The sequence below is a fragment of the Carassius gibelio genome, chromosome A20, assembly GCF_023724105.1.
Source record: "Carassius gibelio isolate Cgi1373 ecotype wild population from Czech Republic chromosome A20, carGib1.2-hapl.c, whole genome shotgun sequence".
Taxonomy (NCBI): domain Eukaryota; kingdom Metazoa; phylum Chordata; class Actinopteri; order Cypriniformes; family Cyprinidae; genus Carassius; species Carassius gibelio.
This window is the reverse complement of record NC_068390.1, coordinates 14822462-15029858: the sequence shown is the minus strand read 5'-3', so window position 1 is coordinate 15029858 and position 207397 is coordinate 14822462. Positions and strand designations below refer to the sequence as shown.

The following is a 207397-nucleotide window of genomic DNA, read 5'->3' as shown; positions in this document are numbered from 1 at the left end:
CACTTCTTACTGTCTATACTTGATGATATTGCAAGATAAGCAGCTTTATATTCTTTGAATTTGTGACACCCTGTCTAGATGACTAAGATGGAAATTTAAGTTGTTGTTCACCGGTATTATTTCTGGAGCTGTTAACTGTTATATTGAGTCACTGAGTTCTCAAGAACTGTGTTGAGCCTGATTAGTCAATCAATCAGCCACAGACAGATAGATAGATAGATAGATAGATAGATAGATAGATAGATAGATAGATAGATAGATAGATAGATAGATAGATAGATAGATAGATAGATAGATAGATAGATAGATGGATAGATGGATAGATAGATAGATAAAATAATAACAACATTTTAATTTTGGGTGAACTCTTTCCTTACCATGGTGAAACAAGTGGCACTCCACAAGTTTAAGAGAGGTGTTTGTGACGGACTTCAGATGTCTATTTCAGGACACTTATCACGTTCACTTCATAAACACAGACAGCACAGAGCTATTCCTGTTTCTCAACAATCAATGCACTAATTAAAGTTGAGCTTCAATGACAGGAACAAGATGGTCTATCATTTAAAGCACTGTCACAGCACAAACATGCACACGACTGGTTCAGAGGATTACAGTACTTTACAATCTTAGTCAGACACATCAGTGAAATGTTATTCTAGAAAAATTTTCTTCCTGTGGTGTCTCAGACTGGCAGAATAATAAGCTCCAAACTTCACCGCAAGTGTGTGTGTATATATATATATATATATATATATATATATATATATATATATATATATATATATATATATATATATATATATAAACAGGAACTCCTCTAAATTCCAACATAACAGAATATAATGTTCCCTCAATTTGTAATTTTCTTTTCATCTTGTGCAAAAACTTTTTTCAATATTTACTCCCAGTCAGTGCCAGGCAAAGAATGGAACTGAAGAACACCAGACCAGTTTCAGCATTGTCAAAAAACACAGATGTATCAAGTAAATTTCCACCAATAATTTTGCCCGATAAATCTATCATTAATTATAAATATGTGATGTGGGTAGAAATGAAAAAAGATAACTTGTATACAGAATATATATGGAAATTTTATATCTAGCTTTGAAATTAGCCTTAGCAACACAAATGACCTGGCTATTATCCTTGACCATTAGGCTACATTCCTTAATGTTGGTAAATTATTATTTGTATAGTAAATTATTTGTCATTCATGATTTGATATGTGCTGGGAATAATGGAAATGTTAATGACAGAAAAATCCAAGGTGCTCCTCGAAAAATGGCCAAATTGTCCTGTGATGCATTTAGGCTATATCCAATGTTTGGGGTTATTATTAGATCAGCTTAATAAACTAGCTAGTGAAAAGTTTTTTGAGAAGTTATAAAGACGGTTTATAAAAGACCACCAGGCCAGATAACATTGCAAATTTGAAGACGCACATAATCTGTATCATTTAGCCTACATTAATAAGAACTGTTATTAAAAATCGAAGTGCTTCTAAAAAATAATGATATTTTTCTTCATATATTTTGTATATATTTATTTTGCTGATTGATTTTAAACTAAACCAAACATGTAAACTAGTTGACAGCCTTCGTAAAATTCACCCAATTGCTATCTAACAGAAAAGTCGTTTCGCGTTTTTAAAATGTATTTTGACCCATTCGTTTTTCCGTAGTCATTTCAGTGGCGGTCAGAATCATGTGTCATCGATTGCTTTGCTGTGAACATGATTGTATTTACATTGCTTATAAGAATATATTAATGTTTTGAATCAGTTTGTGTATACGTATGCAATTTAGAAGACGAGCCTAATTGCGGAGTTTATTGTTAGTCGTCGTTTATCTGGTAAGTGACTGAAGTCTTCAAAACGAGCTAATGTGGTGCAGCATGGAAGCAACAGCAGTATAATTAACTCTTTTGTCTTAAACGACTGTAGTGTATGAAAAGTTTCAGTTTAATATAGATTAATCTGCGTTCATCACTCATGTCAAGCAGCAGATGACAGTAGTCTGTGATCTTAAACGGATCAATGCTGTGTAAGACTATGATACATGTTACCACAGCTGATGGTGTCTGTACTAATAGACTTCTTTTCTTCTGCAGGGTTCAGCAATGCCTGCTTTTCGCCAGGTCGGGGAGAAACAGCTCCCCAACCCCATTCTGTACATGGCCTGGTCTCCTAACAGAGATCTGATCGCCCTGGCTAACACTGCAGGAGAGGTTTGGTCTTTTATAGATGTACACCAGTCTGTCTTCAGTTAGACAATAGATCCTAACCTGCAGGATTGTAATGGAGGTTCATTAGACTATTCTATCTTTACAGCTTCTCCTGCATCGCCTTGCCAACTTTCAGCGGGTCTGGAGTTTACTGCCCAATGAGAACACAGGAAAAGAGATCACATCACTGGCCTGGAGACCTGATGGGAAAGGTCAACACAAATAATATTTTACTGCCTTATTTGTATCATTTTAACTGGACATATCAGAGTTATTATAGTTAACTAAACTGTAAAAAATGGTACTGGTACTTGGAACAAAATGAATATTAACTTGCATGTGTGTGTGTGTGTGTGTGTGTGTGTGTGTGTGTGTGTATATATCTATATAACAGATAGATAGATACAGATAGATATGACATTATAGTAAAATTAAAACTGAAATAAAAGTTTAAAAAATAATAATAATAAAAATGACAACAAAATTTTTTACTAAAAGTGGCTAAGAAATTTAAATGAAATGGAAAATGTAAACAAAATAAAATAAGAATATTAATAAAAACTATATTAATATCATTTGATACTAAAATAACATTGAGATCACTTCACTCTTACAGAAGTGTACTTTACTTTTATTCATTCACCCATAAATACAGCATTCATGTAATTTATTCCTCTTATGGTCACTTTATGTTTCATTTCTAATTCATAACATGCCCAGGTCCAAATTAACCAGATGTGTCCAAAATATACACTTTTTTTAGACTGCCATCTAGTATTATAGATTAGTTTTATTTATTTATTTTTTTTCTAAAATGTACGTACAACTTTATATTGGCTTGTGCTTGTTATTATTGTATCTTTTGTAACTATTTTAATATCAGTACTCTTGTATATAATTCTAACCTTTTATGATCGTGTTGTAGAACTAATTTCATCATCAAAAAAGTCCTGCTGCTGATTCATTGCAGATTTCAAAACTAAATCCCTAGATTTTAAGTATCGTTTAATATCTTATTGTTTACATTACATAACTAAAAATTGAAATGAAATTTCAGCCATATTCGGTTCTTAAGTGATGACGTAAGAAGTGCTGTTTCCGGGTCCAAGCCTCAAATCGCTTCACTTGAGAATACGACCTCATCAGCCGTTTATAAGCACTGCTTATGCATATTAATCATTCAAGCTAAACGGTTTCAAGGTTACAGTATACAGTACAGTCTCCGTGCTCACAGCGTCCCAAACACAATTAATTTTATATATTTTTTTATATTTATATTTTCATTGTCTGGCTATCTGGGACTTCGGTATGGAGTTAAAGGTTAAGATTATAACTTTTTCGCTAGTATTCTATCACATTGTGAGTTTATATTAGCACCTTTTGTTGTTTTCTTGTGGTAACTGATAGAGCGTTTGGACACGGAAGCACTGCTATGTGACGTCAGACTTAACAAGCGAATACTGGGGTATCTACCAAGTTAATATTGTCATGTTATATGATTGCTGTCTGCAGTCCTGGCATTCAGTGTGGGAGACACAAAGCAAGTGGTGCTGTGTGATGCAGAGAAGGCAGAAATCCTCCACCTGTTCCCTGTTGAATACCCAGCGTCCTGCATGCACTGGATGGAGGTGCAAGATGACAGCAGGTGGGAGTTTTTACATAGAGAGCTTCTATTGTCTTTCTCTATTGATTTCTTGGTTTCATTAATTTTGTTTATTTTTTCTTCTCTAGCACGTTGTCTTCATTCAGCGAGTCTGAAGATGAGTCCAGTCGTTTTCTTCCAAAGTTACCCACTTTACCTAAGAGGTGAGATCCTGAGCTTTTGATTGTATTCCAGATGGCTGAATGAGAAGTACTGGTCACTCTTTAGTTTTTATATTTTGTAATTGTTTTGATTACTTTTCCATTTTCCTTTGTGCTGTGTCTGTGTTCAGCTACAGCACCACATCAAAGATATTTAGGTAAGAGGACATTTTATGTGCTAAATATGCTGATTATTTGTCTTTTTCTTTATCATACTCTTTATGATTGGTCATCTTCATGTGGCATGTGTCAGTTTGACTGTGTGTCCACTCTGCTTAATTCTGTAGTGTTTTTTTTTTTTTGTCTTTTGCAGTGAAGAGAAATCAGATGAAGTCACAAATCTTTTGGGGGAAGTGAGGTCAGTGTTGTATGCGCTGATCTGCTTGGTTAAGCTTGAGAGTTTTCTGATGTTGTGTTGTGTCTGATGATGTGTGATGTTTATCTGCAGGCTCAATATCCTGGTGGTGGGAGGACCTTCTGGATTCGTGGAGCTGTATGCGTATGGACTGTATAAGATTGCTACGCTGAGTGGAGTAAGATATAACATTTTCTTTTAGAAAAAATTACATAAAGTTTAAAAATGGAAAGTAAAAGCAGAAAGTAAGTGATTTATTATTAACTTCATGTGCCTCTCAGATCTCAGGGACGTGCCGTAGTCTTGGGCTCTCTAGTGACCTCAAGTCCCTCTCTGTTATTACAGAGATTAAATCTGCAGAAGACAGCCCTGAGATACATTACATACAGGTAAAGTCTGAAAACACTAATAAACACTATTTTTATACAAATATTGACATTGTCAGCACTAACAAAAAAGGGGAAAAATGCTTCATAAAACATGCCATTTTCTTAGAAATGTACTCTTTGTATTCATGTTGGTTTCATTTGGTTCAGACAAACAGTTACACAATTTTTAAGAACAGTTTAAATGTAATGGCTCCTGTGGTGCAACTATGAAATCAAAATTATAAAATATTTTTAGTTCTTTTGCCATTATCTATATTTATATAACTATCTATATATTATAGATCAGTGGTTGAGTCACACATGTCTTTATACTGCCAGGTTACATTTATGTGGCGTCTGAATTGAATGGAATGTATGAGGTTAATATCAGTGGTTGACAGTGACTGTGTTGCAGCTGGACACTGGACTGCTGTCTTCTTGTTTGCCTGAGCTGACCAAGATGGCACGCAAGTTTACACACATTTCCACGCTGCTACAGGTGAGAGTCTTCAAGGGCATCTCATAGAAGCTATAACCATTTTTTTTTTTTATGCACAGAGTATCTTTTATTCTCTTTCTTTGTTGTTTTAGTATCTGCGTCTCTCTCTCACCTGTATGTGTGAAGCATGGGAGGAAATTCTTATGCAGATGGACCTTCGCCTCACTAAGTTTGTCCAGGTTAGAGTTCATCACATGCGAGGCAAACTCAAACAAGCCTGTAAAAGACATCAAACAGGATGGCATTCATTAAACACCTACAAATGCAGTAATGGACTGTGATTTATTAGGATTTATTAGAGTTTATTAGAGTTCTAAGAGACAGCTGATGGTTTCTCTTAATGAATGATAATGTTTTTTTACAGGAAAAGAATACGAGCACTCAGGTTCAAGATGAGTTTCTGGAGCTACTGTTATGGGGCCATGCCAGGTGCACAATTGATAAATGATCGTTTTTAAAGACCACATATCATATTACAGTGGCAATTGTAGCGTTAAGCTGTGGTGGTAAGAGTGGTGTTTGTGGCACATTTTAAGTTTCTGTTTGCAAAATTATTTATTTCAAAAGAGTAATGTTTGTAAAATCACGTTAATTCATAATATTTTACTATAATGAACCCATAATATTTATTTCATGTGTATATATATATATATATATATATATATATATATATATATACACATTATTTAAAGATTATTTAATATAAAATGTTTTAGATTAAATATAATTCATATTTTAATTCAAGTTTAAATCTACTTATGCTTGTGTTTACTTTAAATGGCCGGCAGGGGGCACCATGTGTTCTTAAATGTATAGTTACGGTCAGAATTACAAAACATACATAGAATATAATAGAAATAGAAAGTATACAGGTATAAAATCTGGATAAACAGGAAAACAGCTTTGTAGGTGTCTGTTGGTTTTATGGATCATATCCTGGCTTGGAAACTTGTTTAGCTTACCTGATAATATGTTTTAAGTATTTTTGGAATATTTTTTAGTATAACCAACCCAGACAATGACATGATACATATTTTTGTTAAACAGTCTATGTGTGTATATATATATTGTTATATATGTTCTGATTTCGGAGTCAAAAACTTCTCTTTCAGCCCTGAACTTCAGGCCCTTCTTATGAATCAACTCACAGTCAAGGTAAATCTACTTGGATTAGGTTGAGTGCATTAGTGAGCTCATTGTCAGTGATCATGCAATTATTACCAACTCCGTTCATTATTTTGTTGTTTATCCGCTCAGGGCTTGAAGATGTTGGGTCAGTCCATCGATTCTTCCTATTCCAGCATCCAGAAACTTGTTATCAGTCACTTGCAGAGGTGTGTATCATTCACTAGTCTTAAGCAGCAGATTGTTGCAGATGTGCATGTGCACTGAGTGTTTGCTGTGCACACAGTGGCTCTGAGGCGCTGCTGTATCATCTGAGCGAGGTCAAAGGCATGGCGCTCTGGAAGCAGAAGTTTCAGCCTCTCGGCTTGGATCCTGCAGCCATCGAGGGTACAAGACTGGCTATTTATAGACCAGAGTTATATTCAAGTATTACTTATATACTGTTATAGGATCCATTTTTTTAATGGGCTTAAAAAAAAAAAATTATTTTAATTTTAGTTTGTCGTTTTTTTATATGTATTTTTTTCATTTTATATTTTGATATAGCTGTAATTTTTTTTTTTTTTTTTGTCTATATTAGAGTTTTAACTGAAACTTAAATTAGTTGCCAATTCTAACACTTCTAATTTTCATAAACCATTTTTATTTTTTATATTAGTTTGAGTTGAGCTGAGCTCAGATTCTTTGGAGGCATTTAGTTCTGAATTGCAGAATCCCAGTAGTTTTAACAAGTCGAATGAAATGTTTATGCATTCTCTTTTGTTTATGGTTTAGATGCCATCGTAGCTGTGGGCTCCTTCACCCTGAAGGCCAGTGAACTTTTACAGTGAGTTTAATCTTATTCTACCCACATTATCTTGGATGTCTGTTCTATATATATATATATTATATATGTCATTAATTAAACTCACAACTGTTTGTCTTTATTCTAGAGTTATTGATAAGAGTATGAAGAACTTCAAAGCCTTTTTCAGATGGCTTTATGTTGGTAAGCTGCAGTTTTTTTGAGAGCTTTAGCTTAAAAAAAAAAGTTAGCAATTTACGATAGTCAAAGGCTGGTACTGCCTTCCTGCAACTAATATTAATTTATACTGAAATGTTTTTTTATTGATACTTGTTGGTATTGAATAAAGTTTATTTACAATCCACATTCTTATTTTAGCCTTAATGGATTTTTTTTTTTTTTTATAACTGAGCTTGTTGCAATGCGTTATCGAATGTAGTGGCTGTAATCCGCTCGTATCAGCTGGCATATCAGGAGTGTGCATAAAGTGCTGCCTCATTAGGTTTTGAGACTGATTAATATAGTTTTTGTATTGTATTTTAACAGTTTTTGCTTTTCACAGCAATGCTTCGTATGTCAGAAGACCACGTTCCTCCTGAGCTTAACAAGGTGTGATATCACAATCACAATTCAATAGACTAAAAGAGCGTGGGTGAAAAAGTGGTGGTGGTGGGAAGTATAATCAAGCAAATAATCTAAGCATAATATATAAAAATATATTAATCGCATAGATAATATTAAAATAACATTTCTACAGTTTCATAGAAAAATATTTGTGTGTTTCAGATGACTCAGAAGGATCTGGCCTTTGTGGCCGACTTCCTGTCCGAACATTTCAGTGCTGTGAGTGAAAGAAAATCACATTATTTTAACATTAAACAACCATTTGGTGAAACGTATTCTTTCCTCCATTTCAGAATGAAGAGCTGTTTGATCGGAAAGGGAAGTATTTCAACGTTGAGCGTGTCGGACAGGTGAGGACCTTCATACATGTTCTAGTGGGAATTCTTTTCCTCGTTTCATTACAAACTTGTTCTGTCGTTGTTTTTTGCAGTACTTGAAGGATGAAGATGAAGACTTGATATCTCCACCCAACATGGACGGCAACCAGTGGGTGACATTTGTAAAGCAGAGCACTCACCTGAAAGGTAAAATGTCACGTCCATTATTAAAGGACAAGACAGCTGATGTTATCTAATTGTTTTGCGAAATATGACTTCTGTGTTTGATTTGGTTGCAGACAGTCCGCTGCTCTTCCCCACGTACCCACAGAAGTCTCTGCACTTTGTCAAGAGAATGATGGAGGGGTCCATTGATCTGTGCTTACAGAAACCAGCCGTGAGTCTCTAAAAAAACACACACACACAAATTTCAATCCTATCTCTAAATGGAATCACATTGACTGGGTTAGAAACAACTTAAATACTCCAGGATAACCGTTTTACATGTTCTGCTTTGAAACCTTAGAATTAATGGCTTAACAGCTAAAGCTGTTTCCAGCTCTTTATTATGGGTTGAGTTGAGTAGAGTTCAGTTTAGTCAGTAATTATGAATTTCTGCTAGCCAGAACTGTTAAAAACCCAGAGACTTAACCCCAAATGAAAATATTACCTCCATTCAAAAATGTACAATGTTTTCTCATTCATCCTGTCCTCGTTTGATGTCCATCCCATTCTATTTTTCATCAGATGCTCTAACTTGCTTTCTCACATACTAACTCCATCCATTATCGATCTCCAGCACATATATACAGTATCAGAAGCATTAACTACATTATCTTGATGGTTTCACCCTTCCTGCTGACCATTCGTTCCCTGAGCACTAATGCATCCGACTCCTAATCATACGTCGTCTGTGTGTGTTTTTCAGGAGGTGATCGGGCATTCAGTAAAACAAGCTGTGTGTTTGCGATTGTACACTGTTCCTGAGAGGTGATCCATATTCTAGATTCATTCTGTGATTAACATACACAACCTAAACATTTAATAGTAGACCTTGCTTTTGGACTTGGGGGGTTTTATTACTACTAATGATTTGTCAGGAAATAACTGATGATTCGATTTGAGTTAAAGAACCAGGGCTTACTGTTGACAATATGATGATTTCTGTGTTTTGTTTTGGATAGCTCTGAAAATGCACCGAGATTGTTTGAGCTGCCTTCGCTGTAAGTGGACCAGTCATATCCTTAGAATTAGACTACGAATGCTGTTTTGTAATGGAGAATTCTGTGGCTATAGTGCTCGTCAGTGATGTCCATAAGGCGATAACAGGATGTTGTTGATGATAAGAGTGTGTTTTAATGCAGGTGGAATGATAAGAAGGCTGGAATGCATTATGTAGTGTTCTGCATGCCAGAGATCTCGCCCTCCAAAATCTATATTCTGAGAAAAGCAACAGACCCCAACAGGTACACACACCTCTTTTTTCTGTTCTCTTGTATTTGATTACAAAGAAAAATATAATTAATAATTTTTTTTTTCTATCATCTCTTTACTGAATTAACATTGAGCAAAAATTCTTCTTAAACGGTTTCAGGTCTGTCCCTAATGGTCTGGTGGCCCTAAACCTCAGCGCTCCTCTCAATTCTAGTATAGATGATGAAACACCTGCGCCGACCTCTGCGTGAGTTCATCAGTGGGAGTAAAAATATCCCATACTATGAAAATATTGCCATTATTTTTTGTGTGAATGACTGAAGCGATCTGTTTATTAGCGACAGCTCCTACAGTTGCCTTGATGCCCGTTTTTATGACGACGAGACATTAACAGTGGTATTGCGAAGTCGGGAAGATGACGAGAATAAGATGCGCGTCCTTGCTCAGCTTCATCTAAACTCTGTTTTGAGCTGGGATGAAGAGTTCACCTGGGACCTTACACTTAGGTACAGCATACTTGTTGATTTACACCAGTAACCCATCATTTTTTATTGGATTATTTCTTAAAGCATTGTAGGATTATACATATATTGCAGTAGCTTGTAGTACAGTAAAGCTTAGTTTGACAGTGTGGCTCTCCTGGATTAGCACTCTTTTGTTGTGGTGTGTGTTAGGCTGGAGCAGCAGACTGAAGGGATCCCAGTCCAGGGTTTGTCCTGGGGAAACCAGAGCAGAGAGATGGACAACCTCAAAGCTCAGTTTGTAGCAGTTAATGGGATCCGCAAGGTGGCCTGCGTGGTAAGACTCTAAAACTTGAGGAACATTTTAGCCATATTGCTGCCTTTTTATGAGCTTAATTTTTTAAAATATTTAGTTATTTAAAAATAATTAAATGAATTTAGTTTTGAGCAATCATAATCAAGAATTCAGCTAATTGAATAGCATGTGAATGGTAAATAAATCTATTATCTCTCTCATCAGCTCAGTGCCAATCTGAGACATGTACGTGTGTACGAGATGGATGCAGAGGAGGAAGAGGAGGACGAAGAGCGTGCTGATGAGTCACAGGAAATGAGCTCAGACCAGGACAGACTTGAGGACACAATGACAAATCAGAGTGATGCTGGGGAAGGTGGAGATGGAGCAGGAGGGGCTGAAGATGCTCAGGCGGCAGGTCAAGGGTCAGGAGACATTTTGGATGAGACTGCAGAATCAGACACGCTTTGAACTCTGACCTGAGATCCAACATGTTCTCCACAACTGAACTATGGACTCCTCTGTTATTTCTGGTCTTGTTCTTTTTATATTAACAATGTTTTGTGATAAAGAGTATCTGTTGAACATTTCATATTCTCATTTTAAAATAAATGGATTAAGTGTACAATAATCTTGGGTCGTATCAATTGAAACTTTAACTAAATATATCAGTGTCTCCAGCTGCACTGCACTAATACTGCACTGTAGAGATGCGCTATTCCCAGTCAACCATGATTCATTTATATTCAGTGACTGAAAGTTTCCAAAAACAGCTTTACAGAGATAAAGTGAGTAGTATTCAGCTAGTCATGTGACCTAAACATGGCCGTCTCCATGAATAATAAAACTACTTTCACTGAGTGGAACAGTCCCATTCTTTTCCACCATAGGGATTGTTATTTGATGGTAAATGCTTTTGTTGAAGCCATCAGCCCATATTTTTTTACTTGTTTTTCAAATAATTGTGTTCAGCAGCAAATTTCCTGGTAAACCCATGATTCCAGCAAATATCAGGGAATCGTGACAAGCAAAACAACAGAACATTTTAGTGAAGTACTGTGAATTTTGTAGACTCAGTTTACCTACACTGTCTAAATACTTCTGGTTTTTGGATAAACATTTGATTGTCATCTGTAAAGCTTCAGGGGATTGTAGTTCTTAACCTCATTTAAACCAGTTAGTACACAGTCTATTCATTGTCTTTTCGTCTGATTTTGTTATGATTTTGCTTCAAGTCAAAGTTTGTAATGTGATTCACATCATAGCTGTTAGGTTTGCTTCATGGCTTATAACTCTTACAAAGAATAAGAATAATAATAAAAAATCCCTATAAGAAATCTACTTCCAGAACCAAAGTTGCTGAAAAAGTGGGTGTGCACTGTTGCTCTCTATTATACTTATTAATATTACTAGAGTGAGTTAATTTATTTTTTAACTATTAAACTGAGGGTCCTGGATTAGCTGGGAGTTGATGGCCCTTGTATCTGGAAACGTTGAAAGCCCTGCTCTTGTATAATAATAACCTCTCTTAGTCTTTCTAGCTTTAGGGAGTTCAGCCACTGGGACTCTTAATAAAATTAAATCCTAAACTTAGGTTATGTTGGTTTTCTTCCTAAAAACATGCTGGTTTTGCCGTTAAACACAAAGAAAATCAGTGTCTCTTTGAAAAAATGAGACAAAAATAAAAAGACGCTAAAGTATTTCAGCATACATCTTAGGAACAGCCAATGCAAATATTAGATGCAAAAATGTTTTTTTGTGGGAAAAAGTAGGTCTTAAGCATATTCCTTATCTCTTGATACTGTATAGATATTTTCTATTCAGTAATTTTAATGCAAAAACTTTGTAATGCAAGCAGTCTTAAGTTTTCTCAATGTTCTGAAAAAGGCTCTTGGGCAGTGGTTCTCTTCTCACTCTTTTCGACTCCAAGGCTCCCCGTTGCCCACAGAAATATTCAAATGCTCCCTTGCCCTATTTTTGTTTTTAAAACATAATTTAGTCCATGAACACTACTAGTTTCAGTAAATAAAAATAAATTCATAAAATAAATTAATTATATTTAAGGTACTTTTGGAACTAGACATTTGTGCCAGACTTTTGATTTACATGACTTTTCCATAGAAAGGTCTTGAAATCCCACATTTAAAATTAGGCTTTGTCAGATATCCAGTTTTTCAAGACTCTGTGAATTTTGGTTCCTCAAATGAAACGGTTGTTGAGGGGTGAATTAAAATAAGAAATTTACTATAGATTTTTGTTGTTTTGTCTCAAATCATTTTAAGTCATATTGAGCCCCCCTAGGAAGTTTGTTGAAGGCCCCTGGTTAAGAATCACTCTGAAATTATATAATGAAGTTCACCAGCAGCTAGCTGTACACTTGTTTGGCATTTAAATATAGTTACATTAACAACATATGTGACCCTGGACCACAAAACCAGTCATAAGTGTCAATTTTTCAAACTTGTAAAAAATAAGCTTTCCATGGATGTATGGCTTGTTAGATTAGTACAATATTTGGCTGAGATACAACTATTTGAAAAGCTGGAATCTGAGGGTGCAAAAAAATCAAAATACTGAGAAAATCGCCTTTAAATTTGTCCAAATTAAGTTAGCAATGCATATTACTAATCAAAAAATTATTTTTTACAAAATATCTTTATGGAAGCTTAATATCCTAATGATTTTTGACATAAAAGTAAAATCTAATTAATATTTGTTGTGCAAATACAGTTTACACTGAAATGTGTAGCAGTACTATTAAAATTTAGCATGAAGCATAAATTGAGGAATTTTTTGTTTGCTTCGCAAGATGTATTAAATGGGGAATGTTTTAATCAATAATAACCTGCAAACAATACTTTATAAATGTCCAAAATAAATTGTAAAGAGTAAAATAATCAGTTTTTCTTAAGTTAGAACAAATAGTTGGTTACAATAGTAACCAGGAAAAGTACAAAATTCCCGCACTAACACGGAAGTACATGAATAAAGTACAAATACTTTAGTGTGTATCGAGAGGGTTAAAGTGCGCGTTCCTGGTTCCAGGGAAGAGTCTCTCCTAAAACGTGCTCGTTCCCGCTGAGTCACGTGATGACGTCTCACTTCGTTCGAGCTTCTCAAAGATTTCCCAGTGAGCGACTCGGCGGACAGTAAAGATGGCGACGGAGCTCACGGTGTGTACGAGTTCCCGGAGAAGATGACGACAACAAGATTAGTAACTTTCGAGCCGCGGCGTTGACAGTGCTCACTTTAAAGTCCTTGCGACAGAGGCTCGCGAACTTGCTGACTTTGACGGTAGTTAAACAAACCTAACGGACACAACCGGCGCGCGGACATATCGTTGCTTTTGCCATGGAGGATATAAACTCAAACATAAACGCGGACTTGGAGGTACATAAGCTTCAAGTTTTAGTGAAGAAACTCGAGCAGCAGAACGAGCAGCTCCGGAGCCGTCCCAGTCAGTTCTCTCCCTTCTCTTCCGGTAAATTGTCGGGGAACACTAGACCCGTGAGCGCCGATTATGATTCTCCGGGAGCGACGGCGGGGCTCGTCGGGTTCACCGGGGTGGGGTCCGGCGGATCGAGGGGTCTCGGCGGGGTTTTGGAAATCCCCCGGCTGAGACCGTCGTATCCCGGCAGTAGTTATGGAGGGGGTTATGACAGTGACAGCACTTCTTGTGTCGCTTCGAACACGAGTCTCGCGTCTTATTACGATTCGACAGATTTTGTCGAAGACGGAGAAACTTCGGTGCTGGACGAGGTGGAGATTCTCGATTTGGAGGACATAGATGGCCTGAACGAAGAAGAAGACAGCTGGTGAGTAACCTGTCAGGGGGCGAAGGTGTTAACTTCAATCAAAAGAATGACCCCCCCCCCCCTCTCTCTCTCTCGCTCTCTCTCACACACACACACACACACACACACACACCCTTCATGTGTTTGACAGGTGCGCGCAGCTGTGCGCGTGCAGACGCTAACATTACAGAGACTGACGCGTATTTGGACGAATGCGCTTCATTGAATTGTTGATGCACACAAGTCTCGTTGGCTAAAGATGGGGTTAGTATTCAGTGCATTGATAGCAACATGGCTGTCATCGGTTTAAGATTATTAGTGCCTTACGTCTGAGCATTAGGAGCAACAGTTTACTGACTGCATGTATTCCGTTCATTATGCTGACTGCATGTATTCAGGCCTGTCTTACAGTTGCTTTTGATAAGTGGGTCCTTCTCATCTGCCCTTCATATTAATTCAGTACCTTTATAAATCTGCTGAATGTCAGCCATGGTGTCATGCTTCAGTGATGTGATTAGAATCACACACACATGATGTATTTGCATACAAATGTCTTATAGATAAATCCTCATATGATCGATCAGATTAGTTACAACAGATGTACATACTTTTCTGCATGATCTGCATTGTATTTAGCTCATTTGTTTCAAATAAGGTGAACTTTAATAGTGCAGTCAGGGGTTTTAGGAAATAAACGAGATGAATAGAATGCTGAGAAGTATCATTCCAAAGATGTGCAGAGATATGAGAAGTAATAATCTATGCATTTCATGGTATTGACAGTTACTGCTACTACTAATGACAATAAAAATGTGATGAAATCATATTGGACTTAGCTCAAGCAAGCACAAGAAACCAAACATTATGAAAACAGCAGACCTGAGTGATGGTGTGGATCAGCATGTGTGCAGTCTGCTGGTCCAAACAGAGTGAGTAATAATAGAAGAATAAAATGTTCAAACAAGCAGTTCCTCCTGGAGTGATGAAACGACATGCGATGACAAACTGTCCAGTCAGGCTAATAGGTGTTTGTTTAAAGTCCAAAACCACTGTTGGGAAGAATAAGTGCCAGCTAAATGTACACCAATGACAGAATGAGCATGTTGTCACCTGTTGGTGTGCCTCAGTTCTGATATGTACAACTGGAGTATAAAAATAATAAGCACTTAGGTTTTAATCTCACTTTTGATCAATTGAATTAATCCTTAGTGAATAAAAGTATTTATCTTTCAAAAAAGTGCTTGTATAGATGAATGTTGTCCTGTTGCCTTCTGGTTGTCTCAAGTCACAGACAGCTTCATTCATCTTAACAGTTTTTGATCTTGTGTGGATTGATGTCCGTGTGTAATCCATTGTTTGTGTTTGCTTTAATCAGTGTCTTTGAGATTCTGTGATTTATGTCAATTTACACGGACTCAGAATGCTGTAATCTGGACCCTCAATCTTGTTTGGCTGACTATCTTTCAGTGGCAGCAAAATGCTGGGAAATCCCTGCAACAGCTGGAGTCCAGCAGATCAGTGAGCTTAAAGGGATAGTTCACCCAAAATGAAAATTTGATGTTTATCTGCTTACCTCCAGGGCATCCAAGATGTAGGTGACTTTGTTTCTTCAGTAGAACACAAACAGAGATTTTTTAAATCAAACCGTTGCAGTTTATCATTCTTATAATGTAAGTGGATGGGAATCACAGCTAAAACATACAATAAATAAACAAATGTGGCCCGTGACGATTCATTGATGTGTAAAGACACAAAATGATCGATCTGTGCAAGAAACTGAAGAGTATTTATATCATTTTTCTTTACCTCTGATTCACGCAATGTTTGAACGGTCAGAACTGTCCTGAGCACATCCTTATGTGCGCATTCTCACTTCTCAGCAGCAGGCACATGGGGTGTTTTCTTCTTGCTTTATGGCCTTATAAGTATGGAATTATGTCCCGGACATTATTAAAAAATAATTGCAAATTGTCAATTTGCCACATTGCAAAAATATTCATAATATTACTATTTTAACTTTTTTTTCCCTCGGTGAGCATAAGAAACATTAAAAAAAATCTTCCCAACTAAAAAATGTTGAACTGTAGTATATGTTAGCATTAAATGATGACATTACTTTAATTGATTGCCTGATGCAGTTGGATATTGCAGTCAAATAGGACTACTATGAACCAACAATACAGCGACATTATGACCTAGTAATTTAACTGCTGTCAATGTGAATGGGCCTAACACTGCTAATACATTCTTTATATTGTGTCTGTAAAAAAACGTTTTGTCCCACATGTTACAGTCAGGGGATCCTGGGCAACAGCTGCTACTGTACGAGGCCAGCACAAAACAAGACTCATGCAGTGCTGTTATGTTGATTCTGTTCCCTCCTGTTTCACTTCCATCTCTCTCGATTTCTCTTTTCATTTCATTTCATAACTGTTGGCAATTCAGAACACTTCAGACCAGCACTAAATTGCTAAATCTAAATCTTTTAAAAAAAATTTTTGTTTGTGTGTGAACTATTTCTCATGAAACCTGGGTCAAACTTGATTTAATTTACTAAAGCTAACTGACAATATCCCCCTCTATATTAATAAATGTTCTGGACTACAGCTGTCATACTGTGAGATGATCTGTTATCTTATGGCCTGTATTTAGCTTGTAGTAAATAAGCTTCTGATCAGCTGACCTGAACAGTTCTGCACCAGGCTTTCATGTGGTCCTGTTAATTCAGCTCTCAGTGACTAAGCAAAGCTTCCTGCACAATATTACAGAGCACAGTTTACACCTTACCTTAACGATTACTGAAACTTTTCATGGGTTGTATAGGTTGGCTGTAGGACATTTTTATTATATAAAGGGAAAACATGCTTTTGCTGAAAAACCTCTGTTAATTGAGGCATTTCAACGTTTCTTGATTAAATGCTTGTGTGCCAGATATGTGATGAGAGCATGTTTATTTCTTGTGACTGACCTCTGGCTTGTGTTTCTGCAGGTTGTATGAGGCGAAATTGAACAGTCCTCTACAGAAAGCCTTGAGTCCCATTGTGTGGTGCAGACAGGTTCTGGATAACCCCAGTCCTGATATGGAGTCTGCCAAACGCTCTCTCTTACACAGACTCGATCTCACCATGTCAGGTAACACACACACTTCATTTTCGTTTCATTTGATATCTTCCACTGTTGTATTAGAAGTCTTTATTCTTAACTAGAACTTCTGATTTCAGATTTTTCATTAAATGCTTGTGCATTGTTTAAAATTTAATTACAAATAAAATTTGTAATATCTTGAAATGATATAGAGTCTGGGCTATTTGGCCATCTTAGTCTGTGTCTGTCTGTGTTAATTTTATTCAAACCTATCACTTCCTCTTTTTCAATCTCAGTTCTTCCTCTCGTCTCTCTTTTTTGCCCTCTACCCATTCACTGAGCTCCTTTTCTGGCTCTGATTCTCTTCCATCTCCACTTCCTTGCTGAGATCACTCTGTCACCATGTGTGTATGTGTTTTCATCATGTGGCCTGGCAGTTCATTGTTTTTGAAGAGTATTTGTACATTTGGTTGTGTCTGTGTACCATATATCTCTCCTCTAATTATAGGTAGCAAAGAGTTATGACTGATTTGACTTCAGTCTTTTTTGTGGTCAGTAAGCCTATTGCTGTTTTTAGTCAGGTATGCCCATGTGGCGTCTTAAATTAACAGCTCTCTATAGAAGGGGACTGACTGTCCATGCTCATACTAGACATGTGACTGATACTTTTACAGCAGCCACTGACATACATATCACACATTTATGCATTCTTATATTTTCCTTTTATTATATTGCTTCATTGAGGAGAGAGACAAAGACCAAATGATCATAAAAGTCATTTTGAGTGATATTCTCAAAGATCATTACTGGCTCATCTCATAGAGTTTGCTCGACCGTCACCCTGAGTGACATGGCAATCGTTCCAGAGAACTGTCAGTTCAAAGAGTTTTCCATTAAAAGATCCAGTCTGCAGTGGCTGCATTGGATTAACGTTTGGAGCAGTGCCAGATGTAAATGTATGAAAGATGGGTGTATGATGTCATTGTTTTGAGTGAACTCATCATAGTGTCATCATAGAGCAGACCGCACAATGCCACCCTCTGAATGCTTTATGATGTCATATTTCCCAAATAAGATGAAGGTGGGGGGTATGTCTGTATATAATGCTCTATAGCAATACTCTACAGTTCAAATTTTTTTGTTAATAAAATGGCACACTAAATTATATTATTATTATTATTATTATTTTATTATTTTTTTTACTGTTCGTTATTTATCAAAACACTCCCAATAAAAGAAAGCTCATTCACCAACCCACTGTGTAAAGCTCATTGTCAGCAGGCATACAGCCCATGCTGAGTGTGTAGGGTGTGTATTGCGGTTTCCATGTTACCTGAGGCATCTCTAATTCCTTAGAGCCATTGCCAAGAGAGTGAAGAGAGAGCCAGTGCAGATGTGTGGGACGCATGTCAAATCTCTATCCTGTTGGACACACCTGTCAGCTTTGTCTCTCTCTTATAGCTTGTTCTTTTCTTGTATGCCTCTCTTGTGCCCTCTTCAGAACCAGTTACCCCGTGAAGCGCATCTGTGTCTTTGAGAAAGTAAAATAGAGATGGACATGTTTGCACACACAAATAAATTCCACTAAGAAGGCTGAAGAGTGTGACTCAGCACTCTGATAAGCTATATGAAAGCTTTGTGAAAAGGCAGTAGACAGCTATGTTTTGAAACAGAGCCTGGGCGCTTCTGCTGTAAACTTGTCTGCTGTTTGGGGAGTCTGTTTGTCTAGCCATGGTAACTCGGTCCAGGGATTTACACTTCCATCAAAAATGCAAACAGTTCCATAAGGTTGTAGTCATAACTATGGTTACATAACTCACTGGACATGAGGACAAAAGGAAAGGCTGAGATTTAATAACAAGACTCATTCATGTCTTTGACAAAACACGATGGTTTCAATTATTTATTTATTTTTATTCTTGTTAGAAGAATCACTATTGCCAATACAAAATCTGTTTAATAATTTAGACAATGGAAAATATGCATGTTTAAAAAAATCTTCACAAAAGTTTTTTTTCTTTTTTTTTCGGCAAGTTTTGTTCAATATTAGGAAAAAAAAAAGAAAAAAAGAAAAAAGAAGTGCCAGAATTTGTTGCTAGTTTAGTAGGTGTTAGTAGGGCTAGCTATTTTGTGACCAAATTGGTAGGTTGTAATCAATTTTTTACTTAAACTAATTAATAAATAATTGTTTGATAATTTTAAATATTTTTAACATAATTAAAGGTTGAGCTTAACCAATACAGTTTGAACAAAAGCAGTCATCACTACCGGATGTGTAACCCTGAGAAAATGAAATGAGATTATTAACCTGATTGTAATCTGGGATGTCAATTATTTTATTGTATGATTTTAATTGTTAGAAACTAGCTGATATTAGTTTATCTAATATATATCAACCAAAAATATTTTTCTCTATTTTCTTTTATCTAATTGTGTGCTATTTTGTGTTTAAAAATCAATAAATGTACACCAGAGTGTATTAAGTGCTATCCATACTCTTGAACAGTGTCATTATACTGTGTTTCAACAAGTTCAGTGCAGTCTTTACAGCATCCTTTTGACTGGTTAGAGCGGAGATTCACTTTCCCCTGAGTGAACAAGTCATTTTTTTCTCTCTGGCCACATCATCAACTTGCATTGCAATCCATTTGACTTTTTCTATGCTGTTTCTCTAAAGATCTGACAGGCCTTACTTATGTACACTTTCATCATCCTTGCACTCATTCTGCCTTTTCTCTTCGTTCTTACTGCATCTTAGTTTCTGTGTTTGTCCTTAATCAGCTCATGTTGCTCTGATGAACTTTCATTACTACAGGACTCTCTCACATATATTCTCTTTCTCTCCTCTGCCCTGCCCCTCAAAACAACTTTCATACGTGCTGATAAACCACCTCATTTCCATGTGGACTGTCCATTGAGATGAACAAAATGTGCTTGACTGACAGTCATTAGACATTTAAGCCCATGTATCTTATCCTGTAATGGGCCCTGCTGTCCACTAAGTCCAGGCCAAGATAAAAAGCAGAGTTAGTGAAGCATCTTTTCAGTGTTTATCTTGTCTTTTTGCAGTATATGGATGTATTCTCCAGATATATGACTGATTAGCTGTCCTCATTTCTCCTCCTCCTCTTTCTTGGAGAGAAAGAAATGCAGTATTAGTAGACTCTGTGTGGCGGTGTTCTGGTGGAAAGAGTTCGGATGAGCCAAACCATCTGATGGACTGGAATGTAATGGCCATTGGCTCGCTTTGGCCATATATATGGAGTTAAGGACATTCTGAAAGATGGAAAAGACTTTTGGAATTTCCATTCTGGCTTAGATGAAGCTTTCCTACAGATAAGATTAAAGTCTATGGTAGCATCAGTTTCAGATTTCACAAAAACTCTTTACATGACAGTCTCTTCCATCCACTAGTGCCAGTTGCACAGAGCTTGAAAAAAAAAAAAGGCCTTGATGAAAATGGCATGATCTGACTAGAACAGCTATTTTTACTAACAAACTGTTACATACAAAGTACATACAAACGGTTATCTTTATTTTTCACCCTACCCTATCTTTCTGAACCAGAGTACACCAACAGAACTAACCACGCGTGACCTTTCCATTGTGATCACGTAATTTGTAAAGTCGTAGACATGCATTGCAGAGCTATAGTGCAAGACAAGAATTTGTGGTTAAAAGTATGTAATATTTTTTTTTATTTTTATTTTTTTAATGACGGATCATTTCACTAGACAAGACCCTTATTCTTCGGCTGGGATCATGTAGAGCTGCATTGAAACTGGAATTTGGACCTTCAACTGCTTGAACCCCATTAAAATCTACTATATGGAGAAAAATTCTGGAACGTTTTCCTCAAAAACCTTAAATTTTTTTTGACTAAAGAAAGAAATGAACATCTTGGATGACATGGGGTTGAGTAAATTATAAGGAAATTTTATTCTGCAAGTTGTCTTCTCCTTTAAAGCCTGTAGTCAAAAGTCTGACTTGTGAGACTAGGTTGTTTCAGGCTAGGTTTTAAGGACACATCTATTTTTGTCTGTTAAAAAGACACTGAAAAACACTCTCATGACACACTTTGAGTCAGTTTTAGGTAATGGATTTTAGACACACTTGTGTGCCTGTGTTGTAATATATTAGCAATTCTCCACCTCATGTAGTTTGTGTTGTATCTGAAATGTTTTGTTGACTCTTGATGGTAAATGTCCTTGATTGTAATGTCCTTACAGTCTGGTATTTTTGGCTTACAGCGGTGTGTGTCAGTACTCATTTCTTTTAGTCTCTGCTGAATGAGGGAAGCCCTCGCTCTTGGCTTCATTTTTAACACCAACGTCCACAAACACAAAACAGTCAATGGTCAGAGGTCATCCACACCAGCCCAAATCCAAGACCAGTCATTCTCCACATTCAGCATTTTTAGCATGCATGCTGATTCCTGTGTCTGTGTGGATGTTTTATGTCCCAGCACAAGCGTTGTGTATGTATGCGTAGTGTGGCTGATGGTCTGGTGTTAATGCAGTTCACTGCTTGATCTGTTAGGAAGTGAGTGGGGAGAGCATTGCTGTTTTCTCTGAATAAAGCACATGCTGTGTGAGGGCAGGAGTAGAGGGAGAAAGTCATTAGACAGGAGACACAGAGAGAGGATGGATCCATGCAAAGAGAGCAGGAAAGAATAGGTCTGGGGAAATGTTTTAATGGCCTCGTGAGTGTACAGCTGCACACACACACATGCACGCTAAAGGAAAGTATTTCCAGTATATTCAAGATGATTTTGTTGCAAATATAAAACTAAGCAACATCATGAATATAGCTATATAGCAAGTTTCCTAAAGACTAGTTTCTCAAAAGATATTTTATTAGGATCTCTGATTTTTAAAGATTCCGAGAATTCGGCAGTTAAACTTTTTTTCATAACAGATTGAATGATTTTGCACTCAAAATGTTTATAGAAGTATCAGTGTTGCATTTCTTTATATATTAAAACAAATAAGCTACAATATTTTTACTATAAAAGTATATATTAAAATCATATTTATTTATTGTTTAAACTTGAAATAAACAAAGTTTAGTGATTTTTATCCTAAATATGTATTTATTATTATGATGAAGAAAAATATTGCACTTTATCAAGGTCACTGATTAAATAAAGGATAATTTATTACAATAAAAAAAGTTATGTATTCATTTATATCATTATTTGTTTTTAGGTCACACAGAAAATATCTAAAGGTCTAAAAGTATTCAAATTATTTAGTTTAATGTTATTTAATTGAATGTATTTAATATGATCTTTTATTTAAGAATTTTCCAGCCCAAACACACAGAGGATCGAGTGATGCGTGATCATGTGAGCGTATATCCACAGGGAGAGCAGCTGACGTGGCTTATATTTTATGCTCTGTTCTTCAGAGACACAGTACAGTCTCTTTCTTGGCTAATGGTGTTCAGATTCTCTAGCCATTGGTGTTGCCAAAAGCTTTAACAGCGAGACATTCTCCCTGCTGCAGCTAAGCTAGGAGTCTGACCTTATGACTCAATTATAGACAACTACATGTTCATGGTGCTGCATTGCTCTACAATGCCTACATTGAGTCTGTGTGTGTAAGACAGAGAATTGACTGGATGTTAATGGCATTGTCATTCACTAAATTACTGAGTAAGGCTCTTGTGGGTGTCCATATGCGTCTTTGTATTCTTAGATTGTGAATAGTCTGCATTGTATGCGATTAACTGTGGTCCAGCGGGACCTAGAATGTGGCTCTTTATTAGACTTGGCCATGCTGTATGCTTCATTTGACTCTCTGAGATGCCTAATGCACTGTAAACCATATTGTGTATGTCTCCAGAAACATGCATGCAGTAAAATGGCATCTGTGTATGTGTGCTTGAGGGTGGGTGGGATATAACCTTCTGTTGTTTTTGTGTTTTGAAGTATGTCATATAAGAGGCCTATTTATTTTTCCTAATGATAACAGCGGGTGCTGTCTGAAATTTGTTCCTCCTAAATAAATGGTGTTTGTTTAATCTAACAACTTAAGAAAGGGACCATAAAATGCTTTCACTTCACATTCAACAAGATTTGTTTTCTTTTGCAGCAAACAAGCGGAGGAGTCTATATAACAGTTCCTACAGTCCGCAAATGAGCTACGGAAGCCCGTACAGCACAAACATGGCAAACAGTCCCTACAGCAGTGGCTTCAACTCCCCGTCCTCCACTCCATCTAGAGCGCCTGTCGTCAAGCAGCTCGTTCTGCCTAGCAGTGCAGGTAAAGGCCTCTTTACTCCAAATGTGGAGTAAGAAGTAGTTGAGGAATATGTTACATAAAACAAACAATCATTGTTACTTACAGGTGACGGAAAAGTGTGAGACTGCTGAAGTTGTTTATTCATTTGCAGTTGGGGAATGCTATTTTTATAGGTAGCAATCACTAATCGTGAAAGTAACCATGTTACATCATTACGTGGTATGGAATGTAGCATATTTGTTACTTTATGTGTTAAAAACTGCCATTTTCTCACCAATGTTTGGCTAAAAGCTGTTAAAATATAGCGAATGATAGAATATTTCACTACTTTACCACTGAATATGCTTTTCAGTACACAGTAAATAGTTGGCTGGTATTTAATTCCTAACATAGCTAATATGACTTTAGCAGAAAACACACATCTCTCTAGTGTTTTTTTATGTAACTTCCTATGAGTTACTATATAGAAACAATGTCCTTTTTTATTTTGGCACATATTAATGTAATTTATTTGTTTTGTTGTTGTGTGTGTAGGTCACCAGCGTGGATCGGCTGACAGAAACGCACAGGCAGTGAGCCCACAGTCATCAGTAGACAGTGAGTTGAGCACATCAGAGATGGACGAAGACTCCGTCGGTTCATCGACCACATATAAACTCAATGACGTCACAGACGTGCAGATACTCGCCCGCATGCAAGAGGAGAGTGAGTGCTCTTTTCTTTAACAAGTGTTGGATATTGTCTTTTAGTCTGGACCATCTCTTTAAGAAAAGGTACATTTGTTATACATGTTATATATTTGGTTCTAATGCTGCTGAAACAGCTCATAAACGGTCTTAAATGTGAATGAAAAATGCCTAAATGGCATTAAGATTGAAATGTAAATTCAAATGTATATCTGTTTACATCTTTTAGGTTTAAGGCAAGAATATGCTGCAACAGCATCACGTCGTAGCTCAGGTTCATCATGTCAGTCGTTGCGACGAGGAACTCTGAGTGACCAGGAGCTGGATGCACAGAGCCTGGAAGATGATGAGGAGGCTGTCCACCATTCCTACCACACACCTGTCAACCGTTTCAGCCCCTCCCCTCGGCCCTCACCTCGCGTCTCCCCCAGGAGCTCGCCTCGAGCCCGCTCACCCACCCGCTCTTTAGAGTACAGCCGCGGATCTCCCCAACCAATCATCAGCCGCCTTCAGCAGCCCCGCCACTCTCTGCAAGGCCACGACACGCAGACCAACGCCATTAAGAATGAAGGTAGATCTTCTTCCAGTCACACTTCACTTGGGCTGTTTCTCTAACAATGTAAGTTTAAATGTTGGTGTCTTCATCCTCTCTGTTTTTGTGTGCAGAAAAGCTGAGACGGAGTCTACCTAACCTCACACGATCCAGCTCTGGACCGACTGTAGAGCCAGTTAAAAACAGCAGGAGTTGTGAGTCAAACTTGCAAGTGCCTAATGGAGGATCACCCAGACACCAGAGTCAGTCTGCCAGTGAGTGTCCAGACACTTCATCAGTGAGCATGCACCCATACATCAAATCACACGTGTAGAGCTTTTAACAGCCAGCAAACACACATACGGTAGAGCACACAATCTCACCACACAAAAAGACTTCATTGCACTTCATGATTTATCATGAAGGTTATTCCGTTCATAAATCTTGATGTATGGTAACATTTGACTTTTTCCGACTATGCGCTTCTTGGTTTTGGATTCTGTGCTTCTGATGCACATTCACGCTGTGCTCTTAACTGCGCTGCCGGTGTCTTGGCTTGCTGGATGAGGCTGTTAGATCTTCTCACATTTTCTCTTAGATCACATTTTAGTGGCATCTTGGCATTTCCTATAAAAGCCTGACTGACTTTCAAACAAAGTTTCAATTTATTATTTTTAATGTTTTAGGTAAATCTTCAGATGATGGATCTTGAAAGAGTGTTTAATGTGGCACAAGAATATTAAATATTGTCATTTTATTTGTAGGATAAAATAGTTCAGATTATAGTAATCATATGCCATGACACGCCTTTGATCAATCACATTTAAAAGCATGTGTCATTTTTCCCATGGCTGATTTTGTCACTGTACCTTTATGAAATGGCTTTCAGCAGGGATGTACATACAGGAGTTTTGATCTGGCACAGTATATAACATAGTAAATGTTTTCTAGCGTAATAATCCAGTGCTTAATTTTTTTATTCGTCTATTGTCTATAGTAGAGACCTGCGCGGGAGGGATTTTTCCGTCCCGGTCCACCCGCTCCTGCAAAAATATGTTATTTTCTCCCGCTCCCGCCTGCAAACAATCAAGTTTCATCCCGCACCCGCCCGCAAAATCCCACGAGCAAACGTATAACGTTAGTATTTTTTTTTTTTTTAAATAAATTGCATATGCCTGCTACCGTTATTTTTTTCACTTGCTCCCCTGTTGAATATAAATTTTAAAAAGAAACGGAAAATAAACAAATGTTTCGTTTTATTTGCGTTTAATTAAATGGATGAACATGAAGAAGGAACTTAGAACATAGCAATAAAATAAATTAAGAAATGTAAATAAAAAAATATACCTATAATAATTTGGCTAAATAGCCTATAAATTATATAATAATAAACCTGGATTTATTTCATGTTCAGAGGAAATATGGGGCCTGAGCATTCACCCATCAAATATTGTCCCGTGTCGCACTCGGTGGCTCTGGGAGTGCAGGTCTCTAGTCTGTAGTGTAGTGATGTATGGAAAACACAGAAGTCACTTTCAAAACAGGCAACGTTCTATTGGTCACAGCAGTGAATTTGCATGAACTTAAACCCTATGCAAAATCTGTGTGTGGAAATCTTTCACCCTTAAATGAAATTCGCATACGTGTGAAATCTTATTGCGATCAGTTTTAACTTATAATTTCAATATCATTGTAATTCAATTGTTCTCTTTTTTGGGGGGGGGGGGGGGGGGTTGTGTAAGCTAATTAATATTCATGAACTGACCCAATTACCATTTCATGACACGACAACCAGCAAAAAAGTGAAAAAGTCCAGATCACCACTTTTAAGAACAAAGATACCCATGAAAAAAAAAATTTTATGACCGCATACTGAATCATTATAGCCATTCGAGGTCAGTGAATAAGGCCCAGACGTCTCTGTCAGTGAACAGTTAATATCAATAAAGGATTGGAGTCACTGTAATCCCTGTATACAAATATTTAATAAGTTAATAATATTCTGTATTTTAGTGACCGTAGATAAACAGTCATCTCTTAAACAGCACAAAGACATTACCAAGCTTAAGTGACTTTAAATACTTGAATGTAGCGAGTATTTCAGGCTTCTCCCCCTCATTTGGTAATATGGACAGTCTGGTGTTATTTCTGTCCTTCCTGCCCTGCATGCTCTGCTTCTTCCTTTCTCTCTCCGCCTTTGTTTCTTCCTCACACCCTTTGTTTTTGCCTGATTTGCTGGTTGTCTGGATGTAGTTGGATTCACTCTTGGCGTAGTGCTGCCTCCTGCCTGTTCCTCACCCGGGGTTTCATGTTTCTCTTGGCTTTGGCTGTGGTGCCCTCTGGTGGCTGGTTAGAAGTGGTCTCCTATCTCACCCATGCATGGAATAGATCTGCCTTGAATTAAACCTGACCCTAGCTGGCTGTCTTTGCCTTGGCGTCACCTAAATGTTTTGGTTAACGTTTTAGTCAGCTCTGGTTGGAGGTTAAGTGCCTGCAGTTGGAGGTGGACTGCTGAGCTCAAATGAGCCTGAATCAAAACATAATGTCTGCTTGTCTCTTATCTCAGTGTCACACCAAAGGCTCTCCGCACCTACTCGCTCCTCCCCAAAACCAAAAGAGAGACTCCAGAGCCCTACGTCTCTACGAGGTAATGCACTGAGCAGGTCACCCAGACTCAGTCAGAATAGTAGACTGTCCTGGAAGTATTTTATGGCATTTTGACATTTATAACCCCATTGTTAGAGTACTGTTTGGTTGGTGTTGAAGCTGTTTACTGACCTCAGATAAGAAATCACACCCAGGTCTTCTTGAAAAGAGGGGGGTCTGGGTTATGGTTGAAAAATTAACTTAAGGGTGGTTTACCCAGTTATTTTTTATAAAAATAAAAAAATTAACATATTATCGCATGCCAACCTGGTAGGTTTGGGAAAGGTTATGAATGGGATTTTTAATTCTGAAAAATTTTTCTGCTCTCCTTTGGTGTGAAAGCAGTCAAGCCTAAAATGCGTAATTTAACCACTATTGTTGAGAATGGATAATTTTCCCACGAATAAGAAAATAATAATATTAATGATAAACATTTATATTTAGATTGTTTCTATTGTCTGCAGTCTAATGGTCATTTAGTTATTGTCAAAGTAATTAAAAACGGGTTTATTGGTTATTGATCACTAATATTTGTTGTCTGTCAGTCTTCAATTGTAAATGTCATGTCTCAGCATCGAGTCCAAAAAAAGGCGCAGGATTGATTTGTGTTGTATATTGATCTGGAGTGGCTTTTGAGAATAGTTTGTTCACCTGTGATTGTGAATGCTGTGGTTTCTTTGCAGTGTTATAGCGTGAGAGATGCTGTAGGGTTGCTGTGGGTCTGCCCCCTTCTGGTACAAATGTGCCATGTCTTGTACTTTTTTATTACATGGAACTGCTTAAACTGTCACCTAACCAAATGTTCCAGTAGTCTGTGAAGCCATCTGTCTAATTCCAATTATTTATTTAATGCACTTTGGTTGCATTAAATAAAGTTTGTCAGTCATACTTGCACTTTAAAAAGAAATGCAGACCTGAGAAATTTGACAGCTTTTGTAGCGGATACAAACCCAACCCTCTCTTTTCCATCTTTTACCCAGTCCCTCTCACGTGTTGCTTTGGAGATGAAACAGATTGCAGTGAGTATATACGCTGATGAATGCAGCTTTTCAGTGCTGTGATATTTTATGTTGTGCAAGCTTGTGTGAATAGTATATTGTGTTTGTACTGTGGTTGTGCTGTTACCCGTTTTGCAACAAGGAGACATTTGTACAACTAGTATTTTATTTTAAATGCTTGTAAACACTAGTTGATCAATGCTATTTAAATCCATCCATCCATTCTTATTGTGCTTTATTTTCTATCAGCTTTGTGTTGAATGTCATTAATGCTAGTGTTGTGCTCTGTGAATGTGGAAAATGATCCTATGTGTGTTACATAGGAGCGTGTTTATTTAACTGGTGATGTTTAATGTGTAGCTTAACGAGATAAAGTTGTCTAATTGCATTCTTTTGTTTTTTAAGATTGCATCCATCTTAATTCATTGTTATTTGTCATTATAATTCCATTTCCATTAACTCATGACTGTGGTCCCATGAATGGCTTGTATCAGGTAGTAAATAGATCCTTTAGATCCATCTGTTGCTTTCATTCCCTAATTCTATCTTTCCCACTTATTTTCCCTCTTTTTTTCTTTTTCAGTGCCCTCCTCCAGTAAGTTGCGGACTCCCGCTGCCCCATCTCCCTTGGCTCTCCGTCAGCCCATTAAGGTTTTGTCTAACCATGGTTCAGGCACAGCCACGCCCACACGCTCTATGGCCCCGCCCCGCAGTGGCCTGCCCCGCCCTGCCGCCACTGCTGGAGGAGGTTTACCAGTGCCTCGCAGCAAACTGGTCCAGCCTGTGCGCAGGTACTCTCAGGTTTTCACAACTCAATATAAACATATCTTAACCTGGTGAAGTCCATACTGAGTGTATTATTTGCTCCACAGATCTCTTCCAGCTCCGAGGACATACAGCGGAATCAGAGACGAGAGCTGGAGAGAGGGCTGCTACTGAGCGCACCCAGAACCAGCAGCACAAATGGGCTTTCAGTTCAAACTGGCACTTTATAGAGACACGTCTTTAGCCCCCGCAAATAAAAAGACATTCTTCCAAACAAATGATTCTGTCCTCTTTCAGGTGACATTGCAGAACTCTCATCCCAGCAGGATAGATGTGAAAGGCAGGCTGGATGCCACAGAATGCCAAAGAACAACAACAACAAAAAAGAACAACAACAACAAAAAACAGACTAGGATTCACCCTCACCTACCAAACAGCACCTGTACTACAAATGGCTCCAAATCCACAAAACTGCTTGCACATGCCCACAAATCCACTATAGAAGAATACTGAATAACTTGTTTTCTCTGTAACAACATTAGTGAGGATTCCTTGTGAGCACATACAAATTGAGCTTAACTTTTGCCTCCAGTAGAAAAGGTTTATATGGCGACACACAGTCAGCATGGCAATTGCATTCTGTCAGAATGTCTTTCATATCTATGTGACCTCTAATTTATTTGAAATCATTATTTAAAATATTTCTTTCAAAGAGTATTCATACAGTATTCGGTCTTTATAAATATATATGTGTATGTTTACTAATCTTTATTTTTGGGCTTTTTATTTCTGAATGTCATTGTTAAACCTCAACTGCAAAGCTATGTTTCCAAAGGATTTAAAGTGTCTGAATAATGGACGCATTTCAGAGTCTTTGAACAAACATATTTAGATTGAGCCCTCAGATACACAGCGGGATTGATGCTTTTGCTCATTTCAAGGAAACGGATCACGAGAGACCCGGATCAGTGACAAGTTAGTCAAAATGCCTGAGACTAACTTCACACGTGAACTGTTGTATCATCAAATGTCAATGTCCCAGCGATAATGTCCCGGTGGCAAGGGTCATAAAAGGATGTGGTGTGTGGGTGAAGTGTAGTGCTTATGTACTAATTTTGGAAAATTCCTGGTCATGTTATTTGTCGTTATTCTCAGAGTGAAATAACTGATAAAAGGCTGAGAATTAAAATGGCGCTTACTGGTAACTGAATGGAAGTGCCACCTGAATATATGGAGATGATATCTTATTGCACACTAGAAAACGATTAAGACTGTGGAAGTTTGTTAAAATCATGAGTGCCTATAATTTATGAAATTATGTGATAGCTACAAAGTTTTTTTTTTTTTTTTTGGGGGGGGTTTGTGCCAATTGCTTTCTTTTGCCAATATTATTTACTTCAGGGTTCTTTGCATTTCTTGCTCAAGTTTTGATTTTTGTAATTGCTTTGATAACATTTATATTTGCTTTTGTAATAAAGGTGTGTTATAAATGCCTATTGCTATTTATGACAAAATACTATGCGCTTCTAAGAGGCTTATTTATTAAACGGTGAAATGCCTCTGTGTGCTGACATTTAGAGTTAGTGGGATGCTTGAGCCTAGAATGGTCATGAATCCATGACAAATATTTTGCGGATTGTTTTTTGGTAAAGACTTTTATATCTCCACAAACATGATGCTCGGTTTCCCCTGCGTTCATTTCAAATAAAAGTTGAAAAAAGCTTTTTGGTCTGTCACTTATTTGTCTATAATTTATTGACATGCCAAAACTAAAGTAAACTTTAAACATTTTATAGCATTTGTCTATTGATCATAGACACACTGTGGAAAATGTTGAGATCACAACTGATTTTAGGCTGCAGTTGTCTCTTTATAATCTAATGTATTAAGAGATCTTGGGTCAAAATTCCAAACTGGATGTATTTAGATTGGCTGGAGCCACTGGAATACTGTCAGTGGGGGACTATCCAATATATTTTTCTGCAGGAAGCTGTGAGTCAGGTTATCAGAGCAGCAAAAGGCTTTTACAGTATTGTTCAAAATAATAGCAGTACAATGTGACTAACCAGAATAATCAAGGTTTTTCGTATATTTTTTTATTGTTACGTGGCAAACAAGTTACCAGTAGGTTCAGTAGATTCTCAGAAAACAAATGAGACCCAGCATTCATGATATGCACGCTCTTAAGGCTGTGCAATTGGGCAATTAGTTGAAAGGGGTGTGTTCAAAAAAATAGCAGTGTGGCATTCAATCACTGAGGTCATCAATTTTGTGAAGAAACAGGTGTGAATCAGGTGGCCCCTATTTAAGGATGAAGCCAACACTTGTTGAACATGCATTTGAAAGCTGAGGAAAATGGGTCGTTCAAGACATTGTTCAGAAGAACAGCGTACTTTGATTAAAAAGTTGATTAGAGAGGGGAAAACCTATAAAGAGGTGCAAAAAATGATAGGCTGTTCAGCTAAAATGATCTCCAATGCCTTAAAATGGAGAGCAAAACCAGAGAGACGTGGAAGAAAACGGAAGACAACCATCAAAATGGATAGAAGAATAACCAGAATGGCAAAGGCTCAGCCAATGATCACCTCCAGGATGATCAAAGACAGTCTGGAGTTACCTGTAAGTACTGTGACAGTTAGAAGACGTCTGTGTGAAGCTAATCTATTTTCAAGAATCCCCCGCAAAGTCCCTCTGTTAAAAAAAAGGCATGTGCAGAAGAGGTTACAATTTGCCAAAGAACACATCAACTGGCCTAAAGAGAAATGGAGGAACATTTTGTGGACTGATGAGAGTAAAATTGTTCTTTTTGGGTCCAAGGGCCACAGGCAGTTTGTGAGACGACCCCCAAACTCTGAATTCAAGCCACAGTACACAGTGAAGACAGTGAAGCATGGAGGTGCAAGCATCATGATATGGGCATGTTTCTCCTACTATGGTGTTGGGCCTATTTATCGCATTCCAGGGATCATGGATCAGTTTGCATATGTTAAAATACTTGAAGAGGTCATGTTGCCCTATGCTGAAGAGGACATGCCCTTGAAATGGTTGTTTCAACAAGACAATGACCCAAAACACACTAGTAAACGGGCAAAGTCTTGGTTCCAAACCAACAAAATTAATGTTATGGAGTGGCCAGCCCAATCTCCAGACCTTAATCCAATTGAGAACTTGTGGGGTGATATCAAAAATGCTGTTTCTGAAGCAAAACCAAGAAATGTGAATGAATTGTGGAATGTTGTTAAAGAATCATGGAGTGGAATAACAGCTGAGAGGTGCCACAAGTTGGTTGACTCCATGCCACACAGATGTCAAGCAGTTTTAAAAAACTGTGGTCATACAACTAAATATTAGTTTAGTGATTCACAGGATTGCTAAATCCCAGAAAAAAAAAATGTTTGTACAAAATAGTTTTGAGTTTGTACAGTCAAAGGTAGACACTGCTATTTTTTTGAACACACCCCTTTCAACTAATTGCCCAATTGCACAGCCTTAAGAGCGTGCATATCATGAATGCTGGGTCTCATTTGTTTTCTGAGAATCTACTGAACCTACTGGTAACTTGTTTGCCACGTAGCAATAAAAAATATACTAAAAACCTTGATTATTCTGGTTAGTCACATTGTACTGCTATTATTTTGAACAATACTGTACATCCAGGCACTGGATTTTCTTCTGGTCTACAAGAAGTCTCTCTAGAGCAGGGTGAGCAATTAAACACCCAATTACCGTATTTTCCGCACTATAAGGTGCACCGGATTATAAGGCGCACCTTCAATGAATGACCCATTTTAGAAATGTTTTCATATATAGGGCGCACCGGATTATAAAGCGAATTAGGGCTGGGACAAAGCGTTGAGGTCATCGATGGCGTAGACGCAAAATATGCGCATTGATTCATCGACCTGTTTTTATTTCTCTAAAAAACGTTTACAAAACGTTAAACTTATGTGCGCTGAATTTACGCGATGGCCGGATCAACGTTCTGTCCAACGTTATATAACCAATCATGGGGTTTTTCTGCATTGATCTTTTTTTTTTGGCGGCTGTCAAAGCCTTATTTGATCGGTGAGTGATGTAGAATAGAATGACTGCTGCGCCTGACAGGGCGCGTACGAGAGAGAGCCCTGGCTGCGCACGCACACTCACAGTATTCAAACAACACGATTCTTGCTCTCTCTCTCTCCCTTGTGCATATTAATCAAAATCATTAAACACTATAGAAAAAGGGCGAAACACCAAAGTTTCACACGCTTGCACACTCACAGTCTTCAAACTACACGAGTGCTGTCTTGCGCTCTCTCTCTCTCCCTCGTGCATATTAACCAAAATCATTAGACACGATAGAAAAAGGGCTGAACGTCAAAGTTTCAGGTGGAGCATTCAGAGATTTTTTTTTCTCCATGACAGGCTGCTAGCTCCCACTGTTAATTTTAATTTTTTGGAAAAGCACTCTCTGTATTAGCTTAAAGCCCTCAAGTTTACATTGGTTCTTTCAATTGCTCTAAACAAGTATTTTGGGTGACCTTTTTTATTGAATGCTAGACATCAAGTTGTTGTTATTTTCATCTGAAAGAAGAACTTTTTTTCAGTAAGCTAGGCCCTATGTGTTCAGTAAGCTTGTTTCAGTAAGCTATGTGTTTTCAAGGCTTCAAGGTTTTATTGAATGCTATCTCTATACAAGTGCAAAGTAATGCATTCTTAGTCTTTTATTTTGTAATTTTAAGAGCAATAAACATATATTGCAATGTTAAGGAATTCAAGTTCGTTTTCATTCAGATATGTAAATCAACATGTATAAATTGCTAGTAGTCAATTAATGGGGAGATAATCGAAATCTAATTGGTCTGGAAAAATGAATCGTTAGATTAATCGATGCATCGAAAAAATAATCGCTAAATTAATCGTTAAAAAAATTATCGTTTATCCCAGCCCTAAAGCGAATAGAATAGAAGATACTGCATTCAAACGTTTGACCATGTTTGCGTTATGCATCCAGTAGATGAAGCTGTGCTAAAGGGAATGTCAACATTCTGACAGAGCACCTTGATCCATATATAAGACACTCCGGATTATAAGGATGACTGTCATTTTTTTTAGAAAATTAAGTGCGCCTTATAGTGCAGAAAATACGGTAGAAGCTCTATGAGTTTGTTCTGAAAGAGGTGCAGAACCTGTAGGTGACTCAGACTTTGGAGTTGGGCCATTGGGAATCTCATAAGGTGGTTTCAGGGCAAGTCCAACCAAGTGATAATGCTGTTGTTGGGCAACCAGTCTGGGTTGATGCTGGAGATGCTGGTTGTCTTTCAACACCAGATTGAGAAGTGGAGCATGATGGAAAACATGCAGGTATCTCTTGCAGTTGTCTGAGCACAATTTGGATGACAAGTGTTAGAAAAAAACACACACACAAAAACAGCACAAACATATATGTGACCTGTGTCATATTGGTGTTTTGGCTTTTCAAATATTTTGACAGAATTTTGTTATTTACCAACGAAAGCAAAGTTATGTTTTTCCCCCAATATACTATTTTAACGATATGCTTCTGTCTAAATTTAGAACTAACACGCGAAGGACACTGAATGACTTCTGAGGTAAATGTGAAGTCACTTGACATGTTCACAAGCGGTTTTTGTCTTATTCCGCGGTTTACAGAGCCAGTAAGATGAAAATTCTAAGCTTCCTATCACTGTTTATAAGTCCTGTAACGTTACATTAGGTTTAAATCCATCCAAGGTTAAAAAACATTGTCATTTTGTCAAAATATCATTTTAAAATTACCTCAATTCTCAGAGATCCCCAAACGGTCAAGTAGGGCGTTCGCGCGAAGCTGTTCAAAACAAAAGATTCAGTTTCCTTAAACCCCACCTTTCGGTAGCATACTGTGTTCTGATTGGTCAACTAACATAGTCAGGTTTGATTGGTTGTTCCCTACAAACCTCCACGGTAAACTATGCGTTAGCATCTGTTTGGGGTGAATTATGTCTTATTCCTCTCACCTCAAAGCAAACAGTAAAATAAAAAACTTGAACAGTCTCGCTGCTTTTTCTTCTTTGTGGGTGTATTCAAGCCGCACGCTTCAGTTTGAATCTGAATAGCGCGTTCAGCGCAGGGGCGTGGTCACATTAGATATAATCAGGCTATGGATATAATGAAGGGAGACGTGAAAAACGGACATCACGTTGTTTTCGTATGGATTACTTTATCACAGAATATTTTCGGCAGCACTTGTTTAGTTTTAAAGTAGACATGTCAAGCTTTCTATAGATATCTCTCTCATGTCTCTTCGTTGAGTATTCACGGAGTTACACTTCATTTTAATGACATGTTTGTACATGACGATCAGCGCAGACAGCACACATACTGATAAGACGCTCGGGAGAAAACAGACACATAACTTCATAATCATACTTCGCGTTGTGATTCGGAGATGCTCCTTGGTCTAAACAAAGTTGGTAATGAACCATCTTTTATGGCCAAACGCTTTGAAAATCCCGCTGTAAGTTACTCACCGAGATTAGAAAAGCAGTCATCAGTGAAATGTTGTGAACACAACAAAAGGGATTTGTTGTACTGCTCTGGTATTGTGGTAAAAATGAATTTTAGCCATTGGTTCTTCTGATTTTCTTTCTTTGGCAGGGAAAATAAAACAAACTTGCCTTTACAATTAAAAACACACTGTCTCCTCGACATGACGCTATCACACCAACCAGACTAGGGCGTCTGTGTGGGGGATGGTGCAGGTCAGAGCTTCGTTTCTCTCAACACGGTAGGCGGAGATTATTATGCAGTGTTCCTAGTGACGTACATAGAGATGGGCAAAATATTTGAAATCTATAACGACTCGTTTCAGCGATTCAGAGTCGACTCCTTACTTTAGAAGCCAATAACTTTATAAATCGTGTACTTTTTGGTTTCATTACTTTGCACATTGTTTACACTGATGGACAGCTACATCATACACTGTAATTCAGGTCATTTTTGATTTCCCATCTGTGTGGCTCTTTAAACATTATATGAGAAACAATAAAAACGAAATGAAAAAATGGCTTATCGACAAACGTTAAGTAAAAAGGAAGGGATTTTCGATTTTCGCTCAATTTGAACCTAGCGACATTTCACGCCACTAAATATGGTACAAAATACATTCCCTGTTTGAATAACGTTACTGCAAAAAAATACATTGTGAAAGCTAAGAATTTGTTTTAGAAAAATAGTAGCCTATAAGATAAACACAAACAGTCAAATTTCGTGGTATTATTTTACAATAGCGTTTCCGCACAAATGGATGCATTCAGAGTCAGACATGTAACTTAGACAGAGAATCTTAACATTTTGACCCGGTGCTTCTATACACACATACACACATTCACCTGTGAGGTCAAAAGTGTATGTCTCCCTTCAGAAGATCTGCTGGTAAACTCCTCAGTTGGTTGCCGGGTAGCAGGTGTAACTCATCCAGGACTGGGATGGCTGTCAGGTGCTGAACTGGATGGTTAAAGAGATAGTGTGTCCTGGGAGACCGTCTCCAGGGAAAAAAGAGAGGCCACAGATGCCAGCGTCAGGGCACACGAGCTCAGTTGTTTTGGCGCTGAAGTGGCACAAGAGGGCGTCACGGCAACAGAAGACCACCGTCATCGCGAGCGCGCAGGAGCCAGTCATTCACGACTTCAAAAGATCTAAAGCTTACATTATTTTCTCATATAAACTGTTGATTTATTCCTAGCATAGAGTTCACTTGTGTTTAGTACATATAAGTGACTTCCGTATATAACAGCTGCCCCAAGGATTTGTTTATTGCCCTTTTAATGGCTAGCTATGACACATCAGGGATCAATTTATATTCCTTCTTTAAAAGTACAGTTTTAACGTTTTTGATCCTGTTTGAAATGGAGATTTCAGAACATAATTTAAAGAAATGTTAAATAACATGTCTATAAGGCAAAAGTGTTTATGAGTAGTTGACACATTATTAGGAAATATTAAACATTATTAGACAGTGCTGATAGCCTACTTGGAGAGATTTTCATTAAAAATATTTTTTATTAAAAATCTGTAATCTATTTGAAAAACGGATATAATAATAATGTTAAGCATCATTCAAGCTAATAATAATTAGTAAAAAAAAAATATTTTGGTGAAGTTACTTTAAGATGTTATTGAGAAAATTACTGATTATGTGGAGAAGCTGGGTTGGTATAAAGGCTGTATTTTGAATGTTATTTACTTTACTGCATATCCATTTATTTATTTTTTCCATTGATTTTTAACAGGTAAACAGAAGTTACAAAACATATTCATCCATATATGCAAAATAACAGTATAGATATACCTCTTACATCGATTACATATTTTTCATAATTAATAAAAAAAATCTTTGTCAGTGGAAAACAATGTAGCCTAATATTTAGTACAACTGACATTAATTTTTAGGTATGAGATATATTCCAAAATGAGTAATAATTTTAATTGAATGTATGGTTTCCTTGTATGTTTAAAAGTTTTTTTTTTCACCAAAAAAATTGAATATTGTTGGTTATTGGAATAAAAAAGCTAATTGATACGTCATATGTTGTTAGTTAAATATATCAGAACACGGTTTCGCTCATGTGGACAATAAAACTTAAAAGATTTTTCTCTCTTGGTGACGCGCGCTCCGCGCCAAACCCCTCCCATTGGCACCGCGCGCTCCACGCGGGACAGCCTTGTGTCCCCTCAGCCCTTGCTGAGAGTCATACAATGATTCTGGGCCGCTAGGGGACCGCGCGCCTTCCTCCTCAGTTCAGGGAGGGGACACCAGCGGTCAGTGGAGACCGGAGGATCCTTTGGAGAGCTCCAGTACCCTGGAGACACGATGGAGAGCTCCAACAGCGAGCCGAGCGCCTACGCGTCCACCGCAGCGCTCATGCAACTTCTGAACTTCACAGAGGATCCAGTCAGCTTCTCCGAGAGTCCTTCCATGGCAGGGTTGCGAGCCACAGAAGAGCCTCTTTCACTTGTGCTCAGCAGCTTCAGGACTGACGCGGCTCCAGCGGGGCTCCTGGCGGGTCCGTTCTCGCCCTCCGAAGAGCCCACTCACCTGATTGTGGCTTTCTGGGATTCACCCTTGAGTCACGGGATTAACGTGTTTGTAGGCTTTGTCCTGTGCTTCACCATGCTGGGGCTGGGCTGCACGGTGGAGCTCAGTCAGCTGGGCGAGCACATCCGAAAGCCCATAGGAGTCCTGCTGGCGGTGGTGTGCCAGTTTGTCCTCATGCCCCTCATCGCCTTCCTCCTGGCTCTGACCTTCTCCCTCAACGATGTGGCCGCTGTGGCCGTGCTGCTGTGCGGCTGCTGCCCTGGAGGAAACCTCTCCAACATCCTGTCACTGCTGGTCAACGGAGAGATGAACCTCAGGTAGCTGTCAGATGATGTCTACATCCGACTGTTCGTTTAGAAATATTATTTGATGAATAAAATATTGTTATGATGCGTCCATTTCAAATCAAATATTGCGAGAAATTTTCATTTATGAATATTATAAAAAATATTTCATGCTTTAAAATTCTTCATACAGTGTGGACTACCAGTAAAACTGATACAAATTTTGGACCAGAAATTATTCAGACACTTTGACCTGTTTGAAAATATATGAAATATATGAAAATATAATAAAAAATACTAATTGTATGAACTCAATAAATATATTGATTAAATATTTAAAAAATATAATACAAATATATCATACAATAAAAACATTGTGTTTTCTTTTTTTCAGTATGCTCTTTATGTCATTCCAACTTAATATCAATATTCATGAAGATATGCAATAATGTATTATACAGAAACAAAGAAAGGTCAGAATAACATGTTGCTTTTTTGGCCGTCTTTGTTAATAAATTTCTTTTGATGGACTTTGTTTTCCAGCATCATCATGACCATCTCATCCACTATTCTGGCTCTCGTTCTCATGCCTCTGTGTCTGTGGATGTACAGTCGCGCGTGGATCAACACACCCGTGGTGAACCTTCTGCCCTTCGGTGCGATCATTCTCACACTCTGCAGCACTCTCATTCCCATCGGGTTCGGGGTCTGGCTCAGATACCGCTATACTCGAGTGGCCGAAATCATCATCAAGGTGACTTAATGCAAAAACCTCATTTGTCTACAAGTTGTTCAAAGCTGTGCATGTTTACTATTAGGAAAAGGAACCTGAAATATCTGAATAAGTTGATTTGATTTGGAGGAGTCAATAAGTGGAGATTCATCATAAAGAATTTTTTTTTTCTGCTGTCATTTCTGAAATATCACTGGTTGTGATGGGTTGCTTATGTCGCCTTCATGTCCAACATCTCTGGCCATTAAAAGGAGACTGAAGCGCCCAGGGCGAGGTGGCGTCACATGCGCGCATGGGTTCCTCCTTTCAGTTGAGCTTATCTAAGAACAGCCTGGTAAGGGCACAGCGGCGACTGTGAGATAGAGAGATGCAGGAGGGGAGGGGAGGGCAGGGCTGATGGAGATTGTGATAAAGGAATGGGGGTGCAGCACATTAAGTGGAGTGGATAAAAGTGGGCTGATTTGTCACTCATGGCTTGCACTTTTCTCCTCTAGTAGTATATCATCCTTCCAGGATTCATTCCCCGGGTCCTACAAGAATGATAACCCTTCATAGCTAATTGCTGCTAATTTTAAAAGCAAAGTAAATCATAACATTGTGAGAAGACTTCCATTAGATCAAGAATATAAAAAACATAGTGAGAATATTTCCATTAGACACAGAATATAAAATATCAGTGTTTTTAAAATGTCAATTAAACCCATCAAATAAAATGTCTATTAACTGTGAGAATATTTTCCTAAGACCCAGAATACAAAGTACAAATGTTGTAAAAATATGTGGATTAGGAACAGAAAATAACATAAAAAATTGGTGGAATTTGAACATCAGACCCATAAAATAAGACAGAACAAGCAAATTACTAGGAGAAAAGGTTCATTACAGCCATAAAATAAAATACAAATATTCCTTAGGTATTTTTAAAACATTTTATTTCCCTCTTGTTTTAACTGATTGTCATTCTCTATTTTTGTTTTAATTTGGATTGTTCTGTTTGCCCGTGTTTGAGAAAGTACTCTTTTAATGGTACTATACTAAATAAAATTTATTATTATTTTATTAAAATATAAATTTGTCCATTCGACTCATAAAATAAAAATAGAATATTGTGAGAATAAGTCCATTAGACCAATAAATAAACAATAATTCAAGAATATGTAAGAATATATAAGAAAATAAAAATGTTGCATATTCATTTTTGCTGAATCGCTAAAATATAAAAGTGATGTAACTAAACAGAAGAACAGCCTATATCAAATCTGCTGTCTAGAAGACTTACCAGTGTTTCTGCTCCAGGTGTCTCTGTGGTCTCTTCTGGTCACTCTGCTGATGCTCTTCATCATGACTGGAACTATGCTGGGTCCGGAGCTGCTGGCCACCATCCCTGCCTCTGTCTACCTGGTGGCCGTACTCATGCCCATGGCTGGCTATGCGGCAGGATACGGCCTTGCAACACTCTTTGATCTCCCCCCCAACAGTCGGAGGACTGTGTCTTTAGAGACGGGCTGTCAGAACGTACAGCTGTGCACGGCCATCCTGAAGCTGGCGTTCCCTCCACAGCTGATGGGAGGCATGTATATGTTTCCTCTGCTGTACGCGCTCTTCCAGGCAGCAGAGGCTGGCATCTTCATTCTGGCTTATCACATGTACAGGAAAGAGGTATTACATAAACAGGACCTCACGGAGGATGCTGACGATGATTCAAACATATCCTACAAGAGAATGAAGGAAGAAGACTTGCCGTTTGATTCTACGTATGGTGCGGTAACAGAGAGCGACCCCAATGTCATCGTGCTGGAGTCACGGGATGGTGCTGGAAGCCCCACAGCTGTATAAGGGAACAAAAACAACTGACTTCGGACTTACTACAGACACTGGACCTGCACATTTACATCAGGATTTATTCATGCCATCACTCACTGCTGAATTTCTTAATCACCCACAGCATTAAAACTAATATGTGCCAAAAGTGACTGTGAAAATGAAAACTAATATCATGACATCATACTAAAGTTGACAACATTAGCTTCATTTAAACCCACTAGCCAAATATAACCAGTCAATAGAATATTTCTAAAATTAGCATAAAAAATATAATTTAAAACATTAGTATAAAATATATATATATATATATATATATATATATATATATATATATATATATATATATATATATATATATATATATATATACACTGTAAGATAAATAAGATTAGAAAGAGAGATGGTTTGTCTGCATATAAAATATGAATTATATATTTTTGTTATTACTGAGATTATTTCATTCATTCATTCAAAAAAAATTAATAGTCAAAGCCACTTTCAGTTTGACAGAAGTGTGCAAATTATACAGCATTAATATAGATTGATGCTGCTGTTTGTAAATGAGTCAGTGCCATTACCTCCGTAAATGAATTACATTGGTTTATTTGATTGTGTGGACCAAGAGGATGAGAAGATTGATTCACATCCCATGTGGTATGTGTGTTGGCTTTATATTTGCACATCACACTGTATGCTTCTGATTCCAAACCTGGGAGAAAATATGTTTTCTGAGTTTATTACTTCAAGAAGAGTGGAATTTTACAGGATTACCACAGCTTGATACACTCAAAAAATGACTCTTTGGCTGAACATGATTCAATCATGGACAGCGATTCCTTGTGTTTGTACCATGTTATCTGGACATGAATAAATCAAGTTATTAGGACATAGGACCAATGTCCATGCAAGTTTATCCAAAGTTTTTTAATAACATTACCAAGTAAGATATAACTTTCTTTACAGAAGATGTTAGTAGTTTAATGCAAGTACTGCGAGTACATCATGCACTAGCACTCTCATTACAGTAATTTCTTTAAATTACTTTAGATTTTTTTTTTAAAGCAGGTCCTCAACCCAGCCACAATTCACCATGATGGACAAAACACACTGAGAGAAAAGTCCCACATAATAGAGCACTGGACATGAAAAAGTCTCTCTATTATCACATTTTACTAAAAAAAAAAGCATGAATTAAATTTTATTTCAAACATTTCTCTCCCCATATCCAGCCCTGTGCAAAGCAGGATGGAAAGCTTAACACTTATTTTGAGGTACTTGATCGAAACATGTTCTTTCAAAGTTTGTGCCAGGAGTTATGCCAAATAGCAATCATTTCAAGTCAGTTTAACAAGATGCAGTCATGTTTGAATGAAAAACCTGATATATGGTGTTAAATCAAAATTAATTATTTAAACAAAGTGAATAGCATCATCAAAGACAAAAAATGCTACAGCATGTCAGTGTCATATAACAAATGTGATTTTGAAAAACTTAAAAGCCTATGGCAAAAAATAAAAAAAAATAAAAACCGATTTATGTAAAATAACGTTCATTCTGGACAAGAAGTGATCATGTGATAGTTTCCATCTGATAACATCTGAACATGCATTCCATCACTGTAACTGAAATGAAAATATTGTACATGTTTATCAGAATATGTGAAAATGTCTGCAAGATAAATAAATGTTTATGACAATATGCATGTAATATTATAATTTATTTATACAATATCACTGTCAGACTGGTACAAAAGTTATTTTATAGTTATGTAAATTAATTATTTAGCAGTAGGCCTAGTATTTTTTAATACTAACAAATATTTCAAGAAAAATAATTACTTAATATAAAAACATCCAAGTAGAAACCATAGCGTATGTTCCCAAACAGCTGACATCACAAAAAGCTTTACATTTCTATGATTTTTCCAAGCCTGGAAATCACCTTTTGAATATACCCTAACAATTACTCTTTTTTTGTTTTGGAATCCTGATAATTGGAGTTAATTATGCACCTGATCTCTATTTGTGTCCGTTGCGTCTACTTAAACTCTTACAATGCATTCCACAAACCGGCTAAGCGAAAAATGGCTACATATTGTAACGAGACAGTCGACAACTATCTTTACTCTTCTTACAACCCTTATTCCTACAAATACCCCAAGTTCAAGAGCTGGAGGCAGAAAGCTTACTTCGCCAACTACGGTGAAGGTGAGCCCTGCTACGATAATTACCACAGAGCGCAGCTGAAGTCCATCTTATCTCAGATCAACCCCAACCTCACCCCGCGTCTGAGGAAAGCTAACACCAAAGACGTGGGGATCCAGGTAAATCCGAAGACCGACGCGTCCATCCAGTGCTCCCTGGGCCCACGGACGCTTCTGGCCCAGAAGCGTGATGCCCTTCGCCGGCGGCGACAAGAGGTCCAGGTCCCAGGGAGCCCCATCAGCGGCGGTGTCCGGTTCCCGCGCACTCACGCCGTTTACTCTCCGGTCGAGTCCAGGAGACTAGTGTCCCTCTTCAGAGAGGAGGAGAAGGACACGGAGCCTGAGGCCCCTGAGACGGTGGACAACACTGAGAAGGCGGAGAGTGCGGAGAAAGACGAGTACAGAGAGGGCGAGGAGAGCGCGACAGAGCCGCTTAGTCCCGAGGAAAATGAAAATAAACAGACGGAAACCGGTGAGCAGAAGAGAGACGAGACGTTGAAAACCGGACAAGACGAAGCCAGATTCAAGGCTCGCGTGAGGTTCCAGGTGGGAGAAATGGGTTCCTTAAATGTTCATGGTCCGTTTTGAACTAGTTATTAGTGTATTAACTCGTTTTAATGCAGTTTTTAGAGCAGAAGTATGGCTTCTATCACTGCAAAGACTGCAACCTACGCTGGGAAAGTGCTTATGTGTGGTGTGTCCAAGGCACAAACAAGGTAGCTTAATAGATGTGCAATGAAGATTAAACTATGTTGAATTTTAAAATGTACACCCCATCTTTAGTTTTGGCACATCTAACAATTGATTCAATCTACCGATTCAAACTTTGTCTTTTAAAGGTGTATTTCAAGCAGTTTTGCAGAACATGTCAGAAGTCATTCAACCCCTACCGTGTTGAGGACATAACCTGTCAGGTAAACCTAGAAGTTCACAAACCGAGGTCCTGAGGAGAGGACCTCCGCAAACTTCAAAGATTACTTTAAAAACCATTTAAACTGGTGCAGCTTTAATCTGCCACTACACTGGTCTCAATGTAAAAAAAACTAGGGAGTGTCAATGGTGTACAGTACAAGCAGCTGTCTTTTATTCATTTTAAATCATTTGCAGATGCATTTAACTATAGAATGTCATTTTCAGACTTGTAAGAAATCTCGCTGCACGTGTTCGGTTACATCACGTCATGTGGACCCCAAAAGACCTCACAGACAGGACCTGTGCGGCCGCTGCAAAGGCAAGCGTCTCTCCTGTGACAGCACATTCAGCTTCAAATACATCATCTAGCACCTGTCCGTTGCCCAGCTGGATTGTCCACCTCAGTCTCCGCATCCTTGTCGCTCAAAGACTGCAGTGGGGATCCATCAGTCACTACAGTCTCATTTCTTTTTGTTTTGCTTTAATTTTGTACTTAAAGTAACTGTAGATGCCAATTCTGGAAATAAAAATGGTGGTTACTAGCACAACTTGAGTTTCTGAACTAATCTGCAGCAGTGTGACGTGAATGGCTGACTTGATTTGTACACGGCTAGAAGCTTCTTTGGATTTGATTTAACCCGGGGTGTCCAAGCTCTGTCCTGGAGTCTAGCTCCAACTTGCCTCAACACACCTGCATGGAAGTTTCTAGTAAGACCTTGATCTGGTTTAGGTGTTTGGCCGGGGTTGAGGCACATGATTGGACACCCGTTTTAACCTCAAAACTGCTGAGGGAATGCAAGTCCCAAGTGTTTGTTTAGATTAAAGACTAGATTAAGAGCAAAACCATTCTGTAAATGATAATCTGATGGTGTCTTGTTCTATACAGTACATGTCCTTGACCTGAAACTTTTACTGTTATTGCACTGTATACTGTACTTTATCAGACTAGCACTTTATTTTTATTGTTTTTAATGTTTGCTCTTTCTTGAACTAGTAAATATTGTTCTCTACAATTTAAAAAAAAAAATTCAGACCATGATAGAGTCGGGTTGTTTGGCTTATGTACAGTGGTTACATTAATAGGATGCCTCAAATGGATAAATGGTTGTATAGTTGAAGCATCACCGTAACTTCTAATTAACGCACAACCAGTCATTTGTGTTTATGCACTAAATGGAGTTGTCTAGACGAAATGATTTGTTTTACATGTACACCTGCACCACAGTTTTAATGATAAGAGGAATTATGGTGTTGGAATTACTTTCAGAATTTTTCTACTTTTATTTCAATGATGGCCAGAACAAACGTAAAGATCTCTAGCGTTTAAATTGTTTAATGGCATAATTGTAGCACCCCCTTTTTTTTTAAACCATAACTTATCTATTGGTGGGGATGGTAACAGTTATTTTACTTGATGTGAAGCAGTCTTAATAGAAAAGAACTGTGATCGAGAACTGCTGATAGGGTTAATAACCGGATCTCTATAACAAAACAGAGGACTGTTAAAAACATCAGGAATGAATGGACAAAAAAAAATGTGTTGCTTATAATCAGGTTTTTATTTAACAGTACAGATAAAAGCAGATAAATCAGAGACAAATCTGAGATGGGGGGGGGGGGATAATGCACCTCTAGATAAAATCTATATTATTCCATGTAAATAATATATCCATTAAATAATTAAGAACAGCATTCAAAATGTACCAACAGAAGAGACCTCCCAGAGGAATGAATACAGTGAATGTTTTATTTCTCAATGTGCCAAGACTGATTAAAAATGCCCCCCCACCCCATGTTTGCGGTCAATGCTTTCAGGACAGAGGTTTGTCTCTTGAGTTCAGCAAGCGAAGCGCATTGCCTTACATCATAGAGCCCACGAACCCTCAGTGCAGCCCTGAGTCTAGGGTTAAGACAGAGCCAACATGGACAAACACTAGCCCCAGTTTCCCCTCAGCAGGGGCTCCAGCGGGGTCTCAGAGAGGGACTTTGAGCCAACATGGAGATCACAGTGGGTATCAAGGAATGCATATGGCAAAACTCTGAAGCTGAGCTCGTTCGTTGGGAAATATTGAAGATTAAGGTGCCATATTATCATAAAGGGGAGGGCAGCCTGACTTACTTGCATCCCAAAAGCTATTCAACTCGCTATTTTTTTTTGCATTAGTCATTACCCTCTACTGAGCTCTCTCTGATTGAACAGTGCATTACACAAATGTACAAGGAAAAATACTGCTTTTACACTATACATTTTCTAAAATATATACAGAGTAAAATAAGTTATTGATATTTCCATGAGTTGCAGCCAGTTTGCACTTCACTTGTGCATCACGGTTTGTTAACGTGCATGTATGAGAGAGAACGGGTGTGCAAATATCAGTCCAATTCAAACGCACTCGCAAGCACACACTCACACTCGTCCTCACACACACAAGAGTCTATGGTTTCCTACAGGCAGCTACTTATTTGGTTATAGATTAAGGGATTTGTAAGAGCAGCCCAGTGAAAGCTGAAAGTTCTCCCCGATGCAGGTCAATAAAGTTAAACAGATAAATCTCTTTAAACTGAGGGTGCAGCCCCCCAGCTTAAAGTTACATGTTAAACAACCTAACATTTACAACCTAAGACTGTTAAAAAATACATTTCTCAAAAAAATATTTGTTGCAGGCTTCACTTTCAAGCATGCTTTTTGCGAGCAGCGATGTGACAGTCTCGCTGATCCATCGTGATACTCTGATTCTCACAATTACACTCCAAATCCCATCTCTGCCCCAGTGCATAGTGGGGCAGAAAAATGCGGATCACTCTAAAAAAAAAAGACACCGCCTAGAGGTCATAGGTCATTCCGCCAAAAAGCTTCAAATTTAGCATCATTAATTGCCCAGTGTCCCTCCTAATGCTTCTTGACCAGTCCTGTTCTTTCGTACGGCTTCTGACACCTGGAGAAATTAAACTACTAGAGAACGGGGGACAGGAAAACATGGTACGTGCGTAATAGCTTTGATTAACTAATAGCCACACATTCTTTAGCCCTTTGAGGTGAAGTCTATGTGAAAATCTTCAAACTCGCCGCCCCGGAGGAAGAGGGTCGAGTTCGTGAAGCTCTGACAGTCCAGTGCTGAGGACTGTGTTTTGCGTGTATATTTGCGTCTGGATGTGGGCCGTGGGGGTCGGGGACAGGATGTGCGTCTGGTGGGTGTGTAGGTGCATCTGAGTCTGGCACAGAGCTTCGCGGATCTGAAGGTTGAGCTCCATGAGGCGTGCGCTGGCCTGAGAAAGATCCCTGCTGGGGCCCACCACAGCCAAACAGCCCGTCTGTCCCAGAGTCTGGTTCCTGAAGTAAATGTGCAGCAGCGTCTGTACTGCATCGTCCCTCTCACTGCCAAATATGTCATTAGGCCACAGGCACCTGAGGGAAGGAAGTAGTAAGAGATACAGAAGGTGGGTTTATAGAGCTAAACAGATACAGGAAGAGATCTACAGGAGTTCAACAAGACAATTCCATTATGGATCCAAACTAGACATGATGTGAAATAATTTGTCTGTCAATTCTGAAATCGGCCAATCAGAATATATTTAATGTTTAACATACAAATGAGATCTTGGACCAGTGTGGTTAGGATGAAAAACTATTAAAAAGGAGTTTAAAATTGTTTATGAGAGCATATAAAATATTTTATTTGTTATTAAAGGGATTGTTCACCCAAAAATGAAAATTGTCATTAATGACCCTCATGTCGTTCCAAACCCGTAAGATCTCCGTTCATCTTCGGAACACAGTTTAAAATATTTTAGATTTAGTCCGAGAGCTCTCAGTCCCATCACTGAAGCTGTGTGTACGGTATACTGTCCATGTCCAGAAAGCTAAGAAAAACATAATCAAAGTAGTCCATGCGACATCAGAGGGTCAGTTAGAATTACTTGAAGCATCGAAAATACATTTTGGTCCTAAAAAAAAATAACAACTACGACTTTATTCAGCATTGTCTTCTCTTCCGGATCTGTTGTGAATGCGTTCACTGCAGTGTAGTGATATCCGGTTTGTGAACGAATCAATGTAACCGGATCTTCTTGAACCAGTTCACCAACGAGTCAATCTTTCGTTCGTTATCTGGCTCTGCTCGGTGTTCATCTTCAGTTCTCTCTTCACAGCAGTTCAGTGAATGTACTGTTTGAGTAAATGAATTACTCCGGGATACTGGTTTGTTTTAACTCAGAGGGAGTGTCAGCCACATTAAAAAAGCTTAAGTCATTTGTGGATTAGTGCGTATTGGAGACGCGAACAGTTTAAAACGATTCAGTTCGATTTGGTGAACTGGTTCAAGAAGATCCGGTTACATCGAATGATTCGTTCACGAACCAGATATCACTACACTGCAGTGAACGCGCTCACAACAGACACGGAAGAGAAGACAATGCTGAATAAAGTCGTAGTTTTTGGACAAAAATATATTTTCGATGCTTCAACAAATTCTATCTGACCCTCTGATGTCACATGGACTACTTTGATGTTTTTCTTACCTTTCTGGACATGGACAGTATACCATACACACAGTTTCAATGGAGGGACTGAGAGCTCTCGGACTAAATCTAAAATATCGTAAACTGTGTTCCAAAGATGAACGGAGGTCTTACGGGTTTGGAACGACATGAGGGTGAGTCATTAATGACATAATTTTCCTTTTTGGGTGAACTAACCCTTTAAAGTTGTCAAATATCAATTCGATCTTCTGGTTAAACAACTGACTTTGACAGACTGGTGATGTATGTTGGACTTCACTATCCATTTAGTCACTTAAACTCCACCCTGCTTCGTTAGATTCACCTGAAAGCTCACATTCAGATTTGCCTCCATCCAATCAAGAACGGATGGATTGAACCAAGTCCACACCCACTTTTTTGGGGTTTTGAAAAATCGTTACACTCATATGTGCAATACAATAACATCGCAGTGAAGCTGAAATGAAGACACCATGAAATCAAAACTGATAACCATTTTTTTAATGAAATATTGCTGCGTTTATTATAAATAATTTATCTGTGCAATATTATTGACATCTTTTATTAACAGTACTAAGATCACAGCAAATGATCCAAGTCCTAACCTACACTTTTTTTTTTTTGGTCCAATAAGCCGTTTTATTGGGATATGGTTTCACTGTAACTTCAAAGCCTAGGTATCTTACCTGAAGGCTTTAACTTGTGCAATGGCTGTGCTGAAGTCCCGTGCTCGAAGGCTCTCGATGAGTGAGTGGATAGCGGTCTCTGTGCTTGACTGGTCCACTTCAAACTCGCCCAGTCCCTCCTGTCCATCACCTACTGACTCTGCCTCCTTCAGACAGCTCTCTAATATGGCCAGCTCCCCTGACATGTTAGTCACCTGAGAAACACACAAGCACCATGACATTACAAATCAACATTCAGTCAATATACTCACAACTCTAAACCACTCATTGTGCCAGTACACAATCAATCAGCTGCCAAAATCATTGACGGAGAATAAACATAACTGAAAATTGAAACCGATATTCCTAAGGCAATGCGTATTAACTTCAAACTGGACTCTCCCAAGCTAAATATATGGGATTTCTACATAACAGAGATCGCTGAGCTCTGTGTGTGTATGTGTGCAGTCTATAGAGTGTAAGTGAGTTAGTATCGATGAGCACTGGGCTGAATGGCTTTGCTCTGGTCTGTGTTAAGCATATCAGTCTCTCTCAGTGAATATAATGAAGTTACACTGCACTAAGATCATTATGTGCAGTCAGACATTTGTGTGTGTCCATACTGGCACACATTAGCACAAACTACCACAAATCCAGAGAGAAAACGAACTGTCTTCTGTATGTGCGTGCTATCATGCAGCTTTTGTCTGTGGCACTCGAAAAGCCCCAACAGTAGAAATAAGATTTGTATTTCTTGTTAAAATGACATAAATCTATACATATGCTTAATTTATAGGCTTTTTCACACAAATTCTTGCAAAACTAAACCAAATCTTTCATCTTCTATCAATACATTCTTATCTTGACACAGCATGTTAAAGTTTTCAGTGTCAGTAAACAATGACACTGAAACAACAGTGAGACAGTATCTTTCCATTTACCATATTTGATGTATTCTATGTATGCATGTTGAGATTTCATTCAAAATATCTTAATTTGTGTTTTTAAGATGAACATAAGTTATACGGGTTTGGAACAACTTGAAGGTTGGTAAATGATGACCATTTTCATTTATGGGTGAATTATCCCTTTAAAATGCTTCCTGTGTGAACAACAACAAAGGACAAAACACAAGCAGAAACACACCTCCGCCTCTCTCTTAATGGTGTCCACTCTGCTGATGAGTTTGCAGTAGGCCTGAAAGAGCAGCAGGAGCTGGAAATGGAGCTTATACAGCCGTCGACACAACTCCAGCTCCTATAGAAACAGACAGACATGACACCATCACCTTAACATTTTTAAGAAGCAGCAAAACAGCATGATCGGATGAACGGACAGCAAGATGAATGAACAAACGGAGGGAAAGATGGATGGATGAACATCCGGGTTTGAGACGGAGAGGAGTGTTAGCAAGGTTATACCCTGGTGAATCATTTTGTAAAACATGGAGCATGTATGATTCCCTTATCAGAGCGAAACCCTGAAAGAGTGATGTTTCTGGAAAACGTCCGATCCAGATGGATGAAGGGGTGAGCATGCAAAAATGAAAGGTACAAAATAATCTTGCGTCCTCTGCTCAGATGTCCGATCACACACTGTATGCATAATGTGTCAAACTTTTAAAAGAATAAAAAAAAAACACTAGTAACCCATTAGAAAATTAGCATTTAGCAAGCAAGATCAACACTAAGTATGCAAAACCTATTTAAGTCATTAAATAATCGTGTAGTGATGATTTATGAAGAATCATGAATTAGACACGTCTGTAGCGGTGTTAAGTGATCAGAAGTAGGCGTAGTTCTGAATTCTGATTGGTTGAGATTGACTGTGCAGATGTATCAGTGAAGTACAGATGAATATTTAGTATGCATGGCTAAACAGAAAGGATTGGGACAGGCTCTAAGATATGATAAACCACTTACTGCTAGCATTTCCATTTGCTAAGCAAAAAGGACGGCAGGCCACAAAAAGAGGAAACACAGGAAATGAGAGAAAGACCAAAAATTAGTGTGCTGATAACATCTCAAGGCCAAACATAGGAGAGACAGAAAGAGAAATATTGCAGTTTGTTGATAATCAACAATAACAGGAAAAAAAATGCAGTCACATGCAAAGTATTCTGGGAGGAGAAACGACTTAAGTTTTCCCCAGTTTCATGTACACTCAAACATCTGTGACATTGCTAAATATAAGCAAATAGATATAAAATTAAATTTAAGAGAGAGCGAGAGAGGTTGAGACAGATGCAAGTTTCAGTAAGACAGAGAAATATAAACTGTGGCATCACAAAATTGCAAAAAAGCACTTAACATCACAGAAAAAAAAATAAAGATGCCGTTCGCTGCAACAGCAGTGACTAAGATGAAGACACAGAGAGCATAAAAGTAAACCCTCTACCATAAGAAACGAACTTTTTTAAATTTTTGGACAACTTTTTCTCGGTTGTGTGAATGAAAGGGATGTGCAAAACTTGAAATGAATAACAGACATTTGATTTCTGCAGAAATCTGTGGTGACCTGGGTGGGCCTGGTTATGGGTCGCAGAAAGATCAGTTGCCCTCGAATCAACTCTGCTTTCATTCTTACAGACGTTCTTCCATTCTATTTTATTTCTCCGAGATGAATAGAATTGTTCAGCGCACTCAATTGTACTCAAACTGAAGCATGCAGTGAGGTGAGTGTGTGGAAGCAATGTTTGTTTTTTTTTATACCTGGGCTTGAGAGTTAGGTCGCTGGTCTTTATCACCGAAGGTCTTTCTGCAGTTATCCAACCACTGCAAGGAGAAACAGAAATAAGACACCTTACAAACCAAAAGGCAGAGAAGTGAAGGTGGACATTTCTGATGTTGTGAACATGGGTAAAGACAGATTCCTGTGAGTGCGAAACAAATAGAGTGAGAGACGAATAGTGCATATGGGAGTGTGTGTGAGGTAAATTTAATAAGAGTCTGCTACTTAAATTAAAGAGGGTCTGTTTAAGCACAGAGGGGTCGGCACATATTGCTCTAGAGGCAGTGCCTGTGTCTCATCCAATTACTGTCCTCTAGACATCCACAATCCCATCTGCCCCCTCTACTCCCCTTCCTGAGCCTGTCCGCCCAGCTAAATGATTTAGGGCCTCCATGAGGCTATTCTTAGTGACCGTGCATCGAGAGAAATTGGCTGCTGTAGAATCTAGATGGGTGCTAACGGAAGCTAACACTGGCTAAATCAACTCACGTCCTTATATGATTTACCAGCCAACAATAACTGCAAAGAGACCTTTTATGATCCTGCACTGTCAGCTTATTCTCCTCTGCTGTCTCTCCTCCATTGCATAAGCAGGGTTCCCACTCTTTCATGAACACCAGATTCAAGGACTTTTTAAAGTACCATTTTATTAAATCAAGCACCTTTGAAATTCACACACCCAGCACATAACATCATGAAAGTCCTTACCGTACTTACCATTTCACTTACACTTAATATTTACATAAAGAAATGTCAGAGTAATAATGATGTTTTGAATGTGTAGGTTTCATAAATTTAAACCGTTTTAGACAGTCGTGTTTAAAGGACTTGAAATCCATTAAATTCAGTACTGCTAATATTCAAATGCAGTTTCTGAAATATTGATAAAAAAATGCATTACACTGGTTTTTGCTGTACTTCTTGTACAAAATGTAAGAGTTTTTAAATTAAGAATGTTTAGATTTTTTAATTAATAAAAAGCTGCTAAATGTTGTAATAACATTTATTAAAATAATTTTGTAAATCTCTTTTTATTGTAAATCCCATTGATTTTGCACTTTCCCGGCATTGAGACTGATAGCCTAATTAGCACTGCTTCTCCATAGGTTAATGTGCTAAACTTTGGGATTGGGTTCCCGCAGGACACAAATCTCGCGGTTAGGGTAAAACCCCCGCTACCGTGAGATTTGCCTATTTAAATACCCCGCATATTGATAGCGGCTCACTTATGTGCGAAAATTATATGCCATATACGGGAGCAGGACACACACTGCAGGAACCCGGGAGTACAACCATAGACAGTAAAAGAAATAGACACAGTGACCCCGTTGGATTCAACAGAGACAAGTGAAGTCAATTAGAAGCACGCACTTCATGGGGGTCGAGCGTACTGCGCAGACTCAAACTCAGCTTGATGACGTAAATGTCACGTGAGCAACCTGTCTGACAATTGTAAGTCTTCTAATCGCTGTGCCAAGAGAAATCTGAATCACCCACCAAATCTTACAGACGTTGTTGAATAATTTTGTCCCGTTGCTTTTATGGACTCTCTATGGGCTTCTCCCTTGACTTCATGCCTCCACGTCCCCCAATAGCCTCATAGACAGTTAAAGATTGCCTGAGAGCTTCTCCTCCTGTCCATATGGTAATTTCTCTACTGTGCGACAGAGAGTCGCAGGTTATGACGCAATCGTTAGCCTATTTTTACAAAAACTGCTTCTACGGGGCTAAGATACATAACGTAAGATACAAGGTAATGGGGCCTTTTATAAATTTTCGTGTTTCTTTAGAAATAATGAATGGACAAATGGAGTCTTTAAACGCATTAGATGTAAAGTTATTCAGGAGTCAATGGAATGCTAACAGCAGGTGGGGCTCCGCTAGCCAATGGCAGCGCCCAGGGATGCTTCAATAAAATATGAAACCCTGCCCCCCTGGGTACAGCGGGGCTAAAGGCACACCTTAAGAAAAAACTGTGTTATTCACTGCGCCTAAAATATGTTATATTTCAAAATAATAAATACAAAAATATGCATGTTTTGTGGCATGTCGCCGAAAATAACTTAAATTACACTTTCAGTTTTGATTGTACAGGTAAGAGCAATACATCAATAGAATCTGTAAAGGGTCTAATTTTATTTGTATACACACATAATAAGAAAACTTTGGGCATTTATTAAATAAAGAAAACAAACGGTGCACTGTCTGCAGCCTTTGTCTGCGTGATCTTCATTGAGAAATGCGTCATAAAAATGAACTGAAACTTAAATACTCCAAAAAGAGATATGAGAGATATTTCTATAGAAATCTTGACATGTGTACTTTTAAACTAAGCAAGTCTTATCGACAACAATTATTAAGTAATAAAGTAATCCATATGAAACCAACGGGATGTCCAGTCTTTTACGTCTCCCTTCACTAACTCTATGCGACCACGCCCAAAACTGATGCGCGGGTCAGGATTTTTCCCAACTCGCGGGTCCCGCTTTTATGAAATTATTTGGACCGCCCCAGCCCACCCCGCAAATAAAGTAAAATTTCCTTACCCGCCCTAACCCGACCCGCAGGTTATGAGGCGACCTATTATGATTCAGCTATCAAACTGCCCAGCTATTTCTCTTCAGCACCGCATTTCACACACACACACACGCACGACTTCAAATGAAATCTACTATTGATTTTCACCGTTGACTGACTTTGCAGAACATTTAGACTGATAACTTCCGTGCGCAGATGCGGCAAATTTGTCACAGGATGCGTGATATGACAGTTGCGTCCAACTATATATGAACTAGCTGTTTTAAATACAGTATTTTTATATTTAATGTTAGTTTATCGGTATGTTTAAAAGTTTTTTTTTTGTTTTTGTTTTTTGCATTATTGGTGATTCCGGCTCTCTTGGGCACCTGCGGGGTTTAAAACACCAAATAGTTATGCTATGACAAGAACAAAGAGTCTCTCTCTTGCTCCATCCATGAACGATAATATCGTGTATCGTCGATCCGATCTGACTTGAAAAATGACCATATCGCCCAACACTACAATATGTTTTTTTTTTTGTTGTTGTTTTGTTTTTAATGACCTGCCCCAACGCGCCCCACAAATAAAGTTACAATTTCTTTACCCGCCCCAACCCGCAAAATATATGCATTGATTTTAGCTATTCTCATTTGCTACTTAAATCTACAACATTTAATATATATATATATATATATATATATATATATATATATATATATATATATATATTAGATCAAGCAAGCACAGAATCAGCTTTGCGCTGCTGCGTGCGATCGCGTCAGATATCAAACAGATAACCCCCTCGTGTTTTGTTCTGTTTTGACAGAAGCACATATTGGACAATTTTTAAAATATCAGCATAAACAAAACTGATTTCAAATTTAATTCAAGCACTTTCAAGAATCGTGGGAACCCTGCATAAGACTAAACTTTAACTAAAAAACTGCACAGGAATTGGGCAAAGCTGAAAATCAGTTTACTGCTTCTGCCTAAATTGAACCAAAGGCATTCTTTCATTATTGCATCAGATTTAAAAGAAATATTTACAGCAAGTAACTTCAATTTCGCAATTGCATTTGTTCCTTACTCAAAGACATCATATGGCTACAAAACAAACAAACACACAACACCACAATATTACTGAAGTTAGCATCTCACCTGTTCGGCTGCTTCTCTCTTGCTGTTGTAAGTGTCCAGATGCTCTTGTAACTCCAACACACTGAACTTCAGAGTCTCCAAGAGCCCACAGGAGACCAGCTAAAACACACACCGTTTACTAAATTATTGTACACTATCACACATATAGATAAAAGATTGGGCACTGATATAATCTTTGTAAACAGCTAAGTAATGACACAACTATCAATAAGCGGTGTCATTTTCAGATGTGAGTGTACACTCACAGTTTCAGCATCCAGTAGGACTGTAGGACACTGAGAGCAGGAGGTCATGACCTCTAGAGAGCTTAGGAACTGATTTCCCATTCGTTGCAGTCCCTCACCAAGGAATCGTACTGAGGCATGGGTAATCGAGTCAAATTTCCTCTGAATGTGCTAAAGAGACAGGAGAGAATCAACTCAGGACTGCAGAAAAACACCAAGCTATGAATCAGTCAAATAACAAGCTATGGTAAATATCTCTAAAATACTAAGATAAATACTAAATATCACATCTCAGACTCATCACAAATTTGATTATGAAATAAAAAATTGTGTTTAGGATGCATAAAATACAAGCAATTAAATTAGTTGTATGGCTAGAAAGTGGAGTCTGACAACTCCTTCCAAAAATGCTTAAAATGGTGATTTGAGATGTTGGAAAAGAAATGTGTTGATGATGATTTAAGAAAAATATGCTAAACATTTTTATAAACTTAAGTAGACTTCTATTCAAAAATGATCTGTTTGGTAAGATTTTCTTTATTGTACAGTTAAAATAAAAAAGTGATATTTTGATATAATATAAGTATAAGTGATATAAAAAGTGATATATTTTTTATATTATCAATGATGAAAACAGTTGTGCTGCTTAATATATTTGTGGAAACCATTATACAATTATTTCCAAATTCTTTGATAATTAGAGAGCTCAAAGGAAAAGCATTTATCAGAAATCTTTTGTAACATTATAACTGTTTTTTGATCAATTTAATTAATACCTGCTGAATAAAAGTAATAAAAAAAAAATCTTACTACCACCAAATATTTTTACTGTAGCTCATCTGCAGAAAACTGTATATTAATATTCATGTACACAGTCACAAACAATCTCATTTTTACCTGGAAGAGTTGTGAGAACACATGGAAGGTGTAAACAGCACAAGACCCATCTGAGTCTGACAACATCTGGTTGACATGACAGCGCCAGGCTTCCTCCTTGTCGTCATAGGCCACGGGCTGGAATGCTGCCAAAATAGCCGAAAGAAAGGGCGACGGAGGCGGAGAGGCCTGGAGTTCAGGAAAGCCGTCTGCATCACCCTCATCTTGACTGTGAACAGAGATGGAAAGAGCTAGACCCAGACACATATAGAGATGCAAGTACACAAAGCGTTACATCATTCAGAAAGAAAAACGTAAACAGAGACATGCTGTTCTTTCTATCAAGATCTCCCTCTTTTCTCTCTCTCTCACTGCAGATGTCCTGTGCTGCAGAGATCCAAATCTTCGGCAGATGCACAGAAACACAACATTAAGCACAAACAGACAAACACACACTTACAGGCCTGTAGGGCCGAAGAGCTTGATGAAGCAGACCGAATAGAAGAATCTGAGACCAGTGCTGCTGAAAGATGTGGAAGACATTGCCTTCATCTTCACTTAAAGCTCTTATCGTTCCCTTCACTGTTTCTCTGTTTTCACCGTTCCTTCTCCGAGCTTTTCTCCTCACGTGTTAGCCTGAATTCTCCCGCTGTGTTTGTGACGTTGTCTGTTTTTCCCTCTCTCTCACTCCATCCCTCCCCCACTCACTGCTGCGCCGCACAAGAGCGGTTCTCACACTCTATGGGCTCTCTTTCTGCTTACTGGATCTCAGGCTTAGAAAGTTGCCAGGAAGAGAACAGAAAGGCCCTCACTGCGCAAAAATCTAATTAGAGCCCTTCGTTGAATCACTGCTTATAATTTTTATTAATCGATCATGATAGAGCCGGACACATCAGGGCTAAGAGGATGATATATAGCACTGCAGAGTAAGTGTGTATAAGAATGAATTAAGTGAGTTTGTGGGGGCACTTTCTGATGTGCTCTCGTATAGATGGATGACCTTCAAGAGCAATGATGTTGCCAAGTATGAGATCACCATTCAAAGCATTAATAAAACTCCTCCTTATTCACGGCAGAAGATAAGCAATGTTGAATGGTATTAAATTGTACAATGAAGAGCAAAAAAAGTCTAAAGATACAAAGTGAACGGTTATATGTACAGCTGTAAATGGGGTCCAGAACGTTTTGTGATCTGGTCACTCAAATCACTTTTGAGGAAGTCAGAAATGCATATGACCACAACGTATTTGCAGTGTGAATGCTAATCTTTAATGAGCAGTCTAAGAAAATAACGTGTACATATTACAATTTAGAAAAGCCCTATATTATTTACATACAGGGCTTGAAAGCAGAAAAAGAAAATTGTTAAAAAAAAAAAAAAAAACATTATAAGATTGCGTTTTGAAAGTAAAAAAAAAAAAATAAATATTTTATTAGCCCTATTACTTCCGAAATAATGAATGCTAAAATGCCTTTAGTCTAAAGCTAAATGTTTAAAAACATTATAAAAACAGTTATATCTTTCAGCATGAATCCAAATGTTTCCATGTTCCCGACGTATCTGGAAGCCTAAATATTATTTAATATAAAGAATATAGAGTAATAGCAAATGTATAATAAGTAACACTGTATATGCGTCCGAAAGTTGGACTTCAAATTTCATTCTAAGAATTATTTTGAGGTTAATATAGCAAATGAAAACTGTTCAGCTTCCGGGAAATTTGAGAAGCTCCGCTAGGCTATTTTAGTTCCCCTCACTCCACAACAAATCATTTCAATTAACAGTATTTAGAAAAGAACAAGAATTAAAAATATAAGAAGCCATAGCAATATTAACGAAAAAACTAAAACTAATTAATTTAGGCTTAAACGAAACTGAAACGAACATTGGGTCTCTCATTCGACACAAAATCCAAGTTTCCGTATTCGCGATGTATTTGAATGACAAATTATTATACAAAATAGCCTATGTTTATTATAGCCTCATGTTTGTAAACATTTTGTGTCTGCATTATGTCTATTTCTGAATGAAATATTTTTTTCTCTATAAAAAACGTATAGGCTATACAAGTTCTCTCTCTCTCTCTCTCTCTCTATATATATATCCTATATACACGGGTAGCGTATTTTTACCATGCAGCAAACCTTTTGAAATATTTTGATAATTTATTGAAAATAAATGACTTTTTAAACCGAAAAAAAAAAAAAAAAAAAAAAAAAAAAAAAAAGAGATTATTAATCAGTCAAAACTGGCTGATAGAGTTTTCTGCATTCAAAAACCAGTGACTGCGAACAAATCAGCAGAGCTTGTGCGAGCTTTGGTCATAACTTGTATAATAATAATAATAAAAAGTTAATTTTGCACAAAATACATTTTATATAAAATTTATATGAAAATGTAGCTATGTGCAGTAATATTGAAAACTGAGAATGTGAAGCAAAATGATATTGAGTTGATAATGATAATCGTAATTGAACTGAATTATGAAACCAGTGAAGATTCAGACCCTATATTTTTAAGATGACAGTACTGACAAAGAGATTTCAAATATAAAAAAGCATATAACTGCAATTTTGTTTAAGATTTAAAGTTGTAAAAGATTTATTTGCACAGCAGAAGAATTAATTGGGCAAAAATGCAGATCAAGAATAGTTTTGGAATTGGATCGTGACTCCCAGAATCGGATCGGATCATGAAGTGCCTGAAGATTTCCACCCCTAATAGATGTACAGGTTGTATGTCAACATTGTGATGCATCGAAGCAACATTAATCGTAATTGTATCGAATCGTGGGCCTCTGAATCGTAATTGAATTGAATCGTGAGATACCCATAGATTCCCACCCCTAATGATTACTACAGAAATCACAGACTAACCTGGACATGCCAAAAAAATCTGCCTCTTCTTCCTCACATCTATCATCTAGCTCTTTCAGAGCTAGCGTCACGTCCTCCTCACATACTGAATCGGGGCCCGAGTCCAGAGCCAGGGGCAGAACGGTCTCCTCTTCACACATGGAGTCCGAGGTGGAGTCTATGACAGGGGGTGGCAGCAACGGCTCGTCATCAGAGAGGGATCCAGGCGGGCTGTCAACAGCTGGTGGCGGAGGGGGCGCTGGGTCCAGGTCGTAGGTGGGGTCCTGGGAGTCAGGTAAGTCACAGAGCTCAGGGGGGTCTGAGGGTAAAGGAGGGGCACTGCAAAACCCCGTATCCTCACTGACACTGCTGCTTAATTCATCCGTTGCAGTTCCACTCGCATCCTGCAGTTGTAAAAATAACAATAACGAGCAGTCAGGACTGGGGCAAAGAGGGCAACATGTATTTTGGGGGACAATAAATACCTTTATACTCTAATAATACACAACAAATCTTTGAATCTTTGTGTGTGCAGTAAGCACAACACTCCAGAGCTGTAGCTGTAGAAACTGTATTTATTTTTACGGAAATAAAAAGGACTATTTATTTTGGTCCACATTCAGGCTAAGTGTTGAACATTAAACTTAGAGTGAACATCACCAAGGGGCCTTTAAGCACCGCCACTCACAATGGCCTTGCTTTACGCGTTCAGTGCTTCTATTCTGAGAGGAAAAATCAATAATGGTACGGGGCTAATCTTTCACCATTGACTTGTAATGCAAATGAGACCAGCTGAGGAATAAACCTGTGACATCAGTGGATCTAAATTAAATGGGCCACTGCATTTTGCATTCATGAATCACATAAAAGCACTGAGCTAAATAACAGCTGACTATAAAATCAATCAAATTCATGGGAAGACAGCTTTACCCTGAGCCTCATTACGTATCTGTTAATCAAGACTCCAAGGATACTTGCATAAGTCAATATTCATGTAATTTAATATGTAGTTTATGACTAGTTTTATGATCGACTTCATGAATCCACAAAAAAAAAAAAAAAAAAAACCTTGAAAACATGAAATTGTCATTATTTAAGGCGAGATATGCAAGATATCCATCCATTTATTCTTGCTTGCATTTAATTTAAAAATGGTTAAGAACACATTGCAATTAAATTTATTTTACATAAAATGTACTATATACACTGTATACTATATTAATAATAATTTTAAAAACTAACCCTAGTAAACTAATAAAGATGGGAAAGAGAGATCCTGTGTTCCAACACTTATTAGACATCAATGATGCCGACTAAATAAAAATGTCAAATATTAGCAATATTATCAGTCGACCACTACTTACAACTGAGTGGTTTAAGGTTCAAATTTTTGGAGATCACATACACCATGCAATGGTTGACAATATCACACGACCTCAGTGTCACAAAGTCTTCTAACCTCAAGATCTTTGAGATGTACAGTATAATGGATGTTATTACGTTAAATACTAGCACACAACATAAATGATGGTAAAAACATCTCTGGGAACAAACAGTTCCATCTCAGACTCATGTATTATTCAAACATACATAGGAGAAAAAAATAAACCATCTCATTAAACAAACTTGAGTTTCTTTTTTTCTTCTCCTCTGTTCTATTTATGAGTTTAATGCATTAAGAGGAGAAGGGAGGGTGGCGTGGAGCCATAGAGGTGGTATTAGAGAAAGCTTTTAGGCATTCTTGGCAGTGGTGGCCAAGCAGATGAGTAAGACTATGGATGGCTTTATCTGGACTCATTACGCTAAGAGCTGGAGAATGACAGGCGAGATGCCCTTGAGTTGATATTGAAGTATGACTAGACTGGACTCGGCTGGTCTTGGCTGGACTGAGCAGGTCCTGATCAAAAGTTGTTCATTCATTAACATCAACAGGAGGGGTATTCTGCTATGAATTGTGACCAAGGGACACACACAGATTCATTTTGACTGAAAACCATATGAACAGTGATTGTTGTGTGTATGAAGGTTGACCTGCGGGAACATCCTAAAAAGAAAATGTTTCTAGAATAGAACTGCATCATTTAAAATCAACCAAATGAACTGGAAAACAAAATTTTCAGATATCCACAGTTAGTTAAGTTATAGTGTTAGTAACATGACTGGCTTAAGCTTGTTAGCAGTCTTTAATGTTCTCTCAGTCGGGCTGTGCCTTTTGTTTACTTCGTTACTACAGCATTGCATGCTCTTCGATTTAAAGGGATAGTTCACCAAAAAATGAGTCGCTACTTATTCACCCTTATGCCATTTCGAAATGCATGACACTGAAACACAAAATATACTTTGAAGAGTCTTCACACTGCATTTTCCATACAATGAAAGCATAACATGACTAGGAGGAGATTAAAAAAAAAGCTCCATAAAAGTGGAAGCAACCACTTGTTTGCTATATTAAAAGTCTTTTAAAGTCATACACCGGCTTTTCACAAGGAACAGTAATGTAGTGTTAACTCACTGAAAGCTTTCCCATCCAATGTAGCTTTCACATATTAAAACAATGTCAAAAACAGAAATCCATTGGTTAAGATAGAATTTCAGTCTGTTTATAATATAAAGCTATCATATTGATTCAGTAGACATGAAATATAATGCATGAATAATATGGACTAATAATATGATAATTATTCTTCTTTTTGTAGTTTTTTTTTTTATCTTGACAGCACGTGGTGACGCTTTCATTCTATGGAGAAAAAATCAGCATGAACATCCTTCAAAATTTCCTCATTTGTGTTCCACTGAAAAACAACATGAGGGCGAGTAAACAATGACATTGTCTGGGTGAATGATTCCTTTAACAGGGATGTGAAAGGATGAACTCAACACACATTACTTTCTGCTCATTTTCTACATTCCCTGTTTGTCCTCATCCTTTGCTTCTGGAAGTTGTTGCAGATGCTATCTAAACTGATCATTTGATATCTCCAGATATAATCTCAGTCAGTGTAAAACAGTCAGGGGATGATGTAATGCAAATGGACAAAATAAAGAAAATGCACATAAAACTCATGTTTGGGGATTCAGCCTTTCAAACCTCACAGAATGGCTTTCACTAATACTCACAATGAGGTTGCAGGTCCATGGATAGAAGTGAGTGGTCTTCGTCAGAGCCTAAAGTGTGTTAACGTCTGTGTTTTTCAACGTTTCTGGGACCAAATTTGAGGTAGTTCTAGCACAGCAGGCCTGAGGTGTATATATGTCTTTGATAATCTCTCCCCGAATCAAACATCAAGCAGGCAAGCAAGCCCCTCCCCCACATAGCAGTCAATCATCATCTAATGTCAATGATGACAAGCATCCCATAAAGCAAGGAAAAGAGAGCACGTGCCAGTATTTCGGCACAGGAAACAGATAGTGCCCAGTGTTCAAAATGCAACACTTTCCAGAAACACTTTAGCAGCAAAGTCTGCATTAAAAGCTTGAAATTGACACTTTTGGATGATACAGGGAATTTGATAGGTAAGAAAACAGCACTAGTTCACTCCATAAGAGAGCAAAAAGCAAATGGCTAAAAAGCACCCGTGCACCACAATTTATTGAGACTCCTGATCGATCCCACCTCAGGCAGCTGGCTGCTACTGCTGTCAGAGTGGGTGGTCTCATGGGTGGGGCTGTCTGGGAGGGGCAGCGGTGGGGTAGGTGTGGCCTCTTCGGTCAGGACACTACTGGAGGATTCTTGCGACTGCTGTAGGGAGTCCATATGATTGGATATGGCATCATCAGTCGCTGAATCACTATTAAGCTGCATGAAAAGGAAAAATGAATCAATAGTAAAAAATGAGCATGTAGAATGAAGCATGTAGAAGTCTCTGCCTAAACTAAGTGTTATGCTGCATGCACCTATAGCTGTTCAATGGACAATAGTTCCAGAGTTCTGTACTATATAATATTTCATTCATCTTATATCATGACAACATGCGACATGCCAGAGAAATGACGTAAGCCTGGCAAGACCAACTACATTTCATCTTTCAGTCTTATTCAAACAGTATAGGAGGAAAGAGACAAAAACAGGAAAAGGAAGATGACATTCACTCAGCAGCGTTTAAATGATCAGTTTGTTTTCTTATGCTTTGCGTTAACGGCTCATGCCCCATTGCAAGCGAAAGGGTGAAAAATAACGTTTTAGAGGTTAGAGAGAAAAACGACAAAGAAAAATTAAGTTCATAGCGCATAGTAAACATTGACTCAGAAATACTATTTGAAGCCGTTTAAGTAAAAAGAAAGGCTCATAAGGAATATTCCTTAGCATTGTCTGATTTTTAAGGTAATAAACATTTTAAAATATGTGAAATTATAGTCTGGAATAAACTACACATTTTGCAGTCTGGATGAACCAATTCTTGTCGAGGCAGTCTGCTGATTTTGGGCAGTCAGAGTTGACGGATTTCACAGAAAATCCCTGTATGATTTTTGCTTACGTTTCTACGTGAGTTTGTTGCATTTCGGAAAAACGTAAAAGCCTGTTAGTGTGTAATCTCCAGCCCTAATCATTCAACCATTTACAATGTCGGCAACTTTATAATGCCTAGTGTTTAAAAATGTGTTCAGATTTGTAAAAGTTGTGTAGAGTATTCCAGCAATGTCAAAGTTAGTATAAGAATGCAAAACAGCTACAATGTATTAAAATTAGCCTGTCTAATAAAAAAAGATGGAAAAAATGGGTCCCCATCACCATACTTACCCAAAACAAATAAAAAAAGGGAAACAAAATTGAATTAAGGATCAAAGAAGGGTTTTGAAGTAATAAAAATGAATAGTTGGCTTAGTTGGGCGGCTGGGAGAAGTACAGAGGGCACTTGTCTAAAAATACTGGAAGTGTAGGTTATGCAGAAAGCAAGCATCTAACCCCACCTACTTAGGCTGTGGCAGCGTCTAAGCCTAATTTGGCGCACAGACACACCATGCCAGTGTCCCCTGTGTGGAGGGGGCCCAGAGGAGAGGGGACTTACGAGGTTGGAGCGGGTGAGAATCTGGCTAGCACTCAGTACCTCCTCCTCAGATGACTCATCGGTGTCCTCCGGCTGGATGAGACTGGGTGTGCTGCCGGAATACTGGCAGTCCTGCAGAGACGGGGTGTCACCTTTGTCAATGCTTTCCAGAGAGCGGCGCCTCACACCCCAGTTGAAGTTGTCCATGCTCTCCCCCTGCAGGGAGAACAGGAGAAAGCCAATAAGAGCAAAGCAGATTAACTGCAAGCAATGTGAACTATAAAGAAAATAAAGGATAAGAAATTAAATGAAATCACTATTCAAAACACGATACAATACGCATGACCTCAGAGCACAGTGGGGTCGGTGAACATGGGGAACAACACAACAATGACCATTTAAAAGATGCTTTATATTCCATCTTGATTGAAAATTGTTCATTTACACCATCCATGTACTTGTGACCCTCTTTAGCCACAAGTATCAAAACAATCCCACTTGATTGGCTAGCAGGAATCACATTTCATTTTGTGAAACTTCTGAATGGGCAAATTTTTTACTAAATGACAATGCCAATCAATTATAGATTAAAACACAAATATTTCCCTGAACACTGCTTAAAACTTACCTGAAGCTCCTGGACGCAAAAGAGGAAAAAAAGATAAGAGTGTTAGGGAGAGTTAAGAGACAGAGATAATGTGGAGGCACACATAGGACACAGGTGATGTCAGAGAAATACAAACACACAAAGACTCTCTTTGTTGAGGATGAAACATGAAACAGTTCTGAGAATATGGATGCACCGATCCGATACTCCGTATCGGTACTGGTTCCGATACTGCCATTTCCTGCCGGGTCGGGTATCAGTTACACAAGACCGATCCAAATCCGATATGGTACGTTTACGATTCTGTTTATTTGTCGTTGTTAACTGACAAGCTGCACAAATGCATGTTCATCATCGGCGTTGATTTGCGCAGCTTGTCAGTTAACAAGACTCCGTGTATTAACAGCTGCTCTATGGGAAATCACACACCTGATGGAGTTTACTGCTGCTTAGAGAACCAGCTTTACTGACAAGATGCACGTTTTTTGTCATTGAATATGATTTTTTTTTTTTTTCTGTACAATTAATTTATCTATATTTAGTAGACTGTGTTTAACACACAAAACTGTGATGATCAGGTCAACAAGCATTGAGGTATAAAAATTCTACACTGATTAAAAAAAAAATAATAAAAAAAAAAGCTGCTGGTATCGGATCGGTTCTGAAACAAATGGCATCGGTGCATCCCTATCTGAGATGCTTACAAGAAAAGACTTGAGGATTGTTTGTTAATTATCAAAAGATGAGGCAACATGCCCAGAGCATCAGTGCTCACCTCCCCATCCTCCAACTCAACATCCAAGAAGTCAAAGTCCTTGAAGACACCAAACTGCTGTTCACTTCCTGCATCTTCCGCTTGCACTTCCTCCTCCCGTGTCACTTCCTCTACAGTGGGGATCAGACTGGTCTGTTGGTCACCTGCATCCAAATCCTCATTTGAAGAGAACACCACCTACAGAAAAGAGGTGTAATTAGCCATCACTAAAACTGTGTAACCTGATAATGCAATGAGTACAGAAGGAGAACGTACAGAGGGGTTTTTAGGCAGCCCGGACTCTGGGCCACACAGAGATAGGACATTCATCAGTTTCTCACGGGTTCTTCTCTGGAAGCAGATAGCAATATCACCATTAAAATAAGAGTTATAATAAAAAAGCAATCAAAGCTGTGGTTGGTTCATTAAGAATTGAAAGATTTTCATATTAGGTGACAATACCTGTGAGAGCTGTGGCCTCTTCCAGCTGACTGGCACCAGCCCATTTGAATTGGAGCCAGAGGAAGTAGACGAGGTGCTTCTCGTCACGGCAATTACCTGTGGTTTTCCATTACGCCCTGCTGCACTTCGCTGGTCTCCATACTTATGACCTATAATAGGTGTCTGTAGGTCAAATGTTAAAAAACAGTGTCAAAAAAGCTACTAAGAGGAGTTTAAAAAGGTTTGAAACTACAACAGGTTTACATTAGCCATTACCCTTAAACCAGCCTAAACATTTTGGGCTGGTAAGAGACTTTTAAAATTTTAAAAAGCTGTTTTCTAATTTTCATACATTTTAACGTGTATTCCTGTGATGCAAAGCAAAATTTTCAGCATCATTACTCCAGTCTTCAGTGTCACATGATCCTTCAGAAATCATTTGAATATATGGATTTGCTGCTCAAGAAACAATGCTTATTTGTATAAATGTTTTCATGTTTTTATGGAAATGAAATTTTTTAATGAACAGAAAGTTCAAAAGAACAGCCTTTGTTTGAAAATAAATCTTTTGTAACATTATAAAAGTCACTGTGAAAATATGAAAAAAAAAATTGGTGAATAAAAAATTAAATAAATAAAAATAGCTGAAGACCTCTGAGATGTCAAAGTGGAAGTCCAATGTTTTTCCTGGCAGTTCCTTAGATGAGTTGTTGAATATGCGTGTGAAAGCGATCTCCGGGGAGCTGGTCGACTCCATGCTGTAGGAGCGCTGCACCTCATCAGGAACCACCAGACTTGCAGAGCGGGACACCACCAATTTCAGAATGTTTTGGGCCTCCTTCCAGTAAGGGCTCTGTAGCAACGCACACACAACAAACACCAAAAGACTTGAGCCATTTTTCACCATGCCTCCCCTTTTTTTCTTGATTAACCTCGAGTGACTCACGAGATGGAAAGCTTCAATAAAAACCACAGAAGAGGAGAGTGATGATGCAGGTTATAGTTAATCACAAAGCTTCACAAAGCAAACAGCTCCCAGGCCTTTCATACAGACAAACATATACTACAGCAAAGTCCATTGTCCCTTACTTCAAACACACCCACAGGAAATGGAGAACAGATAAAGGAATTCACATGGAATCCTCTGTATTCATATTCTCTTAAAATGTGACAGGCATACTGAAATAAATCATTGGAGGGTCTGATGTTCCAAGTAGTGTTGACAGCAGAAAGGGTAAGCTGTTCACAGACCTGTACATATTTGCCAATGATCTTCATGATTTCCAAGTTGAACTGCTTGACAGGAGCAGCAGACAGGTCAATGTGACTCAGTAGACTGTAGATGATCTGTAGTAAACACTGCTGCATGCTGTTCAAGCCCTTCTCTAACAACTACAACAGAGTAGGTCAAAGGGGAAGAGATTACATATACAGTATATATACACACTTCAACACCATGTTATATGACGGTTCACAGTTCTGATTTAAAAAATGTGGCTTGAGACCCCATCATTGTGTTGCAGATGAGAAGTGTGTAAATAGATAAACATATAACAAATAATAATAAATAATAAATAAAAATAATACTTATTCAGCAAGGACACATACAATTTATTAAAAGGGAGTTTGATATGTATTTTTAAACAAAATTTCTAATAAATGGTGTTCTTTTGATCTTTCTAATTATCAAAGAATCTTGAAAAAATATTAAGCAGCTTTCAACATTCATAATAAAGACTGGAGTTATGGCTGCTTAAAATTCCACTTTGCCATAACAGGAATAAAATACATTTTAAAATATATTAAAATAGAAAACCATTATTTTAATCTGTAATAATATTTCATATAATATAACTTTTTACTGTATTTTGATCAAATAAATGCAGCCTTGATGAGGTTAAGAGACATCTTAAATAATTAAATACAACCAAATTTTGAAATGTAGTGTAATAAATAAAGAATTGATAATATCTAAAAACATTAAACATTTAAAAATTAAAAAAATTCACACCAAGGTCAATTTAACTAAATTCCTTAGAAGAATTTGTAAACTAAAGAGGGTGGCAGATTTATCGCGTTCTGAAAAACTCGAAAATACTTTTAATCTAATTAACCTCTCATCAGTACCCCAATAGTTTATTTCCAACTGTATGACTCTGTCCGTCAATCAAAATTATCTCACCTCAGCTAGGTATGTGACCAGGTTAAAGGTGATTTCAGAGAAGGAGTCGTGTAAGTAGCGACACACCACGTTGATCCAGTTGGTGCTGTCTCGCGAGTAGCTGTGCGTTGAGTACAGACTCATCATGTGTGCAAGGTTGGCCAGTGTGGCTGACTTTTCTTCAGCGCAAACTTTGGCGATCCGATCAGCAGTCTCCTTACAGAACCCTGTGGGGTTGTCAAAGTGCTGGACCAGGTGCGGCAGCAGGCACAGGACATTCAGAGGAAAACCTGACAAGAAATCATTTAAGAAAATAAATATCTGGAAACACCCTGAATTCTCATCGAAATCTCCGATACTGAAACAGATACTGATACTGAACATGGGCACACCTGCTTGCTGTGAGGGGTCTATGAGTGTGAGTCGGGACACAGTGATGAGTTTACTGAGGAGGTGAATGGTGAGCTCCTGCGTTGCAGCTGAAGTGAAACCCTTCAGGAAGAGCGTCAGGAGGCCGGGGAAGTTGTACCACTTCAGTTTGGCCTGCACTCTCTCCAGCTTCTCCCTGCTGTCTGCCTTCTCCAGGGGCATCTGGGCCAGCAGTCGGTTCAGCAGCTTGAGTGCAAGCAAGTACTCAAACTCATAATCGGACTCCAGTAGTGACGTTGCAATCCAGAAGACCGTCGCCATCAGGTTGGTGGGGTCAGTTGGTGGCACCACCTCACCAGATCCTCCTCCTCCTCCCACTACACTTCCTCCATCACCACGGACCCCATCCTCTCGTAATGATGATAAGCTCCGTGTGCGGGCTAGATTTCCGTGGCTGCCACCCAACCGGTCGGCTACATCAAGGGTGTTGCTGCGGTGGCGGTCTCCCAAGCGTCCACCCATCAGACTTGCACGGAGGGAGTTGCTTCGAGTGTGGCTGTAATGGACATGCAAGAAACTTCCACTGCCAAGGTTCAGCTGACCAGTACTTTTCCTGTTACTGGCAAACTTGGTGCCCTGCAGAGGATCATGGGAAGCGCTATAAGGAAAATGGAGACAGCGTCTCAAGGTTATATGGGTAAAATAATGTGCTGTATTTGAGGGGAAATAAAGTTTTTATGTTTTGCTGTAGCAGAGCAAATCCTACTGTGAGAGTGCAGTGAGCAGGTCGTAGTTCTTCATCGTTTCAGCCAGAGTGTCTATACCAGCCTCTAATGTCAACAGCAACTCGATAACAAAACCCTGCAAGAGACAGATGAAATGTTTGATAAGGACTGTTTAGAGATCAACGCTTAGCAAGGCCTGAGAACAGTGCGGGAGAGTTTTGGTCCAGGTGAAAGCAATTTCACATGTCTGACTGGGCCACACATGAACACTGATTTAAATCTAAAATAAAGGTCAAATCTTAATGACTAAAGTAGATGATGTTTTGTTGAAACAGTAAGAACGAATCTTGGAAGGACCCAGGGATTTTATATTTACATTATCATTTTTTTTGATATGACACAAAATTATGATATGACACAAAATTATGTCAGAAAATATAATTTTTTTAAAACAAACTTTTCATAAGAAAAATACATTATATTTAAATTTATATTAAAATTAATTTGTTAAAATTTGTATTTATTCAATAGAGTGAATGCTTACTATATATATTTAAAAAAAATATTATATATATATATATATATATATATATATATATATATATATATATATATATATATATATATATATATATATAAACAAAGACAATGTTTATTATATATAATGTAATATAATATAGTTTTTTCCCGAGACATTGCCTAATATCAATACTAAGGGTCAAGTATGTTAGCAGGGCAAGTAAAAAATACTGATTAAATAAGTACTGATGAGTAAAAAAGTACTGATGAGGTCCTCATTGCCGAGCCTTCTTATTTCTTATCAGTACTTCTGGAAGAGTGGGACATTTCTACATACCTGAGCCTCTTCCCCTGGATCTCCCACAGTCTCTACCAGACGAGAAAGCACGTCTGACAGTGTGGAGGCTGTGAGTGGCTGCTTCAGCGCTCTGAAGATCTGGAAAGAGCGGCCAGCGTAATGGCGTGATGAGCAAGACAGAGCTGTCTGCAGAGCAACTTCACTCAGCTCCTGCTCCAACTGGTAACCTAATCAAACATGCAGCACAAGAACCCATTACAACCACAGCCGAAACATTTCAATTCTCTTTAAGACAAAACTAGTATTCTTCAGGGGGGAAGGTTGCGGGTTTGAGTCTCAGGTGTTGCAGGAATTGTCATGGGGGGGTTGGGGGTGAATAACCAGTGATCTCTTTCACCCTCAATACAACATTTGGGGTGAGACCCTTGTACCCCCAACCGCTCCCCACTGTTCACTACTGTGTGTATGCACTTGGATGGGTTAAATGCAGAGCACAAATTCAGAGAATGGGTCACCATACTTGGCCACACGTCACTTCACTCACTCTACTATGCTGTTTCTTACCTGACGGTGTCTGTTTGAAGACGTTGACAACATGACGGAGGAACACACTAAGGTGATCTGCACTCTTGATGTTGGGGTTTTTGGGAGAGACGTCTTCATGGTTCCAAAGCGGACCACGCCTCCTATGGGCCAACCAATCAGAAAGAATCAGAGCAAGTAGCACAACAGGAAATGTCTAACATAGAACAAAAGCAAAGCAGGCTCACACAACTCTCAATGAACAACCATTTTGTATGAAAACACTCGGAATCAAACATTCACACAGATGAGACTGAGCACACACACACACACACACACACACACACACACACACAAACACATGCAAAGCAACAATACCCTCTCCTGTTAGACATGGCTGCGACAGAGCAAAAAATATAGTAACTTAACAAAAAAATAAAAGCACATTCAATATGTATCCAGAAAAACTTAGCAGGAAAAACATTATTGTTTGACAACAAAACAAATTATTTATTGGACATGATATTGCCATTAGTAAGAACTACATGTTTTATTCATAAATGTGTTATTCACTTCTATCCAAAACAACTTGGGGTCAATTGCTCCAAAAAAGTAATTGGGTAACACAGCCAGAAATATCAAAAAAATTCTAAGTAACTAAGAGAGAAAATATGACAGACTGGCCTGAGACCCCTCACCTTGAGCTGATGAACTCAATGAGGTTTTTGACCTTCTCATCCTGCTCTGCGAGCAGGTCCACTTCATTAAGGAGAGTAGAGGGGAGCTGAGGCAGAGCCGAGCTGCCCAGACTGATGCTAGAGGATGTGGAGCTGGAGCTCAGGCCAGAGTCTGTCATTGGAGAAGACTGGTAGTCTGGCATCAGCTCTGTAACACCTGGGAGACGAACCAATGCACAATTATTTATTATTCTTATATATGACTTATTATTATTAGTATTATTATAATTAAGCATTATTATTAGCGACCAGTTAAGAGCACTGTGGCAGAAAGATCATACAAAAGATCTTTGCTTTTAAGTACCTGTGAGGTTGAACTCCTGAAGAGTGGGCTTGACTGTCAGAACTTTGGGCTCGTTCAGCTCACGGTTGCGGAGAAGTACAGATGCTAGTGACTGGACACTGCTGTTGGTGCCCTGGACGACCAGCAGGTGGAGCAGTAAACGCTTGCAGTGCTCATAGACCTCAGGGTGCTGATGGTCAAAACCTACAAGCACAAATATGCATCACAAGACATACAATGTGGAACATTCCAGTGATAATGGTTTTAATAAACTACAGTTCTATATGTGTTACCTATAAAGACGGCATGCAGTAGCAGGTGAAGGTATGAGCTCCATTCCACTTTGACCCCGTGGTCTACAATGAGGTCAGTCAGCAAGATCACAGCAATGTTACATCTGTAAAGAAATGGCAATGTGCTGTCAGCGGTCAAAGGTCAAGGAGAACAACACTGACTCTAATTTAGAAGACAGTGAGCATGTCCTTCACCTGTGCAGGGAGACTCCAGGTGTGGTGGTCTCAGGCAGGTAATCGATCAGGGGTGACCAGCAGCCACCAGTGGGAGGAAATGGGAGGGGCTCTGGCCGGTTATGGTCCATCACCTTCAGACGCCAGTTAGCATAGACAGGCATAGAGTCACCTACAGAGAGAAACAGCATGTTCATGCAATACCATTCAAAAGCTTGACACCTGTTTATGTTTATTTGGTCAAAATACAGGAATATTCTCTATTTTAAAATGTAATTTATTCCTCTGATGGAAAATGCTGCCCATTGAATTTTGCACTGATTCTACTTTTATATCCACACATTTTTGAGTCTGCCTTCAGAAGTTAAAGGGAGCACTGATCATCAGTATTACAGTGATGTTAATGTACTCACTCTTCTCCTCCTCATAAGATCCTCCTGAGCTGCTGCTGTAACGGGACTCCAGTCGATGGTGCTGTCTGTTCAGATTACTGTTCAGACCAGTGTAGATGTCCAAATGTGTGTAACTGTGCAGAGATACAGAAAATTACATTGAGGTTCAAAGGTTCCACTTCATGACTTCGTCTAGCAACAGATAATGAACAACCAGTCAGCAATGGCTGATAAATGGTTCTTGGTTTATTTTCAGAAATAATTATTTTGAGTAATAATAATACTTTTTTAAATGGAACCCATTTCCTAAATCTAGAATCAGTTTACCTGTCCTCCATGTTGGAATCTTTGATTTTGCTCTCTTGGTGTCCATCCTGTCCAGGTACCATGGTGTTACTACTAGACGTTGTTCCTGAAAAAGCCAATCATTTCACAGTGAAAATGTAATTGCTTCCTTAAAATCGCATTTATCAGAAACTTTTCTGTAATCACTGGGGTTTCCTGAAATGTTTCTACTCATCATATTGAAAAATACAAGTAGTCAGGGTGGTTTAAAGCATATACCTGATGTAACAGAAGGGATCTTGTAAGAAGAAGTGATGCGGTAGTAAGGTGGGTTATCCATATGAGTGACAGCTGAGGATACAGGGTCTGTTAGCTCCAGCTCATACATTAACTCCTCCAGCAGCTGCATCGTCTTATCCCTGCCCAGATATACCACCACACGCTTCACCTGCAAAATATTAGGAAACGCATTCAGGAACACAACTGTATGACACAGACTAAATTAATAAGGGTGCGTTCACACTTGTATTTCAGTTGTAGTTCGGTTAGTCTGGACCAAAAAAGAAAACGATACATTTGGTCCTGGTCTGCTGATCGTTCATAGTGGCATTTTTGACAGTGAACCTAAAATACTGTACCTGAAGACATATTGATATGTTCAACACCTGATTGGTCAGGTTGAATGACGTATATTTCATGACAGAACTCACTGAACACCCAAAACAAAAGCTGTGTTCGACTTAAAGCTGCACTGCACAGACAGATTGGTGCATGACATCACAGTACCCATTCACCGATTGGTCTGCTCAGCATTGCTTTGAACACAACTAATGCTGTCTACTGGACTAAGCACGCTCATTGCTGTGTGTACTTTTGATTTTATATTCACCACCTGCAAACTCATGAAGAGCTCATAAATGGCACTTTACGACCTTGTTGCTCTACGTTTGCCCTCTGCTCATTCTGTTTTGGATACACCGCTCGTTCCGCATTGTCAAATCATGCTGCATAGCGTCGCATCTTGTCATAACTTCCTGTTTTTGGTTCGTTTAGAAGTATTTGGACCATGTTGCATTCATATATCATTCGAACAGCACCAGAGTACTGCTTGTTTGGTGCACACCAGTGTTCAGATGACAGCGTTCACACTTACACAAATGAACAACACTAACAGAGCAATCCCACCAGAGATCGTTTTAATCGAACCAAACATGACAAGTGTGAACACACCCTAAGTAACATGGCCGAAGTCTCAAATTCAGCCCATCTGTTCAAGGATTGAACAGGGATTTTGCCAGGAAAGGTTTCACTCACATAAGGCAGGAGACTTGGTTCACTGTTGACTCCAGACATGCCGATAAGGAAGTGAAGGATGATCTTTAGATTTTTTGGCCAGCTGTCAGCTAAAGTGGTCCAGACGTTCTCAATTTCTGACCATGCAAATTCATCACCATACTGTAAAAACAGACCATATGTACATTCATGCAATGATCACATTGAAAATTGGGTATAAATATTGGTGAATGCGTTAAAATAATATATTTATATAAAATTAAATAAAACTATAAAATAAAACTAAAAGGAATAATTAAAGAAAAATGTTCTGAAACGTATATTCACTATAGATTCAGGTCTGTACCATAGTCTGCACATAGTTGACATGTAGCATTGGTGCATTACCTTTGCAGTCATGAACATGAGGTTGTTGAGGATCATGGTAGTGGCATGTGGGGAACCCCAGCCCTCTCCTTTCAGCCAGCGACGGCTGTTCACCATCATCATCTCTCTCTCATGGGCGTCCTCCTCTTCCTCGGTCGCCGAAGGTTCCTCTTGACGATGAGCTGAAGGCTTGAAGTCCACCAGCTCCACATTGTTCATCCAGGGTAGGAGGTAATGCAGCATCACCTGCCGGCCACCAGGGTGCGCTGTCTGGATTCTCTGACTCACCTCTGAGTAAAACAACACACAATCCCATTACAAACACAGTGTTTATGCAGGAGGGGAAAAGTTCTTACCAAATGTTAGATTTACTGAGCATTATATTTATGTGGGTTTGTGTACGTACCTGAGAAGATAGGAAGTGTGAGTTCAGGGTAGGTCCGTGCCAGCTCTTCACTGAGCTGGTAGTAGGACACCGAGTACAGGTGAGGGAGGGGAGAGGCTGGAGTCAAGACCCCATCAGTACGCTGGATCTCCAGTTTATGGGCGTAACGGAACAGTTTGGGCTCCAGGATCTAATATATGAACACATGCAAAAACATTATGATTTGGTACTTTGTTACAGTGCTCATCACCCTTAATTTAAAAGTAAACTATTTTTTTGAAGCACAAGTAGATGTGAGGAAACTGGACTTATCAGTTATGATGGAATTCGGGGATATAAATGCACGACAACCACATTAAATATTTTCTGTTAATTTTGCAGGATGCAAAATGAAACCTACAACTACTTAAGGCTGAATGATTTAGGGCAGTGTTTCCCAAACCTGTTCTGGAGGCCCCCTTGCCTGCTTCTTTTGTATGTTTCCCTTAACTAACACACCTGATTCCATTCATCAGCTCATTAGTAGAGACTGCAAGAACTAAATTGGGTGTGTCTGATTAGGAAGACATGCAAAATGTGCAGGGCAGGGGGGCCACCAGGACAGGTTTAATATATACTACTTGAGTAGTAATACTATTTTACTGTAAACATAGATTATGATATATTTATGGAAGTTATCATATTGCATAATAATCCCAATACGATTTTATTTACAATTATACACTCTTGGTGTCCTTAAGAATCTCTACTGACCTGCAGTAGCTGCATGGCGACCTCATAGATGTCTCTAGAAGAGTCTGCAGCTTTAAACAAGATGAGATTCAGCAGGACCACAGTGTCAAACTGGTAATCCCTGCAAGAGACAGCAAACACACAAGTGTTCATTTTACCTGAATTACTGACACAAATTCAGTCACATTTACTGCAAGAACGTTGTAGTACCTACCTGTTGTGAAAGACATTGGCGATGGCTCTGAAGCAGCCTGCAGCGACTCTGCGTGAGCCCGTGTAGCAGCGATCCACCGCCCAGAACATCAGATTGCTCTGGTCTGGGTTCAGCTCTAATAACAACATCACTGCCTCACAACCCAACTGATGCACCTGAGCACAAACATGCATGCATGCATGTGACAGTTCATGAAACTTGATTTGCTGGTAATGCTAATGTGGGAAAAGGAGTAAAGTGTATTTACCTTGCGGTCTTGAGAGTCTAAAATATTGTCCAGCCACTTATATAGATACCCATCAGAGGATAGGCCGACGTTATCAGCCACCGGACCACAACACAGCACCGCCGACATGGCCTGTGCAGACACGCATCATATACCACATTCACTCTATGATAGCGATAGTGAAATCTGTGGCGACTGAAAATGCAAATGTGTGTTTTGTGAGACGGTACCTTCAGTGCACAGTACTGGTGTCTGTTGATCTGCATGTTGCGGTCGCTGTATCGGTCCAGCGGTGTGAACATGATGCTGAAGGGTCCAGCCCAATGACTGAAGAGCATGAACAAACTGTGTCTCAGTGACTGCTGAGGGAATATACTCCTCCTCTGATGCACTGCAGAAATACAACCATGAGATAAGTTGAAGTTAAATAACAGATTAATGAATATACGGTTTAGTGAACTAACAGCAATTAAAGTGCCCCTATTTTGCCATTTCAAATATTGCCTTTCATGCACGTAGATGTATGTTAATGTTAATGATCTGTAAAGCTGTAAAGCCACAAGTGCACGTTAAATAAAGTTATTGGGTCTCATTCACTAATTTTTGCGTACAATTTTCGTATTTATACGCACATTTGAACTTCTCACGAGAACTTTCCGCCCAATTCACAACACGTGCGTATGCACATGAGCTTGTTCTTAAACTCGTTCTTCTGTTAGTGAATTTGGATTCTTCTAAATGAGCGCCCGCGTGCACGAGGTCAGTAATTAGCATAATTCACGCCCAAACCAGCTCCATATAAGGGCTTTCCACAACGAGGCAAGACAAAGAAAAATGGTAACACTTTAGAATAAGGTTCCATTAGTTAATGTTAGTTAACTACTTTCGGTAACATGAACTAAGCAAGAACAATCCTTCTACAGCATTTATAAGCCTTATTTCATGTTAATTTCAGCATTTATTAATGCATTATTTAAATCAAAAGTTGTGCTTGTTAACATTAGTTAATGCACTGTGAATTACCATGAACTAACAATGAATAACTGTATTTTCATTAACTAACATTAACGAATATGAATAAATACAGTAATAAATGTATTATTCATTGTTTGTTCATGTTAATTAATACATTAACTAACATTTACTAATGGAACCTTATTCTAAAGTGTTACCAGAAAAATAACTTTAACGATAATGAACGTGAGGTTTTGCTATCGGAGGTGGAAGCCAGGAAAAAGTATTTGTTATTTAAAAGTGTATCCACTGGCATAACGGGCACAGGTAAAAAGGAAGCATGGGTTATAACACAGGCTTGGAGATAAGGTGGTGAGAGTGGTTGGTGATGTGGCTCCATAAAGTTGCATAAATCAATGAGGACTTCTCTGGGCAACCTAAAGCAACTGAACAGCCATTCATCACTCTCAGCGAACATATCTGTGCGCTCTCTAAAGACGCGCTCTCTCCTTAGAGCACGCGCCGCGATGTCTTCAAGCAGTACCAAGTGTGCCATGCCTCTAAACACAAGATGAGACACATTAATCACCGTTTATATAAGGATAGATCAGGTGATTGTTGTTTGAACCTCTAATATTATATATATATATATATATATATATATATATATATATATATATATATATATATATATATATATATATATATATATATATTAGGGCCGGGACTTTTAAACGCGTTAATTAAGATTAATTAATTACCGAAAAAAAATTCCTGAATTTTTAATAACGTATTTTTGCACCGCGGAACGTTCTCACTGGACGCGTTTCGGCGGACCGATTATACTGAAGCACCAACTAGCGTTTGCATTCGCATTAGGCAAGGTTATTGAGAGTTGGACTTAATATGTTATGGCCTCTGAAGCAACAGAGAGATGTTTTCTAATAGTCAGTGTTTCCAATGTTCTGAATGTAATTGACAGTATTGTGTTTTACTTAAAAGACACTTTACAGAAGGTTCCAGCACCTATAAGCTTCCTGAATTTCTGAATTGTATTATTTCTAAATTGTTTCTAAATATGCTATTGCTACACTTAATGGCAAAAATTGCACTGGTCTGCTAGACTTGGTTGAACAAAAATAAACTATTTTGTTGCTTAAGCTTATGTATTCAGTCATTATTCAATGGTATACAATAAATCCATGTGAAAAAAAATTACTTCTCACTGTTCTCAGGTCAAATATTTATATGCGATTAATTTCGATTAATTAATTACAAAGCCTCTAATTAATTAGATTAATTTTTTTAATCGAGTCCCGGCCCTAATATATATAAATAATTGGAACTGTAATTATAATTGATCAATAACATCTAATTATATAGGGTTCTTAACACATGCTTATAAGGCCCCGGTTGTACATGATTATTGCGTACGTGTGGTATAAGTTGTTCTTGAATCTTTTCGTACATTTAGAATAAATTTTAGTACGAAAGTTTTTGATGAATCATGATTTATTCGTGAAAACGTCCGTACGCACATTTCACACAAAAATCTGTGCCTACGCATATTTAGTGAATGAGACCCATTGTCTTCCAAAAGAAATCCTGCCTAAATGAGTTGGCACATATTCAAATCCCACTTCTGTGACGGCTACATGTCATGGGGTAACACATTTGCATAATTCCTGTCATGTCGAGAAGATGCTGTGTCCTATGCTGTGAAAGTAAATTTGTTTTATTTTCACTTCAGAAATATGAGGTTGCAAAGAAACAGTGGTGAAAATTCATTTCACATCACAGCAGTACCACCCCAATCTTTTTTTTGCGTTCCTGCCATTTTACTGACGACTGTTTCTCTAATCTCGAGGAGTTCAAAGCGGGATTCACAAAACACTTGCTCGCGGGATTCACAAAATTCATGAAAGATGTCTCACTGAATCACAACCTGTATGATGAATAACAGATGTGTGTATTTCCTATCATACGTTTCTGACACGTGCTGTATGCAGTAGACCAATCACAATAGACTGGGCCATCTGACCAATCAAATCATAGTAGGCTCAGAGAAATGTGGTTAAAAGAAACGCCGATTTGAAAAACAAGGTGATAGTACATGCATATTTTGAGAAAACTAAAGTGTTTTGACCTTGCATGCATGTAAACATATTGTAGGAGAGTCTCAAAACAATATTAGGAACCTTAAAAATGGCATAATAGGGGTTAACACTTTAACACTAAGAGTTTCTGGTGAAAGGCCCTGTGCATGTGTACCTGGTACATTCTGTATGATGTTGGCCACTAGGGCACTGAAGTGAGAGCGGATGTCTCTCAGTGTGTCTGAATCTTTGTCGTTCTCAGCCTCCAGCAGCTGGCGGGTGAGATCCACGTATTCCAGCAGAGTACTGTTCAGAGAGTGAGACTCCCCGTCCAAACCACCACTTGCACTGCACAGACAATACAGAAACATGTTACGGTTTAGGATACCCAAGTTGCTAACTATGAAATTAGCCTTGGCAACAGGACATATATTCTTTTCCAAATTCACTTTAAATCTCATTTACATGATGGAATACTCTTAAACATAATACAACATCTGAAATGAAATGGAAGTGTTCATGACTTTCAGAAAAGAAAAAAAAAAAGTTCTGCATGCATGTTAGACAAAAAATTTTAATCAAATAAATTATTCAGAATGTGGAGTTTTTTTTTTATGTTTATCAAGACTACATTTATTTGACCCAAATATAATGTTTTATATTTTTTTTTCACATTTTAATCTATTCCTGTGATGGAAAGCTGAATTTTCAGCAGTCATTCCTTCGGTCTTCAGTGTCACATGATCCTTCAGAAATCACTCTAATATGCTGATATGGTGCTCAACATTTCTTATTACTATCAATGTTGAAAACACTTGTGCTGCTTTATTTATTTTTGTAAACTGTGATAAAATTTTACTGACCCCAAATGTTTGAACAGCAGTGTATATGTTGCGAGTGTGTGAGACTTACGTCTGACTGATGACTCCAGAATCGGCCAGTAGCTCAAAAATCCGGACCAGCTGGACTCTGAGAATGTCACGACGCCGGCGTCGCTTCATGTTCTGCAGAAACAAAAAAAACACAAGGATCAATATTTTGTTTAAATCTGCATCTGCATTATGAATATATGGATAAAAAGCTTGCTTTTAAATGGTCTAGTGGAACATTTATTTATGAGTACTCAGCCATGGATTCCATGACTGGGTCAAATGTCAAACTGTGGTTAACTCACCTCTGGCCTTCTCTCAAGTGCCTCTTTAATGATAGGGTTTAATTCCTCCAACAGCTCTCTGTAAGACAAACCACTGGGTTAAAATGCAATTACACACAATATAACAACATATTTTTATTATATATGTAAAGCATTTTTTTTGTGGATTTTTTTCTAGGCTTTGTCAGGTGATCTTAAGACGTACCTGAAGGCAATAGGGTTGGTCCGGCCAAGCCCCAGAACGAGAGACTCCGTGATGTCCATGCTCTCAGAGCGCATCATGGGAACTACGTGCTTGAACAAGGAGGAAGGGGACGGAATGCTAACGATCTGCAAAGACACACACGTGTACAAGAACTTGTCAGTCCCTTCAAATATGGTATCCCAAATCAAGCAATCTGCAAATATTTCACTCGACCTTTGAGTCATAACTATATCCGCTGTCTGGGGTGGATGCCAGCGTCTCAGGTGGGGAGCAGCGGACCGAGCCGTGGGCCGATGAGGATGAAGATGTGGAAGAGGTGGCAGAGCTGCAGCAGAGGATTAAGTAGTTCCTCCAAAGGCCCACATATGAGTCACTGCTACTGCTGTTCACCTTCTTAGCATTGATCGGGCTGCTGCAAGGTCAAAGGTCACACAGAAAAAAAAAAAAAAAGTGTCACATAACTGACAAGAATGGCTAACAAATATAGTGTATAATTATTTTTTTCCCCATGTCACCCAGCACAACTAGAGACACATTTGAATGTAGAAACATACTTGATGTCGACTTGTGGTGAGAGCAGCTGAAGGCGCGTGGAGGCGAAGACCCAGGCGTAGCTCAGCGCAGTGGGGCAGTGCTTGGGCAGGTGTTCTTGCTGGAGGTAACTAGCCAGGCTGATGACCCAGGGGTCCTGACCTTGAGTCACATGGGCAAACACCCAGATGTGGGAGGGGCTCACCACATCAAACTGGTGGCTGATGGGAGATGAGCTCCACTCTGCCAGAGTCTGAAGGTCTATTCCACTGGGACAGTACAGTAGATTCGTCTACAGCGAAAAGGGGCAAACAAAGATAACCCTGATATAGTTTTATTTTTACTTTACTAAGATTTCTAAACATTCCAGTCTGGAGGGGACACCAACATCCAAAAACACAATGTTCTGCGTTCCCTCACCTGATCTGCCCCAGTGAGATGAATAAAGCTCTCGAGGACTGAAGCACTCAATCTGTCCATCACATCTATAGCCAACTCCTCATCTCCCTGTGAGAGAGAAACAAGACAAAGCAATGAATCCGAAGTGCAAACAAAACAAGGTCACCTCATGTAGGTGGATAACAGGAAGTCGATCAGAGCAGGTGGTTACTTTAGCGATGCCGAGGGCCATGTGCAGTGATCGGACTTCTTTGAGGACGTTGACGGAGAGTCTGCGTGTAGCCGGTCGACAGCTGCACAGCACGACCAGAGCAAGACCCTCCACCACATGCAGAACCGTCCAGAGAGGAGATCGCTCCAGATGGAGAGATGGGCTCTACAGATGAATTAAAAATGGCATGTTAAAAATGTATGTTAAACTACATAAAAATATCAAACACATACACTACCTTTCAAAAGTTTGGGGTTGGTAAAACTTTTTTTTAATATACAGTAAAAACACTAAAGATTATTACAATTTTAATAAATATCTAAATATTTTTGATAACTATTATATTTAAATACATTTTAAAATGTAACATATTGCAGTGATGGCAAAACTGAATTTTCTGCAGTCAGAAATAATTCTAACATGCCGATTTAGTTGTTATCAATGTTGAGTTCTCATTATCGGGGGTGCACATAAGTGGTCCGCATGCGTGACCAAAATAAAAAATGCGTAATATAAATATGTTCTGACAGCGCATTTGCGTACTGACATGGTTGATAGCTATTAATACACAATAACCATTTTAGATCACAAACTGTACTATATAAGTTTTATTTTCAACCTGAAAGCATAAATCTAGGCTATGCCTACCGTTTCAAAGCACAATATAAAACTGTGACACTCTTCCACTGACGCTCTTTAATCAGCAGCGCTAAATCCGGAAACACATATAAAGGCCTGCTGATTTTAAGTTTAAATAAGATGAAAAAAGCTACTTAAAATTGGGCAATACATAAAGCGATTCTTCTTAAAGAGACAAACAAACAAAGTAGTAGTAAAGATTAGCATTTTATTTGTAAGTTTATTTACTATAAAAATGCATTTGTATTTAATACTACTGCTTTTTATTTTTAATAATATTAAATCACACACTATTATTTAGTTTATTTACTATTATTTAATTAAAAAAAAATGAAATAAATAAAGTGCAATGATATTATAACTATTATTAATCCATTTTTTATAGTTTAATGGGTCACGCTATATGCAGTGTGAGGACCACACCAAATCTCCAGGTTCTCTTATGAGAACCAGGCTGAAAAAAAATATGTGCACCCCTGCTCATTATCAATGTTGAAAACAGTTGTGCAGTTTACATTTCTGTGAAAACGCAATACATTTTTTTCACGTTTTCTTTCTTTTTTTTCTTCTTTATTTTGATAATCAGTTCAAAAGAACAGCATTTACTAGCACTTTTGAAAAATATAACGCATTCTTGCTGAAATAAAGTATTAATGAAAAAATTAATTACTATCAAAACAAAATTTTCTTTAACAGTAGTGTATATTTATGTTGTTGTGTTACATTATATGGTATATTATATTACATCATATCATATCAGTGGTTCTTAATCCTGGTCTTGGAGACCCCCCTGCACATTTTGCATGTCTCCCTTATTAAGCACACTTGACTGAGCGAGTCAGATAACGGAGACATTCAAAATGTGCACTAACAACCACTGTATAATATTCTATAAAAATGTTATGTTACGTGTGTGCACCTGTGAATCATGGCTGCGGTTGTTGCTCTGAACCGCCTGTCTCCACTGTATGATGAGCTGCAGCAGCATCTTGACAGCATTGTCCAGTAGTGTGGGGTGAACGTCAGTCACCTCCCTCACAATGAAATACACAAACCCAGACAACACATCCTCTCTCCAGTCTGGGAAGTCCACCATCAGAGCCTGCAGAGTGGTGAACGCCAGACCACGCAGCTCCTCATCCATATGGATGGTCAGTCTGGACGGGTGGGAGAAAGAAAGAATCATTGGTCACAGAAGGCAATAATAAACACTATGCATCATCATCTTCATAACAGCATCATCCATCACTTGAACCACAGAGGGGTCAAGCAGGTATCAGTGATATATGACATCACATGTGATTACAACTTCACAGGAAGTATGACTCAGATGGTGGCTGCTGCACAGGAAGTCATGAATACATGGAAATTAGCAGGTCATATTAGTCTATGGTTACTTTTCTGAATAAGTGTTTTATATCCGTTTGACTCATACCCCTACAGTAAACACTTTGTATGAGAAGACCTCCGAGTTCCTCCGTGTTGAAAATCCTCATTCCAAATTGTTGTGTTACATGCAATTAGCTTTAACTAACAAACTATAAAAAGACCAACATTTTGGAAATATGCAAACATGAAAAAGTGAACCCGGATCGTGTTGAACTCACAATGCACTGTAGCAATCAGGAGCAATCATGCACTGTAGCAGGAAATTATATAATAACATAACTACAAAATTAATACATATAACAACATATAAAATAACAAAACTAATGATTTGGAGAATGGCTAAAGTTTTCTAGAGGTGATGAATGAGGGTTGACATGAGGGTCACAGGTCATTACTTGGCCAGTAGCTCGATGAGATCCTGTCTGCTCATGCCGTCTGGGATTAGTCGGGGAATAGCAGCTACACACGTCCGGAACAGATCAATCTTCGGTTTACGCTCCCCACTACAGCAGAACACAAACATATATTAAACACGATGAAAGCCAAATAAACACATTTATGAAACTAAAACCTCTAGAAACTAACGTGATCATGTCTTCTGGCTCTTTGTTGGACATCTGAACGTTGGTCATGCTCATGGATCGTCCCACCTCTTTATCCAGATGCCTGAGGATGCTGTCTAGGGCCTTCCTAACCTGGGGGTAATACAGAGACATTCCTACACAGACAAACACACACAGAAACAGCTTAGCTCACACACAAAATCTAGGACAAGAATGGAAAATTGTTACATTAGACTACATACAGAGGCTTTTCCTCGATCTCTAAACAATGAGGTCAGATAAATATACCACTATCTGAGCTAATGGGCATGTAATGTGTTTCACTGGAAAAGCAAAACAAACTATTCAAAATATAAAGTCAAGTTTAAGTACACTGTCCACACAGATGATAAAAAAAAAAAAAAAGTAATGGACCACAAATTACAATCCCAAAATATTTCAAACTTTCTTACTTAAAAATACAAAAAAGGAATTGGAAGAAAGTCGTGGATTTTATGTGTCGCAAGTTCAAAAAATATTTTGTTGGTACATTTATTTTCTGAAAAATAGTCACGGTTTTACGATTATTATGCATTTATTCATTTCACAAAATTATTAATGTATAAAGTCACATGAAAACTCATATTGCTGCCTTTTGAAACCGAAATAACACCGTAACCAATAATCCAGAACAAAATAATAATGAGAAAGACAAACAAAAGTCAATTTCTCCAGCTGGAATTAAAAAGGGGTCCTCTGCTCTGTAAACATCCATGTCAGCATTCCCCTTTTGAAATTAACTCATGAAAACAGACCACAAAAGTATTTCATGTTTTCAGTTTGTACATTCTTTAACATTTTTTTGGACCTGAGGCAGAGAACTAGAAACATGGTGGAAAAAAAGTACAAATCTTTTTGAATCATGAATGATAATGTAAAAGGGATAATGGATATCAATGTTAACGAAGTATTTTATTAACTTTAATTATCCCACAGAGAAAACTCTTTTAATATTGAGGGGAATATGCTGAACTATTATTGTAATCAACTGTCATCCATACGTATTCATTTGAATAATTTTTATAATAATTCATATGATTCTACATATGATTTTATATCTATTATTTTGTTTTTTGAGATTGGAGATCGCGCTGTGCACACACATAAAACATCTAGGAGGACACAAACTTGTTGTGAACCCTGACTTTTATTAATAAAATAGCTTTTGATACTGAATTGTTACATTATACTCATCAGCAACGAGGGAGTAAAATCACTGTTTACGTAACTAAACACATGCTTGTAATAATTGAGTAATCACAATTATGTTAAAAATCAACTAATCGAATATGACCAAATGCTTTAGGGTTGGGAAAGGCTGAACTCAGGAATATGTTCTTTTTTTGAGAGCTGTGTAGGAACTGTAAGGGTCCATACCGATGACCTTGGCTTCCTCGTCTGTGAGGGTGGTGTTGAGGAAGATCTTTTTGACCCGCAGTGTGTTGCCTGAGGGTAAGATGACGCCTGTAGTGGGCATGGGCGGCTCGCCATCCTTCTGTTGTAAGCTGTCGGCTATTACCAGGAAGGCCCGCAGACCAATATTCATCCTCTTACAGAGAGACAGATAAGAGAGAGATAATTAGTTTCTATGTTTATATATATAGTTTCTATATAATCAATCCATTACCACAATTTCTTTTTTTCTTGTTTTTTTCACATTTTTTAATGGCTGCTACATTATGTGAATGTCTTCACACACACACCTCTGGATTAATGGCGAAAGTCTTCTGGGACTTGCCTACACACAGCAGGTCATAGATGATCTCTTTCATGGCAAAGTCCAGCCGTTCCTTTAGAGAGGGAGAAACAAATGTGCCACAAACCAATGAAAACAATGCAATACATCAAAACCACTCCCCCAAATATTAATTTTTTATAATTTTACATTTATTATCAAATAATAGAGAGTAGATGGTTTAGTGGATATGGATTGGGACAACAATAAAGGCTGGATATGAACCTGAGCTATTCTAAAATATGTTTTTTTCTTTTTTTTTTTTACCTGAGCAATAAACTGAATGATCTTAACAAAGATGTTGAGGGGTGTGTCCCTGGGCACCACGCTGCGAGAGCCCTTTGGGAAAAGTGCTGTTACAATACTGAGGAGACGACTGTGAGGGAAAAGAGATAATGTGAAATGTTATATACACATGACACTATTTAACTGAACAGAGATGACATCACTGAATTCAATGATGAACTGCCTTTAACTGTCATTGTGCCTTATTGACACACTGTTTTCCTAATGAATGTTGTTCAGTTGCTTTGACGCAATGTATTTTGTTTAAAGCGCTATATAAATAAAGGTGACTTGACTTGACATGACATGAAAAAAAAAGAATGGTCTACAACAATCGGACAATTTGCAGAAATTATTTTATGTATCTTTGAGAGGTTTACCTTCTCAAATAATGGTAGGCTTGTGGTTAGTATTGAGTGAATGTATTCCTAGTGTTTGCAACTGGTATAAATTCAAGACATTTTTGTAAATCTGTATGATTGTGGCCCACCTCTGTGTGGTTGTGTTGCTCTCACACTTGATCCTGATGATATAAACCCAGAGCAGCCTGTAAAGAGACTCCAGTGCTACACGAGACATTTTGGGATCTTTGTTCTATAAAGAAAGAAACAAAAAATGCTCAGTCAACAAGAATTCATGGCATGAGCGATGAGCCCTAGAAAAAATTTCCATAAACCACAATTTTGTAATTTAGGAACTGTAATTTTTATAGGGCGTGATGGACTTAATATCATCAAGAGCCTCTTGCTGATTTATGTGAGACTGCCAATGAAAGGGCAAGTGGCAGAGAAAAATCGTTGTAAAAATCCACAAAAAGGATTTTATTTTTTTCACAAACACATTGCTTTAAAGTGGCTTTACAGAAATCAGGGTCTTAAAAACCCCCAAGAGTCGAAATGACCTCCAAAAACAACAATTCAGGAATTACCCCAGCCTAGAAAATATGCTAGATTCATTCATAGAGAGCTGCTGCTTCATCTGTATCGTGACGGGTGATCAATAGCTCAGCTGCTGCTCGTGACTTTACAAGCCAATAAGAGCTGTAATTTCTGCTCTAACTGCATCGATGCACAGAGATGAGTCATAAATCAGCTCTTCAGCAGAAGCAATGGATGATGAAAGAGGGATTCATAAAAACTCTGCTAATGAATCGTTCAAATCGAGTCACTGACTAAGCAGTTGTCTCTCTCAGTATTTCTGCAACTCTCTCTCCCCCTTCACATCACAGAGCTAATCAGACTGCAGTAAAGAGCATTAAGCAGGGTGAAATGATCAACACTCTCCATAGGGGGCGGTATGATTGCATGGTTTGCAGTGAACATCAACTACAGTAAGTATGAGAGCACTAGATCAGTTTGAGCTCCCTAAGCCCCTTTCACACTGCTATTCCGGCAAATACACGGGTAAAGTGTTCTGGCAATTGTTCCTGGGTCACTAGATTTTGCACTTTCACACTGCCAGTGATGACCCGGCAATGTTACTAGGTCCCCGACCTGGGTTCAATTCCGGAATCAATCCCGGGACGCGTTTGCTTTCACACAGAAGGCGACCCGGCAATGTTCCGGCAATTTGCCGGGTCTGACGTGCAGTGTGAAAGGGGCTCTAGTGTCTTCCATCAACAAGGATCCCATTTCTATATTGAATTATCAGCAATGTTTTTCCACTCTGGCCTAATGAGTCTGCAGGAACATTTCAAACAGTTGCACATTCAAAACAAACCACTGTAAATGCAAAACATTTGCAAACTATTTAAACTTTTACAGAGAAAGATTGCAATTTGCAGCATCATGGACAAACTGATGGTCAAATTATAAATCCATGATTTCCATAATTTTCCAGAAGTGCATTGCTCTCAAACGTTGTTCCAAATTTGATTGCAATATTAGAATTTAGGCCAAGAGTTGAACCTGGTCCCCTTGCGGGATAAAATAAAATCACTAGGTAGATAGTCAATCCCTTTAACAATTAACACACAATTCATTCTTTATTTTCACCTATACGTTTTTGGAAATGTTATAGTAATACAAAATACTTTTTAGCACGCCAGTTTTGGCCTGAATTAATGCCGCCTCAGATAAAACATTTCTGATGCCCTGAATGGTGAGCACAGAAGTCTACATCTTCATCAATGACTCCTTGAACTGGGTGGTTTTCCTGTTCTGAATTCTTGAGGACAGCAGGAAAGCAATAAAGCTATTTACCATCGTTTCCTCTATGGACAGGCAAAAGAGTCAGGAGTCTCAAAAGGCCCATGTGGAACACAAGTCAACAACATGACCTCTGAGCTCCCTTGTGGGGTTAACCATGGTAACTCACCTGCAGGGTTTCAATCTGCTTACGGATGCTGTTGTTTGAAGGCATCTGGAGCCAATAAACGTGCAGGGGAAACAAAAAAAGATGACAAAGGACAGGGGGTGATGGTGATGGGGAAGACATGCAGGTTAGAAAAAGAATAAGAGACAAACTTAAGAACAAAACAAAGCTTTGTGCTACAACAACATGCAAAACACAGAGCAGGGTGAATGGGATGTAATACTTCAGTATCAGATTCCCTACAGAATCAACACAAGTATTTCAACATTTATCTATACTTCCTTAAGGAATGAAAATGTCCCATTAGACAAAAGCTTCTAGGAAGCTCATTTTCAATTGAATTCATATATACAGGTGATGTGCTGATGAAGGGTTTCTGATGGGTGAGAAGACAAACAGCAGGATTGAAATAAAACAAAATTAAATTAAAAACAAATATGGGAGGCAGGATTAGTGCATGCTAATGGATGATTACAAGCTAGACAGACTGTGAAGAATGTAGTCAGATTAGGCGCCACATACAACAAGGATTCCACTCTGACTGAAGTCTGTTGGCCAGGGAAGACAGACTACAGCAGGGTTAGAACAGACGGGGAGCAGACAGATGAGCAGAACTGTAAAGAAATGATCCACCACTGAGACTACAAATCCCATAATCCTGGACTCAACTGGCTAACATACCACTGAGGAAAACTTCACTTCTGATCCTGAAATGTTCACATGCCTTTTTGAGAAATGCAAGACATGGCCTAAAGTGGATTTGGAGTAAGATTCACACACTACAGTCCAATTCTGATCCAGTTCTGATCTAGGTTAACTGAGAGTTAACCTAAGGATTTAAGGATTTAATCGGTTAAAGTGAAGCATTTAATCGGCACTGCAGGGAGTTACATAGAGTTTGATTTCTCATTCATAAAATCACCAACACCAAGTCAAAGCATCACGGATCAATCCTGAAGATTCACATGATATAGTTGCAAAGATTGGAAGGAAACTCAATCATTGTGGAAAGGGAGTTAGGAAACCAAAAAAGTATCACATCCTTGTAGCTGAACCAGCGACAATGAAAAAGAATGTGAACAAGCACAAATACAGGGTTTTGAGATATGACACAGATATAATTAACTGAACAACATAAGCAAGAAGCATTTTTCACCACACCTCTCTCCAAAATTATGTAAGTGAACCAATCCACAAACAGAATGAATTTTTATATTGAAATCACCAAACCTGCCTCCGGGCTTCAGAATCTGGATGTATCAACAGCACATTTTATTCGGTTTGGTTTTTGCAGTGTCCAAACCACATTTGATAGAAATGTAGGATTTGTAGCTACTTTTTATAGTAATTTTTAAGCTGAATTTTCTATGCTACAATCTCTGTGAAACTGTCAGCTCTAGTGTTTTCCCCCAAATAGAATATCACCAAGCTAAAGTAAGCACTCTGTATTCATTCCACTGTTAGAAAACGTTACCTTTAGGTGGGAAAGGCAGTTCTGAAGGAAGATGTGCCAGTTATTGAGGAAGAACTGCTTTTGACTAACACACAGCAGACATGTGACCAATGGATACAATGCCTGGGGAGAGAGACAGACACAGAAAACTCCGAAAATATATCAAACAAGAAAAAATTAACATGCTGATTCACAAATCAGACATTGCAACTTCTCTCATGCAGTTGTACATTCAATAATAACTATTTAATCACTCAATACTATTGAAAGAGCAGACAATAAAAGTTTGAAAAACAAATGCAAAACTCTTACGGCCCACTTTCATGATATTTTTATGGTACGTTTTAAAGCTGTCATGCTTTGCAGCTGCATGGAAAAGGGCCAGAGATAGAATCAGCTAAACTTTAAGTGTTCCACAAAAAAATGTTAGCCTTCTGGGTGGCAGAATGATCTTGGCTACAGAGATTGTGGGAAAGTATGCATCAAAGCAGAAAAGGACTGTACCAGTGAGTGCTTCTTTCTTGAGCTGAGGTCAAAGGTTGTCTGGTAGAGCATCTCTACGAAGTTCTTCAGGCAGGGCACATTCACTTCATTCTTCACCGCCTTCCAAAAGCACACAAGCACAAACACATGAATCCTCATGCTGAGCTACACCCGCTCGGAGCACAACAGCACACAAATCACTCAGAGCTATTCATCTTGTCAATGCCAAATGAAATACATCTCAATTGTGTTTCTGTAGCAACTCCTTCCACAAGCTCCACCTCAAACCACTTGACAAGACATGTACCATCATGAACTCTGCAGAAGAGTCACTGAGCCTCTGTCAAATGATCTGGATACAGACACGGTTTCAAAGAGCCATCGGTGTGTGATTGGTGTGAAACGAAAGAGAGCAGAGTTGCATGATTTTGCTTAAAGACAAGGTGCAGTTTGGTGTAAAAATCACAACTCTTGCTCTATCGTCGCTCTGATTCAACTCCATCAGACACACAACCGGCTAAATTTTAGGGTTTAAACACAGCATGAACTTCTCAAAGTACTGATTATGCTTTAAATGTCTGTGACATTAAAAATCAGTTATGGTTGCAAATGAAAAACAAAGGGACTGGAGAGTGTTTACAGATCGTGCATATTCTGATTTGAATTAATGGAAAGTTGTGTAATGTTTTGAGTTGTCATATTGTGAAATGGCACTAATTTAAATCAGAGTTGATGGAGCAATGTGGCAATTTAGTCAGAATGCATTAAATTTCTGCAGTATGCATGTGAAATTTGGCTCCGAAGTAATGATATTATATAATTTAAATAAATGGAGAGCTCTCTGGTACTTACAGCAGCTACAGGGATGAGGATCTCAACAAACAGGCCAGCCAGTGCATGTTTGATATCTTTGTCCTTCACCTCCAGGAAATACTGAGCACACTCCTGCTTCACAAACAGAGACACACAAAAGAAAACATTTAATTAATTCATGCAAATCTGTGCAATAAACATTTGAAAGAAACTTATAAATGTAGTTTAAGTAAATGAAAAGGATGCACCACTATTAAACCTTTCGTAAGGGGAGTGTACACTCCCACACGGTAGTTGAAGAAATATGAGGTTTACAATAAAATACAGCATTGCTTTTCAGCGAATGGCTCAATAAAAATCTCTGGATTACAGTGCTTGTTAAGTGAAGCACATATTGAGTGCAGGACTTCACTGCCTGTAACTGGCTAATGTAAAGGAATTGCTCCACACAATCCTGTTGGCAAAGGTAGGGCTAACGCATTGAGACTGTTACTCAAAGAGATTTTATGAGGCATGACTACAAAGAGCTCGCAAATAAAACAAAAGAAGTACTGTCTGAACGACAATAGAGTAGACGAGACTCAAAATGTATTGACAGTGATGATGTAGCACTTTCAACCATAACGGAACAAAATCGGGCCTGAAATGTTAATCATTATTTAGAGTATTTATTTATCATTTATATATCTTCTTTTTTTACATGCAATTCACAATTTGAGCAATTTATACAAGTCTGTTAGCAAAAATCTGGACGTCTTTAGGACTTTTTATTACTACCATTAACTAAATAGCTATTCAAGAGATGACGTGAATTTTACATTGCTGTTGTGGGATTTTAATTGCTTAATTGTTGAGAAGGTCAAGTTCTGATAGTAGATAACAGTCGATTTAACAAATTAAGTAGATTTTAGAAAATAAATATATTTATACTCTGTTCATGAGATGTACCATTGAACACAAACTTCTTTAGTGTCCAAAATGAAAGGGTAAATTCACCCAAAATTTAAACTGTCATCGATTTCTCGCCCTCATGTTGTTATGTACCCATATGACTTTCATTCATCAAAACACATATGAAAATACTTTTCATAAAACATGTGGGAAATTTCGGACCTTTCACTGAAAGACAAGCATGTTTGAGTTATTGCCGACCATATTAGATATGCTTTATGTGTGCTGATCAGTATTTACATGCAAATAAAATCCTGAATTAAATCGGTTCATCATAAATTAAGCATGTCTCATCAGAAGACTTGGATTAAACTGCCCAATTCATATGGATATCTTTTACAAAGTCTTCACAAATTTTTTAACAGGTCAAAATTCTTTATATGTTAATTTGTACTATGAAGATGAATGAAAGTCTTCCAGGTTTGGAACAGCACGCAGTTGAGCGAATGATGACAGAAACCTTTACATATACAGTACATGTCTGTGTTTGCATGTGTCTCGACCTGCATGAACTGGAAAGAAGCCTCAAAGTCCTCAACGGGGTACATTTTGACCCTGAAGAACTTCATGCCCATGATGAGGCTGATGATGCTCTGCACCACATGAGGACTTTGCTCCTTCAGCCTCAGTTCCTTCAGCTCTGTGATGAACTTCTTACGCACAGCCTGGAACCTGCACGCAAACACATCATTAAAGAGAAATTCATGATAGTTTTGGAATTAGGTCTCTAGTCTTTTCGCACAACAGCTGATAAAAATTCAGTGTCAAGTTTCTATCAAGTGCTCAACAAATGTGTGTAGGAGCATTCAACATGTCACATATCAGGTTGAATAAAGACTGGCTTGTTGCTGTCTGTGGGCTATATTTACATTTTTTTGTAAAAACTAAAAACATCTGGTCCAAACAAGCAAGGGACCCAAGTCATCGGATCATGCTTTTATCGTATTATGTAAAACTGCCTCTTCAAATCTGTCCTCGGGACAAAAGTGTCTTTGCACAGGAAATCATGAACTGGAGAGGAGGTTGAGCACTGTGGTAAATCAATTTCAGGCCCTGGCTATTACAGCACAGGACAACTAAATTACATTATAGCTTAGACAGTTTCATATAGCTGTGAGTCTTAGCGTCTGGTGAGTAGAGAATTACAGTAACACTAAAAGCGTTAGAAGACTGTACAAATCATCTGTATTTAGCTCTAGGCAAGTTAGTTTGATACAATATGATGGGCTTTGTTAACTCTGATGAGTGATCTGAATGATGTGCTAGCATCAACTTCATCCTTTTGCTTTATATGGCTTTACGTAAAAAAAAAAAAACGTTTTAGGCCACACATATGACAGAACTTATTACTTGACTGTACATCATCAGTTTCTTTGCTTAATATCAAAGTGAATATTTCAAATGTGCAACAGACCACAAAAGGTACACTGTGAGCTCATTGTGGTTTTGGGATGAATTTGAACTCACTTGGACTGAGCAAGTACTCCGATGACCTCAGCGTAGAGGTCAGCGATGATGTGCACATTACCAGTGTTGGGGCCCGAGTACCTGTCAAACACACCATGACAATCAGTAAGACAAGCCATTCTACAAAGAATCAAGAAAATACTGTTTTTTAGTCCAACAATTACAAAATTACATTTGAATGTTTGGGGACTGTAACATTTTTATTTTCTAAAGAAATGAATACTTTATTCAGCAAGAATGCATAAAATCGATCAACGCTGACATTAAAAACAATTATAATGTTACAAAAGATTCTTATTTCAAATCAATTCTGTTCCATTGAACTTTCTAGTCATTAAAGAGTTCTGAAAACAAAAACAAAAAAACAAAAAAAAACGTAAACTAGTTTCCGCAACTGTTTTGATGATAATTATAAATTTTTCTCAGGAAGCAAATCCTCGTATTAGAATGATTTCTGAAGGATCACGTGACACTGAAGACTGGAGTAATGGCGCTTTATGAACACAGGAATACATTCAATTTCAAAATATTAAAACAGAAATCAGCTATTTCAAATTATTTGTAATACTTCAAAATATTTTTACTGCATTTCTGAATTAAATAAACAGAGCCTTGGTGACCTACCCCAAACTTTTGAATAATGTATATACATAGAAAATGATGTAATGCACATGATGCAATTTAATTCTAGGTAGTTTCAGAAATCACACACTTGTGTGTCGGACATTAGTTTGCATTTCTCTGTGCTTGTTTGGGAAGTCGTGGCCTAATGGTTAGAGGGTTGGACTCCCAATCGAAGGGTTGTGAGTTCTAGTCTCGGGCCGGACGGAATTGTGGGTGGGGGCAGTGCATGAACAGTTCTCTCTCCACCTTCAATACCACGACTTAGGTGCGCTTGAGCAAGGCATCGAACCCCCAACTGCTCCCCGGGCGCTGCAGCATAAATGGCTGCCCACTGCTCCGGGTGTGTGCTCACAGTGTGTGTGTGTGTTCACTGCTCTGTGTGTGTGCACTTCGGATGGGTTAAATGCAGAGCACAAATTCTGAGTATGGGTCACCATACTTGGCTGAATGTCACTTCACTCACTCATTTGTCCAGGGTACATCTGTAGAATTTGCATAGAAAAGTGTGTGTTTGAGTATACAGACTCACCCCTCTTTGTGTTTAAAGTGCTTGAATGCCAGGTTAAGGACTTCTTGTACCAAGGCGTCTGGCACAGGATGAAGGGGAATCTACAGAAAACATGTCATTAACATCAACTCTGATGTAAGGGTCACTGTTTTACTTCATGTTCCTTGATATACAGTACTGTTAGCAAGTCTATGCATGTTAATTCCATAACACACCTATCTCTGACTTCAGAGACACCACACCTAAGCTCACCTGTTTCAAAACTTCCACTGAAACTAAACAAAAAATGAAGTCTATGGCTAAGTCCCTTCGCTCCAGTAGGTAGTCTTTATCCCGGTGCTGTTCATCTCTGAAGAAAGAGATCAAAGTAAAGGATTCACAAGTTAGTACAAAAGCACCTTCTATTAACTCCAGAAAAAAATGTCACAAGAAAGAGGAACATCATATGCATCTGTTGAAGCTCTTGCTAAAGAAAAGATACAGAGCAACATACGATGATGTGCATTTGTGTAAGATGTATATTTGCATGTCTGCCCACCCTTTGGACTTGGTGCTGGAGCGAGGTCTGTACTCGTACAACTCGTCTTCTGTCCCGCTCTGTCTTCTGTACCAGTCAAACAACGTCCGCAACAGCGAAGGCAAACAGTGTTCTGCTATGGAGCTCATAGAGCTTATTAACTGTAACACACAAGCACAACAATACAGCTCAGTGAAACACTCTTTATATAGGTTAAACACAACATGAAATCAAATATTAATAAATTAATTGAGGCATAAAATGCATGTTTTTGATCTTACGGTGACTGAATCATCCATGCATATGTTACTTTTTTTGATCTTGTCATATTTAATTAAAATGTTGTTTAGATCTGAATCGGTTTCACTCAGATGATATCGGAATGACAATAATAAATACAATTTATAAGCTGAAATAATAAATACTACATGGTACGTGTATTCGTACCGGACCGTTTCGGTACAGGGCTTTTGGTACGGTGCACGTGTGTACCGAATGACAGAATGCAATATTTTGTGCGCGGAAAATAAGTAACTACATTTTTGTGTTTCCAAACGAACATATTAAGTGGCGGAAGTCTCCGCGTTCAGCGCAAATCCCGCCCTGCAGCTGAGGCCGTCGACACACTGGATGCGTGGCTCAAGCGTCTCGTGGCGTGTCCGTTTTTAATTCAGCTCCCATGTTAAAAGGTTAGAGCTTGCAGACTGCCTGCGTGAGACACCCATCTCAGGTGGGGCTCGAGCCGCGGGGAAAACGCGGGGCTTCTAAAGTAAGGAGTCGACTCTGAATTGCTGAAACGAGTCGTTATAGATTTCAAATATTTTGCCCATCTCTATGTACGTCACTAGGAGCACTTTGCATAATAATCTCCGCCTACCGTGTTGGGAGAAACGGAACTCTGACCTGCCCCACCCCCCCACACAGACGCTCTGGTTGGTGTGAGAGCATCATGTCGAGGAGACCGTTTGTTTTATTTTCACTGCCAAAGAATGAAGATCAGAAGAACCAATGGCTAAAATTCATTTTCACCACAATACCCGAGCAGTACAACAAATCCCTTTTGTTGTGTTCACAACATTTCACTGATGACTGCTTTTCTAATCTCGGTGAGTACAAGGCGGGATTTTCAAAGCGTTGGGCCATAAAAGATGGTTCATTACCAACTTTGTTTAGAACAACGCGCATTTCCGAATCACAACGCGAAGTATGATTATGAAGTTATGTGTTTGTTTTCTCCCGAGCGTCTTATCAGTATGTGTGCTGTCTGGACCCTTTGTTTGTGCTGATCGTCATGTACAAACATGTCATTAAAATGAAGTGTAACTCCGTGAATACTCAACGAAGAGACATAAGAGTGATATCTATAGTAAGCTTGACATGTCTTCTTTAAAACTAAACAAGTGCTGCCGAAAATATTCTGTGATAAAGTAATCCATATGAAAACAAAGCAATATCTGTTTTTCATGTCTCCCTTCGTGACCACGCCCCCGCACTGAACGTGCTATTCAGATTCAAACTGAAGCGTGCGGCTTGAATACACCCACACAGAAGAAAAAGCAGCGAGACTGTTCAAGTTTTTTATTTTACTGTTTGCTTCGCGATGAGAGGAATAAGACATAATTCACCCCAAACAGATGCTAACGCATAGTTTACCATGCAGGTGTGTGCGAAACAACAAATAAAACCTTACTATGTTAGTTGACCAATCAGAACACAGTATGCTACCGAAAGGTGGGGTTTAAGGAAACTGAATCTTTTGAACAGCTTGGCGCGAACCGTTTGGGGATCTCTGAGAATTGAGGTCATTTTAAAATTATATTTTGACAAAATGACAATGTTTTTTAACCTTGGATGGATTGAAACCTAATGTACAGGACTTATAAACAGTGATAGGAAGCTTAGAATTGTCATCTTACTGGCTCTTATTCTTTTTTTATTTTATATACATTTTATCAAAAAGTATTAAAAAAAAAAAAGTGTATAGTAATAAACAACCTGCAGTTTAATGTTTGCATTTCTTTCCCTTACTGTACCGAAAATGAGCCGAACCGTGACTTTAAAACCGAGGTACGTACCAAACCGTGATTTTTGCGTACCGTTACACCCCTAGTCGATGGGGTTGTTGTGCATGATTCATCAGTGCATGTTATTTCAAGGAGAAAAAAACCTTTCATTAAAATGTACAAACTTTCTCCACCGCTGTAATATTGTTTATTTGTAGCATAGCCTCTAATTTTGAAAGTCGTTTTATTTTATCTAACGAGTAAAAAAACATTGTCAAGTTAATTGAAGCGAAATATCTAAACAGAGAACAATATACAAATGCATGAAAATAGAAAGACAAGGGAAGGGAAGCAAGAGAGATGGCAGCAATTTTGAGTGCAGTCAGGTATTGATCTGTCCTATTGTGAGGACAGGATGGGTGTAGGATGATACCTCCAGTGGTTACTCAACCTTTCACTGCAGTAACCCAGCACCAAGCTTCTCTCGCTCTCTCTCTCTCACACACACACACACACACACACACACACACACACACACACACACACACACAAACACACACAGAGTTATGGCAGTAGAGTAGATCTGTGAGGGATAGTGTAGTTCACTGTGATCTCTTTGCATTCACAACACGTCACTGACTAAACATGCAGTTTCTGAGACTCAGCACAGGCAAATCCAGCAGCCAAATCAGTGTGTTGCATGCAAGCGTAGTGAAAAAAATAAAAATATAATAAATAAAAAATAAAAACAACAAAAGGCTAATGCGCAGAGTGAAAGTGTGCTTTCTATCTTGTGTGCTAAAGTGAGATGTTCAGAAGTACAATGAGATATAAAAGTTTTGAGACCATTCATGCAAATTCTTCTATTTTACATTTTCTAATTTAATAAATTCATCATTCAATCTTATATCATAACAATTTGAGTTAAACGGTTGAATAAAAAAAAATCCTTATGATTTTCATAATGTAATATTTAGATTGCTTAAAGAAAATTGCGCAAGCATAAATTCCTCACATTTGTAACAAACATTTACATGTATTTATTTAGCAGCATTGTTATCATTAACTAAAACTATTAAAAATGGGTTTCCAATAACTGAAATAAAGCTAAATAAACATTATATGAAAATCGTATACTCAGACGACTTAATGTTAATGTTGTCTTGGCGACTAATTGAAAAAGCTAAATAGAAATAAAAAAAATCTAATAAAAAAAGTTTACATAAAATGACTACAATATAGGAAAACGCAATACTATAATAGTACATAAATACTAAAACAACACTGTTAAGCAGATGTGAAAGAATTTATTGATGAGGAACATCACAAGCAAGTCATCAAACCTGATCATCATGTTCTCCAGCATGATCAGAGACGATCCCAATGGAAGAAATAACATCTGACCCTCTCTACAAAGAGTCACATGCTCACAAATTCACTCATTTCATTAGTGATTTCAAATCAGAAATACATTATCAAATTTAAGTCATGATGTTTCTTTGTTTAAAAAAAGGTTTAAAGTACCAGAACTTAAAAAAAAAAAAAAATTGTTTATTTCAAAACTGCTTTTAACCAGGTTTAAATCTGATTTTGATTCCCAGACTTTTAGACCCCTGCATCAGGTGAGTGTGTGTGGGACAGGATGATGTATGTGGCTAAGTAGAGTTATGTAACTGCTCTCCCGGCCCTCATGGCACTTGGCAGACACATTCCAACACCCTGAACTGATATATTCACACACATATTTACACACACACACTAAAACTCAAATTGCTGTGATTTTCTGCATTGAGAGCACATTCTCACTGGCTCATTCTTTCTCACACACAAGCCCAATGGCACTGACTGGATCCACTGCAGGATGATGTCTCATTTGCTTTGGGTTTTGCTAAACAAAGCACTTTGCTGCAGCTCTGCTGTTAAAAGTTCTGCGCTAATCAGAAATGAGTGATGGAGAGTGAGAGAAAGAGAGAAAATGACCCAAAAGCAGGATGGGAAAGAGATATATTACATGCATTTATAATTATTAAATTATGAAACAAGACCCACATATACTAACCTGATCAAATTGTGCATCTTCTCCTCTTTGCAGTGAGCGGGAAAGCGGCTTCTCCTGAAAGAACAAAGATACATACGGTGTGAATTAATAAATGACAGATGGATCATTAAAAACTGTTTAACAGAAAAAATAAGGGATATTTATAGGGGATATTTTAATGAAATATTACATATTAAGGATGAACTTAAAGCAAACAGTTTTGTGGAAATCTTTGATGAATAGTGAGTTCAAAAGAACAACATGATGAAAATCTTCTTTAACATCATAAATGCCTCTATTATATGCATTCATAAAATATTTCATTATAAATCAAATAAGTTTGACAGTGACTTTCAATGCATAATTTATTATTCATAAATACATATCATAAATGTAAATGTATCCAGTAAAATGGTCCCCAATGGGAGTCATTTAAGTGAAGAATTACCCCAGATTTCCGACATGAAATAGAGGCCCTGAGAAACTGAATCGCTTCAATCCAGTAATTGTGTAGTTAACACAGACTGTAAAATTACTAAAGGACTCCTGGTTAATGGCATGAAGACATCTGAATGCTCTGATATCTGGTTTACATTTGAACAAACACTTTACTACGAGAGAGAAGTTCAAAGTCAGAGAGCTGAACATCAGTGTTTTATAAAGCAGCTCCTCTCTGCAGCCTCTTGACACAGTCATTACCGCTTTAAACTCTTGCGGAGCAAACTGAGAGAGAGCTCAATCTACCACGGAGTAAACACACAAGGAGACAGAGAAGGGAACACAGAGAGGAAGTGTCTAAAAGAGAGAGAGAGAGTGAGTGAGTGTGTGTGTGTGTGTGTGTGTGTGTGTGTGTGTGTGTGTGTGTGTGTGTATTTCAGCATGAGGGGCTTGGAGAAGAGTCCAACAGAAAAGCATTCCAAGAATCCAAACCTCTGCTTCTGTTTCTGGGAATACACGGGGAAGTGTATGTGTGTGTGTGTGTGTGTGTGTGTGTGTTCTGTTCAGCCACAAAGTCTGAAAACATACACAACAGTCTCTCTTTTTCTCAAAATAAATCAACATGGTCTCAAAGCTCAACTGAAATTAGACCTCATTCCCTGAGGTTACGGATAACATAAAACAAATCTTCATCTCTTATTTGATATAGAAATCTTTTTACATTTGAAATGTCTTTGCTGTCAGTTTTAATCAATATTATGCATCCTTCTTGAATGGAATAATTTATATTTTTTTTAAATCATTATATTAAATAATACAATCAAATAAAATATATTTTTAAATCATTATATTAAATACAATCTATTTATATTACCAGAGCTCAAACTTTAGGCTTTTTTTCTGCTTGAATAGATTTTTATCCATCTGCTAATATTTCACTCGACCCAAAACAAAATCATTTTGTTATTTTTATTACTGTATTTTTATATATGCTAGAATTTTTTTTTTTTATTAAACGTTCTGTTTTCATTCTTAATCTTGGGACAATACTCACCAGTGGTTCAGCCATGACCACCTCGATCTTCTTCTCGGCGAGCACAGCGAACTCTGCGAAGAGGCTCTTGATGACAAACTCCCCGGGCTTGAGCTCGGGGTCGATGGTGATGCTGGACATGGTGGCGGGGTGGATGCTACGCTTCTCCCAGCTGCCCGCGGCCGAGGGGGATGTTCCTCGCCTACTCACACTGCTGTTGCTGATAGGGACAGAGGCTGTCAAGAAACAAGGACAGTTATGTAGCATTACAAAGCATTTTGAATGCACAATGAAAAGGTAATAAACTTACTACTTTATAATAGTGACATTCTAAAACATTCAGATGCACTGATATGTGCACTGAAACACTGTTTTATTGAGCACAGATAAAGATTGCATTGATTAATGTACAAATCAATTTTTTTTTTATCTAGCCATTAATGCAGAAAGACTGGAAAAAACTGTGTGTGTGTTTATGTCACATGTCAACCCCGTTCAGGAAATCCCTGCCCTCATCTCCCACAGGTTGCTGGAGAAACCACAATGAGGCGAGAGAAGTTCAGACAATAATATGAGGATGAATAAAAAAACAAAGCAATCTCTGTGAAGTTTAATGAGTTTTTCAGAGGAGAAAGCAGGGTCACACCTAGCAACTCCCACATCTCAATAATACAACACAAACATTCACACACTCAGAGGATGAGAGAGAAGGACACACGAGAGACTCTGTCCCCAGAGCTGTTTGTCTGTTTGTTTGTCTATGTACAAACACTCACTCTTTGTTTCTTGTTTAGCAACACCTCCCCATCCATATGATGTCACACTGCCAGCTTTCATTGGCCGGTAACGTAACAGGGTTCCCAGGCCCACATGTGATTGGCCGACAGGCCTGCTGATGGGCATTCTAACATTATTTGTACTTTTCCACTCAGTGATGCAGAAAGGATGAGCAAAAGAAGTTAGGAGGAAAAATGCAAGTCTCTTTCTCTTGATTCCTCTGGTGGATGCGTTGGATAATTTTTTGACACACTGGGCTCCATCACTGACACATTTTGTGCATGGAATGGATTCACACACTGGGCCATTAATGCAGAGTCTGTTTGCTGTTCTCCAGGACATTCTGAAAGCTACCTTTCATCAGTTTATTTATTACATGTCTTTTAGAGACATTTGTGATTACTAGATTAGGATTTATTATTTCAGACCAATTTTATTAATAAATCATTATATGACATGACATATATTTGGGTTAAACATTCTTCTTCTTCAAAAAAAAAAGTCTAATAAGTAATTTCAGATCAATGAATAAACATTTTATGCCATTTAAAGTAATTTTGGGATTACTAAATTAGGATCATTTCTGACCAAATGTATTATTTTAAGATGGTTGGTTCAACGGATTCTTTGCAAAAATAAATTGACTCATAAGAGCAGTTTCCTCAAGATCAGTTTGTAGCCAACTAAACATTCTTGACCAAAGCAAAACTTGAAAATGTTCATTTACATTACTCAATATTGTTTTTTTGTTTTTTTTTACAGTTCAGATAAATTCACAAATAATTTCAGTTTATAAACATAGGATGTGGTGATGTCATTAACCATATAATAGTAAGTAATTTACACCAAATTATTTAAAAAGAAAAACAGACCGTATTAGTACTAAATTAGTATTTTGCATGTCTCTGGGAGTCGTATGTCTGCAGAATTTTAAATTTCCTTAAACCACTCATGGAAACTAGTCCCATCCAAACAGGGTTTTAATTGGATAAGTGTGATGCAAGCAGGGTCACAAATGCTATGGTTTCCAGGACAGAGTCATGTGGATGTGGTCTGTCTTACAGAGAGCGCCTATCACACACAAAGATCAAATAACCTCAATTACATCTTCATCTCCATTATAGTCAGGGAGTTTAACCCTAACACAGACAGAGGCGATCACTGCTCTATATCACAGCAATGTTTGATACAGTGTGCTTGATGCAGTTTAGGTACCAAAAACCGGGCTTGGGAATGAAGAGTTGATGCATTGTCTCACAAAATGTATGGCCAGAAGAACATAAATACATAAATATTTGCTCCAAATGGTCCAAAAAAGTGAATATACATTAATTTGAACTTTACCAAACGAAATCAATCTAAAACACAAGAAACAAGTATGCAAACACAGGAAAATGAATGCTTGTCTGGTGCATTGCGCTGTACTTATATAACATGCATTCCTGCACTAATGTGGCCAGAATCAAACCTGAACACTCAACAGGTTTTAGTTCCCCTCACTCCACAACAAATCCTTTCAATTAACAGTAGCCTATTTAAAAAAGAACAAGAACAAAAAATATCCTATAAGTTATAACAACATAAACGACTAGCCAAAACTAATTCATTTAGGTTAAAATGATACTGAAACCAACGTTGGGTCTCTCATTCGACACAAAATCAAATGTTTTTGTATTTGCAATATATTCTAATGGCAAATTATTATTATAGCATTTCACTTGCGTTCCAATATCCATGTAAAACAAAATGTTTTGCATTACAGCATGTCAGTGATAACACTTAACTGCACAGATTTTTCTCCATATGTTTGACTTACTGTACTTTATTATGATAATGAACAGGCTGCATTGTCAAAGTAACAAAGCTTAATTTTGTGCACGCACAAAATCTAACAGTGGAAGCAACTTCTCCTTTTAGTCATAAAGATAATAGGAATTGTAAACGGTTTGCCTTTATTTGTATACATTACCCAAACTACTCTACTTTGGAAATTAATGACTTCCAGTAAAGTATGGGGCCTACAGTAGCACTCCTTGTGGAACTGCTGAAAATGCAACATAAGAATTTGTTCATACCCTTTCCTTTTGCAAAAAAACAATGCAGCAGTTTCAACCAAACTTTCTCGGAATTCTCTGCGGTGGGCTTGCACCTGCTTCATGCATGATGGCGTGTAAAGGGACCGTGTTTGTGTGTTTGCAAAAGGGAGAGATTAATCTGCTATGGTTCTAATAAAGTGTCAACATTATTTCTGCAGTGTCTCAACATGCCCAGATTCCAACGATCTCTCTGATCAAGTCTCACTGCAGACATACAGACACCACACTTTCAACAGAATTTACCTCCAGTTTTCTTGGTAGCTTATAGCTCTTATTTGGAGACATAAAGTTATGTCTTTGGCCTGACTTCTAACCAGAGACAGGTAATGGGAATAGTGGAAGAGTCCACTGGTTCAGTTGGATGTCACCAGCTCTTGAAACTAGGCCTCACTCCTCATTGTTTGGACAGAGAGGCCCAACGCACGGGAACTGGCACTGACACACAAGACTGGAGGGGGCGAAAGCAAAAGAGATTACTGTTGCATGCCAACTCCAAGTGACATTTCTCCAACAGTGCTGGACATCAGTAGCTGTTGATGTAAGCCAAGTCAACAGTGACTATGAGCTACATCTCTCATCTCTCCAAACATGAAAAAAAAAAAATCAAAAAAACAACAACAAAAAAAAAAACAATAATGGATGTTAAAGCTAATGGAAATCACAACCATACCAAAAGTGCTAAAATGTTGAAATATTTTGGCTATGAAATGCAGAATTGGTCTTTAACTGCATCTGGACCTGCGGCACATGACACCTGCCCACTGATACAGAGAAATAATCCACAAAAAACATCTACATCCGGAAAGGAATCAGCTGCATTTTGAAAAGCACAAGCTCACATAGAGGATGGATTCCTCAAGCATCAGTGTGACATGCAAGTGAAAAACTGTCTAACTTTAGGGATAAAATAAATCACACAACACTGAGAACAGCATTTTCATAACAGATGATAAGTGGAAGAACTGTATAAATTCAGCTCAAAATAAAGTGAATGAAAATTACTGTAATTCATGCAAAGTGAAAAAGAGTCCTATAACAATCCTATTGCTCTTTTTCTCTATTGGGAATGCTAATGTTTCCTTTCATTGATCGGACTCTTCACTGGCTATATACCACCATTATCCTACACACCACTTCCTTTGCTGTCACACCATCATCACGTGAAACCCTAGACCTTCAAAGAGGACATCAGATGAAGGGAGGACAGAGAACAAGGTGAAGAACTTGGCGAGAAGCAGGAGACGATGACAGAGCCAAACTGCAGAACACAGAGTCAGCAGTCGTACACACACCTGAACTGCTGAGAAGTGCCTTTAAACCCAAGAGAGAGATTGTGAATGGTGTCGTGAGTTGAAAAGAGTCAAAACCTGTCATTGACACTGTGAAATGCTTGCTGACCCGTCCTTTAGGTCAAGTGTGTGCTCTGCAAGCACAACACAACTCATACCCAAAGCTAATTTCAGCGACATTCACCAACATTGTGTCGCACTGATCTGCATCTATGCAGTGGAGTGGGTGTGTATGCGGGCCTGTTGCAGCCAACACTTTTTAGGAACCGTCATGCACTATCCTGGGCTATATTCACAAAAGCTATACATTACATCTTAATAAAACACATGGTGCATTCATCAGCTAGTGTTACTCACAGTTCCCACTCCAGGACTTGAGCAGAGACTTTATGCTGATCTCAAAGAACACAGAATCCTGCAGACTCAGCATGACGCCACCAGAGGACTGTGGGTAAAAAGAAGGCACTGGTTTCTCCAGCCAGTCCCGCTGGCTCCGTGCTCCAAACGTCCGTCGCACTCACCCGCACATCCCGTCTCGCCTGCAGGCAGGTAAAGTTTCAGCCTCTATCCGGGCTTGTGAAGAAGTGCATGCTGCTGAACGCGCACTGACATCCACACACACACACACACACACTCCGATCAGCTGCGAGGATCTGAAAGGCCCATGAGAATCCAACAGAGTGGAAGCACCTCAAGCTAGATGAACTGCGACAAGAGAATACACAAAAACAAGACTATGTTGTTTCCTCAGACTGCTTGCGGGAGTATCATCCGCTCCATCCAGCCTGGAATGCCGCACAGGGGAAACTTTGATCTGGGAATGTGTGAGTGTCTGAGTGAATGAGGGAATGGTGAGGATGGACTCCCAGCAGAGAGTAGCAACGGTCCCTCGCTCGCATAACTCTTCCTGTCCACAATGGGTCCTAGAGCCCAGCGGATAAACGGCCGCTCTCATTCACTCCATATGGTTTAACAGCGCTGACTCTCCCTCCCTCAATCTCTCTCTCTCTCTCTCTCTCACTCAGTGAAGAGAGCATTTGTTTCAATGGCAGAATAGAAGGAGGGGAGTGTGACGTCATCAGCACGCTGCTAGCCCGCTCTGGCTTCACTCCAGCACTTATAATACATGTCATTATGACTCCCGCCTTGCTCTTTCCCCACTCTCTAGTCTCTTTCTCCATCCTTTTCTTTGGAGGCTTGTGAAAACGCACACTTCCTGTACCAACACTTATGTGTCACCAGGAACTGCTGTAAAGTCAGAGAGAGAGAGAGAGACTGGAATCTAGAGGAGGTGCGTGAGACAGTGGTGATGTAAGTATCACTGACTCAAACACTATGGCTGAAAAGCATAAACGGAAGTATATTTAAGCAAACAAGGCATGTCCAATGTCAATTACAGTCCATCAAACTCTCATAATCCATTAAAATATTTGTTTGAGTATCTACACAGCTTATTTATTTTTTTATTAGACAATAATTAGACAATGTTGTGGTGCCATGGAAGCCAGCATGGACCTTAAGGACAGGGGTTCCCAAACTTTTTTTGTCAGTTAAACCCCTTTGATAAATAAATATATACTTTGAAGGTAATATATCAATAAAACAAAGGCATGTTTGCACATTAAATCTCTTAGAAGGCTAAGTGTTTTATTTTGTTATTATTTGAAAATTACAAAGAACAAAGACTACTTGCTAATGAAAATAGTTACTTTTAAGGAAGTTCACACTTGGGTTCACTATTTACAACAAATCAACACTACAAGTTACAATATAGATATTACACAAGTCTAACATTCTTCACTTTATAATGGTAAAATCCTTAAGCTTTTAAGTAACATGACAAATCCTTAAGCTTGTATTATGGTGGAATATAGGTATATATAACATATAAATGCTGTGAACATCTGCCCAGGAAATCGTTTGAAATTATGCAAATGTTAATGTAAATAAAGTGCACCTAGCTCACATTGAGTTCCCAAATGCACGTTAAACTCACAGAACTTGCTGAGATGGAGTTTGTGAGAAGCAGAATTAAATCATGATTTAATTAAATATACTGCTATTTTAGTTTTATTTTGATGAATTGCAAGGCCTGTTTGCTTATTTTAATGTTACATTTGATTGACAATAACTTTTCATCAACTCATGAACCCCCTGCAGTTCCTTCACAAACCCTCACTTGGGAACCCTGCTTTAGGACATTCCTTCAAATCACAAAAAGCCTGGGCATCTGCCGAATGTTTCAGATCCAGACTACATATCTACGTTAATTCCATTCCAAAGTGGAAACTGTTGGTCCAAAAATACTGAAAATTTCCCCAAGGTTCAAAACCTGTACATTACGCAGGCAGGGTGACTGTTTGGAAAAGTCATGCCCCTGCAATTTTCATTGACGCACTGACATCCACACACACAGCTGGAGTGAGTGATGCTTGACCTATGATGTAACCAATGCCCTGCTTGCAGAAGAGGGTGCGGCAGTCCGGATCTATTAATTGAAAAACGAGAGAGCAGTGTGGTGAGATCAGACAGACAGAGCTGACTCACACCCTCGCCTGACATAACATGTAAAACAAATAGCTTAAGCTTATCAATCATTCACAAATACTTCTGACTGCTTTGTTTTTACACTGCTCCCCAAACTGGGTGATATGCTGGATTTTCACAATATACTCAACGATTTTAAATTTTTAAATCGTTAAATGTTTAAATCGTTGCGAGTATATTTTTCGGGGCCATTCACATATCGTGTCTTTTACGCACTCATTTTGCAGCAGGCACGCTCTTTTTGGAAGCGACGCGGTGCGAGCCACATCGAGATAAAAACATTTCAACTTTTCAGTATGCAGCAAGCGCACCGCGGGTCATGTGACAAGAACCAACCAATCACCTTCATTCTTTCCCGTAACAACTTTGAAAGCTAAGCCAAGATGAAGGAACATAGCTGAACAGGGATAGCCTACTATGCCAGAGCCGTACACATGCCACACGCGGGATTGTTGGACATTGTAGTGTATAAGAGATGAAATAAAAAAAAAAAATTAACGTTTATTAAAAATATTAGTCAAGACCTTTATAGAAATATATACTAATACTAAAATAATAAATACAAAACATTAACAGGCTATTTCATACTTAATAATAATAATGAAGTAATCAGGTCATATATAAAGCAGAAACTCTGCAATCAGTATTTCCGAGACCCACTTATATGACATGCCATATGGGACAACAGTGAAAAAACAGCATGAAGAGAGACTGAAACTGATACCACAGGTATGAAAAAAAACATCTTGTGCTTTCGGCACAGTTTCAGTCATGATCCAATTATGATACAGCTATACTGAACTGTGCCATCAAATTCTATAAGGGTAATGTAAGGTGGGTGATACCCAGTTAAAAAAACAAAACAAAAAACAAAACAGTCCTCTGTCTCCAAAGCCCTGTCACCTCTGATCACAAAGACATTAGTCCATTACATCATCTGGCCAGAGGCTTGAGACAAGATAAGAGTGCAAACAAACAGATTACACTGATACCACTCACAATCTCTCTTTCTCTCCCTCCCCCCACCTCTCTTTCTCTGTATCCGTCTCCTTCAACCTCTCTCTCCATCACTTGACTCTCCCTCCCTGCTGCAATTATGCAAAGCGAGAAGGCAGCATCGTAAACAAACACTGGGTACAAAAGCCCGTATTGTGGAGACTGCAGCGCAGAGTTTCCACTCCCACACAAACATAAACAAATGCACATGCACGGACAAACACATCATAGTTACGCTCATGGATACACTGAAATTAGCCAATCCAATATGCTGTACAAGTGAGCAAAGACGCCTTATAATTATTAAGAAAGCAAAAGACCACAAAGGCTTAAGAATTCTGTAAAGGTCAGTTCTCAGCTTTCTGTTTCCACGCAATCTTCTAGAACTTCAACCTGTGGTTCTGAACTGATCGGAATGTTAGTTTTAAACACTTCCTGTGAAAGTGAGATCACTGTTTATCTCTATGCACTGATCTGAGAGCAGGTGTATGATGACAGAACATGGCAATGCAACAAGAATGTTGCTTGACATTTAAGTTATAACTCTTATAACTCTAATACTATCTGTTTTTGTCCCTCTGCACTAACAAAGCAGTATATCTTGTCACTTTTGTGTAAGCTAGGTTTGCAAACTGGCTGTTCCTGCATGCACCACACCCAGTAAAATAAGTCAGTCCAGAATAACATGATGGCCAAAGACTGCCATCTCTCTCTCTCAAACACACAGTTTTGAGTAAACAGTAGAATCCTGCTCAACACTGCAGGAATGCTGCTCTATTGTCAACAGGGTGTGACTGTCACCAAGCACTTTATTATACAGCAAAAGCATGCAGAGTCAAATCCAACTCTAGACGTACAGGACCAGATTTTGGACAAGATCAAAAACATCAATTCAAACCAAACTCCAGGTTTACAGTAACTAAGCTAAACCAGATTCTGATCTAGAACAAATTCCATTCAAGCTTTACAGTAAATAAATCAGATTCTAATAATCCAAATCCAAATCAGAAGCGCACATATCAGTTACTAAAATAGATTCTGATCCAGATCAGAAAGACAAACAGGCTTATAGTAACAAAATCAGATTTTTATTCAGATCAGAAACATATAAACTCAAACTTTATCCCAGATTTATAGAATCTAAAACAGATTCTAATCTAGATCAGAAACGCCTCAAGTCAAAGTCTATCCCAGACGTACCATATCTAAAACAAATAATAATACATATCAGATTTTGATCAAGGTCAAACCCCATCCCAGGTTTACAATCCCTAAATCAGATTCAGATCGGAAGTAGACTCAAACCTCATCCCAGTTTCGAAGTTAATTAAACCAGATTCTCATACAAATCAGAAATATACTCAAACTCCATTCCATTACATGATCCAGATCATGTAACACATCAACTCATCAAACCCAAGCCTAGACAGTATCTAAACATGATTCTGATCCAGATCAGCATATTCATCCTTAATCAAATCTAATGCAGAAACCGGATGGGAAGATTCTGTTCAGAGATCAACTGCTGATGTTTCAGAAGAAGACAGACTGTAAGTGCTTTTGGTAAGCAGGGCATACACTGACAGATAGACAGTCTGTGAAAGGCCTTTTTAGTCCCATGAGGCCACAGTGAGAGTGCATTTCCTGTTCTGTGCATTATAGCACCCAGGATTGGAAAAAGGGGAACCAAAAAAGGAATAAGGCAAACAGAGGGTGAATGATGGAGAGGGAAAAAACAAGGAGAGGGATAGAGAGAAAGAGAGGCTGATCAATACGGACCGTAAATCTGAGATTGTACTATTTGCTGAAGTTTTTTTTCCAGATAGAGGTTTTATGTTCCTGTGGCTCAGTTGTAGAGCATTGTGTTAGCAGCGCAAAAGGTTGTGGGTTTGATTCCCAGGGAATGCAGGTACAGGTAAAAATGTATGTAAGTCGCTATGGGTAAGAGCATCTGCTAAATGCATAAATAAATGTAAATGTAATTATGTGAAGCTTCATCTCTCATGATGCAAAGTCCAGACAACTGCTGTGCAGAGAAGCTATAGCACAAACTTGAACCTACTGCCTTCTAAAAAAACATCTGAGACATTTCCTTGTTAAGGATCTAAAGTTTATTATGCGTTACTAGAGGTAAAACAATTCCCTGTATATAAAAAAATAATAATAATAATTTTCAAACAGTACAATTCTTGTAAGGACCCATCCAAGGTTTGGATGTGTAAATCAAAGCTCATCTTATGTGTAATGCTTATGTGTATGGTGTCCATTTGGGTAATGTACCTAGACAGCAGACACCAAATTGAATTTTAAACAAATGAAAATGAGGCTGTATGGTACTGACACACAGTCATTGGTATCAATGGGTTGCATTCTTGATGTAAATTATTCTCTCTGGTCAAACAATCCCATCAAACCTGTGATCACAGAACTGTAGAAATTTCAGCAGTTACGTTATCAAATCTGATTTGGCCACAAAACTACATTGTTTCCAGTAATGTTGGAAGCCAAGTGTTGATGAATTAGCACGAACCTCTTGGTGTTCAGGAGTCTGTACCACACTGAAACATTTCAGCTGAATCACCGTATTAGCAGCAGTGCGAGCTAGAGACTGCAGGACACTGCACACCTTGCCAGGAACAAGCGCACCTGTCAGCACCAAAACACACACTCTGCAGAAAGAGACATTACTGCAAAGCTGTGAAACACAGTGTGCTGAAGAGAAAGAGAGAGAGTTACAGTGGGCAAACTAGCCTAAAATTTCCACTGATTGCACCTGTGAGTCAGCAGAGACACTCACACACACATCAGCACCAGATCTCTATAACACCCTCCCTCCCAAAAACACAGCTAAATACAGTACACTGAGTCATGAGAGAGAGAAGAAAAGAGCAAACAAAGTAAGAAATGAAGTAAAAGAGGACAAGAAATGCAAGAAAGAAAGAAACTAAATGAAATAAAGAATGAACAAATGTAAGAACAAGTGAAAGAGTAAAAGAGAAACAAACACAACAAGTGAGACCAAGCGGAATGGACTGAAGGGAAAAAACTGAAGAAAGTGTGAATAAGCAAAAGTAAAACTAGAAAATGGAGAAAAAAACGAAAGCAGGCAAGAGAACAAACAAGTGAAAGGTGAGCGAATAAGTGAAGGGAAATATAAACAAACAAATGGAAGCAAAAGCAAAAGGAATGAACAGAAGACGGCAAATGAACGAAAGGAATCAAAATAGAAAGCGAACAAAAACGTGAAAATGAAAAACAAAAAGGAAATTGAACAATTAAAATAAATGAACAAATAGCCTAATCAAAAAAAGGAAAGTGTAAAGGAAAAATGTGAGATGGAAAGAACAAGAGAATCAAGAAAAAAACTGATCAAACAAGTGAAACCAAGCATTTGGTTATGGAGCGAGTTATTGTAAAGTGTACCAACAATTCAGAGAAGAAGTGAATGAATCAGAACTAAAGCGCAACCAAATTAAAAGAAGGTAAACGAACAAAAGAGAAAGCAAACAAAATGTGATGGAAAAAAACGGGGTGTAAAAACGTAAAAGTAAAAGAAAAAGGAAAGTTTGTTTGTTTATTTCTTTCTTAACACCAATCCAGCATCCATGGCTATATTAATGGTGACTACCAGTTTATCCATGCACAAGTCTTTACAAACAGGCTAAGTAAAAAATGAAAAAGAATGAGAAAATGAAGGAAAGCAGCAATGAACTAACAAACAAAAGCAAAGTAATAAAAGGGAGCCCAAAAATAAATGAAGGAAATAAATACAATTAATTGCTGATGAAACTGTAAAAATCTGTATTTTATTTTTTGTCAGCTTTGTCAACCAGTGTTCAACTTTATGAACAGTTTACATGTGTGGCCTGTTCTTAACTTGTATTTCTGCTCATCCAGTCCTGATTATGAATCACATTCTGCCTGAAAGAAAACTCCACATGCACAAGCACTAATTTTTCCAAGATAAACTCCCATTGCAGTTGGAAGTGCAGTCTGATCACATGACTGCAGTAACAGCGAGAGAGACAAAGGGTGTGGTTGGAGTGCTACTGTGTCTGTTTGACTCTGTGATCACTGATTCCAGATCAGTGGCCCTGGAAAGCCCTTAAGGGGACCAATATTAGACACATAACATACTGCAGAGTCGCCATATCCTTCCTCCTCCTGCATACAGCTCATGTGCATGTAGCAACATACAAAGCAGCAACACAATAAACAGAAGCACCATCAAAACACCAATCATATCAGCAACAGCAGCAGAGAACATAAGTTACAAAATGCACTGAAGAAGGCAAGTCTACGTAATTGTGTCTGTAAAGCTGCCTTCCAGCTGAAGAAACAGGTTGAGCTGGGAGCAGGCACTACCCAACCAAATAGAAAAATGTTCTTGTCAAAGCAAAAAATAAAAATATAGGCAAAGCTGACTCATTCAATATCCATTCAGAAACAAATCAAAGCAATTAATGAGAATATGCTTCTAAATGAGGATGCACCAGTTGACAGGCCATAAATCAGAACCGGACGATTTATTGGTCTTTTTTCAACTGATTTTTCCGGAAGTGCCCACGCGTGCACATACTACATTGCAATCTTTCTCTATGTCATTTGTGTGGAAGTATTTCAAAATCTGTGCCCAGGACATGGGCAGCCATTCAGCACTGGAAATGCAAAGCTACAAGTCTGAGGCACAGATAGCAGGGAGTGAACCTGTCCTCGCCCTGCACACGAGTGGACAGTGAAGGGATGACCAGCTCAACTTCTCACGTGTTGGATGAGAAAAGAAACAGACTAAAATGTGACAAAACTTAACTTTTTTTGTTGTTGTTGTTGTTGTAAAGTAGAACTTGCATACATGTTTGATAAGCCAGAAGTAAATGTCAGTTCTGTATAGGATGATTATTTATTATTTTTACTTGAGACAATAGTTATTTATTTTTCATTGGCTCAAGTAAAAAAAATATAGATGTGAATCATTACCCCAATCATTTTATTTTTTTTTATTGGACAAATGAAACACTTTCATCTTTGTTTTATTCGCACCAACATTATTTGATTTTAACATTTTGGAATAATGTATTTATATAGCATACTTTTATTTAGTCTCAGTGGTAAAGACCTTTTTTTAAAATGTAATACCAAATTTAAAAACTAAAACAAATACTGAATGCTGATTAAGAAACCTCTCTGTATTGATTTTGTTGTTTGGATTGTAGAACTATGCAGTTATTGCATTCAATTTCACATGGTTACAGTTAATCTTTTCTTAAGGCCAGTTCTCTGTAGTTTCAACCCAATTCAAAACAAAAATGCTGATGTCTGTACCATCTATGTCTGTACCATCTATGTACTGCCGTTAATTTCAGATGGTTATGGTTATTGTTTTCAATAGCCAAAAGCCAGTTTGGCCTATTAAATACTAAATAAACATCTTAAGCACACTTTCCTTCTTTCTTGTTTGTTGCTTAAAAAAAAAAAAAAAAAAAAAAAAAAAAAGGAATTTGGAATCGGCCAGTTTGCTTGTTAAAAAAAATCAATAAAAAAAATCGGTATCGGCCATGAAAAATCATGGTGGTGCATCCTAGACTGTTAAAAGTTCAAGGTTCAACTACAGGCTAAAATCAAAGAGGTGGTTGATTATTTATAAATTATTACTGGTTACTGCAAAAGAAAAAATGTTTAATAATTAAAACAATAAGATAAATTAGAGAGACTTTTAAAAGAGTGCATAATAATTAAAACAATAAGCACTGTTAAACATCAAATTTAAGCTTTTTTTTTTAAAAAAAACTAAATGAAACTTTAAATTTTATATGCAACTCAATTATATATTTTAACATACTGAAAAATAACCAGTTACAGTTGTGCACATAAGTTTACATACCTTTGAAGAATATGCAAAATGTTCATCATTTTCACAAAAAAAGATTCATCATGAAAATCGCATGTTATTTTTTATAATCCCTTTATATGTGGATGTTTTACATGTTAAACCACTTCTGCAGACAATGCATATCATATTATACACTTTTAGGGTCACAGATTTAATTGTATTTCTTTGAAATAAATTATTATTTAATTTATCAAAGATAGTGTCAATAAGATAGTGTAACAAAAGTGTCAGTAAAACACTTAACATAAAATATTTATATTTTAAATAAATACTGGTCCTTTGAGCTTACTAATCTTCACACTTTCCACAAACGCATCAAGCAGCAGAACTGGCTGATGAGAATTTAGCTCCGCCATCATAGGAATTACATTTGAAAATATATCAAATACAGAAAACAGTTGTACTAATATTTAACATTATTACTGCATTTTGATCAGTTCAACTGATTAAGTAATACTGAGTTGGGAGTACTTTAAAAATAAATATAGTTACTTGAATAAGAGTGACTGGTACGGAGCATTTTAATACACTTAGGAAAATTAGCGTGTCTTGGCAGGTGCATTTAAAAAACCCAAATCCTCACCCGAACACTCAAGACTCAATTTGGGAAGAGCGAGGTGTGGTTTGGTTGCAATGTAAACACCTACACACACACACACACACACACGGGCTACTACCCATGTCATAATTTTACCAGCACATACTCAGGCTTAAACCATCAAAGAATACCAAAAAAAAAAAATCTTAGTACAGTCTGAACTGGTGTTTTCCATCATATTTAAATGCATCGTGGTCAATTTGCATTTTGAATGCAGAGTCACATGCAGTGATGCAACATCACACTCCCCATACTGTTTTCCTGTAACCATGGAGCTGACATACCAAGAAGAGTGGTCGTATTTGGATCAGCCATGAATGACACACAAAGATCCTCATTTATCCCTAGCGTTGCTGAAGCTTCAATACATTTATGGTCAAAAATGCATTCATGTGCTTCCAGCAGCCAAGTTATGAGCGTATCAACAAACACTGTATTCCCTGATTAAATGCAGAGCCGTAGGACAACTTAACAATCAGTCTCTCTTCACAAAACAAAGACTTCCTTAACTTTCACACAGGCATCCGGGGTCAACTTTTGCTTTCTTTTTTTTTTTCTTTTTCTTTTTTAGTACATCAGCTCACATAACACTGAAGTTCAAATGAAAAACTTTAGCAAATTCCCTTCATATTCTGACAGATTTCCAAATCAAACTGGATTTGTGATCGAAAAAATTAGGGTGTGACTTTATCCACCGGGAAACGACTAGATAAATTGATAATTTAAAGCAGTCTATGTGTGACGCATGTTGGTTAGTGGGAAGCATTTGATGAAGGATTAATCCTTATTGCTTTGAAATAATATGCACCAATAAATCATTCATAACAAAACTGGGCACTTTAAAAGGTTAGTTCAACCAATAAAAAGAAATTAGCTTGTTTTACTCACCCTCGAAGCATCCTATGTGTATATGACTTTCTTCTTATCTAAAATTGTCCTGGCTATTCCGCGCTCTATTGTTGCAGTCAGCGGGTGTTTTTGTTCAACGGTCTACAAGTCGTCAAATAAAGTGCGTGCATCCATAATAAAACATGCTTCACACTTCTCTGGGGGTGAATGAAGGCCTCTTGTACTGAATAAATACATTTTTACGAGAAAAATATGCATATTTCAAATGTAATAAACACTTCTCTCACTTCCGTCATCTGAGGAAGCCTTTCCAGCATATGACGCAGCATGTATGCGCAGTGTGCGCACCTCTGAGATATGCTAGTCTCACGAGTTAGTTCATAGGAGCAAAAGAAGCAAAGTTTCTTTACTTTAGCAAAAGAAAACCAGTCTCCTCTAGGTTTATATTAAATTCCTCCAACATTTTTCTGTACAAATTTTCAGTTTTTACTTCTAATTCGTGACCGGCTTTTTGTTTTGCTCTCTTTCCACATTCGTCACTAATTACGCAACGCCGACATCCTACATCATCTGCCAGAATAGCTTCAGAGTACGACAGATACTGGAAGTGAGAGAAAACTGTTTATTATGTTTGAAATATGGATATTTTTCTTATGAAAATGCATGGATTCCCCCAGAGCTGTTTATTATGGATGCACGCACTTTATTTGACATCTTGTGGACTGTTAAACAGAAACACCCGCTGACTGCAATGATAGAGCTTGGAATAGCCAAGACAATTTTTAATATAACTCCGATTGGATTCGTCTGAAAGGAGAAACTCATACACACCTTGGATGCTTTGTGTGTGAACTAAACCTTTAAGAGTACATTTTGATCAGAAGAGCATTATATTTCTCCAGTTAGCAATGCATTGACATTATCCCTACTAGTATACATACACTACTTTTCAAAAGTTTAGGGTTAGTCAAATTTTATATAAGAAAAAAAAAAAAAAGGAATCATCTTATGCTTGCAGAAGCTGCATTTATTTGATCAAAAATACAGTAAAAACAGCAATTTTGTAATATTTTACTACATTTTAAAATAGCTCTGTCTCTATTTAAATATATTTTCAAATGAAATTTATTCCTTTACTCCAGTCTTCAGTGTCACATGATTCTTCAGAAATCATACTTATATGCTGACGCACAAGAAACATTTTTTATTATTCACTTATGATCAATTTAAATGTGTTCTAGCCAAAATAATAATAATGTTAATAATGGTAATAATAATTTGATTAATACTAGTAATTATGTTCAATGACACCTTTAACTTTGAATGGCAGTATAAATGTTATAACCTCTGAGATATGGTGACTCCATATGTAACATTATTTTGAGTCTTGCTGTCATAGCTCAAGGGTGGAAATAGCAATGCTAACAATAACTCACTTTGACAAATACATCATTGTAGTCATGTTTCAATGCAATACCAAGCTGGTTCAGTGCCCATAAAGTCAGAGTGATGATATTATTTCACTCATGAGAATACTGCTCCCTGGATGCAAAATAAATAAATAAAATAAAACAACACACACATGTACTGTAATTTGCCATCTGCATTTGTATTGCATAAAATACGTTAAAAAGTTCCTGGTTCTATAATTTCTCTCAATATCTGAATAATTTTCACTGATGACCAACTTAAGATTTTGCAAACAGTTCAGTTACATAAAATATTTGCTTATTGTCTGCGATTCATTTTAGATCACAGCTGAACTATAAAAAAAAAAAAAAATGGTACAAACACGACAACTGGCAGACACACCTCCTAATCAAACATTCCTCTCTGCGACAGACAGTTAAATGAATGTTTGAATACCCGTCCCTTCCTCTTTCCTGACCGTACCTTTAGCACGATGTCGTTGAAGACGGACAGCTGGACGGTTAGTCAGACTGGATCCATCCTGCTCCTCTTCACTGGCCTGTGAAACCAGCCTCTTCATCCTCAGCAACCGAGGGCCAGTCTCCCGTGGCCACACTACCCCCGTGTCCGTCGCCGGCAGCCCACCATCCCCGGAGATGACCGTGGGAACGAGGCTCTTGAGGAATTCCATGTTTGCACTGAGACACTTTCACTCCAGGCGCTTGTGCGGACGCACGGTAACGGCCCTGCCACCCACCATCACCTCTGAGGAATCAGGCCGCCTGGACAGGACAGACGACCGCAGAACAGCTTCTCCGCCCAAGCTAAACCACAGCTTGTCAAACTTGGACTTCACCACAGGTTCCTCTTTGTCGTCTCAGTTAAAACTAGAAGTCTCTATATACACACACACACAAGCACCCAGACAAAGTGGATACAATCTCTTATCGTAGTGCAGAAGCTGTTGGCAGTAAATCCAAGACGACAAACGCTGGAATTAGGTAAAAGTGAGCACCTGTAGATCCAGTCACTGCGTTCTTCCACCTCCCTACATTCCAAATGCCACAGGCCTGCTGTGAGCACTTTGCAAAACGTAACCTAAAGTTCACTTGAGCTTTCACACAGCGAGAGGCCAGCCTTACTACCTGTCTGTTCATGCAGGATGCACTGAACACTTTGATGTGATGATTTGACAACAGTAGGTGGAGCCTTTCAACTCGAGTGTGTTATCTGGGCGGAGCAAGGACATGTCCAACGGGTGATAATGTACGCCTGGGAGAGCATCCAATCAAAGCACAGCAGCTATCAACCACGCCCAGAGGTTTCTCCTTTCTAAAGGGAGGGAGGGAGGGAGGGAGGGAGGAAGACTCATCTGTGTGATGGCTAAAGAGGGCATAACAAAAAGTGAAGGCGTGGCGTGTTCAGCATGCTGCTATGCTCTGATAATTTTTATCAGGTTTAAAACTAGAGCTGCTCTTCGCATTCCCCTCTTGCACAAATCTATCTATAACTTCCCTTACATATTTCCCGTCCACAGAAGGAAAAAATAATAAAGAATTGCTCAGAAGGCATGCTGTCAAACACTCAAAATGTCTCACGCCCACACACACACACACACACACACACACACACACACACACACACACACACACAAACACTGATGGTTTCACTTCCAGTTTACAGCAGGGCAGTGGGTAAACAAGTTTATGTGACATGTTCGATCTGCTTAACTGCACACTCATACAAGTCCAAACTTTATTCTGGTAAAATAAAAAGCATATTGCAATATTTATACAGTGATACAAGAGAAATATTTGAGCTTTCTAGTTGGCTGGACAAACATAAGGTGTCCTGAGGTAAATCAATGGGAATGTTTGCATTGGGAAGCAGTTTTCATAAGGCTGGCCTTTCTGCTGATTCACTGTAACATATTCAAATGAGCAAGCTACCTTTGATGTCAATGGACATTGTAATATTGACTCTAACTTAATATGGAAAATAGTTTGAATAACATTTACAATTAAAACCTTTTAAAAAGTGACCTAACAGATGATACCATTATATTCACACACACACACACACACACACACACATGCATATATATACACACACACATTTAATATATTTAAGCAACCCCACACTTTCGAACAGTAGAATATATGTATTTTGTAATTAGTTCAAACTGTAGAAGTTTTTTAAAAGTTATTTTGAAGAGACAGTGTTATGGGTGAGGGACAAGTCAAAATACAAAACTTTCACGGCACCACCAGGAGGGCAGACAGGAACTCCAGAAGGAGGAAATGACCTCAACACCATACAGAAAGTTCTCGGTACTGTGGCCTGATATAACCTTATTCGTTCACAAGAATCATATCTCACATAGAATGACATAACAGAAAAGTGAGCAAATGATTCACAGGAAAAGCTCACACCCTTAAGCACCGTGTGAACATGTCAGGCAAGCCATGCAACTTTTCATATGCATATGCATACAGATTGCTATTAGTGGCCCAAAATAATCTATTAGTGTCTTTTTATGACCGTTTTGCCCATTTCTGGCAAAAAAAGCTCTTTGATATCTAGTGACCAACACACATAAATAGTGTTACATAAGCTTTAAGAAGCATGAGAACAAGAAGAATAAGTTTAGACTGAGTCAACTCTCTCTCTCTCTGTGTGTGTGTGTGTGTGTGTGTGTGTGTGTGTGTGTGTGTGTGTGTGTGTGTGTGTGTTTGTCCATCGCTCAAATCTCTTTACAAGTCTGCCATCTAGGGGTGGATAAAGGCAATGCCAGCAACCCTCAGGACAAGGTGAAACAAATATGCTCTTGTTTTAATTTGTTTTATTTATTTTCTTACAAATGACACGTATAAGCATGTATATCATTTAGAGATAAAGAGAAGAAACTGGTACTACGGTGCAAGTCTCTCCAAAGCACAAAATAAAAATCAAATGTTGTGGATAGATTTCCACAATTTAATGCGTGGAAATTTTTTTTAAAGTTAAATAAAAAGGTTCAGACAGAGCGGCCTACATTTGCAGTGATGATATAGTCATGGCGACCCAGTCCTAAATGGCACAGGAAGACTGTAATGGCTGAAGGTACCATTTGGGTCAGGGGTAGAGAAGAGAACAGGGGACAGAAAGTCAGAGGCAGAAGTCAAAAGATACACTGATGAATGTGGGTCACCTATCAACAGATGATCTGAAGCCACCATGTGCTGGTAACCCCAATCTGATATCAAGATAATACACAATTTCAGTACACTGAAGTGCACTAAAGAAATACAACAAAGCTGAAAATAGAAGGAAGGGCTTCATGGTAAAGTTAAGTCATATCAAAAATTTAAAATCATCATTTACTCATCCACATATTGTGTCAGATGTGTGACTTTCTCCTGTGGAACACAAACAGAGCTTTTAAGAAAAAGAATCCATCTCTGTGAGTTGCAAGTTGATTAGACCCTCAAAAAGCAAAGCAAATCAAGCATGGCTGTAATCCATACAACCCTAGTTGAAGTGTTGGCCCTCTGTGTTTCACAAAGCTCTTACATCACAGCATGTTGACATCAAGTGTGGCACACACATACTGAAAAGTAAAGCCAAAACATTTTGATTGCTCCTTGTTGACTGGCTGCAGTAGGTCATATATATTTCACTCTATCCATGTAGACAAATAGGCGCAGGCAAAAAAAATAAATAATTTGAAACAACATTTCCCCAAAGATGGTTTCCATCATTTTAACTATTTTAGCTTAACATTACTTATAACAAGTATTTTCAAAAGTTAGTTTTTCTAATAAGTTTGCTTTTAGTTGAAGAGAAGTGAAGATGCATCATCCATCTTTTTTTACAGTCTATAACTGATATTCATAATGTTCTGTCAGTTAGCAAGAAGTGATGATTTCCAGTTTAAATACTAGCATTTACTGTTTCGCTTCAGAAGACATTGGTTCACCCACCAATTCATTAAGGTCATGTTCTTTTTGCATATTTTATGAAGCATCACCCAGAGATGCCCAGAGATTCCTCAGAAATAAAAGTCACATAGATCTGGGATAGCATGAGGGTGAGTAAATGATAATATAATTAACATTTTTGACAGAAGAATCCTTCCAAATAAGTATCCAAAGTAAAGTCCAATGTTGGACTGCCGGCTGTCTCGGTGCACCCATGTGCATGTACCCGGCCCTAAGGGTGGCTGCAGTCAAGCTGAGCATGATGGTGAGGGTAAACAATAGAGAGAGAAAGAGAGGTAGCCCCAGATTCAAATCAGCACAGGAATGTCAGAGGGGAAGCAGCAGGAACAATGCTCAACACGGCTCTCTTACAGCAACACAAAGACAAAACAGGAAAACCAGCTTGCACAGTAAACTGAAGATGAAACTGCTCCTGAATCAGCGCTTTAAAATGTTGCAGAGTGTCGACTCTCTGGACACAGGCTGGTTCAGGATCAGTTGCACGGGCAGCATGGCAATGTGAATGATGCAGTGATCTACGATCTACACCAGTTAGGCACCACATAAAGTCCTGCTATTGTATGAACACACATCTCCGCCATCTCTTTTCTTAGGAAACAGGCTTTGCTCAAAACTGTTTAGTTGCAGATTGTTCCTGATTCATGTTTCCCGTCTTGCACAGGATGCCGTTTCTAGTGGCCACAAAATGTTATCTTCTGATACTATCCGTTTGTGTTTAATTTACACCCCTCCGTCTCTTCTTGTTCACCTGCTGCTTTGTTCAAGGTCTTGTTGGTTTTGGGGTTGACTGACGCAGTTTGTTTTTCCATGGGGCCTGAGCCGTCATCAGGCAAGAATGTGAGAAACACATAAGAGGTCAAAGATCAAACTTGTTAGACCGGTATATCCCCTTAACCCGAAAGTGATTTACGGCAGATTAAGAGAACTACTCAAGCTAGGAAACGTATATTACACACATACATCAAAATACAATACAAACATCGTTAAACCACATGTAGGACAACTGTCAATCATTAGTCTTACATGGTTTTCACACGTTCAGCAGATGAACGGCCAACTGACAGGAAGCTGTTGCTCACAGTTCTCACAGCTTGTTCCTAACAGGGTCTTTATTTAACACTAAACAAACTCACCTCCTTCACCTCACTGGCTGACTCAGGGCTAATCTGATGGAGAAACGTCCCACACAGTTTCGACAGTGATGAGAAGAACTCTGTCTTGTTACTGTAGTCTTACAGGGGTATACAAAACCATTTACTCTTGCAACAAAGTGATTTTTTAAAATGTACTGGAATTGGATCTGGAATGCAAAGATTCAATTCAGCATACGAACACTATTAATTAAGTACCGTATTTTTTGGACTATAAGCCGCACCAGAGTATAAGTTGCATCAGTCCACAAATACGTCATGATGAGGAAAAAAACATAAATAAATCCCTCTGGACTATAAGTCACAATTATTCTGAACTAAGAGAAAACATTAACGTCTAAAGCTGCGAGAGGGTGTTCTATGTTTTCAGTGTAGACTACAGGAGCTCTGAGCAGCATAGTGCGCCCTCTGGCGGCTGTAGACGGTAATGTTTTCTCTTGGTTCATGTCAAATTAATTTTGATACATAAAGTCGCACCTGACTATAAGTTGCAGGACCAGCCAAACTATGAAAAAAAGTGTGACTTATAGTCTGGAAAATACAGTAGTAGAAATAGTAACATAAGAATGAAAAAAAAAAAAAACTAATTTACCCTATTACAGTAGGTGCTGCTTATGGAAAAACCCAAACTTCACATTTACACTGGCATACAAAGTGCTGTGCACCTCCTGATTCTGACACCCGCTTGAATATCCAAACAGTATTTGCATTTTTCCGACAGCTTTTTAGATTTTTGCATTATTTATGGTATATTATAAAACCATATAAAAGAGTGCAGAGACAAGAAAGTTGGTCATAGCAAAAAAGTATTTTCGTGATCAAATCTAAGTCATAGTTTTATGCAAATATTCAAGTCAGCCTAAGCTGCTGCATTAACAGTCATTCATTTTATTGACAATCATCTTGATATGAACAGGCCTTCAGACAGGTTAATTCAGTCTAAATGTGTTATTGTGCATTATTAATGCATTATTATCAGTTTGCCCACACAGCAAACTGTGCTGAAGAAACGCATCAAAGTCATGCAACACAAACCTGTAATATGAAAACCAAATAGAAAACCAAAATTTCTTATTTGTCCATATCACCCAGCCCTACATCTGACTAATGATGACTGCAGAACCACTGCACTGTGGCTACCCTCCTTTGATTATTCAGACTTCCCAAAATAATTTTCTTCCTCTTCTCAATAAAACAGTGAGACCATCTGCACAGACTTAGATGATTGTGTTTTTGATGAAGCAATCCATAAAGCAATATGATGTAACTATTATACTGCAATTTTGACTTTACTCAACATGATTCTGCTTAAGCCTCCGTCCGCAAAAACTCCCAGGATGTAACCAGCCCCATATCCTGTTTCAAATGCTGCTGTTGAATCATGTACATGGGCATGAGTTGTGAAATATTGATACAGATTCACATCTAGTTTTATTTATAGTTGTAGAATTAAAGGGATAGTTTACCCAAATGAATTAAATTGCCAACATCTGCCCTCATGTCATTCCACTCACATGCTCCACAAAAACACTGAGGTTTGCTCTAGCATGTGATGCATGATGTTGATGACTGTTTGGATGTAATAAAAACCTACATTACATTTTTCATAATTTAATGCATTGTATCTCTTCACAAGCCTTGGATTTGTTTTTAAACACCTTTATAACCTGGATCCTTTAAGTTTTGGTTACCTGGACTGTGAATGGAGGAACAGAAACATCTTTGGTTTCATTAAAAAATATATTAATTTGTGTTTTGAAGATTAACCAAAATCACATTGGTTTGGAACAACATGAGGCTAAGTAAATTATGACAATTCTTATTTTCCAATGAATTATCCATTTAATGTGAAAGACAAGGTTAATAGCAGGACAAAGAAAACACAAAATATACTGTGAGTAGATAAAAGCAGAAGAGGAGGTGTGGCAGACATACCCGAGGGCCATAGAGCTTGGGGGGACGGGGATTGTGTCAAACTGAGCAGCAGGCCAGCGGGGTCAGGTCACGTCAATCTGAGAAAAAAAAAAAGAAAGAAAGAAATAAGTAGCAAAAGATCATTAGGCTGCAAATCAGCAGGAAAATAATTCAATCTGCATCAAAGGATCAGAAACAAACTCACTCCACCAAATGTCAACATGAACATGTACACTGTAAACCCAAATTAGTAAGCAGAACTCAAAAAATTTGATGTAACTCGTTGCCTCAAATTTTTTAAGTTAATGAACTTAAAAATTTAATTTAAAAAAAAATTAAATATCTATATTACATACTACATAAACCTTTTAATTTCAGTTAAATTAAAACATGTTATGAAATTAACTGAAATAGTTTTAGTTACAGTGACTTAAAATTTAACTTTCACATACTCAAGACATTTAGTTAAAAACACTTAAAAAAAATTTTTCACAAAGAGCCACTTTTAAGTTGAATGAACTCATTATTTATTAGTATCTTTGTCTTTGTGTTTTAAGTACAAGTTACTCAAACCTTTTAAAACACAAGACTCAAAGTCATATGAATCAAAACTAATTTTTTTGATGTAACTCGTTGCCTCAAATATTTTAAGTTCAACAAACTTAAACAGTTTAAAATTACAGTGTGCTGAGTTCTTGTCCTTTCCTATTTAACACTTCATTTAAAAGACAGAAAAAAGGTGCACTATGATAAAACCTGAAAAACTGATTAAGACCACATCTCTGACATTACAAATTCACAAACCTGCATGAACTTTTACAAAAACATGAACCATTTAAAACTAAATTACATGCATTGTTACCAAGTACTACCCAGCTGTACTTAACAATTGTAAAGAACAAGAGCTGTTTTAAAATCACAAATAACATTTAGAAATGAAAACTGCACATTAATAAATGCACACTGTGCACATTTTGGGGGAAAAAAGTGCAAAAACCTTTCAACCATTATTTTCACAAATTGTTTTTACATTGAACTACTGAGGAACTGCCAGGCCTTAGTAATTTTTCCAATACATTTCTACATACACATCAAGTCATTTTTGAGACTCTGTAACTTGGGTGACAGTTTACCCTCATCAAGACCAAGCAAAATCTTTTGAATGAATTCAAAAGTGTTGGTCAGTCCCCTGGGATAGTTGAGGTGTAGTGCATAGATTAGTCAAAACATTACCAGGAAGGCATCAGCAAATCTGGAGAGGCTGCCCACAATCTCACTTTCGATGACAACAGAGATTTTCACAGGCTGGAAGTGAACTGGACTTGTGTCATTATCTTTGATGACTGTGAGGAGGGCCACTGCAACATCTAAAAGCTCTGGCTCATCAGATGTGTCCTGTAAAATAAAATGGATATTAAAGCAAAAACAGAATATCTGTCAAGCCAGCCAAGCTAACAGTAAACAAACGTTGCAAGAGATTGATACTATGCAACAAAAAAAAAAGCGTAAAAAATAATCTAGAACTAAAACTATTTTACAGTGGGGTCAAAGAAAACAAATCGCACAAACTATTTGGTTGGAAAGACTGAACAAGAGTAAGCATGTATGTATTTATAAGAACTGTTTAGTGTGGTAATGTGATATTTCTTTTTTTAAATACTCACCATGCAGGTCCTTAAAAACCCAGAGACGTCCTCACGTAGATACACAGGAAGCGCATGAAGAACAGTGACACGTTTGGTGTGTATGTCATGAAACTCCTATAATGATAAAAACAGAACTGTACATAACTAAACTGTAAATTCTAAACAATACAATCAGATATGCAAATACAAAAAAAAAAAAAAAAAAGGACAAGTTGTAGTGTTCAAAGCTGATTTGAATCATCAACATTTTCTAATGTTTTCAAACTTTAATATTTTAATTAAGTTTTAGCCTACAAAATGTACAACAATATTTTTACCTGGTCATCATGGATTCTTAGGATTTCAGTTAAAGTATCTGATGTCTTCCCGGTTCTGGATGCTTTCTGTCTGAACAGGGTCATCAGTCTAGGAAGATGTCGGTCAAGCTCAGAGTAGAATGTGTTGGGCAGGTTCTCGTTTGTAATCCGTTGGAACTCTGCATACACCTACATTTTAAAACAATGAAAGACAGAGAACACAGCCATGTTCATTATGTGAACCTGGTTAATCTACTACCCCCTCACAGAAAACAGCCCCTGAATGTGGTACATGTTATCAAGAAAGCAATAACAGGACAAACAGTGTTACCCCACATTACCTCAGATTCCATTTTGAGTGCAGGCCAGAGTTCCATGAGCTCTTTTACTGGTGGGCATGTCTTCACTATGGTCTGTCGCCGCAGAGCAAAGGTGGTTTGCATCATCTTTTTTATAAGTGGTAAGTTCTTCTCAGCTTTCTTCATTTCATCAACAATTTTCTGTCTCAACTGTTCAAGAGTTGAGGGATTTTCTCCTTGGGGAAAGTTGGGCAAAAAGTTTACTTCTGCTCGTTTGGGTCTTTTTATATTTGAATGTGAAGATTCATTGTCAGGATTCATTGCACTCCTTTTTCCAGCATTTACAGTGATCTCTGGACATCCAGCCCTTCTCATCTTGCTCCTATAGTTCCCCATCTTAAATTTGAGGCTATTTTTCCACCCATTCCAGCCAGTCTGAGATCCTGCTTCTTTCAAGCAAGGATGTTTTACCACAAGAGCCTCAGCTACCATTGCTATCTCCTTATCACTGGGATAAGCCTTGTAGCCATACATCACAGATGCTAGCTTTTCTAAAATGTCATGTTTTATGTCTCTAGTTAACTGAAGTTGCTTGTTGTTCTTCTCAAATTCGGCATTACCTTCCCGAAGTCTCAGTTCAACGTCAAAAGAAAATGTGGGAATTGGAAAAATATGTGAAGGCCATCTTCTCCCACGTTCTGAGGATGATACACTTGACATTGTTTCTGTTGATGCAACAGAGCTGGAATCTTGCTCAAATGACACATGCACAACAGCTTTCTGTGGCAACTCATCAATGTCAGAGAGGGAAGTAAGTTTTCCATCAAAGTCAGGGTCTTCATATTTTAAACTGAAGTCAAGGTCTATTTCCAGCTGTTCTTTTATAACAGCAATCAGTGCATCAACAGAGGCTGGTCGTGAACTAAGTTTTAATTTTCTAGCCCGGTCTGGCTCAACAACACGAAGGATCATGGCTTGTGGAGATAAAGCTGCCATTATGCTGATGGAAATCAAAAGATTGGCATGTATAAATACTTATTAAAATACACAGATTATATACTGCACCGTAATAAAAATAGTAATTGATTCATGAAAAATACTCACCACTGGCTTGTTTTATTTGTATGAATCTCTTGGGTGTCAACAGAAGCGAGCCTTCTACCTCGTATGCAGAGAGAGGGACTGAATCGTTTAAGTCAGACCTTAGGTGGATTGACAGACTTGTCTGTGAAGGTGAGAGCTCATAGGATCCAAGATGTTCTGAAAACCAGGACTCACAATCAGAACAAAGGAATGAAATGGTGCTATTGACAAGGTAAATGTGTTCTACTCTGCAAAACCTAGGTAGTCCACCACTCTCTCCGACAGACAAAAACATTCCACAGACATAGTCTGTGCCATTGATGGTAACCTTTGATGTCTGGTATATTGTGTCACTAGTTGTTAGTCTTCTGATGTGTAGCTGAGCTACTTCTGGTAGAGCTGAAACCAGAACAGAGTCAACACTGGACGCTTGTGTTTCAGGGTTGAAAAATGAAGGGGCAGCAAGATGGTATGCCATCATGTGTTGGTGTCTGACTGCCATTGTCTTCAAAATATTTTTGAAGTTTTGAGCGTCATGCACCACTCGTTTAAAAAAACGGTGTTTGGCCTCAAATCGCATTGTCCAAACATGCACCAGGGGCCCAAAGCACTTGATCATGGTGGGGTAATGCTCCACGTAGTGATGTTTAGGACGAAGGTTAAACTCTGGGAACGTTTGCAGAAGTACTTGCTTATGATCACTGATTTTGGACTGAAAATAGTCTAAGGTTTCATCAGTAAATGATGGGCATAATGCTAACTGCACTACCTCTTTCAGTTCCATCAAAACTGTCCATGCACCATCACCTTCTGGTACTACACTGCCTACAAGTAATGGAAGCAGTCGGAGCAGAGTAGCATTTTCATGTCCATTCCCTCCTATCGTTCCTCGAGACAAAAATGTTTTGGGAATTGGATGAGGTCTATCCACTTTATCAGTGTGCTGATATGGGAATGATGCAATCTTTTGGTTCAAATACTCTAAAGTGAAGTACTTCATCCGGATCATAGTCTTAATGCAGAGAGAAAGCTCCACAGGAACTATTCCTTCCAGAAGATCATGAAGTACATCTGGAGGAAAGCCTGTGATTGGATGAAAGTAATCCAGGGAGTCACGCAAGACACAACTAGCTTTAACACCAAAGTGGTTGGAGCAAGTGTCACTTTCCAGAAGGTTTTGTACATGAAGGTCATGGCTGTCTTTGGTTCTTTGAGAAAACTGCCTGGCTTCAGTTGCTTTAAACTGTTCTCTTGTGGCCAAGCAGAATCTGCAAACATAGCCTTCTTTAAATGACTCCACAAAGCCACTTAATCCATGGGCGGCTAGATTGTCAGCAGAAACACAAAAGATGGTACCTTTGACATTGCGACCAGCTCTTTCAATAAAGACACCATCCTGTTCAAGAATATGAACATCACGTAATAATGGAGCAAGTACAGCTGCATACCCATGCTTATGGATGTCTGTCACTTTTGCAAGCAATGCTAGCTGTATATTGTGTAAAGTTGATCTGTGTTTTGGTGGCATATTGGCAAATGCCCAGTAAACAGCACAAAGTTTGTGAATTTTACGTGATGTGCCAAGTGGGTTGGCAATTTCAAGATCATCAATATATAGCTGGAGGGGTAAAATGAGATCACCGGTTGAAAATAATTCATTTTCAAGGAAATAAGAGCCATTGCAACATGATGCATATTGACCAGAATTGGTATTTGGATCAGTAATTATTTTTAGAATGTCTGTGTTCTTAAACAACTCCTGAATCATTCGAAGGATAGGAACATACATTATGGAATGTCCAAGTTGCTCCAGCTGATACTCAATTGGCATTACACATGGATAGTTGTGCTCAAAAAAGATTTTTCTGCGCTTCGATGTGGATAACTCTGCACAATTAGAAGTACTAGTAAATATAACATTAGAGTCCATAACTCCACTTACAACCTCATCCAGTGCAGATTCTGCCAAATTGCAACCATTTCTCTGCAATATATCTTGAATTTCCTTCTTGATCAAAGGCTGCGATAAGAAGCAGACCTGATTTAAATGCTCCACTATTTCCTGGGTAGCTGTGTTTGAGACATGGAGGATTGCCTGCATCTTTAGAAATAAGGAAGATAAATTCATTCTGAGATCTTGTTTTAGTTTGTCAGTGTCACACACACCATCATCCCCCAATGGATCCTCATCTATACCTGAAGGTTCTTCATTCAAATCACCATCAACTGCAGGAATACTGGGTTGAGCAACTTCACTGACAATGTCATTTTTAAAGTCTGACGAAACACTTGCTTGGTGTGATCTACTTTTATGAGAATTGAATGTAGAGTACACATTAGTGGTAAAGCTGCAATCCTTATATGGGCAAGCCACTGTTTCATGATTTCTTAAATGCCTTCTAAGATGGCAGAAGACAACAGATTCAGAAAAATGCTGCTGAAATGGGCATAAAGGGCATTTAAACAACAGAGACTGCTGACAGTGTTCTGCACTACTGCCAAATTGGTGAGTGTGACATCTTGCCAAATGAGTTCTAAGACTATTAAAAGTCTTAAATGTACACATGCAATAATTGTAGATGCATGGAAGGGGGCATACACTGGAAAAGTGGCTATGCTGCAGTCTGTAGTGCTTAAATATTTGCAGTCGTTCAGTAAAAGAAGCTGAACACAACTTACACTGCCAAATCATATTGAAGCCAACAACCTGAAAGAAAAACAAAATTAATGTTAGAAAGTGTATAGCTCCAAAAAAGAAAAAAGAAAAAAAACAGTTTAATTATCCGAGTACAATTCAACAAACAGGTTACATGACCATGACCAGAGAATACAGCTACCACTTGAGCTGCACGATTAATTGTTAAAAGATCTCGATTGAAACTGCAATATATATTCTGAAAGATCATAATTTACATGGCACAATTACGTTGTTACGCCAATAGGTGCCGACAAGTAACGTTAACCATTAAATATGAATTTTCACTGAATAATTTGTGAGAAATTTGAATTATTTATCCAGTAATGAAACATGTAAAAAGTTATGTTGATGTAACACCAAACATAAAGGGGACTACTATATAATAGACAGTTGCAGCTGTTAAATATTAAGCCGGAATGTGATAGTTGTGGGCCACAGTGCCACAGTGTTTTATATGTCAAAACAGATGTCATCAGTCAAAACTTGAACGCGTAACAGGTCTATATCATTTTACCATATTAGACTTAAAATATATGAAAGTGTTCAGAGGATTTCCAGGCACATTTCTGCAATGGCACGTGCTCTCCAACTCCCCAAATTGCGTATCAGTGGCACATCACCTCATTGGGAAAAGTATTTTTTCCAAGTTATATAGTGTTTTTGCACACCAGACAAAATTAGTAACTAATGTTTATTTTTAAATCGCGTGTCTAATGTCTTTAAATAAAACAAATGGAACGTTAGGCAAAGTTACATTGTCTCGTACGTTGTGCAAGCGGAAATATAGACTATGATCCGTTCGAAAATGATATAGAAGTTAACTAATGTGTAACATATGCTTCGCCCGTTCGCCGTTCATTTTTTTTTCAGGCCCATTTCATCAGTTATTCCTTGCAGGACATCCATTACTTTTGGATGTAAATATACGTAACTGGTGAACGCTATTTAAAGTTTTTTCTAGACTAAACTGTTGCAACTGTTCACTAGATAAGCGCCTATTTAAAATGCATTTAACACTTACCGTGATAACTGCCGACGACTTGAAGCTGAGATCCTCCTCACTCACTGCAGTATTTTGTGGCGCCAAAGCAAACGTTATCCAAGCGTTGCGCGCTCCCACAACGTCGTAAAAGTCTCACACTGACCTTGGAGCACGTTAGCCGCGTAAGCCAATAAAATAACGACCCTTACGTCAACGGAAAAGTTTTTTAAACAAACATTTTTTTTACTGCATGTGATAAAGGCCCATTCTATATATAATACTGTATATATAATAGATATATAATATATAATATAATATTGTATTTTGTGCACACATTAAAACAGCTGTTCTGGTTAGTGTTAACGTTTGTGTATGTAAAATTTGTAATATTTATGTAATATTTTTCTTGCAAAATAATTTTTAAAGCTGAATTCATGAAGACACAAGCTTCATTAGTCAAATGAAGTTTTTATTTTATTTTAACTTATTTATATGTATATAATTTAATTAAAGGTGACAAATTGCTTCACCACACACGCGCGCACACACACACAAAGTTTACTAATGTCATATGCAGACATCATGTTGAAACAACTAAAAAAATAAAAATAAAAAATAAGTAAAGTTAAATTATATTCCTAAGTGACACTTACTTAATGAGCAAGTTGTTTCAGTTAATCAAAAATAATAATTTTAAATCACTCAAAAACTATTAAAAAGTCACACAAACCCAAACTACTTGAGTTAGTAGAACTTTTTTGGAAAATTAAGTTTATACTACTCAATCAGTTTAATTATTTTGAGCATTTGGGTTTACAGTGTACAGTAGAAATCCTAGACATCTGAAAATGGAAGTTATGCATCCACGCCTTTTCTTCTCGAACATATTAAATGTATGCTTGAGGGTGTAAACCAGGTCTGGTGGAATCGGACTCAACTTGAGCCAGGATTGCAGGACTCTTCTTAGGCGGTAGGCTAAGCTTCCCACCAAAGTCATTTATTTATTCATCCAAACGGTGCTTATATAAACTCAGTTGCACACTGTCCCCTACACACAAGCTCAGAAAGGTACGCCAGAGCTAAAACAAAAACCACACAGACTGCCAAAGTCTTATTTATAGGAGTGTTAAGTGTTAGGCAGACTACCTGCGTCTCATTAGCTATAATTACTACTCAGGGCTCCTGCGGCGCTCAATGACACTGCGGCTCAATCACAGGGGCGGATAAAAGCTCGTATTTACACTGCACATCTAAAGAGCCAAACACAGACCACACAGCAAACCCAAGAGGAACAGGCTGTGCTTTTCTCTTTCTGTCTTTTAAAGCGCATTATGCGTTACCGAATCTAGCTCGTGGAGAATGTCCACACAGAGATACTCAAACATGCAGTAATTCAGCAGTCGACTACTTTTTCAAACTAGTGGACTAGTAAAACTCTGAGCTAATGAAATATGCTTTCTCACTGCATCTCACAATGGGTGGTTCAGGGGATTCATGGCATTGAGGTGATGAGAAGTGGTAGTGAGGTATTAGGGTTGGACCGATAGACGATGCCATCAACAAGAAGCCCTGTCTGTGATTTCTCTACATTGCTGTTGTTACCACATTAAGACATTTTAAATAATCAACTTATATCAGACTATAACTGATGAATTGGTACTAATAAATTGTAAATTACTACAAGATGCTATAACCTTTTAACTTCGTTTAATCAAAATAAATGATTACTCTTTTACATACTTCCAAAAACAAATGATCAGAGAAGGCGGCTTGCAGTAGCAACTGTCAGCTGTGTACAACGCACACATTCACAACCAGTCTTCCTCTGCTTAGGCCACATGTGAGATACGAATAGTTCATCTAACTTCCTGTTACACCAGAACAGCCACAAAAAAGGACTAGACACTAGACCAAGCTTCACCTTCAAAACAATTTCTCACACCCTCCTGTATATAAAGACACACACACATTAACAAAACCCTTCACGTCCGGGACCCCCAAATATTCTCACACATAAGCATTTATGTCTTTCACCTATATTTACACTTATACTTTTCTTTTAAGTCAGTGAGACACAGTCTTTACGAATGATAACAAAGCCAAAGGAACAAACGAACAGAAAGAGCTACTTTACTGGGACAAGGAGGGGCTTGTTTTTTTGTTTTTTTTTTTGCCAAGGCCAAGGGCCGGAGCCTGAAGCCAAGGAAACAAAGACTGTCCATAGTCAAGTTAAATTGAAGAAAAGAACACACACACACACACACACACACCACAGCAGTGGAGGAACACCTTAAAAAAAGGATGTGTACTCAATCACACTTTTTGACTACTTTGGGCACTTAAAATATTGATTTGAGAGCTAGACTAGGCAGACATACAATCACAATATATCAGTTTGGAAGGTGGAGCTTATATTTCCTTGTGCTAAATGCCACTCTAAGCCTTTGTGGTACTCTTCCAAGTCTACACTTTGGTGACACAGTAACACATAGGCTGTTGGGCAGTAGTCTGCCATGAAGCCACAACTGCTTGTAAGCATCAAACTTAAAACTGAAACCTAAAACTTTGCGGATACACATGTGGCAGTCATTGAAAATCTGCAAGTACAGTTCATTTGGGACAGGACACAGATGAACAGCATAGAGGTTAGCTAATCAATATATTTTATCCTCATACAAAAAGGTAGCAATGTAGCAAAAACAGTGTGGTTAATTTTTAGGGTCTGAGAGCAGGTTAGATAGGGCCATGCAAATTCCTATGATGACAGCGTGTGGTTCAATAATGAGAAGAGTTCCGCTGACTGATCTGGACAGCAGATCACTGCCTAGAGGGGAAATCCCTCTGTCAAACTCCCGTCCACACGCACAGGAATGGGGAAGAGCAGGGTCTGTCAAATGAAAACAGGTCTATCTATATTCAAAAAGGTGACTGATCAGGAAATATTGAGTAAGACACATTCTGACAAGAGGTGTGACATCAGTGTGAGATCAGACAGCTAAATTATAGATATTTACTTTGTTTCGGAATGCATTATACATTTTTTTATTATTATTATTAACACTTCTACTATTTTTTGATTTTCAGATATTTAGGAAACATAAATGTTTTGGTCATATTAAAACGCAGAAAATCAACCCCTCACCTGACAGTGTTAGGCATGAGTTGTGCATTAACTGCTGTGTCACAGGTCTGTCAGCACAGGCCTATTCTGCTCAGAGAGAGCCATTGCTCAAATGGTTACATTACACCCTATCACAGAATGTCAGGAAAAATAAAAATGTATTTCTCAAATTGCACTTGATTCATCAATCGATAGCTTTAGCAGGTAGAATTGAGCCAACATTTCATCAGTTATCAGTCATCCATACAGCAACACAATGCAAATGAACTCCACAGAACATAAAACACTGAATTCCTGTTTCCCGTAAGACCAGATAAGAAACCTTTATAGACCAACGTTCAGACACACATATGCAAACAAAATGCTATGTCGTTAAGGCAAAGCTGATAAAAGAAATAAACCAGCCAACTAGGTCATCGCTCTGACCTTTGACCCCGAAACTATACTAAGATTAAATTTTTAGTTTCATTCAGCTAGTATACAGCGACTTTGCTTTTACACAAGGAGTGATGCAAGATCTTTTATGATTATCAACACAAAAACAAAAATCATGTAGAGTGACAGAGATTATAGGTTGGCAGTAGTTGCTGACTGCATTAGGCAGAATCTGCTTTTCTCTCTCATATGCTGATAATAGTAAAAGTAATCCCTTGTCTTTGTTTTAACTATGGAGAGAGAACCAGATGGCAGAGATCATGCATGCATGAGATCACAACATGAGCCACTGCGATGAATTATAGGGGAAAATGCCACTTTGTTGGGCAGACAAGAAGACTGGTCAGGGTCAGACAGAACACACAGCTTGAGCATTAATAATGCACTCTCTTCCCTGTGTGCACTGATAGAGTTTCCCCTACTGCAGTACTTCAGTCAGAACCCAATGCAAACAGTATCAAGCAGGGCTCAACAATAAAGTGGACCATAGACTCGTGTTGTAATGGTACCAAAATGTCAGTATTCAGAACCGATACCAGTGAAAATCCACAGTTCTCGGTACCAATGTCGGTACCAAAGCAAAACACAAAATATGCCAATAAAAAAAAAAAAAAAAAATTATGACTAAAAATAAAGCAAATGCCATTCTTTATACGCATTTACAATTGTGTTTAAAGTTTTTCTACAAGTAATCGAATTATGAAAAACAGTAAAGAAGTTTCACCCAAATTTAATTTGTCTTTTAATGAAATTTAAACATTTTATTTTTTTTTAGGGTTGAGGGTTGACAGCTACTAGCTACACTTTTGAAACACATAAGCCCCTTTCACACTGCCATTCCGGCAAATACAGGGGTAAAGTGTTCCTGTAATTGTTCCCTGGTCGCTAGATTTGGCACTTTCACACTGCCAGTGATGACCCGGTATATGTGCGTGCTTTCACACACAACCCTTGAAGATCCCGTAACGACACGTGACATCAGCGAGTGACGTGTAATGTACGAGTCGTAAACAGGCACATTATAATTTCACTTAAGCTAGTGAACGATCTCGGCGTCAGCGCGGAAAGTGAGGAACTAACTAATCTCTGCTTCATTACAGTTTGCACATATGTTTTCGTCGCGAATGTTGATCTTCCTTCAAAACAGCCGGTAAAAGAGTCGCGCGATAACGCGCGTCATCACTTCGATACGGAATTAGATCTGGCTTTTGTTCACACAGCGCTCGTTCCGGATCGATTACCGCAATGTTACTAGGTCCCCGACCCGGGTTCGATTCGGTAATCAATTCCGGGACGTGGTTGCTTTCACACAGAAGGCGACCAGGCAATGTTACGGGAATATTGCGGGTCCGACGTGCAGTGTGAAAGGGGCTATAGATTACAACGGTTACTAAACTAGCAACTAGGTGGAGCGCAGCTCACCTTTGTCTGGATTACTGTATTCCCACTGTTTGCAGACTTTATGATCTGCAGCTCCTGAACCCATCCATTTGCACATGAGACTCCAATGACTTCAGAACTGTTCTGAAGTTTAGGCGCTCACAAATCAAACAAGGTAGCCGAAGATATCTGTAATGCAAAAGTGCGGCAGCAAGTCGTCTTCAGTGGTCCACTCTTTGTTGGGAATTTCATAGGGATCCAAACCGTTAATAGTGCTGATTTTGTCAACAAACTGGTCCCTGGCATCCCTATTTAGCGTTAGGGATGCACCGGTTGACCAGCGATAAATCGGAACCGGCCGGTTTGTGCTTAAAATACGCAATCGGCCGACAAAAACCAGTAAGTAGGCACTCTCTTCCCTGTGTGCACTGATAGAGTTTCCCCTACTGCAGTACTTCAGTCAGAACCCAATGCAAACAGTATCAAGCAGGGCTCAACAATAAAGTGGACCATAGACTCGTGTTGTAATGGTACCAAAATGTCAGTATTCAGAACCGATACCAGTGAAAATCCACAGTTCTCGGTACCAATGTCGGTACCAAAGCAAAACACAAAATATGCCAATTAAAAAAAAAAAAAAAAATTATGACTAAAAATAAAGCAAATGCCATTCTTTATACGCATTTACAATTGTGTTTAAAGTTTTTCTACAAGTAATCGAATTATGAAAAACAGTAAAGAAGTTTCACCCAAATTTAATTTGTCTTTTAATGAAATTTAAACATTTTATTTTTTTTTAGGGTTGAGGGTTGACAGCTACTAGCTACACTTTTGAAACACATAGATTACAACGGTTACTAAACTAGCAACTAGGTGGAGCGCAGCTCACCTTTGTCTGGATTACTGTATTCCCACTGTTTGCAGACTTTATGATCTGCAGCTCCTGAACCCATCCATTTGCACATGAGACTCCAATGACTTCAGAACTGTTCTGAAGTTTAGGCGCTCACAAATCAAACAAGGTAGCCGAAGATATCTGTAATGCAAAAGTGCGGCAGCAAGTCGTCTTCAGTGGTCCACTCTTTGTTGGGAATTTCATAGGGATCCAAACCGTTAATAGTGCTGATTTTGTCAACAAACTGGTCCCTGGCATCCCTATTTAGCGTTAGGGATGCACCGGTTGACCAGCGATAAATCGGAACCGGCCGGTTTGTGCTTAAAATACGCAATCGGCCGACAAAAACCAGTAAGTAGGCTACTTACTGTGCAGTTACTGCCGTTAATTTCAGATGGTTATGGTTATTGTTTTCAATAGCCAAAAGCCAGTTTGGCCTATTAAATACCAAATAAACATCTTGTTTATGCACACTTTCCTTCTTTTTTGTTTGTTACTTAAAGAAAAAATGATTGCCGATTGCTGTAACAGCTGGTTGCAATATGTCCGTTTATGCTGTGGTAAGACAAATTCTCTATCCAATAACATTCATCTTTATTATTTTAATTTTGTCAAATTATTTCTAAATTTAACATTGCAGAATGCAGTGAAAAAATTCACTGCATTCTGTATAAATTCGGAATAAGCAGGGATTTATCTCATTTAAAAAAATTAATTATTCTTTTATTTCGATCTGCAGTTTAGTAAAAATTATATCGTTTAAAAAATGTACATTTTAGACTATGTAAAACTGCACTGGTTTCTGAAGTTTTATTTAATGATTTAATTTCTATCAGAGTTTCCAGTGTTGGCAACTCCGTTGTTCTAAATCAATACAATTCCAATTAAAACACATAAAATCTATATATTTTTTAATATTCTGTTTTTTATTAAATAAATCAGTAATTTTAATTTAATCTGTGAGTCAGCTTGGTATTATATAATCAGATATCTCAATATCATCAATCAAATATGTTTTACGTATCATCCAGCCCTAATGGCCCAATGCTCCAGGACAGTGGATAAATCTGATAAATGGAAACTTTTTTCTGCAATTGAACATATGCATCAAGATAATCATATAGTAAATGCATGTGCACAAGTAAATGTAAGTATGCATTTTCATTCAGCCCATGTATGTACTGGTATGTTTTATGTAGCCTAATTTCACAAAGCTAAAGTCAGACCATTACATTTTTGCTGGTCTAATTTTAAATGTAAGCTAATACAGTAATTAACCATATTCTTCATGCACTCATATTTTTATTCTTTCTTGTCTTTTGCTTAAATAAAATAAATTACAAATCAGTATTGGATTCTGGCATCCCATCTGCCAAGATTAGTGCATCCTTAAATTTATGAATGTCTGAAATTAAGAAATTAAGATTTAAATGTTAGTATTGTAGCTTTGGATGATAGTTAGTTATCTAATTTAAATAGCTAACTGAGTTAATGGCAGTTTATTTGTGCAATCATCTTATTTCATATGTAATTTGTTTTATGTCAAAGTTAAGCAGTTTCTGTGAGAAAAAATCTTGCCTAGGTCACCAAATTGTTCAGGGCCTGCCCTTTAATGGTAGTAGTGTATGAAGATCGGTAGTAGGATTTTACACATTCCCCAGCGTCATAGCGGGTATGTGCAGATCATCTCTAAGTTCCTTCGTTAAGAATTACATGCTTCGATGACAACAGTTATGATTCACAAGAACTTTGTGTTGATCAGTAACTTTGTAGTGAGTATTTGATGGTTTAAATCAGATTTGCACAGGTAGAAATTTGTTAACAGCCTCACGCTAAGTCCGCTCAAATGTAACCAGCTAGATGTGTATTTTTAGTGAAATGAAGTGACATGTGGCCAAGTATGGTGACCCATACATGGAAATTGTGCACTGCATTTAACCCATACAAGTGCACACACACCATGCATGAACACACATAGGCCGCCATATTACTGCACTGCCCGGGGAGCAGTTTGGGGTTCGGTGCCTTGCTCAAGGTCTAATCTCAGTCGTGGTATTGAAGATGGTTATTCACTCCCCCATCGACCGAAGGTTACAAGTAGGGATGGGCATTCGATTAAATTTTCTTAGTCGATCGTCGGGAGAATTAACGATCGACTATCGATTAATCATTAATATTTTTATAATATAATTAATTATTTAATTTTTATAATAAAAAAATGCAATGAATACAAAAATACAGCGTGTTTTTCCTCGGTGAGACCTTTATTACAAGATCAACTTGTGGCAGACAGTTAAACTACGTTCAGGCAAACCGAACATATATCCGCGTGCATATGCAGTGCTCTAAAGCAGCGGAACCTGCAGCTGCTAGCAGGCGTTCTTAACCCTTTCGAGTCGATTAACGCATATATGCGTTTTGAGTCTGAATAAAGTGCTTCATTCTTTTTTCTGAGGAAATCCATTTCTCAAATCATCAACCACATCACATCTTTTTGGGGTGAATTATGTCTTAGTCCTCTTATCGCGAAGCAAACAGTAAAATAAAATAAAAACTTGAAGAACAGTCTCGCTGCCTTTTCTTCTGTGTGGGCGTATTCAAGCCGCGCGCTTCAGTTTGAATCTGAATAGCGCGTTCAGCGCGGGGGCGTGGTCACATTAAATATAATGAAGGAAGATATGAAAAACAGACATTGCGTTGTTTTCATATGGATTACTTTATCTCAGAATATTTGTTTTTTGGAAGCACTTGTTTAGTTTAAAAGTAGACATTCCAGGCTTTCTATAGATATCTCTCTCATGTCTCTTCGTTGAGTATTCACGGAGTTACGGTTCATTTTAATGAAATGTTTGTACATGACGATCAGCGGAGACAAAGACTGTAGACAGCGCAAAGGTGCACAAAGGTTTTTTGTTATTATGTCTGTATCCAAAAAAAACTAGACCCTTTACAGATTCGATTGTATTGCTCTCGATTGTATTGATGTATTGCTCTTATCTGTACGATTAAAACTGAGAGTGTAATTTATCAGGGGTTATCAGGAGAAAATGACTCAAAACGCATATATGCGTTAATCGACTCGAAAGGGTTAAAGCCTCATGAAAATTTGCCGGGATGCATAGGTACATCATTTGAGTCGTGGCCGTGTTGTACTTAAACACGGCATCGCAATGTTTGCAGTTAACTAGTTCGCTTTTTAAATCAAAATGGTCCCACGCCACACTTCGCCGTGACATCTTCATGATTATTCTTTGAAATCAAAACGGAAGATCACAGATAACCGAGTAGGGTGTCAAATATTGCCCCATGGTGGTAAAATATTTAATTGCTGCCACACAGTGAAATTCATTTAATTGCTTGAAGACTCGCACTACGCAACGCAACCTGCATTAGATTAAAAAAAATGCTTTAGATTAATCGATAACAAATTAACATGATCGAGGAAAATCTTAACGATCAATTATCGATCGTCGATTAATCATGCCCATCCCTAGTTACAAGTCCAACTCTCTAACCATTAGGCCACGACCGCCATGTAATGCCCTTTTATTAACTGGTTTAAAAAAAAAAAAATCTCAGTCTCAGGTCCAGCAGGATTTGTGGGGGGGTGGGGGGTGGTGAGTGAATAATAACCAAATAATTCTACCCTCAATACCACATCTGAGGTGAGATCCTTGAGCAAGGTACTGAACACTCAACTGCTCCTTATGTGCTGCAGCAATATGGCTGCTCACTGCTCCGGGTGTGTGTTCACTACTGTGTGTTTGTGCACATGGATGGGTTAAATGCAGAGCAAAATTCCGAGTATCGGTCACCATGTATATGACTTTCTTCTTTCTGATAAATACAATTGAAGATGATTGAATATAACTCTGATGAGTTATATTTATAAAATGTCCTGGCTTTTGCAAGCTTTATATCGGCAGTGAATAAAGGCCTCCTGAAGCAAATTGGTGCATTTTTGTAAGAATATTCGTATATACTTTACATAAGCAGTAATCTCTAGATTCTGCTAACTGTTGTATGTGTATTCACAATAGAATGCAGTTCTGGCAGATGATCTAGCTTGGATGGCTTGAGAGTGAGTAAATCATGGGGTAATTTTCATTTTGGTGTGAACTATCCCTTTAATAACGTATTAAACAAGAAGAAGGTGTTCCAGAGGGTGTAAAAACACTGCATCCTCGGGCACATTTAGATTAAAATTAGGACGGAGGAGAGAACAAATTAATTCCTTTCCCCTCCCCCCTAAATGACAAAATGGTCCCACAGGATTATGACTATATTGCTCGGTATATCATTTTCATTTATAAGGGACTAATTAACAAGGAGCATTAGTTCCAGAAAAGAAGCAATTACTGAGAACACATCTAAAACAAGGTAATTTACTAGGTTATCAATGCAAATAGCACAGTATAATGTCACTAGGATGCTTGCAAAAAACGAATAAGAAAGAGTCTCTGAAATAAGCGCTTCAATCTGTGTTAAAGAGGACAATCGTATGATGTTTAGGAAGGCTATTTATCCATTATACCAGATGTGTGCTTTTGGTCTTGTAGGGTTGCACAATATTGACAAGAACAAAAAAAAAAAAAAAAAAAAACACTCACTGTTCTGAATTTATTTCTTAATTTCTTATCTTTATATTACTTTTCTTATAGGCTGCATTTATTCAGTCAAAAACATAGTAAAACTGTAATACTATTGCAATTATATGTAATCGTAAATAAATGTTTTAATATATTTTAAAATGCTTTTTATTCTTCTGGTGGCAAAGCTTAATTTTCAGCAGCCATTACTCCAGTGTTCAGTGTCACATGATCCTTCAGAAATCATTGTAATATAATAATTGTAATATATAATATAATATACTTCGCTTTTTCAATTTTATAGCATTTTAGTAGAGGTATCCAAAAATCCATTTCACTACTACTGTAATTACATGATATGTAAAGGTCTGTTTTCACTTGAATCATGCAGAGATTTCATATTAAAATAGCATGCTACTATATCTATACATTTAGGAGCATTAATTGAAAAAAGAAGATCCAAGCATTTAACTGCAATGCAACAATCCTATGCATCTGTCTCTCACTAAACCCCACTACAGTTTACAGAGAAGCATGCTCGACGGTAAGCAGGAGGAGTTCACACTCTTCTCAGAGCTCAGATCAGGAGTGTTAACTCTACTCTGCTCAACGCTGAACACCCCACTCTGTCACCAAATGCTGTGAGGCAGGCTGGGACACTAGAGTTCGTAACATCATTTATGACTCGTGCACATGTTTCCATAGGACGAGCAATAAACATCAAGAGCCTTTCAAGTGACAGATTTTATTAGATGAATAAGATAAAGGGGGAAGAGGTGGTCTGGATTAAAGCAAACCCATGGTTTTAGATCAAAACCTTCCTCATTAAGAGTTTTATTACAATTTCTCACTTTTTCACTAAATAAAATGAAAGAGAAAGCAAATTAAAAGATTGTTTAAAGTAATCTGGTGGTTTCAGTCAAGATAAGAGTTGTTAATGAACTTGGTGGGTTTTAAACTCAGCCTAGCAGCATCCTGTTACTACTAATACCGCAAATCTTTAGATTTTTCATTATGACTAATATTTCCATAGTTTTGTAACAGTCTCTCCCTTCAGTCCAACTTTTATACGTTGCTCAAAAGCAATTTCTTCCGTTTTTCTGATTGGTTAAATCTGACTGGTCTCGTGTTAGTTCAGAAAACTCCCAAAAAAAACAATCCCATGTGTCCCATGTGCATTAAGATTTTAGTTTCATATGGCCTGTTTAACTCAGCAATAATGTAAAAAAAAAAAAAAAACCGCTGTCTAGGTAGACAGCTCACTAGATTTTGTGACACAGCGACTGACTAACGTTACACTCATATTCGCTTCAAGTGCAGGTCAACATAACAAAACTTGTCTATGAACTGATACTGTCATGCGAATTAAAGTACATCTGATAAGACAACCAATGAGTGTAAAAAGCGAGAGCTGGCTCTCTCGGTCTTACATTACACTTCGGGTATTTGAGGTTAGTAAAACACAATTCGGCCCTTCTTACCTTTTTTAAGAGCAGCTGCGCTTTTCCTCGTCAGTTAGCCTGCTCTCGCTAGCGCTGAAACCCCGATGGTTCTTCTCTCCAAAAGATGACACGAACGACTCGAGCTTTACAAAAACAACATTTCACATCCGTTGACCCTTAACGTACGATCCTATCGCTAATCTTCTCGGTCTTTTTTCGCAAAACACCTAAAAAACTCGACGAATGCCAATGTACCCACCACCTTGTCCATCAGACTGGAGCAGCGCTGGCTAACGGCTTTGACAATCCGCTCTCCTGATAGGAGGAGTCGCGGTGTCAAGATTGCGGAGCTAAGCCCCGCCCTATGCTCGCAGCAATGCATGCACTGTATTCACTCGCTTAACAAACGGGTCATTCTATTGGCCGATTGAGCCATCAATCAATATAAATTACTACTGGATTGGCTGAAAGGACATGATTTCGTGCAGAGCCTCTGATTTCTTTAAAATCGCTTCACTTTGTCAAAATACACGTTCGTATACTGCGTAAGTACATTAACTAGAAAAAAAAAAAAAAAATTATATATATATATATATATATATATATATATATATATATATTTATAATCAGACCCATTTAACTGTTCGCTTTATATGAAGTTTTGTTTTTCGTTGTGAGGTCGGTCGATAGATGAGGCTATTGACAAAACACTAAAAGTGATTAATACTTATATTGACACTTTCTCCAAACTTCTCCAAATCAATTCACAAACATCGTGTTAATTCTAATCTAATCTAGTTGCTTTCTCAATTAAGACTACACGATTAGCATTTATTGTAGGCAGTGGCGTAGCCAGGGGAGGGGCCATGGGGGCACTGGCCCCTCCTGAAAACTGATTGGCCCCCCAGTGTGCCCCCACATTTCTACTTGTCTGTCACTCACAAATTCAAATTATAATCTTTCAGTTTAGTAAATAACTCATCTGTACTTTTACTTCGTTACTGTGAGCGACGCCCCTCTCGTTACTTTATCTTAATGCAATAAATGTTATAAATGCTTCAGTTTATTCCAAACGCGCCGTCTACTTTTCTCTGGGCAATGAGCGATGCCCATTCGCCAATGATTCATTCTTTTGAGTCAATTCTGTTCAAAGGCTTGATCAAACCAATTGGCAAACGAGTGAATTGGTTCATGAATCAGTTTGAATGATTCGTTCAGTTCCCTGCCTCACGCACTGAGCGTCTGAAGCGGTTCACTCAGAGTTGTAACGTTTAGCATCAACAGCGTTGAAAACGGGACTATGGAACTGCACTGAATTGAAAGCAAATCTGCAAAGGCTATTATTTGCTTGCGGTGGAGATCCTTATTAGATGAACACCGCGTGTGCTGTCTACTGTTTAACAGGTAATAACTTGGGCTACATTCGATTACAGTACACGATACCACTATGACAGTAGTTTGTTGTACGTGTGTGGCTTATAACAGAGGGGAGTCAAGTTGAATGCAGCTTCCAAAAGACAAAAAATAGCCGATTAAGATTGTATTAATTTTAATTCAATCACACCGGTGCGAGTACGTTCAGCAAGTCATATCATCAGCTGTTAAATTCAGATCTGTGATCGCTTGCTGGCGCTGAGCCAGAGATAGATGCGTTTTACAGCGTTGCGCATTATAACCAATCACACACGGTTCGTTTGAATGCATTGGCCAATCAGAGGTGTTCCGATGAGTCATCGCTGAAATGCCGGTGCTTCCTTCACTCGCTCGCTGACTGAATACCTCTTTCTGGCGAATTCTCTCGTCAGAAACAACAAAGTGCAGATGTGTGTACGAATCTATAATTAAGATATTGATTTCACAGTGTTAACAGTTTCAGTGATTTTAATGGGAGTTTCTGAGAGTGATTGAAATCTAGACTGTCAGTGAAAATGATCTTTAATAATGTTAATGTTATTTGCTCTCTTTCTGAACAATGAAAGATTAGTAGCAATATTTATATCACATTAACTTTCAATGTTAAATTCACATTTAATATAAAGTCAGTCGTATTAAAAATATGTTATGGCATGAAACCTATATCTGTTACTTAAGTAAACAGACAGGGTTTTATAATAAATTGCAGTAAAGGCTGATGAAATATATACATTTACACACGCACACACACATTACATACATTTATCTATATATCTAAATAAAAATAGGCTCCGTATATATGACCCAAAGTAACTAACTACTTGAGTAGATTTTTTATCCGATACTCTTTTACTCTTACTCAAGTAACTATTCAAGACTAGTACTTTTACTTTTACTTGAGTAAATATTTCTAGAATTACTTTTACTTTTACTTGAGTAAAGTTTTTGGGTACTCTACCCACCTCTGGACACATGCAAAAACATCGTTTTTTTTTACTGGTCAATTTTGAGATTTGGGCCTGTTTGTCTTCAGTAACATATCTTCTTTCAGACTTGTGGTGAAAAAAAAGTCCAAAATACACATATAGGTCTTTATTTTTCTACACCTTTAGTCTATTTGCGTCTGTAGATTCCTAATAAATTCAGTTGGCGTTCTAAATCACCATGGTGCTCCGCGATTGCTGTTTTATAGGATCCACATATTTTACATGTTAAACTAAAGCTACCTTTTTGAACAAGTAGCTTTCTAACAAAGTATGGATATATGATATTTTTAAATCAATATGCTCAAGATTAATTAGCCTTGACATAAGTAGATTTTGTTTATTCGTCAATGCAAATTTACTGCAACTGCTGCTATGCAAATTGAATGGGACGTGGATAATAAACAAAAACATATTATGAAATTATATTAAATTTATAGTAGTTATATTAATTAATTAATTGTGTATTTATTTCTATGAATTATTAATGTTATTCTGATTATTATTATTTGTGAGTTGTACACTATTCATACATTGGATTCTTTTATTTATTACAGTTTTTCTTTCACTTTTGTAAAGTGAAAAGTTAATACAATTTGTATTTGATTTTTTTTTTTTAAGAGCAGTGAATAACTGCTATTAAAATATAATAGGGTATCACTGTTTATTACTGATTTTAAAGGTTACTGAACTCTTGAAATGATTTGGATATACAGTTCAAACAACACAAGATTGGCCCCTCTGTATTAATCGTGGCCCCTCTTGTGCCCCCCAGTTGAAAAAATCCTAGAATCGCCCCTGATTGTAGGTATAAGACAAGTTAAGAAATGTTAATAAGTGCTGTAAATGGGTTAATGCATCAAGTATCACACATTTACATGTTTTCATGTTTGCCTAAACGCTTTAAAATTGAGACTTCTGTTTTTTCCTGTCTTTTATTCATAAGAATAATAAACTGATGTTTTATATTCACTTTGTATGCGTTACAAATGAAACGTCATTGGATCGTACGTTTAAAATTCATGACAGTTTGTTTGTTTGTTTGTTTGTTTTTGGTTATTAAATGTTTCCTTTATTTCTTAAAAATGTGTACGGAAATTACAATTGTAATCCGGGTTGAAAAAAAAAACTCCATTGATGATCAATGATCACTGAGCATCATAAAAATACTTATAAGCAGTAATTCGCATAAAAAAATGTACAGTCACTGTTTTAGATCGACTGTCAAACTGAAAACCTAAATCTAGGCTGCCGGTTTCAGAGCAAAATGCAAAACTGACATTTCATTCACGGACGAGTTTCACTTACACCTGCAACCCGACAAAATAAAAGCTTCTGATTTTAGGTTCGAAAATGATAAAAAATAATTACAAAAAGGGTTATTATTAGCACTGTATTTTTAAGTGTTCTATAAAATAACAGTATTTCTTTAAATACTCAATTTGATTTTAAACATAATAGTATTATAACACTGATTATTTTGTTTATTATTTTATTAAATACAAAATAAAAAAATGCAATACAACTACTTCAACTATTAATAATTATTTTATTTTTATAGTTTTATTTAATGATTCACACTATGTGCTGTGTGAGCACCAAACCAAATCTCCAGGTGCCCCCATGAGAACCAGACTGAAAATTTTTTGTGCACCCCTTTTGATATATTTCCACATCTTTTGAGAGTTTTCATTGGTGGCTCAAGGGCACCTCAGTCGTGGTATTGAAGATGGTGAGAGCACTGTACATGCACTCCCCCCACCTACAATTCCTGCCGGCCCGAGACTTGAATTCACAACCCTTTGATTGCGAGTCCGACTCTCTAACCATTAGGCCACAAATTCCGGGTATAAGTGATGTTTGCTAATAAGAGTCCCCCAGAGGGTGTATACAGGGGCGCTGCACAAGACAACCCCCCCCCCCCCCCCAAGTTTTTCCTCATTCCAATGTCATGGAAAACCTACAATTATCAGGTAATTTTAAGAACTGTAAAAGTCATTGAAAGAATAAAATCTTAAGTATATAGTGAACACATGTTTTCTAGATATAGCCTACTCAGAGCTCCGGAACGTAAAATGATTTTAGAAATCAAAACCCAGTAATTACAAATGACTGTAAAATTAGTAGAGAAGTCATGGAGAAGGGTAGTTCAACCAAAAATGGAAGTTCAGTCACACTTTACTTTAAGGTCCAGTCCTCACTATTAATAAACCATTACTACAACTTTTGCCTCAACAAAATCCTAATTTGAAATCTATATGAATAGAGATGTTTAATCTAAGTATTTTAAGGAAATTTTAGGATGAACAGATATAATTTAGATATTTGTTCACACCGGTAAACATTTCTTAGTGCTACAGAGGACATCAAATATGGTAAACCAAAACTCAACTGTACATGTTCTTCATTTGAGTTCTGAATATGAACACGTTTTATGGGTTTGGATTTTGAAGGTAGAACAATGTAAACATAAAAATTTAAATTTAAAAAAATGCAAAATCACATGTTGTTATTGTCTATCCCTAAGAATCCTTACACCATCACCCCGGTTTGGTTCTCTTCCCAAGGTTGCATGTAAGTATCAAGAACAACAGACCGCTCTAATTTAATAAAAGACAACTAAAACCAAGGTTATATGGTTTTTTATGCAGTTGCTGGTATGCTTGGATACATTAGTGGGAAAATGTTGTACATGATGGAGAACTCCCCACTGGGAGAGGCACTACGACAGGGACGTCTGCGTCAAATGCCCTCAAGGTAAGAACAAGTGCACACAGAGTTTTTAAAAAATATATTTAATTTCTACGTTTTGTTTTTATAGTTATAAAATTGCTAATTGTATATGTGCATTTAGTTTTTGTTTCTTTTCACATGAATATGCATTAATATATTTGAAGTCATTATTAAGGCTAAACCAGTAAGAGATTGAGGAACCAAACCCATCATAATCTCAACCGTCTGGTTCTGAGTCTGCATCCCAACCTCCGACAGAAGACAGTTCTATGCCTGAGAGCTACAGCAGTTACACCAGTGACTACATCTACAGCAGTCCCTCCCAATCATACGACACCTCTCCTTTTAGTTCTGGATTCAGTAATTCAGGTCCCGTTAACATCAAGGATTATATTTCTCAAGTTACTGCCACCCTTGCACAGAACAACATGTATAATTGTATAGACGTGTACATAAACAAAAATCAATTTGATGAAGAGAAAGGACATTTGTCATCTGATTGGTAGATGTTTGTCCGAAAGCTACACTCTGTCAAAAAGAAGCCAGTGTTGTATGAGGAACTGCGTAACAAGAATAGAGAGAACTACGAGGTCACTCTCACACAGAAAGCTGCAACACTGCTGAAAACCACAGTTGTGACAGTAGCTACTGTTAATAGGAAGGTGAGCGTCACTAACTGATTTCCCTAAAATTTTAATAGGTCTGAATAAGTAATGATTTATGATGATTATAAAAGCCAATAAATGTAAATGTTGTGTTTATCTTGTTGAATATTTAACCTATAAATGTCTAAGTATCCATGAATCAATTCAGAAACAGTCCATGTAACAGAACATGTAACGTCAAGGTCCTGAAGCAAGTCTAGTTCTGAACCACTGATGTAGATGATGGCAAATCCACTGGTAGAGACTCCCACTTTAACTGACATGAGTGTTGAAGCTTCATTTAATTTTGTATTTGTATCAATATTGGTCTAGTTAATAAGTATTTTATAAATTCAATGTTCTTTTATGCTTTACTCTGTAAAGCAGTTTTTTCCTTCCCCCTCTAGTTAAAAAGAACAGGTATGGTGATGCTTGGGAAGAGTAGGCTTGGCCTGAAGAATCAGCTGTTTCAGGAGCTCAAGATATCATGACTCATTCTGTCAGATTACACCAAAAACTAAGATTAAATGCTGAATGTAGCCTACTACGTTTTTTTTTTTTTTTTTTTTTTTTTTAATTACTGCAAAACTACTTTTTTTTTTTTTTACTTTCTTTTTTTTATGGCACATTTGTGGTTTGAAAATAAATGTTTCTCCTCTTCACTTCTTTGATTAAGCAGATGTAAGAAATAATTTAAACAAACCATCAGTGTTTTATTGATTAGGAAATTCTGGTCAGATGTGCTTGAGATTTGTTAATAAATAAATAAAAATATATAATAACCAGAAAATGGGTGATTCTCCACTGACAGTTTAATACATCACAATGTTAAACCTGTGCACAAGTGACAATAATGACAGTAGATATGTTTAGACTTGGACCCATGTTTATAATATTGACTTTATTCACTGATGTTACAGTTATTACAGTCCTCTGAGCTGGAGATAAGAGATAAAGATATGCTTGCTCTTCAAATGATTTAAATGAAAATTCAAAAATTCTTGTTTGTAAAGGTAATTTTATATATATATATTTTTTTTTTTTTAAGTGTCCGATTTTCATGAGTTCGTTTTGCAGTACAATATTATGATTCTGCTCTGATAAAAGGCAGCTGCTTACTATCATAAAATTGAACAGAAACCTCCACTCCCTTCTCTACATTATAAACAAAAGAAAAGCTGAGCAAATATCATTGGAATGTAACGTTATAAGAACTTAAAAAAGAGAATCATATTCGGTGGATTTATTTGACTACAACAGCATACATTACTTAGTTACGTTGTTCATATCCACGTCATGTATAAACTCTACATGTCTTAGTGTTAAAATATTTATTCTATTTGACAGACCTATAGTTCAAGTCAATAAATTGTAAAAAAAACAATTTCTTGGTCTTGGCGCCCCCTGCTGGTTAGTAAGGCTTGAGCTCCATTCAAGATTTTAGCTGCTTTGTTTTGCATTATTTTCAAAAGGGCTAAATATTTCTGTTATACTTTATTTATTTTTTATTTTTAAAAAAAATGACATGGCGTAATGAGCGGTGTCCTGCGAATTCCAAAGACTCTGCAAAGAAAAATGAATAGATTTAACTTTAGCATTGATTATGTTCTCTTAAACAACACAAGGTAAGGGGTGTTTGGCAGGCATGTGGTTTAGAATATAAATGAATAGCGGCTGGAGGGTGTGGTTTAGTGTGAAGGTGTTGACTGAGCTGGAACTTCTGTGTGTTGGTTAAAAGGGTAAAAGGGTGTGTTGTGTTTCTTCACCTCAGCTCTGAGTGGGTGCATCAGACACTGTTGCTGTGCTCTGTGCTTCTTCTTGCTTGCACTTTTCACACACATGGATGCAGTGTCTGTATAAACAAAAAATTAACAGATATTTCTGTATAACAACAAAATTACTGCAAAAAGCACATGACATGACTAATCCTCATGATATTTACTTATGTCCAGGTTTAAAGCCACCAGCTCTAAATCCAGGAGGACCAAACCCTCTGGCGAACTCTGGTCCCAGTTTATTGTTGAACTTCTCTCTGCAGGTCCCAAAATAAGAAGCTTTGCCTACTGCGTAACCCACAATTCCCGCCACTGCAAAGCAAAGTGGATTGATGGGTTATTCCAACTGAATTTTGACCAAATAAAGTAATGACATAAAACATGCATTATAATATGAGGTGGGAAATTGTTATTCAGTAGAGACTTACAAAGCAGTTTAGGGAAATACCCAAATCGCTTGGACTTTTTCCAGACTCCTGTAAAAAAAAAAAAAAAAAAAAAGAAGACTTTCACACAGACCTCTGTGTTTCCATGGTTTTTCTATGTAAACTTGCTAAACAGATCTTTTATGCTCTCGTCTTTTGGTTCAAGCAAAAACACATTCTGTGTTTATAACAAAGTGTTTCATTCATAAAGCATAATTTACAATAGACTATTTTAACAGTGTTATTTTAGTATAATAATAAATAAATAAAAAACTAGGTTTCTGTTTTCATTGTAATTTTTATTTTATTTTTAGTTTTAGTGCATTTGTTGTGTTTTTGTCTTTATATATGTTTGTGCTGTTTCTCTTTTTTATTCCAGTTTTTGTTATTTTAGTTCATTGAGGTAAACTAATGAAAAATGCTGCCTTGGCATCTAGCTGAAATAAGTTTGTTTTTCATATATATAACCCTAACCCTTCATTACAGTTAACATTTAAACAAAACTACCCATATACTCCTGAACTCATGGCTCAAACCCTACATCTTTGGGGAATAAAGGCTCGATTCCATTATTTGTAGACTGAATCTTACCGCTGTAAATGAGGCCGCCAGTCACAGCCATGCTGCCAGCAGAGAGTAGAACAGCTATGGAGACATTAACAGGCCAGAGGTTAAAAAGCAACAAATCTAGATCTAAACATTCAACATCTCAATACCAAATGGTTCCTTTGGTTAATTCAGACCCAGAAGTCACCACTCAGTGTAAACACATGCATTCTCAATCAGAGATGCAAGAAAAAAAGCAATCTGAGGACACTTCAGTGTTTCAGATATGACTTACTGATGCTCTAGAAATGATTCGGAGGAAGAAATTATTCCTGCTGTACTCCAGAGGGGCTGGTCAGATGAAATGTTGCTTGTATAAGTGCACTGATGATGGATATTTTACATCTTATTTTACCTTTCAATATTTGATTACAATGGACAACCGGATCACAGATCACTGTCAGTGCTAAACAGCTGGAAGACTTAACTCAAGGCTTATGTTTCCCCCAACACAAACAGTGTCAGGGTAAAACCAAATTCCAACCATGTCAAAACACAAGCTCTAGATAATAAAGGCAGCACGGCTTTGCTCCATTAGCCCTTTTTTGGAAAAAAGTTCTTGAAAAAACATGCACGCACCTGTCAAGTTATTTTTATAAAAGCGAACAAGATCATTCAGAAGGGGACCTCTTTATGTTTTGTCTTAAATACACATTTTAATAAATAATAAAATGCAACCTGTTCCCTACACTTAAAAACAAAATTAATATAGAAACAGTTTTTACTGTGTATTTTTTATTTATTTATGAGCAATTTCTAAGAAACAGCTAGTAATAGACTTAATTAGCCTAAACATTAAATCTTGAGGTAAAAAGACTGAAATCTTATTTTCTTGTAAAATGTACTCCTTGTAACTTTTGTAATGCATATTGAAAGTCAATAAAACAGGCTGGCTACCAATATTCTTCAAAATATCTTCTTTTGTGTTCTGCAGAAGAAATTAAGTCATACAGGTTTGGAATGACATAAGGGTGAAAAAATGATTATGGTATTTTCATTTGTGGGTTAGCTAAGGGATAGTAAATGCACTCAAGTGTGTCTATGTTTCTTTACCTCGATACCAGAAGCTCTCGTACTGACACTCCTTCCATATCTTCTTTATATCTTCCCTAGGAAAGTGCGGATCAGCTATGGGGCACTGGAATTGCTGTAACAACCAAAATACCAGATAATAGGAAATTCCTCTCTTAATGGAGATGCTTGGGTTACAGGAAGCCCCCATTCATCAAGCTGTTTACCTGTGTTTAAATAATCATTGCGTGGTACTTTGAAACCTGGTGACTGGTTTCAAAAAATATTCTGTATTGTTGACCAAATTTCTAAATGCGTCCATAATTTACAGTTTTCTGTCTCTGTGTAAACCAGGTGACCATGCAGCAAATGCAAGCCCGATAACACAGGAAGTGAGGTGAACATCAGTCTACATGCTATAAACCACATGAACGTTGGTCTGAACAAACATTCAAATACTAAACGTGAATTTTAGCTAGCCTACTTCTTGAGCTTTGACAAAGAACACTGCTCTCAATGAAGACCTTCAATTAATGTTAAAGATCTTTTTATTCATTATTATAAGCATCTACATGAATATTTAGCTGCGGTCTTTCTGAAAGATAAAGAAACCTCTCAACACTTTTACCTTCCACCCAGACTGGCCAGGTTTTGTGTCCACCACTCCTCCTCCTCCTGTACTCTGATTTCCTTCTGTACTCATGTCTTTTTCATTCATGCGCTCCTCTCTTTTCTATTTGTCTGCTATGCTTCTTCTTCTTCTACTACTATGTAGTCACCCTTTTTGCTGATTTTTTTTTTTTTTTACCTCATGGAGCTCCACCTCTCCTTCAATAGCTGTCATGCACCTCCCACTGGGGGAAGTGTTATGACCTGTAGCTCCAACCCAAATTCAATGTCATGGTTACCTTGCAAATTACACACACACACAGACACACACACACACACATGAACACTGTGCTATTTGAATTTATACAGTATAACAATCACTGGATTAAGTGTTTTAGTTAGAATTGTGTTCATAAGATATAAAGTTTTTAAAAATATGTTTTTGATTTGAACCCTTCACCCGTTTCTGTTCTTAGTAGCAGTCCCTTCAAAGACATAATCAAGCTTAAAAGACATTTAAAATAATCTGTTGAAACATGAAGATATACACTGAAAAGAAAAAAAAAAACTTCCTTTGAAACTGTTTTTTTAGACAGAAATTGCTAGTAAATTTCACAAATAATTACAAAGAAACAACTAACATTGAATTAAGCATTACATTTTTAATTAGAAATATTTTCCTGAAAAACATTCCCCAATACTCTCAACTTTGAATAAAACATTTTTAATAATGTATCTTCTGCATCTTCAAATGATGTGATGATTTAACCTTCAACTGCTTATGTTTTAAAACTGACAAAATTAGACATGTCACCTGTGTTTTTTTTTAAGTGTGCCGATTTCCTGTTCTGACACATACTCGTGTCAGGGAGCTCACCTCTGTCCAACATTCACTGCCAGCTCTGATAAATCTTTATCAGACAATATTACCCTATTAGACACACCCTAGGCCACATTCATACTGCTTTAAAGCACTCATTTTCATAAATGTGGAGGAATAGGTCATAGGTTCTCCAAAAGAATCTTTACAATTTTAGCAGTTGAGGGCCTGAGCAATGCAAGAAAGCCTTTTCGAAGACATTTGTTATTTTCAGGTCTAAAGCAACAGGAAGAAGAGAAGACAGAAGGAACATTAAAAGACTTCCAGATAAATAAGTGTGCATCAACTCAGATTTGTAATAGCTTACATGGCCTACTGCTTCAGTGCTGCGTGGCGTGGAAGTGTGCCACTGCTGAGGCATTATTTAAGCCCAGGTTGCTTTGGTAGCGGCCTTCAGCTCCTCTGTATCGTTTGTCAGAGGTCACTTATCTTCCTCTTCACAATACCCCATAGACTTTCTGTGAGGTTCAGGTCAGGTGAGTTGGCTGGTTAAGCAAGCACAGTAATATCATGGTCAGCAAACCACTTGGACGTGGTTTTGGCGCTGTGGGCAGGTGCTAAAGTCCTGCTGCAAAATGAAATCAGCATCTCCATAAAGCTTGTCAGCAGATGGAAGCTTAAAGTGCTCCAAAATCTCCTGGTAGATGGCTGCATTGACTTTGGACTTGATAAAACACAATGGACCAACACCAGCAGACCTCACGGCTCCCCAAATAATCACTGACTACAGAAACTTCACACTGGACTTTGGATTATGTGCCTCTCCAGTCCTCCTCCAGACTCCAGACCTTGATTTCCAAATGAAATACAAAATTTATTTTCATCTGAAAAGACGACTGTGGACCTCTGAGCAACAGTCCAGTTCTTTCTCCTTACCCCAGGTGAAATGCTAATGATGTTTTTTCTGGTTCAGCAGTGACTTGGTTCTAGCAGTGTGAAAGCTGTAGCCCCTTTCCTAAAGATGTTTCAAGTGTGGTGACTCTTGATGTGCTGACTCCAGCTTCAATCCACTCTTTGTGAAGTTAAGTTAAGCTCGGGGCCCGGTTCGTTTAGCCGGCCCTGGCCTGGTTGGGCGCAGTACACATGCAGTATAAAATACAAAATATATTCTGGACCACAGAACAGATAGTATTTAATAAAGTTGTGACACTTGTCAAGTATGGTAACTCATACTCTGAATTTGTGCTCTACATTTAACGCATCCAAGTGCACACACACAGCATTGAATAGGGAACATACTGTGTACACACACACCCAGAGCAGCAGGCAGCTAGATCCAATGACCGGGGAGCAACTGGGGGTTCAATGCCTTGTTTAAAGGCACTTCAGCCATGGGTATTGAGGGTGAAAGAGAGCTCTTTTCATTCACTCTCCCCCACCACAACTCCTGCCAGCACCGTGACTCAAACCTGCAACCTTCTGGTTACAAGTCCAACTCTCTAACCATTAGGCCACAGCTGGACCTTTTGTGTGCTGCCGCTTTTGTGTGCACTACTGTCATCATTACAACCCCAAACATGTTCTATAACTACTACCCTACACTTTTCAATAAATTTTATTCAATAAATTTAATTCAATCAAGTATATTTAGGTTCATAATGGCTCTGGTTCGAGAGGCAACCTCATGCTCTCTAGTGATGCCAACAAGGAAGTGACTGAAACTGCAATTCATCGACTGGCCGCTTGAGTCTGGCTGCAAAAAGGAGTCAATCTCATAGACTCCTCATTTTAAAATGGCCAAATTTACAGCAGAATTTTTTTTACAGCCTGGAGCAAAAAATTATTTTGATCTATTTAGCTAATTTTTCCCTTCATGACAACTGTGTAGGGGGTTGAATTTTTTTTTTTATAACTCATCCTTTTTAATTATATTAAGTCTTAAAGTTCTGCATAATTAAGGGCGTAGCCAGTAGAGTGACAGGTGGATTGCCGCTATGTGGGCGTGGCTTTTGCAACTAGCTTTTTTTGCCTATTTTTGATATGCACAACGGGCACATCCAGGAAAGTATCTGTCAATTTCATTACTGCCCCTTTTTAGTGGAAAATATACTAGATTTCCCGTAGACTTCCATTGAAATTAGCGGCAAAAAGCAACTTCCGTAAACAGCTGGCAGGCGTGAATAACTTAAGAAATCCATAAAACTAAACATGTACATTATATGTCCACCCTGCCTGCCACAGAGCATGGAAGATACATCCATAAACTTAATTTGGTGAATTTAAAAACACGTCACTTCATTCTCAAAGTGTCAAATTGGTGTAACACCCAGTGGCCAGAGTCTTACCTAGACATTTACTCGTACCTCATCGAGTCACCAGGTAAGTAAATTATTTTACTTCATATTTGAAAGTAAACATCTTTAAATATATATATTATGTCTTTATATTTAGTACTGTATGCAGTACTGAATGCACTTTTCAGTCCAGCCATACAACTAGCCTGGTTTAGCTTTCAATTAGCATCATACGTAATTCATGATATTTCCATAACAGCAAGATACTGATGATGATGGCAGGTAGCCATTAGTTTCAAATTTGGGGTTTTACAAACATTATCCAATACTGTATGCCGGTTTGTTTTCCCCTAAAAGTGAGCGTAAATCTGTTCATCAGAATCAGAATGAGCTTTATTGACAGGTATGTTTATACCTTGTTGTAAATTAAACATTGTTTCTAGTTCAACTAAAATAAAATATGCTATATAGATAAATATTCTCCATGAGAGCAGAGCCCAAGGCTCATGGCCAGTGGTGTTTGGACCCAAGTTTGAACCTCTGCTTCATGATGTAAACGGGAATCATTCAGGAGCCGTCCCAGTGGAGGGGAAAAGATTTTACTCTTATCGTTTTATTCCAAGCAACGGGGCCATCCCGGGGCAGGAAAATCGCAGGCTAGGAGGGGGTAGTGATGCTGGGTGTAACTAAAAAGTCTCATATCTCCTGAACTGCAACTTTCTTTACCACACTATTCAGCGCCAATCCCGCCATTCAATTTCAATGGTTAAGGTAAGGTGTGGGGTAGGGGTTAGCATTTTTTGTTGCATAGTATAGGAAACACTTTAACTGACACAACCATGAACATTTTTGCACTGAAGTGGATTGGGGGAAAAATTGTGCATTTGTGTCATGCGCTTGTCTCTCAATGGTAGGAAGCCACGCCTTATTTTGGAGCTCCCACCCCGTTTTGGAGTTCCCGTCCCTATTTGGAAATCTCCAGGCTATATCTTTCTCGAAAGTTTAGTGCAAGTGAGAGCAGTCCAGCGGGAGTAGTGATGGGAAGTTCAGTTCTTTTCCGTGAAGTGGTTTTCTTGTCTGAAAAAGGAGGAGGGAGCGTAGGAGTCGGCGGCGTTCGCAAGGGGCCCGGAGCCTGCTGCCATCCCTGATGGAAAGGGGGGGAGCAGGGAACGGGGGACTCCTGCCGGCTGCCCAAAACCGGAAGAGCCGTCGCGGTCCACCGGGTGGTGGAGGAGTGTCGTGCCGTCCACCGAGGGCCGTTCAGTGCCACTGCAAGGCACTACGGAGGAGATCACCCAGCAGAATTTTTTTTCTCCTCTCTGAGTGACACCTGCTTGACCCACTGGTCTCGAGTCCCACGGAGGAGAGGGAAGGATATAAAACAAGAGCGACGACCTGGATTTTAGTTGTGTTTTAAATTTGTTTGTGCGCGGCAGTCGTCCGTGAGGGGACATGAACTGGACATCACTACGGTGAAGGGGGGATAATCGTCAGGGAGGCAGGGTTTCATATTTTCTTGAAGCAGCCCTGGGCGCCGCCACCTGCTGTTAGCATTCCATTGACTCCTATTCATTTTTGCGTCACTTTGACAGGGAATAACTTTACATCTGAGGCGTTTAATGACTCCATTTATCCATTACTTATTTCTAAAGAAACACGAAAATGTATAAAAGGCTCCATTACCTTGTATCTTTCGTTATGGTCCCTTAGAAGCAGTTTTTGTAAAAAAAAAAAAAAAAAATAGGCTAACGATTGCGTCATAACCTGCGACTCTCTGTCGCACAGTCCAGAAATTACCGTATGGCCAGGAGAAGCTCGCAGGCAATCTTTTACTGTCTATGAGGCAATCAGGGGGACGCAGAGGCATAAAAGTAAAGGAAGATCATTAATCAGAATACTTACCAAAATTTGCTCCTGTTCATGCTCACCTTCTCTGCAAGATTCGGTGGGTGATTCAGATTTCTCTTGGCAAAGCGATTAGAAGACTTACAACTGTCAGACAGGTTGCTCACTTGACATCTACGTCATCAAGCTCAGTTTGAGTCTGCACAGTACGCTCGACCCCCAGGAAGTGTGTGCTTCTAATTGACTTCACTTGTCTCCGTTGAATCCAGTGGGGGCACTGTGCCCATTTATTTTACTGTCTATGATAATTGTGCTCGGGCTCGGTTCAAGGCAACCATGCCTAGTGTGAGTACACCCTAAAAGAGCACGCAAACCAGACTATGTAATGCGTGTACTATGTAGGTGTTTTGAAGGTTTTTTTGTTAGTTTGTTTGTTTTTGCGTCGTGAGAATACTGATCAAAATAGCTCTTGTCATGGTCTTACTTAATTAAGTCATATCATGTAATGAATAAACTAAACATTTAGAATTTTTACCTCAGTGTGTTTCTGAGTTTATGTGTGTTGTTTAGCTCATTTGTTCTGAAGTCTCTCACAAAAGCCCCTTTCACACTGCACGTAGCCTTCTGTGTGAAAGCAACCACGTCCCGGGATTGATTCCCGCATTGAACCCGGGTCGAGGACCTAGTAACATTGAGGGGGTCGACCCGGGAGGAGCGCTGTGTGAACAAAAGCCAGATCTAATGCAGTGTCGAAGTGATGACGCGCGTTATTGCGCGACTCTTTTACCGGCTGTTTTGAAGGAAGATCAACGTTCGCCACGAAAAAAATAGGTGCAAACTGTAATGAAGCAGAGATCAGTTAGTTCCTCACTTTCCGCGCTGACGCAGAGATCGTTCGTTTGCTTCAGTGAAAGTATACCTTGCCTAATGTTTTCGACACTTACATTACACATCACGCCCTGATGTCACGTGTCGTTACGGGATCTTTACGGGTTGTGTGTGAAAGCACGCACATATCCTGGGTAATCACTGGCAGTGTGAAAGTGCACAATCTAGCGACCCGGGAACAATTGCCGGAACACTTTACCCATGTATTTGCCAGAATGGCAGTGTGAAAGGGGCTAAAGAGTGAGCCTCAGCTCGTCCTTGTCTTTTGTTTTCAGATATAATACAGCAGTTCTGATGACGCAGTAACTTACCAAGGGGAAGAAAACAATCTTTGGTCTGTCCAATGATAGTAAACAGTCATTATCTCCGTCCGACTGCAAATGCTTTAAGCGGTAATGTGACGAAAAATATGTAAGATCCATCGTTTCCGAGTTTAAGACATTTTAAAGCCTTATATTAGGAAAGCATTATTTAAGTCATTGTAACCCGCGGACACACAGGAAAATAACAGCACTTTGAAAATAAAACATAAAAAAACTGTTTACGATCTGTAAAGAAACATGAGTGTAATAATTAAGTAACACCATGAACATGTTAGCGCGGCTCACGTACAGTACACTTACATCAGATATTACATCGAAACACATTATTAAAATATCATCTAACACAAATGAGTTTACGCGTTTATTTACATTGATCTTGCATATATGTATAATACACGTACATAAATGCATAAACAGCTTTGGACAAGTACTTTACAGTGAAGTTTAACGTTTCTATCTTATTTTCACTATTCGAGAAGCCCCGCTAAAAGCAGGGCATCAAAAAATTATTTTATACTCATTGTGTTCCTCCCCACGGAAATCTTTAGTAAAAGGCGAAAGATTTATACGATCTGAGGTGAAACATGAGTGTACAACTTTACAGTTGATCCGGGTTCAGTTACAGATTAGTGGAGACACAAACCTCAATGACGGTGACCACACAGCGACCACTACAAATAAAGTTAGCCCAATCAATTAACAAATAAATGAATAAATGTATCATAATATATATTTAAGATGCATATAAGTACTTAATATAATAATAACAATTTAAAGTTGAGCGTGCAATGCATCTTGGGAGCTCAAACTGCGTTCCTGCGTTAGACACGTGACTTTAAACGCCCCTCCCACTGATCTATCGCTTTTCTTTTCTTTTTTTGCAAGCATAAACAATTCACTTTAAACAATTAAATACAACATTGGATGACCTTATGGTTAGAGAAATAATATAGGATTCTTATTATATATGTATTCTTATACATAAGAATACATAAATAAAACATTTTTTTTTTTTATTATTTCACTCAAATTAAACATTTTACAGTAGCCGGGGGTGAACACAAAGAAAAAGAAATACAAAATTACAGATAAAACATTGATCTATCTCATGAATGGTTTTCACGTGATGTCACACCCTTTCTCCACTGACCCCAGTTATTTTTAGAAGGATTGCGTTTAGTAAGACAGTGATATTTAAAGGACAGATTCTGTATTCGCCTTATTGATGATGTTTACTAACTCAGTTACCTGAATTTGATTGTTGATGATTTGCCATGATCTTGGATTGTTTGGTTTTTTGAAGCTCATCCTGAAGTTTCTAAGATAACAGAGTGTGTTAAAAGTGTAAAAGATTGGATGACCAATAATTTTCTCCTATTAAATTCGGATAAGACAGAGATATTAATTATTGGACAAAAAACACAGAATCTAGTAGACTACAGTTTGCAACTAGACGGATGCACTGTTACTTCCTCTGCAGTCAAAAATCTGGGTGTTATATTAGACAGCAATTTGTCTTTTGAAAACCATATTTCCCATGTTACAAAAATTGCATTCTTCCATCTTAGAAACATTGCCAAGCTACAAAACATGTTACCTGTTTCTGATGCAGAAAAGCTTATGCATTCATGACCTCTAGACTGGACTATTGTAACGCACTTCTTGGTGGTTGTCCTGCTTCGTCAATAAACAAGCTACAGGTGGTCCGAAAAGTTCCGTATCAGTTACAAATGATCATTACTTACCTGTAAGGTCCTGGTTTAGCTCCTGCGTACCTAACCTAGCCTTCTACCACGCTACAACCCATCACGCTCCCTAAGGTCACAAAACGCTGGACTTTTGGTAGTTCCTAGAATAGCAAAGTCCACTAAAGGAGGTAGAGCTTTTTCACATTTGGCTCCCAAACACTGAAATAGCCTTCCTGATAATGTTCGGGGTTCAGATACACTCTTTCTGTTTAAATCTAGATTAAAAACACATCTCTTTCACCAAGCATTCGAATAATGCATCTCATAAATTGTGACTGCAGTTGCATCTGAACAAATGCGCATTCTTACTCTTTATGTTTGGTTAAACTAATTAATTTTTACTTTGTTGGAACAGCAGCTATGCTAATGATGTCTCGATTTGTTTCTCTGTTTTGCCACGGGATGTAACTAGGATTTACACAAGCTCCAGTCTGGATCCAGAACACCTGAGAAGAGATGATGCTGACCTTCAGAGGACCCCAGATGATGCTAACCCTGAAACAACAAACAGAACTAACAAATATTGTGATTGCATCATATAATAATTGCTGTTAATAATGTTCATTGTCTGTTTGACTACGTCTTGTAATAATTTTTCTGAAAATTCCTGTCATGCAGATAAACTGACAGTCACCACTTATAAGCTACTAATATTGTAAAAGCGTAATTTTCTGTAAAGTTGCTTTGTAATGATTTGCAATGTAAAAAGCACTATGCAAATAAACTTGAATTGAATTGAAATATTGTAGAGTTGCATTAATTTGAGGGATGACAGCTATCATGGGAGTGGCTTGATGGAGCACAGGAGATGCAGAAAACAACTTGACCCTTAAGAAACTTTAATTAATGTTGTCACGTAACAAATCTGTTCAAATATAAAATTATATGAATTGCTAATTACTACATTGAAATAAAAATGAAAAGCCTGTACAAATATTAGAAACTGTAAATAATTGGGAATCATGTAAAAAAAATTAATAAAAACAGTGCACATTTCATTTATCCATTATAAGATGTATGTAGTTTTTTTTCGCTTGGCTGTTTCCTTATAAAATTAAAAATACTATATAGCTGTCGTTCTAATCGATGCAGTGCAGGCGCTCTTTTTTTTTCGGGAGAGATTACCATATAAGGAGTTCCACCCACGTCTATGTCCTGAAGAGCCACGGTCGGAAAAAAAAATCTGAAACTTTCATTGTCTTTACTGAATTATAAACTGTGGGCCACTAGTATTTTCACCAACAAATAAAAATGGTTTTAAGTCAGTTATTTATATGGTCAGTTATATATATATATATATATATATCTGAATGAACAGGAGGCTGGAAATGTGCTAGAAGATGGAAGTATACAGTCATGTTGAGTTGAACAATCATCTTTCCAATAGATTTTCAATAGGCATAAATAAAATAATACATTATTATTATTAATAATAAAATGGTTAATATAATAGCTGTAAATATTGCATGCGATTTAAGACCTCTATACATACACTGTAAAGACAGTCTTGATTTCATCCATGCAAAATAAATGGCGTCTGTGCTAAGGTCTGTGGTTCAGAGCCTTTTAACATCCATGGAAACGGCTGCACACTGCACAAAAATATTGTTTGTAGTGGAAAGGTTTTTCATATTAAAATGTTTTTCAAACTAAAAGTTTATTTTAAGAACTTTGTATTGTAAGGGGACATGAGCCATCTGTGCTAGGGGGCGCCAATAGACCTGAGATAAATGCAAGATACTTGAACTGGGGTTAGTGGTCTTATACAGCATTTTAATAATAATAAAAATGTATGTAAGAGCTTCAAAATATTTAATTTAAAATAAATAAATAAATACAAAAGCGCACAAATCAAACGTGCTGATACACGCAAGTCTTATCTGGCGACACCTAGTGGTCATATATAATATATGTCTATTAAACTGCTGCACTTATCACGAATAACCCAACTGTCCGAACAAAATAGACAACATTTTTGTGTAGTACAGATATAATATACTCGAGTTGTCTTTTGCACAACATCAGGGTAGTAAATGAGACTGCCATGATAAATTACTTTTGTCAGAAAAGGCCCACCATGATGATAATTAACACTGCATAAATTCCAATTGAAAATGTTCTTTCTTTTATGGTATATTAAAGCTATTTATACATCAAACTTTTTACAGGTACATAGTCTCTGAAAAATTAAGATAAACACATAGCCCTATTTGGGGAATTTACAGTTTTTATTAAGAACACATAATGTATGTAATTGTATAACTCTATTAAAGTAGGCCACGATATTATTTGCTATATTTGCTCAGAAGTAGAAGCAGAAACTTAACAACTGCCAAGAACATGATGCTCAGAGTGCATAGGTCAAATACTGCCCTTTAGGTCTCTAGTACAAGTAAAAATCAACAGAAAAAAAAAAAAAAATGCAACAACTTCAATACCTTATTTGTACTTGTCTTACTGAAATCCTTCTTGTCAAAACTATTAAAGAGGAAAGTATTATTTTTATCTCCTTGCTGCAATCTATTATTCAAAAGGTTTTTTTTCTTTCTCAGACATCCTAAATATTCTGTGTACTGTACTGAACCAATATATAGCCTAACAAATGCTGTTCATAACGGCACCTAATAATTAGGACATCAGGGGATGACTCAGTAATATTAAATTGTTCTCAAAAAATATTTTAACATACAATGTATTAATTCATGCTCAACTTTCATGCCAATTTATACTTATTATAACTTAGACCCACAGCTGATTTGACCATGAGAAAGAGGAAACTGTAAAAAGGGGGACAAATTTATGTTATTCATTGCATTCCAAACAGCATAACTGATGGCTTGTTAAACACTAGTAAATGTAGGATAATGGTTTGAAGAAAGAACTGACTTGAGGTGCATAGTTAATCCCATACAAAATTCAGTGTATAATATTAAGTATTATAACAGCAGCTGTAGATCAAAGACCATGTAACACTAAGCACAGGGTATGTTTTACTGAAATACACTGCATATAACACACAAATGGAGATTCTAGGCAGAATGGTTCAATGTTTGTCTTTATATTACTCATTGCCAATGAGTACAACGAAAGTGAATGGTCGCTGAAGCTGCCAGGTACTGCCCAACATCTTTTATGGCCAACACTGGTTATAAACAAATATTAGGGGCAGGAAATTATGACGCTTTTTGTGTGTGAACAACCCTTTTAATCACAATGGCTACCATAATTGTGGTTCCTGCACCGTTTTCAGTTTTCTTTTTGCAACTTTGCATAGAAATGTTTGGGTGTCAGTGGCGCAGAAACGACGAAAGGCAACCTCGTCCTGTAATGTTTTTCACTGTATTCTCTCACCATTGTTTTGTTATCCCAAGTGGGTTGAGGTTCTGTGTTGGTGCACAGCTGAGCCAATAGCGTATCATCGTGGGCTGGATTTCTGCTATGCACGAGGAAGCTATCGTAACTGATGGGTGGAGACATACTTCTCGGCCAATCATGTGCGTCGAAAGCAAGCGCTGTGGAAGTATTTTAACCAATCACGTTGGTTTAGAGGCGGAATGTACACAGGGTTGTTTACGCAGTGTATTTGACACTTCTCTCGACCAATCATTGAAACGAGTGGGCGTGGTGACTGAAAATTTCGTCCAACTAAATCATTTGTGGGCATGTATTATATTGACATGTCCCGCCCACTGGCCGGTCTGCAGACTCACACAAATACAGTTGTGTTTCATAAAAATGCACTCAGATGCGTCAAGTAAGTACAATAGTGCGTTTTCACTGTTATTCGTATTCTGTCGACCAGTGATGGCAATTGCGAACCTTGACAAGTCGCCGTGACTTCTTTTATGATGTATGATTCGCTCTATTGACGCATTTTGTGAGTGAAGTAGCCGTTACCCGAGCATTCAAATCATCAGATTGACTCGGAGCTTGCTAGCTGCTCTCTTTGTGTTTTTACCCCGATGTCTTGGACGCTTGCAAGCGACAACATCCTTGCAAGGGATAACGCTGCATTTTAAGCTTCTTTGCTTGAGTATATACAGCGATCCGAGCAAGGTATCTGATCCTATTTACACAATACACTTGCACACTAATTACCTTTAATACCCAAATAACCTTAAGAGATACATCTCATCACAACTCGAGCTAGCGATGCAGAGCAACCGAAGAGCAAGTTAAAGACTGTTGTTTTAGAGCTAAACAGGTCAGTTTGTTTTTCGAGAAAACTGCGGTAAAATGACAGGGGTGAAAATTGTGACGCAGTTGTGTAAAAAATAGTGCTTGTAAACACGTCGAGTATGATCTGGCGCATTACTGTACGTCCCTCTGAAAGATCAACTGCATATCGTTGTGAAAAAAGTATTTGATCTAAGATAAAAAAAATCTTTTTTTGCAGCATTTGGGTCGCATTCATCAGCCGGGGAGAGTACCCATGATTTGAGGAATTCTGGGAAATGTGGTTTATTCAGCCGAACCATTGCATTGACAAACCCAGGCGTTGATTGTCGTTAGACTACATTTCCCAGAAGTCCACAGTCTCTTTAAATACTTTGTAAAGTCGTTGCAAGTTGTGTGTATATATGCAATCATATGTGAACTGTGTCGCAGAACATCTTATTTTCAACTGCAATCAGTATAGAGATGTGAATGTCTGTAATGTTTCGGTGTGAATGCGAGTAATACTGTTTCTTAAACGTTTGGGGTATATTTTATATCCACTGACAATCCTGACAACTGCGTCACACGTTCACAAATAGTCTCGTTTTATGTCGAGTTTGCTTTAAAAATGTCCTGGATTAGATACCGGACTCTGTTTAAACTGAATGTCTTCCATCAACTCTGAATTTAATATTGTTTCGGGTGCTTGTCTGCTCGCCCATCGCTTGTTTAGAAAGGCCTGCACCAAGACGTATTGTTTTAGATCCGGATAGCGTGAACGTGGAAGTTTATAATGTGTGCAAAATAAACCATATGCGTATGTAATTTTCACATCGCTACGTCTGTATTTAATTTCTCTAAAAATGTGTAATACTAACCTAGTTTTCATTCACCAACACGTTTTGTCGTTTGGATATTGTCGTTTGGTTTTTCCATTCCGACTGAAGTCAGAAACAGTCTTATAAATACCAAATCATTTATTATTCATATTGTTTGAAAAATAAATAAAACAAATGTTAATAATAATAATAATAATTAAAAAAAATCGCATTAAATTTAACCACAGGGAGCATTCACAGTATAGTAGGAACATTGGTGTCTGATCCACCATCGTCATGTTATAAATTTCACTAAAACGAATTAAAATAAGAATCATATACTTCAAATAGGGTTTCTTTATGGTTTAGAATATATATGTTTTTCCATTGCACTGCATGGGGCTAGTGGACCTTTAAAAAGATGCCATTAACCTTTAACAACATATATCTGAATATCGTTTTTTGATATTTAGGCTATTTTATCTTAAAGAATATGCTGAATAAAAAAAAAAATCTGGGGATCTAAAAGTAAATTAAAGACTGACTTTTTTTGAAAACAATTAAATTCATCACATTACCACATAGAATGAATCAGTGCATCTTTTGAAGTGTTAGGTTACAAGTTTCTGGAATATTGCCATTTACTTTTTGTGCAACTGGAGTTCAGTATATCCTTGCAAGCCGGTTTCAATATGTATATTTAAATCTCATATATATCTAATCCCAAATCCTGCGTTCATACATTTTTCTGGATACAGAATATAAGCTATTACCTGATATTTATTTGCTCGAGAAATATGACCTCCACACTGGGATTTACTTTCTTGATGATACCATACTTGATAAAAAGATTAGGCCTATGTATGACCGTGTTGGTAGACGGCTATATTTAGAATTAAGAGACAGAGCAGTTAAATGTATATTGTATGCATTAGACTACTAGAAACACTTCAGCATCTCAAATGGCCTCTCATATTTCTGTCGCTCTACAGGATGACTGGAGCAGAGGATTCTTTCCCATATCCTCAATAATTTCAACATGTAGACTGAAGACACTGTATGAACATATACATACACACCACAACAAGGAACGCACGGAAACCTACGTACAGCCCAGATGTGTACATAACTGCCAGGAGTAACAGCTGTTTGTATGTCCTTCACAGACTTCCAGCTGAACTCTCATTTGTCCACACTGGCCAGTATCCACAAGATCTACCACACACTGCACAGGCTGGTAAATATGGACGAAGTCTGCATGCACTTAAGTATTCTTCAGCTGGATGGCCAGATTTAACATTAAAACCTCTAAATCATTTAAACCAAGAGCATTTTTACAGGTGGGATTAATGCACATTTTCACGTATAGTGAATCTATATTCAACTTTATTTGAAAGCACTTGAACATCTGTTTGATTTATCAGCCTTCAAACATGACTTTTAAAATAGAAAACTTTAGGCGGCATTAGAGTAGATCATTTACCACCACGATTATGTGGGTTATGCAGATTTTTAGACAAATCTGCCCTGTAGGTTAAAAAAAAAAAAAAAAAAAAACCTTAATCACGACACAATATACTTTTGAAAATAAATTTCTCTAAACAGGAAAGGAATAGCAGAGGAGTAGAATTAATATACATACACAGTGGGTACGGAAAGTATTCAGACCCCCTTAAATCTCACTCTGTTATATTGCAGCCTTTAGCTAAAATCATTTAAGTTATTTTTTTTTTCCTCGTTGTACACACAGCACCCCATATTGATGGAAAAAGAGTTGTTCACATTTTTGCACATTTAAAAAGAAAAATTTTAATAAATCACATGTTCCCAAGTATTCAGACGCTTTGCTCAGTATTTAGTAGAAACGCCCTTTTGATCTAATACAGCCATGAGTCTTTTTGGGAAAGATGCAACAAGTTTTCACAGCTAGATTTGGGATCCTCTGCCATTCCTCCTTGCAGATCCTCTCCAGTTCTGTCAGGTTGGATGGTAAACGTTGGTGGACAGCCATTTTCAGGTCTCTCCAGAGATGCTCAATTGGGTTTAAGTCAGGGCTCTGGTTGGGCCATTCAAGAACAGTCATGGAGTTGTTGTGAAGCCACTCCTTCATTATTATAGCTGTATGCTTGTCATTGTCTTGTTGGAAGGTGAACCTTCAGCCCAATCTGAGGTCCTGAGCACTCTGGAGAAGGTTTTCATCCAGGATATCCCTGTACTTGTTAGCATTAATCTTTTCCTTGATTGCAACCAGTCGACCTGTCCCTGCTGCTGAAAAACACCCCCACAGCATGATGCTGCCATCACCATGCTTCACTGTTGGGTCTGTATTGGACAGGTGATGAGCAGTGCCTGGTTTTCTCCACACATACCGCTTAGAATTAAGTCCAAAAAGTTAATCAGACCAGAGAATCATAAAGCCCCGACTGGTGGAGCTGCAGTGATGGTTGACTTCCTACAACTTTCTTCCCATCTCCTGACTACATCTCTGGAGCTCAGCCACAGTGATCTTTGGGTTCTTCGTTACCTCTCACCAAGGCTCTTCTCCCCGATAGCTCAGTTTGGCCGGATGGCCAGCTCTAGGAAGGGTTCTGGTCATCCCAAACATCTTCAATTTAAGGATTATGGAGGCCACTGTGCTCTCAGGTACCTTAAGTGCAGCAGAAAGTTTTTTTTGTAACCTTGGCCAGATCTGTGCCTTGCCACAGTTCTGTCTCTGAGCTCTTCAGGCAGTTCCTTTGACCTCATGATTCTCATTTGCTCTGACATGCACTGTGAGCTGAAAGGTGTCTTATATAGACAGGTGTGTGGCTTTCCTAATCAAGTCCAATCAGTATAATCAAACACAGCTGGACTCAAATGAAGGTGTAGAACCATCTCAAGGATGATCAGTAGAAATGGACAACACCTGAGTTAAATATATGAGCATCACAGCAAAGGGTCTGAAAACTTAGGACCATGTGATATTTCAGTTTTTTTTTTTTTTAATCACCAAAAATTTCAACAATTCTGTGTTTTTCTGTCAATATGGGGTGATGTGTGTAAATTAATGAGGGGGAAAAAAAACTTAAATGACTTATAACAATGACAATATAACAAAGAGTGAAAAATTTAAGGGGGCCTGAATACATTCCGTACCCACTGTGTGTGTGTGTGTATGTATGTATGTATGTATGTGTATGTATATATACATGTATATAACATTTTGCAGATGTGATGACAGCTGACATTGTAGTGGGAATATTATTACGGTAGATCAGGCCATAAATCCTCTGTTCCCTTGTTGTTCTTATATTGAGATTAATGCAAAATCTGACGCTGATGTACTGGACAGTGTTGCTTGTCTTGGTAGATTAGCATTGTGGGATAGCAGTGTTTGGCTGAATGTGAGGTTAGGACTCTCAAAGGTATTATTACATTCTACAGATTAACCTTTGATCAAGTCATTTACTTCAATAACTACCCTCATAACCCTGATTCACACAAAATTTTGCTTTACATGAACTTATTTCCAGAACTTTCCTCCCCAAGAAGAGCACAGGCAGCATCTGTAAAGGTTACAGGAATAAAAGATGATCAGTCCCCTACATCACACACACACACATATGCTTACTTTTCTTCTTTTGTATGGTGCACAGAGGTGTCAAGTAACGAAGTACAAATACTTTGTTACTGTACTTAAGTAGAAATTTGGGGTATCTATACTTTACTTGAGTAATTATTTTTCAGCCGACTTTTTACTTCTACTCCTTACATTTTCACGCAAGTATCTGTACTTTCTACTCCTTACATTTTAAAAAATAGCTTCGTTACTGCTATTTCATTTCGGATTGTTATCGTTCAGAGAGAGAGAAAAAAAAAAACCTATCCAGATAAATCGCGCCATCAGGATGGAGTGAATTTGATTGTGGTTGGATGAGATACACATATACCATTCCGACACCCTATTGGTCCATACGCGATCCATCGCACCTGCACATGACACAAATCACATCACACTGCATAGACAGTTTTGGGATCGTTTATCAAAAATATATTTCTTAAAAGTAGGTTGGAACCAGTAGTATCCGATCGCCTCAGAGTCAGTCCGCTTAAATTTCATATGAAACCGGCGCCAGACCGGTCTCCTCTCCGTCTTTCAGCGCGCTCTTCAATCCGCAGACCATGGCGGAGCAGCGCGAGCTCAAACAGAGACAGAGGACACAAGGTGTGTGTTTATCAATAGATTGTTAGAATATACGTATCTGTGCAGTTCTTTGACATAAATACAGTTTACAAAAGGTCACGATCAGTCGGTTTCTCATCTACTGTAAAGTTTCATTACACTTATTTAAATATACTTAATTTAATCATAGGTACTTTATGCATACACTACTGTGCAAAAGTCTTAGACACGTTAGTATTTTCACTTAAAAGAATGGTGTTCGGACAGTTATTTATATATTTTGCTGTAGAGTGTCAGTATAAAATATCAGTTTACATTTCCAAACATTCATTTTGCCATTGTCAAACTGCTTGTGCATTCAAAATCGCACAAGATTATTATTAAAATTAATGGCAAACTGATATTTCCTACTGACACACTACAGCAAAAGATATAAATAACTGGCTTAAAACCCTTTTTTGGGGTGAAAATACTATTTTTTCTTTTCCATGAGACTTTTGCACAGCACTGTATTTAAAAACTACATTGTAGTTACTTTATAAAGGATGACCATACAGTAATTCACGGGACTGATTAAAGACAGTGAAAGACGGAACTCATCTTAACTAAATATCAGAGTGAGTGACAGAGATACAGTAGAAATATTATGTGTGGTTTTGTATTAAATAATGACCCAGATTGTGAAATACATTTATTAGCCTTAGATTAAGGGAAGCACAACTTGGGAAATTAGAGCATCCAAGGTGAAAGCTATGGATTTATTTTAAATATTTGTAATGTTCTTTAATGTTATCCATATTTTTTTTTTTTTGTAGTTCTTTTTTTTTTAAGTATCGGTTCAGGCACGTTGAGGCGCCAGTACCATTTTAAAAGTATCGAAAAGGCACTGGACTCTATTTAAAAGTTATTATTTATTTCTCACTACTCTCACATTTGCCAAATGGGTGCTTTCTCTTCCTCCTCCACAAATAAAGCTGCTGTAGGTAGTTGGGTAGTGAGACGTTTTAATAAATTATCATTTGCGATTGATGATGCGATTGACAATGTTGTGATATCTAGGCTATAGAGCATCACAGTCCCACCCACAGCTGGTGCCGGAACTAAAAATTCAATGCAATTTCTGCATTGACATTTGGGGTATAAGCCATAAAAACGTAACCATACATGGTAGACTTAAAACCAGCTACGACTGTACTAAGCGATAGTATATGCTCATATAAACGCAAAAGGATCATGGGGCACTAACCTTGTTTTGATCTAAATGCCTTTTATTCGCGATGTCTTGGCTAAGTACTTCATTACCCACAATCCTGAACAATCCGACAGTGATGCATCTGATTGGTGGAGCTCGTGTAACCGTCTGGTTAAACCCCAAGAAGGTCCGTGAAGACTGAAGATCATTAATAAAAAAATAAAATAAAACAAAAACCTGTGTTGCGTTTTTGCACGGTAGACTTATCAGTGCAATCATGATCTCCTTGGCTGCCATGAGAGTTTTGCAGGGAGGTTGGCAACGTTAGTTAGCATTATCGTCCACTTTAGCAAGGCTAATGTTGCCTCCATATGAAATGAGTCATATCAAGCATTTTATAATGCCACTGTCAAAACAATATTTAGCCTAGACATACCTTTTTGTGCATTTACTGAACATTTGTGTAATGGCAACGACATGTGTTGACGACTGAGCAGTGATTGCAGTCAGATACAAAGCACTGCACCATTGCTGACGTTATCGTTAACCACTTTCACACACGCACACAATATATAATTACTGCACATTCACTATATAAAATAAAATTCACTGGAGGAAAAAGTTCGCGCGAGCGGCCGTCATCAGATTTGGATGTCGCTCAAAAGGCTCGTTGCCTCGTTCTCAGTTGTGGCTTCAGTCTAATTCAATGAGGCGCGGTGGTTTATGGGATGAGTAGTTCCTGCGCTCGAAATGAAAATATGTACACAGTCTTCTACCTTTGTCTTTTTTTGGATCTTTTCTTAGGGTGTACTCACACTGCCAGTTTGAAATTTACTTCCGGCACCAAAGCTCTCTCGGGCTGTGGGTGGGACTGTGAAGCTCTATATCAACTTTGTAACTAGTTACCCCCCAAACACTGGACATAGCAGACGTATGTACCGAATACAAGAAGCTATCAGTCAAGAAGGTATCAGGATCATGAGTTATTTTTCATTTTTAGTTTTTGATTAATCACTTGGATTAATCATTAATTTTGACAGCACTATAATGTTTATTGTATATAGACAACCATACAAGTGTAATTGTTACTAAGCCTGCACTGATGTTCTTGTCCATTGCCCTCACAGATTCCTGCAGCTAAGCTTGGATGTACATTTACATTCCATTAAAGGTTATTGATGCCTCTGAAGTTTGACTTTTTGCACCATAACAATACTTATTGGCCACTAGTCATCATATCTCTAGCTCTTTAATGTATTTGCATTGTACTAAAATGCGTTCATTTTCAATGGGATAAATGTGGCTGAAACAGGAAGCCTAGTGCATCCCAAATTTTTCAACATGAACATTTTAATATAACATTATAGTCATTATTGCCTTTAGAAAAAATGTTTTTTTGAGGAGGTGGGGTAGTGCACACTAGGACCCTGTGGCGCGGCCCAAGCTTTTGTTCTTAATGGCATTTTTTTCCTTACATTACTTTTACTTTTATACTTTAAGTAGTTTTTTAAACCAGTACTTTTACACTTTTACTTGAGTAAAAAGCTTGAGTTGATACTTCAACTTCTACAAAAGTCTTTTGAAACCCTAGTATCTATACTTCTACTTGAGTAATGAAAGCCAGTACTTTTGACACCACTGATGGTGCGGTGCTAATAGCTGCTACTCTGCTGCAGAATTTTGTTTGAGTAAGAGACAGAAAGAGGGATTGTGAGTGTTAAAAGCTGTTTCTTTTTTTACCATAGAACCTGACAGAGGACGTTGGCCCAGAGTCTCACGGTACAGGTAGTGACCTCACCTTGCATCCTTCTCCATCCCTTCATAACCTTATGAACTAATATCAAACACATTTTATTATTATTTTTTTTTTTTACTGCTGGTTTTAAATTACAGTTAGAACCTAAAGGGTACTTGATGTTGGAAACTTTCCTCATGATGTATCATTTTTTTCTTCTACACAGCCATTTCAAATTTGGAGTCTTAAGATTTTAATGCTTTTATTCGGCAAGGATGGTTTAAATTGATCATAATTAACAGTAAAGACATGTTTAATGTTAAAAAAGATTGTCTGTATGAAATAAAGGATGATCTTTTGAACATTCGATTCATCAAACTGTCCTGAAAAAATGTATCCCAGTTTCCCTCTTATTGGTGATCATCTTACTGGTCCAAAACATTTAAGAAGCTTGTATTTTTACTATAATCCTTATAGTTTTTTTGAATCATAGAAGTAACATTCCTCCAAGAACTCTTTTGAGTTTGCAGGCCATTTTTAAGGGGATATTACTGGTCGCAAACGTTTAAGAAGCTTGTATTTTTACTATAGTCCATAGTTTTTTTGAATCATAGAAGTAACATTCCTCCAAGAATTCTTTTGAGTTTGCAGGCCATTTTTAAGGGGATATTACTGGTCGCAAACGTTTAAGAAGCTTGTATTTTTACTATAATCCATAGTTTTTTTGAATCATAGAAGTAACATTCCTCCAAGAACTCTTTTGAGTTTGCAGGCCATTTTTAAAGGGATATTACACACACATTTTCAGCCAATCTCATGTTAATCTTGAGTACCTATATAGTGGTATTGCATCCTTCATAGCGTCAAAGAGGCTTTAATTTGATCAGATTTATAAAAGAATAACAGCAGAGCTCCTGGAGACAAGCCGTGGGTCGGAGCTTAAGAGTACACCTTGTACACTTACGCGTAGTTTTAATTACTACCTGCGTTTCCAGCTCATGAACAGGATCTTTTATTGCTTGGGCCGCTCCAACGTCGAACTGGGCCTTGCTTATAAAACATTTGTCACTGAAATGATGATGGGAACTAATAGACACACTTGCGAAACTCCGTTGCTTTTCTGGAAAAGCAAACTGAATCCACTGTTCACGTAATGCTGGGTTCTATTGGGAAGCTGAACAAGGTTTACTTTCCCTCACATCCAAAAATCACACTTCTTTGGATACATTATTCTTGAGTAAGTCCTGTGCAGCGTTGCCGACAACTTCAGTAAACCCATTGAAGCACATTGATGAGCTGCTCTTGCTCTCGCTTTGGTTGCTGGTTGCTGTGTGCGTGTGCTCTTCCAGGAGAAGTGCCCATACAAGAAATTCTGTTCTCAAAAGTAACTTTCCGAAACTTACACGAACCCGGAAGGAGTGTATTCAGCACAGAAATACTCTGTCATACGTCCAAATCGTTGAGAAATCAAATGAGAATCCAAATCTTTAACATTGTAAATAACTCCGAATGCATGAAATAGCATAAGTAAATGAAGACATAGCCCTGGTTTGAGGGAGGGAATTACTGAAAATGGACACCAAAAAATAACCATCTTCTTTGTGTTGCCTGTCTCTCTTTTACAGCCTGCTGCTCCAGAGCCATGCCCCCCAGGAAAAAGAGGAGACCCACTGCTGGAGATGACCTGGCTGCTAAGAAAAGCCGGCAGGATAAGTATGCTCCAAACATTCACCTTTTCATTCGTCCATCCATATCTGCAGCCTTTCATCTCTCTCCATTCCATCTGTCCGTTGACCTTCCTCTAATTCACTCAAACATACACACTCATCCATCTAGCTAATTTTTTAGTTAACAAATCACGTCAATTAAGAAATTTAGTATTTATAGACAGAAGGAACTGCTTGTTTTTATAATATGCATGTCAATAGAAAGTTGCAATTATCAAATCTGTTAATTGCACCATCAGATATCTTTGTGTGGGTGAATTTCTGCCCTCAGAGCATGTGTCTCTTCTTGGTTGAATCAGATGTAATATGTTCGTGCTTAAATGTGTATACAAATGTGTGTTAATGTGTATTTAAATAGCTTCCACTCAGTCCTTGTCTGTTCATTTCAGTGTTTACAGAAAACAGGAGGCATTGCAAATTCAGGAAGCTGAAGCTTTTTCTAGCAAGAGATGTCTAGAATGGTTCTATGAATATGCAGGTATGTGGGCAAAAATTTAAGTCCTATTGAATTTGTCATAATACAATGAACTATTGCATATGTATATATATTTTTATTTTGTTGATAAGGTTCTAAAAAGAGTATAATCCCATAAGAACCTTGTGGTGAACTGATATAATTTGACTTGAAAATGTCTAGAAGGCAGTGAATAATGTCACCTAATTTTAGGCTAGATTTTTTTTTTTATTCAGAATTCCTTGTGGCTTCAGACAAATGAAGTGAAGAAGTTAAGTATCTACTAACATGCTTTGGAAATTTAAGTCACGTTTTTTTTGTGTATATATACAAGTAAAGTCCGTTCCTATTAAGTTCAAAGTGCTCTGGCACATTAACATATGAACGTGTTCCACAAAGTTTGACAACTTTAAAGTGTCCAAGACTTTTTGTTTTTATTTTAAATGGTATACCCATTGCTTCTTCTTGAAATGTTTTGATTTTAATTTAGTTTATGTATTTCTTTAAAATAAATGCCATGTTTTTAATGTACTGCAAAGACATTTATAAATGTTTAATTGTGGCTTATTTGTCTAAATACTTTTTGGGGCCACTGTATATAATAGTAAATAGTGTTTGAATGTGTCGTGTAAATAGGGTGCGATGACGTTTTTGGACCGGAGGGGATGGAGAAATTCTGTGAAGACATTGGCGTGGAGCCAGAGAATGTACGAAAAATAAACTGATCTAATATGATTTCATAGTCTACTCTAAACATATTTAGCTAGTAGCTTTACATTTGAATGTATGTTTGTACGCAGGTAGTGATGCTGGTATTGGCCTGGAAGCTTGATGCCCAGAGTATGGGTTACTTCACTTTACAGGAGTGGCTTAAGGGAATGGGCTCATTGCAGTATGTCTGGCTAAACATGGACCTTAAATGCATCTACTACCATGCTACCTTACGTATAAGCTTCTCATCCTAATCTTCACTTTTCCTCTTCTTCTGTCAAACACAGATGTGATTCTACTGAAAAACTCAGGAACTCTCTAGACTACCTGAGGTCTGTCCTCAATGATGCCACCAGTTTCAAGCTCATTTACCGATATGCCTTCGACTTTGCCAGGGTAAGTGTTGTATATGCATTAGGACAGATGATTGATGGACATTAATCATTATCCACTTTACATGCTTTGGTTTTCTTTAAATACTTCAGCACATGATTTGGTTTTGTCAGTGGCTGTGCTGTGCATCTGGAACCTTTCTTTTTTTTTTTTTTTTTTTCTTCCCTGCATGAATGCTGGACACAGTTACAGCAGACAAGGTCTTGAGACTGCTCAGAGATGGTGCTATTTTGGGTTGTTTCACCTCTTTGTCTGCTCGGCAGAAGTTTCGCTTGTCCAGAAATATTTTTTTTTCACTCCCTTGGTATGAATTGTATAGAGACTGGAGCTTTGCTGAGTGAAGCTCTTACTGGAGCCATTTGATAGGGCCGATAAAGATGAGCAGTATAAATAAATAGCTTGTGGCAACCTTGAATATAACATGACATTCATTCTGTCTAGATCAAACAGAATTGTTCATGTCTGGACTCATCTTGTACAATACCAACTTGTTTTAAAGGGGTGCATTTTTAAAAAAAGCTCGTAGCAGTTTTTCATACAGGGGTCTTGGGTGCTCGGGTTGAAGAATGTTCAACACAGCGCTCATCACTGTCACTTTTTAGTCAGCTAACCAATTACAGTGGAGGAGGGGCAGGATTAATACTCTTTAAGGCAAGCCATTTCACTCAGTGGTCATTTTTGAAATGCCTCTCAGGGAATGCAAGTGCTTCTCTTTGAATGGGGAAACTTCAAATTCTCCAAAACTGTAGGCCAAGTTTATGATAAAATTTCATATTTGTAATCACCAATGAAATCTGCCAACAGCTGTCTCATTAATGTGGTTTCTTTTGCTCAAATTATGTTAAAAAAGCTTATTATTCAGGCTAGATCAGCCAGTGTGCATGCACAGTCCTAAGCACGCATCTCTGAACGCTGACTGTTTCTATAACAACTGGGACTTCTAATGGCAGCTACAGTGACGCGCTGACTTTATCGATTAGTGATTGGCTCTTTGGAATGGCTCAGATGGAATTGCCGGACTAACTTAATATTGTTATGAAAAATAATGCTTGTTGAAACATTTAATTTGGAATGCGTCTGCCATAATACTTCAGCAGATATTCCATTACATAGCAACCACAGCATTTCAACTGAAAAAACAAAACAAAAAAACGCTGCACTCTCAAGCGCTCCACTGCTGGGTGTTTTCAGCTGGCTTTTGTTGACACGTGGCCTGATTGTTACCTGCAGCTACACATACAGCCTGAGTTAATTTTTTTTTATCAAGTATTTTTAAAAACGTAGGCTACTTTACTTAAATGTTAAGTACAATAGAATTTTATTTAATCGTTTTTTTTTAAGTGCAGTTTCTTAACATTTTAGGATAGTACAATTTTTATTTACTTTTTAGGTACAGTATACTTTAATTAAATAATTATTTAAGTTTTTTTTAATTTACCTGGCTGTAAGCACAGTGCAGTGTTAATGTTCAGACTGTGTATTTACAATGTTTAAAGTGGCTGACAATAATAAATATGCTTATTAGGAATAATTATCAGGATTATTTTTAACTGCGCATAGCACTACTGTATTTTAATGTTGGTCATTATGGTGGTACTTGGAGAGTCAAATGTTTTCCGAGGTGGTTTCAGAACAAATTGCAAAGTACTGAAGCGGATGCAACCTGGTTTTAAGTACCTTGGCAAGAATTGGTCATTTACAGATTGTTACTTCACCACCATAATTCCCAACTAAATATTTTTATTTCGATGTGTGAACTCTTGTATGCAAACTCTTTAAATTTTCATATGTTTCCACCCCTTTGCAGGAGAAGGATCAGAGGAGTTTAGACTTGAATACTGCCAAGTGCATGCTGGGACTTCTGCTTGGGAAGATCTGGCCATTGTTTCCAGTGTTTAACCAGTTTCTAGAAGTAAATATTTGAAACATTACAGTCTATCAGTGTCACTTTAAATATTTTACATGACCAGTCAAATGTTTGAATTCATTCATTATTACTACTCATTTCAATTAATTCATTATTACTAAAGGGATAGTTGACTCTAAAATGAAATTCTGTCATAATTTATTCACCCACTCATTCCAAAACTGTATGACCTTTTTAATTCTATGAAACATAAAATGACTTGAAGAATGTTGGGAACCAAACTGGTTTGGTTACTTATGATTTCCTTTGTATGGAAAAAAATCATTTATTTTATGTTCAGCAAAAAGAAAGTCATGCAGTTTTAGAACAACACGAAGCAACAAAAAAGGAAAAAAGGAAAACTATTAATAATTCTTATATATTTGACATTCAGCTAAATTTATGCATCATGAAATGCTTTTTAAACAGTAATGAGACAATTCTACAATTTTATAGCCATTCCATTCTGTTTATAGCCATACCATTCTGTATTTGTTTAAAGAATCAAATTCACCATACATTTTAAATCCAAAGTTTTAAGAAGCAGATTTAGCGAGTACAGATATTTGACTGGTAGTTTATACAGATATTAGCACATCAGTACATAATTTTGTATACTTTATTTTGGGGACATTTTTGACAATTATTCATCTCTTTTTTTCTTCCCACAGCAATCTAAGTATAAGGTTATAAATAAAGATCAATGGTGCAATGTTCTAGAATTCAGTAGGACTATCAATCTTGATCTCAGTAACTATGATGAGGATGGGGCCTGTGAGTACAAACACCCACAATTTAACATATCTGTATAGTTATAATTATTACACACCAGTTTAGACATCCATCATTTCTTTGTAAAATGCAGCTGGAAGTACATCATATTTGTCTTTTGACTCATTTTTCTCTTTTTCTCAGGGCCAGTGCTGTTGGATGAGTTTGTGGAGTGGTATAAAGACAGAGAAATGTCGTAGCGACAGCTTCCCCATACTTACCACAGTCACCAACTAGAAACTAATTGCCAACTATCACAATGACAATGAGGACAGAAACGGCTTTGAAACAAACATCTAGAAAACAAAGTACAATTCAAAACTGAAGTGTTTGGGACGGATGATCGTGGCCCCTGGCGATGAGGGCTTGAGTGTGTGTGTGTGTGTTTGCATAGAATGTAATTATTATTGCACATGTTTGTATGTCGCCCTTATAGCCGGGGCCATAGGAGGGTCACTGGTGGTTATGTGTTGGAGAAACACCACCTCACCGACTCCACCTAATGCCCCTCATAGCCCACAATGCATTATGGGTAAGCACACGGCCAGTGTTGGTGCCGCCTTCCCACCCCACTGTGATGTTTCATATTGCTGTGAATGTTTCAATAGGCTCTTATAAAGGAGGATGAATTTGGATTCTCCACAAGGCAGGGTTGGTAAAATCTCCCATTCTGTCTGAAGTTTAGGTAATTAGGGCTTGGAAGGAAAGAAAAAAGGAAGAACCTGCTTGGCTTTTTACTGAAGGTCAGTTACTTATTAAGAAGACTTTAATGGGTCAAAAATCAAAATAGCTTACAGTGTCGCTCTGCTGATGTGGTCCAACACTGTTTACTATGTTTTTTATGTTAAAGGATGATGACAGTCAGAGCATGTTACCATAGATGCATAGCGACCTTTGCCATAAGTTTTATTTTTTACCAGTCTCAATGCACTTGGTTGCCATTTAATAAGGTGCACCACATGCAAGAGCTTTAAGTACTTTCTGTGGTGGTGCATCAGTATCCTTATCACCACTTACATACTTGATATTGATTATAAGATCATCAAAAATGTTCTTCACGTTCACAACATGAAGAACAGTGGGTTATACGTATCGAGCGTAGTGTCCAGTTTCTTTTTCCTGGCTCAAATGACCATTGTGAATTCATGGTGGCAATGACAAGATATGTCCATCTTATAAACGTGTGAGCAGGTTAAAGTGACTGTGGAATGCATTCATTATTTGATTCCTTAGCAATGCAACTATACTGTGCATGTCATGGTTAAAATGCCAGGACATGGATCTACGTGATGGAAACGAGAGCGGATGAGAGAAAGCTGTTAAAGTGCACTTTTGATTTCTGTGATGAATTGCCACAAAAATATCAAAACAGGTATCCTGCCCTAAACACTGACACTCCTTTGGCCACATCCTCTTATGCAGATTTTGAGGTCAGATGTGATCACCTTAACCCATAGTGACCAATGCCTAGCAATTATTTAACGTTCTAGTTATGTTTGTAAAACGGAGTTTTGTCTATGGCTGTGGCGTGAAGTTATCTTGTCATCTGAACAAGAAAAAAAAATGCATGCATGCATTCTGCAATTAGAGCCGTCTTCGTGAATGAATGAGGTTTATTCCTTTTGTACTGTTTTTTGCTTTTTTTTTTTTTTTTTGTACAGGTATTAGTAGAAGTGAACCTTTTTGTGCTTAATTTGGGTATCCGCGGTCATGCAGTCTTAACGCTTTATGAAAAACATGATTGTGTGATGGTATTTAGAGCTTAAACACACTTGTAACCTCATCTGTTGAGATGTTCTTCTCTGCATTGCCTTCTCCACCATCTCCACCAAGTGCTAAACTACCCTGTACATGAGTGACTGCAGCATTTCAGTATATCTGCAGTTTCAAGCAGACTTACTTATTTTTGTTATGTTCATCTTATAAGGTATTACAATACAGAGACAAAAATTATTATTAACTTTATTAATGCTTCTTTTGGGTAACCCTTTTTTTTTCCAAGACATATTCGATCGTTTTAGAGTTAAGGTTGCTTACCATAAATTATTTATCAAGTTATTCAGACAGCATTTAAGACACCAACAGTCTATGTATGCTGTGCATGCTGGCTAGAATCCATTAAAAAAAAATCTACAGACACTTGTCATAATCCCATTAATCTGCACCCATTTGTGCCTGAGGTTTAAATAATGGTTTAAAATTAATTATTTCAAAAGATAGACAGGTTCCCTGTGTTATGACTGTTGCTTTTGTTGGAGGAGTATGTAATGCAGAGGTCTGAGCACTCATCTGACTGTATATATGTATGGATGTGTGTGTCTATGTGTTTGTTTTCACTGTAACCTCTCTACATTCAATAAAAGGGGGTTTATTAACTAAATGTGGAGTTATTTCATCTGTTTTAGATGTCATGTTTTAAGAATAGTAGAATAGTTGTTACTTGGACTAACAAATATTCTGGAGTCATTCTGAGACTCTTTCCCTGTTTGCTGGAAAGCTAGTATTAAACAGAAACCATCAAGATTTAGTGAAAGGGAATGAAAAACAGTGATTCGACAGCTTTGGAAGTTAGTCTATAGTCCCATTAATTGATATAATGCCCATCATGCATTTTGATGACTGATAAAATCAGTCAACTCACATTCTTATGTACATTCATACATTGTTTCAATGCAAAAAAGAACAGGACTTCTATTTTTGAAGTAATGAAACATATTCAGGTCGTGTTCATAATTATATTACAGAATTTTAAAATACTCCGTAAAAAGCAAATCCCCAGCCTCAAAAACTGTGACTTTGAAAGTATAAGTATAATTTCTTGTCTGGTGAGTCCAAATGAACTCTTTAGCTAAATAAAAAATTCCCTATTCTTTGGAGTAGAGTTTACCGGTGACTTGGAGCTGAGTTTTGATGTAGTCTGAGTTTCAAGGCCACGTAAAACTGGGGCTCCAACTCCTGTACGTCTGGAAGTTAATGTGTTCCTTGTAGATACACTGCTGTATGTTCTGTTTGGGATGGTGTCACTCCATAATCTGCCAATGATCTATCTTGCTTGTCACCACCTTGTTGCATGGAGGCAAGGGATGCAGTGTTGAACTCATCTATTTCCCTTCTCCTTTCCTGCAATAATCGTCTGCGTTCTTGCTTTTGATGGACTTCAGAATCTTCTCTGAGATACTCTCTGGCATCCTCTTGTTCTAGGGCAGGTGGGGATGTCTGTGGAACTGCTGGTGGCTCATCTTGTAGTGCTGGTACATCCACATCCACAACCTCATGTCCTACAGATTGTTCGTCACAGGACAAGGAACTTGACTTTCTTAACACTGACTTTAGGCCAGTCAGTTCCACTGAATTGTCCATGAGCTCTCCTTTAATAATGTTGTCCTTGTAAGTAAACTCAGATGTCCATGATTCTGATTCAGCTTTTATTAATACTGCAGACCCTTTTTTTCCCATTGAGACAGGAGGTGACACCTTAGATTATAAACTTGTAAACGTGGTTTCAGGATGTGTGAAATTAATGTAATCGCTTAACTTTTGGTATTTTATCAAGATGTGCTTCAATATGTCCACCATAATTGTCTTCATTTGCAGTTTGTGTGACCTCAACCTCACATAAAGTGCTTGATCTTTGCATTTCTAAAATGCCCTCAGATATTCCTCTTTCAGCTGATCATTGGTGTGTCAATCGAATAGATCTCTTAACTCTTGGTATTCTTTCAAGATGTGCTTCTGTTTGCCTTGTCTTGCTTAACATTCTTCTTAGGGAAAGGTTGTGCTTCTTTCTCAGCTAAGATACTAGATCCTGTTTCTGTCACCTTTGCAGACTTTAAAGTGCTTGGAAGAGGAAATGGTGCAAGACCCTGGGAAGGTTCAGATTTTTCATATTAAAATTAGATTAAAAAGATTGTATTTAAAATAAACAAATAAATAAATAACTCAATAAATATTTTTCAGTGGTTGAAGATTTTTTTTACAGTATTGAATAGATTACTAATGCTGTAAGGTAAAGTGTGTAGCACGTACATACATACATACATATATGTATGTATATATACATATATATATATATATATATATGTATGTATGTATATGTTTTTTGTCATGTTATTAGATATTCTGCTGATGTTATTTTAACTTAAAATATATTTTTTATGTTTCAGACTACAGCCCTCCCTGGCTACACTTGCATCAGAATTGGTGACAGTTTTATGTTCCTGAAACTTTCTTGGACTGTTCTACAAATCCTTGCCAGGCTTTGACTTTTATTACACCAAAATAAAATTCTTGTTCAGAAGTTGTTTGCAATTTCTGAAAGGCTGTTTTTAGAGGAATGTACACTCCAAGCCCATGCCCATGCTACTGTATGTTATACTCATCGCACATATACCTTAAATGACTGCTTGTTTTGTGTTTTATATGGTCAACTTTAATCAGTTTAAATATGTCTACAGACTTCTACAGGGTTCATTTTGCACATTGTCTGTTTTGTAATGCTATGGTTAATTTTATTCTCTCTTCATCTCATCTTTCTCTAACACATACAAAGACTGATTCTTCCATTTTGATTGCTTTTTTTTTGAGAAAGCATTTTAATTATTGCTTGGGAAATACCCCCTTGGTCTTCTCTTTTCTGTGTATTTGCTGACACTTTTCTTGTATAAATGAAAGTACAATGCCAGTTTGTGAGTTTGTTAAAATACAGATATTTATAATAAAGTTACTGACTGGCAAAATTGCCAGTTCTACTGTTTAAAACAAAATCAACTACAGTAATGAAACTGTAAAATTACAGTACATTGCTGGAAACCCTGCTGCCAGTATATTACTGTTAATTTCCAAAAAAGCTGTAATTCAGAAAATGGTAATACAACTGTAAAATTACGGTACACTGCTGGAAACCCTGCTGCCAGTATATTACTGTTAATTTCCAAAAAAGCTGTAATTCAGAAAATGGTAATACAACTGTAAAATTACGGTACACTGCTGGAAACCCTGCTGCCAGTATATTACTGTTAATTTACAGGATTTTTTTTTACAGTGGTACTCCTGCGACACATACCTTTTGGTAGATATTTTAGATGGTTTCTTTCAGCATACAGCAACTGAACGTCAGGTGCCCAGGAGGTGCATTCCTGTTTTCCACTTGATAGGGTCCTACTGCTTGATCGGCCCTTTTTCAAAATCAATGACAGGCTCTTCAGAGCATTACTTCCCAACCAAAGGTGCAGAAGCCCCTTTAATTTTACATGACCAGAGCTGAGAAGACCCAGAGACTGCAAGGCATTATTGGAAATGTTCAAAGAAACCACAGTTGCTGGGTGCATGTGGGCATCTCAGTCAGACCCAAAGAAGAGCAGTTCAGGAGAGGACCGTGCTGGCACAGGCAGGGAACAGGACAGAATGTGTCCCGCAGAGGTGGAGGAGCAACACTGCCGCACTGAGCTGGACGCTGACATTATTGTCAGCCCTGAATGATATAAACAACAAATAACAGATTGGAGAAGTGAAAAAGTACCGATGACAAAATATGACACACTCACATTTGTATGGTACAATACAGATAGAAAACACATTTATTTATCTACTGAGCTGTTAGGACGAATACCTGAAATCCAGTGCTGCACCATAAAACCAATAACATCAATATGCACAAACACATATATACAGTTGAAGAGAGTCTAAATTATTAAACACCAGTCCTTCAGTTGCCTAAGCTCAAGGGAAAATTCAAGTAAAACTTATACAATTCAAAGCTGAATGAAAAAAAATATATAGTAGAGGTAGGGTAGGGTAGCAATTCTCCACTCAGGCAAACTTCTGTCTGTACTTATGAAAAATTCCCAACAAAACACTGAGACCAACTGAGAAATTCTTTGACTTTTAACTTCAACTTACCAAAGATCGAAGTCTGAAAAGCATTATGGCACCACACACACTGATGATGGCTTAGGCCGAAACGCGTCTGTGTAAGACATGGTACGAATAAATTTATAAAAGAGAGTGCGTTTTTTTTCTCTTTTATACCACACACACTCACACAAAGAACAATCTTTCTACAATCACTCAAGTTAATGTCTTACTCAGGTTTGTTCCCTCCCAAGCATTTTAAGGATAAAATAAACAAATAAATATATTTAATATTGAATAAATAAGAACAAACTGTTTTACATACGTATGCAGTGATACATAAGTGAATTGCCACTAGATCATTGACCAAAATGTATAATTGACAAGTTAATTATTATCTTTACTCAGTAGCCACATAATATAGTTAGCAAATCTAATATTTGTCATTGTTGTGATAGATTGTTTTTTTTTTTTCAATCAAAACCGTATTTGCATTTATTAACAAAAACACCGATAAATAGAAGCATTTATTTTCTTCTTCATTCAAATTATTTGGACTTGCCTTCTAACTATGCTGAAAAGACCTTAAACCATAGAAAGTTTAAAAACGGATGACAATCTGTTGGTTTCAGGTTGACAGACTAATCCATTATAGGGTTGAAAAGAAAGTCACATCTGACAGTCTTAGAACATAAGATTTTGGTTTTGACATCACAATAAACAATAAATACCACACATATACCCAGATAAACCAGGTCAAGAAGGTTATATTGCACAAAATATCACACTCAGATAAATCAATTATATATCAAAGAGGTTTCCTTTTTTATCTTCTCAAAAGATACACTGGTAAACACCTCTAAACAAAAATATGTTCCAGAAGTGATACGTCGCCACTGTTTCAGGATCAGACTAAGTGTTGCTTATTTCACTTGACTGTGCTCGAAGACTATTACAAATGAAATGAAAAGCAAAAGGCCCAAATCATGACAATTTGTGTTAAAAAAACCAACCCTGAAAACATCTTAATGACATCTGAGCTGTTAAATATAATTGGCCCCTTTAAATCACCTCTTAAAAATCTTCTAAAGCCCCACTGGCCATATAGAACAATGCAGAAGGTTTATGACACATACTATTTTAAAACTTGTATCAGTCAAACAACACCCCTCTTTTCATGTGCCAATCTGATAGTTATTAGTGACAGGAGGGGATAGTAAAAGAGTGTAATAAAACTGCTCAGAAAATCACTGGACCCAATTACTCTGCTACAATACAATATATAAAGCACATGCAGTGAAGACTGAAAGTAGGCTGCTTATAGGCTGCAAAACACTGAATACACAGGGAGCTCTCGGCCATAAAAGCAAACCGTTCTCTTTGTGCTGGGTCGGATTTATGGTTATTAGGGAGCCATCATCATCATAGAGGTGTGTGTGTGTTTGTGTGTTCTTAGACCTCTAATAATGCTGAATGGGAGTGTCGAAGAAACTGTCCTATTGGGTGGGAGTGTTAGGCCAGATAGTGTGTTTTTTGTGTATTACGCGTGTATAAACTAATAATTATTATCCAGTTTTTAGGGAAAAATTATATAAATAAATAAATGTATATATATATTACCATCTTTGTAACTTTTGCCAGTTCACTCTTAATATTCATAAGAAGGCATTAATAAGCATGTGTATGTGTTTTCCAGTGGTCGTTATTCGTCTTTCATTAGTGTGCTGCTCAACACGGATTGTCGGATGTTTGGCAGCCCATGTTGGAGTATTTGACCTGCACTTTGAATAGTGTGCCGTCTGCACACATGCAAAGTTTATACCTCTCCAGACCCTCATTGAAGAACAGGTCTCCCCTTAAAGAGGAGTTTGGTATACGTGAAGGACTGAACATCACTGAGCCATTTAGAATGATGCTGTTTTCCTGTATAGAAAGGCAAAAAAAAAAAGATTAGAATGATTACTGAAGGATCATGTAAAACTGAAAACTGAAGTAATTACTGATATCTTAATGGATGATGATCTTATTTAGTATTTTTTTTTTTTGAGAAAAAAGTTAACATGCAACTAAAAAAATTAAGAAAAACTTTTTAAATCTTTTAACTACTTACCGCTTTTAGCTCAATGTCACCACCCATGCTGAACTCCACGGTTTTGCCCATGATGTAAACTCCCTCATTGCCACGGATAATGGCCTTACCATCTCCTTTGATGGTGAGGTCAGACGATGCGTTACTTGTGATCTGCAAAGGACGGCACTGAGTCACGGTACAAACACAACTCATGTGTGTCTAATCAAAAGACCTAGATTAAGACGATCATAAATCTCATGTTAAAAGTCTTTTCATATGTGAGATTTGTCCTGACATATAAGTGATACATGCCATGTGATCAGGCACTACTATTTTAATTTGTACTCAGTTATTCAAGTTTCATAAGTCCATGAGTCAGGACTACGAGTACTTTTGCTTACTCTCTCAGTAGAGGCTTTCTTCACGTTGAGAACCTTGACCTCTTTGGGCAGGTGGAACTCATGGTTGTCGAAGTCAGTGCTGAAGAAAGTCGTTTGAGTGCGGGGGTCAGTAAAGGAAATGCCCAAGTCACTGACGATAGACGTCTTGTCTTCCTCTACGCTCAGCTTGGTGTTGCCCTGCTGGAACACCACCTGTAACTCACACAGAGAACACCGAAATCAATACACTTTCTCATGTCATCACTCAGAGCATACATACTTGTTGAAAGAGAGTCAGATCCTATGCTGACTGACTGGATTATTGTTGCCAGTAATGAAAAGGTCCTGGTCCTTCCTGCCGCCCACTGTGCTCTTGTGTAGAGGGTGGATAACGCCCATATCAGCCTTCTGTTTGAAGCGTAGCAGTCCACTCTCGTGAAACTCCATACTTTCACAACCTCCAGGACCTATCCGTATCACTGTCCATATCACCAGTGTTATCTATAAAACACAGATAAATAATGTATAACAGTCTCTGTATTCAGTGAGCAGTAGAGATGTAACTCAAGTGATCTGAATGTTTTCTTATCTTACTTATTATTATGATCAATATTAAAAACAGTTGTGCTGCTTAATACATATTTTTTTCAGAATTCTCTGATGAATAGAAAGCTCAATAAAAAACATTTATTTGAAATATAAATCTTTCATGGTATTATGCTTTTGTTTTCACTTATGATCCATTTAATGCATGCAAAATTATTTGATGCTAGTTTTTGAGTATATCATATCATTTTAATATCACAGACACAACAAAAAAAGAACTGATAAACTCACAATGAGGTTGATGAGCGCAAGCAGAAAAAGTAGGATGATAATGCCAATGGCAATGATGCCCTTGCGACCCCTCAGTCCTGTTTTGTGGAGCCGCTCCTCCTCAATCGGAACATATCCAGCCTTAAAATTACTGTTGTGCTCTTTATTAACTGATCTACACTCAATAGACTTCTCCCTCATGGACTTCTTCACCGGTGCATTTGGGAATTCCTGTGGATATAAGGAAAAGAAGAAGGTATATGATGTCAGATGGTACAATTAATGTCTGTTTTACAAGACACTCCATTACTGCCACCAGTGGTTTACCATACAAGAACCCCTCCAAAGCTTTACTTAAACAATTTGCAATTAAGATATTTTCTAGGCTGCAGTGATGAGTTTGGGTGTAAAATATCAGTTATGCCAGTATGCATTATTATTATGGTAGACCAAACGTACTTAAGCCACAATTAAAATTTGTATTTTTCCAATTACCTTCCACCATCTGTTTCCAAGGTAAATTTTTAGTAGATACAAGATCTGTTATCCTCAAGTTCACTGAAGTGTTTCAGCATAATAACCAATGGTGTAGTTCATTTTAGCATGTTCACTAATAATTGACAACCACACAATGTCAAATACTTTTACATTTTGTTCTAAACAACATTTTTTATAATTTAAATTTTAACATATCTATTTGTGATTATGTTTAAAATACATATTCAAGTTTTATATTTCATTACATTTTAATATTTTATATTTAATTACGTTACTCAGAGTTAGTTTTAAGCATGTCTTAAGTGCCGTGATATTTTTGGGACCAATAATAATTTATATTCTCAGTAATTAATAATCATATAATATAATTCATAATGGATACAGCACTAGATAGTGGCAAACGATTTTCAAGTTAAAGGGAGTAATAGGGTAGGCTACAAAGGAGTCTCTAATTTGGAAATACGCAAAAAAAAAACAAAAAAAAAAACAACATATTCTAGCATATCACAATTTTTTTTTTTTTTTTTAAGCAAATAGATCTTCTTTTAGAATTAATTAATAATAAATGCACATTCATGCTATTACAGTGTGACGGCTAAAAAAGAAAGCAGTGTTGCTGTCTTCAGGAATGCAGCAGATGAGTCCGTGTGTCTGTGTGCCTAAAAATAAATGACACACAGCTCTTTCCTCTATGATAAACACGAGCGAATGCTTTTGATTTTAGAGCTCCAACGTATCAATATTCAGTATAACAACAGCAAACTGTAACCCTGCAATATTAATTCACAGACATGGTTTCAATTTTAAAGTTATTATACATCGCTCGTTTTAACGCTCAAAATCGCTTGAAAAGCAATGCAAAAGAGAAAAGATAAAAAATTCACGCTGAAAACAGACCTGCACTGACGCCATGTTGAGTTTCTCTCTCTCTGCCAGCAGCTTCTTTACTGTCTATGGGAGAAATCCATGGAGAAACCCCAAACCACTGCGAGAGAACCGTTATCATCTTCTTCTCTTTTATTTGGCGGAAGGCAACTAGTTTTTAAAGTGCATAACCGCCACCCGCTGTACTGGAGTGTGGACCAGAGATTCGTATTTACTTAAAAAAAAACTCAAGTTTTAATCTTATTCTTTGCATCTTATATTTAATGCAGTGACAAATAACATGGTCATCTTCCATTTCACTATCACACAAACCTGAGGGATGATTCCTCAATAAAAACATTGTTTTATTTGGCCGAGTGTGATTTAACTTCATTCTAGATATTATCATTTGCTCTCTGGGAGTTCTTCTATTCTTCTGGGTGTTGTTGGTATGACTTGGCCTTGCAGTGATTCTACATTTACATTACTAAGTTCTGTATTTTTTATCAAATAAATGTGAGCAAAAGAGACTTTCAATATTTATTTTGCAACAAATCATAGCTTGGTGAACATAATAGACTCAAAAAAAAAAAAAAAAAAAAAACTAACAAAAAAAAAAAAAAAACAAGCCACCATTTTTTTTTTTGGTGTATGTGCTTGTTAAGGTGCTTTATTTGTCTGTGCTAACTGGACAAGTCATTTAAGGTGCTATTCTTTCTATTTTTTAGTATGCAGTATTTTTGTATATTTATGTTATTTTTATCTCAGTAGGAATTAGGTTCAAACAGAAAATCTGTTGTGTTGGTCACACCTGCAGACCAGCACTTTTGTAATTCAGATACCTTGGAGAATATTAATTGGCTCTTTTAAGATCTGTATTTCTGTCATCACTCTAAATAGAAGTGCAGTAAGCAAAGTGTTTCTACTGAACCCTCGTTAATTTGTTTAAAAAAAAAATCTTTTACAGAATGCACCGAATGCATTTTCACATTAAGGTCAGTTTTAAATGTCAGTTTAAACCATTGAATAAAATGAATGGTTTTAAACTGTTTATGGGGGAAAAAATGACTCAGCAGTGGTCATATCATTAATGTATGTATATAACTGCTTCGTTGTCCTTGAGTCACAATAGATATAAAGGAAGTCAAAGTTACATAAAAGGTGGGTTACACTGACTGACGTCATTATGAAAGGTCACCTAGTTCAAACACAAAAAAACAAAAAAACATTGTTCTGGCTGTACCCACTTCCACTAGAGGTCGCTCTCATCCTACTTAACTGAGAAGGATGCAGGTACATTAAAGTGCATATTGCTAGCCATTCTTCCATGGAAATTTAAATTTATTTTTTAGGTTTTTATATTTCATTATTATTATTTTTTTTGTTAGAAAAAGAAAACTGAATAAAAGTTTTGTTTTACATGCGTCTTGCTTCATGGGGTGCTACCATGTGGAGATCATGTGACCAGCTATTAATCACTTTATCTCTGTAACTCTGTTACTTGACCTTTTTTTTCCCAGAGAATAAATGAATCATGGCTGACTATGCATTTCTATAATGAAACTGGTAATACTGGTGTAACGTCAAGATGCACAGCACAACATAAACAAAATATTACTGACTGTTCCTTTGAAGGTATTTTCCACTGTAATAAAAATAGAAAAAGAAAAAAAGGAAAAAATACAGGAAATTTTCAAGAGCGGAGCCATGAAATAAAATAAATTGCTAGGTAGGCCATGTCTATGATTACAGGAGAGTGGATTCATTGAGACACTCTCAACCACACAGCATCCACACACAAGGCAGCATTATATAGTTGCTATGGCACTGGAAAACCTCCTGCTGTTCTAGGATGAGAGGACGGTGAGTAATGTAATTGTAGAATCACTGCAAGGCCAAGTCATAGCAACAAATTATAAAGCAGGGTCCAGTAATACAGGCAGATGCAGCATGAACACATACTCAGTGGCTACTTTTCATTTTGTGAAATAATCAGATGTTGTATTTTGCTAGATGTGATAGAAATACCCCAACCAGCATTTATTCTGAGCACAGTTGCTGCCAGACCTGGACTGTCCTCTGTAGCAGACTGAGATCTGAGACCTCCAGCAGACCAATGATAGAATAAGAGTGGCATATGCTTAAATCTCTAGCTACTGTACAGGAACTGATCATAAATTGGTCATAAAATAACACTGATATATTGGAGTTCACATACATTTTTCTAAACTACACTGTGAATATATACAGTATACATAGCCTATATGGACAAAAAAATGTGTGAGGAAACAAAAGTAACCAGCCATCACTAACCTTTTCTTAACTGAAGACTATCATAAGCGGTTTCTAATGTTAACTGCAGATCATTGCCTTTTTATTGTAGCAAAGGATGCATTGGTTTTAATAATGCTCTTAAAAACTATATGAGCTACAATAAACCAGGTTGAGCCACTAGGTGGTGATCTTGCGCTAAGTTTAAGAAACACATCAGCTCATGCCAGGAACCATACGAGTCAAAAGTTTACAGAATGAGACTGAAATAGTTAAAGAATTGTGATAAATAATAGGTTGTATTCTTAAAAAATAAAATAATAAAAATAATAATAAAACAGCCCGAGAGAGATAAAGGGGTGGAGAGGGAATGAAAGTTTGAGGCTTTATTTTGAGTCTCCAAGTTCAAGATCAATCAGTCAGTCAGAGATGAATGTGTATGAGAGTATGTAACTGAATTAGAGTCTCATCCTCAAACTGACTAAGAAAGACAGAGCAGGAGACTTCAAGGAAGATAAATAGTATAAATCTTTTGAATAATATATAATAGCCACTGCACAAAATTGCAGTAGGTGTATCTTTTGGCGCACTACAAGATTGTGTTGTGTTTTTGGAATGCTGGACAGTTTTCATTGCTTGCTTGCCTGAGTTCATTTAGATGTGATGGTGATGCCAGCAACAGTGTGGCGTCATTGTTCACAACTGCTAATTAACACGAGGAAATTGCCCCATGCTAATGAGCAGAATTGTTTGATCAAGCTTATTAAATTTTCGCAGTATCTCTTGGGCTTTTGCCTCAAGAGAGACTTAAAGAAAAAGAACGGCAGGAAGATAAATGCACTAATGCTTCAGGCTGAGTAAAAGGACAGGATAACCTCCAGGATAATCACTTTTTAGATTAAAATGATGATTGCATAAATAGACTAGTGGTGCATGTTTAAATAGCATAATAGCATTCTTCTAAAGTAACATACTGTATGTATACAGGGTATACCACCTTTTTGAAAAATCATGCATTATTAGATCAGACTGCCGAAAGGTATCTTTTATAATAATAATAATTATACAATTAATAAATGATTAATAATAATTAAGACAGAGTTCATATAATCCTCTCTCACAACTGGCTTTTGTTGATGCCTTTAAGTATTTATGTCCGCAGGCATGTGTAAATCCACAGATTTAGATCTTACAGATTTATTACATCCAGTGTTTGCATACTGCTGTAAAAACAATTTCATGCCTATTAATTAGGATTTTGCAATGTAACACCATCAGAGATTGATTACATGTTATGTTGTTTAACTTGGCAGGTTTTCCGTGAGCCGTGTACTGCATCATACATTTGGCTAAATGCTTTTGCCTACAAGAAGTTTGGAAATATGAATGTGTCTGCAGAAACAAGCCAAAGAGATTTGGGGAAGTGTGGCCGTTAAATGCTCCAAACCACGGTTTATTTTGCAATGGTTTGAAAATGTTGGGCATTTCTTAAAGTTACATGTTGCAATGAACAAACTTTCCTCCTCTGTAAGGCTGTTCAGGTAATCACACTCACCCATGTGCCAGCCTGAAATGACCCCTTTAATCTTCTGTTTGTGTTCCTGCCTTTTCCCTGGATGTCTATAGAAATATCCCTCCAGGGAAAATGTTTGGGATCTCTGTGATGAAAACAGCAGCCGAGAGAGTTCCTACACCCAAACATGCAACTGGTCTGCCGAGTCGGACTGGGGTGGAATGCTTTGACTGGGTCAGTTGAAAAAGCTATTGGTTTGGTTTGGTGTGGGCCAGAGGAATGTGGGCTGATCAGGCCCGGACGGTCCGTTACATATCCAGTGGAATGTTTATCCAGTTGTGCTGTGGATTGAGAGGCAGGAGAACGTAACCGCAGAGACCTCCTGCTTGTTCACTGGAGGTAAGCTCAGCAGGGGCCTGTAACTCTCCTGAAACTGTGTTGAAGGAAGGGGGTAAAGCTTATAAAGTGAGTTTAGAGGTATCCTCCCACCCTGCATATATCAGCTCAACCAGGCATCCATCAATAGATCTCCTTTCATCCGCTCTTACCAAAGCCCTTCCTTAAGGATGAAAGCACTGCAACAGCCTTTAATCAAATGTCCAAATACTAGAGGTTGACTTATTCCAATAAAAAACTCCTTCCGTTCTCTACAACATATTACAATTTACAATTAAATACTATAATGTAAAAATTGGCAAATCAAAATAACTGATTCTAAGAACTAATTAATTACCTGCAGATCAGCAGGACTAAATGATAATCCATTATGTTAAAAATGTACATTCTTTCATGAGCATGAGCAGCTAAACAATCAATAATTATAGTTACATAAATAAATATATATATATTTTTTATATATGTTTTTTGTCTATTCAATATTGTGCAATATTGATCTAATATGCACTGATTAATCACAGGTAAATATTTTAGTCTTTGACTAAATACCAGTGTTATTTAAATAACATTTATATACTATAATAGTTTTTATTATATAGTATTTTTATATTTTTAGTTTTCACTATAAACTGATTGTATTTTTAGTCATTTTTGTCATTTTTAGGCTTCATTTATTTTTTATTTATTTCCAGTTAGTAATTTTAGTGCTTCAGATTTTTTCAGTTTCTAAGGCAACAGTTTTTCATCTAATTCTTTTTTTTATATATATATATTTTGTATATAATTTCAACTTTATTTATATTATTATTATGTTTAATAATTTATTTATTTATATTATTATTATTATTATTATTTTATATTATTATTATTTTTAATACAAAATGTTCTATATGACAGAATTTATTTATTTTTATTTTTGTGATTCTGTGAGATGCTCAAAGGCCAGCATGACCTCATGGTTGAAGCTTATGTAACAGGTTACTGGTAGTGTATGGCTGGTCAGTAGTGTGTGGCCTTAACAGTACTGGACATAGTTTGAACCTGTGAGGTTGGAAGTTTGTGGTTCAGCATGTGATAAACTCATTTAGACCTGAGGCCAAGTGCAGCATTCAGATCATCAAAGCCTTTAAAGGTCTACAGTCAGCTCTTAAAAACTCAAACTAATGGCACTTGAGACACATTTCCTGCCTTTAGAGTTTTACACATTTCTCACACACATTTACTCTTAGATTTGGTGTGACAACATACTTCTTCCTGATGTGCTGGGCCTCTCTGGCTTGCATGAGAATAAAGTGTATGATATCATTGATACTCATGATGGATAGACCCTCTCGTCGCCCGTAATTAGATATATTCTCTCATTTTAAAGCATTTTTTAAACTCGGTCAATGTGTAATTAACTCAAAATATATCTGTGCAGTACCTAACTCCCTCCATTTTCTACTTTATCGCACACACTCTCAATCTCTCTGTGAAGGGGCATTTGATGTGTCCCGGTTGTGTTTTGTCAACTGTTTTGAGGGAGTTGTGTTTTGGCTGGCCATGAGCTCTTTCTTTCCAAATTGGAGTCTTAAAAACTGGGCTGAACCCTTTAGTGCAGCATTAAAACATTCATATATCACTTCACACACAGACAGGGTTACAGTGGACTGTACCAAACAATATAAATCACAATTGATATAAAAATCATGATGGGAGGAGATAAAAGAGCAAAAAAAGAGGTCAAAAACTGAAAAAAACTGAACGAAAAGTGATGACTAAGAGTAATAGTGATTTCATGTTGGTAATCTGAAATAACATAAAGGGGAAACAACATAATAAATATATACAAATTTAAATAAACAATGCATATAGCAACAATGCTCAGCTGATATAATTTTGCTGTTTTGCAATGTGAATGAGATAAGTTTGGCATCCTTCACATCAAACTGTGGCTAATAACGGCTAATAAACTGAAAATAAATAAATAAATTAAATAATGTCTATTTTATCATTTTCGCCCTGATTGAGGTAATGTGTAGCTGATTCACAAATACTTATTCCCACAGACACATTGAACAAAGTCCCTTAAGCTCCTTAGGCCCGTTAAATCCATCTTCTGCAGTTCTCTTGAGTGACCACTGAACTACAGGTTATGACTAACAGGAGAGCTGACACCATGAGGTCATGAGGTTACATTAAACACCAGCCAAGGTATCTTGCTTACATTATTAATGCGGGACAAGCTGTCCCAAAATGCCCTATTAGCCGTGACATTACAACAGTCCAGTCCAGCGATGTCATGGTCCAACTCTCCACCGAGACATTATCTTATTTCCTCTCAACAAAGGTCACACTCTGGTCCTCGTGGTCAAACTTCCTGTCATGTTTTGTAGTCATTTCACATCTGCTAGTTTTCACAAGGTTTTATAGTGTTAATTTAGCCACCATTTTTTATTTTGGAAATGCCCATACAGTTTAAGCTGCTGAACTTTTTATTTCACATGAAAAGGGTCTGTAAAAAATTGTTTTTAAAAATAAATAAAAACAGATAAGAGAACTGTCAGTGGGCCATGACTTTTATAGGAATGTTTCTTCTTTTCATTTGTCACACCTCAAAGAGGAAGTGGGGATGGTGAGAATCGACATGGCTTTTAACTGTGGAGATAATTGAGAAAAGGAAAGGGTAAAAAGTTCCTGGACAAGAACTGTGAAATCACTGAAATACATATTTTGAATTCAAATTGCATAGTAAAGCAAGAGAAGGGGGCCATGTTTTTGACAAGACTGTTTTCACACGTCGTTAAAACGGTCAAAATGGTGAAATCGTAATGTTTCATAACAGACAAACAAAATATATGTCCAGAACTCTGCATGAGGTCTCAGACAGGGCATGCTTCAGTGGGAAAGCTACATGTGTAGTGTTTTAGACCAGAGGTTTTTAGGTCCCCAGAGGGCTGCAAGAACTTGGTAGAGGGCCCACAGAAAATTTTAAAGGAAAAAAAAGATTATACAATTTGTGTGTGTGTGTGTTTGCATTGTCAATATCAACTTAAGATGTGTTTTTAAGTGTGTTTAAATGTTTAAATAATATCATTTTTTGTAGGTATTTATTTTGTGATTAGTTTGTTTCAGTTTTCATTCTGGTTTTTATAGACTGGGCAGCATTAAGATATATTTATCTGATTAATTGTGGCTATTTAATTCAATTAACAGCCATAGATTTTAACAGTAAGAAAGGGAAGCAGAGCAGTTTTAAACATCAGCATTAATATCTCCTTTCTAATTTGCAAAATTAATCAGCAAAACATTTTTTTTTAATACATTTTTTTAATTCTAGCCATTGACTTTGATTGTAAGTAAAAAAATACAATGGAAGTCAATGTCTAAAGTCCCCTGTTTGGTTAACTTTTGTTAAAAGTTAATTTCCAGTTTTATATGAGAACTAAATGGTTTCAGTGTAGTCTCATATTGTTTGATGTCATTATGTATTTGTTTCATGTATTTGGTAGTATCTCTAAATGATTTCATGTTGACCATCATTTGGGATATGAGCAGTGTATGTCGAGGTAGGTAACCCAACTAGAGCCACTGACCAAACACAACTTGTTGCACAAGACAGCAGTTAACACTGGCCCCTCACCGCTACCCTTATAAGAAACAGATGGAGAATTATGATGATGGCAAAAACAGAGGTGCTTAAAAGGAAGGGGGAGTGGGATCGACCAGGTGTGAGTCTCTCTACTTTACAGCGCTCAAGAGACTTTTTAGTGAACACACTGATTTGATCCTTGCATGGAAATCAGAGGACAAAGCTCTGTTAGTGCACTCCAAATCCCTCTCTAATGCCAATTACATTTCTGGAAATATGGTTCATACTTTGAGAATGATGATAACAAGGAAAGAGATGAAGTTTTTATGGATATTGAATATGGTTACAGATTAAGCGGATGCAGTGGCAAATGTGGTCACTGGGGTGTGTGTGTGTGTGTGTGTGTTACGTTCATAAAGCTGCAGTCAGACCAACTGACAGAGTTACAGTGACATGACTTTATAGGCAAGCTGCAATAGCACTAATAAAATTAAAAACTTATACGCATACACCAGTAATGATACATATTTGCAGAGATAAGTAAAGGCTATGAATTTTTTATTTTGTTCAAATAGTAAATGAAACAGGTGTTTTTCAACCATTTCAAACATTAGTATGACAGATTATCACAGAAAAAAATAAATAAATGCATTTTTCAAGTTGATAGCAAGTTGAGAGCATTCTCAGGACTTTCCCCCCAGAAACATTTTAATGTGCAGCATGTATACATTCGCAAAACAACACAAAGGAGTGACGGTTAGCAAGTGTTTGTAGACTTTCTGCTTACTTCATGTTATTGGTTGTACTTTGGTCTTCCACATGAAAGAATCAAAGGATCTTAATGGTTAAGCTCTTGCTCTAGTCACAGCAAACCACACACAACATGTATTACAGATGACAATTCTAGGCACACAAAAGCTTTATGGCTTCACAATAAACAGCCCTATTAAATTTAGGGTACTAAGTTTCCATGTTGTGGCTGCTGATGCTAATTTTAGGGGTCGTGGTTTGTTTCGAGTCCATTTTTCCCAGCATTAGATTCAGATCTGTGAGAATGAGTCAAACTGTTTTGGTTTTCTTTGTTATAGGCTGGAGATTACGAGCTTTTATTTACACTGACCACAGCAAAGAACCAGTAGGAGATGAAGAGAGTATTTGAGTCACACTGAAACAATGACCATGTTTATGTGTAAACCATTTCCTAATTAAGATCCACAAGTTCCTATGTCTGACGAAAGCCATGGGACCGAAACATTGTGAATCTATTTTCTATATGTTTGCATGTAATGATAGTGTGCGGGGTTCATTCTTTTTTGTTTTGATATTTGATAATGTCGAAGGGTAATGATGATAAATGGACAGAAACTATAATATTGGGTAACACTTCAGCATAGGGACCAATTCTCACTAGTAACTGGATGCTTATTAGCATGCTTTTTACAAGAATATTGTGCTTTTAAAGCATTTATTCTGCAAGACATTTTACATCGTTAATCCTACCCAATACCTAAACTTAACAACTACCTTGATATAAACAATAATTAGGAGTTTATTGAGGCAAAAGTTGTAGCTAATAGTTAACTTGAAAAAAAATGTGACTAAACATTGATGTAACCGGGTTATGCCTATGAGGTTAAAATCTTAATATGACCATATTCTGAATATGACCACAAATAGTTTATGAGAAACAAAAGTAAGAGAAGACAGAAGTATTCCATAAATAATAATAATAATAATAAAAAAGTTAAATTAGAATATTGTGAAAAATTAACTTAAACAAGTAATTGGAAGTGTTGACCTTATAATGCCAGAGATGTAGTCAACAATTAGGAGTCTAATATTCAACTGAGACATGCAGAGTTCTGAATGCATGTCAGTCCTCTATAGCAGTGTATCAAATGCATATTTGATATTTATTTACTAAATATTTCAGTTTGACTGAAGGTGCACACATTTCACCAAAATGTGAATTTCCATGGGAATTGAACCCTCTGTAAAGATAGCTCCTAACTCAGACGTTCCACTAGCAAACATGATAACACTAGTTTCATTGCTCTTTCTTTAAAACTCTTTCAGTTGCACACACTCAATCAGACGAACACATTCAGACAGTGAGCCTTCTAGAGCAGAATCAAACTAAAGGCATTTCCTTACAGCAGGACTGGGAGTCTTTCTGTGTGAGGTTATTTATGTCCCACAGTGGAGAATGAGCAGGGATCTCGGGGAACATTAGAGGGACGCTGGAGAAATGTTTCCACTCTGTGGTTTTGCACAGAACCACTGGCGTTTGTGTATTGCACTGCAGCTCCAAACATCAACACTTGATGGCAGTGTAACTCCATGACAGCGTCTCCAGGAATCTGCTCAAGAACTGCAACAAACACACTCCCAAACACTCCCACGCTGCTTGTGGAAAACTGCCATATAATATCTCACCAATAAATGTGATAAAATTCTTCTATTGGAAACCATAACTGCTTAACTCCACAAAGGGTATCCGGATATGCATCAGGTTTTTATATTCAAGGTAATTCATGTATTTTACTATTGACAAATAGCAAGCGGAGGTATTAAAGCACATTTAGGACATTTCCTATGTCATTTCCCGTCAAATACAATTACAGCTTCTGACTAAACATCAAACTGAGTCACCAGAGACCCCAGAAACAGCTGAGAGAGGTTTTACAGATTCACAGAGGGGATTTGCTTTACTGTCAGCAGAACAAGCTGACGATTACTAATGCTGACAGAATTTTAATAATCTATCTTGAGCAGCCATGGCAACAACCTGGAGGAGATACGAAATAAGGTCAAAACTAATTTCCTGTGCCTAGATTTAACGACGTCTTGGTCTGAAATTGGTTTTCTATGAAAAGATGGCATTATCGGATAGCAGTCAGTTTAAAAAGAAGTATACTTTAACATACTTTTTAAAAAGAGCACTTGCTACAGATATAATATGCTACAAATGAACACCTGAGTGTAAACTGAATGTTTTCATATTATTAACAATAAAAGGAAAATGTATTATAATAAATACATATTAAATGCAATTAGCAGAACTTATTTTTGAAAAATGGTTAACTGCCAAATGCACTGACAAACATTTATATACTTTAATGATCTACTGAAATATGTACCTCATGCATTTAAATATATTTGAAATTACACATTCATAATGATTAAGCTGCAATAATAATAATAAAAAAGAACTAATACAGACCTTTGGACTATATATCTACTGGAAGACTAAATATAACTGTAGATGAACACTTTTGAAGCTGTGTGCTTGTTTTGGAGGGCTGTTGTGACACCTCAATGAATATTTTGAGATGGTACGTACAGTATTGTGTGTCCTTGCAACCTTAGTGTGGATTGTTTTTGGCTCACGTAGTTTAGTGAAGCCATCGCTGCTGTAAAGTTAGCCTTCAGACAAACAGCCCACAAGAGCTCTAGTGCTGAGATTAGAAGAATTTGAAAGCATTTGGATGCTGTCAGATGAGGGAAAGATCACTGTAGGTTTGTCATGGTATCCAGCACTCCCAGGGGAACAGGAAGAGTAATGTTTCTGTTAGCATGGCTTCCGCTAAAGGTCCCCAGATTAGGAGATCACGGTCAATGGTCACGGGCACTGATCATAGGGTTTGTCTATATTTCAATGAGGCCTTTGACAGGGAACCTATCGTCATGCTGGAGAACTTTTTTGAGATCAAAATGGTTGTGAGTTTGTGAAGGCCACAATACAAAGTGTAAAGAATATGTCTGTGTTGTTTAGAAACAGTTTCCATCGAGGTGGTTTCAGTGTGAAAACCGAGGAACACTTTGTTTGAGATCCAAATAGCCAGGTGGCCATAATACTAACTGTTTGTTATTATGTGTCAAGGTTTGATTGTCTGTGTTCTGATAGTTTTCTACACCGATTGTCTGTCTTTCTGGAACCCTTTAGGCTTGTAAGGCATGATAAAGAGTTTGAATCAGTCTTTGGATAGACTTAAAAGTAAAAAACAAGACAAAGTTCTTTAAAGTCTGATCAAATTCATTAAACTTTTCTGGTTAGCAGACTCTCAAAAAACCAAACATTGACAGATTGCATATGCAGACATAGACATGTTGCTGGTGTTTTCATAGCTGCAGAATCCATGTGTGTGCATGTCACCAAGATGAATGGCCTATTCAGAGCGTTCTGTGCTGGCACCTCTGCATGTGTTTCCATGTGTGTGAGATTAGATCAGTGATGGTTTTTAAGGTTTTAAAAACTGTTCTAAAGGGCAGGGGGAAAAGAACACAATTACAGCTGAAGCTAAAAAAATAGGTATATTTTTGAAAGTATTTTTCTATTGTTATTGATGGTAAGATATCGCATGCTGAATGAGATTTTATATATATATATATATATATATATATATATATATATATATATATATATAGATTGTGACATGCGTCCCGAGCGCTCGTCAGCGTCGCCCTGGCAACACACGAGAGTCACCGGCACGAGCTCATCACGGGCTGAGCGGCCGCACCTGCAGCTCATCAAGCGGAGCCTTCTTAAACAGAGGAGGAAGACAGAGTGGTGAGGAATGTCTCCCAACAAGGACGCTAACCCTTTCCTCCTCTGTTACAGAGAGCAGCGTGTGACCGTCAGCCCCACCAAGGAGAGCACAGCACGGGATCCACCACTCAGGACACAGCGAGCACGAGGGACTTGAAGCGCCACAGGAGAGCACCGCCTTCACCCAGAGCACTTACCTTAAATAAATCCACCCTTCGGGGACTTTCTCTGTCAAACGGTTGTCGTGTAGTTCCTCACCCCGCCACACTGGTGGAGAATGCGGGCAAGAGTGTGAGCTGGACACCGACAACCGACCCCTGAGGAGACCGTTAAAGCCACCCGTTTTTTTTTTTTTTTTTTTCCTTTTTTCCCTGTCATTTGTTCTGCTCTGTTTTTACAGGCGGCCGCTCCTCCCCCGGCATGGAAGAACTGCTCAAACACCTCACCGAGGTGAGCATCCGCCAGCAACAAATAGTGGAGCACATGGCCTCACGTCAAGGAGACGCCGAACGTGAGCTCGCCGCCCTCCGCGCCGCCGCCCACCGCACGCCGCTGCCTGACCCCCGTGTCCAAGCCGTCCAGCTGATGCCACGAATGACATCGCATGACGACGTGGAGATGTATCTTCGGATGTTTGAGGCCACCGCAGTCCGGGAGGCGTGGCCAGAGGACGCGTGGGCCCACCTCCTCGCACCGCTGCTGACCGGGGAAGCGCAGCGGGCGTATTTCACCATGACGGCCGAGAGAAGCCGGAACTATGGAGAGGTGAAAAAGGAGATCCTGGGCCGAGTAGGCCTTTCCCCAATCTGTGCGGCGCAGCAATTCCATGACTGGGAATATCGAGCTCGACAGCACGCTCGCGCCCAGGCGGCCGAACTATCCCGGCTGGCCCAACATTGGCTGCTGACCGGGGGTCCCTCCGCACACCAGGTAGCTGAGCGTGTGGTGATCGACCGACTCCTCCGCGCCCTTCCCCGCGCGTTGAGGCAGGCGGCTGGCATGAGGAACCCCACCGATCTCGACGGGCTCGTGGAGGCCATTGAGCTGGCGGAGGCCGCCCAACACCGGGAGATAGGGGAGAGAGCGCCGCCTTTTCCCCGAAGGGTGGTCCAGGAGCGACGCTCGCCGGAGGGCACCCAGCGACCCGTGAGCAGGCCCGCGGTTCCCGGCCCCCAGGACGAGCCAATGCCCACCGAGCCGCCGCGTTCCCCAGGACGGACATGGCTAGCAGGCTGTTCAGTCCACGGTCCAGCGCCGAAGGCACCACGGGCCAGGGTGCGCATCAACGGCCGGCCATTCGTCGCCGTCCTCGACTCGGGCAGCGGGGTAAACCTGATACAACCGACTGTCCTACCACCCCGAACAGGTTCCAGGGCCCGACTGGCGATAACGTGCGTGCACGGGGATACCAGGCATGTGCCGGCCCGGAGAGTGACCATCACCGCGACACCTGGTTCCTGGCCCGTCGAAGTGGGAATCTTAAGGAACCTACCGGTACCCGTTCTCCTCGGCCGGGATTGGCCGGGGTTCGATCAGCTCCTCACCTCCAGCACACAGCCTGCTAGCCCGGCCGGGAACCGCCGACGCCGGAGTCCAGCAAGGCGCCCTCGACGAGGCCCCGCGCTGCTGACGTCGGACAGCCCTCGAGGAGGTGAGTCCCCCTCCCAAAACTCTAACCTGTTCTTCGATGTCTTCCAGCAGATAGCGGGAGGGGGGACGCTCGCCAAAGAGCAGCGTGGGGACGAGCGCCTCAAGCATTGCTGGTCTCAAGTGCGGGTGGCGGAAGGAGAGGATCTACAACCAGCTCCCCACCCCACACCCCACTTCATCATCCAAAACGGCCTGCTCTATTATGTCGGCCAGCGGAGGGGGGAGGAAAAGACGCTGTTGGTGGTACCGCGGAGCAAAGTCCCGGCGGTCTTGGAACTCGCCCACGCCCACCCGATGGCTGGCCACCTCGGCGCCCAAAACACTGTGCAACGGATCCGGGACCGCTTCCACTGGCCAGGACTGGAGGCGGATGTCAAGCGGTACTGCCAGGCGTGCCCGACGTGCCAACGGACCTCGCCACATACTCCTCCCCCTAGCCCGCTGATCCCGCTGCCGATCATTGAGGTGCCCTTCGAGCGCATCGGGATGGACCTAGTGGGGCCGCTGCCGAAGTCCGCCCGGGGGCATGAACACATCCTGGTTATCGTGGATTATGCCACCCGCTACTCAGAGGCCATTCCCCTCCGCAAGGCCACCGCCAAAAACATCTTACAGGAGCTCTTCCTACTGAGTAGTCGGGTTGGCCTACCAGCGGAGATCCTGACCGACCAGGGCACCCCTTTCATGTCCCGGATCATGGCTGACCTCTGCAAACTCCTCAAAGTCCGACAGATCCGGACCAGCGTATACCATCCGCAAACCGATGGGCTCGTGGAACGCTTTAACCAGACCCTCGAACAGATGCTGCGGCGTGTCGTGGCCGAGGACCGACGCGACTGGGACCAGATGATCCCGTATGTACTGTTCGGGGTCCGGGAGGTACCCCAGGCGTCCACCGGCTTCACGCCCTTCGAGCTCCTCTTCGGCCGCCAGCCCCGAGGGCTCCTAGATGTCGCCCGGGAAGCCTGGGAACAACAGCCTGTGGTATGTCGGACCACCGTCGAGCACGTCAAGGCCATGAGAGAGCGGATCGACAGGGTCATGCCATTGGTCCGGGAGCATCTGACCAAGGCCCAGCAAGACCAGCAGCGCCTCTTCAATCGGGCTGCCCAACCCCGGGAGTTCCAGCCGGGAGATCACGTCATGGTACTGGTCCCCACCTCAGCCTGTAAGTTCCTGGCCCGCTGGCAGGGCCCATATACGGTCACCGAACGGGTGGGACCCGTCACCTACAAAGTGCGCCAACCCGGTCGCCGAAGGGAAGAACAGCTCTATCATATAAACCTGTTGAAGCGCTGGGTGGGGACCGGGCCCCAGCTCTCGGCCCTCGCCGCCACCTCTCCCGTGGTTGTGGACATGGATCCCCATCTCTCCGCAGCCCAGAAGACGGAACTGCAGCACCTGGTCGGTCAGTTCTCGGATGTGTTCTCCCCTCTGCCAGGGCGGACGACCGTCATCCAGCACGAAGTCCGAACACCACCAGGAGTCATCGTCCGGCAGCGGCCCTATCGTGTCCCGGAGGCTCGGCGACACGCAATCGAGACAGAGGTGCAGGAGATGTTGAAGTTGGGGGTAATTGAGCCCTCGCGGAGTCCATGGTCCAGCCCCATCGTCATGGTCCCGAAGCCCGACGGCACCCTAAGGTTTTGCAACGACTTCCGCCGCCTAAATGAGGTCTCTGAATTCGATGGCTACCCCATGCCCCGCGTCGATGAGCTCCTGGATCGACTAGGAAGGGCCCGGTTCATCTCGACTCTCGACCTCACCAAAGGGTATTGGCAAGTCCCCCTGTCTAAGGATGCCAAGCCTAAGACAGCCTTCTCGACCCCCAGTGGCCACTGGCAGTACCGGGTCCTTCCCTTCGGCCTGCACGGGGCCCCCGCCACATTCCAGAGGCTCATGGATGTCCTGCTGAGGCCCCATATGGCCTACGCCGCGGCCTACATCGACGACGTGGTCATCCATTCAGAGACCTGGGGGGAACATTTAGAGCGGCTCCGGAGGGTGCTGCTGGACCTCCGCTGGGCGGGGCTCACCGCCAACCCCCGGAAATGTCACCTGGCTCTATCCGAAGCCAAGTACCTGGGCTTCTGCGTGGGACGTGGCCTCATCCGCCCCCAGGAAAAGAAGGTGACAGCTATCCTCTCGGCACCGCGGCCCTCTACCAAGACCCAGGTACGAGCCTTTTTGGGGTTGGCAGGATACTACCGATGCTTTATCCCTAACTTCTCCTCCTTAGCCTCTCCCCTGACAGGTCTGACCAGGAAGGGGCAACCGGAGAAGATAGCCTGGAGTCCAGAAGCGGAAGAGGCGTTCCAGCAGGTGAAGTCCGCCCTCACCACGGAGCCAGTCCTGCGAGCCCCCGACTTCAACTGCCCCTTCCTGGTGCAAACCGACGCCTCGGACACCGGGTTGGGAGCCGTACTCTCCCAGGTCCAGGACGGCGAGGAACACCCGGTGATCTTTATTAGCCGGAAGCTGACCCCGACCGAACAACGGTATGCCGCCGTGGAGAAGGAAGCACTGGCCGTCAAGTGGGCAGTCCTGGAGCTCCGCTATTACCTCCTCGGACGCCGGTTTACCCTGCTGACAGATCATGCGCCACTGCAGTGGATGGCCCGCGCAAAGGACACCAACCCCAGGGTAACCCGCTGGTTCCTTGCGCTCCAGGACTTCCACTTCACCATACAACATCGGGCGGGGACGGCCAACGCCAACGCGGACGGTCTCTCCAGGATAGGGGCAGCTTTCGCAGGTCTGTCAGGCTCCACTCCCCACCCTCCCCATATCTCCCCATTGTACCGCAGGCGCAGGTCGACGCTTAGGGGGGGGGGGGGGAGTGTGACATGCGTCCCGAGCGCTCGTCAGCGTCGCCCTGGCAACACACGAGAGTCACCGGCACGAGCTCATCACGGGCTGAGCGGCCGCACCTGCAGCTCATCAAGCGGAGCCTTCTTAAACAGAGGAGGAAGACCGAGTGGTGAGGAATGTCTCCCAACAAGGACGCTAACCCTTTCCTCCTCTGTTACAGAGAGCAGCGTGTGACCGTCAGCCCCACCAAGGAGAGCACAGCACGGGATCCACCACTCAGGACACAGCGAGCACGAGGGACTTGAAGCGCCACATGAGAGCACCGCCTTCACCCAGAGCACTTACCTTAAATAAATCCACCCTTCGGGGACTTTCTCTGTCAAACGGTTGTCGTGTAGTTCCTCACCCCGCCACAATATATATATATATAAAACAGAACATTAAATA

The 207397-nt window shown here is 38.3% G+C and overlaps 10 protein-coding genes and 1 non-coding gene across 33 annotated transcripts; 6 read left to right on the top strand and 5 right to left on the bottom strand.

Moving 5' to 3' along the window:
- The first annotated feature begins 1659 nt into the window (after positions 1-1659).
- Positions 1660-10922, top strand: anapc4 (anaphase promoting complex subunit 4). The gene is made up of 29 exons (XM_052535988.1): positions 1660-1854; positions 2113-2229; positions 2333-2438; positions 3739-3871; positions 3958-4032; positions 4161-4187; positions 4343-4387; positions 4478-4562; positions 4666-4773; positions 5168-5251; positions 5344-5430; positions 5616-5680; positions 6364-6406; positions 6509-6585; positions 6663-6763; positions 7151-7202; positions 7309-7364; positions 7723-7769; positions 7947-8003; positions 8078-8134; positions 8215-8308; positions 8401-8498; positions 9030-9091; positions 9286-9324; positions 9466-9567; positions 9696-9782; positions 9874-10041; positions 10210-10333; positions 10517-10922. Exons 2-29 carry the CDS (start codon positions 2122-2124, stop codon positions 10760-10762), a joined length of 2433 nt encoding a protein of 810 aa, XP_052391948.1. The 5' UTR covers positions 1660-1854; positions 2113-2121; the 3' UTR covers positions 10763-10922.
- A 2466-nt stretch (positions 10923-13388) lies between these two features.
- On the top strand, positions 13389-30765 carry LOC127938640 (SLAIN motif-containing protein 2). 3 transcript variants are annotated; one of them, XM_052535383.1, is made up of 10 exons: positions 13389-14106; positions 17075-17217; positions 23265-23435; positions 23949-24119; positions 24330-24671; positions 24767-24907; positions 27199-27279; positions 28259-28297; positions 28860-29067; positions 29149-30765. In XM_052535383.1, exons 1-10 carry the CDS (start codon positions 13643-13645, stop codon positions 29213-29215), a joined length of 1827 nt encoding a protein of 608 aa, XP_052391343.1. In that variant the 5' UTR covers positions 13389-13642; the 3' UTR covers positions 29216-30765. The 3 variants fall into 3 exon arrangements, with proteins under 3 accessions (XP_052391343.1, XP_052391344.1, XP_052391346.1); XM_052535384.1 differs by lacking the exon at positions 28259-28297 and having other exon boundaries at positions 13392-14106; XM_052535386.1 differs by lacking the exons at positions 27199-27279; positions 28259-28297 and having other exon boundaries at positions 13393-14106.
- A 6951-nt stretch (positions 30766-37716) lies between these two features.
- On the top strand, positions 37717-42659 carry LOC127938774 (sodium/bile acid cotransporter 4-like). The gene is made up of 3 exons (XM_052535637.1): positions 37717-38437; positions 38948-39158; positions 40434-42659. The coding sequence occupies exons 1-3, from the start codon at positions 37896-37898 to the stop codon at positions 40971-40973; spliced, it is 1293 nt and encodes a 430-aa protein (XP_052391597.1). The 5' UTR covers positions 37717-37895; the 3' UTR covers positions 40974-42659.
- A 358-nt stretch (positions 42660-43017) lies between these two features.
- LOC127938775 (zygote arrest protein 1) lies at positions 43018-44624 on the top strand. The gene is made up of 4 exons (XM_052535638.1): positions 43018-43710; positions 43788-43880; positions 44004-44078; positions 44302-44624. The coding sequence occupies exons 1-4, from the start codon at positions 43045-43047 to the stop codon at positions 44443-44445; spliced, it is 978 nt and encodes a 325-aa protein (XP_052391598.1). The 5' UTR covers positions 43018-43044; the 3' UTR covers positions 44446-44624.
- A 990-nt stretch (positions 44625-45614) lies between these two features.
- Positions 45615-143879, bottom strand: LOC127938773 (protein furry homolog-like). 10 transcript variants are annotated; one of them, XM_052535635.1, is made up of 63 exons: positions 143606-143879; positions 124722-124798; positions 101225-101439; positions 99754-99807; positions 95713-95852; positions 95427-95523; positions 95196-95275; positions 94043-94123; positions 93079-93247; positions 91664-91756; positions 90833-90931; positions 90350-90451; positions 88879-88923; positions 87053-87156; positions 86545-86653; positions 86246-86332; positions 85920-86091; positions 84526-84658; positions 84336-84443; positions 83471-83708; positions 81913-82077; positions 81723-81809; positions 81326-81594; positions 80985-81183; positions 80772-80896; positions 80588-80645; positions 80326-80417; positions 79589-79761; positions 76594-76754; positions 76385-76495; positions 76138-76292; positions 75945-76044; positions 75213-75381; positions 74828-75096; positions 74462-74602; positions 73427-73595; positions 73190-73274; positions 72884-72996; positions 72492-72642; positions 72297-72400; positions 72025-72207; positions 71682-71877; positions 71026-71147; positions 70501-70688; positions 69686-69780; positions 68943-69577; positions 68572-68840; positions 67641-67781; positions 67042-67242; positions 66411-66572; positions 66225-66299; positions 65970-66146; positions 64609-64803; positions 63216-63398; positions 59624-60006; positions 56768-56975; positions 55892-56041; positions 55647-55745; positions 51950-52012; positions 51161-51178; positions 50385-50495; positions 49260-49453; positions 45615-47482 (listed from the first exon to the last, which is right to left on the bottom strand). In XM_052535635.1, exons 3-63 carry the CDS (start codon positions 101342-101344, stop codon positions 47134-47136), a joined length of 9324 nt encoding a protein of 3107 aa, XP_052391595.1. In that variant the 5' UTR covers positions 101345-101439; positions 124722-124798; positions 143606-143879; the 3' UTR covers positions 45615-47133. The 10 variants fall into 10 exon arrangements, with proteins under 10 accessions (XP_052391595.1, XP_052391587.1, XP_052391586.1 ...); XM_052535627.1 differs by lacking the exons at positions 124722-124798; positions 143606-143879 and adding exons at positions 118139-118552; positions 118671-118831; XM_052535626.1 differs by lacking the exons at positions 124722-124798; positions 143606-143879 and adding an exon at positions 118139-118833.
- Positions 121015-130527, bottom strand: LOC127938201 (uncharacterized). Its single transcript, XM_052534637.1, has 7 exons — positions 128046-130527; positions 126984-127941; positions 126664-126831; positions 126365-126460; positions 125934-126095; positions 122769-122801; positions 121015-121053 (listed from the first exon to the last, which is right to left on the bottom strand). Exons 2-7 carry the CDS (start codon positions 127935-127937, stop codon positions 121015-121017), a joined length of 1452 nt encoding a protein of 483 aa, XP_052390597.1. The 5' UTR covers positions 127938-127941; positions 128046-130527.
- Positions 143880-148334: 4455 nt separating the features above from the next.
- On the top strand, positions 148335-149434 carry LOC127938200 (OCIA domain-containing protein 1-like). Its single transcript, XM_052534636.1, is given in 4 exon segments — positions 148335-148536; positions 148614-148719; positions 148871-149102; positions 149202-149434. Coding segments are annotated over 4 exon segments (714 nt in total). The 3' UTR covers positions 149376-149434.
- A 773-nt stretch (positions 149435-150207) lies between these two features.
- Positions 150208-161706, bottom strand: LOC127938035 (OCIA domain-containing protein 2). The gene is made up of 7 exons (XM_052534412.1): positions 153785-161706; positions 153199-153292; positions 152131-152184; positions 151543-151590; positions 151282-151426; positions 151106-151191; positions 150208-150902 (listed from the first exon to the last, which is right to left on the bottom strand). Exons 1-6 carry the CDS (start codon positions 153872-153874, stop codon positions 151107-151109), a joined length of 516 nt encoding a protein of 171 aa, XP_052390372.1. The 5' UTR covers positions 153875-161706; the 3' UTR covers positions 150208-150902; position 151106.
- On the bottom strand, positions 160413-160527 carry LOC127939126 (U5 spliceosomal RNA). The gene has a single exon (XR_008148924.1). It is a non-coding gene; the product is annotated as a U5 spliceosomal RNA (small nuclear RNA).
- Positions 161707-165366: 3660 nt separating the features above from the next.
- LOC127938544 (DCN1-like protein 4) lies at positions 165367-182090 on the top strand. 9 transcript variants are annotated; one of them, XM_052535237.1, is made up of 12 exons: positions 165373-165437; positions 167652-167716; positions 167826-167999; positions 173759-173798; positions 175374-175461; positions 175865-175953; positions 176566-176636; positions 176730-176821; positions 176928-177036; positions 178841-178945; positions 179611-179713; positions 179855-182090. In XM_052535237.1, the coding sequence occupies exons 3-12, from the start codon at positions 167943-167945 to the stop codon at positions 179908-179910; spliced, it is 810 nt and encodes a 269-aa protein (XP_052391197.1). In that variant the 5' UTR covers positions 165373-165437; positions 167652-167716; positions 167826-167942; the 3' UTR covers positions 179911-182090. The 9 variants fall into 9 exon arrangements, with proteins under 9 accessions (XP_052391193.1, XP_052391191.1, XP_052391197.1 ...); XM_052535238.1 differs by lacking the exon at positions 165373-165437 and adding an exon at positions 165444-165739 and having other exon boundaries at positions 167826-167896; XM_052535234.1 differs by lacking the exon at positions 165373-165437 and adding an exon at positions 165444-165739.
- Positions 182091-184366: 2276 nt separating this feature from the next.
- LOC127938543 (beta-sarcoglycan) lies at positions 184367-190352 on the bottom strand. 4 transcript variants are annotated; one of them, XR_008148735.1, is made up of 8 exons: positions 190223-190352; positions 188849-189058; positions 188327-188512; positions 188033-188224; positions 187671-187802; positions 187383-187483; positions 185609-185675; positions 185115-185180 (listed from the first exon to the last, which is right to left on the bottom strand). XR_008148735.1 is itself a non-coding variant. In XM_052535228.1 (7 exons), the coding sequence occupies exons 1-7, from the start codon at positions 190235-190237 to the stop codon at positions 185072-185074; spliced, it is 945 nt and encodes a 314-aa protein (XP_052391188.1). In that variant the 5' UTR covers positions 190238-190352; the 3' UTR covers positions 184367-185071. The 4 variants fall into 4 exon arrangements, 3 of the variants coding, with proteins under 3 accessions (XP_052391188.1, XP_052391190.1, XP_052391189.1); XM_052535228.1 differs by lacking the exon at positions 185609-185675 and having other exon boundaries at positions 184367-185180; XM_052535230.1 differs by lacking the exon at positions 185115-185180 and having other exon boundaries at positions 185255-185675.
- Positions 190353-207397: the final 17045 nt, after the last annotated feature.

Bases quoted from the DNA above. Each gene is read 5' to 3' on its own strand.
- anapc4 (XM_052535988.1), top strand. From the start codon at position 2,122: ATGCCTGCTTTTCGCCAGGTCGGGGAGAAACAGCTCCCCAACCCCATT. The intron at 6,586-6,662 runs GTGTGTATCATT...CTGTGCACACAG, and splicing joins GTTATCAGTCACTTGCAGAG to TGGCTCTGAGGCGCTGCTGT. The intron at 8,309-8,400 runs GTAAAATGTCAC...ATTTGGTTGCAG, and splicing joins GCAGAGCACTCACCTGAAAG to ACAGTCCGCTGCTCTTCCCC.
- LOC127938640 (XM_052535383.1), top strand. From the start codon at position 13,643: ATGGAGGATATAAACTCAAACATAAACGCGGACTTGGAGGTACATAAG. The intron at 28,298-28,859 runs GTGAGTATATAC...TTTCTTTTTCAG, and splicing joins TGGAGATGAAACAGATTGCA to TGCCCTCCTCCAGTAAGTTG. The intron at 29,068-29,148 runs GTACTCTCAGGT...TTTGCTCCACAG, and splicing joins CTGGTCCAGCCTGTGCGCAG to ATCTCTTCCAGCTCCGAGGA.
- LOC127938774 (XM_052535637.1), top strand. From the start codon at position 37,896: ATGGAGAGCTCCAACAGCGAGCCGAGCGCCTACGCGTCCACCGCAGCG. The intron at 38,438-38,947 runs GTAGCTGTCAGA...TTTGTTTTCCAG, and splicing joins AACGGAGAGATGAACCTCAG to CATCATCATGACCATCTCAT. The intron at 39,159-40,433 runs GTGACTTAATGC...TTTCTGCTCCAG, and splicing joins TGGCCGAAATCATCATCAAG to GTGTCTCTGTGGTCTCTTCT.
- LOC127938775 (XM_052535638.1), top strand. From the start codon at position 43,045: ATGGCTACATATTGTAACGAGACAGTCGACAACTATCTTTACTCTTCT. The intron at 43,881-44,003 runs GTAGCTTAATAG...TGTCTTTTAAAG, and splicing joins GTGTCCAAGGCACAAACAAG to GTGTATTTCAAGCAGTTTTG. The intron at 44,079-44,301 runs GTAAACCTAGAA...TGTCATTTTCAG, and splicing joins TTGAGGACATAACCTGTCAG to ACTTGTAAGAAATCTCGCTG.
- LOC127938773 (XM_052535626.1), bottom strand. From the start codon at position 118,346: ATGGAATTCCTCAAGAGCCTCGTTCCCACGGTCATCTCCGGGGATGGT. The intron at 90,932-91,663 runs GTAAGTACCAGA...TGCTTTTGGAAG, and splicing joins TCCTCATCCCTGTAGCTGCT to GCGGTGAAGAATGAAGTGAA. The intron at 71,878-72,024 runs GTACTTAAAAGC...TTCGTCTCCCAG, and splicing joins TCAGGAGTTCAACCTCACAG to GTGTTACAGAGCTGATGCCA.
- LOC127938201 (XM_052534637.1), bottom strand. From the start codon at position 127,937: ATGGCAGCTTTATCTCCACAAGCCATGATCCTTCGTGTTGTTGAGCCA. The intron at 126,461-126,663 runs GTAAAAATATTG...TTATCATTATAG, and splicing joins TAAGAATCCATGATGACCAG to GAGTTTCATGACATACACAC. The intron at 126,096-126,364 runs GTGAGTATTTAA...TTTATTTTACAG, and splicing joins GGTTTTTAAGGACCTGCATG to GACACATCTGATGAGCCAGA.
- LOC127938035 (XM_052534412.1), bottom strand. From the start codon at position 153,874: ATGAATGAAAAAGACATGAGTACAGAAGGAAATCAGAGTACAGGAGGA. The intron at 153,293-153,784 runs GTAAAAGTGTTG...TGGTTGTTACAG, and splicing joins CTGGCCAGTCTGGGTGGAAG to CAATTCCAGTGCCCCATAGC. The intron at 151,591-152,130 runs GTAAGATTCAGT...TTTTTTTTACAG, and splicing joins TGGCGGCCTCATTTACAGCG to GAGTCTGGAAAAAGTCCAAG.
- LOC127938544 (XM_052535231.1), top strand. The intron at 175,954-176,565 runs GTATGTGGGCAA...TCGTGTAAATAG, and splicing joins ATGGTTCTATGAATATGCAG to GGTGCGATGACGTTTTTGGA. The intron at 178,946-179,610 runs GTAAATATTTGA...TTCTTCCCACAG, and splicing joins TGTTTAACCAGTTTCTAGAA to CAATCTAAGTATAAGGTTAT.
- LOC127938543 (XM_052535228.1), bottom strand. The intron at 188,513-188,848 runs GTGAGTTTATCA...TGTGTTTTATAG, and splicing joins TTGCGCTCATCAACCTCATT to ATAACACTGGTGATATGGAC. The intron at 187,484-187,670 runs GTAAGTAGTTAA...CTTTCTATACAG, and splicing joins GTGACATTGAGCTAAAAGCG to GAAAACAGCATCATTCTAAA.